The 288,358-nt window shown below is 46.4% G+C and overlaps 1 protein-coding gene across 1 annotated transcript; it reads left to right on the forward strand.

Annotated features, from left to right (window-relative positions):
- Positions 1-6,591: 6,591 nt before the first annotated feature.
- CACNA1E (calcium voltage-gated channel subunit alpha1 E) lies at positions 6,592-240,964 on the forward strand. The gene is made up of 47 exons (XM_059728377.1): positions 6,592-7,091; positions 32,333-32,438; positions 33,323-33,462; positions 67,738-67,841; positions 70,828-70,980; positions 72,857-73,038; positions 109,390-109,493; positions 136,459-136,574; positions 140,384-140,437; positions 140,842-140,931; positions 141,349-141,558; positions 143,305-143,417; positions 144,143-144,255; positions 144,433-144,564; positions 144,947-145,019; positions 145,500-145,617; positions 146,107-146,174; positions 152,685-152,782; positions 156,547-156,603; positions 160,560-161,165; positions 162,444-162,733; positions 164,293-164,455; positions 166,725-166,854; positions 168,903-168,962; positions 170,300-170,406; positions 182,381-182,477; positions 184,251-184,411; positions 185,369-185,506; positions 186,235-186,436; positions 188,046-188,210; positions 189,272-189,382; positions 191,478-191,561; positions 191,688-191,813; positions 192,421-192,486; positions 195,710-195,801; positions 196,425-196,590; positions 198,372-198,499; positions 208,705-208,801; positions 210,922-211,027; positions 217,856-217,963; positions 218,821-218,921; positions 219,343-219,449; positions 220,733-220,841; positions 222,955-223,083; positions 225,274-225,454; positions 227,709-227,902; positions 229,171-240,964. Exons 1-47 carry the CDS (start codon positions 6,826-6,828, stop codon positions 229,708-229,710), a joined length of 6,861 nt encoding a protein of 2,286 aa, XP_059584360.1. The 5' UTR covers positions 6,592-6,825; the 3' UTR covers positions 229,711-240,964.
- Positions 240,965-288,358: the final 47,394 nt, after the last annotated feature.

The following is a 288,358-nucleotide window of genomic DNA, read 5'->3' on the forward strand; positions in this document are numbered from 1 at the left end:
CAGCTGCCTGCTGGGAGCAGCTTGGGCTTCATGGCTGGCAGCAGCTGCCTAGAGCCTAGCCTGGTGGTGGTGTGCTGAGCAAAATGGCCTCATGAGCCGGGCTCAGCACATGTGCTGGGAGTTGCTAACCCCAATCTAAAGTTTTGGAGGAGGCGACCTAGCATTGGCCCCATGAAGGAAATCCTTCTTTTCTGACCCTGCAGGTAATAAATTTATGCGCAGAAGCTACAGCTCTAGCTGTAGCCTATATCTATATTTATGCCTACACATTTTGTTCTTCATTATAAATATTTTACAGCCCTTTTTACAATCCAGCTGTGGTACTATACACAACTCTAATTTGATACTAAGCATTCTTTTTCTGTAACAGACAGTATTTTATAAAAGGCAGTGGGATGCTAGAAGTCAGCTTTTAATGCAAGGGTATAACTAATCAAAGATTCCAGAACATCATAAGCCAGGAAAGCAGAGTCTTCCCTATCCTCCTAACCATGAGTGACTTTTTTATCTATCAGTCTTCATCTTAGGTTTACTTAGCTGCACTGCCCCTGCAGAATACAAGGATGGCAGTGGTGAGGTACACTTTTTTTCAAACTTTTGAAACAAATCAAAGTTGAAAAAAGGATTATATTTAAAACATCATGAGCCCTTTGTGTTTTTGTTTTGCAGTCTGATAGTTTCTCTCCTTTGTTTTGATCATTCTGAAATGGGACAATGATGATAAATATGTATGAGAATTCTGACCATGATGATTAGCAGTAGCACAATAGTGCCTGGGTTGAGAACAGCATACTGTCATGCTTGGCAGACACAAAAACATTGCAAGGGACAGCCCGAACCCTTGAGAGCTTAGTCTTGACAAAATAGAAAAAGAGTTGCCAAAAGGGAGTATAGCTATATCCATAGTTCAGGTGGGGAACTGAGAGATGGAGATTAGTAAAGATGTGAAGGTTGCATAAGGCAAGGAGAGGTGAAAAGTTAAACTTCTTTAAAAAGGAGAGGGAGCTATTGTGTAACTGAACTGGGTGTAACTTGCATGTGCCTGTTCCTGTTTTGTGGTAAGTGAAGCTACACCTTGTTTCATTTATGGTTACTTTACTTACTATGGGTTAAAAGTGGGAAGACTACACAGATCAACTGATGTGGACTCACAAACTGTAAGTCCTGCTTGTTAAAACAAAGTAATTATGTGTGTCTGTCTACAACCATAGTCTATTCTATTTTTATAGTTTTTTATACCACGCTTCTCACCAGGATCTGAGCACCTTCATTAACATGACTAAAAACTGTCACGTTTGTCCCATCATCCTCTTCTCAGTGGTAGAGCTGTGCAGAGAACAGTTAGATATACATTCACACACACATCTGCCCACATAAATGCTGCTATAAGCCTGTGGTAGAGAAGGTGAGGGAACAGAAATGTGCCTTGCATTTTGAGCAGAAGGTGCCAAGGTTTGTAGTGTCCCTGGGAGATTTCACTCTATAGCTCTGAGCTGCTCTGCAGAAAGTTCTCTTTCATTTTTAAACAGTCAGACTGGCAGAGCAAGGAAACAAGTCCAAGTACCCCTTCACCCAGCCCCAGTGCTTTCACATAGAGCCATCCATCCTATTACAACAAGCCTGATCCAAGATACTTTGAAGTCAGTGGGAATGACTTCAACTGGTTTTAGATCAAAGTCAGTTTGCTGCAAAGTTCACTGCACCTCCAAACTGCTTCTGGCCCTATGCTCTCTGACCAAGCTGATACTTTGCTTTTGCTCCCTGTCTTGGGCTCCCTGCGTGATCTGATGCTCTGCTTTCTGTTCCCTGCCTGTTCTACCTTTGTGCTGCCTGTCCCCTTCCCAGTTTGCTGCATGCTATACAGAAGCTGCCTGTGCCACTTGTGGCACTTGTCGCAGGCTGGCTACCCCTGTTTTAGATAATTATGCAGGAATGGCATTTGATAACAGGGAGCTTCCAGAAGGAGAACAGGATTTAAATTTGCACTCCTTTTACCTTTTCTGAGAAGTTGTTGTTGTCACTGTCATGTCCTGGCAATGTGAGATGCCTGTCGGATGACACAGTAATGTCACTTTGTGAAGAGGTAGGCTGGCCTGTTGGCTGTTCTTCAGTTGCAAAGATGTAATAAAAACAGCCAGTAGATGGCACTCTGGCAGCAGAAAGACTTCTAGCATGCATGTAAACCTATTCTGGGGAGAGATGCTGAAGACCTGTTGCCTCATGCGACTGGGGAAACATCCTTATGGTGTCTGCAGATCAGGACTTTGAAATGGCCCAGTGGTGTTCAGTGGGCTGGTCTTGCATGTTTTTGAAATCTAAAGAGATTAGGAAAATGTCAAAGCTTGCAGGTCCCCATATTCCGGTAATTTTATATTAACATTCCAAATGATGGCAGGTCACTACTGTCATCTGTGCTTCTGTGCGGGTTTGATTCTGCTCCCAGTGAAGTCAGTTACAAAACTTCCACTGGCTTCAGGGGTGTATGGTCAGGTCTACAAGCAGTACAACATCACTTTAAAAAAAAATTAAATAAGGGCCTATGCTAAAATATTGCCTTTCAAAGAATGGGGGCAAACTTTGCAGGGGGAGCTGCTGCTCAGGATTGTGCTTTGGCTAACAGGATAGCTGTTACATATGCATGTTGCTATAGCAGTATATCTTACCTAAGTCACATTGACTTCAACCCAGAATGAGGTAGGGTTAAAATTAGAGCAGTTTTGCTACACCTGTATCACTACAGCATCACACAGGTGGTTCTTCTGTCAATACCCTTTGGTATCAGTACAATTATTATGTCTGTCTATAGCCAAGGTCAGGCCATGAACAGGCAGATATATTGATTCCCTGATCCCCAGCCTGGTTCTGGAGCTTATCAGTTTCTCATCCCCAAATCCTTCCACATGCAAAGGGCTCCACTCCACTGCCTTTCCAGCCTACCTTCCTCCTGCTCTCTTTCATTCACAAAACATTTCACCAGCTCTGAATGTGTAGGCCCTTCCTGATGTTTAAACATCTGTGTGCTAGTCACGTTTCCCATTGGCCAGCAGTGTACCAGCAGAGCTGTGTGCTAGGTTGGAAGCCATTACACAGAATGGTAATGATCCTCTTGGGAAATGGATTCTGCACCTTGTTGGTGGCTGGTACAATTTTGTTCCAGAATCTTCAGCACTTCTTGTGAGAAGCATCTCTCTCTGTCTCTCTCTCTACTTTCCTTCCTCCGTCTCCCTTTCTCCCCCCTTGTATTCCATACCAGAACAAAATAATATTCTATCCTGTGGAGGGAAGTGAGGCCATGTCCCTGGTGCCCACTGGGAAGGTGGGGGGAGCTAGTCCCATACCCCATTCTCTCCAATGCTGGGGGCAGGAGGGAGGATGAAGAGGTCCATTGGAGAAAGCAGGTTATCTTTGTCCTGGAGGTGTCTGGAGCCATTCTGTGTGTGTGAAACAGCAGGACAGGTGGAGAATGCTGAAGCCCTTTTCCCCACTGCTATCCATTCAGTCAGAATGTGCCTGATTTGATTAATCATGAGAGCCCAGCATTGTCCCAGTGAGAGTGCAAAGCTCATCTATGAACAAACCTGATGCAAATGAGAAAACACTTGGACCTCCAAGCAACTCAAGTCAGGGAGCTCAGATATGATGAGATGGGAGCTTGGCTGGTCTGGGGCTCAGTCTTGGGCAATTTGCCAGACTACAAGCTTAATTAACATGAGCTTAAATGGTTGAAATAGGAACAGCAACATCATTCCTAATGTGGTGCAGGAGGGGAGGGAGAAAATTGTAATTGACTTGCTTAGGGAAGCATCTTGTCTGAAGTGAATCCATTGGACTGGATTCAGCAGCCATCAATACTGCCCCCCAGACTTAGCAAAGTATTGGCAATAGCTGGGAACCACTTCTGAGTCTGGCTTGCAGGGCAATGGGCCAAGCCTGTCACTGCGGCAGCTCTGACGTTGACAGTGACCCAAGGGTGGAATGAGCCTGGTGAGCCCAAATATTTATCTTCCTTTCCCCTTCCTTGTTTGAAACCTCTAAGCCAGGGATGGGCAATTATTTGGGCTGGAGGACTTCTTAGGGAGTTTTGGTAAGCTGTTTTGTGCGGGGGTGGGGTGGGGTGCTGACCTGGACTGGCACGGTGGGGGTGGAAGGTGCTGACCTAGTGCGGTGGATGGGGGAGGGAGAGCAACTGATCCTATTTGGCCTGGGCTTGTCCACCATGCACCCACCGCTGAGTGGGTGTGTGGGGTTTGACCCCAACCTTGGACTGGGCGAGGCCAAGGGACTCACCATGGGCCAGATAAAATCCCTTGGTGGGCTGGATCTGACTGACAGGCCATATTTTGCCCACCTCTGCTCTAAACCCTCTGCAGACCAGGTGTTGTGTCTATTTTCTTGTAGGGGCTGAGAGAAACTTGTGTGTATGGGGATGCAGGACAGAAATTCTCAGTCTTGCAGACACAAGAAAGGGAAACATTTGGATGTAGATTTGCCTAGAGCTGAGTGCATCATGGAAAGCAGTTGACCAGACCTTTGGCTGTGGCAAAGAAGTAAGGGTGGATGTGCATGCAACAGTGGTTTCAGTTCACCATTGCCTTCCCCAACCCCAGTCTGGCTTTGCATTAGTTAGGTTCTGTACCCTGTATTACAACAGATTAAGGGTTATCTTAAAAGTTTACCAACTGCTGACTGCCTGAGCAACCAGTGCAGCATCTGGGGACTTCTGGGGATCTAAGGCACAGAGAGAATTGACTGCTTCTATACCAGTGTTATGCCATCATCTAGTGGGGTGATTTACTTGTGGCTTTTGGGCCATGCTAGCTGACCATGGCTTTTGGGCCATGCTAACTGACTAGTTACAATGATGCCATTGCACAGTCCAGGATTTGGGTCCGTTTTCCAAATTCAATTGGGAATTTTGAGTCACACATGCTGGGCAGAAGTGAACGTCAGGCTGTATCTTATTGTCAGATTTACAGTTTGCAGACTTGTCTTAGCAGTATGCGTACCATTTAGTCTGTCAGTAGAAATAATACCACATGACTTGAGTGAATCCTTTCAGTGCTGTGTGAATTGTGAAAATTGTTCACATGCTTGTTCAAGTTATCTACATTCATTGGAAAAAAATCACTAATTGGTTTGAGGAAAGGAGGAGACTTTCACAAACAATCCAGACACTTTGCCATGGAGGGCATGGGGAATGAAGTTTGCTGAATTGCTTCCATGCTGTGAATTGCTCATTAAGCTCTGAACCCTCTCATCATTCACTCAGCGTAGGTGATGGGCTTTACCCTGTTGCATGCCTATAAGGTAGCCTCAGTGAACTGGTTCCTGTGTATCTGGTATAGCTTCACTGGAGCCATCAATTATAACTTGATTCCCTGGCAAGTTCATGGCTCTCTGGCTTGTAGGCAGATCAGAACCTGAACAGTCACAGAATCTAAATAGTAAAGGTCTCCTAATAGCTGTTAGTGGTTTTAACCTGCTTAAATGTCTCTCTCATTTTATGTACTAAAGAAGCCCTGTTGCCTTGGGTTTTCTTCCATTTTTCCAATAGCCCTTACTTGCCTTTTCACAATATACTAGCAGCAGGGACAGTCAGTCAACTCTTAAGGTTTATTGTTTTGGTTACAGCAGTTCCTTGGGGAGGGGGGATCTATTGTGCAAGGCACTTTTGAGACAGAGTGGAAACTATTCCTGCCATAAAGATTTACCAATGTCAGTATGAAGGGCTGAGTTATTGAAGTGCTCTTAAACAAGGCAGCTTCACGCTGATTAGAGAGCATATGACTGAGATCCAGCAGCAGCAGCATTCACTACCTGTGTTTTCAAAACTGGCTGCTGGTTTGGTGGTGGGGGGGGGGTGTTTTTTGCTGGGGTTGGGGGCTCCATCTTTTTGGATGACCAGCTCAAGACCCCTGGAGTCTGATTTTCTCTTTGGAGGGGCTGAGCACAGGCCAGAGAGGGGTGCCGCGTGGGTGCCAGTGGGGCTGTGCCCTCCGGGCCGACCAGAGAGTCTGGGGAGGGAGCTCACGGACGATGAGACCCCTCCTGTGAGAGGGCCTGGTGCGGGAGGGCTGCCTGGGGCTCTGCCCGGGGTGGTGCCCTGCCCCCCACTTCGCCCTGCGCCCAATCAGCGCCCGGCTCTGCCCGGAGCGCGGGAGCGGGGAAGTTTCCTCCGAGCCGCCCCCCGGGAGCCCCAGGCGGCCCCGCTCGCTGCCTTTGTTCCTGGCGGCGCCCTCCCCGCCCGCGCCCGCGCCCGCCCCCACCCTCAGGCCGGGGAAGGCGGGGGTGCTGGCGCTGGGGGCAGGGGCTGTGTGCGGCCGTGTGCGCGCGTGCGCGGTCCCGCGGCCCGGCCCGGGGGAGGCTGCGGCGGGCGGAGGAGCGCGATGGAGCCGGGCGCGGGGAAGTTGGGCGCCGGGCTGTAGCGGGCCGGCCTGCGCGGCCACCTGTTCCCCGTGCGGATGGAGGCGAAGGCGCGGGCGGCGGCGCGCGGCGCCTGCGGGCCGAGAGGCGGGTCCCGGCGCGTCTGAGAGGAGCCTCGGGGCGGCTCCGCGGGGAAGGCGCCGCTGCTTCCCGCGCCCCCGGCTCGGCCAGCGGACACCTCCCGCGGCAGCCGCCTGCGCCCCGCCCGGCACCGGCACCGGCACCGGCACCTGCGGACGCCGAGCGATGCCCTGGGTCGGGGGCTGAAGGGACCGGCCGCCTCCCGGAGCTCCGCGCCGCCTCCCGGGGCATGGAGCGGCCCCAGCGCGGCTGCCTGTAGAGCCGGCGGCGCGGGGAGGGGGTGGGAGCCCCGCTCGGATCACCTCTCTCTTCTCTTCCAGGATGGCGCGCTTCGGGGAGGCGGTGGCCGGCCGCCTGGGCTCGGCGGACGGCGGCTCGGAGCAGAGCAGGAGCCGCCCGGGCGCCGCGGCCCCCGCCGGGGGCACCCCGGGAGCCTTCAAGCAAACCAAAGCCCAGAGGGCCAGGACTATGGCTCTGTACAACCCCATCCCGGTCCGGCAGAACTGCTTCACCGTCAACAGATCCCTCTTTCTCTTCGGGGAGGATAACGTGGTGAGGAAATACGCCAAGAAGCTCATCGACTGGCCATATCCTTTCCCCGCGGGCCTGCGTGTCCGGGCTGGCACATGGCCGGGGCCTGAGCCCGAGCCGGCAGGGGCGTGCGGCGGTGGCTCTCAGGTAAGCGCCTGCCTTCTGCTTCCCCGCCAGCTCCCGCTGGGCCCCTCTCCCCCGCCGGCCTGGCGTGGGCTCGTGGCTCCTGGGCTGCGCCGCCTACCTTCGCCTCGCCCCCCTCCCCTGCCTCCCTTGCCCCGGCCGGGGCGTCTCTTGGGAACAAGGAGCGGCGCCGGGGGTAGGATCACGCCGGTGCCCACGGGGACCTCACCAACTCGGCAGACTAAGTTTTACCTCCGCCATCCTGGCAGGGCTGGCGGGCGGGGGAGGGCTGGTCCGGTCCCCACTCAGAGCTGAGCTCCTCAGCACCATCTTAGGGACCCAGGCCTGGTCCCCGACTTAGAAGTGGCTGGTCCCCCCCATGCCTTGATGCACGTCTGTTCCGATCCGAGCCACTGCAGAGCTGGGCTGCAGGGGAGGGGGGGCCCCGCGGATCGTGCCCCACTCTGCTGGGTGCCTCGTTTCCCTCCCACGTGTCCTTCATTTCGGGCGCTCCCTGCCCTTTCCCGCGCCCTGGGCTCCGAGAGAGGCGAGCGAGCGTGCTGGGGAACAGGCGCTGGCGCACTTGTGGTCCGGGGACGTGCTGAGCTTTCCTGGCCGAGCCCCTCCCCCCCGTTTTGGGTGAGGCCCAGCTTTATTCGCTGCGGGAGGGTGCGGGCGGGGGGGGGGGAGTGTCGCCATGTGATCGTCCCTTGTTCTGGGTCCAGCGTCTCAAGGAGCTCAGCTACTAGCTGCTTCTTACCCCGGACTGGTAGTGCTTGCTGGTTAAACTCCCCCCCCGTCCCACAACTCTCCAGTGCCGTCTTGTACTGCTTGCCCCCGCCCCTGCGCCCCGCGATTCAGCACCAAGGGCAGATCCCGCCGCCAGCGCGCCCAGGGCACTCCCTTTCAGCACCGAGGACAGCTCCGCGCCCAGCGCTGCGGAGAGCTCTTTCCTGCGCGCCGCTACACGCGGCCACTCTTCGGGTCCGACCCTAGGCCCGGGCTCTGTGCAGTGTCCGCAAGAGCTCCTGACGCTCCATCCTCTCGGGTAGCTTCAGCCCTGCTCACAACTCTTGGGCGTCATTAGTAGTCCAGAGACGCACTTCTTTGTCTGGCCGGATAAGCCTGCTGCCTTGGCCCCACCCTGCCCACGGTCAGTTTTTTTCCACCCTTTACCAACCCATCTTTTCTGCACTTGCTGCACATCCTCATTCCCCAAGTCCCCAGAACAGCCTGTTTTACACTGCAGGGAATTTCTGGTCGTTGCACAGTTCAGGACCGTACTTTTGCTTGACCTCTGACGCTATTGTGAACAGTCCCCCAGAAAACACCACTTCTGGAAAATGTGGGCACCCTTGTATGTGCTCCATCTCTGTCTTCTGTAATATATATACTTGGGAGGGGAGGAAGTGTTTTAGGGTTGGAGGTGAACTGGGAAGTTTTCCACTAGGACACATTCCTTGTGCTACTTTCACAGTTCTCTGCATGTTGCCTCCATAATACACAAGGGAGCTAACCTGAAAACTTTGAGATTGCCATGCTTTTTTTTTTTTTAACTCTGCCCCAAATTTTGCACTGAAAAATGCACATGGCTTCTGTCACTACCCTTCTCCCCTGAAACTTCTTGGCTAACTTGATAGGTCTCACGGTTCCCTTCCTGGGTGTAAATAGACTTGTCCCTGTACAAAAAGCCATTCCTGCCCTACAAAAATGCTGTTCCAAGAAATGCTGTAATTTTGAAACAAAGTCTTAAGATTTGATTTTCATTTGTAACTAGAAACTATGTACAGAAAAGAGGCATGTTAACACTAAGGATCCAATTCAGTGAAACTTACACATTTGCTTGTCTAAGATGTTTGCCAAATTGGGGCCAGTCTGGGTTAGTGACATTCTGAAAGCTGTTGGCATATTGGCAGGGCACTTGAGACTGTTAAGGCAAGTGAAAGGCTTTTGGGTATTTGAAGAGCTGCAAAAGTTTGCTAAATACCTCCTATGCTTCACTGACTATTTAAACCTTTTTTGTCTAACAATGCATGGTGTTTGTTTCTGCAATCTGGCCTGGGCTGTCAGTGTATAAGCATTTCAGGCATGGCTATTGCTCAGAAAGATACTTGCACATGTCTTTGGGTGACTGTGTAGCATTTGTTAGAAGAATAACTCTCATTGTCCAGAATATGCCAAATTATAAATAACATTTGCTTTGTAAAATATAGGTGGGGCTATTAGCTCTGCTTTATTTATAATAGTAACAGTTTATTTATACATTGGTAATGACCAGACCCCACCTCCCCCAAAAGTGAGTCAGGGCTCCATTATATAAGGTGCAATATACCATTTTATATAAACACAGTCTCTGCCTCTTACAGTCTGTGTGTAATGGTTTACCACCACACCAAAGAAATTCCAGGGCATTATTCACAAGAATTTGCAATACGTGGTAGTAGTTTAGCTTCTAAATCAGGAGGTGGGCAAAATATTGTCCATGGAGGGACTTTATCCAGCCCAATGGCTCTCTCAGTCCCATCTGACCCAGGTGCCAACTGGCCCAGGATACATCCCACCACCCCTGGGCATGCAGTAGGGCTGGAGCAGCTCCACAGTTGGGTTCCATTTCCTGGCAGTCCCATGGAGACCAGCCGGGAGCCATGCAGGCAGGGCCCAAGCTCCAAGCTGGGCTTGTAGCTTCAGCCCTAGACCCACCCCCAGCCTTGGCCCTGGTCCCAGACCTGAATCCAGTCCTCCCCATTCAGTGGGCCGGGGTCCCTGCAGTGTCTATTCTGAACCCACCCGCCCTGGCCACTATGAGTTGCAGCAGCTAGACAGAAGCTGCTGCTGGGTGCAGGGAAAAAGTGGGACCTGGCGGCAGGTGTGGCCACCTCCCATTCATTGCTTCCAGGCCCTTCTCACTGCAGCTACCCAGAGACCATGCCAGGGATGCTCTGCAACTCCTCACCACTGCCACTGATACCACTGGTGCTACCTCCAGGCTGCCCCAGGTCCCCATGCTTGGCAGGGTGGCTGTGGCAGGGAGGAGCTGCAGGTGGCTACAGCAAAAAGGGCCATGAGTTGCGACGGGGAGGCACTTGCACCTGCTGCCATGCCCAGCAGCAGCTTCTTCCCAGCCATTGTTGCCGCCACCCAGACCACTGATGCTGAAGCCGAACTGCAGCTCTAGCCCCTCTTCAGGGTAGAAGGGCAGCTCAGAGCTGGCCCTAGTGGTAGCAGGGCCCCCAGCTGAGCGGACTCTGCTGAGGCTGCTGCCTGTCCGCACCTGTGCCAGCTCCCTACCAACTTTCCTGCCCATGGCCCCATCCCATATAGGGAGGTTTGGTGAGCTGTTGCATGGTTTGGTGAGCTGTTACATGGTAACCCAGCCTACAGCTCCCAAAAACTCCCTATGTGGCCCCTGGGCCCAAATAATTGTCCACCCCTGTTCTAGATATTTTGTAAATGCAAATGTTAGGCACTGTTCTAATTAAAATAATGGAATCAAGTTAAGTAGTCCTCTTTCCAAGAATCTCATCCACCTGAAAGCATTTGTGTTGTTCTTCAGTGCACCACTTGATAGCTTTGGCTATCTCTTGTGTAGACTGGGCTGTTTTGACGATAGCCTTATGCAGTGAATGTATGAGTGGGATGAAGTGGAACGTGCACTGAAAATGGAAATTGAAACACATTTATGAGAAAATCTCTAGTGGTGTGAATGAAAATTCAATCTCTTCAGCCTCTTAGTTTAATACTGTGACTATTCTTTTTTTAGGCTGCAGCAAAATGCCTGAAACAGCCAGAGTTTATATTTCTCTTCAGTGGAGCAAGAGCTCAAAGTACAATAACTTAGGACAATGCTACCTTTACAACAGAGTCTTATAATGAGAGGGCACTGAAATTGCATACTATTATCAGATAATGTAGCAAGGGTTGTTGTTTTCTCTTGGTAATTGTACACTGGTGTAATCAATTAAAAGGGATATTGTCTTTAGCTAGTTCCAGTGGCTCCATAGAGTTGCTTGAATGTCTCACCTGTCTAGAGCAATGCCTGCAGTTTGAATACCAGCATTGTCTCCGAGTTTGCAATCACACTAGTTCATGGAGGTGAGTTTTGGATCTCAGCCACAGTAAATGAGAGTGTGGCTGGCCTTAGGAAGGATGCTTGCTATTTTCAGTGGTACTAGTTATAATAGGGATGACACAGAGGAAAGCCATCTTCAGTTGGGAAGGGGGGATGTGGGGGCTTCTTCATTAAAATCCAGTTGACTAGGTAATAGGGATAAAAATAACTGGGAGCTGGTGATTCAGTCCTGTATATCTGCCGGGTAAATGTATAATTATAACCAGCAACCTCTTCAGTTTTGCTTTCCAGTGTAAATAGGGATGATACATAGAGTAGAAGAAGGAGAAATGTGAGGCAATGGCTTTTATTTTCCTGTGGAGGATTCAGACCTCTTAGAATTTCAAGCCCCAAACCCTGATTTATTAGCTTTGGCAGAGTTGCTCTTTTTACTGTTAATGTGCAGAAGGCCGGACAGAAGCCATTTGATTTTAGCTAAAGGAGTGTTGGGTTTCTTCCTGTCTTTCTTTCTGAAGTCAACTTTAAAACTCAAATGCAACTCAAGCTGAATCTCCCATGACAATGACCCATTCCTGCCCCTTTACCTGCACTTATTCTGCTGGGGGAGTAGCAGTCAGCATCCAGACCTCCTGTCTTGATTTCATTTGCACAGCTTCCTGGAAAGCTACAATTCAGTTAGAATGTGAGATGAGATGCACTTCACTGATACCCACTCAATTAATCTTTGGTTTAATCCTGTTTGGTTACAGCTAGACACCCCCAAGAAAATGAAAGTTGGGTTGTGAGCATGGCTCATTATCCCAGGGAGAAAGCCCTGGCTTATGTATGTTTTGCCATGTGGGTTTTACCAGGCTGGTTAGGTAAAGGTGGGCATGTGGAGCTATTGGGCTGATCTGGAGACGTTTGAGAGGTACTGCAGGGTCTAAGCTGGAGAAAAATACCCTTGCATTTTATTTTTTAGTGTCAATGCTTCTGCTTATGGGCTTGATTCTTCAAGTTTCTAAGCACTCTCCCCCAGTCTAGAAAAGCACTTATGTGTTCACGTAAACTTTAAGCCAGTTTGTAATCCTGTTGTCTTCAGTGAGATTCTCTGGTTGGTTTATGACATAGGGTAAAGGGAACTATTAAAATTGTCTGCCTCTCTTTCAACTCTTATCTTTTTACTGCTCACTCTCTCCAAAAGAGGGACAAACCTGTTGTGTATAAAGAAGAGAATTTCCCTCTCTCACTCTGATTCTGATAGCTTTTCTCTGGGGTATACAGCGATCCCCTTGGGCATTTTTACATGTGCTCTGGGAGGTGGCGGGGGAGGGGTGTGTGCCTTAATTAGTGAGAGCTTTTAATTAAAAGCACCTGAGCGTCTTGTGTGTCAGCATCACCCATGCTGAAAAACGGCAGCAGGGCACTTTGAACTAAAGCTTATCGAATAAACTTTAGTTCAAAGTGCCCTACAGTCATTTTTTGGTGTGGGGACGCTAATACACCTGACGCCAGAGTCTGCTGGAGCATGTTTATTTCCATTCTCCAGCAGACGCGATTAATCAAGTCTGCTCTGATGCGCTGGATTTCCAGTGCATCGGAGTCAGCTCCCTGCACATGTATGGGACCCCCTTCTGTCCAGTCACTTATCCTGAGAGAGACAGTATCTTCTTGGATTTGTTCTGCTGGTTCCTGCTTCCTTTTTCCTGGCTCTTTCTCTCTGGGTAGCCTTGTCCTGCTCTCTGCAAGAGGCACAATGGACTTTGTGTTCTCTTGATACACATCCATACTTCTTGTTAATCCACCTATGCTAAAGGGAGAACAGACTTCTATCAGACTCAAAGTTCCCTCTCTCCTCTGCTACCTCTATCCTAATTAAAGCCATAACTATTTGTAAATCAGGTCCTTATCTGAAACCCCCTCCTCCAGACAACAATTCTGTCTTAGCCTGGCCAGACTGGCAGGAAATGTCTAGAAGAGACAATGATTTTTTAAATTATCTTTTATTGGACCAACTGCTGGGAGATCTGTTGGATAAGCTTGCAGGCATCAAGTGCCCTCACAACAAATCCTTGCCTCTGATGCACTTCTTGGGCTACCATGGATACAACAGTACTCCAACCCTGTTACAAAGTTGTCATTTCCAAGATGGTGATAGTTGATACATACACCCCAAATGTATTGCCACTAGTTCTGTGTTCCTAAGCAGATAGAAAGCCCAGTTCTAGACTGAAGATATTTCAGCCTAAGAACCTATCCCTCTAGGCCAAAATTAGAAGTAGCTTGTGGATTTTGTTCTATAGAGGACACATAAACGCACACAAACACATTTTTTAATTTTCTGTTCACAAGGGCTTCTACTCCATCACAGATGCACAAACTGAGACTGTTTCTGTTTCCTGGCAGCACTGTCTCTGTCCATTGAAAGCAAACAAAAGCCATAAAGGGGGTTTATTCAGAAGGGTTAGATTGCTCAGATGAAGGACAATTGTGCAGACTGTAGTTGTTTGCAAACACAGAGTCCTGTTTTGCCTTGGGTGACTCAGGTGGCATCTGTTACTGTGTTGGGACACTGGCTGAGTGACAGAATGTGTAATGAAGCCATAACCATCACCATTGACCTAGGAGTTTTTGCAGTGGCTGTAAAGGGTAGAGCTAATATGGTGTGTTGCTGCCTTTCTGACATTCTGTCTCTTCCTGCATCTTGGTTATCTTATCTGTTGCAATGACTCTAATGTCACCTGTATCCAAATCTCCTGTGGTAAAGGTGGTCTCTTACACCAATTGCACAGTCATTTTGCATTGGTGACAATGACTACCAAAGATACAGAGCTATGGACGATTGAGCCTTGAGTATCTTCATTGTAGCACTGTCAGAGTCCAGAGACAATTCTAGCCAGGGTCATCCATGTGAGCTTCAGTGCAGCAATGTCCTATCGCTGTTCAGCGAAGAACAACTGTTGCATAATAGTGCCCATTGATGTGAGTATCTGTGTCCATTGTGTCCAGTTGGGTGGCATTCCTTACTGCATCTCTTTGTCAAGTGCTCAGCCAGGATCCCAGCAGCACTACCTTCCTTACTCCTACACTCCACTCAGGGCTATTAGGACTCTTAAAAAAAAAAACAGTATAAGTTTTGTAAGGATTTGTTTCAAGCAAAATTGGGGATTAGTGGGGATTTCCTAAACGGAGTAACTTCATCCACTGGTTCCTGCACTTGACAGTGGCATGACTATACTCCCCATGAGAATAGTTCATAACCTTCTAACATGTTACTGTTGTTCTTTCAATGCTGCTTGTTTTGCCCTTCATTCATTAGATTGTAAGCCTTTTTTTGGGAGTAGGTGTAATGGCAAGTCCATCTTTTTGACAGCCAGAGCGAGAGAGAGAAGCTGCCTGTCAGATGGTGAATTTAAACAGAGGCAGCTGTTGTCATGGTGATGCCAAGTTGCATCCTGTTGCTGTGGCAACCAAAGTTAAAAAACTGATGTTAAGGCAAGAAAATCACATGATGTGGTTCTTTTTTGTTTAAAAAAAAGAGGAGGAGAGATTTGGCTTTCATTTTTTAAAGGGAAGGTAGGGTGGAAAAAAATAAACTTTTTATAGAGTTTTGCTTGCATGTGTGACATCTATTCAAACACATACATTTAATTTATCTGTTATATCTGTGGATTACAAAGGTCAAATCCAAGCGTTGTGTAGCTGGCCTGTGCACACTAACACAACATTTACACTGAATTTGGCTGTTTGTGCGGATTCAGCACGTAGAGTTTTAGATTTCCTTACATTAATTTTATGCTTCCAATTGTTGACTTGAATTTTCTTTAGCTTAGATGGCCTGAACCAAGAATATCTCCGTTGAAGTAAGGAATGTAGTAGTGGTGTTAAACTAGTATGAAAAAGGGCAATTTAAACTTATGGCTCTGATCCTTGGATATGACAGAGGGCTTCTTTGGCACAGACATGGAAGTGGAGAAGAGGGGCTAGATCACCACCCTGGAGCTCTGACACTTTGCTCGGGCTTGTGTGGGCTGTTGTGGCTCCCTAGTCAATTTAGAGCATTGACAATAACAGCTCCCTAGAGCAGGGGCAGGCAAAATGCATCCCGTGGGCCAGATGTGGCCAGCTGGGCCATTCTATCCAGCCTGCGGGGCCCCTAAAAAATTTAGAAAATTAGTATTATCTGCCCCTGGCTGACTGTTATGTGGCCCTCAATGGCTTGCCAAAACTCAGTAAGCAGCCCTCCACCTGCAATAATTGCCCGCCCATGCCCTAGAGCATACATCTCTAGTTGGGTGTTTCTAGAGTGCTGCATGCTTGAGATGTCTCGACTCCAACAAGCTTCCTATAACGGAATCAGTATCTTTTCAGATTTGTTTATCTTCACAGTATTGTCGCATTACTGGAATGGTACAAGTGGACCATATTGGAAATGAGGGTCTGCCCCACTATGTGTATAGAGTAGGCAAATATATAAAATATGCACTGCATATGTACCTACATGCATTATATTATGCATGCCTTATACCATACATATGCAGTGGGGCCCATTGATAGCTTTCAGTATTTATGCTGCTGTGATGCTATATTTAAGTCACTTTTCCATTGCCCAAAGATAGTCTGTGTGTGTGTGTAGGATGCTCAGTTTTAAAGAAATCATCCTAGAAAGAATCAAATGTTTTAAGCATCAAACATGTGGTAGAGAAATGCACAAGTGTCGTAATTTCTCAGGATGTCCAGGAGACCATTATCTCACTTCCGTTTTTCAGAATATTGGATCATAAACATCCCAGACAAAAAAAAAAAGTGGCCATCTTTGTTTTCCCTTCCCTACCAAACAATCAGGAAATTCCCTTCCCTACAAAATAATTAGTGAAATGGGGTCTGAAGAAGCCCCAGGTTGAGCTCAGTACAATACCATACAGCTTTATCTGGGTGTTGGACCTTAGAATGCCTTATAGAGTGATGTGGCTTGCAGTTAGATGGAATGCTGCCGAGGCTGATACAAGAAGGCTGCTTGGGTGGCTGCAAAGGAGAAGGATATCTCACTCAGAGGGACTGCATTGTGTAGAGGGACAGAGGGAAGGTGGGTGCTCTGCAAGGTTTGGGAGTGAAGTGACAAGACCCGTGAATAAAGAGATGGAATTGCCCCCTGCACCTCAAAAGGAAATGCTGCTTTTACAGCTTGGGGCAGGATCTATTGATTAAGAAGATCTGGAGGAAACTGGAATGGAATGAAGATGAACACTACATTTCCCAGAAGCTGAGGAGAAATTGGTCCCTATAAGACAGAGCTGGGAGTGTAGGAAAAACTAAGCATGAATAAACATAGAACTGAATTTCTGCCCCACCCATCTGGTTCCTTTCTAAGACAGATTTTCTACCTTTTAAGCAGATGCTAGCAAGGCTGCTTGGATTTTGCCTGCATCCCAGTCCTTGTTTTCCCCCAGTGCCATCCCTTTCACTAGGATGTTCATCTCCAAAGGCTTGGAGAGAGTGGAGAAGCTAACATGATCTAATTGCTTTCCATCACTAAACCACAGATGGTGAAGGCGAGTCAGTGAAGACTTGCTGCAGCTCCCAGCCCTCATGCAGAACTGAGAGTGATTTATGTCACATTCAGCCACTTGGGGATATTGCATCAGTGTGCTGTCAGCATCATCAATCCTTCTTCAGGCCTTGGAACTGGGCAGACTTTGCATTAGCAACAGATTCTGGGTGAATCTGACATTAGTTTTTAGCCTGACTTTTTCTATTGTTGGCTTGTTCCCCAGATTACTGTATACCCTTTTTTCTGACTTTTCTGGAAGGAAAAGGTTCTTCACAGTCCCTATTTCTACATTGTTTGCCTAATCCCAGCATGCTGATCTCAGAAAGTTTTGCCTTCAGTATTCTGAGATAATTCATCAGCTGGCAGAGGGGAACAGAGCTCAGCATTGCAGCAGCATCCTAGCTGTTATATAGATTTAGTGCAAAACCAATCCAGGAACCCATAGTCTGCGATTATCAAAAACATCTTCTATTTGAGTGCTTCCCAGAGCAGGGTATAGCTGGGACTGAAGTGGCTGAATTACTGTAAAAGGCTGGGATCAGTTCTGTACCACTGGGTTGTAAACAGTTCGGCTTTATTGCCGCTGGCTGCTTGGCCCCGTCCTTGGCTTGAAATTCACCAGGAAGGAAATTAGCAAACTACAGGTGTGCAGTGTGGCTGGAATTAGCTGAGTTGCTAAGGAACCAAGTCAACTATTTGAGGGAGAGAGCACTGGATAAAGGAGATAAATCAATAAGAAAACCTATTTTTATCATTTCCCTAATGATCCTATCTGAGAAGCTAGAGGAAGGAAAAAAAGAGAGAGCCAGAGAGACACAGGCTCTCATTACCAGACTTAGAGGGAGGCAAGTGCTGCTGTGCATTTTGGGTGGCTGGAAGTTTGTATAATAAGACAACTAACAAAGAAGGAAAAGCATGAGAGGGAGAGAAAGAGAGAGAGAGGTGGTGTATCTTTTCTGATTTTTCTGTTTCTCGTGCCTTCCCTCACACTTGGCTATCAGTGACCAACTTGGATCTCTCTTGGGGCAACACAGACAAATTTTCAGAAGAGTCTCAGTTGTGTGTCCATAACAGAAATATCCCAGAGCTCCTTTATTGCAGTGCTGAAAGCTTTAAGCATCCTCTGGCTTTGCATGGGCTTGCCAGTGCTCAACCCCTCTGATAATTAGACAAATTGAGCATGTTAAAAAGAGAATACCACTTCTGGAAGTGTTTGTCCCAGTTTCTCTCTTGATCAGTGTGAGTAAGCCTTATCCTTACCTTAGCTCTGCCCTCCTATGGACACTTGCATCCACACTCATTCAGTACAAGGCATTTTGGAGGAAGAAGGAACACTGTTGCAGGAACACCTGAGCCGTGTCCATTGATAAGTTGGCAAAAGGCCACGCTTAAATAGAGGAGAATGCACTGCCCTCTTTAATCTAAGTGAGTGGAGCCCATGGGATGATTTTGTCCCTGCATGCAATGCTCTATATTGATCTAAGTGCCTTGTGATTGCTTTAACATAGATCAGTACCTGGAGTGACCATAAGAGTGAGATTCTCCAAAGAGATTAGTGTTGGCCATGCTCTTCTCTTAACGAAGTCAGTAGTAAAATGCTCAGTGGCTTCTGAAGAGTTAGGCCAACACTAGGCATTTTTAGAATCCCACTGATAATCTTCTCTACATATCACTCCTCTGTATTACTGTATTGTTCAAGGCAGCCACCCTGAACATTAATGCCTCCTGCATTAATGCCACATGGTCTGGTTCTGTGTTCATAGAGCTTCAAAAGACCTGCCCTGCAGAATACCGCCCATGTCTCTGTCGCACCCTGTAATGTCCCAGTCACAACACCATTTCTTATTTAATTCTGTGCATCTGTCAGATCAATCTATCTATTGCTGTTTTTTCCATCTGCATTTGGGAATCATGGGATTGTGAAGTTTACAGGCTGCAGGATGAAGAGAGATGCACTAAATGTCTGGTACAGAGAAGAGGGGATGGAGTGACTAATTTAGCCAGGTTAAATCAGAACTAACTGACAGAAAGTCGCTATAGCAGGGGTAGGCATGGGTGCCAGAGCAAGGCATGTGAAAGCACTTTGCTTGACATGCATGCCTCGGGGCAGATGGCGGGGAAGGGCCCAGGATTACATTGCCACAACAAGGATCAGACCCCTCATGGCTCCCCAGCCATCCATACCTGGCATGCCAACATCTTACAAGTTGAGGTTGCGGGTGTTTTTGGCATTCTGTCCAAAAATGTTGCTGACCCCTGCCCTGTAGTTTATTGCTGCCATCCAGTCCCACACTTCACATTTATGCAAATGAATCTAGTGCCTGGGGACCTATCTTGCTCACAGCAACAGCAGTGCTAAAGCACTTGTTTTCTTTAAGCCTCTCTTAATTGCTCACAGATTTTCAAGGAAAAGAAACAAAGGACCCAAAACAGGCCAAATATTATTTTTTATTTTCCATGTATTTGTTGAAATGTATCAGTGTGGGCAGCAATGGAGGAATAAGTGGCTTTAATGGGAGCTAGGAAGTAAGATCATAACTCACGTGAAACTCCTAAGAAAAGGTTCTGGTGCCTGGCCATTTGTCCTCTGATGATTTTTACCAGTGTGAGCCCTCCCTGCCCTGCAAGGTAATTATAAGCAAGACTGTGTGAGTAATTGATTCTTTTTCATGCAGTGGCCAGACCAGAAAACAATTTTATTTTGGGTCAACCTGAAACAATTTTTTTTTCTCTGAAAAACTGAAAAAAAAAATTTTTGTCTTTAATGAAACATTTGCTTCAGTATGTGCTGGAACTTTTCATTTTGATCTGTGGCATTTAATTTTTTTTTCAAATAAAAATGCTGAACATTCGGTAAAAAAGGGCTAGATTGACAAGGAAATGCAGTTGAGGAGGCGGTGTGGGTGGTGATGGTAGTTCATGGATATTTGATAGCCCAGGGATTAGGGCATTGCCTGAAAAGTGGGACACCAGATTCAAATCTCTGCTTGATTTGGAGCAGGGACTTGTGGCCACCCAGGGAAGCATCTTCACTACTTTCCAATCTACATGTTTGCTCTCCTTCAGCTCATAAATATTTATGTCATGTGAAGAGAACAGCTTCAGTTGGAGAGAATGAAAGAGACCCACACCCAAATTCTGCTTTTGTGAATGATACCAAAGTCCTCTTGTGAACCAAATAATGGAAATGTTTTATTTGGGAAATATCATAATGCACTATTTAGCATGTTTTGGGTTTTTTTATTTCTATTTCAGTCAAAACTTATTGCTGAATTTAACCTTAATAATTCACCAAGTGTTTTAGATGCCCTAGACTTTGGTTTCAGTGAATAAAAATTTCATTCAGCTCTAATTACAAGTGAACACAGATGACCCCATCACTGTGAGGTGCTGGCACCGCAGATCTATCCCTAGGATTTTCAGTGGGAAATGGGGAACCTGCTACACCAGGGGTGGGCAAAATATGGCTCACAGGCCACATCCGGCCCATGGTAGGTCTTTGTTTGGTCCTGGCCCTGGCCCAGGCACAGTCTAGCTGTGCTGCATCCTGCTAACCCCTGGACATGCAACGGAGCTGGAGCAGCTCCACAGCTGGACTGCCTTTCTAGACAGCCTAGGTGGCAGTGGCTGCCACTAGCCCCAGCACCGCAGTATTGGTGGAGACCCGCACTATACAACCCCGACCCTGTGCACCCTGTGCCTGCTCCAGGCTCACCCACCTGGGCTAAGCAGCAGTGGCATGGGACAAAAGCTGTTACTCAGTGCAGGGGAAAAGTGGTCCCTCACCCTCCAGCTCCTGGCTGTTCCTGCTCCAGCCGTCTGGAGCCTGCACTGTGCTGGGCTGCCATGTGTCTCTGCTGCTGTCACTGCCGCCTCTGGGCTGCCCAGCATGGCAGCAGTGGCAGTGCAGAGCAGACGCAGGGCAGCCTGGCGTGGTGTGGGCTCTGGGTGGCTGCAGCAGGAATGGCTATCAGCTGGAGGGGGAGGGGCTGCTTTTCCCCTGCACTGAGCAACAGCTTTTGTCCCACGCCACCACTGGTGAACCCGGGCGGGTGAGCTCGGAGCAGGTGCAGGACACGTGGGGTCAGGTCTGAGCAGCTCAGGTCCCTGCTGGTACCACAGGATTGGGGCCAGTGGCAGTGGAAGCCAGAAGGAGCCACTCCAGCTGTGGAACCACTCTAGCCCTGCTGTGTGCCCAGGGGGTGGCAGGTTGCACCATGGGCGGGCAGTGCAGGGCGGGCCAGGTCAGGGCTGTGCCTAGGTTCTGACTCATCCACTCCAGCAGGGATGAGTCCAGAGTGGGTGCGGGGTGAGGCTGGAGCTGCATGCTGTTGGCTGTGGTGGGGAGGCACATGGGCATATAGGGTCTGGGATGTTGTGGGGTGGGGGTAGGTGCTGACTGGCTTGGTGGGGTGCATGCAGGGGCTCCTATGCACATGCTACCATAACCACAAACCCCACAACCACACCTTCCCCACACACAATCACATGCCCCACAAAAACTGCACCCATCTACACCCTCCCCCACACCCTTCACAACCCCCCCCTTACACCCCACCAGGTGCCTGTGGGGGGAGCCCCTCTCACTGCTACTTGCAAATACCCCACCACACACACACAAACATCCTATCACACAGATGCGCTCACCCCAACACACACACTTCCCCCTCCCACTCTACACAGCCCCCCACAAACCCCATACCCACACATGCCCACAAACACCCCCCACAACCCTTCCCATACCCACCCACCCACATCCACACACCTCCACATCCTCCCCCACACCCCATACACATCCCCCCACAAGGCCCATACCCTGCCCCTCCCCACCCCTCCACAATATGTAAGTAAGACTTCATTTTGAGCTGTTATGCAATCACCTCACAAATGCACACAAATCAGGAGAAAAATATATTTTTAAAATAAAATTAAAATATGTTATTGTCAATGTTAGTTTTTTAATAAATAATTTTCCCCAATTCCGAGATGGCAAACCCCCTTCTGGGGGCAAGGGGAGGGACTTCCGGGGGCAAAGGTCAGGGGTTAGGGGGTGGGACTTCTGGTCCCAAGATAGAGACCAGGGGTGGAACACCTGTCAAGGGGTGGGGCTACACCTGTGGCCCTTGACAGCTCACCAAAACTCATTAAGCAGCCGTCCGCCCGAAATAATAGCCTGCTCTATGCTACACCTTATATGACCAAGTGTGACATCTTGCCTCTGGGTAGGCCATGCCAAGTGAGCCTGCTGCTAATGCTTTTTCCTGGGCTGTGCTTTCTTTGGAGAATACCCTTCCCAGCTCCTGTAGCATTTGGTGTTCATTCTTCAACCAGGGATCTGACCCCTCTTATCTTCTCTGCTGACAAATGGAATTAATAGAACCATCATTAACCAGCCTCTTGAAATATCAAGTGACAGTGTTTGAATCCCTAGCAGTAAAGTCCACAGGCTGTCTACATGAAAGATTTTCTTTTATTTGTTTTTAATTTATCAGCCATTAATTTCATTGAGTGGCCTTTTAAATACCTTGACTGAATCCCCTCTGGCTCTTCTCCTTAGCAGGCTAAATAGATCTGCAACTGCATCTGCAATCTCTCATCACATTTGCTGCCTGGCCATCTCTCTTGAGTTGTGGTTTGAAAGCCTGCCATTGATCACTATGTGCTCCTGTCTCACTTCCAGGAAGCTCTGGGGCAAATGAAAATGCCCAGGAAATGGCTTTGGTCCTGCCTCTGACTGAACATGAAGGGTCAACATTTCATTTTATTTCCAAAGCCCCCCACCAGTAGTTACACAAAGCTCATTCCTGTGCCCCAGCTGCATATTCATAGATTCATAAATTGTTAGGGACTGGAAGGGACCTTGTAGATCACTGGGTCCAGTCCCCCTGCACCAGTTGGGCATGGATGACCCTCATGCCTGTGTCAGTTCTCTAGCAGAGGTAAACTGTAACATGTTCCAGCTCTTGATATGCCTGGCATGATTCATCACCTGAAGGGGAAAGCAGGTGACCAAGTTTAATTCACACAAAAGAGAGGTGAACCTGCAAGCAAGAGAGGAGTGCTTGGACGAACTTGTCATCCCTGTAGTATTTATTATCCTGTCTAGGACATCTTGCCCCAGGTTAAGCTGGTCTGGAGCCTGGGACTCCTGTTGGACTTTTCAGTGCTACTGGATGCCTAGATAGCTGTGATGGCAAACAATGTCCCTTCTTTCTGGCTACCCAGAAGATTACATGCCATCCTATCAGAAATGCATCTGGCACTAGCAATTCACCCATTCAGGAGCCTCAGGCTTGAGTTGTGCAACTTAACATATCTTGAATGAAGCCACATGCACTGCTGTAAAATACAGCAGCCCATTGGTTTAGCAACATAAATCCCCTTGGTGCAGTATTCTCTGTGGTGACTCCTTATAAACAGAGTTCAGTTCAAGGTCCCTCTGTCAGAGAGATCATAGAAGAATAGGGCTTGAAGGGACCTCAGAAGATCATCTAGTCTAACCCCACATTTGAAGCAGGAACATCTCTGCTCTGTCTGAACCATCCCAGACAAATATTTGTCTAACCTACACTTAAAAGCATCCTACAGTGGAGATGGTACAGCTTTTCTAGATGATCTGTTCCAGTGCTTATTAACCACTCTCATATATAGAAAGTTCTTCCTAATATCCAATATAAGTTTCTGTTATAGAAATCGATGGTCATTTTTCTTGTCTTGCACTCAGTGAACACTGAACTGTTGCTCATCCTCTTTATACTGACCATTTTTGTATTAGATTATCAAATTCCCCTTAGTCTTCTCTTTTCTAGACTAAATATTCCCAGGTCTTCCATCCTGTCCTTGAATATTATGTTTTCTAGACCTTGAAATATTTTTATTGTTCTTCATTTTGTCCACATCTTTTCTGAAGTGCAGTATCCAACACTGGGATGCAGTACTCCAGGTGATGCCTCACTAGTGCTGAATAGAGTGGAAAAGTTATTTCCCCTGACATGTATGAAATATTCATGTTAATACATTCCAGTATGCTCTTGGATTTGTCTGCAACATCAAATGTGGCCTAATATCTACCTTAACCCCCAGGTCTATTCCTACAGTTCTGCAGCCTAGCCTTCAGCTTGTATTTGTGTATTTGATCCTAAGTGCAGTATTCTGCACTGGGCCTTATTGCATTTCATCTGACTGATTTCAGACCATTTTTTTCTGATTTATCAAGATCATTTTGAATCCTAATCCTGTCCTCCAAATTGCCTATTACCCTACTCATCCTACTGTCCTGATACTCATAGTCATCCATGGTTCTGGCATGGATTCACTTCTTTCTCTGTGACCATGACTTCCTGTAACACCTAAGTTGGAAAAATGATACTGGAACCAGCAGTAGAGGTGTGTCACTGCAGGAAGCAAAATCTTCCCAGGAAGTGTGTGTAAGATATGAACCTCGCTGCTGCATGAGATTAGAATATTGGCCAATGGAAAAGGTATCTCTTTTTTTCAGCACTTCACTTCCATGGCATAACTTTTCCTTGCTCAGTCACATACTCCCCTAGTCAAACAATTTCTCCTATAGGTAAGGAAAGCAGAGAGAGAGAGATTAGTGCCATTGCTGCTTTTGACTTTGAATAACAGAGAACAACTTGAATAACTTGCTTTTGACTTCCTTTTGACTTTGAATAACAGGGAACCTTGAGAGGGTCCAGAGGAGGGCCACTCGTATAGTTAAGGGTTTACAGGCCAAGCCCTGTGAGGAGAGATTAAGGGACCTGGACCTCTTCAGCCTCCACAAGAGAAGGCTGAGAGGTGATCATGTGGCTGCCTACAAATTCATTAGGGGGGGTGCAGCAAGGAATTGGAGATGCTCTGTTCACCAGGGCGCCTCTTGAGGTAACAAGGAACAATGGTCACAAACTGACAGAGAGCAGATTTAGGATAGACATCAGGAAAAACTTCTTTACGGTAAGGATGGCCAACATTTGGAATGGGCTTTCAAGGAAGGTGGTGCTCTCCTCTACCTTGAAGGTCTTTAAGAGAAGGCTGGACAGGCATATGGCTGGGGTCGTCTGACCCCAGCACTCATTTCTGCCCAGGCAAGAGGTCAGACTCAATGATCTGTTGAGGTCCCTTCTGACCCTAACATCTATGAATCTATTAATTTGGATATGATAGTGATGGAGATCCATATAAGAGGAGAAGCAGGACCAGGTCGGCCTCAGTGTAACTTCTGTCCCGTAGATGTTTGCTCCTATCTCAGAACCCTTACACGCCGGGTGTGCTTCTGAGACAACCAGATTGGATATGTCAGTGAGGGGCAGCAATAGAATGGGCTTCCAGAGGGGAAGTGCCAGCAAGGGCACTGCAGATCAGGGCTAGCATCAATTGACAGAGGCCTCTACCTTTCTGAGGTAGGAGCAGGTGCAATGGTGGAACTGTGTAGTGGGAAGCTTGAATGGTATGTGTGTTTGTACCTAGTTTGCATACTGCAGGGGCTGGAGGTGAGTGGCTAGAGAGGGGAGCTTAACAGGAGGCTCCCTGAATGGTTCCTTCCTGGCATTTCAGATTTATTTCAGGAATTGTTTTAAGACAGATAACACACATTTGGCAGAAGTCTCTGACCGCTGCCTTCCAGACCACCAGCTCCAAAACTAGGAGACAAACCAACACACAGGGCAGGGAGTTTCCTTGGGAAAATCCTTCCTTAGGAAAATCCGTGAAAAATTATCAAGGATCACATTTTTACGAGTCCAGCAGGTAATATGCCAAAGGGCAACCAGCACAGGTTCATAGCAGGTCATTCCTCCCTGACTAACCTTGTTTCTTTCTATGACCAGGTCGCTAAGAGGTTAGACGCAGGAGTTGAGGTAGATGTCATCTACTTGGACTTTAAGAAGGTCCTTGACACAGTATCCCATCCTATTCTTATGAACAAATTGAACGGTTGTGCCATAGATGATTACACAGTCACGTGGGTGGCAAATTGGCTTAAGAGTCATACCCAGAGAGTTGTGGTGAATGGGTCAGTATCTACCTCAAAAGATGTGGGCAGTGAGGTCCCCCAACGCTCAATACTTGGGCCACAGCTGTTCAACATCTTCATCAGCGACCTGGATGAGGGCATGGAAAGCACTCTGTCCAAATTCGCAGATGACACCAAACTGTGGGGCAAAGCAAACACACTGCTGGGAAGAAACTGAATCCAGGTGGGCCTGGACAGGTTAGAGAAATGGGCAGAGAACAATAGGATGCAATTCAACAAGGACAAGTGCAAGGTGCTGCACCTAGGAAGAAGGAATTACCAGTACACTTATAGGCTGGGGGATGACCCTCTCAGCAGCACAGCAGCAGAAAGGGATCTCAGAGTCGTTGTTGACTCCAAGATGAATGTGAGTCGTCATTGTGATGAAGTAATTAGCAGAGCTAACCACACTTTGTCATGCATTAGTAGGTACATCACAAACAGGTCCAGGGAGATAAAGGTTCCCACCATACGGCACTGGAAGGCCACAGCTAGAGTACTGCATCCAATTCTGAGCACCACAATTCAAAAAGGATGTGGACAACTTTGAGAGGGTCCAGAGGAGGGCCACTTATATGGTTAGAGGCCTGCAGGAAAGGCCCTATAAGAAAAGGCTGAGGGACCTGGACCTTTTCAGCACAAGGGAAGGCTGAGGGGGAATCTTGTGGCAGTATACAAACTCATCAGGGGGAGATGCTCTGTTTACCAGAGCACCCCTGGGAATAACCAGGAACAACGGCCACAAGCTGATGAAGAGTAGATTGAGGTTGGACATCAGAAAGAACTTCTTTATGGTTAGGGTTGCCAGAATCTGGAATGGGCTTCCAAGGGAGGTGGTGCTCTCCCCTACCTTGGGGGTCTTCAAGAGGAGACTGGACAAGCACCTGGCTGGGGGTCACATGATCCCAGCACTTTTTCCTGCCATTGGCAGGGGGTGGGATTCAATGATCCTTTGAAGTCCTTTCCGACCCTACCATCTATGAATCTATGAGCTTTTGTTTCCCTAAAGCTCCTTGCCTTGGTGCCTGATCAGCCATCTCACCCTACTGTGTGCTTCCTCAGCTAAGTATTTCAGCCCCATAGTAAGGTGCTGTCCCTACTTGAGCTCAGCTGCACCAACTCTGAGCCAAACCCCAGACTTCTGGCAGGCTCAGTGGCCTTGGGGAAGCATTGTTTGAGCAGAGTGAAGCTCAGCAAAAATACTACATCCTGCCATGCATTCACCCAAGTTGTATTGAAGGGGTGTAAAGGGGAGTTCCCCTGAAGTCATATGAACCATCCCTCCTACTTATTTTGCTTGGTGTGTAAGATAGCAGATGCGATATTCTGCTCTCTGCAGCCTCCTCATGAGTCTTAGAGCAAACTCTGTCCCGAGAGTGCAGTTGTTTATTCACAGCGTCACTTCTCAGCTGCTGCAGGGAGCCCACCAGAGCTCCCTTAGCTGTAGAACCAAAGAGAAGCTGGTTCTCCATTGGTATCTGTCTTTTCCTGAAACAGAACAGCTGGCCATCCCCAAAGTACCATGGGGCTCAGCTCCTCTCTTCTTCCCTCTGCTGCCTGTGATTTGCTAGTAGGGAGGTAGCAGAGGTAAGGGAGCATTGTCTGACAATGATTCTCTCTTTTTATTGATGACAATAAGACTTTTATTACAAAGATGTGTTAAAGATCGATGGAAACTGAAAAGGATTTAGTTGTCTTTTTGCTTTTAAGTGCTTTGTTTTCACTTGGCTGGGCAGCGGGCCAGCGGTGGGGAGGGAAGTCTTTACTTGTCCACCTTGTTTAACACAGCTGCTGGAGATCAAAGGACTTGGAGGGGAGGAGGGCTGGGCTTTATACTTGCTTCTGAGAAGTCGCCTGAATGTATTCTACCCTCTTCCCCAATTAATGGAATGTTAATATTCGTGTGACTTGCATTGGGGTCCATTTAATTCAAAAGGGAGGAAATCTAATTATCTCCATGATTAATCACCATGTATGCAGTGTATCATACCTCTCTGTCAAAGGACCTGATCTGCTTTGTAATAAAATATGTACAGGCTCAGGCTGCAATCCTGCAAGCAAATCAGTGGCAGGCCCTTCCACCTGGGCTCCCTTCAACATCAGCAGCCTTGATCTTTTAAGGGGACTAGGCATTGTGTGCCTACATTTCAGGGTATCCAACTTACCTTAAATACTTGGATCATATCCCGTCCTCTGAAATGTGGGCCCTTGAGGGTGTCAGGTTGTGCACCCATGGTTGGAGGCACTTACTTTTGGATAGCCTTGTGCTGACTGGAAATGAAGTGCCTGTCCCTACTCACAGAGCTGTTCACTCAGGCCTTTACTTCTATCTGAAGTCCCACTTTTTCAGGTTTGGAAATCCATCTGAGGAGGGATTGTTGGAGCCATATTATCCATACTAGACAATCATACTGATATCAGTGGGAATGTGCATTAGAGTAGAGGTCTGTTATTTGGGGCAGCTCCTATAGGCCAGATCTTGAGAGAATAGCTTAATATTATGAGGCTTAAGGCCTAATTTACCTAAAGCTGTGAGGCTGTGATCAGTACTGATATGCCAATGTGAGTGATGTGGTGAGCTGAGGACTTCTAGAAAGAGAGGGTGGTTTTAAAAGGCCTCATTGTGTGGCGGTGTTTGGAATGCCATGGGGAGGGGGGCACTGTGCTGTGGTGAGATCATGGAGGCATGCTACCTGGCTCCTCTGTTGTCCCTGGACTCCAGCAGCCTTACCCCCTCACCTCCAGAGGGCTGGATGGAACACGCTGCAGGGAGCCAGAAGTGGCATGTAGGACCTGGGCCATTAATGGCCTTAAAAATAAAAAATCCAACATTTTCTAGTCAATCCCTGCCCACGCTGTCAGGCAGTGAAGGCAACACAGCAGCAGGCAATATTAATAACAGTAATAAACCAATACTTTGTGCCTCTACTGCATATTTCACCTGGCAAGCTCCCTTCTCCCACCCTCCAGCAACAATCCAGTAGCAGGAGCTGACAGGTCAGTCTTTTCAGTAGCCCACATTAGAGCAGGTAGCACCAGCCTACCCTTAATGGTACAAAGGGGCTCCTGCCTACCAGCTGTCAGGTCACCATGGGAGATACAGTCTGGTGCTAGGGCTGGGGTGGTAAGAACCAATTCCACTCTGATGTTGCCATTACATAATGCATTTAGGGCAGCCCTATCAGGACTGGACCGTGCAGGATCCACAGGGTTCAGCAGTGACTGTCAGCCTTTCCCATTGAGACCCTGTATACATGAGGACAAGACCCAACAGGTATGGTGGGATGTAGCCAGTCCATAGCCAAACACTGGCAGACCTCTCCCTCTGGCTACTCATTTTCAGAGGGATAGTCCTCACTCATTATGGAGGCAGTGATTTGGAGGAGGAAAAAGCAGGAGCTTTATGGCTTTGGAGTGGGATTTTTCCCTGCTCGGCTTAGTGCTCATGGGGAAGCAGAGAATGAGCATGTTCTGGTTGGCATTCTTGGCAGAACTAAGGTAGGAGTCAGCATGGTGACCCCTGCAAGCACAGCTAGCACTGAATCTTCTGACATTGATCCCTGATGCCCAGCTGCGCTCAGGGTCCTCAAACACTCAGAACCATTGAACGTTGGTTTCCTTTTGGCCTCTTTCAGATCATTCCCACTGAACTGAATGGGAGCAGAGCTGAGCAAAAGCCAAAGCTTTAGAAAATCCTTACATCCTGAAGCATGGTAGCTCTCTGTGATGACTCCTCATTTTCGGGCAGGTACCAGGGGGCAGTTCTCATCCTCTCATCTCTCAGGCCCAGTCAATAGAACTTTTGCCTGCTGTATTTTTTTAACCCTTCTGCTAGGCACCAGTCAGCATCAACTAGGGCCAGGTTCAAATTTTACTATGGCTTGAGCCCCCAGAGAAATCTGGGATCACTGAATTTGGCTAGGGTGTCCCACGTAAACAAAATCCCTTAGCTTTGAAACAACAAAAAGGGCGTCAGGCCTATGCAGGCCAATAACTGGCAGGACTCCATTACTGGTCAATTTGCTCTAGGGACTAATACCCCCATGGCATTATCCCAGTAAAGGCCCTAAGCCTGGCTCAGATTTGCCAAGCCCTTAATTCTGGCCAGAATTGCCAGCAAGACATACAGCTAGGGTTCAGCCACACAGCTAGGCTGAAATCAAAAGATGTTGCAACACCAACTAATAGGTGCCAGACACTCAGCCCTGGCCTAAAGCACACTAGGCTTGTAATCCTGGCCCAGCTCTGCCAGCAAACCACAGCTGGGGTTCAGCCACACAGCTAGGCTGGAACCAAAAGAAGTTGCAACAGCAACTAAAACATTCCAGGCTCCAACCCTGGCTAGTCTGCTTCAGGGATTAACACCTCCCACAGTATTATCCCACTCAAAACCCAGAAAAAACAAAAGGGGAAAGAAGAGGGAGAGAATAAGGGTCTCAAGCCCTTAGACAGACTTTCTCTCCCAGTACCTGAGGCTTTCCCTTCACATAGCTTCAGTTCACTTCTCCAGTGAAGTGGGGAGACCCCCATGGGGAGCAGTTTTGCCAGCTCCCAATTCAGCTTTTCAGGTCTCAGCAGCCCCTGGAGAAAAAGAGAGCTGCATCTTAATTGAGAAGTTTCTATATACATGGCATCACACAAGCTTTTCCAATGGGGGCTTGTCTTGCTTATAGTTTTCCTCTTAACCAATTAATTTTAAAAAGAGAACACTGACCAGTTAGCCAATTAGGCTGGGGGTCTGATGACTCCTATTTATGTGGCTGACCCCCATTCACTTTTATTTAAACTAAACAACAGGGGTATCCTCAGACAACAGGCCTAACAAAAGCCCTAGGTAGTTGCCCATGTGCAATATCTCCTGTCCCTTTCCAGCTTACCCAGGCAGGGAACAGAAAACAAGATACTATATATATATAATATATATAAATGCACACACAATCCTATTTAACTAAAACCATATATAACAACACCCTGCAATACAAAATGGCATGTGCATTTTGTGTGGGTTAATATCATCTAAGTACCACTCCTGTGCTCAGTGCTATGCTTTGCAGTATTATCAAGAGAGTCTCTGGCCTAGAGAACTGTAATTTTATCTCAAGTCAATTCCCACCCATCCAAAATCACATTTCCCCCTGCAAGCACCAAGATGTCTAATATCCCCCCTTCAAATCCTGGAAAATAAAGAGAGGTGTCTCAACCAATCTAAATCTCTCTCAATGCTTGCAGAGGGTCCATGCAAAAACTAAAGAGCATTGGAGCAAGTATTGATTGCTGAGTAATGCCAAGTATAATCTGAACTATATGGCCAGAAAGGAGTCCCGCCAGTGATACAAACTGGTGTGCCTCAATGAGATTCTCCAGTTGCATCTGGTGGATAAGATGCGCAATACAACAGAAAATGACAAGCAGCTCTATCAGACTTCACTGAGAAACCCATGCACGCCAGCAGAGAAGAACACATCCTCACTGTTCACTGCAGGGAGCCTTTCACTCCTGGCCGTGACAAGGGAGGGTCAGCACTGCATCCTTGCTTAAACCAGACCTGAGTTATCCCAGTATTTCTCTACCTGTCTCACTACTGCTTTTTTTCTAAAATCTCAGCCAAAAATGGCAGGGTAGGGGCTGGCATGTAATTCCCAGGCATGGTAGGCTGAGCCAGTATTTTATAAATACAGTCAGTTGAGGCTAACTTCTAACCTGGAAGCTGTTCTTAAAGCCATCATGAGTATCTGTAGGGTAGGCATGTCCCCAGAGAAGAGGAAAGCTCTGCTTCAGGATGGGGTAAGGCTTAGGAGCGAGTCTATGCACAAGGCTAGAAAGGATTTTCCAAGGCTACAAGAGAATGTGCTGTTTCTCACCACAGTTAGTGGAATTGACAGCAGGGGTTTGGCTGGCTGAGACCTGGCTAGAAGAAGGTAAAGTACTGCCCTGAACCTGGAAATAGCAGGCTATTTGAATCTGGCATTCCAGCCTGGCAAATTTGCTGGTTCAAGTGACAGATCATCTGGGCTTCAAAGTGGGGCTTGTGAGCAAACTTCTACCTTTGTACATACCTGTTTCTGTATTCTGGTCCTAGACGATATGAACCTGCTTCCTGCATGCTTCCAGTTTAAGGATCCCTCCTGCCTCCTTTCTGAGGAGCTTGACTTGATTTTCTGGCAGCTACCTGGTATACTGGATACCATGGGCACTTGCCCCCTTTGGTCTCCAGTGCTGGCTTTGCTGTTGACTGGTGAAAGGGGAGGGCTGGGCCCCAGCGGGTTGCTTGCTGGAAGGTGTAGAAGTGCTCAGTGGTGCTTTCGGCTCTTTCCTCATTGCTTTTGTCATTTCCAGAAAGCTTTGTCAGTAGGTCTTACCCTGATGCTCAGGAGCAGTGGTAAATGAAAGCTTATCTCCCTGCCGCTCCCTCTGTGTGTGCACGCAGGGAGAAACGATGATTATTTGACAAACAGTGCCCAGCAGATGAAGTGACAAAGGCTGAGGAAGAAAGGCAGGCAGTGAATTAGAGGCTTGTTCCACCTCTGCTATTTTACTCCAGTTCCTTAACTCACCCTCCCACTCCCTTCGAATACATGATTCTGGCCACGATCATTGCGAACTGCATCGTCCTGGCGCTGGAGCAGCACCTGCCGGGGGATGACAAGACACCTATGTCCCGAAGATTAGTAAGTGCCTTTCTCTCATACCCTCCTTCTCCTCTGGAATCAGTTCTGGGGTTGTCTCAGTGTTAGTGGGTGTTGAACCTGGTGAGGAACCCGTACCAGTCCATCAGGCTGTGTGTATGCTGTAAACCTACCATGCCTGTCAATAGTGCCCTCAGGTGTACCATGTTGATCCAGGAAGGCTGTCTCCTATGCTGGAAACAGTATAGGCTCAGGTGGGCCTCAGGTCCTCAGGGTGCTAAATAGCTTGTTTGAAGTGCTGTGCAGACACGGCTACCTGGGCTCCTGGTTTAGGAGGCAGCTTCTACAGAGCAGCCTCATGCACTTGAGGTACCATTGCCGGGCCTGGGAAGTTTGCTACATGCACGTGACCTCAGTTGTTGAGGTTTAACCCTTCGATGCCTACTGCTTATCAGAAAGCTGCAGGTGCAGTCCCTTTGCTATCTGCCTGATTATGGAGATCCTGGGCTGGCTTTGGAGTAGGACAGAAGTGGGTGGGAGCTTTTTTTCTCTCCAACTTTTATGCCTCAGGAAGATTTTACCCCTCCACTGCCTCCTGTAGAATACCTGGGGATAGGGGAGTTTGTCCTCTGGGTGGACCTGGGACACTATAAATGGGGATTTCAGAAAGATTTTGCCAGCTGGACATCGGAGGGTGAGGCAAGTGAGACAGTGGCAGAACTCCACAGCTTATCATTCAGTGCTGTGGGTTAAAGAGGGGTTTAGGCTTGTGCTGGGAAGGGGGATCTCTGAATGGGGCCCAGCAGGGAATTTTGGGCATGGCAGCTCAGTGTTAAATACTGGTAAAATGGCTGCAAGCTGTACATGTGCCCTGGACATTTGCTGCCTCTCCCCTTCTTACCAATGTGCTGGGTCCCTTTCTGCAGGAGAAGACAGAGCCTTACTTCATCGGGATCTTTTGTTTTGAAGCTGGGATTAAAATCGTTGCTCTGGGATTCGTTTTCCACAAGGGCTCATACCTGCGGAATGGCTGGAACGTCATGGACTTCATTGTGGTCCTCAGTGGGTAAGTTCTCCATCAGCCTGCCTAGTGGTATGGCCAAAAGACTGGTAGGTAGGGTGATTTGCAGATTCATGAACCAGATTCTTTGCTCCAGTGAGGTCCAACTTGAATAATTCTGCTAATTCTTACCTGGGGCTGGGAGTTTATTTTCAGGCCACTCTATTCCTGGGCCCCCACTCACCTAGTTGGCACAGTGGGACATGCCTAACCTCCAAGTGAAAGAGGAAGAGCTCACTTGTAACATGCTGGATGGAGTTACCCTCCTCTTGGCTGGAGGCTGGATGCTACCCTGCCCCTGGGACTGTGACAGAGTGAACAAGAAAAGTGGGAGAGTGTGTGGGAACCCTGCCCAAGAAGAAGTAAATGGCACGCTGTTCAGCTGAGGAGCTGATCTGAATTTGTCTTGGAAGTAGGATGCTTACTAGAGTTTTAGAACTAGGATCTAGAAAGACCTTTCCCCCCCAGGTCCTCTAAAAATGCCTTATTGGAGATGACTGCTGGCTTCTGCTATCTTTATAAAATCATTATCAAAAGCAGAAACACGCTCAATTCTGTGTAGGAATCCAGTTTGAAGCAATGCATTACTTGCTGACCCATCGTACTACAGTTGTATTTTAGGACCGTGTCTGGGGACATCTGCCTCTCTAGCCTCTCTGTACTATTTGGAATTATTGGCCATGCCACTTGTTGCCAGATTGGGGATAATCCTGGGTGTGACAGGATTGTTGATTCCACCTGGGAGTTCAGCATTGAGAGAGATGACTGAGTTTCACACAGAAAATGTGAAAGCAAGTGAATGAAATGTTCCTTGGGTGAGTTTGTGAGAAGTGTGATGATCTGTGAAGGTAAGCAAGGAGCAGTACCCTTTAGTGTCCAGTGTGAGCATCCTTGGACAGGGCGCATCTGACAGTTGAGCAAATAAAAACTGGCGACCCTAGGTATTCAAAAAGCAAAGAAAAATCCAGACTGCAGCTCCATCCGTTTCTGCATGTGTGCATTTATTTGTGGGTTGATTGAAACAGTGGTCTGTTTAAAGCAGCTAGTTTGATATATAGAAACAGATGGCTCTTGTCATCTGTGGATCTCAAAGCACAAATTCTAATATCCAAGGTCTAATGAATAAGGGCTGCAGCTTGTCTTTCCTATTACTTCAAAGATTGCAGATTAGGAAACTGAGACAGTGATAGAATGTGAATCAAAGTCTCTCATGCAACTGAGGACAGATCTCAGAGTAGAACCCAGGAATCCTGATTCTCTGAGTCTCGCTGCAATTGTGTGATCAAGCATGATGGGGACATTCATGCTTTCCAGAGGTTTAAAAAGAAACTACTGCATTGTTGATGTTGAAGGTGGCTGCCCCCTTCCATGTGGGCTGGCCAAGGAGATTAGATGAAACAAGGAGAAGTGTGAGACCAGCAGTCTCATTCTAGTGCCTGCTGCCTGAGTGTACTTCTGTCTGCAATTGCCCACCTGTGACTTCTGGCAATGAATGCAGTAGACGCATGTTTCACATTGCTTTTAAAGAGCATGCGAGTTTCTGTTTGCTTGTCTGACTTCAAAAGCCAGTGAGGCAGCAGGGAAGAAAGGCAAGTCCAGTGAGTGCCTGTGTTTGCGTTTCATTCTTGAGATCCAGTTCTCAGGACCAGTCTCAGTCGCTTTGTTCCGTCTCCACTAGGAGAGGTAACCAGTGGCCTCACCTTCATGACAGCTAGTTCCTGGCTTTGAGGAGATGGAGGTGAAGGGGTCTTGTAAGGGGTGTAGTGTGGGGTGTTTTTGACCATTGCTGGCATTGTTGAAAGATGAAAATCTTCTATTTAGAAATGTCCCATTGGTGGAAGAACTGTAATGAAGGGGGTGGGAAAGTTTGCCATGGATTTTGGTTCCATAGTGCCAGAAGCTGTTGTGGGACCTAAAAAGATTTAGTGGAGAGTGAGTCCCTCCTTGCCCCTTCCACCTGGAAGCCAGGGATGTTCTGTTTGCCAGTGTACATGTGTCACTTCTCAGGCAGGAATAAGCAGCAGGTGGAATCTGTTTCCCAGTGGATTTTCAGCATAGTCTCAGTTGCACCTTGGCTTTGTACTTTGAAATGAAGTGAGATGCAATGCTGCTTCCAATAGTGCCAAACACATAACGCAAGGTCCTATGGCCTATATGCAAGGGGGGTGGGGGGCTGGTTTTCTGGTTAGAGGTGGTCTCAGGAGTTTGACTTGGGGGCCTCCTAATGGTCCAGCAGCAGGATTGTACTCACTGGTGTCTGTCCCTGCCTTGTTCAGTGACCCAGCACTCACTGATGAGCCTTCAGAGGCTCTTGGTCAATTCTCTGCTGTTCACCATAGCTATGTAAATATTTTTAACTTTTTTAGCCCTAAAAGGTTTTGACCTGGTGAAATCCCATTGTCTGGCCCTTCTCTGCAACTGCTGCTAGCAGCCCTGATCGCACTTGCTAGAGCTAGTGTGTGCATTGGGGTGGGGCGTGTGATAGACAGTCATGTGCTGAAGGGCTCTGATTCAGGAGAGCAGCTGGGTGGGGCGGAGTGGGGGAAGGTGCTCCTCTGACTCCTTGGAAAGGATCCATGCAGTGAGCAAGACCTCTCCTACTCCTCTGAGCCATCATTGCACCCGCCCTCAACATGCTCCTCTCCCCTGCTGCTAGATCATACCAGGCCTGATCGTGTGCTTTTCACAGCAGCTGCATCATTCACGTTTCTTCTTCCCTTTCTATCCTATCCAGCCTGGCTGGGATTGCTGAGGTAGCAGGGACTAGGGAAGGCTAGCCTGACTCAGTACTACCATGAGAGCATTCATAAGCTCCTGGGCCCAGTGGATGTATTCAGATAGTCAAGGGTGGAGACAGAGTATCCTGGGATACAACTAGATCTATCCAGCATCACTTTGCAGCCCTCTTCAGTGATTAGAGGGCTCTGGCTGTGATGTGTTGCCTGAGGACAGACACCTGTACAGACTTGTCCTGTAGCATACTTGGTGCAGCTAGGAGGGAGCTGCTTTGTCTGAGTCTGCAGATGCTTCACAGTCACCAATGCCCCGGAGTCATGCCTTTCTAGGTCCCCTGTCTTTTTGCCACTGTCCTTCAAAGGGTCGTGAGGAGACCACAGCTCTTTTGACTAGAATGTGGGTTCTTTATAGCCCATAATGAGACAACTTCTCCAAAAGGCTTCCTCTACGGGGATGGTGGACATCATAGTGAAGAAAGGTGTTTGCAGGAACATTCTCCTCCACTGGAGGAGACAAAGCAGATAAATCCCGTGTCATATGCCCAACATAAATAGGCAGGTGAAACTTCCAGCCTGTCACATTGGGATAGTTCCCTTCCAGCTCCCAAAGGGATTAGCAGGGGCAGCTGATTTGAACCTACCTGTTAATGTACCTGGAGGGAGCTCCCTGCTCATCACCTCAGGACAGGGGGATTCCAAAGCCTAGAGCTATGGAGGTAACCCCCACCAGACAGGTCAGGAGGGCAGACACTTAAATGCAGGGGCTCTTTCAGGGGCAGAGGGGATATCTGACATAGGCCTTTGCCTAGCATGGGGATGGGTGAAACACTGGGATGTGGAAGAGGTTTTTACTAGTGACCTTTCTCCTCTCTTCGTGTCAGCCTGGATGAGTTGACTGTAAGTGACATGATGCTGAGTCAGCGCTCAGTGATTACTCACTCATGAACATGTTCCCAGTTTCTCCATGTTCTGGGCACAGGGCCAGGGAATCAATTGTCCATGAAGGGCTGTTAGCTCCATACAATCCAACATGCTGACAGACATAGAGGCCTTCCTCTGAAAAGCCCATTCACCGTGTGTGTAGGCATCAACAACAAGAGTCGCTAAGGATTATTTAGAAACTTCCCCGTGTTGGGGGTGATTCCAAGGTCGCTTTACCAGTTTTGAAAGAGACCTCCTTGATTATGCCATCTGTTGCAGGCCTCTTATCTTTCTAGAGATGCTTCATCCTCTCCTTCTGCCCCCATCTCCACCCCTAGCCTTTCTGTTGGTCAGCAGCTATTCTAACCCATCCAAGAAACTCCTTATTGTTGTCCTGATCTTGGTTGAAGCAGGACAAACTTTGTGCAGAGTCATGGCCAGAAGGCAGATGAAAGCACTTGCAAAGCATCTGGTAGTTTCTTGCTGACAGTGTGTGGTGGGTGTATCGGATTGATGTCTGCCAGTAAAAAAAAATAAAATACAGTTTTGTATTGAATGTATTTGACACCTGTGAGGAGTCCAACAGAACACAGGGTTAACTTGCAGGTGTGTAGTTTAGAACAGGCAAGAACCAGTTCTCAGCTGGATTGTGACACTTCTGAGATGGGTCACATCAGAGGAGGAAGCACTTGGGTAACTAGGAACTAAGGTTGGTTTGAGATCTGGCAAATGATTAGGGCCCTGAGAAAATCGTGATTTTGTGGATTGCGCAGATACTGTGAAATTAGCCCCACATCATGATTTTTAAGGGTCACGAGCCTGTGCCAGAAAAACATGCAGAACAAAAGCACAGGTTTCCCTTTGCAGGCTGGCATCATTCCAGCCTGCATGGGGAAACCCGGGCTTTCGAGGCATTCCAGCATGCAAGAGGCTGCTGGGGGCATGGCTAGGATGCAGCTAGGCAGCCGGAAGAAGGTAATTGTATAGGGAGTAAGGGGGAAGAGGTTTTAGAGGGCCAGGACTTAGGGACTCTCAAGGTGGATGGGGCCAATGTGCGTGTGCCTGCCATAGGTGGCAGAAGGCCAGGGCTAACAGGGTTTAAAACAACACCTCTGTCCCGCACTGCCCAGCAGCACTTGGCATGCAGCCGCTCCTCCGCTGCTGCTTACAGTTGCAGCGCGCCCTGGCCCCACAAGAGCCCTGCAGGAGGGAGGGGCGGGGGTCAGGTGGGGCTCAGGCCCTCAAATAATATTTCCCCCCACCCCTTATGGGTCTGCTGCGTGTGCAGCATGCACACGGGTAAAATATCATTTTTCATAGAATATTCACGGGACTACCAGGACCCATTTGCCAAGATCAATGGTAGTTCCATGAATATTCTGTGAAAAATGATACTTTAATCGCACACGTGCTGCAAATTTTCTACATGGAATCAACAATTTTCTCAGGGCCCTACAAATGATGCAATGCAGTATTGCAGTAGCATAACTAAGGTGGGGTGACTGAGGCCACAGCCCGGGGCACTGACTCGGGACTGGGAGGGGGGTGGGAGCATGGAAATATAGTAGCTGTTGCTGCTACAGACTGGCCATGCCATGGACATTGGAGCCCAGCAGCCGCTGCTGCCCCAGGCACTGGGTTGCCTGGTTATGCCTCTGCAACATTGTGCTATGCTATGTCAGACAGCACATACTTTCTGCATCCTATCATACTCTATGTTTTTGCAGGCTCCCGTTATTCTCATCTCAGTATTAGAAAGGATTGTGGGTAAGGAGCAGAAACAGCTTTCACTGCTCTGTTTTACTGGATTTGTCAGCTGACAACAACATTCTCCAGTTTGCACTCTTCTAACTTATTAGTGACTTTCTTCAGCAAATAATCCTTGGACTGAAAATTGTTTGCAAGCAACTTGTGGGAAATATTTGCACTTTGCAGTTCATGCTACAGCAGTTAGTTGCCTAAGTCAGGTAGCATTGTTTCTGTTCCCCATGTCACTGAATTGTGTAACTAAATCAGCAACAGACAAGATTGGGAGTTCACAATCAGATGTACAGATTGAAATTTACTTTCAACAAATATGAGCTTAAAAATCTCTGTTCAGGAGTAGAATGGGGTTGGTAGGCTCTCCAAGGAAGTAAAGGCCCCCTGCTATCAAAAACTCCCCTGGCTGATAGGCTATACCACTGAACTGAAAAAATGGTCTCTCAAATGTATAGAGAAGTTCATCCTGTTGCCCTCTGAGAAACCAAATGGTTCTAGAGTCCAGAACCATGTTAATTAATGGAGTGCATATGTAAATAACTGCATCTTGATTGGGTGAATGATCAACCTCTGATGAATTAATTGGCAAACACCAAATATCCAGCTCTTGCTAAGCTTGTCTGAAGTTAACACTGGGTGTTCATTTCTTTGTGGACTGGTAGTTCATATCTACTCCTTGAAGTTGGGACAGAGAAAGTTGGTTGTGCTTTGGCAATACATGGTCATAACCTGGGGATCCTCAGGTATTTATGATGGAGACATTTGGACTGTCCATAACAACACATATATTGGCTTTATGTTTCCATGAGCAACAGGATAGATGGTGGCAGATTCTCAGCTGGTGTAGATTGTCAGAGCAATGGAGCTGTGACAACTTATACCTGGTGAGAATCTTCCCCATTATCCCTTGTTGGAACTGCTGACACTGGCATTGCCTTGATCAATGTTTATTTCTTAAGCCAATAAATCCAGATGTTCACCACAACAGAAACTGACACTCACTGAGAGTTACTGACATTAAAACTTCTACTTGGCAGCCATCTGTTACATTTACAAAAGATTTCTGTGTAGAACCTGTTTCCATATAATCATGACTTCCTGAAAAATGTCTTTTTAGTGGTTTTCTATCTACACAGATTTTTTTAAAACATGAAATAAATTTCTTCAGTCATTTTGGAGGCATGAGCAGGGAAAATACACTTTCCCCTCCTGAGTTTGTGCATGCACGTACACACTTTTCCAATACACAGCTCAAAATTGGCCAGACTTTGAAATTGGAATCACTGGATTCCATTTTAAAGTATGTGTAGGATCAAATATGGCAAATGATGTGTAATTATCAACATTAGGGACAACCAACTAAACAGATGTAGATCTCAGCTGCTATCATCTATGTAAACAGAGATGACTGAAACGTCTTGCATTTCAGGAATAAAATCAAGAACATAGTTCTGCATGCTCCATAGATTTCTGGAACCACTTGTGGCCTACAGAGCTCTTCCAGCTGTAACCACCTGAGTGCAGTGCTTTGGGGCAGCTAATTAGCTTAGTTGAGAGACTGAGTTAATTAGTTTGGGTGCTGTGCCAGGTGAACTTGTTATTTAGCATTGTGCTATGTCCTCTTAGCAGATGCAGCAGGATGCTACTGAGCACTGATCTGGGACCAATTTTCAAATTTGGGACAGATATCCCATCTCAGGGAGTCCTTGGGGACACTGGGACACAGACACTGAATTAAGACTGCCTGGAAAATTTGGAACAGTTAGGCATTTTGGGGGATGCCACTCTCCCACCAATTACCACCGTTACAAAAGGTCCCAGCAGAAAGGCCAAATTCTGAATGGGTTTGGAAAATCAACCACTGGATTGTCAACTCACTAATACTGGTCTTTCCACTTGTCACACAGTGAAGGAAGCTTACACTTCTAGTGCTTGCGCAGTGCTTGCTTTGTGGACTGAGAAGAGGACATGATCCCTAAGCTGGCATCAAATTTAAGAGGGGCAGGGAAGGATGAGGTTAAACGTCCTCTACAAATATTTAGGTGGATGTATGCTCAGCACATTGTGATTCTTTAGGATCATGGATTGTATTGGCTTTCATATAGCAGTTGTAATAAAATAACATGTCACAGGAGACAAAGAGAGGGGGAAACCTTTTAAAATGAAAAGAAAGCCTTTGTAAATTTGTGCAGCAACCAGATTTTTGTTAATTGTAGAGGTTAGCAAAGGGGTTTTGTTTTTCTATTTTTGCAGGCTCCCTGTATATTTCTCATCTGTTTCTTTTCCTCTGCATCTTCTGTCTTTCTAATTCCATTTTGGAGGTGGAGGTTAGCAGAAGGATTCTGTTTTTCAGAAGACTGTGCTCCTGCAGCCTGGCCTTTCCCAAACGTCAAGCTTCATTGACAGCTGTCAGGCCCAATTCTTTGACATTTGCAGCTTTCAAACACAGAGACTGCACTTGCCTGGGAAAAGCTCTGCAGGCCAGCTGAGAGGACAGAGGATCATGAGAGCCCAGCTAGATTTCATTGGTGCTGAGCTTCTGTGTGAGTGGCAGCTATAGGCGGAGGAGGGAGAAGCAGAAGATGAATTATTGACTGTGTAAATCCAAGGTAAATAAATAGGGGCCAGTAAAGTAAGTGCTAGGTTTGGGCCTTTTAACAAGAGATTAATAATGGCTTGTGCACCTGAAAGCCCCTTGGAAATCCCAGGGGCTCTGTGGTTTTTATTAAGGTATTTCTTGTGATGGAACATGGCCAGGATGAGTGAATGAATAAATGAATGAATGAGTGCTGGTATTTTACAGTGCAAGAAGACTGGTGCTCTGAGGAGCCTGCCACTCCCTTCCTACCCCATGCATGGGCCTTGCTACTAGCAGCCTTATAGCTAAACTTGTCCTGGAATGAGAGATGAGGTTAGGCTTTAAGTCATGGACCTCCCATTGCAGGGCAGAGCAGAAGGCATTCTGGGAATGAGCCAGATTCACCATTGGTGTGTGGCTGGGGGCAATCCCTGTTGCCCCCCATTGCCCTGCACCATGTGGGGGGCTCTGCACAAGCCCTCTGAAGCCCTGAGGCCGCTGTAGGAGCCAGTGGAAGGTGGGGGTTTATTGGGCTTTTTTTTTTCTTAAAGGGCCAGACCTGGGGCGGGCGGAGCAGCCATGGGGAGGGGCTGGGGGAGCCGGGGGGGGGCTTGTGGCAGAGCCCCCCACGCAGTGTGGGGCAGTGGGGCTCTTCCCCCTGCATGGCAGCAGCCAGTGAATGGGGACTTTTTTTTAAAGGGCTGGGAGCTGGGGCCTGGCAGGGCAGCCTTGTTGGGGGGAGGGGGGGGGAGGGGTCTGGGGGAGCAGGCAGAGGTTGGGGGCACTCAGGGGTGATGGGGGAGCAGGCAGGGGATGAGGTCTGGCAGGGGTTCCCCCCATGGTCCCCTCCCCCCTCCTCCAGCCCCCCCCTCTCTCAGCCCTTACTTACCAGCTCTGAGTCTGGCTCCAGCTCTCTGCTAAAGTGGGTGGGGACTGCCTGAATCACTGAAGCTCTCTAAATCTTTTCCAGATCAATTTGGACCTTTTTATTGGTCCCCTGATTCGATTTGGATTTGAAGATTTGGCCACCAAATCGGGCTGAATCTCCTCCGCATTGAATCAGCACCCAAAGCTTTGCACAGCCCTACCTAACAGGTGATGTAGAATCTGGCCTGATGCATCTTCCTTAGGCACAAATCCCTGCATTTAGAAGAACCCCCACAGGTCCATGGATAAGAGGAAATGATGCCAGCAGGCAGTTAGCATCTATTTCTGCAATGAGAACCTGGAGTCCTTCCTGCCCATGCGTGTTCTTGTGCATGCTTAAACCCATGCCTGCACACAAGGGACTGGGAGTAAGTTCTTCTCTAGGAGCAAACACCTGCCATTTTGTAGGTGGAATGGAGCAGTGTTGCCCAGCTGCCTGGGACCTGTTCCTGTCCACATCACACTTAAAGCACTTGGCTGATGCACTCCATCATTCATCTTTTTGGGGCACTTGCAGGTCTCTAGCTGAATGCTGAAATGAGGCACCAGGATTTGTTCTCTTTGGTCCCAATCCAAAGCATCTTTGTAGACGAAGGGAGACTTTCTGTTAACTTCCATAGGCCCTTTAAGGCAGCCCATGAATGTAGGCTCAGTATTGAAGAGCAGTGGCAGACCAGAACTGGGTGTAGGTTGCAAAACCTGCCCAAACTAGCCTGTGCTGAGCTCCATGCTGCCATGGCTAGACTGCTCCTCACCTAGCTATCTCAGTTAAGGCTCAGTGGGGGTATCTCTCGGGTATCTTGCAGTCTATAAGTTCCCCTCCTTTCCTTTTCCTCTTGCCTTGGTTCTTTGGTCCTCCTGGGTGTCAGGGAGCTGTCAGAGCATTGGATCTCTCCATCTATATTCAGCCCTTGCAGCTGCTAAGAAATGAAGCTGTTAAAGTTTGATGCGCTCTCAGTAGCTGCCCAGCAGGAAAAGGGGTGGGGGTGGATGAGCAGGGAATTCTTCCCCTCCTACAGAAGGTAGAAGCTGATATGTCAGCTCATGTTGCGCCTATGCGTGTGCGTGCGTGTGCTTTATCCATGTTAGAGCACACCTGTGTCTGCACCCGTATGCCAGTGCCTCGCTGTGGTTGTATCCAGCAGAGAGCAATGAGTACAAACAGCCCATTAATTGTGTCCCTTTAGCAACATTTTCTCTTTAGCACCAGTGTGGCTTAAAAGGCTTTTAAAGCCTTTTTCTCTCTTTGCGAGAGAAAGTATCTCCTTTAGATTAATTGCTTTAGAGTAATTCTCTTCATTACCCAGTGCATAGAATCATCTACCTTCTCTTCCTCCTTAGCATGGCCACAGTTTGGAGGTTTGGAGGTTTGCTTCATATGTTTTTGGGCATCCTCAGGCACATCATGACCTAGCACATCTGGCACATTCATCAGGGACAATGAAACAGCAACTGTAGAGGAAAAGGATCAATGCTTTCGTGGCTGTATCTCATGGTTCTGGAGTGCCCTTCTACTAGAGCGGAGACATCCCAGACCTTAGTGAACAACTGGGTCCAGTTATGCCAGTAAACATCTCCTGAAAAAAGCTAAAGCTACATTATGTTTGCTTCTCAGGTTATGGCATCACCCAGTGTATCTGCTTCTCTTGTGATTCATCCCTTTGCGTAGAGTCCTTGGTGTATACTGCCTCTAGAATAAAAACACCTGATGTGTACTGTGTAAGCTCCAGGGTTTTTTTAGCTGAACCACTTCTGTAAAACAGTAGGGAGATGGCTTGGGGGGCTGCTAAGATTTCTCGGAAAGAAGGTAAAAACATAGGTATTAATAGTTTAAGGCAGGGCACAATGTGTATCTAAACTAGACAAGAGAAAGTTTCTTCTTGTTTCTTTCCAACTAGAAAGCCATGGGAGGTCATGGGTAGAAAAGCAGGTAGAAAAGGGTTACACTGTGACATCCAGGCATTCCTATGTCACATTCAAAGCCTGAGCAGCAATACAACAATGTGATTATCATGATAAAATCTTTAGTTCTACACAACCAAAGAACCAGTGCACAAGGAGGTCTTAGAAGGCAACCTGGTCTGAACACAAGCATGTTCTCTGATTGACCCAGATGATATTTATCTTTCTTTCCTTTATTAAATCAGTGACTATTGAATATTGCTGGTTATCTACATGATGACTTCCTCAACTCCCTCTCCTCCACCCCCCTTTCCTTTTCTTTCTTTCAGGACAATTAGTAAAGTGTTTGGTGTTTGGTTTGGATGAATAATTAATTCCCAAGCTTTGTGAATGATTCATGTGCCATATGCCATGGCAACAGGATGCGTGTGACACAGTCACCTCATACAAAGGGCTGTGCCATTTCCCTGGCCCTGTGGAGGGGATGGGGTACGTGGGAGGCAAGGAAAGGTTTCATGCTGCTGGTGACTTATCTAGACTTAGGTGGTTTTGGGGAGCCACTGGGGGATCCGGAGAGCCAGGGGGAAGTCTTGTCCACGAAGGGACACATGGATGGTGCCTGTAGGGCATCTCTACATCCACCCTTGTTGAGTGAAGGTAGTTCGGAAGTCTTCCTGTGCCCCCCCCCAATCTCTGCTTGGGGACCATCCATGCACAAGGTCTTTTGATTCTCTCAGTTTGAGCCTCTGCCCTGTTTTCTCAGCCCATGAGCTGACCTTAGACGTACCTGATTTTCTGTCATTCTTTCTGTGTCTGATCCTGAGTGGTGCTGGCCACTTTAGACTGCCATTGACTTTCATGAGGTGCTGGGCTCCTCTTAGGAGCAGGCCCTCCTTTATGTCACGCTTTACCCATTACTTTCTGTTTTGGGTTTGTAGGTAGGAGCCTGCAGGATGCCCCCAGCTGTTTTTAGGTTCCCTGCAAATTGAGGGCACACATCATCGTCTCCAAGTAGGTGCTTGTTACTTCACAGGCTCAAGCCTTCTGAGTGAGCCAGTGCTCTAGGACCAGATGCTGTGAGCTTAGCCCTCTCTCACAGAAGGTCTGGCCTCAGGGCCTGGTGTTGGGAAGCCCAGAGGAAGACTTTTGGGGAAGATGAGTGAGATTTCAGAAAACAGAAGGAAGCATGTCTGCTCGGCATGTTCCAGCAGCAGGAACGCACTGATTCGAGAAGACTCTTCTTTATTTTTAAATCCCGTGGGAGTCAGATTCTTCAGGTTACTAACATTACAGGCCAGATCCTGAGCCGGAGTAAATCAGTGGAGCTCTATTGTGGTTGGAGGAGCTACACCACCTTCCTCCAGCTCAGGGTCTGGCCCATGTGCAGTGAATGTCTTTTCTTTTGCTCCTTCCTCACATGTCTCCTTTTTCAGGTTTCAGAAACTTGTTCTGCTTAGAAAGGAGTGGGTGTCTTTCAGCCACACCCCCTCATTATCTGGGTTAACCTCCTCCCTTGACATTCCCACCAGCCCTCATAGAAAACGTTTGGCTCCTTCCCCACAAACCAGCACTGTCATGTTGTGTGTTTGGAGTTTGTCAAGATGAGACTGATGCCTGAACTCTGAAATGGTGTCCTTGATACAGTATCTTATGTTAGAAAGGCCTCATTTTATTCCAGTGCAAAAGGAGTTACGCCTGGCTCTGTCCCTGCTCTCCCTGTTTCTTTTTGTTAACTGGATGGAGTTGTGTTTAGAAACCTGACATAAGCATTAGGGATGAGATTAGGCTAGGGGTCCCTAGCTGAATTTCTCCCAAACTTTGGATTGGGACCTGAATATTGCAACTTGAATGTCTTTGCTGGATATTGGTGTGATCCAGAGCCCACTGAAAGCAATGGAAAGACACTTGTGCATCAGGGATTTTGTATTAGCCCCTTTCAGAGCTGTGTGGAACTCTGGTTTTGATTCATATGAGTTTTGGTGAACATTCCCTGTGGCTCTGCTTCAGGTCAATTCAGTTCCCTATATGATGCTTTGAGAACTGTGTATTCAAATGGACCCCAAAATTAAACTCAAAGCCACTGGGTTGTTCCTGGTTTCACAGTGAAACCATTTCTGACCATTGCATTTAAATGTGTGCGTCTCTTGGGCAAGGTGTATGGTGGAACAAGAGGTCAGGACACTACCTTGCAGCTCAATATCCACAGCCTAAATCAGCAGATGCCTAATTGGTAGATTTTTTTTTCTGGGTTTATTATGAGACAACTGAGGTTTGTGGATCTTGGCTTGAGCGAGCCTCACTGAACAGCATGTAGGAGAGCTGGCATTATAGCTGCTCCTGGTGCCAGCTCCAGAGGAGTATAATAGAATCATTCAGATGCTGGGTGTTGCTCCTCTTTTGCCAAGATATTGTGTTGGATGCAGCTGGCCCTGGGGAGTCACTGCTGGGGAAGCAGAGGGCATGCTGCTGGCTGAGCCTCCAGAGATGTCTGGTGATTGCACTGTTCACATTAAGGGTGGGCTCCAGCCTCCCTCGCAATTAGTTTAACATTCCACAGGTCATTTGTTTAAATGAAATTTCACAAACATCAGCTCATGCAGCCAAATGCTAATTATGCAGCATGCACTGTGTGGGCCAGCAGTCTTGGGGCAGAATGACTGCCTTCTTACCAGGAAGTCTTGTGCCAGGGCTTGTGGGATTTCATACCAGTCAGGTGAATCCACTCTCAGATTCCTCTCCAAACACCTGCTGTGAGCCCCCTGCATTTAGTATCCTCACAAACCAGTAGGGGCTGGTTAGCCCCTGGGGTGTTCCTGTGATGGGGTGTCTTTACCATATCTCCACTCCAACTGTTTTCATTCTTGTTGCCTATTTCCTGTTTCCTGTAGGATGGCCGTCTAGGGATGACAGGGTAGCTCAGTCCCTGGGCCCAGCTGTAGAAGTTTTTCCTAATACATGAAGAGTTTGCAGTGGTGTATCTTCACCAAGGACTGAAATCTGGGCACCTGCCCCCTCAGTGTAGGTGCATCCTAGAATTGCAAGAGGGGAGCCAGTTGTAGTGCAGAGTGATACCTGAGCACTGAGCCCAACAACTCCTTTGAGAGAGGTCAGTGAACAGCCTCCATGTAGGAATAACTCAGTCTTCCCCATGGGCTCAGTTTGCAATGGCCAGGTAGACACCTCTGCTATCACTGATCTAAATCTCTCTTAAACTTGATTAGTCTCTCTCTCAGAACCCAGTTTAGCTATTAAGTGAGAAGCTGACAGACCTAAGTCTGAGGAGAAGTACAGGGCCTGCTGTCATCCACACAGTTACAGAGCCTTGATACTATGGTTGAATTTCTCCGCTTCTAGTTGCTGGGATAGGCAGCACATGTGAAAAGTCCTGCTATGAGGTCTAAAATAGATGTTCAGGAGGAGAGCTAAGAGATAATTTACTTATTCACAGCACTTTTCACAGCTCACACAAAATTGTTAGTATGCTTTTTTTAATCTCTCAGAAAAGGTGAGATCAGCTGACACATTTGCAACATCACAAGCTTCATGCAACAGGAACCCCAAAATCTTAGCAGAAGGATACTTAATTGTAAAAGATGATTCAGAGCTATATGAACCAGCCTTGGAGCCAAATGAACCTGGAGCTTAGGAATGGTCAGACTTGGGCTTGTATCTCATACAGACCATCAGAGCTCAGAGGTATTTTGGGTTGAGCCATTACCAACAATTTTTATAAAGAAAAAATGTTACCAAGTGCACATTCCCATTTCCCTTCCTCCCTTTGAAAGCAAACTTCCCAGCCCTCCATCGTAGGAGCATTGTCTCTGGGATACTTCAGGGCCTGAGGATCCTGATTCCAGTGCAGGAGACAGGTCAGCATTCACAGTAATGGGGGTGTTTAGCAGTGCTGCATGTGAGAGAAAGTAAGAAACTGGGAAGGTAGAGAGAGTTCTGGACAGGTGGAAGTACAACATTACTCTCTGAATTGTTCATGCTTACAGTACTTGCTCTCGGATGAACCTTGCTGGCACTAGCTAGCTAGGTTGACAGAAGTAGCCAGGAGAGCTAGCACTAGCTAGCAAGTTGACAGCAGTCTTAAAGCTGTACTGAGGATGCAGTTGGCCCCTGGCTGGCTGCAGACACAGAGGACATAATGCCAGCTGTGTAAATTCTATATCCCTGCCCCCAGCTTGCCAAACAGATCTCTGGCACTTCTAAGAACCTGGCCCACAGGACTCTCCTGCATGCTTGCATTGTGAGAAAATAGTAACTTTGAGAAACTAAAATAGTGAGCAGTAAGAATAGCCCACAGGACATGGGATGGAGGTTCTTGTGGCCTCGAGAATGCTGTTTTACTATGCAGCTTTGCTACAGTGGGGGTTTCTAATAAGCTCCCAGACCAGATGCCCTTTCCTGTTGATTGGGATTAGTATCCAGAAGTAGAACAGCAGGGGTACAAAGCTGATGGGGTTGGAGTAGGGGTGGGGCAGATTTGGAACAGGCTGGCAGTTGTATAAACGAAACCCTGTCAGCAGGCATTGTTTATCCTGCTGGGAGATGCTAGGTGGACCTTGCTAACTCATTGTTGCAGACTTGGCTTGTGCATGGATCCAGTGGAGGGAATGGCAACCTTTTATTTATAGAGACTTTGGAGCTGAGGCAGAGAGGACCTAGGGAGTAGGCTAACAAGTCCAGAGGCAGGAACTTGAGAGGCAGCCATGTCTGCAGAGGAGGCTTGGACTGAATGTGAGGTCACCTAACTGTTGATTTCTTTAATAAAGGAAAGACATTTTTTCTAATAAAAATTCTACTATAATAAAAGCTGTGGCACTCCTGTCTGTGTGTCTGTCTGTCCGTAATGCTCCGGGCTAACTGTGCATGTGTGACCTGGAGCCTTACTGACAGCTAGATAGACAGGCGGAATTGATGGGGGCCAGGGTGTGCTCTGCCTCATGGGGAGGGGAGGGGGGGCATGGTTTGTGGCCCCGCAGGGGGGCGTGGTGCAGGCCGTGTGGGGGAGTGGCACATGGCGCGGGGTGCTGCATAGGGAGCGGGTGCCAGGTGCGCAGGGAGAGCCCACCAGCTGCAGCAAGTGGCCACGGGACAGGGCGTGCCCCATGCACCCGCTCCCTGCATGGCACCCTGTGGCCACATGCCCCACCCTCCCATGGGGATTACTCACCAGCTACAGCCATGGGACACGTGGGAGCAGGCTGAGCGGGGGCGCCCATTGGCTGCAGCATGCGGCCACGGGTTGTGGTGCACCTCCCACACCCACTCCATGCATGGCACCCCGTGCCTGCATGCTACACCACCCCGCGCGTCCACAAGCCATGCTCCCCCACATGGGGAGCACCCACTGGCTACGGTTACAGCTGCGAGGCGCTCAGAGCACGGGGGGAACCAGCATGGGGGTGCATGGGCAGCACCTTCCAGCTGAAGCACGTGGCCAAGGGGCGTGTTGGGGTGGGGTGGGGCACACGGCCGCAGGGTGCAGCATGGGAAGCTGGTGCAGGGGGCACGGGAGCACCTGCCAGCTGCAGCACACAGCTGCAAGCCACATCTCCCATGCGCACCCCGTGCCACACCCCACGGCTGCTCCCCACACCATGCCCCTCTGATGCAAGCCCCCTCTGGCGCGTGCCCCACGCCACACCCTGGGGCTGCTCCCCTGCCTCAGCCAGCAGGTGCTCCCTATACCTTGGCTGCTCCCCGTGCTGTGGTTGCTCCCCACGCCATGCCCTGCAGCCTCGCTCCACCCACTCCATGTGTCCGCATCGCATGCCCCCCCCACACGCTATACTCCCCACGCCACACCCTGGGAATGCTGCATGGGAACACCTGGGAACGCACCCTGGGAACACACATAGGTGCAGCCTGTGGGTGCTCCCTGCACCATGGCCACTCCCTGTGCCATGCCCCATGGCTGCACCCCCAGGGCCCCTGTGTGCCCCGCGCCAACCCCGGGGCTGCTGCCCACGCCACGTGACTGCAGCTGGCAGGCATTTCCCATCCCCTTGTGCCCTGGCTGCTTCCTGCACCATGCCCCACCACACCCCCTGGTGCAGCCATGCACCATGTGCCCCATGTCACACCCTGGTGCTGCTTCCTATGGCACATGGGCGCAGCCTGCAACCGCGCCCCACACCATGGCTGCTCCCTGTAGCTGCATGGCAGGGCACCCATGCCACACTTCAGGGCTGCTGCCCACGCCATGCAGCCACAGCCAATGGCCATTCCCCATGCTTCCGTGCCGTGGTCACTCCCCGTGCCATGCCCCACAGTCATGTGCCACACCTCCCACACACCCCGCACCACACCCCAGGGCTGCTCCCCACACCATACGTCCATAGCCAGTGGGTGCTCCCCCTGTCATGGCTGCTCCCTATGCCACAGTGCACCATCCTCCCCTCCCCTGCATGCTCTGTGCCACACCCCGGGGCCACTCCCTGCACCATGCAGCTGGTGAGCACTCCCTGCCCCATGGCCGCTCCCCATGCCATGCCCCATGGCCATGAACCCCTCCATGCAACCACGTCCCCCACTCCCCTGCACACAGAGCAGCAGGGAAGGGGATGGAGTGGGGCTGGACCCAGAGCAGCAGGGGGAGTGGGACATGACCCAGAACAGTGGCGAGGGGGACCAGGGCAGGACCTGCAGCAGTGGGAGGGGAGCGGGGCAGGACCCAAAGTGGCGGTGGGAGGGGGGGACGAGGCTGGACCCAGAGCGGCGGGGGGATAGTGTGGTGCCGGCCACGGATCTCCATCCCCACTCTGCCCCCCTTCTCCCCCCCAGCCTGTCATTCATGATGGGCATTTTTCTAGTCCTCTAATAAAGTTAAACTCAAGGAAAGAGAAGATGAGGTGGGGAATTTACCTGTGGAGTCTGGTTCATGTGCTCAGGGTGAAACTGGCCACTAGATATTAAGACAGGAAAGAATTTTTCTTTGGGTTAGATTGGCTTGGGCTATGGTGGGGGGTTTTTGGGTGGGGGGTGTTTCTGTGCCCCTTAGTTCAAGGCATGATCTTCTCCTTGGATCATATGAGTGTATTTTAACATATCTAATTTCCACCCCACAGTGACAAGCTGTTTGCAGTGTTCCTGTCTCCCCTGCTTGTTGTGTGCTCTATGGCTATGGTTTGTGAGGGGGCTTACAGAGGATGTTGTTGTGGACCTCTTGGTGAATTGATGGCCTCTGAGTACAGGCACTGGACCTGATGGACTCTGCTTGATGGGCCAGAACCTCAGATGGCATAAACTATAACCTTACTGATTCACACCAATAGAAGTTGTCACTGAGGGTTTTGAATGTGATTTAGAGCATGTTAAGAATGGCATCTGCTACCAAGGTGATCTCTGAACAACGTATGGCAGTGTATAAGCAGCCGTTAAGCTGTAGGATAACACCTCATAGGCATTTCACAGCAGAAGAGACCTGACTGGGTGAGTCTGATGCAAATGTCAGTCCTTCTCAGGTTTTCCTTTTCCCTCCTATTGGAATCCTGCAAAAGCAGCATGTGCACAACTATTGATTTGTGGTCTGAATGGTTGTTTATGTCAACCATGTTTGTGCCTCTTATTAGTCATTATTTGCAAACATCCCTCTGAGTGGGATTTTGTTTGCCCAAATGCTTGGGCACTGTGCTCTCACTCTTTGTTAATTTCTGATCCCCTGTTTGAAATGTTTCAGCCAATCCAGTTTGGGAGTGGGAGCAATACCATGTGGTCCAGGTGAACAGTCAGGAATAACATCTCATGGAAAGTAAAAAAAAATGAACAGTTTGCAAACAGCCCATAGGTTGATTTGTTTGTGTGAACTGAGCAAATACTGCTAATAGCGAATCCATTTGCAGATATCAGGATTGGTTCAACAACACAATAGAGGCTAAATTCATCAGACGACCTATTTGCACTGAATAGTTTGACCAGCTCAATTATTTATGACAAAGTTTCCCTAGTAGAGTAGAGTGGCTGTGGAGGCTTTGATTAGTGTTCTCAGATTCCCAGTTGGGGGTCATGATTGACCACAAGATGAACATGAGCCTTCAATGTGATGCTGCAGCTAGTAAAGTGAGCAAAATGCTGGCTTGCATCCATAGATGCTTCTCAAGCAAATCCCGGGACGTCATTCTCTCCTTGTACTCAGCCTTGGTGAGGCTGCAGCTGGAGTAGTGTGTCCAGTTTTGGGCTCCACAATTCAAAAAGGATGTGGAGAAGCTTGAGAGAGTGCAGAGGAGAGCCACGCACATGATCAGAGGTCAGGAAAATAGACCTTATGATGAGAGGCTGAGAGCCATGGGACTCTTCAGCCTAGAAAAGCTTAGGCTCAGGCGTGATCTGGTGGCCACCTATAAGTTTATCAGGGGTGCTCATCAGGATCTGGGGGAACGTCTATTCACCAGAGCACCCCAAGGGATGGCAAGATCGAATGGTCACAAACTCCACCGCAACTGATTCAGGCTGGGCATAAGGAAGAACTTCTTTACTGTCTGAGCCCCCAAGGTCTGGAATAGCCTGCCACCAGAGGCAGTTCAAGCACTCACTTTGAGTCAAATGCTTCAAGACACATTTGAATGCTTATCTTGCTGGGATCCTATGATCCCTGCTGACTTTCTGGCCACGGGGCAGGGGCTGGACTCGATGATCCTCCGGGGTCCCTTCCAGCCCACATGTCTATGAAATCTGTGAAATGTATGAAAGGTCTCTTCCTCCAGCCCGGACATCCCATCATTAAATGGGTCTCTGGACCTGGAAAAATAATGATCTAAAGAGAAAACTAGAGAAGGCTCAGTGTGAATAACTTGTAAACTAATATCACAGGGGACATTCTCTTATCAGAGAACAGTCCTCAACAGGGACTGAAAATCTGCCTGGCTTAACATCAGGTGCTCGGTCTCTTGTGTGCTTAGATCAAGTGTAGTCTATGCTTGCCTGGCAAGGGAAACACTGTGACCACTGAGGCAGTCTTCCTAGTCAGACCTGGGGAAGACTGGTCTCCTGAACAGGGACAGTACCTACCAAGGTAATGTATAGTAAACCTCCCACTTAGCTGCTGGAATGGGAAGGTCTTGGCTTTACACCCACTTTATGGAAAGGGGATACTCCTTCCTAGCTTGCTCCTGCAGCCTTATGGCTGAGGGCAAGCGAAACTCGGGGGCATCCGAACCCCAAGCTGCTTGGGCCTGCAAGTAGGATGCCCGCCAAAGGTTTTGGAAACATTTGGAGCCCCAGATGGGGGTGGAGGATGTTGGCCGGTAGTAGGGCCACTTATAGTTTTGGACTGACTCACAGATTTGGAATTTGTTTTGGCTAATTTGGCTTGGAATGAGGAAAATCTAAATAAATAAATAAATAAAAAGCTTGGTCTGATGCCCTTGGCAGGTAAATTTTTGTCGTTGTCATCTCTGCTGCATGACTCCAGGGTTAAAAGGAGAAGGTTGGCCCCATCTGCAGCTTTTCAGTCAGGAAAAGGAAGACGGGAAGTTGAATATGAGATGGGAGGATGACTCACTTGTGTAGTGTGACAACCATTACTGGACATAGAAAGCCTGACTCTGCTGCTGTATCCCTTATTTAGTCATCTGCACCACTGCAAAATGAAAGCAAATCAGGGGTAAAATATTACCTGGGCAAGAATGTTCCACTCAGTCTGCGTATACAAATGTCACACTCAGTCTACAAATACAAAATGCTTGGCAAGGGAAAATGAGGCCCATGGATTATGTTGTGCATGCAGTTCATAGTATCATCGTAGCTAGGGTCAGGAGGGACCTGAACAGATCATCTAGCCTGACCCCCTGCCACAGGCAGGAATGAACGCTGGGTTCACAAGACCCCAGACAGGTGATCATCTAACCTCCTCTTGAATTTGCCCAAGGTAGGGGTGAGGACCACTTCCCTGGGAAGCTGGTTCCAGATTTTGGCCACCCTAACTGTAAAATATTGCCTTCTGATCTCTAACCTAAACCTATTCTCCATCAGCTTATTACCATTGTTCCTCGTCAGCCCAGGTGGTGCTGGGGAGAAAAGGACTCTGAACCCTCTCCAGGCTGGCCACGTCTCTTTTGAAGTGTGGTGCCCAGTACTGGACCCAGTACTCCAACTGCGGTCTGATCAATGTTGTATAGAGGGGGAGTATCACCTCTCTGGACCGGCTTGAGATGCATCTTTGGATGCATGACAAGGTATGGCTGGCCTTGCTGGCTGTGGTCTGGCATTGGCGGCTCATGTTCATCTTGGAGTTAATAATGACTCCAAGATCCCTTTCCGCCTCTGTGCTTTCAAGAAGGGAACTCCCCAGCCTGTATGTATGCCGTGGATTCCTTCTCCCAAGGTGCAGCACCCTGCATTTGTCTCTGTTGAACCCCATCCTATTCTCATCTGCCCACTTTTGTAGTCTGTCTAAATCTATTTGCAGCCTCTCTCTCCCTTCAAGTGTGTCCACCTCACCCCACATCTTAGTGTCATCAGCAAACTTGGACAGCATGCTTTCCACCCCCTCATCCAAGTCGCTGATGAATATGTTAAACAGTGCAGACCCAAGGACTGAACCCTGGGGTACCCCACTGCTCACATCTTGCCAGGTTAAGAGAAACCCATCCACCACTACTCTCTGCGTGCACGCCATCAGGCAATTTTTTACCCATCCAACTGTGTAGGCATCAATGCCACAGTTGCTTAATTTATTGATGAGGATGGGGTGAGAGACAGTGTCAAAGGCCTTCTTAAAGTCTAGAAAGACTACGTCCACGGTGACACCATCATCCAAGGATTTAGTTACTTGGTCATAAAAGGCAATCAGGTTGGTTAGGCAGGACCTGTCTTTGATGAACCCATGCTGATTGCCCCTGAGCATGATCTCCCCTGCAGGCCCCCCACAGATGTGCTCCTTGATGATTTTCTCCAAGATCTTCCTGAGCACTGAGGTGAGGCTTACAAGCCTATAGTTACTTGGGTCCTCCTTTCTCCCTTTCTTGAAAATTGGGACCACATTAGCCAGTTTCCAATCCCTCCTCCTTGGTGATAGCCCCTCCCTTCCACTGGTTGTATGCCCCCCTTTTAGTCCTCAGGCATTGCTGAATGCCCTTGCTGAGCCAAGGGGGTTTCTGAGCACTCTTACCCGCCTTACTTCTCTCAGGGACTGTTATCCTTTGGGCTTGGAGGATCGCCCCCTTAAGGTATGACCATCCCTCGTGGACTCCCATCTCTTCTACCTTCTGGGCCCTCAGTGCCTCCCCCACTAGTCTCCTAAGCTCATTGAAGTTGGCCCTTCTGAAGTCAAGGGCTTTAGCCTTGGTGTAAGCCCTTGACGCCCTGTGTTGGATAGTGAAATCCAGCAGGTGATGATTGTTATTGCCCAGGTGGTCAAGGACCTGCAGTCCCCTCACCAGGTCATCCTCCATGGCCAGGACCAGGTCCAGCAAGGCGTTACCCGTAGTGGGGCTGTGCACTTCCTGGATAAGGTAAAGGTCTTGTAATACAGCCAGGAACCTATGCAAGCGGTCAGACCTGGCTGTCTGCTCCTCCCAGCAAATGTCTGGGTAGTTTAGGTCACCCATAACAATGACATCCCTTGACCTAACCTAAGTTGTTTGCTTACATCCTGTTTCTGACTTCACTGGCATCAGTCAGGTTGGGAGTGAATCCACTAATGTCCTGCAGTTACACCAATGCACAATTGGTATGAGTGCAATGAGTATTGGGCCTCTGGTCAAGTTCCTTCTTTCAGTAGATTTTGTGTTTATGGGTCCTTAGAGCACGGTGCTAGACATTTCTTTCCCCAAGCTGGTGGTTAGAATGGAGTATTATCATACAGAAAGGGTGAATTTTATGGTGGGCTGAGAGATTTGTTGCGAATACTGATTCAATGAGACTTTTTATGTGTTTTGCTCTTAAGTGGAACTGCCCTGATTCTTTTTCTTTTTTTCACTCACCCTGGAATAAATCAAGAGCAACACCACTGAAATCACTGGGCCAGCTCTTCCGATGGAGTGCACCAGTTGCAGCTCCATTGACTTCTGCAGACCAGTCTCAGTTTACAGTAGCTGGGAGCCTGGCTCAGTGGGTTTCTTTCAGAATTTGGTGTAAGCAAAGTCTGAAGGAGACCCAGAGACTATACAAGGGCTGTTTACAGAGGGGAGCTTGCTAATGAAATTGAAAAGCTATAAATAAATAAAATAAATAATTATCCCAGTTACAAACTGAAAACATCAGATTTTCTCAGGCATGCTTTTTCTGCCAGTGATTGCTTTCTGTTCAATTACACTTTGCTTATTAGCATATATTCTCTTCCTACCTCTGCTCTCATTTGCATTATTGCAATAGATTCTCTCTGCTCTTCCCTTCACCTGGAATCTTTTTTTTTTCTTTCCTTCTGAAGGAGTTAAAACTAACCCTTTGCCTGTATGACCTATAAAAACGCCTTCGCTCTCCTTTTTTTCAATACCTATGATGAAAAGCATGAGATCACTGGGATTTTTATAGATCAATCTGGCAGCCTTTTCAGATAACGTGGACTGTGAGATATAATTTTAGTTTGGGTCTCTGCCTAAAAATAAGAAATAATTATTAGTGCATCGGCGTTGGAAGAGGTGTGTTTGTTATAACTGTTGGAAAGGAAATAGATTGTTCTAGGGATGCAGGAATTGTCAGGCTGGATCAGAGCAGTGGTCCACCAAATTCAGAATCCTCTGTATAACTTAGGCTTTGGGCGAAGACATGAGAAATCCCATAATGAGAAGTTACATGACAACATGGCTAGGGGACACTAGAGGGGAGGGGCTGTTCCTTCCATCCCTGGAACACAAGGGTTGAGCTGTTCCTTACACAGTTTAGTTCTAGCTTGTTTTCGCTGTTGCCTTAAAGCAGTTTTAATGTTTTGATACTCAGGATTGTTCCTTATTTCCTTGTGGTTGATTTGTTACACTCGGTTGAGCCTTTTGAAATTTCCTTGCAAAACATTCAGCTCTGAGAAAATAAAATAAAACAAAAAAACCCCCAAAGAGGATCTTTTCTGTATGATTTCAGATTCAGGTCTGTTCTTCAGTAATGTGATTTTTAGGTGAAATAGAACAATATGTTATACAGAGGATATTTTTTTTTCAATAAATCAGAAATGGGCCAGACCATATAATAAGGTTCTAATTGCCTGTAGTTTTAAAAGGGTTAATGAATGTTTGATATAATTTGGGTTAAAAATATATTGTCCTTAAATACAAAGTGGCATTACTGTTTGATTATGCTCATATTAATTAGAGATGGTCTTAAGGGATATATCAGATCCGGAATGAAATTGTTAAGTGCTCAAGGATGGTGGGAATCAGGTGCTTGGGTTAGTCCTGTGGCTGATAACCCTGGCAGCACGTCTCCACATACATACTGAATAAGAAGCCTATGCCCTTGCAGCTGGCCAGCTATTTCATAGATTTCATATTTCATAGACATTAGGGCTGGAAGGGACCTCGGAAGATCATCGAGTCCAGCCCCCCGCCCAAAGGGCAGGACGTCAGCTGGGGTCATAGGATCCCAGCAAGATAAGCATCCAGTTTCATCTTGAAGGTGTTCAATGAAGGCGCTTGAACAACCTCCAGCGGCAGGCTGTTCCAGACCTTGGGGGCTCGGACAGTAAAGAAATTCTTCCTTATGTCCAGCCTGAAACGATCTTGTAGTAGTTTGTGACCATTCGTCCTCGTCATCCCTTGGGGCGCTCTGGTGAACAAACGTTCCCCTAGATACTGGTGATCACCCCTGATAAACTTGTAGGTGGCCATCAGATCACCCCTGAGCCTGCGCTTTTCCAGGCTAAAGAGCCCCAGGGCTCTCAGCCTGTCATCGTAGGGTCTGCTTCCCTGACCCCTGATCATGTGCGTGGCTCTTCTCTGGACTCTCTCAAGCTTCTCCACATCCTTTTTGAATTGTGGAGCCCAAAACTGGACGCAGTACTCCAGCTGCGGCCTCACTAAGGCCGAGTACAGGGGGAGAATGACGTCCCGGGATTTGCTTGAGAAGCATCTATGGATGCAAGCCAGCGTTTTGGTTGCTTTACTAGCCGCAGCATCGCATTGCAGGCTCATGTTCATCTTGTGGTCAATGATGACTCCCAAGTCTCTTTCTTCCATAGTGCTAACCAACATAGCACTGCCGAGCCTATAAGGATGCTGCGGGTTTTTCTTCCCAAGGTGGAGAACCTTGCATTTATCAGCGTTGAACACCATCAGATTCTCATCCGCCCACTTGCTGAGCCTGTCCAGGTCAGCCTGGATCACCCGCCTGTCTTCTGGCGTGGATGCTTTGCCCCAAAGTTTGGTGTCATCGGCGAACTTGGCCAGTCCGCTTTGACTCCAGTGTCCACATCGTTAATGAAGATGTTGAACAGTATGGGTCCAAGGACAGAGCCCTGGGGGACCCCACTGGTCACAGGACACCACGATGAGTGACTTCCATCAATTACTACCCTCTGGGTCCGACCCCGGAGCCAATTTTCCAGCCAGTGGATCATGGGGGACCCAAGGCGACAATTGGCCAGTTTCTCCAAGAGACGATCATGGGACACCAGATCGAAGGCTTTTTTGAAGTCAAGATATATGACATCAATCTCATCTCCCTTGTCCAGGTGATAGGTCACCTGGTCGTAGAAGGAAATGAGATTGGTCAAGCAAGACCTACCCGCAACAAACCCGTGCTGGCTATCCCTTAAGATGTTGGCGTCGGCCAGTCCATTAAGGATGGCCTCCTTAATAAACTTTTCTAAGATCTTCCCCGGGATAGAAGTCAGGCTGATGGGCCTATAGTTAGCCGGATCCACTTTCCTCCCTTTCTTGAAGATAGGCACTACGTTGGCCTTCTTCCAGTCTTCGGGCACTACACCAGAGCGCCAAGAGTTTTCAAAGATCCGCGCTAGAGGCTGGGCTATGATGCTCGCCAGCTCCTTGAGTACCCTGGGGTGAAGATTGTCAGGGCCGGCTGACTTGAAGGTATCCAGCTTCTCAAGATGTTCCTTCACAAAGTCAGCATTAATGGAGGGCAGGGGATCACCCTCACCCGGACTTCCCAGCCCTGTAGCAGGCACAGGCGTCCCATGGGGCTGATGAAAGACCGACGCAAAGTACCTATTTAATAGGTTGGCTTTTTCCTGGGCTTCAGTTGTCAGTTGCCCCATCTGGTTCAGCAGGGGTCCAACGTTGCCCCTGTTTTTCCTCCGGCTCCCCACATATCTGAAAAAGGACTTTTTATTGTCCTTGATGCTCAAAGCTAGCTGGAGTTCAGTTGCAGCCTTGGCTTTCCTGGTCTGCTCCCTACAGGACCGGACCAGTGCAGAATAATCCTCCTTGGAGGTGACTCCCATCCTCCATCCTTTGTAGGCCTTTCTTTTTAGCCTCAGGAGGTCTGCTAGGTCCCTGGAGAGCCAGGGGGGCTGCTGTGCCCTCCTGCTGCCTTTCCTCCGAGATGGAATAGACTTAGTTTGTGCATTGAGGATCGCTCCCTTGAGGTTTCCAATAATGTCTACAGGGCTACCTGTTGTGAATACCAAAGGGTGTGCCCATGCACTTGCACACTCCACTGGGTGCCAGGCAGCTGGTTTTGTGTATGTAAGGCAGGCTTATCTTTATGATGGACCCTAATGGAAAGTTCCTGGTAGTATGATCAGTCTTTTCAATGGCTAGTGGGTTGCAGAACTGTTAGCTGCTCTGCTTGTCAGAGATGGGCTCAGGCTCAGGCTCGGGCTCGGGCGGGGGGAACTGCTTCACTCATTTTAAAGGCTGAAACTGTCCATGAGCCCCACATCCCTGAGTGGGACAGTGAGCATCTCACATTGCCACAGAGGACTCCCATTCTTAGCAGCTAATTTAGAGTAGTATGAAATATTTGCGCCGGTATCGCATGAAACTTGCCTGGAGGCTTATTAAAAGGTTTGCAAGCCCTTCACATAAATCTGGGTTATTTTATGACTTTGCATTAGAAACATTCCCTTCTGCTGTGTTCTGCTTTATATGAATTCATACCCCAGACTCATCACTGGAGTATCTAGCCATCCCTCTAGTAGTGCATTTAGCAACCTGCCTAACCTCTCCCATGTGTGTGTTTCCTCCTCCTTTACCTTTGGTTGGGGCTGGGGAGGTGGGGGGATGTGTGGGATAAGAGAGAGAAGTGAGCAGCATGGTGTCTGATTTTGGACTTTTAAAAATTATAAATGTATGTGCACGTGTTGCCTAGTGTCTGTTAGAGCAGGCAAGGGTGAGAAAATGTGCTTTGTTTCTAGAGTGGAAAGCAATAAGGTTTACCCTGGTCCTTAGCTCCTGGGTGAGCATGTTGCCCGGTTGGAAACCACCCCCTGAGAAAGCTCCATCCCCTGCACAGACCAGCTTCCCCCTCATTGTGGAGAGCGCCATTCTACCTCAGGAGCGAAGCTGCTGACCGTGGCCTTCACCTCAGAGCTTCATTCATATTTTAGAAATCCTCGAGTCGGGTTGCATAGCACTGTGAAGATAAGGACTGAGATCTCAAATTGAATTTAATATTCCATAGGAAGCCAGGACAGGGAGCGGAGGGTGGGTTTAATGAACAGGCAGTAGACAAGGTTGAGGAGATGCGCCATGGTGTTCTGCAGTGCTGGAGTTTCCTTAGTGCTGAAGGCTTTGTGTTTAGATACAGGCAATGCTGTAGCCCAGCCAAGCCATGGTGAAGGTATGAATACCTGAGGCTGAGTCCCTGTCAGCCCACAGGCAGTTTTGAATAGTTTTGTCCTGACACTGAGTCAAAACTCGGTGGTTTCAGATTGGGCTTTGCTTTAGCTTTTGAGGCTTGTTTGGACACCCAAGCACATGCACATATGGAAACAAAAGGAGAGACTCCTGGGGATCTCTGCCTGCCCCAGGCATGAAGAACAGCCCCGTACCAAACACTGTTGTGCCGGACTGGAATCCAGTTATCCCTTTTGGGGAGAAATGGGTTCAGGTTGCAGCAGAACCTCAGCTTTAGTTCTCAGCAGTGAAATGGGAGAAATCTAAGCTTCTCATCCCTGCTCCCTCCTAGACATTACTATATAATGGCAATTTATAATACTTATTGATTTTTGTTTTAACAGCCAATTTAACAACGCAACTATCTTAGGCTTCAATCCTAGGCACTTTTAACTTAAGACCCCCATCAGCAAGGTACTCATATATTTGCCTAATTGAAGTCAATGGGAGTACTCACATGCTTAAAATAAAGCGCCGGTGTTGAACTGGGAGCTGAAAGTAGAGTAGCATACAGGAAAAACAGCTCCTTTTGCCTCCAGCACAATGGGAAGGCCAGCAGATCTGAACTGTTTTGGATGAAGGGTGAAGAGTGTGTGTATGAGGAGTAGACCCCAAAGATAAGGATCTTATAGGAAGAGAGCGGGTGCTTTCCTGAAAATTGTTATATCAGGGATCTCGTAACCATGCAGTTCATTGGGCCTCAAAAGAATGACCGACATTAGGTGTGTCTAAAACAGATGCCATGACTACCCAAGTAGGGTAGCTGGCCACATTGCTGCATCCAATCTCCTACCTCATCTTGATTCCCCTGCCCTCTGGGGAAAAGCCACTCTGGGGGCTGGGTGGTGTTGGAGCAGATTAGCATTAGCTTAAGGGGTAACATTGGCTGAAGGCTTGTTGAGAGTCCTGATATCAAGCTAAGGGGAAAACTGTAGGGGCCTGGCTTGGGGCTGCGTGGTGAGGGGACATCAGTAGGCATAGTCTGGAAATGGCTGGAGGAAGTGTTCAGGGTAAGAGGTTTTTTCAGTGAGGTGTCTGAGGCGGAGTGGAGAAGTTTCTTGTTAAGTCCCTCTTTTACACACACATACTTTTGTGCTCTCATGCTGTTCTATCTCTCTTCAGCTCCCACCTTGATCTTCCTTTCCTCCTTTCCATTCACTTTTCTGTTCTCTCCTTCCTTCCTCTTTTGGCCCCTCTACATACACAGGGCTGTGGCAAGTTCTGCTTGCAGATCCCTGCCTGCATTGGCCCTCTGTTGACATCCAGTGTCTCCTCTCTTGCCCTAGAGTCCTGATGCCAAGGCCTCCCTTCTTATTATCTCATCTATTCTCCCTGCATTACTCTTGCCCTGACTCTCCTCCTTTTTCCTCCCTTGAACCCCTCAACTCCTGTCTGCTCCCTAGAGCCCCTATATATTTCCCTTTTCCTGGCTTCCTGTTTTCTCACTCCTGCTGTACTCCTTCCCTGAGGCATTTTTGGACAGGAGGAAGATTAGCTGAAGGAACCACAGAAGTGCCTACCCACAGGCAAGGAAGACAGCTGTGCTTTCTTGTCAAAGGCCAAATGCAGCCAGTCAGACTCTGCTGAGCAGATGAGTGGGATTCTGGTTGTTCTAGTGCATATGCTTCAGGAGCCAGTGGATTTTACTGGACATGCCCTATAGTGGGTCCCTGTGGGTAAGAGGCTGCATGCCATCCATGCATGGCAAGAGCAATCATGGAAGCAGCTGAAGCTGGGATTGTTGCTTTTGGGGTTGGGAGAGGAGAAAAGGCATTATAGGGGCCAAGCTGGGACACCTTCCTGGACGCTTCCAGAATGGTTCAGAGGAAATGCTCTGCCGTGCTGGGGGGCACTAAAACCCCAGGGTCCATGTGGTCACGAGAGAAAATTACAAAAAGGAACTAGCCAGAGACTCCAACCAGTAGGAACAAGTGCAGAAACAGCCAAAGCAGAGATCTTCAGCTGCTCATGGGGCTTTCTACAGGGGGAACTGGACTTTGACAACCTTGTACTGAGTGACTGTTGGCTCCAATACTTCACTTGAGCTCTACTCCACATCTATTAATCTCCCCTGCCTTGTCTCCTTCTCCCCTTCCCTTTGATAGCCCTCTCACTTCAGTTTCTTTCCCTTTTTATTTTGCCCCCTTCCATGTAACCCTCTTCCCGAAAGCTAATATGGAACAAGCACAGTGTTCTCCCCTGTCCCCATTATTCACACCCTCAACACCACCCTGTTACTCGTCTTGTTCCTAGGTGCGGTGTCAGTCGGCTGCGCTTGTGTTTGTCCAGCACCCAGAGCAACAGAGCTTGCTTTGTGGTAGGGTCTTAGGCATTACCTTAACAGACGTTTTTATTATTAAATGCAGTGGCATGATACTGTCAGGCAAGAACCGCGGCCCAAAGCAACTTCCAGGTTAGCTAGACAACAGGTGTTTATTTCTCAGTGCTTCCCAATTTACCATTTTCAAATCCATCATCATAAGCAGAAGGGGGACAAGAACTCAGTTGTAACAACCTGATTTGATGTTAAATAGTTCCTCCTGTCTGTGTATCCTAGGAAACAGAACTCCTCTTTCTGAAGGGGCAGGTTTGTACCTGCTGTACATCAGGGAGCAAGAGTAGAAGGAGTGCTAATTGCTCAGCACACAGGAGACATAGCAGAGAGCTGTTCTGGCCTGTAATTAGATGAATTAGTGGAACAATGACCCAATTTCCCTAGGTTTTTGGATTGCTGCAAACATCTCTGAGGTTGCTCCCTCCCTCTGTCCCACTCTCCTCCCTGTCTTCTCTTTCTCCTCCTTCAACTTCCCCTGTGGGCCCCCCTCTCCCCCCACACACACAATCACACTCACACACTGCTTCTCTTTCCCTCCCTGCTTTTTCCAGAATAGGCTGGATGCAGAGTTAGTAATGCCCCTTGTGAACTCTCTCTGAAGCTCAGAGAGCGCCGAGGTCAGACCGTGAGCTGGTGAAGATCTGCCTGGTTGAACCAACTTCCAGGGACTTCTGGCAGTTCACATCAGCTGAGGGCATGACCCTGAGGCTTGGTTTTTTCAGGTCCTCATGTGATGCACAGCACACAAGACAGCACATGCTTCTCCAGCACAGCAGTGGGTGTGGGGTAACCTCCTAGACAAGCAGCCAAAAGAGTGAGTGGAAGGTGGTACATATGGGGACATGGGCAGATTTAGGAATTCAGGGGGTTTCACCCTTTCCCTACAACCTCCCAGTGAATAGACCATGCTGTGGTGGCATCTACCAAGACTATTTTGAATCCTCAAAATAGGTAAGACTCCCTCCCCTCCCCTCTGGGCAACCCAACTGTTCCCCTCTCCTCTCTTTCCATTTCCCTTCCCATTACCCTCTCCAGCGGTTTACCTCTGGGTGCAGGAAGGAGGGACTGCCTGCTGCCACCACTGTCCCCAGCTAACCTAGGCCCCAGAGCCACTGCTGCCTCATTGTGGCTGGAAGTGTCTATGAGCAGGAGCATAGGGTGCTGGGCTGGGCCAGGGACAGCAGTGGCTGTGAACAGGTCCCTCTTTTCAGCACCTGCCCCCTGATCAGTCACATAGGGTGTTGCCTGCTGGCCAGAAACAAGTGCTGGATGGGGCCCAGCCTCTACTTGCTCCCTGGGACAGCAGAGGAAACATGGTGGAGAGGGAAAGAGTAGAGACCTGCCTGCTTCTGTGGAGTCCAGCATCCTGCACAGCCACTTCTGGCAGCCCCAAGCTTGAGTGAGCCAGGAGTGCTTGTGGAGCTTCCCTGTCTTCAGTCAGCCTGAGATAGCAGTGTCATTGAATGAGTGCCCCCTTCCTCACCTGGTTCCCTTGGGTGTCCCAAGTGGCACCACACTCCAGCCCTCCTTGGACTCTGTAGGTGACTCAGGAGTCTGGGTCCCCAGAGAACTGGAGCTGTCAGCATGTGACCTAGTGTGGAAGGGGTGTGTGTGACTGCACCACTGAACCTACCAGATCCACCCCTTCATGGGCGTATGATGAAGCACAAGTCCTGGCACTCTGTGTTGGGTGAGCAGATATCTCAGACTCTTGTGGATCTGGCCTGTTATTCTCAAGACTGGGCAGTGAAAAGCACAGGTTGGGTAGGGGTAGAAATGGCAACATGATGCACGCTTCCTCTCTGGCAGCAGTAACTTGTTGAGCACACAGTGATCCTCTCACTAATGCAAGTCTAGGTTCCTTTTTATTCTCTGTCCTGCTTACCACTTATTACCTTGGATCTATGCACCCATCCCACTGTGCTGGTGAGGAAAGATATCGGAAGGCAGAAGTAGTGCACATGAGCTCAGGTTGGAAAGCTGGGGATTACTAGTTTCCTCTGTAAGCCTGCGGTAGGACAGTTCAGTGTGTGCCTTGCCGTATTATCAATGCCAAGCATTCAGGAACTGAAACTCAGGCCCCCAGCCAAAAATCATGAGATTAGCCTAACAGTAGTGACATTTTATAAATGACTCGTTGGGAATTCCCATTGCCTTCTAGTTTCTGAGCTCTTCTCTATGAGCCCAAAGGCTCAACATTTACATCCTTATTGAATGAAGCCTGAAGTTTGGATGTAATCATAGATTTTATATTTCATAGACATTAGGGCTGGAAGTAACCTCAGAAGGTCGAGTCCAGCCCCCTGCCCCAGGGGCAGGAAGTCAGCAGGGATCATAGGATTCCAGCAAGATAAACATCCAAATTTCTCTTGAAGGTGTTCAAAGTAGGTGTTAGACTGCCACCGGAGGCGGTTCAATTCCAAACCTTGGGGGTTCGGACTGTAAAGAAGTTCTTCCTTATGTCCAGCCTGAAACAGTCATGGAGGAGTTTGTCACATGAGTCCAAGAGCTGGGGCTTTAAGAAGAACACTACCTGTTCTGAGAGTTATGGTATGTTTGTGAGTTGGTAATTCTGGCTTGTTTGAAGAGAGTAAGATCACTTCAGCTCCTTTAGGTTGTATGCTCACAGTAAAGTCCCATCACTTGGAACATGGTGGGACATGGGGTTCTGTGTTAGTGTGGACTAGGTTGCAGCCTGGAAGCTCCCATACCATTCTCCTTGATTAAAGCAAATCCTTCCATTTGTAGGGCCCGATCATGGGGTACAGGCACAGCTGTGGGGAGAGAGCTGCTCTTGGTGGAGCAAGCAGCCTGTATGTACCTCCAGCTGTCCCTGCCCTCTGCCAGTAGGTGACTCACACCCTGAAAACAACAAGGCCTGAGCAGTTCTGGTATTGTGTATGACGCTTATGTGGGCTGCCCAAGGGAAGGTCCTCACTCCTTGACTCCTAATCTGGCCTTTCTGTACAAGATTAATCAGTATCTGATGCTCAGTTTCCTGCTGTGACGTGTAGCATCTACATTCCAGCAAGGTGGCACCATCTGCACCCTTCCTGGAGACGGGCTGAGCACATGCACTCTATTTAACACCCCTCAGGACACGGCTATGTGGCCTCCTTACAGAAGTATACCCCATTGTTTGTTTCTCTTCCCATCATGGTTGCTGCTTACTGTTCAGTCCCCAAGGCTGGACTCCACCATTGTCCAGCTGTGCTGTGACACTGACAGGTTCAAGAGACATGTTAACTTTAGCTTGAAGAGTATTAATCCTGAGTTGTGTCAGTAACTACCTGGGGAAAGACGCTGATCTTCTGAGTGCTGTCTCTGCTCCAGATTGATAGTGCCCTGGAGGGAGATTAAATTGATCCCATAAGAAAAGTAACGGTTCTGAAGAGCACCATCTCAACAGTCTTAAAAACTCAGGATATAATTACAGGGAGCAGCTAATGGTTCATGCTACTCTGCATGGATGTTGGAGTCGGCCTCTCCCCTTGCCTGGCACCAGAGTGGCTTACACCGGAGACAACAGGGTATAAAACACTTCCTTCCTTATCTGGGAGCCCTTTGCAGTCAGAGCCATGCACAGATGTAAATGGCAATGTAAACTGTAAAGCTTGGTTGATTCAGGCTTACTTGCTGCTGCTGGGTGTATTCCACCATGTGCTGAGGCTGAGGGCATGTCTACATGGCACAGTGCAGTGCCATATAGAGATACTGGATCTAGCTAATTCAGTGCCTTAGCATACTGCTTTGCTTGGGCTAAAGTACACTGCTTCTCACTCAGAGCTAGCTCAGCTCCTCTGCATGGCTCTGTGGTGTACTGCATACCCTGTGCTGATGAGGGGGTTGACAGGATGCCTGATTCTGGCTTATGCAGCCATTAAAGGCTGGTCTACCAGTGCCAATGTGAGGGATGGGTGTTACCACAGGGAAAAACCTAGTGCAGCCTTGAAGCTGCTCTAAATTGTGTGTTGGGTCTGAACTGATGCTTAGCAGCTCTGTGATCAGAAAGCTGTACAATTGTATAGCACCTACACCTGACTTGCCCTTATGTCAAAGAACCAGTTCTGAGGATCCAGGCCAAAGGCTGAGCCTGCAACTCGATGCCTCAGTGCAGTGCTGGGTGGATCTCGCTGAGCTCAGGCTGGGAATGCAGATCCTGGCCCCAGTGTGTTGATTTTAATTATTATCTTTATCTTTTGGCAAACACTGCTATGTTTAGACTGAGCACACAGAGCTGACTCACTGGAGGGCAAGGTGCACCAATTCAGGCTGTCAGGTGCCTCGACGGTGATGGCCGAGCCATTCCGCCTCCCTCTTCAAGTAATGTTTGCACTGCCAAGGCTCTATAAATAGTGACTCTGCTTTCTTATGATTTGGCTGCAGCATCCTTGCCACAGCTGGAACCCACTTCAACACACACGTGGATCTGAGGACGCTGCGGGCAGTGCGTGTGCTCAGACCTCTGAAGCTCGTCTCAGGCATTCCCAGTAAGTCTCATCTCCTGGTCCCTTGCCAGGTCTATTTATGTTCATTCTTCGTGCCTTTCAGGCTTGGAAAAACCCTTATATGATCACTCGGGATGGAGAGAGTGAAGTCATAGCCACATTGAAGTCACTGGTGAAAATCCACTGACTTCAAGGGCTAAGTACAGACAGTCTAAAAGCCGGAGGCTGAATTGATTTAGTCTTTGCAGGTTAGTCTAAGATGCAGAGATTAAACTGAGAAACAACTGGACACACATTTACTTTTGATTGAGAAGATGCAGTCACATGCCTGCAGTGGCTCAGGCCAGAAGCTGGGGGGTGCTAGAGCATGGCTTTCTGGCATGTAGCCAGCATGGGCTGTGTGTTCGCTTCCTCTTCCTGCTGCTCCTGAGGTTTCTGGGATTTGCAGTCCACAGTTACAGCAGCAGGACTCTGCAGGGTTGCTCATCGCTTCTTCTTCCTGCTTCCAAGTGCCTCTGGGATTTGTAGTCCACAGTTGCATCCAGCAGTAAGTTTTAGTAAGTTAGGCAGCAGGGAAGCTCTGTACTCGGGAGAAGGGGTGTTTAACTCCCTCCCTGGCCACAGACCCCAGACCCCAGCTGGGAGTTGCCTGGGGAGGCAGTCCTGCCTCCCCCCTTCCCCGCAGCCAAACCCTTCTCTGCTGGAAGAGACAGCACAGCCCAGGCCAGGGATGGAAAGCATGCTGGGATGCTGGGGGACTCTGATTTAACTTGAACCAGGAAGGGCTCTGGGACAGAAATTTCATAAAACAGTTTGACTCAAATCAGTTAAGTCTGATACTACATTCAGCCAAGAGTATCTTAAACCAGTTTCTGCCATTTTGAAACTGGTTTATGTGCACTGATCTTCTGTTCTGTTACAGGTTTAAACCAGTATCTGATGACTTAAACCCATTTATGTGTAACTTCTGTCCCTAGCCAAGGAGACCAGAATTTAGTGTTTTCCAGGAAGAAGGAGCTCAGCTCTCCCTTTTCGCTGATCTCACAGGCCCCTTTGGTAACCCAGGAGGAAGCATGACTAACTCTTGGGTGAAAAGATTTTGCAGGCCATTGATGGTTTTTCCTCCTTCACAGCCAGTGGAAGGGCCAATTATTCTCTAGTGGATCAAGGTTGGAAATCTTAAGAACTGACTGAACCCAGAGATTTTTGTTCAGCTGCCATGCAGAAGGCAATGGGTGGTTGGATCCTTCCGGGCCTGAAGTTTTTTCTGGGGAGATTTCATTTTCACTTTCATCTACATGATGGGGATATATAAAGAAGTCAGTCTACTTGCTGATCTTAATCCCTTCTTCTTCCAGACACCCAGTATACAGCATTTTGCATGCACCAGTAAATTGGTAGACTGGGTCATGCTGGGACTGTGGGTGAAGGAGTGCATAAGCCTTTTCATTCTGGAGAGAGACCAGAGGGGAGGATGAAATTTGTTCACCAGCAGGGTATCCCAAGAGGACATCATGTCCTTTGGCTTAGTGGTCACTGGGATTTGGTCATAGCATATGGAGCCTTCTGTCTCCAGGGTGTGACTCCCAAATCATTTACTGTCTGACCACTGTTTGGTGGTCTCTGGGAGAGGAGTCTGTGGCTGCTGTCTGATTTCTAGTGCACAGTGTCCATGTTACAGAAGTCGTCCTCTGGATTGAGACAGAACTCCCTGTCTTACTGGCCTAGGTGATGCTCCCACAGTAGCCAGGTGAGGGCCTCTTTGCAAAGAAACAATAGATAAAAGAGCTTGCCCTTCATGTTCACGATGTGTCCTATCTCTGCCTGACATTTCACACCAGTAGTAAATCCACTCTTTAAAAAATAATTAGGCATCAAGCAAGCAGTCGCAATGTGGCTTAGTCCCAGCTCTGGAAATGCCCTAATTGAAAGATTAGGTCAGGAGTGAAGTGCTGAGGCTGAGTTGTATAAAGAAAGCATACACTGTACTACTGTGCCCACATCAGTCCTGCCCCACCTATCAGTGCCTCTCTTGCACCATGAAGTTCAGATGGGAAAAATTCTTAAGAACTGTCCTCCTCTGTCAAGTTATTTAGAAAAACTGCTTGTGCTCCCAATAGCTTTTCCTACATCATTATCCAAAGTAAGTATCTGCACAGCATGTTTGGAGAGCAAAAACCATGAAAGTTATCAGACAAGACATGTATTACATAGGTTGTGCACCTAGCTCCTGGGTGTGCACACAGGCCTGCCTTTGGATGCACAAACTAAATAATTTTGCATGGAGGCATGGAGCTATATATGCACTGCCTTGATTTTTTTGTGCCTAAAATGTTCATGGGTGTGTAAGCATATGTTATTGCTTGTGAAGTGGATACAGAGCAATTTTGCATCTGCTGCTCCGAGCCTTCGAAATGTGGTCCCACCTGCTCACCTTGCAATTTCCACACAGTCCTAAAACACAGAGGAGAGGGTGCTGTTATTTTATCATGGTAGCTTTTCAAGCCCCTAGCTCAGATCAGGGCCCCATGGTACAATGTTCTGCATGATGCATAGTAAGAGACTGCCTGTCCTGAGGAGTTTTCAGTCTGAATAGACTAAACAGTCAAAGGGTGAGGGGAAACTAAAGACAAAACCCAGTGAGATGACTTGTCCATGGTGATGAACAAGTTGGCGGTGAAGCCAGACACAGAACTGAGATCTCCTACATCTGGTGCGCTTTCCATGGACCATGCTGCTTCCCTAAGGGTACAGCTTTCCTCTCTGCCCCGATGGTGGATCTCTGCAGTTAGAGAATGATGGCTGAGAGAAAGCTCTGTTCAAATTTCAGACTTTTTGTCAAGGACTCCTTCACTGTGTGCTTTGGCCTGTGTCTTCATGTGTTTGGGTGGATGTTGATCCTTTGTCATCTCTAAGGTTCATCCTGTTCTTGCTAAGAGACCCTCTTGAGGGAAGAAGGACTATAGTTGTTTGTTAGGCCTGGTGGTGGGGACTGTCCATGAGCTGTGTTCTCTTTCCTCTCATTTAGGTTTACAGATCGTGTTGAAGTCCATCATGAAGGCCATGGTACCTCTTCTCCAGATAGGCCTGCTGCTCTTTTTTGCTATTCTGATGTTTGCCATCATTGGCCTGGAGTTCTACAGTGGGAAGCTGCACCGGGCTTGCTACGCAAATAATTCAGGTAGGGAAGTAGTCTTCTTTCTCCTTTTTTGTGCTGTTCTTTATATCATGCAAGTAAGGTACAGCAGGACGAGTTGAGGATAAAAGGGCTTGTTTGTCTTCATATGGAGCTAGGTGAATATGATGAGCCCACTTTGGGAACCCCAGCCTTTCTGGTTCAGGTTGTCGTACTTGACATAAGCAGTGCAGTGGGTTGATGTTTGTGCGTTAACACTGACGCTGTAGACATCAACACAGCTGTCATTTTATAAAGCCAATGACTGAGAAAATCCTGAACCACTGTTCCTGAAGGACACAGTATAGAGAAATGCCACTTCACAGCAGTACTGGCTGAAACCTAAGGCCATCTGTCTTACAGCTTTCTTCTTGTCATCTCTGATGTATCCTAGACAGAGGTGCAACACATTTGGAGCTTAGGGTTCATCAACTGGCTTTTCTTCTCTACTGAATGTTAATCTCTGTCATTTTCTTCATGGACTTTGTTGTCAATTGGGGAGGGTGCCAGGAGCACTGGGAAAATGGGGACATTTTCATGGAATCATTTCCTATTTTCTGACCAGCTTTCTTATGGAGATGGAGAGATGGATTGATTTATTAGCAATTTCAACCAGGAATAACCTCCCTCTTAGACAGTGAACGGATTTAGCAGGCAGAGAAGTAAATACAGACTCTAATAAGTCGCTTCTAGTTCTGTTTCTCTGGGCTGGCATTATTTAACAGAATGAAACTCAGATAAGAGCAATGCCATTCAAATTATTCTTTTGTACTCAGTTCTATGCTTTCTACCTACTGAGTTCTGAGCATCCCTTGTATAGCCCCCAGAGGATTGTTCCTAGGGCATAAAATCTCTGGATCTTTTGTTCTTCCTGAGGAGCTACATTTTGTAGACTCCTAGCTTTCAAGGGGCCCAAAGACTTTGACAGACATTCATGCTCTCCAAGCCCCAGTAGCTGACAATCTGAGCATTCTTTATCAATAAATCCATCAATCAATCAAAAAACAAAAAAGGTAGATGCCAGAAACCGGGGGTAGTTATCTTCTGGCATCTAATAGAAGTTGATCTCATTTAAAAAGAGGAGGGTTCCTGTTTCTCAGGCTCAGTAGAGCCAACCATAAATCAGGAGTTAGCCTGCAAAAATCAGTTTGAGGTCATGAGACTTAAAATATTAATGGAAATTAGGTCTGCCTTTGCATTTCCTTTTGGGTCTTTTGGATACACTCTTGAGAACCAGAAGGACCAGAAGCCTGTTCTGTTAACAAATAAAAGATGAGATCCTCATTGTCCTCAGAGGAACACCCCATATATCACAGGTCTTGCATCTAAGTAGCCAGAGCTGGTAACATTTCAGTACAGAGAAGAAATGCTGCCACCTTTTTAGAAAATTATTGTCTGTTAATGAAGGTGCCTGCCATGTGCTGGATAGTTTCCAGACAGGCAGGAAAGGAGCTGGAAGCTTCCAGTCCAAGGAGAGTCAGGCAGAAAGAGAAGTTGAATGAGAGGTGGATGTGCTTCAACATAACTGGCCATCCCTGCTCAGGAGGAGACAAACCCAGGAAATTGGGCTTTGTTGCAGGTCAAGAATGAGGTGTATTGAGTATGTCATTTGCACTCTGGGGCAGCATTTACTGGGAGGGCTTCAGGCTGAGAATGAGATGCATTGACAGAGTACTGGGGTCAGCAAGAGAAAGCAATAAACCCTGGTTGGGCTGGAACATCAGGGCATTGCAGGTCATGCAAATTCCAGAGAACCTAAGTAACCATTGTACAGGAGAGCATCACTGCAGCAGGAGGCAATTCCCCCCTAACCTTCCTTTGGATATTGGAGCTTGTGCCTGTCTACCTCACCTCAGTGCCTCCTTTATTTCTGTGATTGCAGGTGAACTAGAAGAGCTGGACCCTCCTCATCCCTGTGGAGTGCAGGGGTGCCCCCCGGGTTACGAATGTAAGGAGTGGATTGGTCCTAACGATGGGATCACTCAGTTTGACAACATCCTCTTTGCTGTGTTGACCGTCTTCCAGTGCATTACCATGGAAGGGTGGACCACAGTGCTGTACAACGTGAGTAAGGCCTGCAGTGGTACATTGGGGATCTCTGGCACTCCATGGGGCAAGGAAACAGAGATGGGGCCCATTTTCTGAACAAAGCATGCAGGTGTGGGGAAGTCACTGCTCCAGGGTCTTCCATTGGAGCTAATGATGGAGATGAAGCTGCTACTTAACAGCTGGATAGAAAGTGCTGAGGGAGGACAGGTATCTACTTTATGTCTACAGCCTGGGCTCTGCCCTGGTATCTAATGCACATCTGAGAACCCTGGAAAGGAGGGAAATCTAATTATTTAGAGGAACATGTGACACCTTGCCCTTATCCCTGAGCTGGATTTGTGTTATGTCATGGACAGGTTAAGTGCCGCAGGCCTGCCAAGGGCTTGGCTTCTGAAAAGGTGGAAAAGATCAGCTCTCTCCACATTGCTCACACACTCCTGTTTGCAACCAGTGCACCATAAGCATGCTCCAGGGCACTCTTTTTCCCAGTGTAAGTGGAAGAGATGTCCAAGTCACTCCTATGCAAAACTTCACCAGACATTAACATGCCACCCTAGGACTGTAGACGTGATCTGCTGAGCTCTGAAATGGCTGCAGCTCAGTAATACATGAAGTCTCCTCAGAGAGGGATGATACATGCATTTCTGCATGTTGCTTTGTTTGAAACTATATGAGAGGATTGTGTGCTGATGGCATAGAGGGTTTTCATGCCACATGGCTGGTTTTGGATTCATGGATGAAGTTTCTTGAGTGTTGTGGTTTTTACTTTTGTTTGCAAAGGAGCTAGGATTGTTGTTCTGTATCCTGGCAGTGTCCTAAATGGCACGGGGACCCATGTGTGTTGTGGGGCTGAGATGGGACAGGGAACAGGATAGAGACCATGAGAAGAGGGCAATTTGTACAGGGGGGGATGTGTGGTCAAATCCATCCCCAGTGTGATGTCTATTGTCTTCAATGGTGCCACACCCTTAATGTCCTGCAGTGTCTGGAACATACAGTGATGTGTAGCTTGGCATCTCTCACAGGGAGATCTGTGAGTGACCAGCTACACTGAACAGAGAGCAGGGTGCAGTTTGCAGTTTGTGGCTTGGATGACGTGCCAAAAAGTTCTTCATGTGAATGTTTACTTACGTGAGCAGAGTCACTAATCTAATCATAGGACAGCAAAAGACAAAGGTCAGCTTGCCTCACCTTTACCATTGTCTTCACCCTGGGCTCTTCTTAGGGGGCATGAATAGCTCAGCAAGCCAAAAGGGATCAGTGAGTGACACTTAAACAACTAGGAAACCAGGGGGACAGTTTAGAAAAATAGGCAGATCCACCAGGGGACTTTGGTCTTCCTCCTGCTAAAGAAGATGGCTTGTGTCTGGCATTCTCTGCCCTGGAGAGGAGTGGCAGAACTGTGTTGTGGAATTAAAGATTAACATTTCTTAGTTTAGAAATGAGAGTAGAAACTTCTCTCCAGTGACTGCTGCCCATGGATACCTAGACATGCTGCCAAGGAGATTGTCTTCCACACAACACTTCTGGTGTAATTCCCCTTACCTCTGAAGCATTTAAACAGCGGTTAACCATTAGGTTGCCATTCAGTTATATCCCATGAAATGTCCAGCAATAGGAGGTGAAGAGCCAGATGGGCTGATTGTCTTAGTCATTCTCATCTCCTGTTCACACGTGCGCATGTACGCTCATCTCCTGTGCTCACATATTCTCTCTCTGTCTCTCACACACGCACACATGTGAGGGAGTGAGCTAATGTATAGATCAGATACACATGCTCCTCCTACACTCTGCTTGATCTGGGTAGGAAATACACCTCTCTGTCTCTGAGCCTATTATTCACCTCAGAATACTGGGGCTGGGAACATTTGGGGCTGCAGCCCACCTCCATCCCCCTGCCTGCCTCACTAGCTTTCACACTCTGTAATCTTGTTTTCTTCTCAGGGCCTCGCTCTTTTTTTAAATGCGTTTACATTTGCAGTGTCTCTCACTGCCTTTGGCAGTTTGATTCTCACATTCATGACTTCCTCTCTATGTAAGGCAAGTGCTTCTTTTGCTTGCCTCTAATGCCCTGTCCTTTCTTGTCTCCTCCTGGTCTGAAAGCTGGCCATCTGTATGACCCCGTGGGACTTCAACCTGCTGTGTTTCCTGCCCACTTAGGATTTTGTCCAGTTCTGTCCTCTCAGAAAGTGGGCCCTAACCCTGTGGCCACTATTTCAAGCAGGTCTCCTAGTGCTTTTAGGAGAGCTGCCTTTGTGAGCTCTTCCTGAGCCCAATGGACAGGTGTTCATTGGGAATGATGGACTAGGGGAGGCCAGCCTTTGGAATTGGACTATGGGCAAATAAACACAACTAGCTAATGAAGCCTTTCCCAATCAGGCAACATGCAAAGAGTCTTATAGGCCCTGGTCTATGGGCTCCAAGTACTGCTGGCCACCCAGTTACAGGGAACTGGGATGTCTCATCCCTAAGACTTGTTGATTTGGCTTTAAAAAGCATGCAAAATTTGCCTTGATTTCTCAGACATCTTCATATTAGATATCAGGCTAGATATTGAATTGCATGAGGCTGCATTCCCCAGTTCCTGTCAAAGCAGAACCCCCACATGAACAGAGAATACTGGACTGCATTGGTAACTGTGAACCCACCAAACCCAGGAAGAGTAGCTATGCACAGACAATATCCTCCATCCATCACCATTACCACTATCCAGAAACAACTTTACAGAATATTTGCAAAGCTCAAAACCAAAGAATCCAGTCTTCAAAATCTAAATAACCCTATGCTCTGTGAAAGCCCCAGGCAGCAAGCTTACTCTGTGGCTCAGGCCCATCCATAATCAGAAAACATTTAATTAAGGTTCAGGCTTGGGTTGAGTTCTGGGGCTAGTGCTTATTCCTGACGGCTCCACAGCACCGGTGGGATTTCAGAGATGCTCCATTCCTGGTTGATCTCTTAATCTTGAACTGTGGAATCAGGGTGTATGTCATGGTGATGTCTTAAATCACCATAGTAATAGATGACAGAGCAGGTGTGTATAAAAATTATGAAAGTTTCTGGTTTTTGTTGGAACTTAGACATGCATTTACATCCCTGTGCAAAGGCTATTACCAGCTCTTGTTTGGCCAATGGGTTTCAGTCACCAGAGAGAAAGGGCAGTTCTGCACTGTCAGAGTCCATGCTGTATGGCAGTGGTGCTCCACCTTTTGACCCTGTGGGCCAAATGAGTGACATGGGGCTGGTCTGTGAGCTAGATCAGACCCTACATCTCAATGTTGGGCTTGTACTCCCAGATCTGGACTACGCTGCCCTCACTTAGCTCCACAAGTCAGAATTGGAGCCCCAGGACCTCACACTCTTCCATGTGGCCCTGTGTGCCAGGATCAGGATTATGGGACCCTGTGCTACCTTCATCTAGCCCAGTATGCTGCAGTTGGAGCCCCAGGACCCTGTACCACCTCCATCCAGTCTTGTGTATGGAGATTGGGGTCCCAGAGTCCCATGCCACATCTGCATACTGGGATCAGGCCCCAGGATCCTGTACTGCCTCAGTTCAGCCTAGTGCCCCAAGATCAGGACCTGTGTCACCCTGCACACTGGATCTAGCACACAGGGCTATGGCCCATGGGTCTTCCCAGGGACAGGGAGACACACAGCCCAGATGACAAGGTGCTGAGGGCCAGACCAGGCCTGTGGGTTAGGGGTTAAGCACCCCTGCTCTATGGGGAGTTCCATTGAGCCCTGCAGCACCGACTCAGGTCCCTTTTTAGCAGGACCACCACAAACTAGCCCCAGTTACAGGTGCCTTTCTACTTCACCTCTGATTGGCCATCATAAGGTCCCCAGGAAGTACTTACCTGTTAAGGTCATGTCAGGCCAGCATTCAGAAACTTCCTTGTATTTAAGGATTTTGTTTTGTTTGCTCTTTCTTCCTTGAATCTCCATCTTACCATGGGGTCATTTTTTCTAAGACCTGTTGCCTGGGTATCTCTTTTTTTTTCCTCTGGACATTCCTTCCCAATCAGAGATGCCCATCCTTCAGGTGATTTCTGACTTCTCTCAGTGACCAAAGGGGCCAATTGGAGACTTCCACCTGTTTCTGATGATGGCTCCTATTCTTCCTCCTCCTTTTAAGTGGCAGCCAGGGGGAGTATCAAGGCTGCTCTTCCTGCTCCTTTCCAGCTACTTTCCCAGACATTCAAGCTCTTAACAGCCCCTAGAGCTCTGCAGAAAGCAGCTGGAAACAAGGAGGAAGTGTCAGCATTGCATGGCCTGCCAACTCTGCACAGATTAGTTTGAGAACAATTGCATTGTACAATTGCTCTTATCTCATGGGGGATACATTACCCTCCCAAGAAAGTGGGAATGCTGCAGTCACTCCTGGCCCCTCCTTTGCCTGCAGGTCCTCTCTGTAGCCAAAATGTTGTAAATGGAAATAAAGACAACAAACACTTATTTTTGTTTTTCCTTTTTAAATAATGAAATGGAAGTAAGGAAAGTGGCAGGATGTCCTCTTTGTGTGTGTGTGTATGTATATGTAATGGAAGGACTGTCCGTGATGGATGAGCATGATGAGATGGACTGAACTGGTGTCCTCAGCCTGGCACCAGATGTATGACCAGCTATGCCCAAAGCCATTCTAGACCATCAGCTGACCTATTCCCTGATTCCATTCTGCACCTGTAAGTTTCACTGGGTTTCACTAGAATTTGATCATAATACATGATAGACGCAGCATTCCTGATCACGGCTGCTCTTCAGGCTAGCTATCTTTGCCACATCAACCGTGAGCTGTTGTCTGACACAGCTGGCACTGAGAAGCCTTTTCCCCTAATGCAAGGAGACATGGGATTTGATCTGTTCTCCAGGGGGGCCTTGCTTCTCCCCGGAGCATACATTCAAACACCAGGCGTTGTTGCCGATGAGGGTGATGATACCTTTAGCAGGTACTCTAGTTCCCAGAGAGGCGGGAAAATGCTTGCTTTGGACAAGCCCACCTTCCTGCCAGTGCTGCGCAGCAACAACCATAAATCTGTGCAGCTCATGTCAAAACATCTGCCGATCGGGAGGAAGAGAGGTGCACACATAAGGTACGCTGAGTTCAGGTTCCTGACAGCATGTGTCTGCCTGCCACAAGCAGAGCCAGCAATTAGCTAACTGACACTTCTCAATGCTCCCCATCAAAGCCTTCCCACCACCTTCTCTTTGCTTGTTCTCTTCCCCTCTCTTCTTTAATAACACATGCACTGAACTTGGAGAATAATGGCATTATACGGGTATGATGCAACTCCCTTGGGGACTGTGTCATGTGACTGGGATGAAAGCACTGGCAGACGCCCACGACTGAAGCAGGTAGCAGGGAGATGATTGCCCTCTTCTGTGATGGGGCGCCCAGCAGTGCCAGTTTGTGGGTGTGGCGGCTCTGCTCCCCCTGTTGGGAAGAAATGCAGTGGCCTAGCTGTTCTCAGCCACATGCGTTGGCTCCAACCAGCCCCTTTCTACACAGAGACAAAGCCTTTGCCTGTCAGCTTCTGCCGCCTGTGCCACTGCAAACGGCTGTAAATACCAGCCCTTGATGCCTGGGAAAGGTTACTGCGGAGAATAATTACCGGTGTTTAGTCTGTGTAGAAACAGAAGAAGCGTGTGCCCCTCTATTTTAGACTAAAGTTATTTATTGCTTCAGACGATCACATTTGACCACATAAATATCAGGCTATGGGATTTCTGTAAGAGCGTGAACAGCTTTAGCAAGCCAAGGGAACAAAGGGTTGGGCACTTGCCATGAGGGAAGAGATTATGGTTGAGGAATGAGACCGGCAGGAGTAGAATTTATTAATTTGTTTTTTGTCAGTTTGAGGGCTTGTATCAGCACCTACACTGCAGGGCTCCTGTTTATACATACACACATACGTGTGCGTGCACAGATGCCACATATATACGGTGGAAAGCTTTGGAGCCTATGGGTTAAGCTAGCCTCCCAGCTGGAAGCTGATCCCAGGCTGTGTGCGCAATGAATTCACTCTGCTTGGAAACAGATGAATGCTTTCCCCCAGAGCCCTATTTGGGGTTCTGCCCAGATACAGGATCGAAAACTGAACAGAAACCACAGCAAACACTGTGTGGTTTGACTGTCTCTGTCTAATAAAGAGAAGCAAGCACACACACCAACAAACAATGTCTAATCCTCAGTCTTGGGGTGTGCGCAAGGCATACGTGATGGTGTGGTGTTTTATCAGCATCAGAATAGCATTTCCACAGCACCTGTGAGTCGTAACCCATGAGCAAGTGAGGCAGCTCTTCCCAGACTTGCTGCTAAGCCCCACCTCTCTGTATTCCCTGTAGGCCATGTCTCTTGCAGGAAACGTTCTAGTGAGTGTTATAGATATTTGTGAAGGATCAGGAGCTGCCTGGATAATTTATGAATGCTGTGCGTTGGTCTGGTTATTGGAGTGTGTTCTGTATGGCTTTGTTGGTTTAGCTTAACCAGTCTGTCTTGAAAACAAGGCAGGAAGGAAAAGAATAGTTCAGGGTAAGCCATTTCTCAGCAAACACTTCAGAGTGAATAATGACAATGCCAGAGCTATTAGCTGGGATTTAGCCTCCTCTCTAGTCACCCTAGAGAAACCCTGATTGGACCAGGACAGAAGAAGGCCTGGGAACAAAAGTAGAAAAGAGCTCTCGGGGGATTAAAGGTGACCCTTCCTGGAGAGGGGAAGCAAGACTGAATGCTGAAAGGCACAGGCATCACTGTAGTTGTGGCAGTGTTTATTTGGAATACATTTGGCATTGCTCTGCCTGAAAAGCCAGTGAGCCTGTGCCCTATTAATGGGACAGTACATTACTTAAGCACAGCAGCATGATACTTTTACTCCCCCATAGAGTCCACTGGGACTATTTGTGGAAAACTGTATGATTCATCAGGATTGAAGAGGTCAGTATTTAGTTCCTTACGGTTTGCTGTGTGGGTCTTGGAGGGAGAAGAGGATCATAATGAATTCAGGAAAGCTCTTAGAGTTGTCGGCATAGTTTCTACCCTATGTGACAATGTCACAGTTTTCAGATCTACTTTTTTTCTGATACACCAGGAATATAAACCCAATCCCAAATGCTTTCCAGAGAGTGGCACAAGATGGGCATCAGTCTGATATATCACACATGCAATTTGTAGCCATGCCGTTTTCACTGATTTTGCCTATGCAACATGCCTTCTCTAGTTGCAAATCATTGTTTGTTTGACGTTAAAGGCCTGAGACGGAAAATGTGGTGTATGCTGTCATTTCCAGGGCTGATGTCTGTGGTTCTACAGTGCTCTAATTCCATTTACAGGTGAACTTTATTATCATGACTCTTTTCCCTGTCTGCTCTGCCTCAGCACATGCACCTTTTCATCAAGGGGGTGGTTGCTGCGATCCATCTACTGGTCTAGACTCTTCTTTTATGGAGTAGACTTTAATTAGAACTTCTCTTTTGTGAATCTTTAAGATGTTGCTACTGGGAAGTACAGGAAAGAGGACAGTAGTCCCCCATTAGCTGGGATTTAGCCTCCCAGCTTGTCTTATTTAGTTTTTCAGAATTGCACATTATTTAGATGTATTGTTCCATGATTAAAGGTTAGGTTCTAAGCCTGAGCAGTTTATCCTGGGTTGCCCTCTCCATCTCCAATGACCATGCTGCATCCCAAAGAGGTGGCAGATGTGGATACAATGCTAATAATGTTTTTAGCACATACATTCTGTACTGCCTCTTTTAAGTGCTATACAACCATAGAGCCATGAAGTCCTGCAGTATCCTGCTGAATTAGATAAGTGTTGTTGTTCTCTCCATTTAACAGATGGGACATGTGAAGTAGGGAGTATAAAAGACCTGCTGGTATTGTCAACACAAGCATTCAAAATTCATGAGTCAGGTCCCAGAAAATTATAAGATTGTGATCTTCAAGCTGGGATGTTTAAAGTAATAATTCTCTTTATTTATTTCCCTTCTGATTTTTGAGCCTTCTGGGGTCATGTTTTTACCCCAATTTATGAATGCTGTGCGCTGGTCTGGTTATTCAAGTGTGTTCTGTCTGGCTGTGTTGGTTTAGCTCAACCAGTTTGTCTTGAAAACAAGGCAGGAAGGAAAAGAAGAGTTCAGGATAAGCCATTTCTCAGCAAACATTTCAGAGTGGATAATGACAAGAGAGTGGTTCTCACCAAAGAGAACTAGAAATTTGTTTGTTTTTAAATGTCTCATTATTGCCTGACTGCAGCACCTGGGACTTCAAGAGGTCTCTCAAATAAGCAGGACTTCCAGGACTTGGTGACACTGGCTTTGTGCAAAGTCAGTGATGGTGCTACAAGAGAGATTAGAACATGGTAGCTCCTGGCTTGAAGGCCTTTGCTTCAACCCATGGACCTCAGTTTCCTATGCTGGTGGATCCGAATACTGACATTATCCATTGCAATCAGTAGATTGCAGCCTGCCAATGGTGTAATCATGTGACTGTGGACTTCTCTATTTCACATTATGATGTGATATCAAGCATTGCCTGAATATTTGTCCTGGACTTTTAAGTCCCTTGGAAGCAATTACATATGTAAATATGGACAAACTCACCTTCCTGTCACAGCTGGAGCAAATGAAGCCACCTAAATTTGGATGAGAGCCCAGTAGAGCAGGGGGAGGGACTGAATGCAGCATTTCCAAATGTTTCTGAAAGCAGCTGAGGCAGCAAAGAAACCAGAGAGCCTGAAATACTTTACACTATTACAAGTGGCAAAGGTCAGATGCACTGCAGACCCATGGTTCATTCCAGAGAAGACATCAAGTGCCCTGCAGATGCAGCAGGAGTTTAGGTTGAAGCCGTGTTGGTCTAGGGACATAGGCAGACAAGGTTCCTTGGGTGAATTTGATATCTTTTATTAGACCAACCCAAATAGTTGGAGAATAGTTATTAAGCAAGCTTTCGGGTTCAAAAACCCTTCGTCAGGCTAAGGAAGTTTCAGCAGTCGGTGTGTGCTCTTCCTGGATGAAAAATGCAGATGTAGCACCTTAATTCAAGAATGCCACCTTCTGTATCTGGGGGAAGGTGTGTTTCCTCTCTGAGGCTAAGTACAGACATGCAAAAAACCTGAGCCTGAATTGATTCAATCTTTGGAGGTTAGTCTAGTCTGTGTAGATTGAACCAGCAAGAAAGTGAACAGACATTCACTTCTGATTCCGGAAATACAGCTATATGTCTGCAGTGGCTCAGGTCAGAAGCCAGGGGGTGCTACAGTGAGCTCTCCCTTCCCTTCTGCAGTGGCTGGAAGGCTGGAGGGAAGCTGACCTTGCGGGGTGGGGGGCCATGGCCAGGGCCCCAGCAGGCCTGAGTGTGATTGGGGATGGGGTTTAAACCCCCACCCTGGCCTGCAAGGACCCCGGCCGGGGTGTGCCTCGGGGGGAGGAGGGAAGCAGTCCTTGCCAGGCTTTTGGGGGATGGGGAAGGTGCCTGGCCAGACCCTGTCCTCCAGCCAGTCACTGTCTTGGCATGGCCCCCTAAGGCGAAAGGGGCAGCGAGGGGATTTATTTCCCCTCTCCCTACCCTTTCCCCCCAGGGGACCCCAGCCAGGGTATGCCTGGCTGGGATTCCCCCCACCCCCAGAGCTCCAGTGGCAAGGGTGGGGCATAGACAGATGCCAGCCTCGCATGGCCCCCTGAAGTGAAGGGAGAAGGGAACAGTTTTATTCCCTCCTCCCTCCCCTCCCCCTCCCAGGGGACCCCAGGTGGGGTCTGACAGGTCAGAATGGAGTAGACTGTGTCAGGCTCCCCCCCACTTGCCACTCCAGTGGCAGGGATGGGGGGTGGCTAGACACTGGCCTGGCATGGCCCCCTTGGGCAAAGAGGGCAGGGATGGGGTTTATTCCTTTTCCCTCCCCTCTCCCCCAGGGAACTGCAGCCAGGGTCTGCCAGCCACTGCCTCCGCTGCTTGCCCCTGGCCAGGCACACCCCAGCTGGGGTTCCTTGGGGGGAGAGGGGAGGGAGGGGGAATAAATGCCCTCCCTGCCGCTTTCGTTTCAGGGGGCCATGCTGGCCAGCATCTGGCCATGTCCCTGCCCCTGCCACTGGAGCAGCTGCGGGCGGAAGGGGGGGACCCTGATAGAGGCAGCAGCCCCTATCATGGTGTCTTGGGGAACACAAGCCTCTTCCCGGTGGGGGACTGAGCTATGGGTGGGAGTGGGATGGGCTGCCCCTGTCAGAGTCTCTTCCTCCCCTACCACTGGCAGAGGAGGAAGCATGGCCAGATGTCAGCTGGCATGGCCTCCTGAGGCAAAGGGGGCAGGGAGGGGGTTTATCCCCCCCCTCGCTCCCTTCTCCCCCAAGGGAACCCCAGCTGGAGTCTGCCTGGCCAGGGGCGAGTGGTGGAGGTGGCAGCTGGGGCTGGCAACCCTGACTGCAGTCCCCAGTGAGAGAGGGGAGGGAGGGGGAAATAAACTCCCACCCTGCCCCTTCACCTCAGGGGGCCATGCTGAGCTGGCATCTGGCCATGTCCCTGCCCCTGCTCTGGCTAGAGAGAAGAGGGGCAGGGCCAGCCCTGCTCTCTGGAGCAGACAGCACAGCCCAGCCCAGGGCTGCAGAGCATGCTGGGATGCTGGGGCACTCTGATTTAACTTGACCAGGAGGGGGTCTGCGATAGAAGTTCCATAAACTGGTTTGACCTCAATCAGTTAGATCTGATACTACATTCAACAAGGTTTATCTTAAACCAGTTTTGGCCATTTTAAACTGGTTCATGTGCACTGAACTTCTGTTCTGTTACAGGTTTAAACCAGTTTCTGATCATTTAAACCAGTTTACGTGTAATGTCTGCCCCTAACTTAAGGGTACTTGTACATATGATGCCATTCATGGATGACTGCTGCCTCCTGAATCTGGGGCGGGGGGCACTTGCAGAAGCCGCTGATGACGGCGGCCCTGTTGGGTTGGGGGGGCACCCGCCCTATTGACAGCTGTCAGGGGGGCACCGTCCCCATCGGGGCGGCACATGCACCCCCGTGCACCCACTACCAGTCACCTATGATGTCATTACCATGTATACATGGCGAAAATGTCACTTTGTGTGACTTAATGGCATCATGCTACACTCGTGCAAGAGTTTTGGGGGTTTTAAATGAGTTTACATCATTGCAAACTAAACTACATCCCATTGTAGTTTAGTTTGCAATATTGCAAATTGCAGCGATGCAGACAACCATGGGAGAGGCATGCAGGCTTCACAGAAAAAATGGGTCAGGCCCCTCGCTGCTTCTGCCTTCAGCAACCTCCTGTGGCTGGCAGGATGCCTGGGCCAACCTTGGAGCAGGCTGGATTGCCCCATGAGCAGTGTGGGAAGGTGGCAGGAGGGCAGCTGTGTTTGGGCATGGCGGGAGAAGGCAGCAGGGACAGTGCAATTAAAAATCCACCGTTTCAATTTAGGGGGCATAGGATAAAACGCTGTGGACTAAACCCCTGTCACGTGTGGAAGCTCCCTAAGAAACTAATTGGTAGGCAAAACCAGTAATGTTAAGTTACTGACCTAAGAAAGTCATGTGAATTTAAATAATGCACAGATGTGCTAATTAGAGAAGAAATGGTTTGTACTGTAACTGATAACCAAGATTTCTGCAAGAAAGATTATTGCAAGAAATGGACCTGACTTTGCAGAGGGCAATGGATTTCTGCAGCACGAGTGAAAACCTCTTCCCAAATGCAAATATTAAAAAGCAGCAAAAAAACAGGCATGTGTGTGGCAAGGGATGAAGAGAAGATACAAGGCCACGTGAGCTTGCAGTAAATGTGGAGGCAGTCACAGCACAACACAGAGGTATCCAGCCAAGTGCAACAGAATGCAACTGTATTTCAAAAGCGTGTCACTTTGAGCATGGAGTACAAAGAAACACAAAAGCAAATTTTTTTTTTAAGAATATACAACTGGAGATAAACGCCTGATCCTGCAGAAGCAGACTTCTTGGCTGGTTTTCTCAAATTTCCAAAGCAAGATGTAACCACAGGTTAGTGTTTGGTATTAGAAAAAGAATTGGACCCTAGAACAATATGTGAATTTCAAAATAGACTCTGGACTGGAGCTGGGGTGAAGTGGCGTCAGTTAGGATATATATGTACAGAAATATTAGTGACAGTGTGTTGCTTGGCATCATGGAGAAAAAATGAGCCACTGTAGCAAAGCAACACTCGCTTGTATAAGGAGAGATGGGTTTAGGAGATTTTGAAATAATAGAACAGGAAGTCCCACCTGTATTTGACTTAAACAGCAGCCTGCAAATGATTCTGAAATTGCAGGTGTACTTGTTAGATGTGAAAAATGATCCTGGGATAGAGCTTCTTAAAGTAGCAGCTCTTTTAAGAGTGCCTATAAAAAAACAAGAGATTGGGTTGCTTCAAGAAGAGTGGATTAAAAGAAATACAATGCTAAGTGGCTCACAAAAGAAGCCTGCCTTATAGGAGGGGGAGAGAGGAGCTATAGATGGATGACAAACAGAAACAGCCCAGACAACCTCTCTGTATGAAATTGTATTGGGAACATCGAGCTGAAATTTCTATCTGTGTTGGCACTCTATATAAAGGACATCATGTCATAACTTATAACACAAGCCCCGCAACACTAAGCATGAGCCACAGCGAATGTTGCCATCAAAGAAAAGGTAACCTAGTGAAATCTGCAGTACATACAGGAAACCAAATGCTCAAGGACTACTGAAACCATGTGAATTCAGCCTTTTGATCTGACAGAGATTAAATCCAGCCATGCATGCTAATTAATATGGCTTTATTAGCAAAGGCCAAGGTTTTGCAAAGTGATTAGTGATTCTGGGTGGCTTTACTTGATGCCTTAAAGGAACATGATTGAGCCCCTGTCCTTTTAAGATCAGGCTCTTTCAGGTGTCTCAAATTGAGCACCAAGGAATGGAGCTATGTATGACCACCAGTCACTTTTGGAAACCTTGATAAGAGGCAACAGCAACATGCAAGTGAGTTTGTGTGAATCTGTGCACTGTGGCTCTCAGGTGACAAAAATCTGATGGCCTTAAAGGGACACATCAATATGGGGCTTAAGGTATGGATTTGTTTAAATTCAGTGCCTTATTTTGTGTGCATGTGTGTGTTAAGAAATTATAGGGTTTTTTTTTTTGGACCAAATTCCCCAGGTTTCCCAGTCATAGTTTGGGAAACTCTCTACTACACAGTGCCAGTCACTGATATGTTAGAGCACTGGGGTCAGTCTGTCTTTGGCACTTCTTTCAGCCTACAGCATTCTAGGATATGAATGCCTCACAGCTGTTGATGGCCTTATTCTCACAGCACCTCTGTGTGGCAGGCGTGCTATCATCCCCATTTGTAAATTAGGGGGAGCTGAGGCAGAGAGAGGCTAAGACTATGTGATTGCCAGCTATGCCACTGTAGTGGTATGCTCCCCCAGTATAGCACACTGTTGCAGCAACATAGCTGGGAAATCTACCCACGCACAGTGCAGTAACAGCCCATGCTTCACTATGCTTTAGTACTTCCTTTTGGAAGTACTAAAGCACTGTGCCGTAGCAACGTTGCCATATGGCAACATGTAAGCATGCCCATTGTCTCAAATTCTGTGCATTCTCCCCATAGTATCAATTCTCTTCTTCAGCTGGGCAGAAAGAGAGAGAAAGCAAGAATGTGTGTTACTTTATTTTTATCCACTGCTAATAGCTGTTTTCTAGATATTGGAAGGTTTCCCCACCAAACAGCTCTGCTGCACTTCCCCTAGGACAGCTCTGCAGCCCTTGGCCTTTCTCTGATCCTGCCAGATTCCCCTGGATCATTGTTACAATACTCAGAGCTGCATGGCTGTTGGCTAATTTGGCTAACTGAATACTAGTGACTCTGAGGAATGTTGAAAGAGGGAGAGGTTTAAACAAAGCCCTGGCAGAAAATGGGCAGTTAAAGGCGATTAAGTGAGATTAATCCTCAGTCTCAATCACCAAGAGGGTGAATTCAGGAGAATTATCTCTCTTTTGTGATGATCTAACTTTGTCTGCCTGCTTGACGTAGGCAAAAGGCTCATTTAGGGGTATAATGCTGGGCTTAGGAAGAAGGGGTTGATTTAGCTAAGAGGCCTTTAAATCTCAAGTTGTCCAACATGGAACGGGATGGAGAACTTGTGAGTATCCTTATTCTGCTGATTTCAGCAGAGCAGAACGTCACCATTTGGTACCTGACTCGGGACGTGTGGACAGAACAGGCCCAGAAAGGGCCCCAAGGAAAGCGATACCAGGGGATGTTACAGGCAATGACTGTAGCAGAGCCCAGGACCAAGCAAATGGACTGCAGGGTGTTAAGAGCTCTGCACAAAAATCATTCAGGGTGTTACAATGCCTCCAGTCAACCCTTTCTAATCTACCATTTCCAAGGTCTGTTAAAATTCACGACACCATGCTGTCATGTCGCTCCCCCTGCCCATATCCACCCCTCTGATATTTTGGATAGTTGGCAGCTGGTTCTGGCCATGATGGCTTAGCCTATTTCTTGTTTATGCCATGGAGCCCTTCAGGCAGTCCTGGGATGGATGTAGTCCCAAGCATTTCCATGCTTCCCTTAGCACTCTTCTGTGCCTCAGCTACCTCAGGAACTTTCCACCCCTTTCCACAGATGTTTAGTAGGATGATCCTGCAGCAGGAAGTAGGCACATTCCTGGGATTGTGCAAATAAGCAGTAAAGGAAGAAGGGGGTGGTTACAGTTGTTGGGCATCAGAGTGTTTGGAGGTGTTGTGACATTTGTGTCACAGTGGCGCAGCCATGTGATGCCTGTGTTGTGACATTGCTACCCTTGATGCCACTGTATGTCTCCCTGAGGCCAAAGCATTAGAGCACTACTCTTCAGATGCGGGGAGAGGAGGGCAGAACGATGTTCTTTCCAATTCAGCCTGCTTGTTCTTGAGAACTAGGTGGCTCCTTGTTTTCAGAACCTTGCTTAAGGTCCCTGTCTTCAACAGAGACATTAGGCCAAACACCTGGCTGGGGTGCGCCAATGGAGGTCAGTAAGATTATGCCAGCAGAATTTGGTGCTGCACTGTGTCTCCATGTTAGGACCCCAGGAAACCTGTTATTTGAAGCTGGGGAGTGCTGAGGACCCCTCTTCCTGCCCCACCACCAGCATGCCTGCCCCAGGTTTGATACCTTGCCCTTTCTTTTTTTTGAGATTTCCCAGCTCTCCCTGCACACAGAAACTCATCCTCAGGGAGGTGAGGATGGAGAGGAAAGGTGTGGTCTTACTCAGTAGGAGTAGCACCCTTTCTCCTTTTCCTCAAGCTGAACGCCTTTCCTAAGCATCCTGCTTGCGCTGTCATTACCAGCCAGGGTAAGCCAGGGGATCGCTAGATGGCTAGGCATTCAGCAAGGAGAGTCATGGATCACCTGTAAGTCTATCACACTTCTGCTCCTATAAAAGGCACACATGAAGCAAAGACCTCGCTTTGTAAAGTCTTCTCCCAGATGCTTACCCAGCAGAGAGCTGTATGGAGGATTTGACTCCAGAGAGCCTAATTACAGAAAAGCCTCTGCTTATGCCAGTGAACTGTCTCCTTTGGGGTTGGCTGGGGGCAGCAGTGAAGAGGTTAAAGGGTTATGATCAGACCTGGCACTAGACTGGTGACGGCCCTGGACAGAAGCTAAGCCATGGGCCCTTCTCACTTCCCACACACACCTAGGATAATTTGCACTTACTTAGCCCAATGGCCACTTCTCCATGACCTGAAGCTCTGGGTAACTGGCCTAAACTGGCTTTGCCCTAAACCCAGCTCTGGTTCTCTCTGTGACAGTGAAATGAGGAGGAAGCAGTCGGTAATTGGTAGTGATTTCTCCAAATGGTGTGCAGTCTGGTTAATATTCCCTTTCCTAATACAGAAAATAAAGGGGTGTTTTTGAAGAGAGGCAGTGAGAGAGTGAGCAAGAGGCAGAAGGGAAAAGGGGAGGGATGGCTGGCAACTGCAAAGGAGAGTTGTGTGTAAGGATTGAGGAGCAGGGTGGAAACAGAGAGGGAATGACCCGGAGGGAGGTGGTGGGGGGAGAATGCTTGGTTTTCTGTGTAATGTGCCCAGGAGATGTGCGAGTGGAAGGATGTTGATAACTCCCTGATGTTAAAGCTCCAAACATCTAACAACTGATCTTTCTACTGGAAACATAGATACCAGCATTGCTGAGTAAAGAGTTTAATGAATGATGATGAGTGCCCTGGGACAGTATTAGATCCTCAAGCTAGATCATTTACAAAAGGGGAAGAGCCCCCTGCTTGTGCTTAAAAAAATAAAATAAAAATAAACTGGGGGGAGGAACCAAAAGAAAAATCCTGTCAGGGAGGTATGAAAATGTAATCAACACCCAGCACTCTTCACAGTTCTGTAGCAAGCACAAATCTTATTACCTATGCAGCTATTTCTGTCAGATCCCAGCCTTTTCAGCAGCACGGCTGCCCAGAATGTGTGAGGATCCAATTGCTGACTCTGTACCAGCCACAAAAGCAGCAGCAGCAGCTGTGGAAAAAGAGAAGGAAATAGTGTGTGTGTGTGCGTGTGCATGTGTGTGTGCATGAACAGGAGAGGCATGTATACATACACGGAGACTACATGCTAGTATGGTGTAAAGGGTTTACTGCAAGAACATGGGCTGATTGTATGATTTGCCAGTAGCAAAGAAAAAGGGGTTGTGCACATTACACAAGTGCCAATAAAACCTTTATATCAGATGCCATCATCACATGCTCTGTATATTCTCCACACCTTATTGGAATAGTGACAGTAGTATTAAGACAAGTGGCTACTGGCTTGAAACAGAGGAGTATGCAGAATCTTTGTAGCCTTGCAACGCTTGTTAGCTCCAGAGCCAGGGACGTACCAGCTCTGGTGGTGGAATTCCAGGTGGATACATTACAGTTATAAATTTTGCATGTGTGTCTTGACAGAAGCTGAGTGGATTTTGTTCTGATTTGGCTTGTTTTTCAGATGTCATTGAGAGTGGAAAAGTAAACCAAGTGAAGGAGAAATTGGCCAAACAGTAGTAAAGTTGTAAATATCTTGTTTCTTTTTTTGACTTGTGTTTCCTTAGGTCAGGTGTCTCTCTGGTTTCTTTGCCTGATCTACAGTTTCGGAGGGTGGTAGGTGCTTGAGGCTTCTTATGGTGAGGTGGCTTTGAGTATGTGAGATGCTTACACTTGGTCTAAATGTGGAAGGACTTTTGTAAGCTCTGTCTTGAAGAAGTAAAATCTTTGTAACCTTCAAAACGACAGAGCCAGTTTTCTGCACTCATCCCAGTCTAATGATTGAATTGAACTCATGCTTTCATTTTAAGCATGTTGAGTGTAAACCAACCCCTCAATATTTTTCAGCTTTGCAGAAACTTGGGCCTAGGTTGGGAAGTGAACCTTCATCTCTATAATTTCATAGATTTCATAGATTTCATAGACATTAGGGCTGGAAGGGACCTCGGAAGATCATCGAGTCCAGCCCCCCGCCCAAAGGGCAGGACGTCAGCTGGGGTCATAGGATCCCAGCAAGATAAGCATCCAGTTTCATCTTGAAGGTGTTCAATGAAGGCGCTTGGCTGTTCCAGACCTTGGGGGCTTGGACAGTAAAGAAATTCTTCCTTATGTCCAGCCTGAAACGATCTTGTAGTAGTTTGTGACCATTCGTCCTCGTCATCCCTTGGGGCGCTCTGGTGAACAAACGTTCCCCCAGATACTGGTGGTCACCCCTGATAAACTTGTAGGTGGCCATCAGATCACCCCTGAGCCTGCGCTTTTCCAGGCTAAAGAGCCCCAGGGCTCTCAGCCTGTCATCGTAGGGTCTGCTTCCCTGACCCCTGATCATGCGCATGGCTCTTCTCTGGACTCTCTCAAGCTTCTCCACATCCTTTTTGAATTGTGGAGCCCAAAACTGGACGCAGTACTCCAGCTGCGGCCTCACTAAGGCCGAGTACAGGGGGAGAATGATGTCCCGGGATTTGCTTGAGAAGCATCTATGGATGCAAGCCAGTGTTTTGGTCGCTTTACTAGCGGCAGCATCACATTGCAGGCTCATGTTCATCTTGTGGTCAATGATGACCCCCAAGTCTCTTTCTTCCATAGTGCGAACCGACATAGCACTGCCGAGCCTATAAGGATGCTGCGGGTTTTTCTTCCCAAGGTGGAGAACCTTGCATTTATCGGCGTTGAACACCATCAGATTCTCATCCGCCCACTTGCTGAGCCTGTCCAGGTCAGCCTGGATCACCCGCCTGTCTTCTGGCGTGGATGCTTTGCCCCAAAGTTTGGTGTCATCGGCGAACTTGGCCAGTCCGCTTCTGACTCCAGTGTCCACATCGTTAATGAAGATGTTGAACAGTATGGGTCCAAGGACAGAGCCCTGGGGGACCCCACTGGTCACAGGACACCACGATGAGTGACTTCCATCAATTACTACCCTCTGGGTCCGACCCCGGAGCCAATTTTCCAGCCAGTGGATCGTGGGGGACCCAAGGTGACAATTGGCCAGTTTCTCCAAGAGACGATCATGAGACACCAGATCGAAGGCTTTTTTGAAGTCAAGATATATGACATCAATCTCATCTCCCTTTTCCAGGTGATAGGTCACCTGGTCGTAGAAGGAAATGAGATTGGTCAAGCAAGACCTACCCGCAACAAACCCGTGCTGGCTATCCCTTAAGATGTTGGCGTCGGCCAGTCCATTAAGGATGGCCTCCTTAATAAACTTTTCTAAGATCTTCCCCGGGATAGAAGTCAGGCTGATGGGCCTATAGTTAGCCGGATCCACTTTCCTCCCTTTCTTGAAGATAGGCACCACATTGGCCTTCTTCCAGTCTTCGGGCACGACACCAGAGCGCCAAGAGTTTTCAAAGATCCACTCTAGAGGCTGGGCTATGATGCTTGCCAGCTCCTTGAGTACCCTGGGGTGAAGATTGTCAGGGCCGGCTGACTTGAAGGTATCCAGCTTCTCAAGATGTTCCTTCACAAAGTCAGCATTAATGGAGGGCAGGGGATCACCCTCACCCGGACTTCCCGGGTGTTGAGCCAGGATCCTGGATCCAGACATTGCCAAACTTTAGCATTCAGAGCATTCTCTAATGACTCACATGTATCTGTACCTTGTTTATATTGGTGTGAGCGTCTACTTGCTAGGCTTTCACAAGACACAGCAGATCAGTGCAAACAGAGGGTGTCCCACAAATGCAGTGCTGTGCTACACAACAGAGCTGCCAAGGCAAAATACATGTATATCTTTTGCTGTTTGGTCTTTTCCTTGGAACATTATTGATCCTCTTTGTGAATCCATGTTTAAACTGGTAGAGGAACCTTTAACATTTTTCTTCTTAAATGGCAGGTCATTTTCTAAATAGATGTGCATCATCAGTGCATTACATTCATCCCCACTACCATTCCACTAACTCAATGTAGTGACATCAGGAATGAATATGGCTTGCTGTTGCTTAGACTGCCTTCCTTATACAGACAAGCTGCTGTTCCACAGGGTAGCAAGGAGGGGAGAAAGTAAGAATTTTCCTCTTGGTTCATTTCTTACCCTTATATTTAACACTCAGCAAAGCCAGAGAGCCCTTAGTGTGTGCCAAATGTTCCTGCATTTTGCTGAAATGACACAGCAAGAAACAAACAGTGTCTGCTGTATCCACACATTTAACAATATGCTCTGTCAAAAACTCCCTGCCAACACCCTCCCCCTTTATAATACTCTCCAAGGCAAAGGTTTTCTCTTAGACCTTCTGCTTTAAAAGCCTGAATAAACATTGGTATTTTAAGAGGAAAAGTGCTCTGACAGCGCACAAGAAACTTTGAATTGTCATAGCAGCTCCTTTGAGAGCATAATGGGGGGAGAAGGATGGCTCAGACCAGTCTGGCATCTGCTGCTCATCCTCTTTAAACGCAGAGCTCATAGCTTTGTTAGCAAGTTTAGTGTTTTTGGAATGTGTGACTGAAACTTTGCAAAACTGTTTTTAAACCTCCCTTCTTATTACCATATCTTCTCACATAAAGCACACATCTGTTTCCAAAAGTCAGCTTTTAGAAATTTGGAATGTGCATTGTATATGAGGAAATACAGTAAAAGTAGTTTCTGCCACTTACCTAGCAAAGAGTGAAAGCAGAGTCTGCCCGCAATCCATACTGGGCAGAACAGATAGTACTACAAGAAATGATCTTTTTTCTTCATTCTGCCTTCTGAAAATAAGGCACATATCTTATTCCAGGGTGCACTGTATGCATGAAAATATGGTAATTCTATGTGTTATAGGCAGGTGTGGATCCAGGATTTCCCAGATTGGGGTACAGAAGCAGCAAGCCATGCTGCAGACTTTGTATGTACAACCTACTCCCTGCCTGCTGCAGCTGCTTTGTCCACTGTTGGGGACTGGGCTTAGCTGGGCTGGGGACAGTGGCAGCAGCATGGAGGGAAGTAATTTCTTCCACCCTGCCCAGTCCCCTGGGGTCAGGCACAGGGAAGGTAACCTCCTCCCACCCCTGCTGTGCTCTCATCTCCCCTTTTGGTGCTTCCCCCTCCTCTGGGGAAAGCAGCAGTGATGGGGGGGGAAGGGGGTAGAGGGAAGGGAAGGGTGTGTTTCTGAACAGAAAGGGGAAGGGAGCAGGGATTTTTATCTGCTTTAGGGAATATAAAAACTCCCCGGAAACTCCTGTGGTGTGGCCCAATTCAAAAGAGGGGTGCAGTCATGCCACTTCACCCCCTCTGGATCTGTCCCTGATTATGGGAAATCTTCACCAGGATCACATATTGTGGTAGGTGCTATCCACATGTAGTGAGAGATGGCCCTTGCCCCAAAGAAAATACAGTCCACCTATTCCAGAAAGAGCAAAGATGGGATAGAGGGGGTATTGTTATCTCCATATGAGAAATGAAGAATGGAGAGATCAAAGCTTTGATTTAGGGAAGAGTGTCCAATCAGGACAGTACATAAGCATATGTCTTTCAGACTCAGGGCCTAAATGACTTACTTAAGATCATACAGAGGTGGACCCAAGTCTCTCAAGACTTAATACAGAGGCTCAACCACCAGACCATTGTCCCTCCCCCTACTGCAGAGCAGTTAATTCTTTCCTTCCAAGATACTCAGCTGATATTTGATCATTTCTTGAACTTTTTTAGCACCCCCTGTTCAGGAAGTTTCTAAATGTCCCAAATGTACAACTGTATTTGTCTTGTAGCTTGTCTTATTTATAACTCTACTTGAGGAGGTTTCTAAATGTCTCAAACTTATAGCTCCATTTTTAGAGCGGCGGGCCTAAACCAACATGCCTGGTTTTTCAGAACATTCAGAAATCTTGGAATGTCAATGGGTGAGACTTCAGCTACATCAAACAGTACCTGGATCTGTGAATTTGTGATAGAACCTCTGTCGCTGGGACAGCACATATCTCATAACCAGGAAGAAGTATGTATAAAGCATTCTCCATCCAGGGCATCAACCTATGGAATGATCTACCAGGGGAGATCAGACCAATCCAGAGTCTGATTGTATTTAGGAAATGTTGCAAGGCTATCTTCTTTGAGAAAGCCTTTCCATAATGATGCTAAAAGTTCAAACACCCCTTCTATTCTGAATTTTTTCCTGACCCTATATTCCTGCTCCTTCTCCAAATACCCCAAGTAACAGGATTTCTGCAAACCCATATTACTAGAAAAGAGAGATTACACGCCTCAGTCAGCATTCCCTGATGTTAAAGCTCCAAGCATCTAATGACTGAGCTTTCTACTGGAAACATGGATACCATCATTGCTGAGTAAAGAGTTTAATGAATGATGATGAGTTCAAAGGTCTGTATAAATAAAACATAATGAAAACCTCATCCTCCCAGCAGGGAACTTAAGCAAATATTTTTATCTCATGGGAGTACTTTGGTTCAGGTGAGAATGCAGGAGAAGTCAGTGTAAGAATAAGAATTAAAACTACAGAGTGGAGTTGTGCTGATTCACTGATTCTTCCAAGCTGAAAATTGGGGGTGGGAAGAGTTATTTTGGATTGATCCCAAATGATTTTTTTTTAACATTTCAGAATTAAAAAACTTAATTTGGATCAAAATCAAATGTTTTGTTTTCATGTTGTTTTCAACATTTAAAACTATTTTCAATAAAGGCAAAGTACCCTTTTTTAACGAAAATTACAAATCAAACTGCTTCATTTAGGAAGTGTCCAAACAACACTTCAGCATTTTTTCAGAATTTTTCCCCCTGCTTTTTTTAAGATGGAAACAATTCATTAGAATTGACCCCAATTTATGAAATATTTTGGTCGACCCCAAAATGCATTTTTGTCCCAATCAAAAAGGTTTGGGAACAAAATATTTTTTTCCTCTCTTCTCAGGAGTTCCTGGCTTTTGGCTATGTACTGAAACCACCAGGGCCCACTTTTTCCATTTTTCACTGTTACAATAAAAAGGACAGTACGAGACAGGGAGCTGTGCTGGGAGAGGATGTTAGCAATGGAGTCCATGGGGGCTTTCATGTGTGGGGTGTAACATTAACTCCTTTTTCACCCCTGAAAATTAGAGCCAGGTGGAAATCTGAGCTAGCTGTATTTGAATCTTCTGAATCCCAACTGCAGACTCACTACAACCTCTGTTTTTGGGTTGCCAGGCTTTTGCATGACTCTAAGGGGAGTCGAGGAGTCAAGTCTGCAGGGAGTGGAGAGGAAGAGAGGGCTGCCATATGGTTTATACTATTTTGGGGGCAGGAGGGGAGGAGAGGACACAGTTGCATGTGATAGCAGCTAGAAAGAAGTTTGCTAGTTTCTCAACCAGTGGGACGCGTCCCACGGGTGGGACACGAAGGTCGTGTAGGTGGGACTTCAACTCATTGCCCAGTTGAAACAATCAGTTGTTTGCACTTCAAATAGATGAATTAACAGATATCTTGAACAGTGCAATTTTGTGGGGTTTTGTTTTTATAATGGTAGGACCCGGGTTTTTTGACAGAATGGTTGGTGAGGCATAAGGTGTAAAAGGCTGAGAAGCGCTATGAGTACCAGACCCAGATTATTTGGTATTGCATTGTTCAAAATGTAGACAGACAGAATCTGAAGCTAAACTTATTTATTTAGGGTCATTTACCCCTTCTGAGGTCCCCAGAAATTTGTGCCTGCAGTGCCCCAACCCAACCCAACCCCCTGCCTTTCACCAGTGGCCTACCACTGGAAAAATAATTGGACATGTCTCTTTCCAGAGCCAACACCATAGCAAAAACAGTGAGGTGGAAGGGTCTTCCTTCACTGCCACAGAGTTTGCTGCCTCCATATCACTTCCAGCCCTGACTCATATGAAACTTAGGTCCTAAACTCAGATCTTCTTGAATGGCGGAGGAATCTGCCTTTTCATATACAGTGGCTTAATGCAGGCTCAGGGAGAAAGGCAGAAACCCAGCAGCTGAGCACAGCATTGTTGGATGTAGGGCTTTTACTGAACACTTGCTCCTGAGTCTGCAGAGCAGTGTATGTGTTGTCTTAATTGTGTGATATCCGTAATTGACCTTCATCCCACAGCTATATTTTCTTGTGCCTCGGGGTTTGGTAAAGCAGCACTCCAGCCCTTGATCTGCAAAGGAAATGTACTAATTTCCTTATTAAGCTAATTTAGAAAAGAAAAGCATTTTCATTCAAACCTTGTACACTAACTGGATAGTTGATGGATACCAGGCGCTGCCAGTCAGGAATAAAGCATGGCCCCACATATGGGAGATCAAATTATAGCTATTAAAGTGAAAAAAATCATTTGTTACTTTGATGGAGAGTCTTTCAGCCTGTGACAAGGTCTTTAGGGGAGTTGGACATTCTAGGCAAACTGGTGATTTTTTGCTACAATGTGCAAGGCTTGCTGCTTCTCCTGTGTGGCTTTTGTATGTTTCTGTGTGCACGATGGAATCTATACTGGATGGGTTCTCAATCCTTGTGAGGTGCGTGTCAAAATAGGCAAGGAGGAAGAGTTCTGGGGATGGAGCAGGAGGCAACTCTGCAAATGAGGATTGTAAAGATGGACCTCAGTCACAGAATTCAGTTCTGGATCCCAGCTGTCCCCCAGTGTGAGAGTGCTTTACCCAACAGGGACAGAAGTGGGATTTAAAAAGTTGGGAGTCCGGCTCCTCATCTTGGGGCTCTGGTGGTTTCCTTTCCAGTGTTCCAGCTGGAGTTGATCTCTAGAAAGTACCCTTCCTTTAAATTAGGCATCTATACAAAACCCTCTGAACATTCAGGAAGACCAAAAGAATGATGTGGGTGTTGAGCAAGCAACTACTGGAAAGACCTGCCTTTCTCTGCTCCCTCAAACCTCCTTGTCAAAATTCATAAATGGGAAGGATGAAAGAGTCTTTCTCCACAGCTGGAGCCGTGATAAAAGGTTGAATCTCTTTGGTGGCCATCTTGTGTTAGTGAGTATCCTAACAATTTTACTACTTACACTTTATATGAAAACATGTACTCCTGTCAGTGATGTGCATACTCTCACAGTTTTCAGGCACTTCCACCTGACTTTGCACTCACACTGTGGAGATGTCTGTCCGGCATATCCACTAATTGCTTAGTTAGGTGATCCTATAGTGTTTGGGGGAAATCCTCCTCCTTGTTTCTGAACCAGGTTTTGAAATTACTTCAGACAGAGACAGTCAGTGAGTGAGTCAGGTCTCTAACTATTAGGGATGTGTGGATAACTGAACCTTCTATTCAGCTGCTAGACTCCCCTACTCTCCCCCTCCCTCAAATCACCCTGGGATGATCCTTTGGCAGTGCACATACAGCCTTGGTTTCAGTCCCTGCCTATCGCCAGCAGTGGCAATTGAGAGTACGCCCAACTCCCTAGAATATATACCCGATAGCATTGTGCTTAGGGACCTCCCCTGGGAGGTATGGGCTCAGGAGGGAAATTGAGGATGGGTCCCCCTTACGCTGTGTGATTGACCTAACCATGGAGTGGGACCCCTGATTCCTTTTTCAGAGCTACAGCTGCAATTTTTTTTCCAGCTGAAAGTATTAATTGAATTTGACTCAGATTCATGACTAATTACATGACAATCAATGCTGAATTTTTCACTGAATTTACTATTTGTCAAAAAAGTTTTACTCAGCTCAGCTCACAATGCAGGCAGGAGTGAGTGGTGTGCTTATTTCTGTGCATGTTGCCAAACCGAGCTGGATGGACTTGTTAAAAGTGCCAGTAGATTAATTACATATGGACTCCTAGCTTTATACTTAACATCTCCTGACAACCTGGGTCATCCCAGATGCCACCCAATGTGCATAACTATTCATAACAGGATCTGCCTCTCTTGCAGGTACATAGGGGTCAGCTTTAATATAGCACTTTTAATGGATCTCTGTGTGGGTGAATCTGAGATTAAGTTGGACATTCCTAAAGGTCTTGCCAGAGAGCTTAATCTGGGATCTCTAGGATCCCACAAGACTTGTGCCAGCAAGAAGGGCCCCACAGGTAAAGCTGACATTTTTTCTGTGCAGATAAATACAGATGCACACAATTTAGGCTAAGCTTTTTTTATGGATCCATTTTTCTCTGGCTCAGTACAGTCTAGTCCATGGGTAAGTCACAGATAAATGGTTACAGTAATGATTGCATATTATGCTAATCTAATTACGTGCCTTTTTTGATCTGGATGGAAGCAGAAATCACACAGGCTATTTTCTAATGTGGATGAATTTGGACAGGGTACTCAGTTGAACCTGGAACATTACAGCATATGGAGACATTTGCTAAATTTTTGAAGGGGCTTTGTTGCTTTTTATGCTCAGGGAGTGTTTAGGTTGTTGGCACTATGAACAAGGACTGCTTTTCTGTTTTTATATGTGTGCAGTACTTACCATGATGAAACCTTGATTCCTGACCTGAATGTGGCCTTTTAGGTGTTAACACAGTAAAAACAGTGCAGATGGAAAGGAACAAAGACTTGCTGCAGAAGTATCACATGTTGGCATTTATTTTTAGGGTGGAGAAGGGTTGTTTTCTTCCCCTTAGCAAATAAATCCGAAACTTTCCCATATATACAGACTGAGGGAGGGTGCACGTGGGCTGCAAAATGTGTACTTGCTTTGCACTTATACCAGCGTATATATAGATATAGATTTATTTAGATTTCTTAAACCCCAAGTGAAGCATTTTTTGCTCACCAAGTACCTTTTACAGGTCTTTAAAAGTGCAATTACTATAGGAAGAAGCCAGCAGCAAACCCATAACCTATCACAATAGCAAACGGAACTGCACCGAGTTCATATAAATAAATCCCCACCTTTCCTAGACATCACCCCTCCATCAGCAATTTCCTCCCCCAGAAACTCTATTAAAGAATCTATCCTTGCCATGAGTGCTGAAGGGCTCTTTTCAGATCAGGGGAGAAGTACATTGCAGAGAATGCCCTGCCAGCTGCCCCCTCTCCATTACACCATGGGGAAGCCTGCTCAAGCTCTTTCACGGCTCTTAGCTATGGCAGCAGGACACAGAGAGGGAGGCAGACTCTGGCCATTTATATGCCAAAACCTGTGCAAATGGAACAGAGAATAGTAACCACTGAAATCCAGTGCAAAAGTGGAGTTAACGTTGGTGCTTGGAGTTCTAGGGTGGTGAGATAAAAATGCCAACAAAAATTAAATAACCTGGAAAGAGTCTGATCCTGAGAAGTGCTGAGCATCCACTGATGGCAATGAGAACTGCAGGGTATGATATCAATCAGGGGCTAGACCGTAAAGCGTATAGATGCCATTCCAAGTAGGGTTCTGTGCTAGCTCAAGACTCTTTCCAGTTAGAGAGGAAGCTCATTTTATTTTAAATAAAAAGAGCTCTCTGGGGAAAAACAAGATCAAACCTAAAACTCCCTCATATTCACCAGGTCTTCAGCTGAGTCCCCTCTGCTTCAGGCACCCTATTAACCATACTCCTGATGGGACCAAAGCCAGAGGTTCCTGGCTAGAAGGTCTTGCCCCTCTGCTCAGCGTCAGACCGATTGTCATATTTGGGTTCAGGAAGGAATATTACCCCATAGTCAGATTGGTACAGACTGTGAAGGTTTTTGCCTTCCTCTGTAGCAGGGGGTGTGGCTTTCTATCTAGAATCTCTTAAGCTTAATTAACAACTTTATATAGAAGCAGGACATTGGCTGCTGTGAATCCCCTGCTCTATCTGTGGCAGGTTAGGGTGTTATGTCTTGTGTTGTGTCAGGGTTGATGGTAGTTTGACAAAGAGTTTAGATTATGGATTGTATAGGATGAGTTGGACAAGAATGATTCCGCCTCAGGCAGGGGTTTGGACAAGATGACTTCTGGAATTCCCTTCTAGCCCTACTTCTCTATGATTTCTATGACTGAACTGATAGCCGCAGTCTGTTAGGACTCTCCCAGACCACCAAATCCAAACCTCTTTCTTTGCAAACATGTCACTGATGTACAATAATTAATTATATTGTAACTCAGGCAGGGCTGTCCAACTTCCCTGCAGCCAGGTGCTGTCCGGCCTACCTTGCCTCTCAGGCTGCATGGTGCCCACCATACCCACCATGTGGGCAGAATCAGTGGCATGCAGTCAGTCCCCAGCCCCACAGCCAGCATTGTTGTCATGTGGCACATCCCTTCCAGGCCCTTCTCTGCTGCACACCAGTGGGAGAGGTGACTGCAAGGGCCTGTGGGCCACATGCTAGGCCCTTGCAGGAAGCCTGCAGACCACAGGCCTCCAGTTCAACAACCTTCTTGGGGGAAAGAGACTGTAACTCAGATGAATACTTTGGACTCCACCAATAACAAATGTGGAAATACAGAGCCTGTCAAAACCTCATTAATAATAAGTCATGTGACATGGTTGGCAGATGTTTTGGTTTTCTCTGGGGATGTGTTCTTAGTTGGGGGATTGTTTGTGTAAGAAATCTCCCTTATCACATGTCTGTCCTTTTGCAATCAATCTTTCAACTAATGGGAGGCCCTGGTCTAGCAAAGCATTTACACACATGCATGACTTTAAGCCTGTAACCATTCCCATGGGTTTCAGTTGAATCATGCACTTAAATGCTTCCCTGGCTGAGGGCCAGATGGCTCACTCCCGCACGCATGTCCCTGATGGACTGAGCTCTTAGCTTTCCAAGGAGAGAAGCTGAGCTTGAGTTCCAAAGCAGCTGGAAATGGAACAGGGATGACCATCCTTAACTACCTGTCCTGGAGTGCCCTTTGGGGGCTGCTTATTTAGGACCATGATGGCCTTGTTAGGTTTCTGTGAGTATCACCAGAAACCAGCCCAAGCATTGCTTCTAGAGTGGAGCAGGGTGGAGCCCAGGCTTCTTCCTCACTCCAAGGATTTTGGTATTTTGGTCTCTCATCCTCCCTGGTTCTCCATGGCCCTGATTCAAGGAGAAAACATCCAGTTCCACTCCAAAGAGAGAGACTTCACGTCCTCTTGGAACAACCCAATGCAAGTCACAGTTCCAAGCAGCACAGCACAGTAAAGCCATTTATTGGGGCAAAGGCCATCCAGCAGTCCACATAACTCTGAGCACCCCAAAAGATACTCAGCTGCTCCCTTTCCAGTCTTCCTTAAGTTCCCAGAGCTCACCCACTTGTCTGAGTCCTTGACCCTCATGTCTAGGAGCTGACAGGCTGCCTCACCCCCAACCTGCTCTCTGATTGCCATATATAGTTCTGGGCACCTTCTCTGTGTTGGGCATCGCACCTTTGTTGATATGTTGACAAAGACATTCAAGATTGTAGATGCTGAAGGTCCCTCTTGCATGTAGCTAGCCATGGCATTTAACCCTTCATTCTCTGTGCACAGGGTAAGAAGGTAAACTGAGTCACACAAAAGTATAACAACATGAATGCAGTTGATACAGAAATATCACAATAAAGCATGTAGTCCATCACACCACTATTCTGAAGCCCTGTCAGTTGTACAGATGACCATTTGCTATCTGGGAGTCGTCATGATCATAACTGATCCTGAGCAGCTGACAGTCCTTCAGGTGGTGGAAATATTGCAAGCTACATAATGCCCTAGAAATACTCACTCCTTTAAATTTGGTTTGTATTGGTTCAACCTTACTCAGTGCTTTTTATGGTGTCTGGGTTTCATTCTAGTATCCTAAGAAAGTTGCATTCTCCATGTGCATATTCACAGTGTAACTTGATGTCTCTTTCTAGCAATGGCAGTTCTCCTAGCCAGTTAGGTAGTAGGATGTGGTGTGGTTGAACTGAATAGCTAGTTGTTTTGTATTTCACTTAGGGATTAACTAAATGCCCTTACACAAGTGTGTACCATGCATGTGTGCATTAGGCAGTTACTGAAGAGAACTTTCAGCTCATGCATCAGAGTCCTTCTCATTGTTCCCAACCACCTCATCATTCTCTTGCTCCGTCTTATTCTCATTTAGAAACCTCACTTCTACTCCATTGTCCCAACACACTGTATGAAGTTTGTCTTAAACAATCAGTGGAGAGGAGACATGTAGTAGAAAATCTGCTGCAACATCAGTGGAGAAGTCTATCTAAATCAACCCAGTATAGGAAGGTTTAACTCATCCCTCCCTATCATTGTGGTGCAGAATAAACAAAAGGAACCCAAATATTGGTCATGTTCCATGTAGCAGTGCTTGGTTGTACTGGCTTGGTTGCAGTTGTGGTTCTTACCTGTTTGTTGAAAACATGATGGATGCCATCTAAATTAAACTTTTGGGAGCAAAGATCATAGGAAGAAGAAAAGCTCATCTCTTATTCTGAAGGGGTTGAGGTCCAAGCCTTCTGGCACTGGGTGGAAGAGAATTCATAGTTGTTCTTCAGCTGGAGAGAGAGAATTTCTCACTTGAACTGTAGTCAGCTTCAGCCTCTTGGATGGATGTAGCTGTCATGGTTATGGGAGGTTTCTACCTCCTCTGCACATGGATTCAAATCTGTGGTCCTATAGTGTTTCAGGTAGTGTTTTAGGCTGACAAGAAGGCTTAAAAGTTTGGACTTGGTGAGCTGGTATTGCCAGGTTCACCTCTCCTGTCTAAAGGAAGCTTGTTTTTTTTTGTCCTGAAATTACTGCAGTGCTTACCACTACTGCCAACTCCATCTCCTCTTCTCCTTGACTTCCTAGTCCTCCTGAGTGTCTAGCAGACATAGGCTGTCTCTAGCTGCTGTAGCCCGTTGCATTTTTTCATCTTGGCTCTTGCTTGAAGAGCACTTCAAAATGCAGCTGGGGATGCTGCCTGTGATATGACTGGAGCATCCTTGCAAAGGCTCAAGAGAGATGCATGAGGGAGCAGCAGAAGGAATGCTCAACAGCTTTGCTACTTCATAGCATGCCTTGGGAAGGCCCTCCCCTGACAGGAGAGGACAGGCAGCAACCTGGGTGTTTCAGGTGGCTGGTAATACTATAGAGAGCTTCTCATCACTAGGTCACAGAAGTGAGTCTGCCCCAGGTCTGTAGTGATGGAAGGTTACTACTGTACTTGCTACTCAGACTGTTTCATAGTCAAATGGATTCTCTCTCTCATCTCATCTCTTAATGCCGAGTGGTACCCTCTGCTTTGGCATGGGTAATGATGAAGAACCTATGGAGACCTATCATGTTTACTGGTGCTCCTTCCTGGTAACATTCAAGACACATTGCCTGGAGTGGGCCAGGACTGAGGATGGTGCACTGTTGCTGCCCGTGGTCTGCTTGCGTGGCAGATAAATGTGGATTCCAGAGCTGTAAATCCAGTACTGCTCTTCTCCAATAAATTCACTTAAAAGCTTGAAGGAGATAAAGCTGGAGCCAGTCCATTTGACTCTGATCTGAAGCCTGCTGAGTCCTTTTGGGTGAGTTTTTAAACATATTTTACTCACAGGGTGTGTCTACACGTGCATTTAAGCATGCCTGAATTTAATGTGCATTAGCTTAATGCACATTAAGAGGGTTTAGGCAGGTGTCTACATGTGCAGGTATTAAAGTGCTTTAACACTGTGTGTCGACTGACTTGGGACTAAAGTTATTCCCAGCTCAGTTGACACACAATGTTAATGCACTTTAATGCATCTACATTTTCATTAATGTGCTTTAACTATTTGTGGCTAAATTTGATACTTGCATTTGCAGGTATCAAATTTAGGCAGAAATAGCCTAAATTTAATATTTTTAATGTGCATTAAGGGCACACACGTGTAAACGTACATCCTTAATGTGCGTTAATTTAGACTAATGTACATTGAAGTGTCACGTGTAGTTGCACCCACAAAGTCTCAGTCCCAATCAATTGTCTCCAAGATGTGGGTTGTGTATTTATAAAAAGAGCCCAGAGGCCCTTGCTGAAATCATAGTCCCATTGTGCCAGGTGTTACCCAAGCACAGAGGAAGAGACAGTCTCTTTCCCCCAAAGAGCTTATTGTGTAAAGAGACACAACAGGCAGAGAGCTGAAGTGACTTGCCCAAGATTACAGAGCAAATGAGTGGTACAGCTGAGGCTAAAAACTCTGGATTCCCACGCTAGTGGTACCCTGCTCACTACCTCATGCTGCCTTATGCACTGAGCAATGGCCAGCTTCACTCTTAATGCACCTCAGGGGGAGGAGGGAAAGGTGCCTTCAATTTAATGCAAAAGTTGATAGCAACATTCAGAATGAGTGACAGGGTCCTGACCTCAATCCAGAGGTCAGTTTTCTCAAGCTTTGCCCCTCACATGTCTTTTTCCTGTGGATTGTTGCTGACCTGTGTTCCATCTGGGGATCAAAGCACTCAGAGAGGTGAACACCCAACTATTCTCTTGTTCAGCAGATCTCAGAGTCTGCACTTACCTGCAATTACCTCCCACCAGTCAAGGTGCACAATGGAGCTGCTGTCTGACTCATCCCAGATACTGCCTCTTAGATGGGGGTCTCCATAGAAGACTGCTGAGTGCTTTGTAGGGCTCCATACTGCTGCTATTCATGTGAGAACCTCAGGCCTTACAGTTTGGGAGTCTGTCAAGAGCTTCGCTGTGTAGGAGGAAGCAATGTGCTTCTCAGGAGGATGGCTGGCTCCCCAGATACATCTTTTGAGGTGGTCTACAGGTGGTGGAGGACACAGGAGCATGTTGTGACATGGGGGGGGACCCATGAAACAAGGGAGTTCACAAAGTGCAGAACCTTTCAGAGGCACCTGAGGACTAGCCATGGAGTAGGAACTATAGAGTGTGCGAATCATGACTCTCATCCAGTTTTGGCCTGGCTGGGGCAGAGGCCTTTGGGAAGCTAGGAATGTGACTTCCGCTCTTCAGGTGATTGAAGAACTGGGTTTCTTCTGCCACCTGTCTGTGATTCTGCTGCTTCCCTACTGGCTTGGAAAAGGCAGGAGAGACTCCTCTGCAGCCTTGCAGTAAGCTACCAATCCTCTCACCACCTGGGCTGTGTGGAGATGTGGGTTCTAATCACCCCCCATCCACCTCCTCTCCATCCATCCACCCATCCCTCCCTCATTCCCCTCTGGAGGATTAATGTGATAATTGCCATGTGTGACTGTTTACTTAAGGAGGGGGTGGCAACACCCCCAGCCGGGCAGGTTCATCAAAGAAAACATTGCCACTGCGTCAGGGCTGAAATTGCTGGTAATTGAGAGCATTTTCCTGGTGCAGGTGTGCTGCCGCCCCCAAGCTGCTTTCACCATCTGTCATGATCCCCCTCTTGCTTGTGTGTCACTCTCAGTAATTAGAGTCTGCAGGTGAGGAAAGCGAGGCAGAGACAACAAGAGAGGTGCACACAGAGCACCAGGGAGCCTCAGCAGGCTCGTTCCAGAGCAGCAGTGTTGCCTTTGGTGAAAGTAGGGAGTGGGTTATGCTACTTTCTAAAGAGCTGAGCCTTTGTGGTAGAAGAAGGCTGGGCCTCTGGCTGGGAGAAGAAACTTGTTCTTATTCGATGGCACATTACTGAAGCAAAGCACTGCAAAGCTTGGAGCAGTGAGGACTCAGGCCCCAGAGGCTGCTGCCTGGGTGAGCTGTGCAGTCTCATCTGACTCTTGTTTTCAAGTGCTCAGCATCAGTCTGTTCTGGTCAGATTGCAGGAGCCTCTTTTAAAGCCTTGTTTCAATCTCTCTCAAAAGCAGTCAGTGCATTGGAGTCTCTCCCACTAAAAACGTTTGGGAAGCGATAAAGGAGTGTGGGGTGCAGAAACCGACTAACCAGCGTCCCAGATGAAAGGCTGGAGCTGGCAACTTCTCATCTCGCAGGAGGGTGTTCTCCCTTTCCTTGGCCATTTTTTCCCCACTTTTCCAGTCTTTGGAGGTTACTTTTCTTTAAGAGACTTGAATTGGCTCCTGCATTGGGCAATCTGGAGAGGCAATGCCAATGGCTCAGATGAAGATGAGAGCCTAATTAGCGTTAGGGGAAAAAAGAGTCTTTCATTCCAACAAGATTGATGCCACCTCCCCCAGACAGTCACGTTCTGCTGCATCACTGTTCAGGCCAGCGTCATGTGCAGATTACCTGACAAGAGAGGACAAATGGGGACTGGGAAGCTGCTGGAAGGTGGAGAGGGGCAGTACTTTATTAAAAGGTTTGGTGAATAATTGCAGTGAGATATTGAGCAAAGCTTGCCAGAAGGCTTTTAAGCTGTCATGCTTTACCCTGCAGTTAGAGCTCTCCCTGGTGCCGGCTTCTTCCCTTTTCGTTTTTCTGATTTTCAGCAGTGATGGAATAATTCAGCATGGGTGACACCTTATTAGTGATGACACCATCAGACTAGACGTATGCTTGGAAAAAGCTGAGCTGGAAGGACAAAAGGTTGGCAGCCTCTTGTCGAGACACCAGCTTCATTGCACAAAATGCTCCCCATAAATCTTTCCCCTCCCAATCTGCAGCACCTTTTGCAGATGCACCCTTTATTTATTTCACGGTATGGTGTAGGTGTGAATTCAGGGAGCCCTGAAGTGATGACCAGCTGAGGACTGGAATAGAGGCAATTCTAGTGTTCTGCTTTACACAAGCACTGGAAAACGTACAGCTCCCCTACATCCTGGCCTGCAGCTCCCTCTCTAGTAATAGCAATGGGTCTGAGGAGAATGGAATTGCCTTCTAAGTTCAAGGGAAGTTTGAGCTAGAATTTTGTTTTAGGATCATGCATTTTTACAGACTTATAATGTGAAACCTGACTTCCTCCATCGGGTGACTGGTTTTGCTCTCTGATATCCTCTAGAGCATTGATTCTCAACCAGGGTCCTAGGGCACCCTGGGATGCTATGATATCTTCTGAAGGGTGCCGCAAGGTGTGGGGAGATGAGGAGGTGTGAGATGATAAATGCAGACTGAGTCTTGTTCCTGCCTGGCCATTCCCCTGCTTCCACTGCCAAACCCCTCGGCAAGGAGGCAAGATCTGTAAAAAAAAAAAAAAAAAAAAAAAAAAAAAAAAAAAAATTGAACTATGGTACTGCTCAATTCACAAAAGTTACATAGGATCTAATGAGGGATGCCTCAAGTCTAAACAGTTTGAGAACCACTGCTCTAGTGGGAGACAGCTACAGATTTGGCTGTAGTAATGCGGGGATGACGGAAGAAAATACTGGTATGTCCCCTCCCACTCACTTTGGCAGTGTCTTTGCCCCCACTGTGGCTTAGCTGTAGAGGGACTCAGGGAAGGAAACAGGACTTGTGCCTACTTATATTCAGCATTGCGTGACATGTCCAGAATACAGGCTCTGTGTGGTGGATGATTCTGGCTTGAAAACTGCACTGCGGAAGTGGTGGAGGAAGAAAGGGGAAGTGAAGGTGGGACACTTTGGCTTGGGCTTGCCTCTTCAAATCCTGGGCTGGACAGAGGAGTCTGGTCTAACTGAGAAGTGTTACTGTGGTACGAAGCCAGGAGTGAATTAGTTCCCCTGTGTTGACTGGCTGAGCCAAGTGCTCTCTGAGGCTGCTGCTGTGGTAGAGAGAGGTTTGAGGTGGTGGAGTGGAAAAACAGCCCCACAGTGGAGACTCTGATTGTGTGCAGTTTGCAGGCTGACCTTGGTTTCACCCATGTTACCCACCCACTGAGCACTTTGATACCATTTCAGGCATGGGGTCCTGGCCCCTTAGGTTCTGTGTCAGGAGCTGTGGATGCACAGGCATGGGTGGATTCAGGATTGCAGCAATGGGGGTGTAGCCACATACTCTTCAGGAATGGGTCTCATTGCACATGTGCTACACAACTGAAGGGGATGTGGTTGTAGCACCTCATTGTGATGCTGGATGCTGGTGAGACCCTTGGCAGTTCCAGCTGCGAGCTCTGCATGTGATCTCTGATCTCATTGATGTGGGGTCTGCCCAGAGTTCCTGCTTCCAGAGCCTGCTGCCCTTTGCTCTTCCCCCCTGTCCCTCCAAACTTTGCAGCAGGGAGAGAAGGAGACAGGATGACTAGCTGCAGTGTGGAGCCTTAATAGCTGTGTGAAAGTGGGGGTTACATCACTGTTGGCCGTTCTTCCCCTCCTTTCCCCTGCTGCTGAATTCCAGGGGGTGGTGGCACCACCATGTCACCCCAGCATGCAGGCTGCCAATGTGTTCCAGTTATTTTGCCTGAGCTTCATCAGTGTGGAACAATGTCCAAGGAGCCATGTACTTGAGGGCCAGGTCTCCTAGGTTCTCTACCGCTCCCCCTCATTCACAGCCACCAGCTCCTTCCCTCCGACCCCAGTCCAGCTCAGTAGCCAACCTACCAGTTTTTACTTTTCCAGCTCCTTAGATTTAGCTCCAGGTTTCTTCTCAATCTTTTCCTTATTCTGGCCCAGCTTTGACCCCATGCCACCCTCATTCTTGGCCCAGGTCACTGCTGAATTTCCCCTGGGGAAATAAGGCTAGCTAAGTCAGGCAGCTACCTCCCTGGTCTTATTTCTTCCCCTTAGGCCTTGCTCTAGCTACACCTCTGCAGATACCATTGAATCCCCAGCCTCTACCTATATCTGTGATGTAGTGATAGCATGACAGCTCCAAACTACACTTTATTAAGGAAAGACTGACAAGTGGGTCCTCTTTGGGGCATAGCGGTCGGATCTGGACAGGTCTGTGTATGTAGTTGCCTCTGCCCAATCTGATGCTAAGCTAGTTCTCCCTCTCTGGCTTCAAGATCCAGTACAGGAGAGCATGTACTTTTGAGTTATCTGTTATGGGGAGAGTACAGAACATGATAGGCAGAGAGGAACCTGGGCAAAAAGCTCTCTGCCTGACCAGTGATGGGTATGAAATAGCAAATTGAATGAACTACGTAGCAAAAACAAAAGGAAAAGAAAGAACAGAGTGTTATTGCACTTGTGCAAAGTGAAGAATCCTGCAGCAGTCCTCGAGGCTATGAAATTGCAGGGGATTTGCCAACCTGAGCCCCTTGTGGTCACACACAGGTCGAATATAAGGTAACTCTTTTTCTCTCTTTCAGACCAATGATGCCTTAGGAGCCACCTGGAACTGGCTGTACTTCATCCCCCTCATCATCATCGGATCCTTCTTTGTTCTCAACCTTGTCTTGGGAGTGCTTTCTGGGTAAGCAAGACATTTTCCAATTCTTTTGGGTTTCCATTAATCCTCCTAAATCTGTGCTTGACTGCTGGTGGCCCTTGGATTAGGCTTGTGGCACATGGGTACATCCTCATAGCAAGACCTTCTACAGCCTTCTCTGTAGTGGGTTAACCTGAATGAGGCTTGGGCTGCAATAGCTTTGATCTCACTTGCAGCCATCTCCTCCATCTTGCCCTATGAGGCTTCCTACTCAGTTCTGCCACTGCTGTTGGAGTATGGAGGGCCACCTTGATGCAGCTATATTAGTGAGACTCACATGTCTCTGTTCTCCTGACACTTCCCAGCCCTTTGATTTGATCACATTACTGCTCCTGCTGCCTGAGCCTAGTGCTGTATTTGTGGACCTGACACCCTATTGCGCTGGACAGGGAGTTTTTGTGCTGATGCAGCAGTCATCAGAGTGTTGAGCAGCATTTGCTATTTGAGTTCCAGCATGGATGACTGGTGCCTCTGACCAGGAGGGTCCCCCAGTGGCTGATCGCTGACACCTGGAAGTGCTGGTGGCAAAACCGGAAGTGCCACCGGCACTTCTCTTGGCGCCCCCACTCCCTGGCCAGTGAGGGCCAATCTAGGGGTGGGGGGTGGGGTGTGTACCCCCCCCCCATGCATTGCTGATGAGTTCCAGCATCTAGAAGGCTTTGCGTCTTGCTGGAGGGTTCTGGGTTGTGTCCCATCATCTCCATGCCTTTGGTATGATATTAAAGCTCAGACCAGTTCCAGTCTTTCTGAATCAGCTACACTGTGCTAAGCAATGAGGTCAGAATTTAGGAGGCTTTACCCTTGAGCTCCCTCATTTATCATCCTTCTAGCCAATGCTGTGTGATGTTTTGTGTTGGGATATGAAGACATTTCAAGTCACTGTGACAGGAAGCTGTCTCACTGTGACCCATTGGTGAAGGATGTTTCATAAATTCCACTCTGCCAACTCACAGAAATGAATTCTTACAGCCCCCAGCTACTGAGTCATGGGTCCTTCATTTAAGCCTTGGAGGTTCCCACTTCAATTCTCCATGTGTTGGCCAAAACATGGTTGCCACATAAGTGCTACAAGAGAATGAAGGGTCATTGCTCAGAATTGCTAGACAGAGCTCCTCCAGTTTAGTGATTTGTAGCAAAATTAGTGCTTTTTCTCCAACATACTCATATGCAGCACATCCTTTGCTCCTTTGACTTGTTGAGAAGATGCCTGCCTCCCATCTCCCTCTTCCTCCCCTCCCTACCCCAGCTTTTCATTTTCCCATCTGGACCTGGAGAGCTGGTAAAACACAGCTGGGAAGCACAGTAAAAAAAGCAGGGCTTTTTTAGTGGCTGGTTTGATCCAGCTGCAATGCTGAAGACTCCACTAAAGCCAGGGGCGCAGAGAACTCATAGTACAGTAGTGATAGATGCCTCATTAGCTTTTTGAGGAGACTGTGAAACTGAAGCAGCTGGGAACAGCTGGTGTGTAGGTACATCCTACAGTGGAAAGTGTCTGGGTATGGAGCAGAGATAGCAGGAGGCTGAATTGTAATGGTCCCTACTCACATGTATCCTACATGATTGCCCTGTGAGTGACCAGCATGCTGTGGAGCAGAGGAGCAAGTGCAGAAAGGGGCTGAAGTCCGTGTTTTAGATAGCCTGCATCTTAATGCCAAAAGCTACGCATAAAAATCTTTTGGATATTGAGGTTCCTGGGGGAACAGAGGTGGTAGAGGACATGTCATGGTGTATAGTTTGGGGCTCATATATGGGGTGGGTGTTTTGAGGTATAGGGAGTGGACACAGGGAGGGTATATGAACAAGTGAAAAATATGCTGTATTAATGGGAGAGGGGATTTACTATGACTTAGCAGCTCTGTGGTAACTGCTTATGTGCATGTTCTGGCCCTGTAATGAGCAGAGGTTAAACCCAGTATTTTACCCTAAACTACTGTGGTTTAATTTTTACTTACCACGGGGTAAGAATGGGTACACAGGCAGCTGGCACAGACCAGATGACATACAGTAAGACCCTGTCATTTATTCATTTGGCTCTACTTGGGGAGCGTGTTTGTGAATCGTACATAGAAGGTTTACAGAGCATAGAAGTAAAATGTGTGGGAGTCATAGAGCATGCTTGCCCGTTGGTTATGAAGAGTAGGATGTAGAACATGGCTATGACGTGTGTGTGTGTGTGACAGAGAGAGATAGTGAGTATGTGCATGATGCAGCTGTGGTACGTGTGTCTGCATTGTGTGAGAGAATAGTGAGAGTGGCTACAGAGCAAATGTAATGTTTTTGGGGCATGGTTGTGCTGGGTGTGTGACTATAGGGTGTGGCTGTTGGGCAAACGTGTTCATAGACTGTACATGTGGGCAACAGTATTGTAACTGTTTTACTTGCCCCAGAGGAAATGAGAGTTTAATTCAAACCATTAGCTTGGGCTTGAAGAGAAGCAGAGCTTCTTGTCTCCATGGCAATGAACCATGGCTGCATCAGCATGTCCTGAAAATACTGTTAGAGACTTAGAGCGCAAGATGAGCAAAAAGAGAACAATCCCAACGAGACCACCTGCACCCCAGACCACCCTGAAGTCGAGGTCTGTTTCCTTCTTTCCAAAGGCTTGGGCAGAAGGAGTGAATTTGGGCTGTCCGAAAGGTAGCCCTTAGGGGAGGTCAGAGAATGTACTCCACAAATCTTCCAGCCTTGTAAAGTGCAGAGAGCTCTGTATAGGTTTCATGCGTTCAAGTTGGTTTGCATTCTGCATTGTGACAAAGAATGACACCATGAGGACAATAGTAGTTTGAAACTACACGTGCTGGCAATTGAATGGATGCTGCCTTTCTGGTTCCTCTGATAGTCTAGGTTAGAAAGGGCTATTTTCTCTCTTTACTTACATAAGCAGTAGCATAACTAGGGGTAGGCAAGTGGGCAGCAGCCCCAGGTGCCAGAGTGGTGGCCCCTGACGAGGCCACACTGCGGTGCAACAACCCACATCTGTGACTGAGGAGCTCAGGGTGTGGCAGCAACAGTCTGTGCTGTGGCAGCAGTGACAACAGCCCATATGCAGGGAAGTAAAACATGCTCCCCTGCTCTCCAGTTCCCAGCACCCCTTGCACACAGGACGCCAACATTCCTAGTTACGCCTCTGCAAATAACACATCCAAGAGGTGGAGAAGGAACGAGTTATGACAAGGAGCCCACTGGAATGTCAGTATTACTTTGCTACACGTGTAATTAGCATTGTCCTGTACCATCACGTGTTACCTCTGATCATGAGTGAGACACCGTGAACTGCTATAAATGCAGCTTTGGAAGACAAATATCTGCTTATGGATCAATTTAAATAGCTTTTATACCATCTGACTATTCTGTAGGTTGTAGGTGTCATCTAGTAGTTGATGAGGTCAAACCCAGATGTTTATTCCTTCTAGCATTAACATCTGGCTTTCTTTCATATGAATCTTATCCTTGTCACTGATGATGTTCTGAAGTTACCATAAAGGGAATTAACCATAGCAGCCAGACCAACATTAAGCCTAGTTAATATCTCTTCATGTTTCAGTTACTAATGGTAATCTTCTTCATCTCCTTGTAGTGGACTTGGGCACTGGCTACAGGGGGAGAGGATATGGTGGCGGGGGACAGGGCAGAGTTTGAGCCACAGCTGGGTGATTGACTCCACTTCCCAACCTGATAGGTTGACAGAGCCAGCATGATTGGAGAAGGGGCAACCAATAGCCTGCAGTTCTACCTAGATCCTCTCTGCCTTCAAGCCCTGGTTTCCCAGCTCCAGCCATTGTTTCTGCTTTATCTAAGCCTCCATGGGAATGCCTGTAGATGTGTGGGGAGGTTGTGGGGACTCAATTAATCGAGTCTACTGGAGCATGCTAATTAGCGCACTCTGGCAGCCTCCATGTCTTGTATACTTCAAAATGGTGGTGGGGGTGCTTTAATGAAAGCTTGCTGATCAAGCTCCCCGCCGCCATTTTGAAGCATGGAGCTGGTCATACATGAGTTGCTGCAGGTGCTTCAATTAGAGTGGCACTTTGTGCTGCTCTAATTAAAGCGTCCCCCAGCCCTGGAGCACATGTAAAAACACCCCCAGTTTCTGCTCTCAATTCTGTCTTAACCTTCTCTCCTGTCCCTGCTTTGGTCTGTGTCCCAGCCTTGTTCCTTGTCCCTGTTCTGTTCCTGACCAGCTGCCCCTACAATCTTGCAAGCCCCTTGGTCTTTGATGCTGTCTTGATGTTGAATTTGGATCTTGGCTCTCAGCTTGGTCTCTGGTTTGGATGCACCAGAACTTGTCCCCCTGGCTCAGCCTTTGTCTCTGGTCTGTCTTCCAGCTCTGACTCAAATGCTTGCTCTAACCATTCATCCACTGGATTGCCAATGGTTTGGTCATCAGAATTTGAACAGCCACAGGGGAAAACAGAGCTAAGACCTTGCAGTAGATCCCACATGACCAAGCACTTACTGGCCAGTCTGTATGAAACCCTCAGCCCAGATGAGTGTTCTGCAGGGACAGACCACAGCCTTGCAGGCCCAGATGAGTCTATCACAAGGACTAGTTGCTTGTGGTACCACACCATCACTTCCAGTTTCCAAGCCTCAGTATCAGGTCTTCACAAACCAAAGGTTCAGTTGCCAAATAAGTTTGATGGCTCTTGCCACCAATTTCAGGGGTTCTTGAACCAATGACCTCTCCTTTTCCTGATGCAACCCTGGATATACAGCACCAGTTCTGTGCAGGTGGGGCTCATTGTTAGTTTAGTGACTGACAAAGCCCTATTCAGGTTATTCCCATTGTTAGAAAACAGTAGCCTTCTCTTGAGCTGATTTGAGGACTTTGCCTCGCTCTGACAGAGGCCTCTGGTGACTTCCATTGGGGATCATCTGCCTATTTAATAAGCATACTCTCTATTCTGTCATCCAAATCATTAGTGAAAATAGTCCTGGGATTGACCCCTGCAGAACATTAGAGTTTGTAGTGCCTGTGTCTGTTCATGTCCAGGAGGCAAGATCTAAAGCTAGGAATGCCAACCTCCTTCACTTATCTTGATTTTGGGCGTGATCTTGGTAACCAGGCTGTTGGTGGGGGTGACTTTCTATGTGAAGGGAAGAAAGACCTGTAGAGTATAACTTGCTGCCTCTAATAACAGGAGAGAGGTAGCTTCTCTTTTCCTACTCTGTGGCAGTGCTGGAGGGTTGTGAAAGTTTTGGCTTGAATTTGTCTATATTAAGCTGCATTTTCACCATTGCTGTTAACACTTTCTTCCTCCCCCTGTGTTTGTCATATGTCATTCAAGAGCCATGGCAATCTATGTGAGCAGTGGGGTAGAGGGGTGGGCTTTAGTGTTAGTGCAATATTAGTGGCAGTCCAGGAGAGTGACTGAATTGCTTCATTGACTCTTCTATTCCATGACCTCTTGATGGGAAGAGTTTTCTATAACTAATTCTGGAATCTGGCCAGACCAAAAGGGATTTTTTTGGTGGGGGATTTCTCATTCCCTTGCCATAGGGGCATATGGTGTTTCTTCATGGAGGAGGAAGTTGTGTAACTGGAGTGTATAGTTGTTGCAATATTTTTGTCCAGGCTCAGCCTGAGGATTCAGATCAGGATACAGCAAGGTGTATGTATTGTCTTGGACCTCCCTGTAAGGAGCTTAGGTTGGAGGTTTGGAGCTAACTTATTGCAGCATATGTGTTTGTTTTAAGTTTTCAAAGATAATGGGTCTGGTGAATTTAGACTCAGCTTCAGATTGATTACCTGGGTACTTCTTCTTAGGTGTTGTCAAACTAAGGAGTTTGGCATGTGGTCCCATGAAGGTATTTCATGGGACCAAAAACATCAGTGTTTTTTAGTAAAAGTGACTGTGGGTGCTGCACTCAATGCTGCTGATACAAGTTAGGCAGGCTTTGAAGATTTGTAATGAATTAGGTCCCTCCAGGGACTTATGTGGAGTTTAGGCATCTCACTGCAACCAGTCTGCTTTGCAATGGATCTTAGGTGGCAGTTAGGTGCCCAGAGTGCATTGCTTCTGAGCATCCCCAGAACTCCAATTATAGGCACTTAGGGAACTTTAGAGTCCAACATGGAGGCACTGAATGAGCATAGGTGCCCAGAGTGTTTTCTAGCTTGTGGAACAAGGCTAATCTGGATTGTTCTTTGGAATTTGGGTCCCTTAATTCCACATAAATGCCATTTAGATGCCTAGTAAACCCGTCTGGATCTGGTCCTTAATCACCATGTCTAAGAGTTCTTCTGGAAGGCCTTTAATGTGCAGAGATCAATAGATTTCCCAAATAAGCCTTACCTCTGGATTCACAGATTAAGTGGATTCATGAAAAGAATTTTGTTTTCAATGAGAATCTGAGTCCAGGAGAGCATCAAATGGTTATTCTGCCTCTAAATTTGGCCTTGCTCGGCTCTGGAGATGTGATGAATATTTTACTATTCTGGGCCGATTGAAAAGTGTGAACCAAAATTGATACAGCGGTGTCAGCCAGCCCAATGCTTGTGATACAAGCAACACACCAGCAATAAGATCATGTGGGATCTTTGGTGTTTGTGTATTCTGGGCCCATTTGAGACAGCTGTTTGGTGACTACACTGAATTGGATGTAGTTGTCTAGGGATCTTCCCAGACAGTGGTTGACACTTCCCTGTTTGTTTATCCCTATTAAGCTTTTCATTGTGGAGGGATGCTGGTGGGTGGCTGACCTTATTGGCAACAGTGATCATTTAGTGGTGTGCCAGATACCTAGAGAACAACAAAAGTGCTCAGCACCCAGGAGGACTTGGGTGAGTGGCTTGTGCAGATATCGGGTTTTGCATGGTACCCAGGCAACCCCAAGTGTGCTGTGACATCCCTGCACACAATGCCATCTCTGTGCCCTGGGAGGAAACAAGTGGCAGGTTGCTTTGCCTGTGCAGGAACAGCTTAAGACAGGGGTCAGCAACATATGGCCTGCAAAGAGATTGGATCTTGTCTATGAAGGTCTGATCCAGCCTGTGTTTTATTAACAACATGCTAATTCTCTGCTGCTGCGTGAGCCACCAGATCCATTCCATGTCTTACTAAAGGAATGATGATCCCCTGCTGCCCTCCAGCCATCCCTTGTCTGCTCTGCGCAGAGAGTTGCTCTCTCACCCCTTCCTCATCCCTTCCTTGCCCCAGTGCAGCCTTTGCTTACCATGGCTGTAAAATTAGTTGCTTCAGATGGTCCCTTGCTATTGTTGCAACACATTTTTCAACAAAGGCTGCATTGTTGGGCAAGAGAGCAGCTGTTTGTAAAGAGCTGCAACAGTGGCTGAGTTGAAATCACTGGCCTTTCATTAGCAAAAAATGCTGACGTCTGATGTAAGCGGTAAAATATTGCACTAACACAAGCCAAATAAAAGACCCCTGCCTATTCTTTCACTGGGCCCAATATGATAGAGAAACAGAGGTGCTTCCTCCTACTGGAGTATTGTAGGGTAGGTTCAGAGAAATTTTATAGCAAGAATGTAGAAAATTCTTCATCTTGAAGCGAAACATACTGTTAAATGAAGTCTGATTTTCATGTAAATATGCATGCATTAGGTCTCAGTAAAAATAGATTTTGTTTTGCTTCTCCAGCTTTACATTTTTAATGCTGCTTTCATTCCCAAAGTTTCCCTTGTATTTGGATGTACTCCAGTAGCCAAAAGCCTACCTCTAAATTCCCATATGTTATAGTTCGACTGAGTAACCTAATGGACTGTCTAACCCAGTCAGACTCCCTCTGCGCACAACTCTAGAGCTAACTGTGCTCTGTTGCTATGGGGCACTAACACTCCTCAGCCATGAATACCATAGGAAAGTCCATATGTAAAAGGTTTCCACCAAGATACCATGTTTTTTATGGACAGATTCTGAGACATGGTGAGTGAAAAAGAAGCTGAGTGAGTTTGAAACAGTCTGGGCCAAAAGAGGGAAACTGCATTGCCTCCTCTGCCTGATTTGAGGTCGGCTTTATTGGCAAGGATTCTAAAAAAGACAGAGGAAGTTATCACAACACATGTGCAATCAGACACTTTCCCCAGTGGCTGATGGAACTCAGTATTGGTGTTTCTAACATAGCTTCTCAATACTTTCCTGAGAGATGAACGTGCTCTCAACAATTCCGAAACATACAGAGATATGGTCTGAACTTAAGAAATTATCGTTCAAATGCCAGCAACCCACCCAGAAGCTGCCCTGTTTCTAACCTCTCCTTGTCTGGATAAGATCAATAAGAAAGCAATTGCTGGCTAGCTTCAGCAGTATGCCACCCCTTATGAGCTGAAACTTACCTAAGACTTGGGCATGGTTCCTGGACAAAACTAATGGGGCTGACAGTTTCTGAAGGGCTCCAGACAGGAGCCAAACTTTGTTGCTTAGTTCTATTAGACTCTTTGCATTATTTGGCATATTCAGTGGCAAGCTGCTTGTAAACAATTTGTTGGACTTCACAATGATGGCCACAGTCAAATTAAGCTGCTTAAGTCACATTAGCTTCTTTGTGTCAGATAGATTACAGAGAATTGTAACGGGTGCTCAGTCCTCTTTGCTGAGATCTCCCACTGGCTGACTTCTTCAAGTCTCATTTCTGTCACTGATTCCTTTATTTGATGTGTGTGCATGGGTCTTTTGTAGGAAGTCACGAGATAGTCCAAAGTATGGTGTCACCAACAATCAGTTCCACCTCTCTTCTAGGGCCTGAGTGAAAAATGGTTAGCCCATAATTAAGCAGGATGAGATACAGATTCTTTTCATAAGAAGGGGGAGGCATTGGACACACCAGTGAAAACTGTGTCCTCACCAAATATTACAGGTGCAAACCATACTGTAAATGTAGTATATAACCTCAGGACCCTAATGGGATACTTGAGAGCACAGAGGTGAGAAGCACTTTTTCACCTTTGACTGTGCAGATCACACCTTAACTTTTTCAGTGTGGGGCCACTATGATTAGGATTTCCCACTAAGGATTTCTCATGGGACCGATTACTGCAATGTGCTCTACCTTGGCTTAACCCTGAAGATTGCTGTACCCTGTGCATTGGCTACTAATCCCACCCTGAGGATAATTTGGGATCTTGATCTTTCTTTTTAGAGGTTGCATAGGATGACAGTCTCAAAGCTTGCCTTTCTGCCCTTACTTTATCATGACAGCTGTTGTCATTAAGGATCCACTGAACGTCCAGGCTGAGGTTTGAATGCTTACATGCTGGAAGTGAGGGCATTGGTCCGTTTAATCTGTTTCCGATGGAAATCAGTCTGAGCTTCAGTTTTACAATCTCTGTGTTGTAAAACTCATCTTAGCAGTTTGTTCCCTGATTGTTAAACTGAGACATGAACTTTATGGTGTAAACAGCCTAGATCAGCCTTATTAAACACAAAGCACCCCTTTTAGACTTGGAACACCCATCAATCAGAAAGTGCCAGCTTTTTACTTTCACTCCTTTTTTTGACTACAGAAAAATAATAGAAAAATTCTTATGTTGCAAAGAACTTAGAAAGACTCCAGCAGGTTCGAATGTTTTTGACATTATGGATTCCTATGTGAAAACTTTGGGTTTATCATGTGAATCATGGTTAGTTTTTTTACACACCTAACAGTGCTTTGGCATCCTGGAGCATCCTTAAAAAGATTTCATAGCAGCCCTGGGTGCTGCAGCACTCTGGTTGAGAATCAGTGGCCTAGACCCACTTAGTCCCCAGTTAAATGGCTTTAAAATATGTGGAAGAGCAAGAGAATTCTGTCTTTAGAGAGAAAAAAACTCTTTCATAATACCAAGGTGATGGGTGCCTTGGAAATGTATATAGTAATACTAATAATAGTAGATAAAATGTCTCATTTGTATTGCAGTGATCTGGAGTTCTAATCCTATTGGGGTTTTACTTTCTTTAAAAGTCCTACCAACTGTTCTTCTATCCATGCAATTAGGGATCAATTAATTCTTATCTAAAGGGATCAAAAATAAAAAGAAATTGTCTCTCTTCCAGAACATTTCCCAGGTATAAAGCTTGAGGCAGAGTGACAGTTTAGCCATAGAAAGCTGTGAGAGCCGCCAAAACAGTCACAGTGGGAAAGATTTAGTCATTGTGATAGTTGAAGGAAGCAAGACATAACTTGGGCTAACTTGACTCCTTTCTCAAAATTCAGCATTTGCCATGGGATTCTGAACCCTTTGAGTGACAGTAAGTGAACTTGCATTTTGTATTTTTTAACCTGGTCCAATTTCTAATGTCAATAATGTGTGGTTATTCCAGTGAAGGTTCCTTGTAGTGGTATAGTTACTGTACACCATACCTCCAGCAGGTTACACCATTTAACTAGTCACACAGGAACTACCTTATTGTGAGGAGGTTGTCTGATGCAGTACTGCCAGTGTTGGCACCCTGGTGCCATCCCCTTTGCAGCTGGCAACATAAATAGATTGGCAAGGGAGAGGGGTATGGCTGGGACATTCTTATACCCTGCTGATATTGGCCATCGTTGTTGGTCAGCATCACAGGGGACAGGGCTGGCATGGCAAACTCAGGATTAAGGGGAATGCAGAGGGAACTTTTTGCTCCCACTGGTACTCTGCATTTTTTTCTCCTCTGTAGCTAAGGATCTGTTCCTACATCTTTATATTGTAGGGCTGCAATTTTAAAAATCTGTATGTTTCTTATGGGAAAAAAAATTGTATCAGATTCATTCTCACTAGTGTTCTAGAGCAATGCAGGCAAAGATCTAGTCAAGACCAACTACACAACTGCACAATCCCCTTGCATTTAATTCCTACTTGTAATGCTTGATTTCATATATGGGTTTGAGTGATGACCATGGCTCTCACCTGAGAGATCTTGTTTTCCTATGGTCTGTGGGCTACTTTGGTTCATCCGAGCCAGGTGAAAAGAGGGTAATCAAGCAACTCATTCGGAACAAAATAGTTTAGCGGAGGGAGAAAAAAGGCAAAGCAAACCATACTTGAGTGAATAATATCTAGGACCCAAGCCAAGTTTGCCGGGCTTCCTAAACTTTGCAGAAGAGCTTCTCCTCCCATGCCAAGCACAGCTCCCTGGTTACCTGTGTGGTTGGCAGTTCAGTTCCCCCTAATATCCTATTCTTTTCAGCACAACTTTCTGCCCTCCCATTGCCTACATAGCTTTTTGCCACCCACCCATTCTGTGTTTCCTTCCTCTGCCTCAATCTTGTACTTCCAACGCTGTTCCCTTTCTCCAGCTGATAGTGTTGCCACAGCTGTCATTAGTGTCATCACCACTGTCAGAAACAATAACTCAGTTTATATACAGTAGTTTGTGTGATGGGCAATGCGGCTCCACAACAGTGAAGTAGGAGGTAGGATTTTAGGTCTGCGGTAGCTGAGCTGGGAAGTCTGGGTTCAAGCAGGAGTCAAGATTGGTGCAAAAAATTAAGCTGTAGGGCAAGAAAAGTGTAATCTGTGTGTTTTGAACCAAATGACAGAATAGTTTAAATTCTCTTCTAATTGCCTACCCTCATTCTGGTGATGTTAATTCTTATTTCCTCCATTTAGTCTTTTTGCATCTCCCCCCAACTAAACCTTAGAAAGAAACGACTAATGTTATAATTAAATGATCAATTTGGCAACATTTCTTTGTCTTAAGATCTTTTTTTTTTTCAGGTTGGGTTTCTGTAACATTCTCAGCCTCCGGAGAGCATTCTTCAGTTTCTTCAAGAGGCTTTTGAGCCATTTCTGATGTCTTTTCACTTTGCCTAATTTAAATTTTTTTTCCATCCAATTTTGAGGCATAACAAACGATGAATAAGATTAAGTTTTAGCAATTAATAATTAAGCGTTAAAGGAGTGAGCACACATTTTCTACAGTCAGGGATTTTGCCGGTTACATGCAAAACCCGGGGCCAGGTTCCATCTGGATTTGGAGGTTTTGAAACAAAATGCTTGAGGGAGAATGATTTACTGGGAAGGCAGTAGGCAGTAAAGGAGAGTTGTCTCTAGACCATGGAAAGGTCATGTGTGGAGAGATTATGAGAGATGCCAAGAGGCAGAAAAATATGACCCAAGAAATACATCTTCTTGGACTGATTTATATCGACAAGGATTGTATTTTTCTTTCCCTTAAACCATATGATATCTTGAGAAGAAGCTTCGATGAACCTTCCGACGCGTACGTTTTTGTGTGTGTTTGGGGAGGGGTGATAGTGACTGGGGTGGGAGGGAAAATAAACTTTGAAAATTCCAGTTGCTATGACAACTTAATAAGCTATGAAAGTGGCCTCTTTGAACTACTTTTGAATTGGAAATGCAATAGTAGCAGGGAAGGCAGGGGAAAGGGTGGAATACAATTCCATCCAGATTATTTTCCCCTAAGGTCTCTGACTATTGACGGTAAATAGCCACTCCTTAGGTTATTTCAACTGACATCATAGAATGCGTGTTAAGCTGACCAGGTCTATATTATGAGTAGTGAACAACATGTGTATTTATAATTTTGTTCTATTAAAGCTCTTATACCATACTGTAGTATTTGAATGCCTTCCATTTAAACACAGATGATCATCTGTGTTCAGTGGACAGGTGGGCATCCATATTCAATAAGCTCTTGATGGCTTTGTACTTCTGTAGTACCTTTCTGCTAAGGGTCTTCAAGCCTTTTACAAACAAACAGCCTCATAAGAGCTCTGCATAGTTGTTATGGGTAAACCCCAGTATTACAGGAAATAATAGATCTTCTTACAGCTGACTGCAAAAATTCACAGCAAATAATTTATTTGATCACTTTCTTCTTTCATTTCTGTTCAAGAATGATTTGCCAATGGATCTTGACTTCCTTGCTTGTGTTTATTATTCAGTCTTCTGTGGGACTCTGCTTGGCAGTTCCACTACAGACTGTGGAAGGTGTGTTGCAGATGTTCACAGTTTGTGTGGTTTGGGTTAGTTACAACAAATTATGAAGCTTTTTCCTGAATTTTCAGCTTTGTTTGTGATTTTATGTGTCTTAGGTCTTGGGTGACCAACCTGAGAGCCTTTACAAAGACTGGATTTTCAGCAGCCTAGGTGTATGGGAGTTGTCAAAGTCAGTCCCCTTGAAGAAGCGGGGGGGCTTAGAGCACCTCAAAATTGAGGTAACTAAAATCAGTGCTCACTTTTTAAAGATGCATGTTGTTTTTTGTGCCCTTTGGCAGGGTGATATAAATCCCTACATGCAGGGATTGTGGGTTTACATTCATGTGTCCAATTCAGAATTTACTTAACGTGACTATTGAAGTACTCAATTCAAACACTCCAGTTTTCCCAGAAAATGAACATGAGTGGATGATGAAAGCAGCTGAATCAAAACTTGCTTTCATAATTGAATATTCACAGGCAACTTTTCGTACTGCTTCTCAGCTATAATCCTAGTACAGCATCTTTCATCTGAGCCCTAAAATGGTGGATCCAAATATTCCCAGTTTAAAGGTGAGTATATTAAAGTGCAAGGGGGGGGGCTTATGTGATTTTCCAAGGCTACATGAGACAGTGTGAGAGCTGAGAATAAAACCCAGAGCTTCCAAAATCAATGGAGATACACTTCTGTAAATGGCCAAGGATCTGACAAAGATATTAATTTTTAAAAAGCAAAGGCAACGCTTCCACTGCTGTTCGCCACCTAAATTCTGATAATTGCTGCTACAAAATAGCAAGCCACCTTTTCACAGCTGTCCTGCAGAGCAAAATAATTATGTTGTGACATCCCAGATGCAACAGCACAAGTGACACTCTCGCTAATGCAGTAAGAAAGATGCAAATGCTGTCATGTCATGACACTGCAAGTCCCATGGAAAGTGGAACATGGCAACCATGATGCTGGTGGCCCAGCATCTCAGAGGCTGTTCTTCTGAGCAACATGACCTTTTCTTAATTCAAGTCACTGAGAACTCAAAGGCTCTTTCTTTCATTCTGAACTGGGCTGGGAACAGCTACATGCTCCTGAAAGGAAGAGGCCCCAGAGAGGACACTGGGTGTGCAAACAGGTAGACTCCTTCCATAATGAGCAAACATCCATATTCGTTTTTCCATGTTACCTGCTCATGAGGTGCTGCTTATGGAACTTGGAAACCTAATAGGCATAAACAGCCATGCACAGATCCCACCTTCGTGTCATCTTTTGCTCCTTCATCTGAAGAACTGTCATTGGTGGAGCCCTATCCAAAGTGCCTTTCTTAACCCCATTTTAGAAGACAGTAAAACACCACAGCCTCCAATGCTGTCAGTGTGCTGGTGTCACCCAGCACTCGGTCTCTTCCACATCAAATGTAATTAAAACAATTTGCCCATTGCCCCAGTGTCCAAGTGAGTTCTACTCTGGAGGGGAAGGGCAGCTGGCTTAAATTAACCCTCGGCAATACAAAAGGAAAAATGGTGGGGGGAAAGAGACATTGAAAGGACTTTGCTAACACTGTATCATCTCAGTCAATAGAATCTGTTCCCCGTTGTCACCATCGTACAAAGCCTCAGAGCTTCCCAGGCTCTTTCCTGCTTTGGGTGTTGACATAGATACAGCAATTGAAACTGCTTCTTCCCTACCTTCACCTGGCAGGAGTATTATGAGCCATCCTGATAGTCCGATATAGCCACAGAGATCCTTGAATTTGTAGACACAAGGTTAGATAATTGCAGTGTATGGAATCTGGAAAGAAAATTGGACTCCTGTAAAGCTCCAGTTGGCAAAAAATACATGGCAGTGTTCCCTCTAGCCTGCACAGGTCAATCAGAACATTTACTCTAGTGCTTTTCTTTCTACTCTGGCTGCTTCTTATATACCAGGTTATTTAAGTTCTTGAACTTGATTGTCAGAACTGTCAATGAGATGGACCTGAGGGAGTCTTAGGCTGTACCCATCCCATCCCTTCTCTCCATGCTCCCTATGATAAAAAACGATGATGATTTAAATATTCTTCAGGGACAATGTTGATCCCCAGAACAAAGGTGTGACCAGAAGAGATGACCTCTTTGTTAGCTGGTCTGTAGAAATGGAATTTTCTGTAACAAGGACTGAGTATGGCTACAAGTCTTATCACTTTCATACCTCACAGGGGGGTAGAGTAAGGGTCTTTGTCTTCCTCTGTGGCTTATCTGTAAAAGCAGCTTATGAGCCAGCTATATTTGCCAGTTACCTCACATGGCATAGACCTGTGCTTTTAGCATTGAAGGTACTAACTCTAAGCTTTATAGTCAACCCAGGTACAATCAGCTGCACATTCACGACAAAAATTAAGAATCATCACTTTGCCTTAGTTTTCCCACAGTAATAACCAATGACTAAATAACCTCTCTGTTTCTGGATATGGAAGAATAGAAAACAGTAAGTCTGCATTCAAGTTCCACAGTAGTAAGTGCAGTATAAATACCAAGCTAGATAAATACATTGGAAGGAATAACATGGAAGAAAGAATAGCTCTGAGCCCTCACTATCCAGCTGGAGATACCCATCTGACGTTTAAGGAAATACAGAAGGATCCTGGAGTCAGGACTGGGAGTGGGAAAATGCCCCCTCAGTTTTAGTTTGGCAGATGTAAGTCCCAGTTTCCTTTAGATTCCATTAAACCCAACTTTAGCTTCTAAACAAACTTGTGGAAGGGGTGAGATGGAATCCAAGATCTGACATAGTTGCAATTCAGAAACGATCCTCACTTTTTAATTGTTTTGTTGGCAGCGTGCTGAAGCTGAGGAAGAGATGTTGGGTTGGTGGCCTTGGAGTTGGAGGCCTTTGGATGGCTCATGGGATGGAACCATCATGATAGTATTTCAGATGTGTGTTGGTCTGTCATGTGCACAGATCCTGACCTGACAGAAATGTCTTCAGGGCTGAAGAGACAAATTGAGCCTCCATATAGTCTTTGGCTGCTTTGCAGCATATCACCATTAGTAGAGTCCATTGTCATGAGCTTTCTGCTTAAGAATGGAACTGAGCTCTCCAGACTTTCATGTCCCAGACCTCTGAGCAGGCAGCCCTGCTTCACCAAAAGAATTTCCTTCTCTCCTGTAGAGCAGGAGTATATGTGTTTTAGAAAAGAAGAAGTGCTCCGGAGGGCTGAAGGTCCTGTTGTTTGGGGAGGTCTAGTTTCTAGTAGCAGACAACATCTACTAAATTCTCACATTGTATGAAGCTAATGTCAAGACTGTAGAGGAGAGCAGCAAGGAGCCAGAAGAATTAGCATAGAAGGGAGGAAAGTATCATCTGTGCTCTGAACGCCCAAAGAAACTGAGCATGCTGTTATGATGGTGCCCTTGTGTGTAGGAGGACAGATGGCATGCTTCTCTCCAGCCCTTGCTTAACTGAGCTCTTCTGGTTCCTGTTGCAACCTATGATGTTCCTCTCAATAACTCTGGGAGTGTCTTTACTTTAGAAGACCCAAAGTAAAGTAAATACAATGCCATGGGTGGGTAAAACTCAGTCCCAGCAGCAAAGCAGAGGTAATTCCGTTGTCTTTAGTGAGTACCCAGCAGGGTGGCCATCATAGAGGACATTCTGGTTTTCTTCTACTTTGTTCTCTTGATACGAGACCCGACACCTTTTATGTCCTCTATTTTTGTCTTCAAGAGAAAACATAGAGGACATAAAGGCATTTGATTTTGTATCAATAGAGGACAGAGGACAACCGGACTGTCCTCTATGATGGCCACCCTAGCACCTAGTGAAGCTAGTGCTAGTGTTGAGTTTGGCCTACACCATTGAGGTTTATGTTGTGACACCAACATGAGTCCTCCAGATTGAGGTGTGCACAGGGGGATATGTATACAACAGCTTCCGGATTGACAGTGGGGCTGTGGGAGTGGCTTGCTGTACTCAGTGAGATCAGAGGTGCGTAGAGAGCTTCCTGGGTCTAGTTACTAGGAAGGCACAAGAGCTAAGCAGGGAGCTCACTTTAGCAGCGCATCAGAGTGGACCTTGCTCTGCTTTTCTTGATTTGTGATTCACTTATTAGAGGTTTTTGAATGGGAAAATGGACACTCATGCAAAACAGTCCTTCCTTTCTCTCTTCCTAACCGAAATATGCCAAAGGTGGGATTTTTTTCACTCAAAGCCGTTCAATAGGAGTTGGGTGCCTAGTTTCTTTGAAAATCCCACCCTCCATGTGATTTGGAGTGTTTCCAAATGTCTGCCAATCAGCAGTGCTGGCCTTGTTCTCACTCAGATACAGTATTATCTTTATCCACTGCTTTAAATTGGCTCTGAGCAATCCTTGATCTGTCAATTTCGCCTACCCACTTTCAGATGTCACCAGCCTCCACTGCTGCCCTGCTCAGCTACATGTGTCTCCTTGAAATGAAATAATTCATTAAGTTGAGTTAAACTTATTTCCACACACCCCTCCTTCTAATGGACAAAAGCAATTAGCCCATATTAGAGATTAGGAGCCTGACAAATTTCATCTCCCAAAACAACTCAGCAGCAAGTGAATAGGCGTGATCCTTATGGATGCTGAGTATGTGCTGAGCCTCTGTTGCACCATTAACTCCGACGTTGGGGCTTCCCAAACAAGTATTTGTAAACAGCAGAAAAAATCTGTCAAGGTAAATCCTACCCATTTATGGAGGATTGCTCAGGGCACAGTAGGTTCTGTCGTGCCCTGCCCTTGTGCACTGATATTGCTGTGCTGTGGAGTTGGGAGATGATGAGGAGAAGGAGACTATCAGGGGAAAGTGCCCATTCCTTCCCCATTAGGTTGGTCTAATAAAAGATATCATATTCACCCAAAGAACCTTGTCTGCCATTCCTTCCCCATGGATTTCTTCCTTGGATGGTCTCAGATTGCCTTCATGGATGGGTCTCTTGACAGCAGCTTCTCTTGCTGAGCAGCTCATTCAGATAAAAGAGGCAATCCCATAGAGGAAGCTACCTAGAATCTCAGAAAACAGGAGGGTCATGCAAGTAAGAACAGAAAAAGGACCAGATGCTCAGCTGGTGTCAGTTAGCACAGCTACATGGCATTCACTGGATCTGTGTGGAAGTTTCTGAGCTGAGAAACTGACCTACTATGTCTTCCTAGTCTCTTTACCTCTTTTCATAAAAATATCAGCTTCCCTCAGCAGGAAGCCACACAGCCTTTTGTTTTCACAGGATAGATCCAATTCTGCTGTGTTTATCCTGTAAGCTGGGCATGCAAGCTCTAAGAGTGACCGCTTTGTGGCATGAGACTATGACAGTGCTGCATTCTGAAGTCTCAGTGCCATGAATTTAACCAGTAGAACAAACTGAAGGAGATGGTAACCTTCCCTCTGACCTAAATTAATTCAGCTTTCAAGTGGCATCTTCATGCTTCCTGGTGATCGTGTCTTGCTGGTGAATAGGCATGGGAGGCACCGGATGAGCCAGAATGACTACTACTGCATAGGTAGTCTTCACTGTGCTTTGCAATGCTGTAAAGACATCTTTCTCCCAGATGATAAATTTAGCATTGTGAGTTTACTTGCTGATTGTTTCCCATGCCATTTGTTCTGTAGTCTTTCTCCCTTTTCAGACTCCTTTTCTCATTCTCTCTCTTTTTCCTGGGTTCATTTCTCCTCTCCTCCCCTCTATTCCTAGAATAGAGGAAGTCTCATTTTGGTCTGATAGCTGCAGATAGAAAGGGGGAGATTTTTTTTTTATGCTAAACACCAGAGCTGCAGGAAGCTTAACCTTCCTAGGGTGAAATTAAAAATGCTCAGATTGTCTGGAGATCTTTAACAAGGGTTTCTGGGAACATTCAGAGCTGTCTCCTCCCCCCTCCCCCCCCCCCCCAAAAAAAAAAAAGAAAGAAAGAAGCCCACACAGTATTAAGTGTGTAATGGCTCAGCTTGGGTAATGAACTCAAATTCAGTAATCAAATCAGACATATCAGTTCTTCAGGTTCCTTTGACTGTTTCCGGGAGGGAGATTGCTGCGGGAATCTCAGAAGAGTTAGACACTTGTCTTCTAAAAGAACACAGCCATTTGTTCTTCATAAGCATGTTCCCTTCATGCTGCAATTGGAATCCTGTGGGGACAGTAGGGGGTTCAGAATTTGAAGTGAACTTCTTTATGGTTCATTCTTCATACAACATGGGTTTTGTACCTATTCAATGATTGTGACTGAAATGTAGGTTAACCATGTCTGTACACAGTGGACAGAAATTGTCTTTTGTGCAGACACTTACATCATTGAAGATGCATGAAAGATGAATTTGGCTTGCTATATATAGTAATGTTATACATGTAAGTTCATAGCCTCCAAGTACTATGTATGTGCATAGAAATAGCATCAGAGTACGTGGGATCTTATGACCGTAAGCACACACGCACGCATGGGAATAGGTACCAAATTTATGACTCCATACAGTATGTATAGTTCCATGAGCACTTGGGCTTTCATACATATGGGGTCTTGTGCTGATGTGTACACCGTGCCTGCATACAATACACACATGAGCATGTGCATTTCAGTGCACGGGTGCATTATATGGTATATTTCTCTTTCTGTTTGTAGGTGGGCCTTTTGGTACATGTTCATTAGAACATGTAGCCTTGCATGTTTGCTTGCATCAGTATGTAGTCATTCTGTGTGGTCCAGTGTAGCAGCGTAAATTTGGACTGAATGTAAATCTGTGTATATGGTCCTCTTTGGATATCAGGATGTGCATACATTACACAGTACAGTACGGGTAAGGAATACATATGAATCTGCAGTGATGCATAGTGATATACACATGAGTTTATGCTTGCATGTATTTGTGTGTAATTTTATGTTCATGCCTGTGTGTATACCTGTTGTTTATAAACACACATGCGCATATGCACATGCGTACACACACACACACACACACACACACACACATATCTTTGGTCATGTGCATGGCTGCAAAAGATTACATTCCCAGATTTGTTGTGGGGTGTGTTCATACATGTGGGTAGAATCTCTGTGTACACTTTCCTCTGTGAGTATACTCGTGCTTGTAGGTATGACAAGCTGCAAGCATGTGCATGTTTTCCTTTATGATGTTCATGGTATGTGTGTGTGCTGGCATTGCCACAAGTTTATTCCTATATGTGTGTATTTCTTTCATTGCCTATGGCCAGCATGTAAGCTGGGAGAGCCTCTGTCCTAGTGTATGCACATATTTCCGTGTGGTTCTGTTTGAACGTGAATGCCCACATGTATGGATGCATTGAGCATGTGAGCGTGTAAGCATCTCACAGGCTTACCCATCCTGGTGGGGTTCTTCTCTGACTTGGATTACCATGGCAACAGTGAGAGACCCTGAATCTCTAAACAAAGCTTTATTTGTATTGTATTGGAGACGCGTGCATTGCTGATCACTAGAGCACAGCAGCCTTTACAGAGAGAAGGGTCTGAAAGCAAATGTAGAAATTTTCTGTCGCACAGAATTTGGGACTCTCACCTACTCCTATGAGCTGCTGTGTCAGGGCAGCTCCTGCATCAAACATGGGTGCTGTGGGTCTGGGATTTAACTTGCACAGTACATGGGTCTGCAGCAACAAATCCTTCTTTTCCAGAGCCATCACATACTTAATGTACCTTGACCACACCAATCGAGACTAAGCTGGTGTTGATATTGAAACTCCATTTTCTTTAGATCTCCCCATGATGTGCCCAGGGATTGTAGCACTCCCAGTATAGTATGTAAAACCCTTCTGGTCTAGTCAGCCCCACGATATATAAGCACCATGCTGTAAAGGAAGGAGAGAGTCTCAGCCTTTATTTTGAGTGTCCTGGTGTTTTGCGCTATAAGCCAGTCTGAATGCTGATGTAGATCTTTAACTTCTGAGGTTTCCCTTTATGAGAGCAAGTAGGAATCATCAGACCAGACCAACCAGTCCCAGTGTCCTCCTCCTGGCAAGAGCTGAGGTCAGACATTTTACAGGAAGGTGTCAGTGCCCCATGCTATCTGTGAGACCAGCATTTTCTGTGGGGCTCTGAACCCACAAATGGGCCTGGATTTTCAAACCAGCATAGTGTGCTGGGTGCCTACTGGGTATTGAGCTCTTTGCAATCTTGGCCTGGTGTCATTGGGCCTAGTCAGAAGCTCAACACTCTTTAAATATTGCCCCCATCACGCAATCATGTACCAGAGATGGGGAATCTCTTCCTGACTCTGTATGAGTGATAGCTTATACTGTATGGCAAAGCACAAGTGTCCATAACATCTCTGTGGATGCAGCTTTTGCTCTTGTGGTGGATTCTCCTTTGAAACTCACTAAGCTGATTTTTTTCCTCTTACAGATTGTAGGGTATTAAAATGGTACAGACTCCAGTCTTCCTTACCTCACTGGCTCCTGCTTACAGACTTTTAGGGTTTAGCTGAGCTCTGGGCGTTATGATTATGGCACAAAATCCCAGCAGACAACTTCACAGCTCTTTGGGAGTCCACATTGTGCATGGGAGCTGTGAATGGGGTTTAGCTGTAGTAGACACTGGCATGCCGTGGTTCTGTGATTCTCAGTGTACTTTGCGCTGCAGTAGCAAAGCTGATGAAAAGAAATTGGATTGCAATTTTTAAACATTGAACATGATTAGAACAGTTTATCAAGGTATGTGGGATTGGATGCCTGTTTAAAAACATAAGCATCTAGTTCAGCCACAAAGTGTACAGTTGCAGGAATTTCAGTGGGGAGAGGAGAAGTAAGAAATTCTCTAGTCTGTGTTATGCAGAGAGTCAAACAATAGTGGTCCCTTCTGGCTTTAAGATATGTGTATAAATGACTTCACATTAGTGGCCTAGGTATTTTCAGGGATGTATAGCTTGTTTGTGTATTATGTTTCAAAAGCAACTCCAGGATCTACAGCAGTGCACTTTCATATTGTAGATGGACAGCCAGCAGTCCTTCCTTAATAGTCCTTCCTAAAAATTCCCTAAGAACCAGGAAATTAGGTTACAGAAGTACCCCTAACCCTGGAGGTATCAGTGAAAATCAGTGATCTGAGTGGTTAAGCAACTGGGATAGGACACGGAAGAGGTGAATTCAGGTCCCTTCTCTATTACAAATTCCCATTATGATTCTTGTGGTCAAACAAATCATTAGGCTCTATAAGGGTGGGTATCTTTAGCAATATGGGAAATATCACAGTGCTTTTATGAAAATTTTAGTGGCATTGCCCATCTGGTATCTGGTTTGCTGTTCTGGTCACCCCATTTCAGAAAGGAGACTACAGAAAAAGGTATTGAGAATATTCAGAACCCCAAAAAACTCTCATATGAGGGAAGAGAGAAAAGATTGAAATTGTCTGCCTGGGAAGGAATTGATAATAGAAATGTATGTTGATGAATCATCTAGACATGGTAGATTGGAAGTTTCTGTTCTTGTTGTTTCATGACAAAAGAACAAAGGGAGCATTTGATGACATTAAAAGGCAGCAAATCTAAATCCCAATAAAGAGAGAAATTGTTCACCCAGTACAAAATTAGACTGTGGAACTCATTGCCATATGATCTTGATAAGATCAACAGTAGAACATAGCAAGATTCAACAAAGGGGTTGGACGCCTGTAGAGATGGTAAATCTCTCTGGAGTTGTTATAATTAATAATTATAAACGTTTTGGAATGACTGTTGAGCCTTATGTTTCCCAGCTCAGGCTATGAAGCTCTTTAGAGACCAGGATGAGACTTCATGTGGGCATTAGGTTATCCTGCACTTGCCTACTGAAGGGGTTCTTGTACCTTCCTGTCAAGTGTCTGATGCTGGTCACTGTTAGGGACTGCCTTCTGAAGCAGGTGAACCATGGGTCTGGTCTAGGAGTCCATTTCCTCTGTCCTTCTCTGAGTTGCAGTTACCCTTCAGTAAAAATGGGTTTGGCAATACTTCCCTTCTCCCACCCTTTGTTTATCTTGTCTCTCTCGACTGGAAATTCTCCAGGTTGAGGACTGTTTCTTCCAATGTGTTTGTACAGCACTTGGCACAATAGGGACTCAAGCTTGCTTAGGTTTGCTAGGCACTACTGCAATACAAATAATAACAGTAATAAACATAATTACATTAGCCAAGATAAAATTGCAAGGATTCTCAAGCCTCATGTTTAAGGAGGACCTTCTCCCTCGCCTCAGGCAGTATTGAAACATGGGCATTTTGTATCCTCCAATGAGATGGGCCACTAGACTTGGTGAAATACTACTAGACTATTTGAATATGAGAGTTGAAGCAGTCTCTGTAACCAGTGGTTTCCTTGTTGGGCTGCCTTAATAGCAGCATAACTTTTGGGGGTCTCAATGCATTGGCTAATCTGGCCAGCTGGTAGGGCCCTGGGGAACATTATGTGCCTTTAGAGGGGGAAGTAAGTCTGGGGTTAGCCAACTTTTATGAGCATGGACTGCTGCTTGTAACCAGGTCAGTGGTGCAGGCCATTGATCCCCTGCTGCTGCCCCCCTAATGCAACCTTCACTTATCATATGCCACCAGTAATCATGGCCAACACCACAGTAATTGCCAATTATCCCTCCTTATCCTGATTATCCACTAGGGCCACATCCAAACTCTTTGCAGGCCGACCTCCGTACTAGACTCTATTTTTGCCTTTGGACTTAACCTTAATATTTTTTCCTTTTTCATTCATTCCCTTAGTCAACTCTCCTTCCTGGGAAACTGAGCTGCTGCAAAACTGGCGGGGAGGAACAATTCTGGGAGTGTTTATGTCAGGATGAAATAACCCTCTGTCACTTGAAGGACAAGAGAAAACACTGTACCTTAGTCTGTGGCATCTTAGAACAAGAAGGAGAAATTCTGGTCTCACTTAGGGCTCGGCATGGTGAGGTGTAAAGTGCGTAAATCTGTATCTGCTGAGCCTTGGGGGGCACCCAGTATCACATAGTCTGATACACAGGCACTCTGGAGAAATATCAAGCCCCAGAGCAGGACTTGAGACCAAGCAATTAGATCCCAAGGTTATTTTCAAACAAAGCAGAAAAAATGTACAGACCTGATAGGGTGGGGGAGGTTGGAGCTAGAGGTTGAGGGCAGAGATGGTAACCTAATGGGCTCACAGGAGGTAACCACAGGTGGAGTAGTGGTCAGAGATGGGGGTAAGGCAGCCCTTCAGGGGAGTCTATGGGAAGGGAGTGAGCACAGTGTCTGCTGGAGACAGGGATTATGGAACTGAGGACCTTAGGTGCCCATTGGAGTGAGGTACCATGGGAGGAGCAAGTACAGTAATGAGAGGGACTATAATGATGGAGATTTGCTATGTGATGTTGGCAGAGAATGCTGGGTGGTGTGGAGTTTGTGTGAAGGGTACTGTGGGAGCCAGCAAAGTAGGTGACCCTTGGCAGGGTTGCTAATGCAAGCACAAGGTTGGCAATGACTGTTTTGGGCAAATGAAGAAAACACAGTGAGTAGGTTATAGTTAGGAGTCATGACAGATTTTTTTGTGTGGAGGGAGGTAGGATATCAGAGGAGTGTGTGAGTAGATGTGGGAACCCAAAGAGGAGGTAGGTGAAGAGCCTGTCTCAGTCAGTGAGGTAATGGGAGTGAGCCAGCCATACTGAGGTGGAGTTGGGAGAGGAAGGAGACAATGATGGGGAAGAGGTGTTGAGAGGAAGGGTCAAGCAGATGGATTTTGTTGGACTGAGTAAGCAGGATGATGCTTGGGAAAGGAGGAGTGTCTTGGGGGACCTAGATAACCCTGGGAGTACCTGCATGTGTTGGGAAGGAGGGGATTAAACTGAGTGGGTTTACATGTAGGAGACACTTTGGGGCATGCTGCCCAGGGAGAGGAAGGCACACAAGCTTTGCCATAGAGAGGAGCAGCTGTAGGGACATGGGATGTCAGGAGTTGTGGTGGGGGGAGGAGATATTTGCAGAGGATGGAAGTCAGAGTGTGGCTGGGTTAAAGGTATGGCAATGGGAGAGCACGTGTAAACTCTGTGATGGTGAGAAGGATGCTTTGAAGGAGAAAACAAAGCCATATCCTGATGGAAGGAACACAAACTCAGTGTTTGGCAGCTGAACTTCTGGGCGCTCAGTCTGCAACAGATGCATCAACTATTGCCCAGCTGAGAGCCCTTTAGTGAGTCCCACCCAGAGCCTCTTCTCCCCAAAAAGTCTGTGAAACCAGACAATGGCAAGGCTGCACCCATGGGGTATCTGCCCTATCCATTTCCCAGGACAGATATATAGAAACTCTTTCCTTAGGAGGTGCTTAATAGGTGTCAGTGCAATGCAATGAGACTGGAAAAGCATGTACACCTGGTCATCATGGTTATTTTTTTATTCCCCTCCTCATTACTGTGCTGAGTTGTCCACTTTGCTGCTGTGCAGTTCAGTGTGGAGGGGTGGGAGGTGGGCAGGGAAGGAAGGGGGTTGCTGGACAGGAGGTGAAGTGAGTCTGGGCTCCAGATTGCCATCTGCTTGCAGCCAGCATTTTCCAGTCCAGGCTGATGTTTCTAGGCCTTCTCATCATGCTCCTCTTTAGCCCCTGCCCCACCCTTCCACACCTTGAACTGATTCACCAAAACTAGTGCAGGGCTGCAGTGGAATAAATTTTGTCTTAATAATGCATTCTCACCCCCACCCCCTCAGCCTCACTGCAGTCTGTGTACACAGGAGCACTGCCTGCCGAAAGCCAGCACACCGCAGCTGAGTGGAATTATAAGCATCTCACTGGGAGATGGGCAGGGAGTGAGCATGAGGGAGCATCAACTCAGGCAGCACAAACATTCTCGCCTCACTCACTGAATCAGGGATTGCAGAGTCTGCCTTTACTTGCCCCAGCCTTCCCCCTCCCCCCCATTACCAAGATGCACAGCATTGGCTCTTCACCCACTGCCTCTGCCCCTTCCCCAGTCCCATCTGCCATTCCTGCAGCCTGAGCCAAGTGAATGATCGCCAAGGAATCTGCAGTACCGTCTGGGCGTCCCACCCACAAGTGCCTCCCACCCAGTGGGAAGGGGTCAGTGGAGCAGCAAAGCTTTGTAGGCTCAGGGAGGAGGGAGGGATGGGTAAGGCCCAGAGCCAAATGGTGCAATAGTCTGCCTGCCTGGAACATGTTCTGGGGACTGGCAGGAGCAATCCCTGTCAGGGATGCTGTGCAGATGACTTGGAGAGCACAGGGATTTTAGTTCACGTTCATCAGCCTGATTCCTCTAACAGATCTTCCCGACTCTTACCATCTTCCCATTCCCCACCCTGTATCCACTTACTGCAATGTTGATCTGTGCCATCTGTATCTTGGTCCCATCCATTCATCCATTTGTCTCATTCATCCCTGGTATAGCTGTCCTTTGGCTCAGTGTGTCTGCTCCCTTCCTCCATCTGCTCCATCCAGCATTCCCTCCATGTGCCTCAGTCAGACAGCTACATTTCCATCTGCCTGCAACATCCTCCTGCCTTCCTATGTGCCTCCCTGTCCAAACCAAGATGACTTTCAGCCATCCCTCTACCTACCAGCTCTCTTGTCCTTCCCAGGTAGGCTGCTTCTCTAACCCTGCCAGCCCACATTCTGTGCAGTCATCCTAGAGTCCTGGTCCTTCAGAAGAGAGGACCAGGAAGCAGTACTAAGAGGACACTAATAGAGGTTGAAGAGCCCTTGCAGGAGGGAAGATGATAACCCACAATATGTCTTCATACCTCTCTCCCTTACACCACAATGCTTTCAGACAGCTTTTGGTCACCTCCCATGCTCCACCTCTGCCTCAGCTGTGTTGCTGTGTGTGTGCATCCCAGCTGCCCTACACATATGCCCTGACCTGGCAGTGTTACAATGATCATATAACCTCCCCACCCCACCACACAGACACAGAGCTATGTTTCAATGTACAAGCAAGCCACTTGCCATAGCTTTGTTTTAATGCATATAAAAATCCATCTGCCCAGGTGGAGGGCTGTGCACATATACCCTCTTTGGCTTTGCTGTGGTGCCCTGCCTATAGCCCCCACTCCAGTTGTCCCACAGTGTACCCGACCTCTATCCCGGCCCTCCTGCACGCTCTCAGTAAAAACAATGTTGCCCTTCTGTGTTTCTAGGGAATTTGCCAAAGAGAGAGAGAGAGTGGAGAACCGCAGAGCCTTCATGAAACTGCGACGACAGCAGCAGATTGAGCGGGAGCTGAACGGCTACAGGGCCTGGATAGATAAAGCAGGTAAGGCTGGTGAGGGTCACGGGTTTTCCTCACGGTCAGTGTGTGAGTGGGAATGACAAAATGACCCTGCTGCCTCAGCAGAGTGGAGCTGCTGCATTTGCTCTGGAGTACAGCAGGTGTCTGGAAAGTAGGAGGCTGCCATGACTGATTAATAAATTAGCTATGTGCTTTACAGATTGTGGCTCCACGAGTTTCTCTGGCTCTTCCTCCATGCCTAGACTGTCAATGTCTCATGCCTCCCCCAGAAAATATTTCACTGGGGTTGGAGAAATACTCTAGTTACTTGAAACTAAATTATGTGTTGGAGGCCGTGACTCCTTTCAATTACCACAGGTGGGCCAAATTCTACACTTGGCTAAGACATTGTATCACTGCTGGAGTCAAATGAGGTTACACAGCTGTGACTGATGGCAGGGGTTAGCTTGTCGTCTCCAGGGTGTGTGCTCAGGTTGGTATTCCAGGAGCATGACCGCTCAACACAGCGCAGTACTGTATAGGGATATTTTAGACCAGCTGTGAATGCATTTGCTCACATATTAGAGTCTGCCTGGCACAAGGCAGCACTGCAGGCATTCAGTCTGGAACAGGAAGCAATATCGCTGTGTTAACACAGTCCTGTGCCAGGACCCATAAGCCTTGCTTCTCAGCTGAGCCAGTTAGTCCATGCACAGCATCATGCTAACGCAGTCACGTGGCTTTCGGTTCCAGAGCTACTGCATGCAGATGGTTCTGGTATCTCTGCATGATACCACCTTGCATTGCACAGACATGCCTATGGCATTTAACAGGGAAAACCAAGAGGCAGACAGCTTGGCTGACCAGAGATACAGCTAAAGTATCTTAACTCTTTCTCCATAGCGATGCCATGAGGAAATCTGAAACTCATCTTTTTCCATCATTTACAAATGGTTTCAGGTAATCAGTAGTCACAACAAGGAGAGCACCTTAATCCTAACCACTCAGAATCTCCCCCTTGCTAATCCAGCAGTGAACTCCATCCCGGTAGATACATCCCTGCAAATAGCTCATTGTAAGACTGAGACCAGACCAGCTACGCTTCCCTCTGGTTGTACAGAGTGAAGAGTGGTTTTAAGCAGCGCACCAGGCACATTAATAAGCTGGTCCTGAGAGTTGCTGGGCTCAGGAGTAAAGAAGCCATTGAACAGTCCATTTATTCCAAGTGACTACATTTCCATGCATAGAACTCTCCTGTGTTCATATTATGAACTCAGAGCACGCACATGAAATAGCCTCAGCAAATGTGCTGATCCAGCAAAGCGCTTACCCATGTCAGAAATGTGGCAGTACAAAACAGATTATAACACCCATGTTTGGTGGCGTATATTTTTAATACTTTGCATGCAAAGAAGAGCTGACAGGAGGTTGGCACCTTTCCAGGGAACACAGTTAAGGCAGTTTTGCCAATACAGCCATAAAAACTTCCATGCTCCTAAAGATTGAGGTATCTAGTTTGACCTTAATTCTGAGTTTTCTGAGGTTCTAAGTTTTATTTTTGTGATGTTATTTTAATGATGGATTGTACTGAGAGATTATATACCCTCAAGTTACGGGTACATGCTTACAACCTTAGCTTTACTTTATTAAAGATCTTGTGTGTAGAAATTATTAAGAGATACCGATTTCATAATATTTTAAATACCAAAACTCTGCTTGCTCTAAGAGTAGGAATTCTACAATTCTGAGGGACTGTGTGGGGCTCTCTATTCACTGGAGTTATTTACCACAGTGTGGGGGGACTTAGAGGAGCAAGGGTTTAGTTGGTTACTTTCCAGCTAGTTTGGCCACTGCAGGATTTTTGAGTAGATGCACTCAATATTCTCCACCTCTTTTGTCCTCTGTTCCTTACCTGGGACTACATCTAAGAAAGGGAAATATTTTCTGCAGAGCTACAGAATTCCAAACAGATAAGACATAAATTTGGTCTACTCCATCTTTTTTAATCTTGCCACAAATATGCAACTAACATCATCATTTATCACTGAAGAATTTAACCAAAGGGCTATCCTTAGGTCATGGGTCCACAATGTAAATCCAATATGTATATGGAAATGTATTAACAAGAATGTTACATGCAAGCTCCAGGAAGTGATTCTCCACTCAGTTCAGAAATGTTGAGGCTGTGCATGGAGGAGTGTATCCAGTGCAGGGCACTTCTCTTTAAGAAAAATGTGGACAAACTGGAGAAATTCCAAAGGAGAGTAAGAAAAATAATTAGATGTCTAGAAAACATCTTAATGTGCAAATAATTAAACTAGGCTAGTCTAGTCTACATACCAACAGGGAATTTAGTAATAGTCTAAAATACTAAAAGGGTGGTTATAAAGAGGATGGAAATCAATTGTTCTTGATGCCCTTTGGGGACAGGACAATAAATAATGGGCTTAAGTTGCATCAAGATAGATTTGAGTTGGACAATATGTGACGCTATCTCTATGGTGTTAAAGCACTGGAATAGATTACCTTAGATTGTAAGATGCCCATCACTGGGAGTACAAGTTAGGCAAAACTTGGCTAGAATGATTTAGATAGGGATGACCCTGCCTTGAGTATGAGTTATACCACATGACCTGCAGAAGTGCCTTCCAGCCCTACTTTGTTATGGTCTTACGGCTTATAGGGTTCGCAGAACTGATTCAGATAGAATAAGAGGCTTGAGTGTTGGTTCAAGATTTATTTTAAAAAGTCCTATTCATGTAAAGATTGAGCATGAATCACCAAGCTCAGCAGTGGATCTGGATTTGGTTCCAAAGGTGGTCATTATTCAGTGTTTGTTTCAGACTTCTTTTTATCCTAAAAAAGGTTCTTTTTCACATGTCTTTGTACTTCCTGGTTCTGTCGGAAACGGAACTGAAAGTTCCAAAATGCATAAGAAAGGTTAGTTATTCGCATGATATCATTGGAAGCAGGTACTGAAAATCCTGAGGAAGACAGTTGAGATTTCCAAGCATGTTTTGTAGACTCAAGAAGTTTGGATAAATTGTAGCTTCTGAAAACTTGGTCCCACCAAAACCAACAGATTGTGCTGAGCTTACTCATTTCATTTGTTTTCAAGAATGATGATGACATTCGTGGCCAGAAACTTTCATCTGGTATAAATGGATGTAGTTGTATCCTTCTATACCAAGCAAGGTTCTGGCCTTAAATATGTTCCATAGCTAGATTTCTTTTCTGTTCTAAGTCCATATTGTTCTGTATATTATCCTTTCCTTGACTTCCCCAAGGTATTGCAGCTAAAAAAATCATGATGCTGACCTGCCATCTTCGATAACCTCTGAACTCTTGATAAAAATGAATTAAAAAATTAGTAGATATAACACAGCCTTTGTTTTCTTTGGTTACTGGCATAGGAAATAAAGCCCCCCAAGCACTTTCTGCATCGTCACAGAGGGGCTTTGGGAGTTGCCAGGTTAAGCCTCATCTGCAAAACCATCATTCAGAAACAACTTGCACAATTTTTATCTGATGGAAAATTCTGTTTGGATTAGAAAGGCAGGTTATAGGTAATGTAAGACATTAGGGAAGTTATTAAATCTTGGAGAAAGCAGGTCAGTAGATCTGAAGTTACTCTTTGTTCCACGTCTTGGATGTAGTGTCATATAGCTGACCCTCTGCACCACTGTAAAATCATGTTTGCTCATTTACCTATCACCATACAAGGGTTAGCAACCCATGGTAAGACTCTCATTTAGTTTTGATGTACAAGAGTCCAGCGACACTGTAGCAGTTACTCCTGACCATTCCTATGTTATCTTATATTGCTGGTACTAAACCATTTGTTTTTTATGTAGAGGAAGTAATGCTGGCTGAAGAGAATAAAAATGCTGGAACTTCAGCTTTAGAAGGTAAGGAAGACAGACAGCTGTGCTGTTGAAAGTATCTACATTCCTTTCCTTGCATCCACCTGAAAGCTGTGTTTTGAATCCCTAGAGTAGTGGGGAACAGAGATTTGATTTGAGTGGATGCTGGGAATGTGCAGTTTCTTTTGGTGAGCAGGAGTTCAACATGATAGAGCAGGAGGAAACTAATTTCATCTTTCTTTGAATGGAGATATGACACATGAGAGACCATGGAACCAAACTACAACCTGCCTCACAGGTCGTCTGACTGACTAGTACTGGGAAATGAACTGCAGGCCTATTTGGTGACCCAATCACCATATAGCAGCCTAGACAGCACATGAACAAATTAATTGCTAGCATCATTTAAGTTCAGTGGTTATTAGAGCTATTTTCTCCTTCATTTCTAGTGCTCAGGAGAGCTACTATCAAAAGAAACCGGACAGAAGCCATGAATCGTGACTCAAGTGATGAACACTGCGTTGATATTTCCTCTGTAGGTGAGTGGATGCTTGTTTGGCAGTCAGCTTGGTCCCTAGGGACTGTTCCTCAGAATCCAGGTTCAGTTCAGTCCAGTCCAGAGTCTTCTTCCCACCAGTTTTTTATGCACCCAATAATCTTGTCAAGTCATTGCAGAGAATTGTTAAGTCCAGCTAGAGATGGCTATGGACCTTCTGCTGTGATTAGTTATTAGTGTAGGGAGTAATCCCTGCCCAGTCTCTTTCAGGGGCATTGCAGAAGTAGTTTAAGGACTGGCAAATAAACCCTTCTGCAATTAGCAGGGTCCTTGAGGATGGAAGTAGTGATTCCCATCTCCTGGGAGTTTGACCCAATCACTTCCTGTGCTGAGCAGAATCTCAGCATTGATTCCTTTTCATCTACTGATTTCTGCTGGCCTCTCTCCTCTCTTGCCTCAGGGACCCCTCTTGCTCGCTCCAGCATCAAGAGTGCAAAAGTGGATGGTGCCTCTTATTTCCGGCACAAGGAGCGACTTTTGCGTATCTCCGTTCGCCATATGGTGAAATCCCAGGTGTTTTATTGGATTGTCTTGAGCCTTGTGGCTCTCAACACTGCCTGCGTGGCCATTGTCCATCACAACCAGCCATTGTGGCTCACCCACTTGCTCTGTGAGTTCCTAGCATTTATCTTTGTTTGTGCATGTCACAGGAAGCCAGGAGCATCAAAGAAAACAAAACTCCTAGCCTTAGGGCCAGATTGTGTGACTGCTTTGAGCCCCAAGAAATCCTAGAATGGGACATGTTTTTCTCCCTTCCAGCAAGGCTGTTGGGGGCAGCAACTCGCAGGAACATTGTTATATGTTGGAGACACTGGGTCTGATTCCAATGAGGTGCATTCCACTGCAGTCAGTGGAGTCAGACTGTCATGGAACTGCAGGGAAAGAAGTGTCACACTTGCCATTCTTACCAGAATCCCCAATACTGGATATGGAGATTTTCACTGGTATTCTCTTTCTTGTTCATGGTTATTGAAATCATTTTTGGTGGTGTTGTCATCCTATGGCATAAAGATGAATGAGATTTATTAGGTTTGTGTCACCCAGATCCAATACAGTTTCTAAGGGATGTGACTGTCCTGGGGACATAATAATACATTTACACTTCTGTAGTGCTGTAATTAACACCCTTCTGAATTAATTAAAAGCCATTTCTTCTAGCACAGAAATGTAGCCATCCTTGGGCTGTTCAAGAGAGCATAGTAGCATTACCCAACAGATCAAGGCACAATGAGCAGTAGTTGCAACCAGCACAAACTGGTGAGGATTTCAGGTAGGCAGAATGTAATTCTTAATTAGAGTTTGCCTGTGGCACCATGGTTATCACAATTACTATTAAAAATTACCATAAATCTTTGATGACTATAAGTAATTAGAACCTCAGTTTTACAGCTCACTAAACAGACAGCAATGTACTTCCCCCATGCTGGTGCAGTACTGATGCACCTGGAAGAGTACTACCTGCTGAATCTATGCTAGTAATGCTTTACCTTAAAACCTGTTTCTTCAAATACTGCTCAAGCCTAACTCTGAGTAGCTTGTTAAGATGTGCTGAGTACAGCACTACATACCGCTACCTGGTCGGTAATGACAATCATCTGGACACAATGTGAAAAAAAAATGACTTCACCACTAATATTTGTGAAAGATCTTGTGTTAGGTTTCACAAGCCTTCAGTTGTTAACCTCAGTGTTCTGGCCAATCCAAGCAATGGTTAGTGTTACTAATCTTTCCCTGCTGTTTCATTTGGATAAGTTTTTTGTTTCTTTCTCTAAAACTGGAGTGTTGTTAAACAGCTGCTGCATTTTGCTAAGATGTGTATGCACCTACATGAGTACATGCTTTCATTTGACACACACACACACACACACACACACACACACACACACACACACACACACACCTCTTGAAAGATTAGCCTGCATGTAAGAGTTCTTTTGTTTCACCAAGTTAAGAACCCCAGTCCGCACAACCTTCCTATATCCCCTGGGCCAATTCCACACCTCTTCCCTAGACAGCCAGTGAAAAAACAACTTAGTCCCCTACTGAGTTGCCTCATCTGCAAAGTGTTCTGAGTGGGTTACTGAAGTCTCTTTATGCAAGACCCCTCAAAATGTAAAGCATGGTATGCTGGTATAGCACGTCATGTTCTCATCTAGAGGCTAGTCTAACCTGCTGTTGGAAAGGGCTAACAGAGTTATTCTTAGATTCTTAGTAAGTAGATATATGTGCTTGGGTGCTGAGGGTTTGAACTGGCTACACATGGAGGGGGTCAGCCTGTCAACCTTTTGCGCTGTATTGTAGGCATGAGTAAAGAGATGCAGGCGTGTAGCTAATGCACCTGGATTTCCCTTTTCAGACTATGCAGAGTTCCTGTTTCTTGGGCTCTTCCTTTTGGAGATGTCCTTAAAGATGTATGGAATGGGGCCACGCCTTTATTTCCACTCCTCTTTCAACTGCTTTGACTGTGGGGTAAGCAGCATGTGAGATGACAGCAAGTGATACAGACAGGGACATGTTGTGCACTAAGGGGATCCACAAGGTAATTGAAAGAGGGGAGGGGATAGAACTCAGGGAGGGGCAGGCAGCAGCAGTGGGGAGGTGCTGCTATACTGGGAAGTGCTACACAATTCAGTGTTGTGATACTCTGGTGGTGATGGGATTCAGTGACACCCCACAGGGCTCACTGGAGTTTGCACCCAGGATAAAAATCTAATCAGTTATGCTTCTGAACAGGGTAGGTCTTTCTGAGAGCAACAGGGAAAAGAGACCTATGAGAGGAAATAGTCTACTACACTGGGAGACTGTGATCTAAGTTCCCAGCCTTGGAATACAGCCTAATGATTATTTTGCTTTGATATCTAGTTGAGGTGAACATCAGATGAAACATTTTACTTCTTGGAGCAGGAAGCAGCTCAATGGATCAGAAGCATTTTCCCCCCACTTTTCTGATATAAGGGAGTTGACTCCTTCCACTAGCAAAACTTGTGTTTTTGTTCACTTACCTGCTAGCTTACAAGATCCAGTAAGTGACAACAGGGCTTCTATTCACTACTGCAAAATCAGAAGCTCAGGGAGAAGGGACTCTGCCCAGTTACTTATAGGAGACTGACTTCCTGTAATTGCCCTAGTCCTCATCTCTAGGCCCGTCTTATGGCAACGTGCTCTGTGTCTCATGAGTGTTTCTCATCCTTCAGGTCACAGTGGGAAGCATCTTTGAAGTGGTGTGGGCCATCTTCAGACCAGGGACTTCTTTCGGGATCAGTGTTCTACGAGCTCTCCGGCTTCTGAGAATATTTAAAATAACAAAGTATGTAAAAGGGACCCTGCTACCCTGCCTGATAAGATCCCTGACCCTTCCAGCCACACAGACCTTTCACTTCTTTTTTTCTATGTCCTAGCTGTTGCATTTGTTGCCACAGATCCCAGTTCCCTTGGTCCTGCACTTTCCAATGGTTAATAGTACAGTAATGTTTCTATCTTCCAGGTATTGGGCATCCCTGAGGAATTTGGTGGTCTCACTGATGAGTTCCATGAAGTCTATTATCAGTCTGCTCTTCCTCCTTTTCCTTTTCATTGTAGTCTTTGCTCTGTTGGGAATGCAGCTGTTTGGAGGCAGGTAAGTGGCTGAAAGGCCAAGGGAGATGGAGCCCATTTATGTAAGGCAAATGCTAATATTTTCCATGCCTCTAAGGGAGATATGGATTTTGGACCTTGACCTCCTACTTCATACCAGATTACCAAGAATGCTCCCTCTTCTAAATGGCCCTACAACTCATTTCCACTAGGGAATGGCACTCTTTCTGATCTTTGCGCCTGTGATGAAGAGATTTTAATATGTCTTATAGTAGAGGTGAAATAGAGATCATAGAAGGAATAAAAACAGGAAAAAGGTGAGGGGATAGGATAGGCTACCACAGGAGCAGTAGAACTGGAAGGATACTAATCAGTGGTATGGTGCCAGCTCTGTATTTTAGCTTGTCGATTTGGTTCCTTTTCAGATTTAATTTCATGGATGGAACTCCTTCTGCAAACTTTGACACCTTTCCTGCAGCCATCATGACTGTGTTTCAGGTAGGGGCCTAAGACTGCTAATGTAAAAACAAGACTACTTGACTTTTTTACCTTGTGATCACTCTGGCCTTGTAGATTTTGACCCAGGATACTGTGGCAGTTCACTTTCAGAATGTCTTCCTTGTAGGCAATAGATCTAGAAGTCAGGGGCCTGATTCTCCATGCAGCTATATTCAGTTTTATGTTAGGGTGACTCTATTGCTTACACTGACACAAAGAACCAAGCAACAGGGTGAGGAACTGCTCTTTTATCTATTTAAAAGTAAAGTTCTGAGTCTTGCTGTCATGCACTGTATATTCCAAAACTCACTAGATATTCACCCTAGAATATGCCTCTTCTCACAGCTTAACATGTTTGTGGGACATGGTTAGTCATGAAACAAGGGATTTGGACCATGTCTTACACGTTTGCAGGTATCAGACTGGTGGGCTACATGTAGAATAATTATTGGTGACAGAGCTGCCTGCTTCTTTGCTCAGATCCTGACAGGTGAGGACTGGAACGAAGTGATGTACAATGGAATCCGCTCCCAGGGAGGAGTCCGCTCAGGCATGTGGTCCTCCATCTACTTCATCATCCTCACTTTGTTTGGAAACTGTATCCTTCTTGTTACTATATTTCAGTGAGACAGTCCTTTATTCTAGATCTCTCTCTCTAAGATGAGACTTTCTTCCCCCTTTAACAGTAGTCTTCCTCATGGATTCAAATTGAGGAAGCATGTATCCCAGAGTCTCCTCTTTGTCACACTTGGAGGTATGAGGGCATGGCCCTATAATTACCCCTTTCACACATGAAGGAAGTCGAACATCCTAGAAACTCTCTACTCTCATCTTACACTGGGAGGATGCCTTTGGCTGTCTGAGGGACTCCTTTCCTTAGCACTGGTTTCAGTCCAGCCTCTTTTGGTTTCTGAAAATCAGATTATTTGTGTCTTAATTGAGGAAGGGCCCCTCAGCAGCCTGGTCCCTCTCTTTGAAGCTGTTACATTCATTGGAGGTGGGAGGGGAGTTGCATATTTCCTCCCATTAGCAGTTGTAAAAGTTCACTTCATTATCTCATAGCTTGTTCACCCTAAACATCCCCCAGACACCTTGCTGAATGTGTTCTTGGCCATCGCTGTGGACAACCTGGCCAATGCTCAGGAGTTGACAAAGGTAAGTCCTGGGCCCCTCATGGCCTGACACCCACATCCTGCTGCTCAGTGAACCTCATAAAGACTTTTCAACATGCACTCTACACAGGAGTCATCTCTTATATCACCCTAGCACCCAGTCTTGAGTCCTTGCCATGGTTATATGGGAAATGTGTTTGTTCCTTGTTGCATTTTCCTGTATTAATTTTTAATCTGAATGAATTTGGTGCTTGTGGGAGTGAATGGATAATGACATGGTATGATGTATATAATGACTTTTGTATGGTACCTAGCAGGGCCTCTGTCTGCACCTCTTGATTGACCTTGTATCTCCCTTGGTTTTCTAGCATTGTTCCCTACTATAGCTTTGTCAGTGCTCTTTGCTCCTGTCCTGCTGTTCCTTTTCGGGGCCTCTCCTGAGCAGCAGTGAACAAGTTTCCTGAAAAGCGTGGTAGTTTCTGTAACACAGACAAATGGGTATTGGGCTGCAACCAATGAATTCACTACCCCTTATGAAATAAGCAGTATTTCAGCTATTATTTCCAGTAGTGAAGAGCAAGTATAGCAATGCTCTGCACCTCCATGCTCCTGACTTGAGAATGCCTTAAGATGAAAGCCTTGTTTCTAATCCTGGTTCTGCCACTGATTTAGGACTTGTCTCTGTGGGGAAGGCTGACCAGAATGGCTGTCCTAGGATGGCTCCCTGGAATAAGTGTGTTGTACCAGGACTTCTTCTGGAATAGCTAGTTTGCTTTAAATGTATGCTTTATCTTTCAAGTGCAAACAAGCCCACACTGTTGGGCAAATCACCAAGGTCTCCAGTCAAGAAAGCACGTAAACCTGCTGAAATCCAAACCTATTCCGAAAAGCATACAAGTCCATTCTTAACCCCAAGTATGTGCTGACATGCATTCCTGAATCAGGGCCATACTCTCCCCACCTCAATTTATCTTCTACTAAATGTAGATAATGCTTGTTTGTTCAGCACTTTGAAAATGGAAAGTATTGACTGGGCTTTAAATACTGTATTTATTCACATACAGCATACACAGTTCCCCTTCTATCCCCCCAAATTATTAATTCAAAATTGTGATGCGTTTTTGTAAGCAAGAAAGCTTACTTCCATTCTGGAATGGAGGCATGGGGATACTGGATTAGTTACTGAAAGCTGGCTCCATACTGGATTCCTGACCATGTGCAGGAGTGGTGGAATACACTCCTCTGTCACTTACTCTCTCTGCAAGCTCCAGAGTTAAAATTTTAACACTACCACAGCTGCTGATTAATTGGCAACAGCTTTTGTCAGCAGCTGTGATAAAGTTAAAGCTTTAGCTGTGGAGCTTGCAAGGACAGAGCAAGTGATGCTGAAGAGTAGACTGTCCCTTCTAAAAGTAGTCTGCGTTCAGCATGGCTCTGAAAAAAAATCTTTTTCTAAATTCATTCTGCCTTCCCAAATCAAAGTGCATGTCTTATTTGGGGTGTGTGGTATGTGAGAATGTATGGTAATATTATTATTTAGCACCTGTCTAATAGCAGGACAGTCATCCTTAGCTAACAGTTGCACTTGGAACAATGTCAAGCTGGATTTCAGCACCCATTTAGGAGATAATTGGCACATGCTGAAACTTTTGAGTATAGGCTCAAGCAGGAAGCATTGTGGTTGCTCTGGGACACCTGCATCCTCAAAGTGCAAGAGACCTGTGAAGTTTGATTTGCCCATAGTCCATCGCTCTTATTCACATTCTTTGGTTCACTTAGCGTCCCCCTGCACCAGTGTCAATCTGATCTGTTTGAAGCAAGTGCAATGAAGCAGAATAATCAACTAAGTTATCTCATTTTCCATTGGGGCATTCAAAAGTATGCTTCCTCATGAGGAAGAAGTGCCTACCAAACTACATGTTCATGGTTAGAACAACTTGTATTTCCAAAGCATGGAGAAGGGCACCCAGGATTCATGCAGGGAGTTTTCAGCCTCCATTCTGATGACACTGCCTTGCTAACTGCAGACCAAGAGCCCTGTTGTTCCTGTGCTAGCTCTAATGCTTGAAAGACTGGGTATTAGAGTATATGTTATGTAGATTTTGGTATTTTATATCCCCATGAAAGGGCTGAAAGGAAACTAATTGCATCCAAATCCCAAGCTTCAGGGCTAGTGTTGGTCTCCTGTAAAAACCAAGAAGAAATGCTTTTTCCTCATAAATGCATCATTTGGCTTCTGGTGGGGTTTATTTTTCCACCTGTCTCTCAAGCACTGGACATGAGCTGCAGCTGCAGGGAGTCTGACTGGAGTGTGCAGGTGTTCCTGATAGTATTTAGAAGTTGCTGAGGTGCCTGGCTGGCAGGCCTTGTTCATGTGTTCAGGCTCAAACTTATTACTAGATTTGGGGACAGGACTAAATTTTTCTCACAGGTCAAGGACTATTTTTTTTAATTTAATGTCTCAGGCCAAATTAGCTGAATCAGTTTTGAATTCTGTAGACTGAGAAGAACTCAGTTGTTCAAGTCTGTGTGGTGCTTCTACCAAGTATGCTCCTTCCCAAACTCTTCACCCTGAGGCAGGTATCCTATGGGCAGGCCCAAATCCATGCAGGCATCCTATGGGCGGGCCCCAAACCCGGAAGACTTGGAGTTCAGATGCCCCCGAGTCTCACACGCTTGTAGCCCAAAGGCCAAAGGAGCAAGCTAGGAAGAAATCAAGGATTTTTTTTTTGTCCTTTCTCTGTAGTGCAGGACATGGTTCTTTTCCTAGGATCATTCCAGCATGTTTTCACTTCTGTAGTTCCCTACCACTGTATGTCAAGGCATTGATGATGCTGTCATCTTCCCTGATGGGGCATGCCTGGGGCTCTCTGTTCCTTTAGGGAAGAAGCAGCTCAGTGATGGGGCACTGTAGGCCAAGCAGGGTGCAGCAGCTGCAGGCTGCCATGGCTACAGGGCGATTAAGCCAATTAGCAGGCACCTGTAGACAGCCCAGGCAATCTGATGACCTGAAGGGGGCAAGGCCTTTGGAGGATATAAGCCTGAGGCTTGGGCTAGCAGGCTAGTCTCTCCCTGGCAGCCACAGGGTGAAGGGTTCTTGGCAGCAGGATTCCTGGAGTGATTGCGGTGCCGCATCTGGATCCCCAGTGAGGCAAGGGGAGCTCACTAGGATATAGCCCAGGGCTGGTAGGCTATCCTAGTTGAGGGATGAGGGAAGGTTTTCCCTCTTAAAGGGGCAGAGGGCTTCTTTCCTTTTTGGTGTTTATGTGATAGCCCAGAGGCTTATGGTTTGAGTTACAGTTTTACACTGGGTTGGGACTGTCAGGGTGGTATATGGAGGTCCCAGTGGTGCCCATGGGGCATGCAATCACCTTGAGCCCTGCCAGGAGCAGGCTCAAGGCTTGAGCAACTGTTGAGCCCAGAGAGGGGCAGAGCGCAAGGACACAGAGCCAGATAGAGGCCTGGGACCCAGTGCCAAAGAGGGGCGTGAGCAGATGGGGCTAAGGGCCCAGTGCCTGAAAAGGCCAAATGAGAGCTAGTACCTCATAGCCAGGTCCAATACAGTGGTCCCAGGCTAGAAGGCCTAGCTAGTGTAAAGAGGTGGAAGCTGAGGCCCTGACAGAACATTATTATTATTATAACACCCGTGAAGCTTGGGGCATGGTGTAGTGGAGGATTGGAGCCATGCATTTAGTCCCTAAGGCTTTAGGTGTCCTGCAGGGCATGTTGACCAGAGAGGCCCAGAAAGGGGTCTGGGATGAGAGAGGCCCAGCTAGGGGCCTGGGCGCAGTAGATACCAGTGGGGTACCAAGGACCCCCAGTGGGGAGCTTCAATTGGACTGGGGCCATACAAAGGGCCAGGGGAAACCTCCCTTTTAGAACCATAATTAACATCAAGGCATGGCAGCAGAGATAGAATGGAGGGCACCCTGTGGGCAGAGTGAGGCACGTTTGCGGAGCCACCAGGAGACATCACAGCCACCCTGGGACTCCAATGTGCTACAAGTACTTTGTGACTGTGGTGTCCAAGAGGTGCAGAGGTCTTGTGGACCTTTTGGACAAATGATTACCCGTGAATGCAGGGAACTGGACTCAGTGGCCTGAGAGAACTCTTCCAGTTCCATGCTTCCTGCTCCCATGTGGTGAAAGGAATCTCTTTAGATGTTGAAGCCAGGTTTCACCAGTCACTACTGTCCCCCAACATGCTGTACCACACCCTGGTGTCCTGGCGGTTTCAATTAAGGAAATACTGTGACTGAGCTTTTAAAAGAGCTGAATAAACCACAATGGGCATTAATGACATTTGTTGCTACAATAACTAAGTGAAGCTCATTAACGTAACATTATCCTTGCGGGCATCAGAAATGGATCCCTGGCCACCTGCTCAGGCAGGAAGACAAATTCTTACATGCTGTTGCTGCACCACACTGAGGACATGAGGCTAGATCAGACCTGCTTTCTTTGGCATTATACCAGATCATACAGGGTAGGCTGGGCCAGGACAGCTGCTGGACTAGATTCTTTTAAACAGAACGGCTTCCTTCCTGCCACCAGAGCCTGCTGTGCAGATACTGAGGGGTGGGATGCAGTAGCTGACTAGTCTTTTCCTCTCCCTGCCTCAGCTGTTCTCATCTCTCCTGCTGCTCCTGGGACCTCAGCCAAAGCCCACTGACATTAAGAGAGAGACTCCTATTGATTTCCATGGGCTTTGGACCAGCCCCATATACACAGCTGAGGCAGAGGGTGGCTCACATGCAAGGAGGGGGTAGTCAGGAACACTCATCTCTCCCTTCCCCAGCTTCCTCCTGTAAGGAGGGATGAGTAGGAGGGTACTTCCCATCTTTTCCTAATGCCACCTTTCCCTGTCACTCTTAAGGTCTCAGGGGTGGGTGCTGTGACAGTCAACTGGCACAGAATGGAAATTGGGCCAGAAATCAGGGAAAGAGATAGAATGGGAGTGAGGGAGATGTACCATGCTGGCACAGGAGAAAGAAAGGGGCACAGAGAAATGAGGGAAAGGAAGAGCCTGGTCCAGGGCAGTGGGAAATATGGAGATCCCTGATGAGAGAATCTCCATGCTCCTGTGAATAAGTGAGGTTGATTGCAGTATTTCAGCGGTCCTGTGGGGCCTCTACACCTGGACATTTAGTAACTTACCCCAGCCATGAACCTTTTGAATCTCACCAACATGTATACAGAGAAACTTTTACAATTGACTACAGGGCACAGAAATGCCCAAGGGGCACTCTGAGAATTGGCCTCAGAAACATTTTTTGGATGTCAGCACCAAAACACATGCACATACCACTCCACAAATCTCCTCATACATGCACATGATGCCTGCTGTCTGACAGCCCTCCTCCCGTTCCCTCCCAGCTCTTTGAAGGCTGCAACTCTGCTAGCCTGCAGAGGGCTTCTTGCAAAACTGCAGTATCCACGGGTTTCTCTGCTAAAATGAGAAACCTTTTACTCTGGTAAGGGAGGGAAACTTTGAGGGTGGCGGCATGGGGTTGTGCCCCTCACTGCTGTTGCACACGCAGGGGATGCATCGCCAGGGCAGTGCAGAGCTCACAGCAGCAAGCAGCTTTCTTGTATGGCTCCACTGTTCCCTGCCATGCTGGGTTGCACACACTGGAGTGCAGAGGCCCCAAGGGAGGGCAGCAGGGGGGATCCCAAGCCCACAGAAGGCAGCTTGCCCCACCCTGTGCATGGATTTGGTGGTCAAGGGTTCCCTTTGCCCCCCAAGGAGTTTGCATAGGGAGCCTGCTGTCCTCCCTCCCCCCCCCTCCCCTGCCAGGCTGGCAGTAAGGGGGAAGCTGGGCTCCACTCTGCTGTGGGGACTGTGCACCCAGGTCTCTGGCCCTGTACCCCTGGCAGCTGGGGACCCCCTTCTAGTAGGGCTGGGGGAGCAGGGCTGGGGGGGGGTTGAAGGGTACCAGAAGAGCTGTGGGGGTTGTGGAAGGGGAGTAAAGGGCATGAGCAGGACCAGAGGGTGGGGGGGTGAGGGGCACCAGCAGGGGTATGGGGCTGTGGGGGGAGTAAGGGGCACCAGTAGCAGGGCTGGAGGGGCATTGGGGGGCCTTTCATTTTAATCACAGATTTGGGCGGGGGTTATCAGAGAATGTGTTATTTTTTATCAGAGAATTCGTGATTTTTTTTTAATCGGGGAAAACCAGGATCCCTGGTGATATAATGCACTCCGGTGGAAATTGTCTTAGTGAGAAGCCTCTTCAGCCCTAGAAATTATGTGGTAAAATGAGGAAACCACATTATTATGGTTTCAGCAAAAATCAAAGCCCCATCCAGAAATTCCAAAGGCTTCCCCTATCGCTGGCGGTCAGGCTAGATGATCTGTTAAGGTCCCTCCTGACCCTGGCTACTATGAAACTATGAAGCTTGTTGCCTCACCCAGAATCTCCTCTTTCTCCTTTTCTTGTTCACTGCTCATAAACTGGTGTTCAGTGCCTTGTATCTAACACAGCCATGCAGATCCCTCAGAACATCTGAATTCCCTTGTATTCCCATGTAATAACCCAATTTATTCTATGTTTAGGATGAGCAGGAGGAGGAGGAGGCTTTTAACCAGAAGCACGCCCTGCAGAAAGCCAAGGAAGTCAGCCCGATGTCTGCCCCAAACATGCCCACTGTTGAGTGAGTCTCCCAGTGCACTTTGTTGACAGCCACCTCTGCTCACCCATAAACTGTTTATGGTAGCAACCACGTGTCATGAAAGAGGAAGGGGTCTATGTGAGGAAGCAACACCTGTGTGGGGTGTTTATATCTTAGTGGAAATCTAGTGTACAGATAATGCATGGATGTGGCTCTTTTGTTGGGTAGTAGCACCTGTCATTGACAGGTTTGAAGCAACATAGTGGATTTAGACCAAAATTAAAGGACCAGGAGCTGTTAGATGGTGATATTAATGACTGCAAGGTGGTAGCTAAATCAACAGGAAATAGTGGTTACCAATTGCACTTGCTGTCCCACACACTGCAATTGCACAGTCTGTATATGAAATAAATACCACAGAGAAGTCTCTCATCTCTGAATCTCCCTAGAGCATGAAGTCAGAAGCCAAAGCCCTCCAAAATGAGAGGGGAAAGAGGCCTGCACTGCTAAAGAAAGGGATACTTCAGTCACTTCTAGAAGAGAAGGAGGGTTTCTTGCTGTCAGTTCCATTATGGGGAAAGTAGATGTGACCAGCCAGTAGGGACACCATTTTAATGGTAGAAAAGGGATATTTTAGTGCTGGAAAACAAAAAAGAAAGGGATATTTATAAGATGAGCTTCAGACTTAGTGTCTGACAACCTTTTTCCATCAGAAAATGCAATATCACAGCAATCAAAAAACTTCACAAAATCATGTTGATTTTGTTGAAATTTCAATTTTGCAAATAAAAAGTTCTAACAATGTTAAATTGTCCCATTGCTATATATATATTGCTATATATATATTTGAACACAAAGTTATTATTTATTTTAAAATGTGTTTTTTATTTTATATTTTAATGTTTTAGTCTGACATAACAAAAATAAAAAATCAGAATGAAAATGTGATGTTTTGACTTTTGTTAAAGCAAAACAGTTCAATGTATCAAAAAGGGAAATGATTCTAAAATAGTTTTGTTATGTTTTAAAATAAAGGTAAATTTAAGAATTCTTCATGAAACAGAATTCCCATCCTCCTGCCAACTCTGTTCGAATGGGTTGGAATAAGCACTTGAGTTCTATTCTTTTGCTAGAAAATCTCCAAACTAACTGGTCTGTAGCAGCAGGCTCAGGTTGTCACAGGATCAGGGTCCTGGACAGATTTTGAGCATTTTCTGTGTCCAGCTAGGCCAGAGGTAATGTAAAAACCATCTGTTCTCTGAGAAAGGGACTGCCAGTGACACCTGTGCAGGTTGAAGAGATTATACTGGTTGAGGAGTATGGAGAGAGACCTCAGAAACAAACATCTACTTCTGCGACAAGCTCTGGGAGGTAGAGCTAGCTGCCAATTTGAAGATATCTGGGCACTGGCTGTATATGGTGTACTATCGATAGACTTCGAGACACAGCTACAGGGAAGAGACTAAAGGATTTAGACCAGTGGTGCCCAGCCTTTGAGCCCTGTGGGCTAGATGAGGGTCACAGGGCTGGTCTACAGGCCAGATTGGCTCTAAACCACCTCCCCTCGGCTCTGCACACCCGGATCAGGCCCCATGCTGCTTCGGCCTGGCCTCTCGGTGCCTAGATTGTCTCTGTGTCAGTTCTGCCTGGTCCTGTACACCTGGATTGGCCCCTGCACACCTATCTATAGTGCACGAGGCCATGCTGTCTGGCCTGAGAAATTTGGCAACAGGAGAGTGTCCACAGTTCCCTTGCTGCCAAATTTTTGGACCTTTGAGGAGCCTTGCAGGCCAGATGACATGGCTATTGGACCTGCAGGCCATGGATTGAACACCCTGATTTAGATTGTAGCAGAAATTAGGAAATGGACAGAAATAGGAAAGTGGGAGAAAGAGGTCACATGTGGAATAAGCGTATTGACAAATGAATAAATTAAAGTGAGTTCATGGCAGTGAACTTCTATAAGAGTTTTTCCTCCTCTTATATAAAATAAATACATTTGTCACTGAAATATCTAAGCAGCATGTTCTGCCACCATTAAAGTGGGATGCATTGACATTTTCAGAACTTTTTTGCAGTTTCTTTCTACACAAAATGTTACCAAAATCCATATGACTTCAATTTCAAAACATACGATCCATATGTTTTGTCATCAAAACAGCATTTTCTGACTGAAAAGTGTTGCAATGACATTTTCCATCCATTTCTTCTGCCAATTAAATGTACCTCTATTAGTACCGACAAACAAACAGAATCCTAATGAAGTCAGATCTCCAGGTAATCACTTGTGTCTTGGCTATTTTAGCACTCCCATATTTGGTAGCCCTAGTGAAAGTGAACTAGTGGTAGGAATGGTGGGAATTAAAATCATGTGTAAACAAGGCTGAGAAGGAGCAGAACTAATGATAAAAAGATGTTGGAATGTAGGATGAAAGTGTGAAAGACCATCTGCCTGCGGGCAGTGAGTTTGGACATCAGTAGGTTTGTATGTGGGTACCTGTCATATGCATGGGTTTATATGTGTGGTCTGTGGGTATCTACTATGTGGATAGTTGAGAATGTATTTTATATGAGCACCTATCATATAGACAAGTTTATAAGCATAATGTGTGGGTATTAATGCAGATGGATTTGGTTGTTTGGCATGTGAGTGCTTCCCACATAGATGGATTTGTATGCATGTTGTGGTGTGTTGGTGCCTGATGTGCAGAATGTGTTTAAATGCACACATGTGTTATGTTTTTTACACTTTACAGAGGAATAGTCTCATTGTTATCCATCTGCACACACTGTTTGCATCTGCATTTGTGTTCAGATATAATTGTAACCATCTGTATTGAGATTTGCATGCGTGTGAATATTAGTCATTTTGACACCATGTGGGCCTCTGCAACTGAATATTTCTTTGCCTGGCTCTGTACCTTTGTTTTATGATTGCAAAGCAGGTCGATATCATGGTACCTGATGATGAGCATATTCATATAGTCTTTTGCTTATATTGTACATATATACACTATATATGATTTGTATATGCATTGGCAGAATATGTACATTTTTGTACATATTTCTTGCATATTTCCTTTAGTTTGATTATAAGATCTGTACACGTACAGTAAACCTGTAGGTCTGATTGTCATTACTACCCTTAATGCTGGTATAAATGACATTTACACCCACTTTAGAAATCCTTTACACTGTCAAAGCAGTTTAAAGGGGCCTATAAGGTATAAGTACAGGCAAAGTCCTTGGTGGCTTGCACAGCCCACACTGAAGCCATGGCACTCTGTTTACACTGCCACTGTTACCTGTGGTAGCTTGATAAAATCTGGTGTGTTGGTATGCCTCCCTGGGTAATGAAAGCCCTGACTGTAGTGTAGATGCACCCTTACTGTATATAAAATCATGTATTTTGTACTTAAACTTCAGTGCATACCTGTGTCTGTATATATACAATGTTATTATATGCCTCTTATGTCGGAACACCTACCCACTTAGATGCATGCCTACAACCATGTTGTGTGCATATCCACATACAAATCTGTCTGCCTGCAGGTGAATGTATTATTTTGTTTGTGGGATGTATTTGCTGAATGATTTCTATATGTCTTTATAGATGTTTGAGCAGTGAAGTGAAAACTTGTCCCTTTGAACATAATTATGCAGGTGGTGCATTCATGGTGTAGGTACGGGAGTACAGGCTTTCTGAATTGTGTTTTACTGCCTATGCACGTACATGGGACTGCGTGTATGAATGTGAGTCCCTGCAAGGTTAAGGTGGACTGAACCCATTCATTTTTCTTTCTCAGAAGGGACAGAAGGAGGAGACACCACATGTCGATGTGGGAACCACGCAGCAGCCAACTGTATGTGTGCCAGATGGTTGCGTGTTGTGCGTGGCTATGGACATCTGTGACTACATGTATTTTTGTGTGTTCTACTGTATGTATCGGTAGAGCATACATCTAAGTGTATATTTGCACACACATATTGTGTGTGTGTTTCTGCCTCAGCACAACTGTGAGCGTGGATGCTTGTGTGTGTTGTGTGTGCCTAAAATAAGTGTGCTCTTCTGTGCCCCTGTTTGCTTGTGTGCGTGCGTGTGTGTTTTGAATTTGTGCGTGCCTAAGCTCAGTGTGCTCTCTTGTGCCTTTCTTTGTGTGTGTGTGTGCGCGCGCGCACTGGTACGGGTATGTTTGTGCTGTGTGGTTGTGTGTGCATACTGTATATGTGAGCTGGTGCGCCTGTTTGTGTGCATGTATCTGTGTTGGCACTGTATGTGTGTGCTTGTTTGTATGTGTGTTTCTGTGTGTAGGCGTGCTTGTGTGGGTACATCTGTCTTTTTAAAGTGTGTTTGTGTGTATTTTCAAGGTTTTATTGGGTATGTTAAAATGCAACCACCCTCTGAATGCATCTGCAAAAACGTATAGAAACACAGTACAAATCATCTTACTAAAAGAGAGGTCTTGGCTGAAAATTGTGATACAATTCTTCCCGCAATGTCTACCAAAAAATTGAGAAAGCAGATGACCCTTACAGCACAGCCTCTCCACTGAAGCAGTTTGACTCTGTCAGACCAAGGAGGGAGGCAAGAGCAAGAGTTAAATGCCTTCCACTCAGAAACCCCTGCCTCCAGACATTATGGCCTAGAAACCCTGCATAGAAGCTGATCCTAGCTGGTGTCATGATGCAGAGAGAGGGAGTAAAATCCATAGCAGTACAGAACATCATAGATCAAAATACAAAATCCATATCTTTTTCATCTAGAAGCAGCTGGAAGCCAGTGTCAACTCTGGAGAATGTGTGTACACACTCCTTCTGTAGCTAGGAGACCAGGAATCTGGATTCAGAATCAGTTGCAGTTTCCAGTCTGACTTTTAAGTTTAGGCTCAACATACAATGTATTGTAATAGTCTACACTGGCAGAGAGAAGCATGCAGATGCCTGGGATGTGATGCATGTATAAGATAAAATTTTGCCATTTTTTCAAATAGATACTGATGGGGAGAATGCATCATATTACCTGTGCTGCTACCAGTGAGAATCCAAGAATTCCATGTTGCAATTTCCCTTAACTAAGGGCTCCATCTCAATAAGAGGCGGATGTTATACCCTTTCCCCTATCAACCTCCATCAACTGTGTTGTCTGGACTTTCATCCACTCCCCTGGGTCAGCTAAACATGAAGAGACTAAAGAGATTGAGCAGTCTGGGTCTGATGCCAAAGACTTCTACCTCTTTGTCATTTCATATCAATGCCACTGCTGCCCAACCATACTCCCTTTCTCTCCCATTCGCTTTACAAATACATTGAAGGACCAGAAACACCCCCCCCTCAAAACAAACAAACAAACAAAAAACCCATAGACTTGCATGCGGGTAGGTGGGCAGCTGCCTAGCAGTATTTTCCAGATCTCTTTATCAGGAAAAATGGAGTCAATGAATAAAGGTTTGCCAAGGAAACTAATAGAGGCTTCCAAGGCTACCAGCAGAGTTAAAAGGAGTCAGCATAGGCACCTGTCTTCAGCCAGTAATGGGAGGAGGCCAACTATCAATAAGACAGCATGTCTGCAGTGCAGCCCCAGAAAGTGTAGAACATACCTGAGCAAGCATTCAATAGGCTAGTTCCAGGATTAGGAGCAGTCTAAGCCATGGTGGCATGGAACTCCATGTAGGCCAGTTTGCCCAGATACACAGGTAGGTTTTTCAACTTCTGGGCAGTAAGATACTGTGATTAGACTACTCCCAGTACATGAGCTAGCTAATTTAAATCTAGTTGGGGCATCTTGAGCCTAGACTGCATTCACAGCTTGGAGTGCAGTGCAGTGCAGTGCAGAGAGACCCTAGTACATAGTTAAAAAATCTGACTCCAGGGAGGCGAGGGAACTTGAAGTTTGCAGATGGTACTGTACCTTGGAGATTAGAGACATGTACATGTTTGGAAAAACTACCCAAATTACATGATGATTTCCTGCTCCACATCCTAAGAGTAGATGCTTGGAGAATGGTATACTGCCCTCCCGGAGTGGGTCCAGAATTGCACTGCTAGCTTTTACAAGGCTCATGGTACATTGGCTCAATTAGAACTCTTCTAGCATCTTTTTTAGCGAAGCAGGCTGAGATTCAGCGAGAGCAGCTACTGCATTCCTCCTCTCCAGAGTCCTGCCACCTGCCATAGGGGCAGTCAGTTTCAGTCTGCATCTGATCTACATGCTGTGAAGTAGATGAAAAAATCCTGGCAGCAGGAAACACTTAACTCTGTCTGAGACTAGGATGACTGCTGGTTCTAACCTCTGATTCAGAAGCCACTTAGATAACACAGTGGGTCTGTGAGGAAGGTGTGTAGGGAGAGACTACACTTAGTAATCATTTCCTATTAAACTACTGCTAAGGTAGGCCATGGCTATACACTATAATCCCTTACTCTCTTAACAAGTTCTGAAATCCAATCAAGTCCATCAGTCTGGTAAAATAAATCCTTTGTCCTGCTGGGAGCAATGGTGTGTGCTAGCTGGTAATTATCATAGCATGACAAAGGTATAATCCACTTCCCATCCAGCTCTTTGGGGCCAAAAGACACCTGGGACAACCCCATAAAAAGGGCTGATAGTAGGAGTGAGATTCAGTACTAAGTCCACAACATTGCTGTCAGTTTAGATACTAGAGTCCCTCAGCCTTATAAGGAACTGATTCTTGTGTATACTAAGTCCCTAGAGCACCATTTCGAAAGTGTGAAGGAGCCCTGATGGGCTTAAATATAATTCATCCCCCTTGAAGGCTCCATTATGCTGCTAGAAGGGTGTTAAAGGAGCCTTAGCTGTAGTCTCAGTGACTAACACCACCCCAGACAAATATGGGATCAGACTGCAGAAATGCAAAACTTGAAGTGGTGACCTCTACGTTATTGTTCCAGTTCATTTTACTGTGGGATGCTGTAAGGTGAATTCACATTCTGTATCTGGCTCCCCATAACCCTAACCTTCCCTCAGCTCCTATTGAACTGAGGAAAATTGGGGCAGCTCAAGGCCAGTTATATTTCAGTTGCACAAGGAAAGTTGGGGACATAGCCAGGGCCAAATCTGGGTTGGTGATTACTTTCTTAGCCACCAACATTGCATGAAGCAGCATGAAAAAGAGTGCAGTCCCTGCCAGTTGATGCCTTGTGATTCTCAAAATGAGATCAACAAAACCAGTAACTAGTGGTAGTGCACATCTGCTCATGTTTTTGCATGCAACAGCCCATGTTTATGTGGCCATGGGTGTGTTTGTCCAAGAACTTAATTGCAGATACTTCTGTGTTAGCCTGCATAGGTCTGAAATTGTGGTGGTCCTATTTTTGTGTGTATTGTCCCACACATGCTAGTTAACACTGGCTCATGTGGTTAAGTGTTTGTGTATCTGCTTGTGTGGGCTTCTTGGTGCCTGTAGGCACATGTCCCTGTACTTGTGTATATAGGTGAACTTATGTTCCCCATGTCTGAGTGCAGGGGTCTGCTCAGAGGAGGCTGTATCTGCATGTCTTTGAGACCATCCAGTAGGCCCAATTTCCCATTGCCTTGCCTCTTGTGCAGATTCTTATGCCATCATGAAGCAGCTGTGAAATGCTACCAAGTCAGAGGGGTAGCATTGTACACCCTATCCATGCATCCCATATCCAGGTAAAATTGACTGCTCACCATGCAGGGCAGTGGGGAATTGAGCCCAATGTGTTGTTCTCCTTTGTGGGCTGTACTGACTCAGGTGCATGCTCTGTGTATCTTCATACATCTCTTTATGCCTAACAGGACACAGATGAACCAAATCCCTTTGTTTGCCTTTCCCAGGAGAGAAAGAAGGAGGCGACACCACATGTCAGTGTGGGAGCAGCGTACCAGTCAGCTCCGCAGGCACATGCAGATGTCCAGCCAGGAAGGAATCAATAAGGATGAACCTCCACTGCTCAACCCTCATGCCAGCATATTCAGGAGAAAAAAGCCAGGTGAAAATGTAGCCTCAGATAAGCCTGAGGAGGAACAGGGAGGCAAGGCAGAGCAGCCACAGGTGGAAGGCCTGGAACAGCCAACCACAGGCACCAACGTCAGTGCCAGTGAGGACAAGAGGAGCCCATCCCCTCGAGCCAAGAGAGAAAGGGACCAGTGGCATCAGAAATCGTGTCATGGGAACTGTGATCCAACTGAACAAGATGGCAGTGGAGGAGGAGGTTCAGGGTTTGAAGACAGAGCCCGGCTAAGACAGAGCCAGCGGCGCAGCCGGCACCGGAGGGTGCGGACTGAGGGGAAGGAGCCAGCTGGAGCTCTAGAGAGCCGGTCGACCAGCCAAGATACAGGCCTGGAGGATGCCAATCCTGCAGAGGGACAGCAGAAGAGGAATGAAGGAGGAAAGGAGGAGAATTTGATTCAGGGGGAGCAGGCAGGCGAGGAACTGAAAAGGTAAAGGCATTAGGTTGTTCACAGCTCTTATTTGAGACTCTTCTTCATGTAGAAAGGACCCTTCACCTGGAGCAGGAGGGTGTGAGATGGAAGTTGTATATAATGGGGAAATGTAGGAGGAATAATTTCTCCCTGGGGACATAGCTGCCTCTCCAGGCACGAGCCCTTTCCTGCTTACTGTTATTCACCCTCTTGCAGCTTGTTCCACTCTTGCTGCCATAGCGTATTCCCCTCCAGTCTGTTCAGAAGAGCCTTACTGCCCCTGCTTCTTGTCACTACCCTCCCCGGTCAGAACCTACTGCTCAGAGCAATACTACAGGCTGTACCTCAGGAACTGCCCGCAGTGATGCAGTAGCATTTCTCTCTGCTGTAGGGTAGGATGCTGTTTGTTGGCTTCTGAACAAGGGACTGAGATGGTCTTTACTACTTCTTTCTACGGGTCTATGAAACCTCCCTGTCTCCTTCCATGGTAATAAAGCTCTGACAGGCATGTGTGTATTTTCTGGCTTAAAAGGGATATTTTCAGATCATGCTCAGACGAATTCAAGTGGGGTTGCCTGTCCCATTTCACCTCCCAGTGAGTCTGACCTGAACCTGATGTTTGTGTTAAGCTGCTTCACTAGCACTAATTAAGTCTTTCAGGTTTCTCACTTGTGCTCTACTTGCCTCCCCTGTAGTATATCTTCCTCCCCACCTGAAAATCCCACAGGGAGATCATTTCTTTCAGGGTTATTCCCAGGCTAAGCTAGCCGTCCTCAGGAGCAGAGTTTTTGTCAAGATGGGAAGATCCCTCTACCAAACCCCAGCACTTGGTTGCAATTCCAGCTGTTTTGGTCTTCTCAAGTTGGCATGGGATATCAGGGCTATATCCTTGCCGTACAGGAGAGGTCAGCCATAGGACAGTAAAGCACTTGGAGATCAGGCAAAAAGCACTATAGCTTTCAAGATATTTGAAACCAGTTGCTTAAGATAAAGAGACTGGTTTTTTTTGGAGATAGATGTGTGTAGCTTTCTCTGTTTCTAGCCAGTGTTTTCACAAGACTTCAAGAATGACCATTCCAAAAGAACACATGGCTTTGTCTCTCTCTCTCTCTCTCTCTCTCTCTCTCTCTCTCTGTGCCTCTTTTCCCCTTTACCCTCCAACCTTCATTTTCCCCCTCTTCTTTTCTTCTCCCCGCCCCCTTTTCTCTCACTTCTCTTTCCTGTCCCATTCTGTGGTACTCCTCTTACCCTTTCTCTGCTTCTCTTTGCCCCTCCTTTTCTCTGTTCTGCCTGTAGAACCAATGGAATCCCAGCCAACGAGGCTGAGGTCCCTGGGGCCACCAAAGACAGGAGTCCACCTAAAGTCCCTCATGAGCTCAACCAGGGGAATAATGTAAGCCTGACTGAGCAGGACTGCAGCAGTCTAGATACCAGTGACCAAGCCCTGCTGGGCGGCCTCCAGATGGAGATGAGCAGAGCCATCAGCAGGAGTGAACCAGACCTCTCCTCCATCACAGCCAACACTGAGAAAGCCACTGAGAGCACCACCATCATGATCGATGTCCAAGACTCCACTGTGGTACAGAGTGAGGACCCATCTCTTTATGTTCCTTGCCTGTTTCTTTCCTTCCTTCCTGACCCTTGATAATTCTAGGCATCCTGTGAAATCCCCAGAGGGTCACCATGGCATTCATGTGTTCCCCACACCACAAGGTCTAGTGAAAAAGCATTCTAAGATCATCTCTTCTGTACACCTTCATGTTGCTTTGCTGAGACTTTGAACTACAAACCAGTTGCTTCCACACATGGTGGGTGGCACTGGGAGTACTAATGTGAATCCACAAGGGTGTTTTGTTTCTGTGTCTTTATGCATGATGGTTGTCTGTTGCAACCCAGGATCATATTGCTTACAGCTCTGCTTCTTCCTGCACACATCTCTTGGTTTTGAATTGGACTTTGCACTGCAGACTGCCACTGATGCCCCCCCTGCCTCCCCCTTATCCCTCCCCAGTGCAGCTGCACTAACGTCCAAGTGCATGCTGCCAAAGTGTTTTAGGCTGGGATTTGGTTCAGGGTTGTTTCAAAATGAGGAAAATCACACTTGAGTAAAACCTGGCTTAGAGCAACTTTTCCTGCCTACTCGAAAGGTTTGCATTTGTATAGTCACACCTATAAGGGAGATGCTCAGTGTGTTCAAGGCCTTCTTCCCAATAGCAGTGAAAATGCATGAGGATTCCCTAAGCCCATCACCCAACCAAGGGAACTCTGAGTGGCAGCTGTGCTAGAAATAAACCCATGACTCTGCCACCCGGCAGAGAGAATTTGAGATATAATGCCCTTGAGCATAGCAAAGTGCTATTCAGTTATTCCTTCCAGCCATCTCTTCCATTTCCCCCTAGCTGCCTTACTCACGTGTCTTCTTCTTTCCCCTTCTGTTTCCATCTCCCTGCATCCATCTGCTCTCCCATTTATCATCTCTTTTCCTTCTCTTCCTTCTCTCCCCCTCCCCTCCCCAACCTTCCATCTCCTTGATTCCTGCCAAGGCCTGCACAAAACACTAGAATAAACTTTTTCTAAAGCAACATGATTCCCTGTCAGTCAAACCTTAAAGACAGTGGGAACATTTCTTCTCATCTTGAAGATGAAAGTTTTTAAATTGTGGCATTAATTAAACAGCACCACAAAAATTTTGCCTCATTAAAGTCCCTTTTGTCTGTCTCTTCCTGTCAGTTTGTGTCTTTCCTTTTGTACTTCTTTTTCCTAACAGCAGAACTTGGTGGTGGGAATGTAGCACAGCAGTCTTGTAGTTTGTATTCTCTCTCCACATAGAAATGACATCCTTAGGCTGCTAAGTAATGTGCATAATTCATTTTTGTTGCATTTGCATTGCAGCAGCCTTAGCAATGGCTGAGGAGTGCAAGGCTTCAACAACTGCTCCAGACTGCAGTATTCTCATGCAAAGGAGCTAATTTTGGGAGAGATTCAAAGCAGAGAAGCCATCGATGATTGCCTGTTCTCCATGGATACTCACCACTCAGCTCTGCAGACTAACCAATGAAATTCCACCACCCTCTAGTCTCCTTGACAAGTGTCTCCTGTAGCAGTGTTAGCTTGCCTGGTCAGTAAGAGTTGGTTTCTTTTTCAGTTAGCAACAAGACAGATGGAGAAGCCAGCCCCTTGAAGGAGGCAGAGACAAAAGAGGATGAGGAGGAGGCAGAAAAGAAGAAACGGAAAAAGGAGAAAAGCTCAGAGACGGGCAAAGCAATGGTGCCTCACAGCTCCATGTTCATCTTCAGCACGACTAACCCGTGAGACACTCTTTGGTCTTTGTACTGTAGTAGCCATGCCATTGAGTTAGAAAGGGTAAGGTAGGGCTGCACCTTGTAAGGCTTTTACATCTCAAGCAATAGTCCTGTTAGATCCCATGGAACAAGCAGAGATGAGGTGGGCCCATATTTGGCTGGGAGGCTACCAGGAGTAGCTGGGGCTCCTTCACTTCTGCAGGAGCTGGTGTTGGATCTGAATGCAGTGCCCTTCCAGGGCCCCGGAATGGTATGAGGGAGCACTGCTGTCTTCTTAGGTAAGAAGTAAATCTGCGGGCCACCACTTGCACCCATGACATCTCCCACAAGCAAGTCTGCTAACCCTGGCACCCTCCCCAAATTTTAGGAAGGGTAAATCCATTCTAGCTATATGAGGCAGGAAACATTATGGATGGGAATGTGTTAGATTTAGACAAACCATCAAAAGCCTGCACATGTGAGTTTACAGAGCCTGTTGCCCCACCTGACATCAGACTTGCGTTCTGCAGCACAATCCCCCTGACAACTAGCAAAGGTGCCCTGGGGACCTCTGGGAACTAGAACTGCTTGCCAGAATATTTCATAGACTTCAGCTTCATTGGAAATGATTAAGCCCCAAACTGTAACTAGGTGCCCAGGGCAGGTGACTGATTTGTTTTGTTCCAGGGGAACGCAACTCTGAGGGACCTTGTAGATCCACATGGGTCTTTGTGGGCTGCATGGCTTCTAGGGGCTGTGGGAGGCAGAAGCACTATATGTTAAGAGGAATAGGGGGAATTCATTCGTCATATATCCAAGCAGCAGGCAGTGGGAGAGACCCTTCCTGTCCCACTCCGACCCCCAGGCTAGTGCTTCCTCCCACTTCTTTTTGTGTGTGCACCATGAGGAGTTGCTCAAGTACAAAGCCCCTGAGTATATCTTCACCTCTCTCTCCTTTTGTCTCACTTTCTCCCCCTACTCCCTCCATACTAAGCCTTCCCATCCTCCATATCATTGTTACTTTCTCCTTGCATGACCCTCCTCTTCTTCCTCTTCCCACTGCCACCTCCTCTTAACTTCTACTGTGAGGGCAGGATGGGGAGAAGGAAAGTAGTAAGGACTGTTGGGTTTGGGATGTATGGTGCAGGGTGAATGAATGGAAGGAGAAGGATTGCAAGGGAAAGGGAATGGGAGTGAGAGACTGCTCAGACTTTAACCTCAAGTACAGGCAGCATATATTCTGACAGAGTTGCTGGGAGGTGGAGAGCAGAGCTGGAGGAAGTGCTTGGAGGTCCTGGTGGTGTGTTTAATATTGTTAACCGCAAGCACTCTAATGCCACAAGTCAGGATCTCTGGACCTGGGACATTGGCCAGAACTCCACCAGTATAAACAAGTAGGTTTATGCCTTTGCTTTTGCCTTTTGGTGTTTGAACCTTAGGGGGCCACATTTTCCAGGTTCTCGTCCTCCACCCCTCCCCCACCCCCCATGCAAAAATAAAATTCCTTCTGTATTCATGTGACTCCCGGAGGTGGGTCTATCAGAAATTGTGATTATCCTGAGACTTGCGATAAAGGCACAAAAGCTGACAACATCTGTGTTTATGGGGGTGCCAAGGGAGCTGTGTGCATGGGAAGGAGAGGCTGTGCACTTGGGTAGGGTGGGAAAGGGGTTAAGAGATGAGCAGGTTGGCAGGGAATCCTGAACCAACATCGGGCTCCCGTGTTTGCTAAGAACCTACTTTCTGTACTTGCAGCTGCTTCTTCTGCTCCAGAGGGGCCAATGCTGACTTAAGCTCCCTCCTTCCCTTCCCTTCCCTTCCCTTCCCTTCCCTTCCCTTCCCAGCTTCCAAAGTTCCCTCAGACACCCATCTGATCATAGGACCATAGGAACATGACATGCATGAAGAGCCTCATCCTTGGTAGGCCTGGAGTCATGCTCAGGTGAAGTTCAGTTCTGACAGATGTAAAAACTCAGTGTGATAACTCCCTTCCTCCACAGGAACACAGCTCCCACAGTGAACAGAAGTGCTCCATTCATGTGCATGTGCAGTTAGATCTTAAATTAAGTTGTCACTTTGTTATTTTCCCAGCTTCATTAAATGCCCAGGGTGAGCACACAAGGGAAGGATGCATGAGCCATCTGAAATCTGGCACTTCCTGCCTTTTGAGTGCTAGGTGTTTTTAAAGCCTTTTTTCTGTCTGTAATCTTGTCTAAAGTGTGTGTGCACATGTGTGTGTGCAAGGTGTGTTCATGTATGCACATACAGTGATTTCTCCCTATCATTTCTCTCATAGTGTGCGAAGAGCCTGCCATTACATTGTGAACCTGCGCTACTTTGAGATGTGCATCCTCCTGGTGATTGCAGCTAGCAGCATTGCATTGGCAGCTGAAGACCCTGTCCTGACCAACTCTGACAGGAATAAAGTGACTGTGACTTCTCTTGCTGTTTTCCCCCTTTCCTTTGCCCAATGCGCCCCAGTTCCTCAGTTGGATTCCAGAGAAGAGAGAGCAGAGGAGGAAGAGCAGTTGCACTCTCTAACTTTCTTTTAGCTCCTTGGAAGTGTTGTAGCAGACAGCTGATGGGATGCTTTGTCCCAGAATCCTCTCATGCCCCGCTGCATGATACTCTTGACTCGGCTTCATGCTCAGAGCTATCAACCGGATGTCCAACCAGATGCCCAAATATTAATTCTAACCTTGCTAAATGTGTAGTTATATGTAGTGAGAGGTATTAGAAGACTAGAAATATGTATTGGGACAACAGAATTAACTGTGAGAGAAACTGTGGCTGAACTAAGAAAGGGAAGAGCAATGTGAGGAAAGGGTATGACAGCACCAAGGGTCAGGCATGTGTCCAGTGGGAGATGATGATGTCTCAGCCAGTGGTTGCCCTAAAGTCCTAAGGGAGGGAATGAAAATGGGTAAGGGAGACCTCAGCCCATGGTCACAGGGACTGGATGAGCTGGTAGTGTTCCGAAGAGATGGAGCAGGATGGCATTGGGTGGAGGCGTTGGATATGGTTCTCCCTTTCCTGTCTCCTGTTACTGAGCTAAATGTGTTTTTGCATTGATTTGTCCAAGGCAAAATTGAATCTCAGGCTCAACTGTCCAGTAGGAAAATGTAGCCAAAATGAATTTGTACAAATGTTGTATGTGCACAAAGTCAGTCCCTTATAGATGAGCTATTAAGTTGATCTGACCTGTATCTAAGCATCATCCAAGATCAGCCAGTTTGATCAGAGGATGGAAATGCCAGTCACTCTCCTGCCTCATGCCCTGTTTTTCCTTCAAGAAGAGTACAGACATAATCAGCCATACATTCTCTCTCCATGTGTGCCTTATAGTAGAATCAGAAGATGGATTTAGCAAACTGAGCAGGCAAATCCTTAGAAGAGGAAAACACTGCACAAAGAAGCTGTATCAGAAAGCTGGCTTTAGTTTTAGCTTCAGCTCAGGTAGGCTGGTCAGTCACCAACAAGCGCAGCCCTAGAAAGGAAAAGCTCTACCATAACTAGAGTAATGGGCATACCCTTGCCATGGTAGTTAGAGCTTCTCCTCTGTAAGTTTGTACTCTTTGGTTGTCATTCTGCCTGGTATAGGGGTAGCCAAAATCCAGGCAATCCTAAACCTGTCTTTCAGGGCTAAGTTACACATATGTAGTGCGCTAGCTTTGTACTAGATCTCTATTAATCATGAATTTCACCTACTCTTAGCAGATCAGCAGCTGGGAAGAGGGACAGAAGGCTGGAGAGAGCAGGAAGGTGTCTGAATTAACTACTGAGCTAGCAGCAGACAAAGCACCTTGGGAAGGCGAGAAATGAGGGAGCAGGAAGTGAGGGAAGGTTAATGAGAGTCAGGTGAAGTGTGTGAGTGAGCATGGTGAGAGAAAGGGAGAAAGGGTTACAACTAGGGGGAAGGGAGAGTGGAGAGCAAAGGATGAGTGTGAACCTGTTTCTTATTGCACTTCAGGGCAGAGAGCATTTCCATTCCTTTCTTGTTGGCCTTACTTAAAAATCAAATCTAGTGTTTGCCTTTACCAAGACTACTGAAACTCATTCTCAGCTTCATTCATACAGAAGGATTTCCATCCCCAAAGACAGTAATTTGTTAGTCCTTGTGGGAGCTGTAGTAACTCAGAAAGGGGTAGATAGGGCGTAACTTAAGCAGGGGCGAGAGTTTGGGGTCACCACTGTGCATCTCTGTAGAGGGACCTATAGCTCTTCCAGATCCTCAGGGTACTGAGCCTCTGGTTGTCCAAGAGTTATTCATAATAGGATCTTTCCTAGCTTAGTTCCACAATGAGAATTGGGCCCTTAATCTGGGCTTTTGTATGGTAAGAGTTAGTGTGAGTTCTTAACAGGGAGTTTGTCTGGGTGAGTGAACCCAACATCATGCATGCAAGTATGTGAGCATACAGCAGACACCAGTTGGACACATTAGATGAAGCCCTGTTCTTCTGCTTCTTTTTTGCAGGTCCTGAGGTATTTTGACTATGTTTTCACTGGTGTCTTCACCTTTGAGATGGTTATCAAGGTAAGAAACTCCCTTCATGGGGTTCCTGTAGGCTTGTGCATGTGTATGTTTGTGTGCAGTAGTGGAGGGTGGAGAGAAGGTGGCAAACAGTGTACAGTGCTTTTCCAATGGGTTACAAGTGGAAAGGCCATTTTTAAAGCTTTTTCCACAGTGCTTCTTCATGTTGGTTAGTGAAGAATCTACTCTGATTGTCCCACTGGCCACTGTTCCAGCTGTTCAATTTGTTCAGTAGAATGAATGGGCCAGAAAGAAAGTGCCAACAGCATTCCATTCTTGGGCTTGCTTTATCACTTGATAGGGTGTTGAACTCCAGGGTGTGTAGTGCCTTTGAAAGAGAGAGGAGAGGGGACATTCTCAAAAAGCACAGCTTAGCTCTGAGCAAGCTCTCCCTGAACACAGAGGACATGTCAGCCTTGGGGCTGTCACTAGCAAAATAAACCCTGCACATTCATTTCTACTCAGGAGCACAAAAAACTTGTCTTGAGACTGCCTAAGATCAGGGCTGGGGGGACTCTCAGGTCTGTCCCAGCCACTTAGGACCACTTATAAGCCACCTACTATGCCTAATCAATATTCTCTGGTGGACCCGAGTGGGAGCAAATGGGTGGGACTTATTTAGTTGGCCTGTGAACCCAGGGCTGGGAGGGTTGCTGGTATAGAACATGTCCTGAGTGAGCTTGGAAAGATTAGGTGAAATGGGGAATAGAGTTGTTGGCAAAGTTTCAATTGACAGTGACAATTGCTGCAACTTCCTCCTTGTGGGTGGAGAATGTTTTAAGCATCTCGTGGAACAGAATGTGACATAGCAGCTTGATTTTAGTTTTGTCTTAAATTTGGATTTAAAGAACCCTTTTTATGGAACCTCCTTCACTCTTCCCTCCTCCCCCAGCACAGTTGTATCTTAGCAGTACCCGCCACCTCTAAAATTCTGAGCTTGGTCCATGAGACATTGCTTAAGCTATAAGGGCCACGTCTTTCCCTCTCATGTGCCTAAAATTAGGCAGCTTGATCCATGCTCAAACAACCAAATAAGCCTGACTTTCAGGTGTGCTGAGCTCCCATTTAGAGCAATAGTCATTGAGATTATGTGGCTCACTTTGATATCACTTTGACTGTTGGTCACTTATGCAGGTACCTAGCTCCAGGCACTTAAGCAGGCCTAAGAGTGCTTGTCTCCATGGCAGTCCCTTGACATTTTCAGTTTGTTAAGCCCAGGGTTTAGTCACCCATACTCCAGGGACAGACAAATCCTGAGCACATCTGCCAACCAAGCCCTGGAGGGAGAACTGTTTCTACTTGAGTCATTCACTGCCTGTGTTATAACCCCTTTCTTGCAGATGATAGATCAGGGCTTGATCCTGCAGGATGGCTCCTATTTCCGAGACCTCTGGAACATCCTGGACTTCATCGTGGTGGTGGGGGCTTTGGTGGCTTTCGCCTTGGCGTAAGTGACTACCTTCTATTTTTACTCTGCCTTCCCAAGGGCGCATACAGAGCTGCTCGAGACAGGGCAAGGTTAGGTTGGTGGTGAGAGGCATCCATGAGCTGTGACTTCCAGAACCCAGTTTTCTTTGGAACCCTCTCATTCTGTACTCTTCACACTCTGAATATCTCCTGCTCCCCTTGGCAGTTCATGATCATGCTCCAGAGTCTTACCAACACAGCTCTGAGCACCTAGAAACAGATCTGCTGGCTACCTCTAGGACAAGCCGGTATCTAGAGGCTGTCAGACTTGCTTCTCCATTTTTCCAAATATTTAACTGGTGAGAACTGGACAGTTGGGAAGGAAAGGAAAGTGACTTTGTGCTATTTAAATATAGGAGAACTGTTGGTAGAGACACCGGACCAAGATGAGAGGGGAGCAGGGTGGGGTAAGAATTAAGTAGCTTCCTACTGTTTATACGAAGAGTGGACAGAAGTGATGCCAGCAACACTTACCAATATTTTCAGTGTATAAGTCAGAGCTGAGACTGGCCAGTAAACACTGACTCAGCAGCAGAACTGACATCAACTGACCAATTATTCTCACACTCCTCCAAGAGGGGTGTATTTCCCTGAGGATATCCTGAGGGTCTAGGGTATGCTGCAGGCCTGTTGTCCTCATTAAAACTCCACAGCGGTGGCTGATATAATCCTTTGGCTTCTCTGGCCCCTGTTGTACTGATGATGACATCAAGAGCATTGGTGCATTAGGCTGCAGTGATGGCTCATCCCAAGTTTTGCTGAAACTTGGTGTTGCCTCAGTCAGCAGTCCCATTATAAGGCATAGACTTATGGCCCCCACTAATCCTTCTGTCCAACTTTAGACTAGGATTAAAGAGAGGAGTGGTTTAACATTAAAGCCTAGCATGGGCATTTTCTACACAGCAGGAGTTGAGGGAGATGCCTACCATACTGGATCTTCCTCAACTTTCAGATAAGGGGTTTGTGAGGAAAATTGTTTCCAAAGGGCACTGGCACAAAAACACCCTTGTGTTTTACCCCATTTGGCACTAAAACACCAGGATTTCTCTACCCCACTTCTTCTGTGTGCAGGTGATGGGGTTCAGAACAGCAGTGAGCTAGCTCGTTGTACTGTGGCCAGCCGATGGGGGTCTGCTTTTTCCTCTTTTGTCTGAGGATATTATCTATCAGGCACTTGGGATTCATCTTTTGCCCCCTCCCTCCTATTCCTGGATTGATCAGAAAGTGCAGTATTGCCTCAGTGAGGGGCTGTCCCATACTCCCCATTGAAGGGATGGGGGAGGGATACAGGTATTCAGGTACCATGGTGATGGATGTGGTATAAGAAGAGAGGAGGCTGTGGCAGAGCAATAATTCTACTTGCTTGTGACTGCTTGGCACATGTGAACCATCTGAGAAAGGAAGAAGCAAAGAACAGAGTCTTGTGTTCCAAAATGTCATGGGTTTGTCATGTTATCATTCTTTCTTTGTGCCTTTGAAACTCGTGATGATGGCTTTAGTGTTGATGGAAGGGGAGGGACTGACAGCCATGGAGACTGAAGCCCTGTGTTTGTCTGCAGCTCAGGTACTGTGCAGGGGTCTCAGGGAGCTTTGATGTCCTGAGGCCCAATGTCACTTGATGGATTATACCCTGTAATCCATTGCTCACCTTTCTGTGCATCACTTCTCCCTCACACCTGAACATATCTTCTCTGCTCTCCCACTCAATGTCTCTCACCCACTAGCACCCTCACTTGCTCATTCACTTGCTCTTGTTCTCTCTCCCTCACTCTCTTGTTCACTCACTCTCTGATGCATTCGGCAACTGCTCTTTCTTCATGGAGAGCACTAGAGAATTCAGCTTGCTGAGCATCTGGCCAAGTGAAATCACAGACCTTACAGCTCAACTAGGTAGTGAGGAAGGGATTTGCAACCAATCCACTAGTCCCTGTCTTGGTGCAGTTTTGTGGAAATGCTGCCAGGTGACCATGCAGGCAGTCTGCTGGTAGTCACAGAATTCTTACTCCTTAGTTACACTCCAAGTGATTTAGAGACTCAGCCATGTCTACGGGATGCTGTCTAGTCACTGCACCAGCTGGGAACAAAGGGTAAACCTTCTAGTTTCTCGTTCACATAAAGTTTGAATCCATCCCCATTTGAGAATTATTTAGGCTGTGGTTTTGGCATCTTACATCATTCTGGAACTGCCAGCTGAATGGCAAAGTACACTAGAGTCTTTCTCGTTTGGAGTGCCCTTCAAATCCAACCCAGGCTAGTAGGAACGGACAGTTCTTTTCATACGACAGCTCTTCATGGTCTTACGTGATGTAAGTGAATGACCTGTTGGCCCACTTCCTAGTGGGCAAGTGTCCATATCATAACAGGCACTGCCAGAGTTGGCACTTACTGGACTGCAAGTTGCCAATTTCAAAAGGAAGAGTTGGCTTATGGCGATTGGACTGCTCTCTTGCCCTGAAAGGTGGTCTCTCCAGATCAGTGTAGAGGCACACTGGCAGGGCAGTACACGTAAGCTGGCACTGTTGCTGGCTGGGCCACATTTGTCCTAGGGCTAAACAGAACTTCATTCTCCAGAGCAGTCAGTCTGACACTGCTACCAGCATGCCCATTGCTTTCCACCAACCCAGAGGATGCCCAGTAAATGCCGCAGTGATTTACAGACCCATCATTTCCTTAGTGACTAGCAACTGGCCCCTTTACATATACAGGCATTACCAGGAGGAAGAATATATATTTTGGTACTTTGGGGCAGCTGAATTCTCAATCAGAAGCTTTCTGTCCATTGATTTAGACACTTGAAATCCTCACACATAGAAGGCCCATGTGCCTTCATGAATGTTTGTAGCAAACATACATGTTGCCTTATTATGTAGTAGCTCTAGATTTGTATATATATAACTGCTTATGTTATGTACAAGAGCTCTTTATAATGGAAGCTTGACATTTTTCCCCCTAGTCCGTGGCAGCTGTCTGTCTTTTTTTTATTTGGGAAGGGGGGGCCATGATCTGATGTTCTGATGGGAAATGAAAACAAAACATCTTCAGTGTAATGATGCAAACACTAGATTTGACTAGGGTAATTTCCATTTGGCTTTTACATTATAATGCATATATAAGAACATCTATTTCTCCTTCAAGTTGCTTGTCACCCTCCTGTCTTGGTGGGTTGAGTTTTCTGCTCTGGCAGTGGGCCCTGCCATGCATTGGTGCCCTTCACTGCTATCCTCTGGTTCCCATGGAGATGCAGACCATTTACCAACTATAAATGTCCCTGCTGCCAACCTTACTCCCTTGTGGTTTTAAGGAAAAGCTCCTCCCAGGGGATGCTGTATTCTTTTTTCTCCCTGGATGATGTTCTTTGTATGGACTTCATTTATTTTACAGGTGCTGCATGCCCCTTTCCTTCCTCGGCCTCAGTTGTTTTTGGGTAGGCAAAAAAATGACACACAGCCTTGGGCCTTCTGGGTATTTGGACATTGAGGTGGGTTGCTGACATGTTGTCTGTAGAGGAGGGGTGGGTCTACCACGTTGCTGCACACCACTTTGTGGTGGCCGACAACATCAAGTGTGTAGGTTATATCAGTCCTACAGTGCTTATCAGTCTCAATGTGACAGAGTCCTTGAATAAGTTATGTGGCTGAGAGAATTTGGAAGGTTCACATGGAGAGAGTAACCTTAAAAGAGTATGTGGTGTGGTCTGGTAGAAGGGTTCCTGTGCTTCCTGAGGAAAGAAAGGATGGGGAGCAGCAGAGTAAGGGTCCTGGACTTTGGAAAAACAGACTTCAACTCGCTCAGACTTCAGCTCAGTGATCAGCCGCAGGGGGTACCCCGGGTGCTCGCCCAGACCCAGGAGGCACCAATTGGCGAGCCCGTGGGGGGGTCCCCCACGCACTCGCAGCGGACCCAGCAGTGGACTGGAAATGTTTCTGGTCCACTTCTGGGTCCGTCACCAAGCATGCTGGGGACTCCCCTGTGCTCCCATGAGATGCTCCATCCACCCCAGCATCTCAGCATTCACGAGCTGCCTGGTACCTTGAGGTATGTAGAAAAAACATTTAAAGCGGTGTCTATGTCCGAAACATTGAATTTCTCTGAATCGATTCGAAGGTTTCCGATTCGATTCGAAGAGATTAAAGGGTCTCCTGATTCAATTTGGATTCAGATATTCAGACGCTGAATTGGGCCGAATCTCCACCGAATTGAATCAGTGATCGAAGCTTTGCACAGCCCTAGTGATTAGTATCAATCAGCATGGATTCACCAGGGGCAAGTCATGCCTGACCAACCTGATTGCCTTCTATGACAAGGTGACTGGCTTTTTGGATGCAGGGAGACTGATGGATGCAGTGTACCTTGATTTTAGCAAGGCTTTTGATAAGGTCTCCCACAACATTCTCCCAGGCAAGCTAAAGAAGTATGGGCTTGATGAATGTACTGTTAGGTGGATAGAAAACTGGCTGGAGCATTGGGCTCAGAGAGTAGTAATCAATGGCTTGATGTCTAGTTGGTAGCCAGCATTGAGCAAAGTGTCCCAGGGGTTGGTCCTGGGGCTGGTTTTCTTCAATGTCTTCATCAATGACCTGGAAGATGGCTTAAAGTGCACCCTCAGCAAGTTTGCAGATGAGACCAAGCTGGGGGGAGATGCTGGAGGGTAGGTCTAAGATTCAGAGTGACCTAAACAAATTGGAGGACTGGGCCAAAAGGAATCTCATAAGATTCACCAAGGACAAGTGCAAAGTTCTGCACTTAGGATGCACAGTCCCATGCACCAGTGCAGGCTGGGGGCTGACTGGCTGGGCAGCAGCCCCGCAGAAAAGGACCTGGGGGTTACAGTGGACAATAAGCTGAATATGAGTGAGCAATGTGCCCTTGTTGTCAAGAAGGCTAACGGCATCCTGGGCTGCATTGGTAGGTGTGTTGCCAGTAGGTCAAGGGAAGTGATTATTCCCTTCTATTCAGCACTCTATTCAGCACTGATGAGGCCATATCTGGAGAACTGTGTTCAGTTTTGGGCCCCCCTCTACAGGAAGGATGTGGACAAATTGGAGAGAGTCCAGTGGAGGGCAACAAAAATGGTGAGGAGGCTGAAGCACATGACTTATGAGGACAGGCTGAGGGAACTAGGCTTATTTAGTCTAGAGAAGAGAAGATTGAGGGGGGATTTAGTAGCAGCCTTCAGCTACCTGAAGGGGGGGTTCAAAAGAGGATGGAACTAGACTATTCTCAGGGGTGGCAGATGACAGAACAAGGAGCAACGGTCTCAAGTTGCAGCAAGGGAAGTTTAGGTTAGATATTAGGAAGAATTTTCTCACTAGCAGGGTAGTAAAACACTGGAACAGGTTACCCAGAGAGATGGTGGAATCTCCATTCTTGGAGGTTTTTAAGACCTGGCTAAACAAAGCCTTGGCTGGGATGATCTAGTTGGAGATGGTCCAGCTTTGAGCAGGGGGTTGGATTAGATGACCTTCTGAGGCCCTTTTCAACCTTAATTTTCTATGATCTATGATATGAGGTCAGATGTTGAGGATATTAGTGCTTTGATATACACAGCACACTGTCTTATTGTTTAATGGCTATCTGTTATAATAAAACAGCCACATAGTCCCTGTGAGTTCTTGTGAGAATTTCAAAGAAATAACCCCAGGCAGGTTGGCATTCAAAAGGAATCCAGGCAAACCCACCTCTGTGAAGACCTATCTCTTGCTGCTTCACATTGTTTCCCAAGAATCTGCTGCATCTCCAATGCGAACATGCATCATCATTCTTATAGTCACATTATTTATGTTTCTGTGCCTGCAAAGCTAACATGGGTATTCAAATTCAGCCTAACTTAAAAACTCAGCATAAAATCACCCACCTCCAAACAATTTCAGGCAAACAAATAAACTAGGCAATATCAGGAGACCACCAAGTAAGCAAGCTGTTTGTTTTTGTCTCCTATGATACTCTTTTATTAAGTATTATTGAAAGTAGCACAATTTTTTAAACATTTTTTGCAGTTTTACATCTTCATCAGTAAGTGTGACAGCTATTTTCTACACATTTGCAGCATAAAACATTGAGGCCCCCTTTCTCTTGAGAGCAGGGAGCTTGGTCCATTGTCCTATCAGACTTGTCAATATATTGGTGCAGGTTGGGTAAGGCAGTATCGGGTCTCTCAGTTCAGAACATCTTGCACTTCTCTTGCTGCTGTTGTGAGCAAACAGCATCCTCACTCCCAGCACATCAATGGCCTCTGCTGTGTCTAGCAGCAGTTTGGGAATTGCATTAATGTGGTATTTGTCATCTTTTTTGAGATGTGCGTGATTTCAGTTTACATTAAAGGCGTGAGCCAATGTGAGGGAGAGTGTAGGTAGGTGCAGAGCAAATATCTCCACACAGACCTGTTAAAGTACCTTAGTCCTTAATCTTGCCCTGTTACTTCTGCTGCTACGTTCTTCATCTATTACACCACAGATGTCACTCACACTGCACTCTATGGGCTTAGTTAGGCAAACAAACCAATTTACAGTAAACCCATGGAGAGCCAGGTCAAAATAATACTTTCCCTATGCCTGAAGAAGGGTGTTTGTGCCTGAAAGCTTGCAAAGAACAATTTTTTCAACTATTTAGTTGGTCTAATAAAAGATATCCCATCTACCCAAAGAACCTTGTTTGCCTAGGTCTCTTGTTGTATGCTCACTGATGGAATTACAGCGTTGAAAGATCACTTTTCTATCTATCTATAAATCATCCTGTTAGCTCAGGATTCTGCAAAATGACTGGGATGGAAACTGGCTTTTCTACTGCAGAATGGTTAAAAAAAACCCCAGTGTGCTGCTTCATTAGATGGTGACCTATTTCGCAACAGTGCTGAGATATCAGAAGATATCTAGCAGGGACTTGGCTCAAGCAGGGATGGAGGCTCCGATATGTTCAGAGAGCTCTCAGGCAATCCACCACTGCATAAATCATCAAAGTGAGTTTCACATCAGCTTGCTGTTTGACAGGCAGTTCTTGGTACTCCCCAGGGGAGGTGTTTGACTTGCCAGTGATGCTGTGTGCAAAAATTCTAGCAACCCTTGGATTTTGTACATGCTGGAATCTTTTCAGCAGCATTTTTTGTAAGGTCACAATATATAATGGTCTAATTCAGAGGCAGTGACACAGAATAGCATCTCCAGTACTTGCTGAAGTTGCCTGGTAGGAAAAAAATGTAGTGGCATCACACAACAGACTCGTAGCCAAGCTCTAGAGATGTTTTTATCAGTATCCCAGGCCAACCAGGAAGCCCCAGCAAGGCAGTAGAAAACTTAGTTATCTGTCACAAATCTACCGATTTATCCATGTAGGCTTATTTAGTAGCATGAAGCAAAATTTTAAAGATGGATTATGAGTTTTCCAGGCAGATTCCTTTTAAAAAGCAGTAGCAGCTTATTGCTTTTGCTGGCTGCGGACAAGTCCCATTCCCAAGATGTCTCCTCATGAAACTCAAGGTAGCTGGCTATTTGATACTGTCTGAGTGAACCTTCTCCCAAAACTGAAGCAAGAGAGGAAGTTGCCACAGCAGCTCTGCCACTTGAAACTGCCACAGAAAGGGGATGGTCTTGTTGTGAAGACACTGGTTTGTGATTTTAGAGATCTGGGTTCAGTTCCTGGTTCTGGCACAGATTGTCTGCATGACCTTGGGCCACTTCTGTGCCACTACTCCCCAGCTGTAAAATGGAGATGATGATATATCCCCCACTTTGCTGGGGTGTTGGCATGGGAGATGCTCAGTTCCTCTGGTAAATGAGCCACGTAATGAAAAATCTACACATAATAGAGCACATAAGTGGAGTATGGCTCAGGTTCAGAATGCTGTGAAAACCAGTACTCCATGGAGAGACTGCTTAATTAGAAGATAAAATGTGCAACTAGAAACTAACAGAACCCTCCATCAGAGCCAGAGAGTTCAGGTAAATTGACCTGGCACTGAGCTGACTTGAAATCTGAGCCAGATCTGGAGCTCAGAGGTAGAGGCCCTAGAATATGCCTCCCAATAGTACCATGAAGGCAGAGAAGATTTAAGGTTGGGCACCATAACACAAACTGCCTTATAGTCAACCCAGATTCCACCCAATCTGATTCTGAAGTACATCTGATGGCCAGGAGGCCAAAAGAACTTAGTAAGTTCAGATTTTACAGAGTTAATGCATAATTTGACATCTTCTGAGCAAACCAAAAAGAACAATCTTCAGACCAGCAGAGAAGAAGCCAGACACAGTGGTGGTTCAAGGGATAATGTGATTTCAGGGAACTCCTAAGAACAACATTCAATATTTTTACATGGTATTCCATATACATTTCCTTTAGGGACTGGGCTGAGATAACTACTTGAGCCATTCATTGTTCTGTCTGCTTTCTGCAGTTGGGAAAAGAGTAGCACTTGAGTCCAGTATATCATCCAGCAGTTTCTTTTGTAGTAGTGACTACAACAGTTTCAAATCAGCTTCCACTTCTCATCAGAACTCAGAATACCTGAATCAGTATGAAGGGTTAAGGGAGGACACCAGGTAAAATCCAGACTAGTCCTTCCTGATTCCTTGGGGAGTTGAGGGCAATGCCTGGCTCTGTGGTTCTTGGGAAGGGATTCTGGTTCAATGGATATAAAAACTGCCTTTTACATCCAGGTTAAGTTATTGGAAGCCACAAGCAGAGCTGGACTTTGTAGTGCTGACATGTGAAATATCAGAATGCCAAGGCTGTGAGAGAGGCTTGTATTTCTGCTCTAATGCAGCTCTTGATCCCTTTCTTCCTTTGCTCTCCTGCTTCCTTGAATTTCCTTATCTTTTCTGTTTTCTCTGCACCTGTTGTTTTTTTTTCTTTTATGGCTGCCTGACTGGATTACCCACAGGAATGCTTTGGGGTAATTATACCATTTGATTCTCTTTGGGGTACCAACAAGGGGAAATGGCTGTTGGGGAAACTGCTTTGTCTGTCTGTCTGTCTGAAGTTTTCTTATTCCCAGCTGATGTCCTGCTTGCACATGTCTTTATCACCTGTGTGGACTGTTGATGGCTTTGCAACACACTAAGAAGATAAAGATGGTGAGACTTGGGGCTGACAGGTAACGCCTGTTAGCATGCATCTTCAAAATGGTCTTGGTGTGCACAGGGGACTTTTTAAGCAATGAAAGTTGCATGCCCCCTGCTCTGGATATGGCGACCTGCAACTAATCGCATCTCAAATGCAACATCACCAGATACATGTACAGGACCACTACAAGGAGAAAGAGAGGAACTCTTATTCCAAGATTGAGAGAAGGACACACAGAAGCCTGTGTGCATGCATTTTGGATTAAGAACACGATGGAGACTGGTGAAGCATACCATGTCCTTGGTGCAAGAGGAAGTCAGGGTTATTTGCACTATCATTCTGCCCATTATTCAGTAACTAGTGCTAACCCAACCAGCGGGCTTGATTGGCTAACTATTCCAAACCTTGTTATTCTGCTGGTCAGATAAAGTTGTGGAAGTAAGCAGCAAATCATAGGCCAGTCATCAGCTGGTTTAAGCCTGTACAGCTCCACTTGCATAGATTGGAACCCCAAAAAGAGAAGAAACCCGAAGTTCTTCAAAAAAACATTTTAATTCCTTTCCTGTGGGGGAAAGTGATTTAACATTGTTCCCAGAGGGCACTTTAATTGCTAATCATAATGCTTCTGAAACACCCTGTGACTTATCTACAAGAGGTTCTCTGGGGACTGTGTGGTTAATATGAAGTGCTGTGTGCTAGAGAGCTCCCATTAAAGACAGAGTGCTGTTCAGTCAGCTCCATTGTGTGCTTGTGTGTTAGAGCTATGTGAAACTTAATGGTTTTAATTCACAGCGTCCTTCATAGGCTCCTTGTGTCTGAGCACCCCTTACAGTTCATACGAAGCAGACAACTTCGTATGGAGTCCAGCTGAAAGCACAGTCTTGCCTAGCTGTGGGTTAAAGCCAAGGAGAGTATTACACATTTTTCCTCTGATGCTATAATCCCTCTCAAGTTGCCCTTCTCTTTAACCCCAGCAGAGATGGAGGAAGAAGATTCCTAACACCAGCCCTATGTTTCAGGCTTGGCACACAGTCCCAGCAGGCTGAGCTTTTGCCTTGTACTTTGCCCTCTTCTGCAGTGAAGATCTGGTAATGAGCTATTCCTTTGTTCTGCTCCTTCAAAGAAGGAAGCAAGCTAGACTCTTTCTCTTTTCCATTGCAAATTCTTAGCAAGTGACCAAAGGGAGGAGACGGGTGCCTTGGCTACCCTCCCTCTGTCCTGACATAGGGCTAAATGATAATGGATCCTGTGCTTCCACCTCTGCTACTTGATGCCGTTCTTTGCCTTGGTATGGGGCTGAGATGCCCTTGCCCAGATGGATCATGCGAATGAGGTTTCAGCTGCAGGGTAAGGCAAAGAGCACTGTACAGCAATAGGCACAGAAGACCATTCCCTGTTGTCTTGACACTCTTGCTTGTAGGCATTAAAATAAATGGTTCTGATCCTCCCAAGATCTGAACTATCATAGCTCCATTGTCCTCTGGCAATTTGTGCCAGATGTGGATCTGGACAGGCATGTTTACCTGTGAAACTGCTTCAGAAATACCTAATGTGAGAATGTGCTTCTAGACTGATGTAGGAAACAGGAGGAAACACAAAGTGGGTTAATTCCAATGTTTGTTCAGTTGTTTTAAATGTGTGTGGGGGGGTGGTACTCTGATTGAAGAGTTTTAATTAGTGTTTTTGTTTACATCTATTTACAGTCAGGTCTATCATTGTGCTTTCTATTGTATTAACCCTTACAAAAGGAGCAGTGTAATTAGGAGTATCCTTTGTTGGAAGTTTATTTGCTAGAGCCTTTCAAGTACACTGAATCCCAGATGGATACAAAATGTATTATTTCTTTTCATAGAGCCTGTACATTTGGCTAGCACAAAGTAAATTTCTGATTATTTGAAGATCAGAACTGTGCTAGCTACACCTGGGTTTTATTTATTTATTTATTTATTTTTAAAAGCCTGCTGTTGCTATCAGCATTTCACCATGGTTTACCTTAACAAAGATCCCTTTTTTTTCTTTAAAAAAACATAGTATAAACCTCTGCTATAGATTACCATTCCAGAGTAATTAAGAAAGCTGTTCTACACCCCAACTAGCTACAGCCACATTTAATAGCAAGCAATCAGAGGTTTTTCAACCATGAAATAATTGAAGATATGGCCTAGGATTTTCTAAGATGAATATCAGATTTTCTTGAAGGTCAGAGGGAGATGATATTAGAGATAAGTGCTAGTGCAGTAGATAGAACATGCTGAATATTTGCATTTTTCCACCATGGAACATTATTGTTATTACAAATAGGTAATATTCTTACAAGTGAAACATTTTTTTTTAATTGCAAGGTCAGTGGCATTTTGTTAGTCCCACTTAAAAATGGCACAGACCAAGGAGTGTGTCTGCACTAGGAAAACAGATTGTTCAAACCTGGCAGGCAGCAAGAGGTAGTGATGCCCCAGGAATTCTGTGTGGCACAGTGCCTTCGAAGCAGATGGCACAACTCAGAGAGAGTGTTGAATCACCTGCTTTAACCTTGTTATGTCACCGTTTCTCACAATAATAGGGTTTGTTAGGGCAGTTGTTCCACAGCAAAGGGAAACTACATTAAACCTGGAGTTGGGATTAATGCTCTGACCACCTAAGTCTGATCCAAGGTGTCTGATTTTTCATTCATTAACATTTTTGGTGTACGTGTTAAATACCATGAATCATGTCAGCAGGTAACACATGGCTGACACCAGTAGATTTGCATTTGAATGTAGCCCTACTTTTCTCATGTATATGCATATGTTGACAGATAACAAAAGCTGTTGAAAAACTGCACTAAACGCATCCCAAATTCTGGAAGTTTATTATCTTTTTGTTTTGTTTTTGGGTGTGCGTGCTTCTCTCAAACTCTGTAGGACCAACAAGGGCCGGGATATCAAAACTATTAAGTCTCTCCGTGTACTGCGAGTCTTGAGGCCGCTGAAAACTATTAAGCGATTGCCCAAACTCAAGGTAATGCTTGTGATTCTCTGCATCCATTTGTATTTTTCCCAGGGTTAGTTGGCATTATGGCAGAGTCCCAAGAAGGTTAACATCACAGGTTGTGCCCATTTTTAAAAGAGAGATTTTCTTCCTCCCCTCTACCTTCTTTCACATGGCACTTGAGGTCCTGGCCCTGGAGCACAGACTAGTTCTCTGTACAGAAGGCAGGGCAGACTAGCACCTTAGAAACTGATTCATAGAGGTATAAAGTTCTCTATGGCTAGCAGTAGGTAAAGAGTAGAAGTATTTGTATGGGTTCCTGTCATAACATCTCAAAGCATTCTGCAAACTGTACCAGTGGATTGACAGGCTGTTTGCAAGCCCAGTTTTCACACACAGCCTCTCTTAAGTCCAATAGGCTGTTTAAAATTCATCTCTGGATACTCAGTTGGTTAAAGTAGGCTTGGCTGCTGCTTTGCTTATTTAAGCATGAGGTTTGAGAACCCCAATTAGACACCCATAATATATAGGGATTATTTAATCTGCTACTGAAACTAGAGTGGCCTCAAAATAAACCCAACATGCTGGATACTGCAATGGGGTAAGCTTATTTGAAGAAAATTCAACTATTGACCTAAAGATCTGTTCCTTTCCCACCAAGGCAGCTTACAAACCTACTGATCCCCTTTTGGGTGGTGATAGTTTAGGCAGCGTAGATGCTTCTCCACAGCTGTTCTGAGTACCTGTTGCAGTCTGTGTAGTTCTGCCTGACTTAGGTGTGCAGAATGCCACACAAAGTCAGTAAATGCAGTGGAGTCTGCTGGAAGCGGACACAACATTAAAAAAACAAAACAAAACCCCATTTCAGGAATAACTTTGTAGATCCTTTAAAATCAGATGCCAGTTCTCCACCTGTGATTCACAACACGGAGCTCTGACTACCAGAGCTCTCAGTGGTTCAGTGTAGTTCAGTGTTCAGAGGAGTCCATGTGGTCTTGTGTGTGTTGTCCAGCCAGGCACCAGGACCATACTGTGCTACATGCTCCAGAGACACAGAACAAGAAGACAACTCCAGTTGTAGCAGCCTCTCACATTCTATGTCATAAATGAAAGCTGGTATTAAAACAAGCCTGAGGCCCCTGCCCAGCCCAGCAGTATATTTACCAGCAACTAAAAGCACTGACATGTATAACTTGCTAAAAGAATCAGATACCGTAAGAGTACTATTTTCTAGAGATTATTTTAAAAGAAAAATGCCATTTTGCTGCTGGCCTGTCAGTTGACCTAGGGCCAAGTCAGTTTACCTCTCTGTGCTGAGGTTTCCCCATCGGTGAAAAAGGGAGAATGAGGTTGCCTCCTTTGTTATGTGTTTTGAGGTCTAAGGATGAAAAAATGTCAGGTGTTGATGTTACTGTAATTAGAGATGTCCAGTCTTCTATCCGAGAAGTCTTGCCAGTTGAGGTGAGGCTAAACAAATCTGTGGTCATTAGCTGTTACTGAGGTCCCTTGTACACTGCTGTAGCTGCAAAGAGTGCTATGTGCTATAAATATTCACTACTGCTTCTGTTCCTGATGGAGCAGTTCTCTCCTAGGTAGGATTTTTGGGGGGGGTATATTGCAGTCATGTATAAAATAGCTGATGCTGCCTAGAGCAAAGTATGGTGGTGGCATTTTTTCCTTACTAGAAGTGAGAAAAACATCCTGTCATTAGGTAATTTTGGTCCTAAACTCTGCCAGAATATGTTGGTTTTCCAGCATAATCACATCAGGAAATCACGTCTTTGGTTTTGCTTTCTCCTGCAGGCTGTCTTTGACTGTGTTGTGACTTCCTTGAAGAATGTCTTCAACATACTCATTGTTTACAAGCTCTTCATGTTCATCTTTGCTGTCATCGCTGTCCAGCTTTTCAAGGGGAAATTTTTCTATTGTACAGACAGCTCTAAGGACACAGAGAAGGACTGCATGTAGGTACACCAAGCAGCATATATGAACTAGTCTGCTTTCATGGCAAAGACATTCATTCCCATCTAGTGTGCTGAGAACCATAAGTACCTGAAAAGTCTAGGATTCTCACTCTTCCCTCTCCCTCCAACCCCTCAAAACTCTGGTTACTGTCCAGTTTGGGTTCTGAATTCAATCCTTGGTCATGGGTTACACACAGTCCTCACTTCCTGGGCAACCAAACCCATAAAATGTTGCTTGAAGACTCATGCAGAAGAGGCCTTACAGACCACTTGCTCTCATTCCATTCTGGAGGTGAAATCTCTGTTTCAGAGAGAATGCTCCCTGCCATCTTGGGAGAAGTCATAGTGGGATCAGTACAAAGAAACCCAGCTTTAAATGAACACTGAGCCTCCCTGCCTCCCCTTAGCTGGTCTCTTCAACTGAAGGTTGAGACGCATTTCACCTGGTGCTTTCCTCAGTGGGGTTTTTTTCAATTAGAATGTCGAGGAAGCAAAGTCAGCTCCTAATTGTTGCCCTGCACAAAACATTACCATTTAGCCCCATGACTGGCTAAGAAGCCATAGCTTCAGCTGCTGAAATGACCACTTGGGCTTCAAACTCTTGTAATCCATTCTCTTTTACTAGCCCTACCCTCCCCCCACCCCAGCTTCCCCTCTTTTGTCCTCTACTCTTTCATTGATCTCTTAAGTTTTTCCTTGTTTGTTTTCCCTATTTTTCTCCAATCCTGTTATCTTCCTTCCTTTTTTATTGTTTTGTTTCCCTCCTCTCTGCTTCCCTCACCCTGCTCATCCTTTTTTCTCCTTATCTCCGATGCCCTTCATTTTCTGTCCTTACTAAGACATTTCCATACCTGCATGGAGAGAGTAGGTTTCGTTCCATACTGCCCCAAGTGTGAAGCCCACCTCTCCAGTGCTGACGGCATAAAGAAGTCCTGAGGTTCTCTTCTCACCTTACAGAGGCAATTATGTGGACCATGAGAAAAACAAGATGGAAGTGAAGTGTCGTGAATGGAAGCGCCATGAATTCCACTATGACAATATCATTTGGGCTTTACTTACACTCTTCACTGTCTCCACTGGAGAGGGGTGGCCACAGTGAGTATTAGACTTGGTTGTCTTTGCTTGCCTGTGTCTATGAGCATAGGTTTCACAGCGAAACCTAACGTTTTCCCCTTTCAGAAAGCTATGTGGTGGAGTTAATATCTATGTTTCTCCTTGTGGGAGAGAAAAGGAGAGAAAGGTTGAGAAATGATATCAGTGTGAGAGAACGTTGGCAAGTCAGTGGGTGTGGTGAGATCAGCTCCCTTCCTGCAAAGTTAACTATGGGACAGTGCACTTTTCTGAGTGGGCCTGAGGGGACTTTTGGGCCAGTCTATCTCCGAGCATGAAACAGCTGGAGCTCTATTGGTTACTCCACTCTCCATGTTGGAGGAGCTCTTGGGCAGGCTTTGCCCTTATGTGTGACACTGGGGAGCTCTGAGACACTCCTTTGCATGTGTGACATGCTTTAACTCCAGCACAGCACATCTTCATTTGGACACAGGAAATAGTTCTGGGCTCTTGTAATGTAGGAGGGAAAATATCTCCTCCTATGGTGAGCACAGCAACCCTTATGAGCTTGTTCTTGGGATTCTAGCAAGGATTTGGTTTGTTTTATCAATGTGACAAGTATGCACTGTAGGACTGGATGGAGGTAGATATTGGAAAGGGGTTCTGTTAGGTACATGATGCTCTCCCAGTAAAAGACAGTCTGGGGAGGCATCTGGAATGGGCCTGCCATCATGTGTGTGACCCACTGGGCTTCTCTTTGCCCCATGCTCCAGGGTGCTACAGCATTCCGTGGATGTGACCGAGGAGGACCGGGGGCCCAGCCGCAGTAACCGCATGGAGATGTCCATTTTTTATGTGGTGTATTTTGTGGTCTTCCCTTTCTTCTTTGTCAACATCTTTGTGGCTCTCATTATCATCACATTCCAGGAGCAAGGAGACAAAATGATGGAGGAATGCAGTCTGGAGAAGAATGAGGTAATGCATAGCACAGGTAAAGTAGGAGAGCAGAGGGTGGAATAAAAGATGGTTTCATTTTCCCTTTGCTGTGGAAAGACAGTTTAAGATGCAGGCCAGAGAGAGCAGAGCCCTAAGGCTAAACAAGGCATATGATAAGAAAACCGGCAAGAGTTCAGTAACGTTCACTTCAGTCTGAACTACACTCTGTGCAGTGCCTGCCTTCCCATTGTATCTTATTTTTTCATGTGCAGTAGCCTCCCAAATAAGATATGCACCTTGTTTTTGAAAGGCTGCATGAAGAGTAAACAATCTTTCCTTGCTTCTGCAGCAGGAGCCTCTCATGTGGGGGGCAGAGAAAATATTGGCGGCCAACAGCTAGGGAGCCCCTTGTGCAGCACTGCAGCATTACTTTCACTCCCTCCTATCACCATCAGAAACTGCTCTTACTGTATAGACTTGCTCATATGTGCTCTGTGAGGGGAAGGGAAAACCTATCCAAATTTCCAGCAGCTGAATTTTGGAAAAGAGCGTGTGTTGTATATAAGAAAAGGTATTTTCTGGAGCCTCAGATATTTCAATCATTCCTGGATCATTTTTACTAACTCAATCCTGATCCCTCTCACACCAACAGTTCACCAAGCTGCCCTGATACTTTTAAAGGCGGCCATTGTTGTAAAAGCCCCATCTGTGGCTGCTGTGAATCACCCACACCATTACTAGGATGGAATAGCAAGGAAGCCATAACTCCTCCCCGACCCACTTTACAGCCAGCAAGGTTTTGCCCCTTGGTTTTAAGAGGGAAATTACTTTCTTCATCTGTATTTTATCTTGTTCTGTTGGCTATAGTGAGCCATAGCTTATTCGTGCTAAACTAATACTGTTTTCCATTACACAACAGATGTAGTGAAGTAAATGGATCAATTACCCATTGATATAATACAGTAACAGTAAGATAAATTAACATGTAAGAAAGAAAACTTCCTGTGTAGTTCCTGCCAAAGAGCTTGCATTTTCAGATGATAATTTGAAGAAACTTCCTGTGTTTGTGGCAATAACCATACCCAGGTGTAAAAAAAATGCCAAAGTTGAAGAACCGATGTGTTCATTACCTCAAGATATGGTTATTATTATTATTATTAGACAAATATATATTATAATTCCTGAAAACAAGCCAAATGTAACAACTCAATAATTCTATACAATCCTTGTGGTCTGATCATTCCATACAAATATAAATCATTGTAGTAATATCATTATCATTAACTCCTTTATATTCAGTCTGAATGCAGCAAAACAGTTTACAGTACAGTACAATGAACATCCTACATTGTTTCACTACAATAACGTCTACATGTAACTTCATCTTACAAAGACCTTTTGCTTACAGAGGCATGTCCTTTCCTATGTCCGGTTCAGTTAACTCAGCAAGTTGCTGTGATGTAGGACCGTTTCTGTAGCTTAATACCCAGAATAGACTTCATAACGCCTGACAGAATATGAGGATTGTGCCCATGGCAGATCCTCTGCCTGGTTTCTCTGCAGTTCACCAAACCCTACTATCAACACAAGGACATGAAGGGGGAAAAAGAGAAGCGGAGTCCAAGCTAATGGATTTTTTTTTTTCCAGAGGGCATGCATTGACTTTGCCATCAGTGCCAAACCTCTCACTCGCTACATGCCTCAAAACCGACATACCTTCCAGTACCGTGTCTGGCACTTTGTGGTCTCTCCTTCCTTTGAATACACCATCATGGCCATGATAGCTTTGAATACTGTGGTGCTGATGATGAAGGTGAGCTGACCAAATTTCTCAGAGGCTGGGAATGGCTTGCCCCTGCTTAGGGAAGTTGTGGGGGAGGAAAAGCAGACAGGAAGGGATTTAGAAAGCATGTAATTTGTTTTTAAGGAGATGATGCCAGGATTTCATTTTATATCATGTCTGTTGGCTAAGAAACTGATGAGGTCACAATCTTGGCTCCTCCAACACTGTCTTTAGTTTTCATTCAGGCATGCTGTACTCAATCCATAGAGCTGATTTCTTGCAGTGAAACCTGGAAGGCAATAAATCCCAATGACATACATGGCCAGACTTTCATAGGGACCCTGATATAGCCTCTCACAGTTCACCTACGCTTTTTTACTTCCAGGTTTAACTATCTGGCTAAATGATTTGCCTGCTCAAATGCAGTTCTTTCACCGACATCTAACTTTTTTGATTTCCGTGTGCAGAAACGTGCTGCATTCCACATGGAGGCCTCCACTCTATTGCTGAGCGGAGGCCTCAGTATTTCTTCACTCTTTTACTGAGAGGAAGGCTAAGACTATCATATTTTTATAAGAGTCTCTCTTTGTTTCTAGTTTTCCTTGTAGCCTGGAGGAATCTCTTATGAGACCACAGACTTGCACACAAAAGCATTGCCCACTTGCAATTTTCCTAGAAAGGATTCATTTTGGGTAACAAGCAGCCTCTTTGAAACAAAAGTGCCTTGAACAGGAGACATCAAGAGTTATTGGGGTACTCATAACAATTGCAGTATGACCTGGATTTATTCTATGATTCACACCAAATAGTGATTGCCATTTTTAAGTACCCTTCCTTTCCTCAGTTTCACTTACTCACCCTTCCCTACCAGATGGGGCTAATGAGGAGAAAGGAAGGCTTATTATTTCATTACTGGGATTGTATGGTAGCTAGCTTAAATAACAAGAGTTTTACCATTATCCCATCCATCACATGGGATGAAACTCAGGGGCTTGTCCAAGTCCCATTATGATGAAATTCAGGGAGCCTTGTTGTAAGATTCCATTTCTGTAGCTGTTCATTAGATGGTTACAACTCTCTCTTTCTGGCAGTATTATTCTGCACCCTATACATACGAGCTGGCTTTGAAGTACCTGAACATTGCATTTACCATGGTGTTCTCCTTGGAATGTGTCCTGAAGATCATAGCTTTTGGCTTCTTGGTAAGTTGTTACTACCAGTACTCAGTACCAGCATGAGATTCTCAATTGATCTGGCACTGGTACAGGATTTTGGTGTCCTAGTTTGTAATTAGTATGCTGTTCTGGCATTTGGAATGGGATTGTCTTCCTACAGCATGCAAATGATATTTAGATCTCACATTTGATTGAGGACTGTAATTGTCCTGAGTATTGGAACCTTTCTTTGGAGTCTCATGAAGCATGCTGTGTCTGGATGTGTACCTGGTTTCTCAGTAAAGATCCTTCCAGATCCCTGAGCCAATCTGTGGATCTTTTAGGATTCCAGAATGAGTATCTCTGGATGAAATCTCTGGACTTTTAATACAATCGGAGCTGCTGAGAGTCACCCCCACTCCTGCCGCAAACTGTTCTCATTTTTAGTCATTTTGCTCTTTTGAATGAATTCAACACTAGTGAAAGCCATCAGATTGTCATCCCCCACCTCCTGAGTAATTCAATTTCCAGCCCCATTGAGTCCTTAGCCCTTCTGCTGAGACTGCCAACCAGAATGCCACTTACTGTCTGTTGTGGTGGTGGCTGTTGTCATGTTAACACCTCTCTGCTAGGTATTACAGCAAATCCACCAATTCCTTTGGAATAGGCCATAAAATGCCCATCCATTGATAGCTTTTGACTTGTCAGTTTGACCCTGATTTGAACTGGTGATCTGGCAGTAAAAGGCCTTCTATCAAATTACCATTCCTTGAATCATCCACCTCTCAACGAATCATGTTATTATTCAAACATAAGGGATTTGTTATTTATGAACATAACACGTTTTTCTTCACCTACCCTGCACAGCTTTGGAAAAGCTAATTTGATTTGCTCTTTGATTCTGTTTCCTTCTGTTTATTATCCATCCTGTTGGATGAAATCTGATTGCTCTCCCTTATCCTAAGCCAGCATGTGGAATACTTATTATTGTGCCTGGGAGCCCCACTAATGGTCAGTACCCCATGCTGTACAGCCATAGAACTAAAAGATGGTTCCTGCCACACACAGCTTACCATCTTATGAGAGATAAAGGACACCCAGGGAAATACAAATCATCAGTCTGACAATATTGGTTAGTATGATACCGTGATCTCAGGACACCTGCATCCTAACCATTGTCATCACATCATTGTCCATTAAATTTACATTAAAAATTGTTGTTAGATTGCAAGATGCACAGATTGAAAACTGTCCTGTTGCAAATTAATGATGGTCCATTTGTATGATGGTCTGCAGTCGATACATAATGAATAACCCCCCACCATAACAAGGAAACAGAATGTTGTGCTAGTAAACAGAAAGGTTCACCAGGGCTGAGAGTTATTCTCTAAAGAAGCAGCCCATGTGTTTGTGCACACAGTACACTAAATGCCCTCAGGTGAGTTGAGATAAATGTTTAAGAAGCTATATAATTTAGTGCTTGGAGCACAGAACTAGGAGTTAGGAGACCTGGATTCTGTCGATGGCTCCACATCTGGCTTGCTGGGTTCTCAACCTCTCTGTATCTCACTGTCCTGATCTCTAAAATGGGAACAATGCCACTTACCTTTTTAAATCCCTTTGATTTCTTCCAATGGAAGGTGCTACAGAAAGGCAAAGTATTATTATTAGATCCAGTCCTTAAAGTCTCATTCACACAAAATTTACACTACCTTCAAGATTTTGTCTGAGTTGTAGGTACCCAAGTAAGCACTAGATTGTGTATGAATAATTGGTTGCCTGTTTAAATAGATGAGTATACCTCTGGTTTCATCCACTGATATTTGTACCTTCAAGTAGTAGTTTTTTTGTTCTTATCTATAACCCTTTAATGATATCCTTATGCATGCGAGAGAATTCTGTGCCCATGGGGAATCTTTTTACCAATTTGGCTTATTCAGCTCATGAGTCACCTCAGAAAATCCTGTTCACTATGTGGACATTCTTGTCCACAGCAACAGTAGGACAGTATTCTGGACCATGGTTGCATAAAGAGGAATGATATGATATTGATTACTCTTATACAAGGAGACTTGGCATGTGTTTAAGCACTGGTCTGGACTTGACATCTTGTGTTTAAATCTTTATTTTTGGATCTCTGCAGAATTATTTCCGGGACACCTGGAACATCTTTGACTTCATCACTGTGATTGGCAGCATCACAGAAATTATCTTGACAGACACCAAGGTGAGCATTTTGACTCTGTGGAATTGTGGTAGCAATTTGAGGTGGGTCTCTTTCCCTGCCTGTCTTTGGGAAGTAGGTTAGGTGTGGCAGTTCTGGCCTTCTTCTGATAGTTTGTTTTTCTCACAGTTGGTAAACACCAGCGGCTTCAACATGAGCTTTCTGAAGCTGTTCCGGGCTGCTCGCCTCATCAAACTGCTCCGCCAGGGCTACACCATCCGTATTCTGCTGTGGACCTTTGTGCAGTCTTTCAAGGTAAAAGGGGTGTGTTGGCTTCTCAGTGGAGAAGTGTGGGACAGTTACTAAACTTGAATTATTCTCATGGCAGTTCTAACCTGATAGGTTGCAGGAAGAATCAGAAATCTTAGTCGGTATCCAAATTTTAGTCTGTTTAGCTGACACAAACATCTGAACTTTTCGGAATTAGCTTACCTAATTCTAACTCCAGAGGGGCAAAATGGTAAGCCTGCCTCACAGTAGAAGAGAAAGGACTGCCCCACTGCAGAGGGTCCTTGAAGGTCTTTGTGATGCATATGAAAGGTGTCCATTTACAAGCCAGTAACTGGCACACTTTGCCAGCTGTTTCATAGGGGTGCTTGCTGGTGTGCTTTCACATATGCCAAGTCTTTGTCTGTGCCTTTCATAAAATGGAATGATGAGACACAGTTTGGCTCTAGCTTCTGTAATCACTGAAAAATATTGTGAAGTTCCTGCAGGAAGTGAGGTGCTGACTGGCTTTTTGTACGTCATTGCTGTATCCTCTGGGGGCGGGGGTCAGTACAGTTCACAAACCATTGAAGATAAGCAATATTCTGAAGCCTCTATCTGTGCTAAATCAGACTCTTGTGGACTTGTCTTTCAGGCCCTTCCCTACGTTTGTCTCTTGATAGCTATGCTTTTCTTCATATACGCAATCATTGGGATGCAGGTAAGTCAAAATATCTAGATGTATCTCACGTACTGGGATGCTTCTCTCTGGAGTTGACAGAATGAAGAATACTGCACTTTGGCTGCATCTTCACTTTGGCGGCATCTGCACGAGACGCTGACTGCGCAGTAGCCCATGAAAAGTACTAAATGTCGGCACAGTAATAACTGCGCAGTCAGCGTCTCATGTAGACACGGCCTTTGTCACCTATTTCAGCATTATTGAGTCCAGCATCTGCTTATCATGTTAGTTCCTGTTTTTAATAAATCAGGCTGCCCAGAGGTTTGAGGTCTAAGCAGCCTGGTAATGAGGTGCAGCATTTAATATACTCACAGGTTGCCAGTGTGTGTCCTCAGAAATTCACTGATAGAGTATATATCTAGACTCCCTACTCCATGGGTTGGTTAAATCATCATGGTGACATCACCGCAATGATGAAGAACATGTGGATGGAATCCTTCATATGGATTGCATCATCAGACATTCCCATCCGACTCAGCGGGGCAACCCAAAAAGGACAGGTTAGAATGTTCCTTTCAAATCAGATCTCTTTACTTTCTAAGACTTTAGAAATTTCTCAGCTTCTATCATCTGTTACCCACCTGCAAAAGGTAGTTCACACAGAGAGCATGTGAGAGCCTTTTATGCCTCGGATCCAAACCAACAAACACTCCCCTATGGTCCAATATGCATTTGTGTGTGAAGACCAGGGATCCTGGTTTTCTTTGATTTAAAAAAAAATCCCCAATTTTCAGTTAAAAAAAGTAACCCAAAATCCGTATTTTTCCATGATTAAAATGAAACACCACTAATATATAGATATGTACATAGTGGTGTTTCATTTTATCATGGAAAAATGGGGATCCCTGGGGAAGATTCACAGACATGTTGCTGAAACAATGGTCAGGGGCTGATCCTGCAATTGAAGTTAGCAGGAACTGTAGATGCTCAGCATTTTGCAAAATCAGTTTCTTAGGCCCAGATCTACTAAAGCAGTTAAGCTTGTGAGTGAAAGGGACTAAGATGAGTGGGACTACCTGTGCTTAAAGTTAACCATAAGCTTAAAGTGCTCTCCAGGTTCTGTCTTGTGGTTTTACTTCCTAAGAGCTACATTTTCAGAAGACATCTTTGGCTATTAATATTCAGGGGTTTATTATGTCATAACTGTAGGCACTGTGTTAACTAATAGAATTGCCTGATGTTCACAGTTGTGAAGTGCTTTTGGGAGGTGGAGGAAATGTGTTCTCGTGAATTCTGGATGACATGGCTACCACCTGCTCTGAAGATGGGGAAAATTTGGCTTCCCTTTTTGATTGGAGATGTGGTTATTTAAGTTGCCTTCCTTCCTTTTTCCTCTGCCAAGCTGAATATCAGTGACCAGTTTTTTGGTCATCCTTCCCTACATGCCCCCATCAGCTCCAGGTCTTTTCTCCTCCCCCAGCTGCCATATGATTCAGCTCCTCCCCCGCCCTGCAGTGTGATAGTAGTTGCTTTTTTTCACACCATTGTGAGCAAATCCCCAAGCAGTGGAATCAGTGGGCGTTATTTGAACAAAATAGCTGGAGGCAGAAAATACAATTACATGTTCCAAACCTTTGTGGAAAAAAATACTCCGCAGTTAGCATATTTTTAGGTACACAGAAAGCAGAATAAATATTTAATGATAATAATACAATACTTCCCCTCTTCAAAGTACTTTACTAGCATAAACTAATTAAGCCTGGCAGTATTGCTGGGGTGTAGGTCAGTATTATTGTATGGTCACAGTTTCAGTGTTATAACTATACCTTTGATTGCCCCTGCCCCTCCAACCACCTCCTCGTGGACAGTCTACTTAGGTCTCAGGTACAAATGCTTGCATCCTTTCCCTTTAAGATTAGGGTGTTTGCAAGTCATTGTGATTGTGTCTAGCAGGTTGGATTTTCTGTGGATTTGCTATCTCTTAGGGACAGTGACAGAGAGAAGTGTGACCAATCAGCTTTTGCAAAGCAGAGTAGCACTTCTTTTAAGATACAAGCATTACAGAGAAAACACCTGTCTGTACACAAGCTAGAAGAACCAGGTATCCTCCATCACCTGTGTAGGATCCTGGTATGTGCAGACACAAGTTTGTCTGGTTTTTTGTTCCAATCTGTGTCTCTGTACATGTGCCTCTGGCCCAAAAGCAGAGTTCTCTCTTTCAGCCCTTCACCTTTGTCTGGTTTTGTGAAACAGAACAAACCAGTATATGCATTTTCTTTGAGGGAACAAGACTCCTCACACTGGCTTACATGCCAGAGGATTAGTGTTAATTATTCCCGAGTGAGCCAACAACAAACATACAAACGCTTAAAGCAATGAGACAAAATTATTTCTGATTATACAACATATCCGTAACATCCATCACATCTCCATATAATAGTCTGTGAATTGAAGCATGCTTGCAGTGTCCCATGCCTGGCCAATATATTTATTGTACAGATGGAGAACCTGAGGCAAAGAGGTTATGTGCTTTGCCTGCTGCAACAGAAGGAAATACTTGTTGGAGTTGGATTTAGACTTCTGGGCCCTAGTCTTGTATTCAGACCTTGCCTTTTTCTCAAGATGCTTATACTGGAAATGTGGTGAACTACACCAGAATTGTCCCAGAAGATATTTTAGATATTTCTACAGCATCCTTTATCACAGAATTAGAGTGTTTCACAATCGTTCATATGTACCAGCGGTGTCATCTTATATACTCCCTTTATTTATAAAAAGTTCAGCCTCATCGGTTTGGGAGAGTTGTACCAATGGACTGAAGGAGAGAAGGGAATGTTATCTGAGGAGTTATTACCCTTTTTTGAAGGAAGCCTCTTGATAACGTGCAAAGCATTCAACAGCTTTAGTACTCTGCTGTTCTGTAGGAAACAGCTTCTGGCCTGGTACATTTCTCACCAGCAGGACACGTGTGTGTTAAATGTGTGTGTGTGTATGACTCTGTCGGTGTGGATGAGCATCAGTGCCTGCCCCTGGTGACAGCCAACAGAGCTCCTCTCTGAAGGGCCAGCTCCAGCAGATGAAGTCGCCTTTCTGATGTGCTGGCTATTATGCTCAGACCAGCTGTCTGCGCCATGGGTGCGTGGGAGGGAAGGTAACAGTTTCCAGCCCATGCTGAGTTGCTGGCTGTGAAGGTCGGCTTGCTTCCTGGCTTGGCACATCTCATGTGCTGAATTTTCCTTCTTTCCTTCCTTTCTGCTCATAGGTTTTTGGGAATATCAAACTAGATGAAGGAAGCCACATAAACCGGCACAACAACTTCCGCAGCTTCTTGGCCTCCCTCATGCTCCTTTTTAGGTACATGTGTGTCCCTCAAGTTACAAACAGATGTCGCAGTTTGCCCCACCTGTTTTGTCCATGCCACACTGCTGAATTCTGGTCTTGGCTGAGGAGAGTCAGCGCTGGCTCGGGCTCTGGGAAGTGAAAGCAGAGATGACAGATCACTTGGCCATGCACTCACCACCGAGGCCTTTGAGCGTTGCATGTACATCTGTGACCTCCCCTCATGCCTCCCTGATCATTTCCTCAGGGCTGCATTCACGCCACCAATTTCCAGCTCATGGATCATGCTGTTGAAGGATATCAACAAAGCCAGTTTTAAAACATGATTAGCTTTCCATTCAAATAGGAATGCTATCTGCAGTCCTGCTAGGTTGAAGGGAGTTGCCAGCACCATCAGGTCACTAGCTTCTCCTATCATGAAATAATATTATGCAGTTTAGTTTACCAAGGAGATGTCATGTATTGTCTAAAGCAGCTAGCATGCCTGCAGTCCAAAACCTCAGAGCATAACTTGGTGGTGTTTTTAATCTTAGAAAGGGGGAGATGAGTGAGTCCTCAAGAAAGTTACTTGTATGTTGTGGGGCAAAGAGGGGAAGTCATTTGGGCTAGTGCTGACAATGGGTGTGTTCTGGATGCAGGAGTGCCACAGGTGAGGCATGGCAAGAGATTATGCTTTCATGCCTGGAAGGCAAAGGCTGTGAACCCGACACTACAGCGACATCTGGACAGAATGAGAACGAGCGCTGCGGCACTGACCTGGCTTATGTTTACTTTGTCTCCTTCATCTTCTTTTGCTCATTCCTGGTGAGTTCCCTTCCTTGTACCTCACCAATCCTCAGGACTTGTTGTCATAGACTGATTCTGATCAAGGGATGTTTCCAGCTCCACCCTGCCCTCAGATGCTCCCTGATGATGGGATCCACTGTGTTGAGATTTGATTCCATTTATGTGACAGTGAAGTATAGGTAGTACCTAATTTAGCTGCAGCAGCATAGCTAAACAGCCCTTGTTTTAACCCAGCTTCTTGGGCACATTATTACAGTCTGTTCTGAGCTCCATACTGTAGTGGCTAGGTTACTACCTATACCCAAGCCAATTAGTTTAAGAGTAGCATGGATATCTCTGCACTACAGTGCAATTGCAACACCTCAAATATGTAATATGGACAGGCCACTCTTGGAACCAAAGCACATGGACTCCCCTCCCTGATGCTTCTGTCAGACCAAACTGATATAGGCTTTGTAAATTTGCAGATGACACAAATCTTCATATGGTATTAGGCACTTTGGAGGACAGAATTAGGATCCAGAAAGACCTTGATAAATTGAAAAAATGGTTTGAAATCAATCAGTTGAAACTGAATAAGGACAAGTGCAAAATTATGCACTTAGGATGGAACAATCTCATGTTCAAGTGCAACTGTGGAGTGACTGGCTAGGTTGCAGTACTGCAGAAAAGGACCTAGAATTTATAGTGGAACACAAGCTGAATGCAAGTCCACAGTATAACTAGTACTGCACAAAAAAAAAAAAAGCCAGTAGCATTCTGGGCTGTATTATCTATTAACAGGCAGAGGCATAGCAAGCTCATTAAGTGCCTGATGGGGAATGGTGGGGCATTCAGGGGCTGCTGTTGCCATGATAAAGACTGGCACCCCCTCTTAGTTGGCACTCATTTGTTCTACCCTAGCTGAGCTACTTTTAACAGGAATGTTGTATGCAGATCCTGGGAAGTGATTCTTAGACTCCATTCAGCACTGTTGAGGCCTTACTTGGAGTACTGTGTCCAGTTTTGGGCATTACACTTCCAGGAAGATGTGGACAGATTGGAAAGAGTCCAATGAAGAGCAACAAAAATGATGAGTGATCTGGAAAACATAACTTACAAGGAAAGATTGGTTAATAAGTTTGAAGAAGAGAAGACTGAGGGGGTGGGGGGAGATTTGATACGTCTTCAAATACAGAAAGATTTTTTATAACAGAGATGGTGATAGTCTTCTGTGCATCCTCAGGGAACAGGATGAGAAATAATGGTCTTAAATTTCAGCAAGAGGAATTTAGGTTAGATATTAGGAAGAACTTTCTAAGTATGAGGGTAGGTTAGCTGTGGAATTAATTACTTAGGTTGTGGAATCTCCATCTTTGGATGTTTTTAAGAGCAGGTTAAATAGACACTTGTCTGGGATGGTTTAGACATGGATGATCCTGCCTACAACAGGGAACCAGACTAGATGGCCTTGTGAGGCCCCTTTCAGCCTCACTGTTCTGTTTTAAGTGTACAGTGTATAACACCATTCTGTTTTAACACAGCATAAACAGAATCAAATTATTTCTGTTTGAAAATACAAGTACTGATTTATGAGAAAATTGGTACTATAGCATAGGATCCCACCATGCACTTCAAGGAGAGCACTATGCAGGGGGAGGAAGGGAACAGACTCAAGACTGCTATACTCTTTATTTATAGATTCCATTTTCTTCTCTTTTCCATTTACCGCCCTTCCCTCCCTCTTTCACATGTACCATCTTCCTCTTGTCTTTCCCCTTCTCCATTCCTTTCTCCCCATCTCCTTCCTTTCCACTTAGATGCTCAATCTGTTTGTGGCGGTCATAATGGACAATTTTGAATACCTGACTCGGGACTCCTCCATCCTGGGGCCTCATCACCTAGACGAATTTGTCCGGATCTGGGCGGAGTATGACAGAGCCGCATGGTATGTTGCTAAGCTCCCCTGCCTCTTCCTGATCTCTCAGAGGCCTTGTTTTTGGAACCCATTTGGCTGTAATATCTGGGACAGTCAGGAAAGGCTATTGGAGTTGCTTACTCACACAGCTGTGGCAGGAAAAAGCGGAGAGCTCCTGGGATGCCCAGTGGTACAGAGCCATGCTGGAGTGCATGGTCAGCCTTATCGCTCCATGGGCACCCTGCTTCTATGGTAGCTGGTAACTGGTGAATGTCCAAAGGTTTTGTGGTTCCATTCTGATAAACATGTGATACAATGTTTATCTAAACCTTTGGCAACTCCTGCCACGTTCCTCTCCAAAGCTCCTTTGGCAGCTTTGCCAGCCTGCTCTGTCTTCTCACACCATCATCCACTGACTTTTGGCTCTTGATCTTCCTCCTTCCTTATTTTCTTCCGTCATTCAGATTTCCATGCCCTCAAAACAGCCTTCAAGGACCTCTATGTTCCCTAGTCCTTGCACGCAGCGTGTACTATAAATGCAAAATTGCCATTCACATGGGTGAGAGAGCCTGGCAGGGAGGCTGTTGTCACAGCTGGGCTCCTGCTAACTTATCAAATAAACGTTTAGAAAAATCTGATTTGATGATGTGGTTTGGGTAGAGGTTTGTCTGAGGATTGGACCAGCTTTTGTTCTGGCCAGTACATATCACCCTTCCCTCTCGAGGCAACAGAAGGCTTTTGGCTCACACAGTCCTCTGATGACTCTTTCAAAAACAGCTTCCATTTTGGGCAAGTAGTTCTGTTCCTGCCAGCCAGTGGGAGAAGGCAGGATGTAGAATGGTCTCTCCTGGCTCTGCTCCCACAGAGCAATGGCAGTGTAAAGGTTCAGGAAAGCTGTTCTCAGCCTGCACCCTGAAGGTCACCAGGGCATTTCTGGGACAGCTAATTTAGCTCTACTTCTCAGCTATATTGGGAACGTATTAGGGCTGCCTTTCAAGCTCCAAGCTCATGGGCTTCAGGAATACTATCAATGTCCTCTATGCAGCCTGAATATGCATTGGCACCCTTTGCATTTTGGGCAGGCCCCACTTAGTCCCACATCCCATCAGCGTTGGGGCACCATCTGGGCTGTCTGTTTCTCAGCACTGTCTTCTGTCAGGTTTGGCTCAATTCCTTGAGCGGCATCTTTGAAACCATATTACACTAGTCACTGTACCAGGAACCAGGAATGATGTCAGCTCTGGAAATCTTGACAGTTGGAAACTCACCAACTAGAATCAATCCACTGTTCAAACCTAATTTATTGCTTCCCAAGAGCTAACTTTTAAATTGGTTCTACTATCACGCATTCCTGGACTGCTCCATTTCAACACTTTTTCCAGTTGAGTTCAGCCTTATGGTCTTACATTAAGATGACTGAACGTTTTTCCTGGGACTGCTTCAGGGTTACAGCATCAAAAGCCTTGAAGGTAATGCCAATCCTGCAGTAAACAGAGTGGTTGTCTTATCAGATGCATGTGCCTGTTAGAACGTTAAGACTTCAGCCCTTGTTACTGTAGGTCAGCTGTAGAGAGAGGAAGCTGTAATAAGGGAGAGGAGGCTTAGAAGGTCCAAGCAGCAAAGGTTAGGATGCTGAATTTTTCACCATGAAGTGTTAGGAAGTGGACCTCTTGATCTCAGCCATTTTTTTTTTTTTTATCCTAGCTCTCTCTGCATTTGAAAATTGGTTGCTACCAAGTATTCCCGAGTCCAGGAAAAAAAAAAGAACCTATTGTAGAGCCCCACTGCCTATACTTTGCAAATATGGTACAGTGCCAACTCTCATGCACGTCTCATTGAACTGAGTATCTGTGCTGTTTTTCATGAGCCAGCTAGTATGGAAAATTGAGGGAAAGAAGCAAGCTCTTTTGAGGCTAATCCTGAAATCAGGATTCTGCACCAAAGAATCTTGTGGCAGCTCAAATACCCATCTGTGATTGGGGAAGAGTGACTAGGGATCAAAAGGCCTAGTCACCTGAATGAAGATAGAGTTCTAAGTTCTGACTGAAAGATGTTGCCAAAGGCCCTCAGTTCCGTTAAACAAGGAACCTGTAAGGACATCATGCACATTTCCTGGTTCAGATACCTGGCCTCTGTTGTGAATGATTTTGTCTAGACAAGTTCTAACCAATGATGGAAAACTACACCGAGAATGGGAAGAAAAGGAGGCGAAACAAGAAGCAAATGTCCCAGGCAGTATTAAGATGGCATATTGCACATCCTTAAATATATCTTTATGGCAGCTTTCTTCCATGACTTTCCCAATAATGGGCAGGGGGCCTACAGTTTCCTGTGCCTCAATCCTGCTCAGCAAACTTCCATTTTCTGAAAGTCTTTGATCTGGAGCTGGGTAGGAGGAACTCAGTAACTGACTGCACCTGCACAGTAGGTCCTTCTGCTCTACTCAGCTGTTTAGATATTTATGCTAATCTAATAAAGATTTGGGCTGCATCCCAAAATTAATGCATTTGTTTTTGGGGGACACTCAATTCTCTGGCTTTATCAGCTTGCAGTAAAGTGTGCCCTTGGCATAGCACAACCTGGTGGTCAGAGTATGGGACTGAAAATAAGAGACCCGAGTTCTGATCCCATCCCTACCACTGACCAGCTGTCTGGCTTTGGACAAGTCACTTCACTGCTTCCTGCCTCTGATTCCCCAGACACTGGAGATAAGAGTGACTCAGCTACTAACCTCCTTGGGATGTAATAAAGATTAACTAAATATTTTTTTGAATGAACTGACTCTATAGGGCCAAATTCGCTGATGGTATAATCAGGCTCAATTCTACAAAAGTGCTAAATACTTTCAGAACTCAAACCAGTCCTTGTGTACTAATATACTGGCCCATTTCCCATCTCTCTGACCAGCTATGGGCTTGCTAAAATGGCCTTATTCATCAATGGAATGGGATGCTGGGTGCCCGGGCTGGTGCACTGTTAGTACCAAAACTTTCCAGTGGGATATCCCCAAAGTGGGTAAGAGTGATGGAAGCTAAACTACATGGAATGAAGAAGGTGGTAGCTGTGCTTAAATGGAAGTGACTTTTCACAGCTCTCTTCAGTCTGGTCCTGATGGATTCAAGCAGAGAGAGACATGGACCTCTGGGTTCTTGGCCTGAAGAGAGTCCCTCACCCCCACTTAAGCTCTCGTTTCCTCTTCTTCATTCTCTCGGTGTCCTATTAACCCACCTGTGCTTCCTTTACAGTGGCAGGATCTCGTATAAGGATATGTACAAATTAGTACGGGTGATCTCGCCGCCTCTGGGCCTGGGAGAGAACTGCCCCTACAGGGTGGCGTGCAAGGTTTGCCTCCCAGTCCCCAGCCACAACCTGGCAACGGGACGCACCATTAACCTTTCCTTTCCCCCCTCCTCTGCTCTACTACCACTGCGCCTTACAAGGGAACCCTTACGTTGCTTTCCTTTGAGTTTAAAGAGGTTCAAACCCTCCCAGAAGCAGCAGTTGTTACATCAGGGAAGGGTGGGGTAGGGGGTCTGACTCAGAGCCCAATCAAGGCAGATTCAAAGGAATTGGTCCCTTGCCCTTCTCCATAATACAGAGAACCCTGGAGCTTCTAAATCGCTTGTGCTATGTGTGAGCCTTGCTCATGACACAGAGAGGGTCCCCACTGGATATCATTGGTTTCCAGAATCTAAGAACCATCCTAGTGGCTCTTTTTCCTTTGATGAATGGACAATGACTATTATTAACAACTGGAAGATGAAAATGTCAGGAGGACATTTGGGAAGTGTAGCAGGGTAGCTAGCAGGGCTGGACACCATTCTAGCCCACCTCCATGTCTGGACAGTCTGCCCATCTACATTCGCCTGCCACACCTTGATGTAATCAATAAGTTGTTTGTTTTGAAAGCAGGAGACTGCCCATTTTAAAGCCTGATGCCAAGGGCATATTATACAGCTCCGTACCACCCCTACACTGTGTCCCATGGCTTGCAGATGGCATTCAAATTTTCTACTACTCCCCTGGCTCCTTGCTGGGCTGCTCTGGCCTAAACTAGGCCTCAGGCATCTTCAGACATGCCTGGGCCTTTAATTCATACCTGTGGCTTTAACTCGTGTCCCTCATTGGGGCCCTGTTTTACCAGCCAGCTTCTGTGCAGCCCTTTGGACCATCTTCTGGCCCTATTCTACACTGCTGCTAGGAGTGGCTAGCCTAGTCAGCATCTTGTGCAGCCCTTCAGACAATCTTAGGCCCTACTCTATGCTGCTGCTGGCTGCCACTACTGGACAGCTTATGTGCAGCCCTTCAGACCCTACTCTATACCACCGGCGGGTCCTTATAACTCTACCCTGCCCCCCTACTGGGGCCTCAGGCGTCTGTCAACATATGTGGACCCTTTGGGACATGACACCCCTTGGGCCTCAGGCACCTGTTGACTTACCTGTACTCTGGTTCAGGCCCCACTCAGTGGGCCTGGGCCTGTGTGCTTTTCTGTCAGGGTGTGCTCCCCTAGCCTTTCCCCTCCACAGGGTAACCCACAAGGAAGCACGGGCTGAGGTTTTCAGGCACCCTATACTCACCCTTCGCTGGGGAGGGACAGGTATGGCATTTTCTGGAAGCTACCCAGCCAGAAGCAGCCTTACCACACCATCCAACCCCAGCAGGGTGCAGTTTTAGGTCATGCTCCAGGACCAGGAACCTCCTGCCATCCCCATAATTCCTACCTTGTCCTCCAGGTGTTCCTGGGCAGCAGTTCCAGTCAGGCAATGTTCTGCCTCTGGCTGCTTGCAGCAACTGCTGCTGGCTTTACTGCTCAAACCTGCCCTTACTGCAAGCAACTGAGCCCTCTTCCCCAATCAGGCAGTCTCCTGGTGCCCATGTGACTCCTGATTGGGGAGTACCACCACCTGCAGACTGTCTCTGCTGCCTACTCAGCCCCTTTGAGTGGCAGGCCTCACAGGGCCTGCTGCAAGCAGGCACACAAAGGTGCCCTGCCACAGGAAGTCAATGGAAAGAGGAAACCTGAAAGAAGAGTGAAACAGGGGAAGAAGCAAAGGTAGCCTCTCTCTTTATACTGGATCAATCACTAGAAGTCTGTTCAGAAGTCCAGTTGCTGTGGCAGGCAGCAGGATGCCGCGGTCCTTTAGCGAGCCCTGGGTGGTTTTGAAAAGCTGTGCCACACTGCTGACAAACCTGGACATTTCTTTGGGGAAGAAAGCTCCCCTCCTAATCTTGTTTTGTTTTGCCATCCCTGATGCAAAGAGATAACTCTTCAGTAGAGTATGTTAACCTTGGGGACTCCAGCAGCTAGACATTAGCTCCTTGTTTGTGCTGACTTCTCTGTCCCCCCTGTCCAAGACACATATGGGCTGTGCCTCTCTTCCTACAAATAGCAGTAGCCACTCAAATGTGTCCACAAGGCTCTGGGATGTGTCCACACTTGCCTACTATATGCGCCAAGTTTTCTTCCTCTAGCAATGCACATAAGGCCACTGTTTGGCACCCTATATATCCTTTGCCATTCCATCTTCTAGAGCTTATGTTGGGGCACAGTGAGAAAAATCCTTCTTCTCCAAGGAGATGAAACTCTGTGCTGAACAAAACCACTGTCTAAGGTCCTTTCCCCCATTCTCTCCCAGAAAGGAAACTGTATCATAATTTTTTCCAGGCTGAGGACCTTCACTCTGGTATGGAAAGGGGCTCAATCAGAAAGGGGCTCAATCAGTTGTGCGTCCTCTCTTCCAGTTCTGCACAACTTCTCCAGGACTCCTCCACAACCGATCTTCAGCAGCTGGGCTCAATGAACTAAACAGTCCTCAATGATAATCCAGCTACCCCTGCCCCCCAACCCTACCTGCCCCTGGCCTCTTCAAAAGGGAACATCCTCAGTGTCTTTTTCCATGTACTCAAGCAGGGAATAAACTGACATGACAAAGAAGCTGTCATCCTTTCCATATTTCCTTCTCCAGAGAAGAAGCTGAGTTCTGGCAGAGCAGATGTACCTCAGCATTTCCTCACTTATTATGTATCATACCTATCCTTCTCCAAGAGGCTGAACTGACACCCAGCTAAGGTAATGGGCTGGTCCCTTGAGGTGATTGGATCCTTTCTGCAAGAGGGAAAAGAAAAGCAAAAAAAATTAGAAAACATGAGAGATGCCAGAAAGCATCACAGATCCTCTTCTCCCACCACCGTCTCCTCCTACACAAAGGAGCTGTCTTATTCCCAGCAAAGCCCTGTGCTAGAGAAGGATAGGTTCTTTATCTTGCTGTGTTGGAAACCATGTAGAGTTAGTCTTAAGCCAAAGGCAAATTTCTCCTATATAAAACCATAAGAGAGTTTTCCATCTCCCTTCATCCATTGTTAGGAAAGAGTGGGGGATTACAGTCAGAAGACTGAGATCACTGGTTCTGAAATTCCATAGGGACTGAGAACTCAAAGATGTCTCTTCTTCCTATTTACAATTGATGCAACAGTCGCATTCCTGGGAAAGGCATTATTTTCCCCAAATACCCTCCCAGAAGGGATTCTGAGCTTCTTCTGCTATTATCAGTCCCTCCCTAGCAACCACCAACTTCAGTAAGGGCATGTTGTCCCAGAACAATGACTTAACAGGAGAGACTTCTGTAGAACCGTGACAAATTCAGTTCACTGCTATAGATGTTGTATTCATAGTGGGTAGCTCCATCAGTCTTACTGTTCTCAAGGACAAGGATCTACTTGACAGGCAGGTAGAGAAGGGATTGCCGTATAGATATTCTGAAGTTTAAGGATTCCACATATGCTGCCTTCTTTCTCTGTCCAGTTTCAAGCAATACTGAGAAATAATGATCCGTCTTGAAGGATCTCTCTCACCTCCCAGAGCTAGGAGCAGTAGAGCCTGTCTCACTGAAAAGTGCTTGGAACTCTAACCCAAATTCACCATGCGAAAATTAGGACAGCTCTGTCTCCTGCACAGCTTTGACCTTTAGTGGCTGAGCAGATAATGAGGATAAGGATTACAAATTCAGAATAGAGAACTGCCCCCTTTCATCTGTCTCCTTTCTTGGATCTTCTAGTCTTACATGCAGAGATTGCTCTGTGGGCAAGTCTGCACATGAGAGCTTCAGGGATTCTTATTACAGGCTTGGAACCACGGCTAACAAGAGGTGCAGAGGAAAAAAAGAACACCACCTTCATCAAGCCAGTCAATGACCATAAAAAAACCCCACAACCTGCCTCTGCAATCTACACCTCAAAGTAGTGACCACAGACACTTGTCTTTAAGACTAGGAGCATATTTAGGGCCTCGGGATCAAAGAGCATTACATCCCAAGAATTTAGAACAGTCTAGACTCTTTGGGCCTTTTCATAATGACCTGAAGGAGGAGACTGAAGCAAAATGGAACACAGTACAGAAGCAGATTGGACAATCCATCAGTAAGGGATGGACTAATGAAAGTGGTCACTGAAACGTAAAGTATTCCAGCAGAGATTCAGCAGGCCAGTTTATCCCCAGGGACACCTTTTCACATTCAGTCCAAATGGGAAATCCAAGTTCTTCATTGGGAATAATTGGGAACTGAAGCGCTGATTCCCTGATAGCCAGGACTTCTTCACCATGCCTTTCCCTTTCTGCCTTCAGCAGGATTGATTCAAATGTTATTAAAAAAAAACAAAACAGTAGTAGTGCTGGTCATTCCCCTTACTGCCATGTGACCCAAATGTGATTATAGTTCAAGCCAAGAGGAGCAGTCACAGAGCCCTTCAGCCCACCTTCCCAGCAGACAGGACCTCCTGTCACTCAGTCTGCTCCTGTATCACAGTTTGAACATGACAGTTAAGTTGTTCAACAGTGATTGTTTCCTAAAGATGATTGGATGCACCTGCAAAGCAATGTTTCTTGTCTTAGCCTTCTGTGTGTCTTCTACCATTGCAGGCTCTGCAGAGAACACAAAGAAAATTCCTTTGCTGATGTAAGGGAGGAAGGATCAACTGAGACATGCCAATCTTGAATTTCTGCCAGGTCACGCAGGACTTGGACCTCTGACCTCCCAGAATCACCTTTCATGTCTCATTCCTAAACAGAGCTGTAAGAGCAGGAACATGCAAGTCCCTGCCTCACAATGTCAACGTTCTTTAGAGTGGTGCATCTAGCCAAACCTGCATCTCTTCGTCACCTGTGTAGTGTTACAAGCTCTCCCAACCTGTCCCATTCAGAAATAATGGCATCTCTTTTAGTTGTATTTCCCCTCCATGAAGATGTGGCTTCTGCTCAGAGTCATGTTAACCCAAAGTCTGCAAAGTCTCTGCTCTGCAAAGACTCATATGTTGCTGCATAGTCTGCAAAGGTAACATAGTTTCATGATGCATATCTCAGTTATTCATCACTGAGGTAACTCTTCCTTCTCCACTCGATGGATACTCATTCCTCCTTCATTTGCTGAAAGGAAGAAGTGTGGTGCGTGCTAGATACAAAAACAGCTGCTATAATTGACCTTAGTCAAAACAGTCAGTTCAAGCAATATCATTTTCATTTTGTTTTCTTTCAATAACTGGACTTGAAAACATCAAGATCCTCCACAGACAGTTGGACCCAAGTGCTGCATTTCTGAAGTATCTTCAGACCACACACAAGCCAATTCTAGATGGGGGCAGAGCTCACTCACCCTCTTCCCTGGCATTGGTCACTAGCTGCCACCTGGTCATCCCTTAGCATCTTTTCTGTTCATTCTTGGCTTTACCTCCAACCCTTGGTGGTAGCGTCTGTCAGCAGGAAGCAGCACCCATAGAACACTGTTGGTTTTAGAGAAGAGTAAGTTTTCTTTTTTTGTTCTCTCTATCACTCCCTGTCTGCTAGCACCTTTTCTAAATGCCTTCTAATTCTGACTGGGAAGGAGGTCAGGATTCTGCATGGAATGGTGTTTATTTGACAGTTTCCTCTCTGGGACTGATCTCCCTCCCAACCCCCATCCACCCTACCTGAAATATGTTCTTCAGATGCTACTCCACTGACCTAGGCACCTAAAGGTAATACAGTCAATGTTGAGTACCGTTTGTTGGTTAACAGCAAACCAGTATTTTAATGCAGATTTGGAAGTGCCTTTCATAGTGCAAGGGCAGAAGAGACGTGGTTAAGCCCATGAGACCTGTTGGAACTGCCTCCAGGGTTTGGAGAAAGAGGTGCCAGCCCACATGTCTCAGACCAGGGGAGAGCTCATTCCTGAAAAGGAAGCCATCGGTTGACAAGTTTGTGCTACTTTTCTTGAGCACACCAGTTCCAGGCAGGTCACTGCAAGCAGGGAAGAAAAAGTAGGGGTCCATCAAGGAAGTCATCACAACAGTTCCATTTGGGCAACCCAAATGAACCCCAATGTTGGAAGGCCAAACAGCTGCCTCTGCTGAGACTCTTTAAACTCCAATCTGGTGGAACTTGCAGTCGCATGTGGGAGCGAGCCGGGGCGGGAGCATGGCATGCAGAACTTTCCTCCTGGTTTTATTTTCTCAGCCACTAGCATGCCTTTGCACTGATGCATGGTGGGAAAGTGGTCTATCCATGGAGCCAGATGGAAGCAACTGGGCACATTCCTTTGACAGGTGACACTAGCCCACTGCCTTCTATGCAAGATGCTGCCTCCCAATTGCATAGACATTACCAGATGGGGATACACGACATTCCAGCTATGGGTTATCTGACAATATGCAGCAATGCATGGGACCCAGGAGGAGGAAAGCAACCACAGAGTCCATGGGACACTATTGGTTCCTTTAAGTCACCTTGGTACCCACTGCCACATTTGAGTTACCCATTGCTTGTGTGCCATGTATCTGATTTATACCACTTGTGCACAGCCCTGGGACTGGCAGAGCAACTGTACTTTTTAAAGGACTGGGAAGGGAAACAGGGAAGTGACTGCCAGTGCTGCAGAGAATACTGGAGCTGGCCAGCAGCAGCAGCAAGGAGCTGGAGAGGCAGGTGGTTTCTGCTGGTGTTCCTGGGTCTGTGTGAAGAGTGATATAAATCCACATCAGGACAGATTCTTGTGTATGATTTGCCTTGATTAACGGGTTTCCTGTTCTTTCCCTGTTTGTCCGTTTGTTTTTTCTCTCCTGTTCCCTGTATTATTTTGTTTGTTTGTTTTTGCTCTCTGGGAATGCCTCCTTTCCTCTCTCCTCTCCTCTCTGCATCTTCCTCCCATCCCCTGCCCCGCTCCTCTTTCTTCCCCTGTCCCACTCCCTTCCCCCTCCATGAGCAGTGGCCGCATCCATTACACTGAGATGTATGAAATGCTGACTCTCATGTCACCACCGCTAGGCCTCGGCAAGAGATGTCCCTCCAAAGTGGCCTATAAGGTAGATCAACCCTTCCTTCTTTCTGGGCTAGTACTGAGCAGGAAATGGGGCAGGAGGGACTTGGGGGTGGGGATATGATGTATATTCAGGAAGATCTTATCAGAAATGTCCCACTGCACAAGGACGTCCACTGACACCAGCTCCTGGTCTGCGTGTGCCACGCCTACTGTTTCTGGTGACCTCTGGGCTGGAGCATTTTCCTAATGTTGGGAGAGAAAGCATGCCGGACCAGTGTAAGTGAGGGGATGTGGAAGGATAAGACATTTTCCCCCTCTTGAGTCCAGTGTTGAAAAGTAACATGGATAGTAGTACCCTAGGGCAGCTGCCATAAGTGTGTCAGGGTACTTTCAGAACTAGGCCTCATCCAAGGTTGGGTGAAACGCAAGACTGGTCATGCAACTTTTGGGTGTGGACAAATGAATCACAACAAAGGGTTGGGAATTGGTGTGTATCAGCTACTCTGTGCATACACCGTTCATTGTAAATGGAAACTAAACCACAGAAACTTTTGCTAAGGGTTTAACTTTCACTTACCATGAGGTAAGAACAAGCCCACGGATGGTTATTGCAGAGCAGCTGACATTTGTCCGTAGCCTCAGGCACACATCCCTACATGGATCTGAGCCACATGCCTCCCATCCAGAATACTTTTCAGCAGCTCAGCCACACCTCTTGGAAGTGCTGAAATGAAAGGACAGGCACAGAGCATGTGTTCTGTAGCAGTGGGCCCATGGCTTGCCAGGCTTGGGGTGTTGCTCTGGGTTGAATTCCCCAGGAATAGTTTCTGCAATACAGAACACAGACACTCTCTGCTGAGGCTGAGTTGGTGAAAGTCCCATCCCTTTGCCTGCTGAGGCTTGTCTCTTCAAGTGCCCCTTTGATTGCTGTGCTGAGACAGTGCCCTGTGCTCCTTTCTTTGGGAATACACTGTAGAACTTGCTGGCTAGTTGCACAGGCTGGGTTATATAGGAGGAAGCTCTGTCTGGTTAGGGAGCTGTGCAGCATGGAGCTTTGGACAGATCAACCCATGAAGGCATTCACAGTGGGACACCCTGTTGCAATACTCAAAACAAATCAGGGATAACTGTTAATGTGACTCCCAGATCCAGGCCTGGACCATGTATTTCCAAAGCTACTGAAATGTCTTCCTGAAAATTGCCTCTTGGCCTTCTCCTAAAAGCTGACTGTGTGTTCTTCAGTGATATGTCGTGGGTGCTCTCTAAGGAGAACTTTTTGCATGTGCAGAGTCACATGTAGCTGCTCATATATAGGTTCGCACTCTCACAAGCACACATGCACTCCCCTCCTTACACATGTATATATGCACATGCTTGTGGCTGGCAAGAGCTTTCTGGTCTATGAAAATAGTGCGCTCAATGCTGAGGAGGGGAAATGTGCGGGTGGATACAGGGGAGGGAAAACCCGAGGTATATTTGAAGCAAAATATACTCTCTGGAAAGTGGATCTGGCCACTTCAGTTTGTCCCCTGCCAGGGGGATGGAGCATGACGTGCCCACTCCTGTCTTGATTGCCCTTTTCTTTTTCCATCTGCACTCTTTCTATCCCTCCAACCCTTGGATAAGTTGGATCCTATGCATGTGTGATCATGTGCTGGCAAATTTCATCACTGAAAGACTCAAAAAGGGAGCGCCAGGATGTAACTTGCTAGAGAAGTGACTCAATCAGAAGTCCCTAGTCCCCTGCCCAATGGGAAGGGGTGGAGCCTGGAAAGCAAAGACAATCTGGCCTAGGACATGGAGCAGTCCCCCAGGGTTGTCTTCCCCTCAGAGACTGCTATAGCCCAATCCCTAATTTTCCAGAAACCTTTTCAGGAAGCACAGGGAACACCCCTGATGCTCCAGGCCAGGGGATATCTCTGGGGGTGTAGTATGGGTTCCTGGTGAGCCAAAGGGCAAGCATAGGAAGGCAGTGAGCAGGTGCCCTGAGGGGATGGGAGGGAGGTGGGCTGGGAGGGAGGAGGGTGATCCTTGCCCTTCTTTTTTGGCTGTGCTGTTTTACACTCTCCGTTGCTTTTCTTGGTTTTGTTTTTCCCCTCCTGCCTGGTTGATGTGTTTTTCGATATTGTTTTCCGCCCGCTGTCTTTTCTCTCTCTTACACAGAGGCTGGTGCTGATGAACATGCCCGTGGCTGAGGACATGACTGTCCATTTCACCTCCACCTTGATGGCATTGATTCGAACAGCGCTGGACATAAAAATTGCCAAAGGTATCAGTGTAGGTTGAGGGGCTGAGCAGTATGATGTAGGAGTCAATCCTGCATGCTGGGACCCCTACCCCTCACCGCCTGTTATAGGATGCAGAAGTCAGAGGTGGCCGCCTCTGTTTGACCTAGCTCTTCCAAGCAACTGAGCAGCATGTGCTTTGATCCTGGGGACGTGAGGGGCAGGGAATAGGATTGCTGCTCAGAGCCAGAGGTGTGGATGGAACAAACTGCCAGCCAGAGAAATGTACTTCAGAGTGGGGGTGAGAGAGACAGTCCTAGTCTGTACCTTGCTCTGTGACCTTTTGCTCTGTGACCATTTGAAACTACCTGCAGCTCGGGAAGGAGCTGTCTCACGCTAAGTCCAGACCCTGCCTTCTTTCATAGGACCACAGAAAAGTAGGGCTGGAAGGGACCTCACAAGGTCATCTAGTCTAGCCCCCTGCTCAAGTCTGGTTTGTCCCTAACTAAACCATCCCAGTCAAGTATCTGTCCAACCTGCTCTTGAAACTTTCCAAGGATGGAGATTCCACAGTTTCTCTAGGTGCCCTGTTTCAATGTTTGACCACCCTCACAGTCAGGAAGTTCTTCCTAATTTCCAACCTACATTTCCTCTGTTGCAGCTTGAAGCCATTGCTCCTAGTCCTCTTCGTTACAGCCATTGAGAAAAGGCCATCTCCAGCCTCTCTATAATTGCCCTTCAGATATTGGAAGAATTTGATTAAATCCCCCTTCAGTCTTCTCTGCTTCAGACTAAATAAACCTAGTTTTTTTAGGCTTTCCTCATAAGTCTTCCTTCCCAGGCCCCTAATCATTTTTGTCACTCAGCGCTGAACTCTTTCCAATTTGTGCACATCCTTGAAATGTGGAGCCCAAAACTGGACACAGTTCTCCAGATGAGGCCTCACCAGTTCTGAATAGAATGGAACAATCATTTCCCTTGATTTGCACTCCTGTTAATACAACCCAACAAGAGTTTTGGCAAGCTGTCAAGGGCTGCATAGGTAGCCCCGCCCCTTGACAGGAGCTCTGCCCCCTGGTCGCCATCTTGTGGCCAGAAGTCCCACCCTCTAACCCTCGACCTTTACCACCAGAAGTCCCTCCCCTTACCTCCAGAAATACTCCTTTCAGCAAGGGGTTTTGCCATCTTGGAACCAGAAAAATACCAAATTATATTCTAAAAACTGAACATTTACAACATTCATTAATTTGATTTCAAACAATGTTTTTGCCCTGATTTACATGTGTTTGTGCAGTGTACACAGAGGTGACTGCACAATAGCTTAAATGAAGTCTTACTCTTGTGTATTGTGGGGGGGGTGGGAGGCATTGGTATAGGTTTGTTGGGGGCTGTTAGTGTGTGGGTATGTGGGGGGAGGGGGGCGGGGGGGGTGTTTATGTGGGGGGCTGGGGGCCTGGGCAAGGGGCAGCGGGTTGGGAGTGAGAGGCACCAGCAGGGCCAGGGGACTGTTTCAACTTAAATTATTTCCTGGGTCAGGACTGGCCATCAATGTTTGCAAATGGGTCCTGGTACAAAAAAGGTTGAGAACTACTGATCTAGTCAAAGCAGGACCATCCCTAACTAGATCTTCCCAGCCAAGGCTTTGTCTAGCCATGTCTTAAAAACCTCTAAGGATGGAGAGTCCACAACTTCTCTGGCTAGCCTGTTCCAGTACTTTACTATCCTCCTAGTTAGTAACTTTTTCCTAATATCTAACTTAAATTTCCTTTGCTGCAATGTGAGACTATTGCTCTGTGTGTGGTCATGTTCCACCACTGAGAATAGTTTAGCACCATCCTCTTTGTAACTATCCTTCAGGTAGTTCAGGGGTGAACAAAATACAGGTGCAAAAAGGTGCTGGTTGGTATGGCCCACCCTATCCCCACATGCAGCACTCAGGCTGTAGTCTGTGGGGCCAGGCAGGAGGTTGGGGGCTCAGCATCCCCGCAGCCCCTGCCACCACCACCTGGGAGTAGGCACAGGCCCCTTCACCATTGGACCCTGGCCCTGCTGCTCAAGCACCCCTGCCTGTCCGTCCTGCACCCACTGCCAGGGGCACCAGATAAAGCAGGCGGGCAGGTGGGGTCTCCATGGAGACCAGCCCAGGACCCCCACAGGCAGGGTGCACTTGGCCAGGCAGATGGGATGGGGCTGCAGGCAGGTGGAAAACAGCATCTGGGAGTGGAACTGGTGGCTGATGCTAGGGCTGGGATTGCAAGGTGGTGATGGCATGGGACCAGGGCCTGTCACAGGGACATGCAGGGAGCAGATTGCAGCTCTTAGTCCTACCCAGCCTGGTGTCATCTGCAAACTTTCTAATCCTATCTTCCAGATTGCTGATGAAGGTATTGAATAAAATTAGCCCGACGACCAACCCCTGGGGCATGCCACTTGATACGGCTGCCAACTAGTCATTGAGCTACTGATTACTACCCTTTGAGCCCAATGATCCAGCCAGTTTTCTATCCATCTTACAGTCTATTCATCCAACCTGTACTTCCTTAGCTTGCTTGTGAGAATGTTGTGGGAGATTGTATTACAAGACTTGCTGAAGTCAAGGTATATCACGTCCACTGCTCTCCCCACTTCCACAGAGCCAGTCATCTCATCATAGAAGGCAATCAGGTTGATCAGGTATGACTCGTCCTTGGTGAATCCATGCTGACTGTTCCTAATCACCACCTTCTTCTCCAAGTGCTAAGAAATTAATTCCTTGAAGACGCTTCCTTGAAGACCCTTCATTGTTTTTCCAGGGACTGAGATGAGGCTGACAAATCTGCAGTTCTCTGGGTCTTCCTCCTTCCCTTTCTTAAAGATGGGCACTATATTTGCCCTTTTCCAGTCATCCAGGACCTCTCCTGATCACCACAAGTTTTCACAGATAATGACCAGCAGTTCTGCAATCACATCAACTAACTCCGTCAGTACCCTCGGGTGCATTGTGTCTAACCCCATGGACTTGTACATGTCCAGCTTTCATAAATAGTCCCTAAACTGTTCTTTTGCCACTGTTGGCTGCTCACCTCCTCCCCAAACTGTGCTGCCAGGTGCAGTAGTCTGGGAGCTGACCTTGCCTGTGAAGACTGAGGTAAGAAAAGCACTTATCCTTGTAATTCTCATCTGAATGGTTACAGACAATTTTTTCCCAGTTTATTCAGGTAATTCTGGATCCTAGCCTTGCCCCCCAGAGTGTCTGCAACTCCACCCAACTTGGCGTCACCTGTAGATTTGCTAAGCATGCACTAAATGTTATCATCCAAATCATTACTGAAACTGTTGAACAATTCTGGACACGAGTTGGATCTCTTGGAAATCCCAATTGATATCTCCTAGACAGCTCATTGATTACTCATTGAGCACAATGTTCCAACCAATTATGTATCCATAATATAGTACTTTTATATAGTCTGTATTTCCTTAGCTTGTTACTGGGAATGTCATAGGAAACTGTATCCAAAGCCTTGCTGAAGTCACCCACTGCTCTTCCCCTAGTCACAGAGCCTGTCACTTTATCAAAGAAGGAAATCAGGTTGGCGAGGCATGACTTGCTCTTGGTGAATCCATGCTGGCTCTTTCTGATCATCTACTCTTGATGCTTCACAATAGATTCCTTGAGGACCTGCTCCGTGATCTTTCCAGATTTCATGGTCAGACTGACTTGTCTATAATTCCCCATATTTTCCTTCATCCCTTTCTTAAAAATGGGCAGTATATTTTCCCTTTTCCAATATCTGGGATTTTACCTGAGCTCCACAAGTTCTCAAAGAGGAGAGCTAATGGTTTTGAAATTACCTCAGTCAATTCCTTCAGTACCCTAGAGTGCATCCCATCCAGGCCTGCTGACTTGAAAGCATTTAGCTTCTCTAAGTAATCCTTAACCTGTTCTGCTATTACTCAGGCCTTTTTGTCTCCTTCCCTATCTTTGCTGCCAACTACACTAGTCATCTGGTAGCTGCCTCTATTTGTGAAGGCTGAAGTGAAGAAAAGGCATGAAATGCTTCGTCCTTCTCTGCATCATCCATAGCTAGATTGTCTTCCGCATCCTGTAAGGGAGCTATGGTTTCTTTAGCCTTCCTCTTACATTTTACATATGTGTAGAATCCATTTTTATTGACCTTTATGTCCCTTGCCAGTTGCATCTCAAATCATTCCTTGGCCTTTCTCATTTTCTCCCTACATGCCTGTGCAATACTTTTATACTTTTCTGTAGTACCTTCTCACCAGTTCCCTGAATTTGTTACAGTCTGCTTTTCTTTATTCGGCTGTTCTCCTTTCTTTTTCCCTTTAGAAGCTTGAACTTTTTCATGGTCACTGTCATCCAAGTTACCTTCCACCTTCACATGCTCAGCCAATTCTTCACCATTTGTGAACAGCAAGTCAAGAAGAGCTTCCCCCATAATTGGCCTATCTACCATCTGTATCAAAAATTTATTCCCAACACACTCCAAGAATTGGTGGACTGTTTGTGCACTACTGGGTTTCCCTCCTAGTCCTATGATGGTCCTATGGGCCTATGATTTGGAAGCTTTCGTCAACTGTTTTAAGGCCTTGTCCGCCTACTTCTCCTGATTTGGTAGCCTGTAGCAGATGTCCACTATGACATCCCTTCTGTTGCTCTCCTTTCTGACCCTTATCCAGAGGTTGTCAACAGGCCTACCTTCCACTTAGTTCTTCACCTCGGAACATGTGTATATTGTCTATATATTTGGCAACGCCTCCTCATTTTTTTCCCCTACTGATCTTTCCTGAACCAGCTGTACCCATCCAAGACTGTACTCCAGTAATGTGAACTATCCCACCCCATTTTTGTAATCCCAGGTACACCACAATGTTGGTGGACTTCATGTTTGAAGCAGCCGTACTCAGAAAGCAGAAACAGAGCGTAGCTCTTTACTGCGAACTGCCAGGGGAGAGGTGGAGAGAGCTCCCATCCCACCAGCAAAAATTAATCACAGAAACCAAATCATGAGAGAGGGAGGACCCCTCCTTCTAGCCAATGGACAAGAAGCAGTGTTCACTGAAGGAGAAATGTTCCTGGTTACGATGAAACAGGTGTCTTTGTCAGAAAGTACAGATTCATTAGAACAACTCTTTTTATGGGCACATGCCAGTTTCAATTAAACTGTCACTGGGAAAGGATTTGTAGGGCCAGGATAGCATTATTGGCCAAAACCAGAGATGGAGCTAGAGAGAGGAAAGAGGCCAATACCGAGGGGGTGGGGAATTTGCCGGGGGATAAGAAAGACCGTGGTTTGAGTCCCTGCTCTGTATGGATCAGACCATGTGGCTTGAGTCAGTGTTGAAAGTAAGTGCCTTAGCAGTTACCAAGCTATGGCACTTCTTAGGTAGGTTCATCAGTCTCTCCTCTTGAAGCTGTTCCATTTTATAGACATCATGAGCTGTTCATTTGATTAGGGGCTTGTATCCAAGTTTCCCACATCTCAGTGACTGCTGTAACCTCTGCTCAATACAGTCACTCTTTCTGTGCAATGATTGTTTAATTAGTTATACGGGGTGGAACTGCTCTGACAGGAGAGGCTTAGAGAGAGCCAGCCCTGACTGGCCGCTAATCTGATGTTCAGTGTCCTTACTTCAGATGTGGGAGGATGAAGTTCAAACCCTTAAGTGAATGAATATGTCCTTATTTGCCAGTGTCATCCTGATGCAGAACAAGGAAATATTTGACAAATCCAAAGTGTTTATGGGGCAGGGTAATTGTTTCCTGGTCTGTTGTATTTATGGCAATTTGCAGAAGCCACGTCCCACCCTCAGCAACTTGAGGCGAGGCACAAGTGAAATCCCTGGAAATATTTAAAAAAACAGTTAAAATTATGTGAAAACAATTCCATTACACTATGCTGCCCTTCCATGGCTCAGAAGAAAGGGCCATTAGAAAGCCCAGTGCATAAGACTTTGGTACTGGATCGCTCAGAGAACTGGCATAAGTGACCTAAAGCTACCCCCTTTCCATTGTTGTTCAGTGGCCTTTGTGAATCTGGAATGGGGTTGTCTCCTCAGCCATATTCCCATTGGAAGGGTATGCAAGTTGCCAATAAATCTGGCTTGAACTGGTGCCCTTACCAGCAGTCTGAAAGGCCAGGTTCCAAATGGGTCTTCAGACTAAATTGACCTCCCCTACCAGAAGTGACTGCTCTTGGTGAGGGCTGAACAGCGTGGTGAGGCAATGCGAGGGAGCTCAGACTGGCTTTGCCTCAGTTGCCCCAGCCCTTCAAGATGGCTGATCCATTTCATTATCTTTCACCTGCTCTCAATTTATTTACAGGAAAAGAGAAAGTGGAGCAACAGCAGGTGTGTGCATGATGGGAGGGATGGAGTGAGATTTCAATCTGTAATTAGGGGCCAAGGACAGAGAGTTTATGGCAGTTTTGTGTGGGAGAAGGGAATATTTAGAGATCAATGTGATCATGAAAGGGGTTGTATGAGATGCTACCTGTAATGGCAGGAGTCTGGATTTGATGACCGGAGAAGTCCCTTGCCATCCCACATTCCTATTTGGCCTACCTGAAAGGCTCCTGTAATCTCCTGTGTATTAAGCCTTTGGATATTTCCACTTGTTGGTTGGAGACACTTCCCCAATCATGGCTTGATAGTGCCACCTCAGTCTTCAGAGCAAATCCATTTTCTCCTCAGTCTTAAAGGAGTGTGTTTGGCTCAGTCCAGTGCCAGGAGCTAGCACCATCAGGTCCAAGGTGGTTAATGTGATTTGTTATGGTGGAAAATGTAGATAAACATAGCCAAGAGGTAGTAGACTGCCTTCCTGAAACCATTCCTGCCTGTGGTTTGCATGGGCCTATACTGTCCCTGTTTTCCAGGTGGTGCAGACTGGCAGCAGTTGGATTCAGAGCTGCAGAAGGAGATCCTGACCATCTGGCCTCACCTATCCCAGAAGATGCTGGACTTACTAGTGCCCATGCCAAAAAGTGAGTCCTTGTGCACTGGTGTTGCCAAGTTCCCACAGTGCTGGGAGCAGGCATTTCCTGGAAGGTGAACAAAGATGTGCCAATCCTGGCACATTGCTTAAGGAGAAGCAGAGAGGGGATTTACTCTGATACAAAGAAAATCCCTCCTTGCTCCACCTAACTATACTGGACCCATTTGAAAAATGCATTATCTGCAGTGATCTCCCCATGCCAAATCCATTTAATCTGGGTACAGTCTCTGACCCATTTGGAGATACTCAGGGTTGCCAACCCTCCATGATTGCCTTGGAGTCACCAGGAATTAGATATAAATCTCCAGGAGATTGCTGAGAGTAACCTGGGGGATAAATGATAGAGCATTCAATTCATTACAATAAATATTAAATGTTGAATCTGATTTATACAGTAGTCCAGAGGGTTTTTAAAATGTAATAGTAACATGCATTTGCCTCCCTGACGTATAGTCTACACACCACAATTAATGTCATTACATCATCTGATGAAAACTCCTGGAATAGATTTAAATAGAGTTGGCAACCTTAGAGATGCTGGAGGCAGGGGGCAGAGAATTCTTCGTTTCCTTTGATTTGGGAACAATGACCATGTGATGGGTATGCCTAGCTCTAGTGAATGATTCCTACGCTACTAAAATGTCCATCTCCACCCAATCCTAAATCACCCTAGGGACTTTTTATTTTATTTTATTTTAATCCACTCTCCTCTGGAGCAGTGAACAGGGATTGTCTTTGAGAATCAAGAGGATGTGATACCTCTCCTGCAGTTGCATGGGTTAGTATCCTCAGACCTTCCCAACTCCTGCTTCGGTTATCACAAAATACCCACCTTTATGCTTGCAGCTTCGGACCTGACTGTTGGCAAAATATATGCAGCCATGATGATCATGGACTATTACAAGCAGAGCAAAGCAAAGAAGCAGAGGCAGCAACTGGAGGAACAGGTGAGGTTCAACCACAGCATGAGGTGGCTGGTGTCCACATGCTACAGCTGAAGGTGGTGAGCTCACAGCTTCTCCAGAGGGGGAATTTTCTGTGTGGATAGGACCACCGAGCTAGATGTTGACCATACAGATCCTCAGCTTAGAAGTGGCTGGCACTGTACCAAGAAAGCAAAGAGTCTGAAGACTTAAGGGATGTGGGAGTTAAGGGAATGAGAGCTAAATTAAAAGGTGGGTGATGTAATGCAGCTATAATCACAGCAATCTAAAAGTCATGCTGCACAGAAAAAGTGAGTAGTTAGAGGGACCAATTCATAAATGGGAAGTGTTACCATACCATTATCCTTCTGTGCACGGGGGGTATTTATACACTAGAAAGATTCCTCATCTTCAACAGGATCAGACTGTTTCTTTCTTAATACAGAAAAATGCCCCTATGTTCCAGCGCATGGAGCCCTCATCTCTGCCTCAAGAGATAATTTCTAATGCCAAAGCTCTGCCTTACCTCCAGCAAGACACCCTGTCAGGCCTGTAAGTATAGCCATGAGAGCAAGAGATTTGCTCCGGGATTTCTATTACTACAGCCTTTCTTGCTTTCCCTGAAAGTGCATTAGACATGAAAACAGAGATGGTAAGTGGTGCCCAGAAGAAGACGAAATCTTCACGGTGACCAGCAACTTCTTGATTTTGGAGCCTTGGACCTATTCTTTTATTAGGGTCACCAAAAAAAGTTTGTGTAATTAAGAACATGGACAGCATCATCTTATATATTCAACAGTGCAAACATTGTCCAACATGCTATTACTGCAAAAATTAGTGGTGCTAGATTGCTTATCAGACTAGAAGAGAGAATGAGTATCTTAGTTCAAGATCCCCAGTTTAAAAGCAGTCCAGGCTCATAATGACTAAAACTCCTTACTCTCTGATTGTGGTTTAGCTTAGGGGTGCTCAACCCCCAGCCCATAGGTCCAATCTGGTGCACAGAGCCCACAGAGCTCCCCCTGGGTCAGGACATTTAGTGGCAATTAATACTGCCACCCCCCCTCTGCTTCCAAACTCTCAAGCCCTGTGCAGCCAGATCTGGCTGGGCCACATCTCCTTCCCCACTTCCCCCTGTGCATCGCCAGATTGGAGCCAGACCATTCACAATTCGTTAATCTCTTGGGATGGTTCCTCTGTGCTGGGGTTGAGATACATTGCAGCATGGAATGGGGAAGTTAGTCCTGCATCTCTCCTTGCTCTTTTTGTTGTTCTGAGAGTAAATATGGATTAAGGCTGTCAATGCATCAGCTTTCTCCAGCACTAAACTTACGAGTGACAATACAATCTTCCATGGAGACAATGCCCCCATCAAGAACACACCTGTCCCAGTAGGAATACCATCACCATGATTAAAGTGGCAATAACAATGACAGGCAGCCCTGTGGAAGTTGCCATTGTAAGTCACAGTCATTAGCCACAAAATAACTCTGCTGCTCCACGGTGAAACCAAACATCCTGTCTTTGAAGAGCAAAGCTGCTCTGATTGTCAGACGAGCAGCAGAAAAGCCATGTGGAATCCAGTTTTGAAATTGTCACTGGGCTCCCACATTGCACATGGCAAAACTGATGTCCCTTCTCAGCAAAATGTGAGCTGTCAGGGCAGTGATCAGGATTGGCTGGTTTGCATTCCACACAAACTCGCAGCTTGCTATGAGGAATACAGCACTGTGTGACACAAGACCACTCTTCAGGAGGTTGAAGACAAAGACCATTGTCAGACATTGTAGCACAAAGGTTTGCTTTCTCTCACTGATGTTGGACTCTCTTTACAGGAGCAGCCGGAGTGGGTTTCCCTCCCTGAGTCCACTCTCTCCTCAAGAGATATTTCAGCTGGCTTGTATGGATCCAACACATGGGCAGTACCAGGAGCACCAATCACTGGTAAACTGATGCACTGCCTTGTCCATGTTTCCTTTGTGAGACCAGCACCACTCCCTTGCTCAGTATTCAAAACTGACTCCCAATGCTACTTACCTACCCTGCACACACTGTCTTGAAATCCCTCCTACGTTTTGTAAACTCTGTAAGAACCCTTCTGCTAATTGACCCCTCCTCTACAACAGATTATGGGAAATATTCTCTAGAAGCATCCTTCTGGCTGGCAGTGAAACATGAATCGTTTATCCTAGACATAAAGCTAAGATGTCCTGACCCTGCCTTCTTTTGGTAAATTGGAGAATAGTGATCTCTAAACTGTTTCTGGACCACATTTGTAACAAATTAGAATGAATTCCCTGAGGACCTGGACTCAGTGGAAAGACTCACATTGACATCAGCAGGTTTTGAGTGAGACCCTGAAATAGGTTACACCAGGACAGTGCCTGGAGTGGCACGGTCCAATGCAAAAGGAATATGGAAGCATGTTTGGTGTTAGGTTGCTCCTTACAGCTCCTTTACCAGGCTTTAGATGGCTCTGTACACATGCAGCACAGTGAGGGTCATATTTCTTTCCTGCATGGTGGCTGAGGTCTGGCAGTTGCTTGACAAGAGGATGGAGAGAGGGAGTGGAAACAAATGTACCTTTAGATCTGTACAGAGCTTGCATGAGTAACCTGAGTGCATCCAGTGGATTTCCAGTGTTTCAGATCATGCCCAGGCCCAAGCATAGAGACTCATAATGCACGTCCACCAGGTACCAATGTCATGGCCCAGATTCCCAACTGCAGTAAATCAACAGGGCTCCATTCAAACTATGCTGAGTTACACCAGCTGAGAATCTAGCCTACCACCTCATCACAGCAGCTGAATTAGCTGAGCAGCAGGTGCTATTCAGAGACATTTCCCTAAGGAACCTCTGAGCAACCGGGTGTTCTTCCTCACTCAGCAGGTTTCACAGCTTGATGGAGGCCTTAAGACATTGTGATACTGCAGTACAATGGCTTGCTATAATGCAGTAAAATATCCTTTTTTCACAGGTTGATTTCTTTTAGTAAATACTCATTTCAGTGGGTCACCGTGGGCTGAATTATGGTATTTGATGCTTTGGATTCATGTTCATCTTGTTGTCAGTGCTGGTGTCCCTGATCAAAACTGAATTGTTGAGTTGTGTCACACAAATGTGAGCATACACCTCTGGCCTACACACATGCCCACATCGTGGTCAGCAGCACGAGTGTCTGTGTGTGTGTATATGTATGCATGTGTGCATCTGTGCACCACTCTTACACTTGTTGGACTGCAGTGTTGTATCACTGTACATTTCCAGTCCGATCTGTGCGCTTCTCAGAGTTTGTAGCACTCTTTTTGTAATTCTGCATTGAACACACTGCACCTCTCCATATAATTCAACCTGTCAGCCCAAAATGACAACTGCATAGTCAGTCTGTCATGAAGACTGCTGGCAGCGAAGGAAGGGTTATGATGATGAATTCCTCCCTTTTGATGTCACTTCCTGGGGAAAATGCACATTTCTCTGATGTCACACCCTTACAATGCAAAATCATGGACCGTTTTTCTCTTTGACCAAAACAAAAGAGATTTTCAAAGAGAGAAATGAACCAAACATACCAATATGACACTTAGCCCTTCTTGTTTAACTTGGATGTGGCTGAAAAAAAACCTTTTAAACATTTAGACAGTTTAATTACAAAAGACCCATCCAGCTTAAATATGGAAGAAGCAGAAGCACAGAAATTCCAGGGGGTTACAAACATCCAGTTGAGGTATTATGTCTGCATACTGGTGTTTAAATAAAAAAAGGTTGATTTGGTGTCAGACAAGCAGGACACATGGTCTGGATGTCTGTGCTCCCCTGGAATAGAGTCTGAAACAGAATCTACTTACCAAGTAAACTGTTATTAATGCTAAACCCAGTTGATCTTAGACTTACTCTTTGGCCAGCTTAAAATCCCACCCCTAGTTTCTGAAATGTGGAAGATGTAGCTGCCCTTCTTGCAAAGCCATTCCCAATACCAACAGCACCAACACTGGAAGGAGAGGAGCACCAAAGTGATTGAACCAAATCCCATGAGCTTGGCTGTGTGTTTATTTCCAGGAGCCAGAGGTTAGAGAGTTTAAAAGAGTGCAGCCCTCTAACCGTGGCAACTATCTCCCCGTGGACACTCAGGAACGCGCTGTATCTGGGAGGGCCTCCTCCATGCCACGCCTGACAGTGGATCCCCAGGTAAAACCAAGCAAAACCATAACTGGACTTGTAGAAATGCCTGACTTTAGCTGTATGATACAAAAAGGGGTTCTGTACTTTTTCCATGTGAAATATTTCCTGCTGCTGTGTCAGGCCCTCATAAAAGCATGCCAGGTATCACTAGTATCTTTCCAGCAGCTTGCATGGGAAACAGCTTTACCAAAGCTATGTATTTGACCCCTACTACTATGGTATGATCATCTCGCTATCATGTGGAACTGAGACAGAGAGACTAAAGTCTAATTCCACCTGCTAGGCATCTAAGTGGCATATAGGCAACTTTTATGCATTTAAGTGTCTACATGCAATCATACTGCACCCTGCAAAAGTCCCTAAGAGACTGTTAATGTGTCTGTTTTATAATTTGCCTCCTTAAATGTATGAGAATGGGAGAGCCCTGTGCCTCCCCAAGCAGAATAACTGCACTTACCTGAAGTGAAATGCATGTTTTTGAGTGAGCTGATGCAGGGGCTTAGATGCCTCAGAGGTGGGATAGGATCTAAGTGACTATGAACCTAAGTGACTCACCCAGGGTGACACGGAAATCTCTGATGGAGTGGGAATTGCCTTCAGATCTTCCAAACCCAAAGGCATCACCCAAGTTACTAGACAATCTTCCCCCTACCACCAGCTGATCCAGCAATAGGGCAGCTTCGCTGGTATCCTGCTCACACACAGCACCTTTGGAGAAACCCTGCCTGCCCAGAAAATACTTTCTCTGGTGATTACTTTCCTTCTGTTTTCCTTCCTCTTCCATTGTCCCAAAACATATGCATACCTGTCTGGCACTAGGCAGTCTGTCCTGATCAGCCCCAGCCATGCTCCATTTCCTTGTTTGTCTGCCTGGTTTTTCTGTCTGTCCATCTCGTATTCAGTTTTGACCAAGACATGAAAGCTTTTCCAGGGTTTATTTTCATAACCATGGGCCCACGTATCTTCAGTGGCAGTTACAGTGTAAGCCAGACCTTCCCATGCCAAAGGGAATTGGTCCACTGTTCCTAGTTCTGTTTTTGTGTTAAATCTGCATTGCTTATCTACAGCAGCACTTTGGCATACATGGAGAGGAGAACTTTTTCCTGCTGACTTTGCAGATATATTTGGTCATTTGACACCTGGGAGCATTGGATGTTTGAAGGCTTTTGGCTGTTTTGTCTCCCACTGCCCCTACCTGTCCAACCATCCCCAAATGAGCCAAGTCAGTTCAAGTAGGCATAGCAGCTACTCAACCATCATGCCCAAAGGGGAAGCACTGGCTCCCTGAGGACTGGTTGAACATGGCTGGTGGATGGCAAGGTGAAAAATAGTAATAGCTTTGCTTTAAAGAAAAAAATGGCAGAGGAACAAGACATGGAAGCAGGAAAGTAAGTCAGAAAGAAGGCACAAGCAGAGGAGACTGGAAATGGGAGACCAAAGGAGAAGAAGAGAGCATATCCAAGGATAAGGAAGGGAAAATCATTTTAAAAAAGGGAAAAAGTGCATTGACTTGTTACGGATAAAAAGAACAAGGGAAGACAACAGGGGAAAGAGAAAGGTAAGGGGACAAGAGCACAAGGAGTAGAAAGAGGGGGAAGAATGGTGAAAGGAAGAGAAGCATGGAAACCATGATGGATTCCTGAGAAAAGAGAATGGAGAGGAAAGAAGGGATAAAGGGATAAGGGAGTGGAAGAGTGGGTGAAAGAAAGAATATGTAAAAGGAGGAGAATATAGAGAGTGAATAACATTAGAAGGCAAGGGAGATGGGTAAGGAAATAAGTGGAGAGAATGGGAGGAATTGGAGGAGGGATCAAGAAATGATGGTGGGCTGAAGTAAGTCATGCTGGGGAACAGTATGTGGAAATGTGACAAGTTATTAAAATTAAAAAGGTGGAGTTTCCCAGGGTGAATAACCCGATAGTATCACTTTTTCCCTCATAGATTTTTTTCTGCTGTCCCTTCTCCCACATCAGTCTGTGCCAGTTGAAAGTTTAGCCCTGTTGTTTAAGTGAATTCTCCCCTGTTAAATGCCTCATGCTCCATCCTGCAGAGGGTCTGAGCAGCAGGGGCTCTGGTTAGTCTCCCTTAGGCATTGCTCTGACACCTTGACACTGCAGTGGCCCATCACCCCCCTGGCACCACTGCTGGACTCCATTACTCATCTTGCCCTTGTATTCCCCTGGGATGCATTTGCAGGTGGTTACAGACACGAGCTCTATGAGACGATCATTCTCCACCATCCGGGACAAACGTACCAACAGCTCCTGGCTGGATGAGTTCTCCATGGAGCGAAGTAGTGAGAACACTTACAAGTCCCGCCGGCGCAGTTACCACTCCTCGCTACAGCTGACCGCTCGCCGCCTGAATGCAGACTCAGGTTAGCACGGTTCCTTCCCAGATTCCTCTCCACCAGTTCCAAAGTCTTGTCCAAGGGAGGAATTCACTCCTTTCTAATGTCAGGCAGTGTGTATACTACAGGGGTTGAGGACACTATAACTACAGTGATACTGCAAAGTCAGCTGGGTCCCCAGTATAGATACAGCTCTGCTGACAGAAGGGTTTTTTTCTGCAACCACCCCTACATCAGGGGAAAGTGCTGCAGGCCGAACCCATCTTTGGTGACCACAGCTGCATCCTCACTGAAGCTCTTGCAGGCAAAGCTACATTGCCTACAGGGTGACTTGTTGAAAAGTTTGTGAGCCAGAGTGATACAGAAGCTGGAAATGAGAAGGTTCTCCTATACCAGGAGACTAGGAGTTGGGGAGAGGGAAGCAGAATGAGCAGTGGGCAGATTGGGGAAGAAACAGTGTTCTTCAAAAGGAGATCCCACAGTCCAAGGGTTTCCAAAATGAGGTGTCAGATCAATTGCAGAGGGCCAACTGGTCTCCAGTGTTCCAGTCTTGGCTTGGAGACCCCTCCAGCTGTGGCCTGGTGTAGTGCTCCTTCAACTGAGGGAATCTCTAAGCATCTTGATTTCACATTTCTATGGTTAACTCCCAACCACAGCCTCAGCCCAAGGCCCTTCTGGCAAACTCTTCTGGTTATAGGGCTGTTCCTGACCTCTTGTTGCTCTGGTCCCTGCCTTCTTGACTGGCAGCAGCATGCACTGGAGTTGCTTAACCACTAAGTACAAGTCCTGGAGCTGCTACATAGATAAAGTCCTAAGAGGGAGTTGGAAAGAAAGGGAAACAAGGTCTGTGGACCAGGCTGCAAGTCAATAGAGGACTCAATAAACCTGAGCAAACTGGATTCCAACATGCCCAGGGAATTGGTGGACTGGAACAAGGATGCGAGTCACATAAAGGGTTCACCCCTTTATGACAAGCTGCAACATTCTGAATATCCTGTGGTCTGGAGAGCTGGGACTTGGCAGAGCCAGAGGAGAGGGAGTTTCTGAGTTAAGGCATGGATGAAAGCCGTAGCCAAGCTGAAAGCGAGGCAGTGGCTTGCATCAGCATGGTTGTGGAGGTGGTGGTAGGCACTTTTACAGGCAGAGGAGATGTGGGAGGAGAAGGAAAGTTCAGATGCCAAGATTACAGACAGCAGAGGCAAATTGGAGGTCTGTGCCAAGAAAGGAGGTAGAGTTGTGTTTCAGGCTGCCCAGGCAAAGCATCTCTCTCCCAGATGCTGATTTAATAGAAGCTGAGACACTGTCATAAAGCTTGCCTAGTTAAAACCAGTAATAAGTACTTGGTGGATGGGGGAGGCTCACTACACATGCAGAAAGTTTCATGCAGCCAAGTATATTGAGTGGAAAAGTGATCCTGGAGGTAAATATACATACATAGCTGAGAAGCCCAAGAAGGCATAAGGCAGGAGCAGGCTGAGAACTGAGTCTTACAGGATTCCATTAAAGTGATATCTTGACATGGAAGATTTTGTCACCAGAGACTAATAATTTTGTCTCCAGAGATTCACCAGGGTCTAATAAGGAGAATCATTATCAGAGGGAAACACATAGCTTTGCCAATGGTGTAAAAGGATATAATGGTCCACTGGGTTGAAGAATGAACTGAGAGTGAGGAAGGAGAAAGACATTACAGACAGCAACCACAGAAAGAGGTCATTAATTCTGTGGAGGAGAGCAGTCATCATGCTGTGACCAAAACAACTCCAAACTGAAGACAGCCCAGGACAGTGTAGTATGAGAGGCAAATGAAGGGATTGCAGTTGCTTGCTAAGGCACCTCAGTGAGGAGTCAAACCATGGTCAGAGGAAGGCCTTGTAAGAAGACGCTGAGCATTGTAGATGGACCCCTCTTGTAGTGGCTGCAGGGAGTCTGAGGAGTCAGAGGTGTGGAGGCAGCAACATAGATTCGTGGGATGGAAACAATCCGTTTCCCTTCTGCAGGAGGACAAGGGCATTCTTGGCATTAGGGTTAAGGAGACAGCCTCCTCCAAGAGTGCTTATGACCTTGGACTCACACTTTGAATGAATCAAAACATTCACTGTCAGTTTTCAAGAAGACTGAACAGGCATCTGGTCTGGTATGGTATAGGTACAGCACAAGCTGCATCTGGGCAGGGGTGAGACTAGGTGACTTCAAGGCCTTCCCTTCCCTGTGACTGTGATTCATTCTGTCCCACTGTGGGCCTCTGGGAAATCTTACTGCCCACCTTTGTTCTCCCCAGGCCACCGGTCTGATACGCATCGTTCAGGTGGCAGAGAACGAGGGCGATCCAAAGAACGCAAGCACCTGCTGTCCCCAGACATCTCCCGCTGCAACTCAGAGGAGAGGAGTCCCCAGGCAGACTGCGAGTCTCCAGAACGGCGGCGTCAATCCAGATCACCCAGCGAGGGGAGGTCGCAGACGCCCAACAGGCAGGTAGGGATGAAACCAACAGAACAGAAGCTGTCATTGCAGACAAGGATCGTGAAATAGGAGAAAACAAAAAATCATTGGCCTCTGAACTCAAGAAAATGAGTCTGTCTGCTCCATCTCTGGGGCCAAGAGGCCTTTAGGTTGTGAGGAGTATATAGAATACTACAGTGGTGCTGACAAACCCTAGCTGCATTTGGAGCTCCATTGCTTAGGTGCCCTTTAAATGTCCCAAGAGACAGGCCTTGCCTCCAAAAGTGTACAATCTACATAGACAAGGCAGGGGAGTGGTTGGGAGGGAAGCACAGGCACAGAAAGGTGAATGATTTACTCCATGTCACAAAGCAGCTTAGGGTAGAGCCTTGAACAGAACCCAGGGCTCCTGAATCACTCAGATACCCTACACATTAGGGCATGGTACCTGCTTTGGGCAAGGACATTGTTGTATCATCAGAATTCAAGGTGCAAGGTCTGCAGTCAGGAAAGACCAGTGCCCAGAAGCATAAGTGCCCTTCTTTAAACTGACTACACTTACAGGCAGCTATAGCTGAGAAACAGTCCAGGCTGCTGCTCTAAGAAGCCCTTGCCACATACAAAATGCCCCATCATTAAACACTGTATTTTCTTTCTGAATGCAGTTGTCACTCTGGATACATAACCTGCTTCTCCACTGCCTCACCCCTTGTGCAGTTATCAGCAATCATGTCAAGTGTGTGTCCGGTTCTCTTGAGTAAAATGTTACCCCCTTTTTATATTGGAATAAGTAGCTAAATAAGGTTCAGGGCAGAAGCAAATCGGACATCTGACACGTAAAGGTGCTTGGCCAGGGTATTTCTTCCATTAGCACTGACACAATTCAAGGGAATGTGTCATTGTTGCCACTTCATTTTTGTGAATTGTGAATGCACAAATGGATGATCATGAGGCCCAAAGTCCACTGTTACAAGATCGCTGAAGGAACCTGGGAGAAGCTGATTAGGAAAGAGTTTCCACCTCCCTGTTCCCTCTGCCCAAACTTCATGAGGCCTTGTTCTCCCTAGAAGAAGGCATGTTCTTACCTTGAGTTAGCCTCTTATTGCAGGCCACGCTTTGTATGGTTTGTATACCACTGAGCAGGCCAAGTTTTAGGGCAGGCTTTCTCACACTTAACTCATTTTAAGAACACACCTTCTTTCTTAGAGAAGATACAGCACCAGGAAGCTGATTTTTTTTCAGGGCTCTGATGGGGCAGGAAACAGCTTTTGACCCAGCTCTCATCCTCTTCCATTTTTCAGGGCACAGGTTCCTTGAGTGAAAGCTCCATCCCCTCTATATCTGACACCAGCACCCCAAGGAGAGGTCGCCGGCAGCTCCCTCCTGTGCCGCCCAAGCCACGGCCTTTCATCTCGTACACTTCCATGATGCAGCATGCTGGTGACACCTCCCCACAACCCGACGAGAGCGAGGGTGGGTCCCCTCTGCTTTCCAAGGCTCTGGAGACGAATGACACCTGCCTGACCGAGTCTTCCAGCTCTCCGCAGGGAAAGCAGAGCCGGCACTCCACCCCACAGCGCTACATTTCAGAGCCCTACCTGGCCCTGCACGATGACTCCCACGCCTCAGACTGCGGCGAGGAGGAGACACTCACCTTCGAGGCTGCTGTCGCCACCAGCCTTGGCCGCTCCAACACAATTGGCTCAGCCCCTCCGATGAGGCACAGCTGGCAGATGCCCAATGGGCATTACCGGAGGAGGAGGAGAGGGGCGGCACAGGGGGTGATGTGTGGGGCTAGCATTGATGTGCTAAGTGATACGGAGGAAGATGACAAGTGCTAGAGGCCGCTGCCCCCTCCAATGCATGCTCTTCGCCACGCCTGGGAATGAAATGAAACCAAAATCAAATGCAGGAGAAACAAAATCCTTTGTGCAAAAAAAAAAGTCAACCCCTGGATTCCTTTTCTTCTTTCCTTTTTTTTTTCTGCACAGAGGAGCAGCATTTGATTAGCTTGTGCAACCATGGCCTGGTCAGCTGCTTGTGCTGGTGAGATGAGTGTGAAATGGCCCCTCCCAAGAGAAATGGGACTGTGTGCCTGAGTGTACTTCCCTCTGCTGCAGAGAACACAGCAGGAAGAAACTAGGCCCCTGGGATTTGTTTTTTATCATCCTTTGCCCCTTGAGGCTTGGCCAAAAAAAAAGAAACACAATCCCAGCAGGTGGCTTTAGGCACGTTTTATTTTTCCCTTGGGAAGCCAGAGAGCAGATGGATAGAGGCAGATTCAGGGCCCTTCAAGAGGTGCGCACATTATTGCTCAGGGCCTTTGGCACTGCCTGGGGTTTTTGGTTTGCTTCCCAAAATTTCAGCAACAAAACGGAAAGGAGGAATGTGTTGGGAGAGGAGGGGAGGGGCACAGGAGCAGGATCATTTGGGTTCAGCAGACAGACAGCAGCTGCTGTGCACGATGGAAGGCGATCAGTGTGAGTGAAACCAAACCAAAATGGCTTGTACCATGGGGAGATTAAAGGGGAGGGGGCGGGTAGGGAATGGTGCTGCTGATTGTAACCCATCTCGCTCGTACATATATTTATTTATATACCGAGAACTATAGGTGTGTGTGTATATATGGTATGTGTGTGTATATATATTTATATGCTGTATATATAAAGATATACACATACATGTGTTTGTTTTAGTAAACTGGCATGTGATCTAACCAGGGCCACCCTCACCCAGAGGTTTCCAGGACAGTAGATGAGCTCTTTTATTGACCAAGGTGCCAAATATGAGTTTTTCCTTCCCTGAGTCCTGATCACATTGACAAACCAGGTAGGATGAGGCCTCTCTTTTGCTCTGCCTGGAGGGTGGCAGACAAGCTTTTATGACCTGAAAAAAGTAGTGACTGGTAGATTTGAAGCAAAAGGAGGAGCTGCCACTGTGACATTACTGAGAGTGGTGGTTGTACTGCTGAGCCATTATTTTTGCAACTGGATTGACTGCCAACTAGACTGAGGATCTGATTTTGTGCCAAGGATATTACAGCCACCTGTTCTAGTGCCAGTGCTGTGCAGTCCTCACTGGACTGTGTGACCATAGGATCTAGGAGGCAGGGAGGGTGGCACTTTGGAGGCTACTCATGAATGTAGAGAAAGGAGCGGGAGCATCCAGTACCCCAATACCTCCCTGCTCCCTCTTGTGAGCATGGCTGGCTTGGCATCATGTTTTCTCTCACCCTCACTGCTCAGGTGCTTGTCACTGATGTATGGAAATCTCTGTGTACTCAGTGTTTGATATAAAGCCCTCTGATGGCAGCAAAAATCTGCCTGCAACTTCAGTGGGCTTTGGATCGGGTCCTTGTTGATCCCTCTGTGCCTGACACGTTGTGCATCAGCAAACTGTTTTGGCGTGAATGAGCAGACTGGGTCCTACTGGTTCACTCTAGTGCCTTTTGGCATTGATTTTTAGGAGAGGGGAGCAGAGGTAGCTCTGTATGCTGCCAGAAAGATATGGTGCCAGCCATGGTTAAATCAGTTAGGGATAGGCAGACAGTTTGAGAAGCAAAGCCCCTCCTGAGCCTCTCTCAACAAGAACACAAGAAATGCCATCTAGCCAGTATCCTGTCTTTGAACGTGGCAGAAATGGATGCTATAGAGAGAGAGCACTGAACTTGATATCTCTAAAGTGATCTATCCCCTATTCAATACCCTCCATCATTATTGGTTTAAAGATGCTGTTCAACAGCCATTAATAGATCTACTATCCATGAGTTATCTAGTCTCTTTTTGAACTTGGCTACGCTATCTGCCTCTACCACCTCTTGTGGCAATGAATTCTACAAGTTTACTACACATTGGGTAAAAAATCTTTATCCATGCCTCTGGAGCAGGACTAGGTTGCCTGGTCAGACCCCTCACATTTCTCCCCAAGGTTTCCCTGGGAGTTTAATACAAACTTCATGGATTAGAAAGGAGATTAAAAGTGGGAGGGTTAGGCAGTTGACATGGAAAAGTTGACCATCAGAAATGAACCTTCTTCCCCTACAGCTGGATCTCAGCAAAGAGGAACACTAATATATATCAGCCCTTGGAGATCAGCCTGCAGACACAAAGTTACAGACAGAAAGACTCAACAACCACCACTGGTTAAAGGTATAAGCAGCATAATTGCTTTTGCAATTGCAGGAACTGGTCTGGCCTTCATCACCACAACCATTGGAATCTCCCCTGGGCTTGTCGGGGGCTGTGTGAAATTGCCTTTGGAGGGCACTGATCTGGTACTGGAGACCACTGGGCCATGTGGAACTGAAAAGGGTTCATCTGAGTAACTTTAAAAATGATTGAAGCATTTGTGGCACTGGCCTAGGGAGGCTGTGTTACTCAGGGGTATCACCAGGTCAACCCAAAGAAAGCCCCGTTCAGTTATTTTCACCACACCACCATGTAACAGTGGAAGCAGTCTATTCTAGGGAAGTTTATATAATTATACAGGGACTCTTTATTGTATCCCTTAATCTGTAACACAGGGTGCCTTAATTTGTTCAAGTTCTATGTACAGTGCTCAGAGGGCAGAAATTTACACCTGAAAATTTTTAAACACCTCTCAAAATGACCTAGTATGAGCTCTGCTAATCACAAACACATCATGACTTTAAGGTCCTGTATCTCATTGCCCTTGAAGGATAAAAGTAGCATGCCATGCATCTCCCCTTTCTACTGGTATAGGGAGCCTGAGGGAGGTTGGCACCCAAATCCCATTGGTAGGTCTACAGTATTGGGCACCAAGCTCCCATCTGTGCCTTTCAAAATCGCTGCCTAGCACTCCTATTTCCAGCTCTGCAACCTCATGAGGTATTGTACAATCAACCTGCCCCTGCCCCAAGAAGTGTTATTTCTCCTAGAACAGGCCTTTGCCCTTTCTGACTCATAAAAGGACAAATTCTGTATGTGAGGGAAAGGAAGAAATATTCTTATGGCAGCCTAGAAAGGCCCCCACCCCCTGGGCACTTCCTCATGGCTGGGCCCAGTACTGCAGTGGTTCTTCCTCAGTTTCTTCATCAGCTTTTCCTACCTGTGCTAGTGACTTGTGGCTCTACCCTTCAACCTAATCGTTATGAATGATCCAACACCCCCTGCCAGGGTGCCAGAGACAGTCACAGTCCAGGACAAGCAAGAAATTAAGGAATATTTGCCCCACTAAGGCTTAGTCCTTTGCCCCCCTTCAAGGTTATTCATCCATGCATTCCCTTAGCTCACCACTCAGCCCAACTCTTTTTCTCATATAAGCTACATTCAAACTTGAATGATCATTACTGGACCCCAGATAAAATCAAATGGGCCAATGCTAGGTCTGGCTTCAATCCAGAAAGACTTTGACCAGCCACAGTCCTGGTTAGGAAGGCCCTATCCCCAATGAGAGATATTTGTCTCTGCTCCTTCCTGCCCGCCTCCAGCTGCTTGAGCTCTCACTCCTGTTTGGCCCCCTTCCACAGGCCTGACACTCATCACATGTGCAGCAGGCAGGGCTGATTTCCCCCTTCCCACACTGTACACTAAGCCTTTCCAGCTTGCATGGGGATTGTGTTCACCATCACAGGCAGAGCACTGAATCTGCTCAGGGTTTTCAAATGTTAGAACAGGTTCTAGTGGGAGAAGGGGTTTATGAGCAGAGTGCATTTCACTTGCATCTTTCTGTGCCTCAACAGCAACCTAGCCCAGAGTTCTCCACTTTCTATCGCATTCATCACTCTGCCTCTTCTTCCATAGCTCTACAGTGTAGCCACACATGTGGCATCTGTGTGTGGTGGATGTGTCTATCACTTGCACTGAAGCATGTGTCTGTGTCTGTGTACATATGTGGTAGTTAGGCATGTTAGTCTGAAGCCAGTCAGAAGGCAAGATAGACATGCAGCTTTATAAACTAACTGAATAAGAACTAAAAGGAGAGTACATGCTTTCGTGAACCCAAGTTCACTTCATCGGATGCTGTGGGCAGCATAGAGAAGAGTATGAAGTGGAGTAAGTGATTAGAATACAGTAGGTAGGAAAGCAGGAGGGAAGAGGAAGGCAACGGGGAGTGCTGTGAGAGGGATACATGCAAAGAACCCATTGGTAGCCAATCCTGAACAGGGCTGATTTCCCCTTGGGAATCTGTGTGATTTTACTCTGAAGCAGTCCATGGGGCTTTTCTTCTGTCTTTCACTTGAGTCTTGCCCTTCACTTTCAGGAAAGCATGTACAGAAGCAGCCTTGTGCCCTGCCCCCAGTTTGCAGTATCTGCCACTGTTATTTGAGCAGAGCCCAAGGACAGATTGAAGCATTTCTTCTCCCATGCAGAGGCCTTTCCACAGTAGCAGAGGTGGGTGGCAGATTTTCACTACCAGTCTGAGGCTGTAGACTTGGCAGCCCATGCCTATGCAACCAAACATTTAAGTGCAAGCTTAATTTTGCTAATTAAATGTGCATAAATGCTCCACTGGCCTGCAGCTCTGGTGCAGCCAGGGTATCTCAGTGCAGGTTGGAAGGCAGAGCAACCTCTGAACTGATTTGTCTGTAGTCATCTTTTGACTGACATTTGGTTTCCCTTTCCTAAAGTTCAGTAAGCCCAGTCTGAGAGGGGAGGACTCTTCCCACACCTTACAGAAAACCATCCCTAAAATATATGCATATTCCCAATACAGACTTATCTCTCCCCGCACATACATACACATGAACACCCTGGAACAAACCAGCAGCAAATGCCAAACAGCACTAGTAATATGCCTGTATTATAGAGCATCTTTCATCACAACATAAGGCATTTATGAAAATGGCTCAATCTTGCCAGTGCTGATATTGGAAAGTGATTGCAAGAGGGTTCAGTATAAGGGGCAATGTGGGGATCAGGGTTATTGTCCAGTTGCTGTGAGAGGGGTGAGCAGGTTTGCTTGCAGCACTGAGACAGTGGATCTGAGAGGCATGTGCTCATCTGCAGAGTTCAGAAGGTTGATCCATCTGGGAAAGCTTCTTAATGTATAATTTTACTGTTTAAAATCCAGCATGTGGCTGAATTCCAGCTCCAGTGGTAATTGATCTAGTAATTCCATTCTGCCGGTCTGACTTCCTGCCACAGATTCAAAGGCACGTGCTGGGCTTCACTCGCTGTGACAGAGAGATGTAGGTGTAGCACAACTGTTCTGCTCCCACCTCAAAGGGAGTTGCATTTAGGGAGAACATGATGCGGTCTTTGTACTTGGCCCCTGTGAAGCCCATGGGAGTTTTGCCATTTACTTGTGCATGTCTAGGGTTTGACCTGTGGTCTGTATAAGTGCTTTGGAACAGAAGATATTCTGTAACAGAAATATCCATTGCAGTAGATTATTGGAGTCAGGTGGTGACTGCTGGATTTTGAACCCAGAATTCTAGTTGTGTGTGTGTGTGTGTGCGCGCGCATGTGTGCATGCACTCATATGCATGTCAGGGAAGAAGCTATCCTCTGAATACACATATTTTGGGATGGTTTAACTGGGAACTGTGGAGGCCCTTGCCTTTTTCATCTTTTCCTTCCTTTCTGCCTTTGGGTGGAGGTGTTTCATATCATTCAGGTTGCCCAACACCCAAGACCAACCAAAATCTTACCCTAGACAAGTGGCATTTTGTTCTCTGCTTTCTACTGGGTAAGCCATTGCTCTGGACTTAAGAATCCTGGGTTTATTGACAAGCACTAAAGCTGGAAGTAAAACCAGCATCCCACTGCATTTTCTGAGTTTCTGGGAGAGAGGTGTTGATTTAAAAAATCTCGACCAGCTCTAAGAATTGCACAGTTCTTGAGGGATGATCATGGTCTACACGTCTCACTCCAGAGAATGACTGCCACATTCTCGTACTGACCAAACCATCCACCCACCCACTTTCTCAAAATGCCCCTTCCAGGCTGCAAATTCCTTCCCCTTCCCTAGTTTATTGACCCAGTCTCAACAATGAACCCATCCTTGGGCAAGCTGTTTCAGCTGCTGAAGACACACACACATGCATATATACAGCACCTCTTCAAGTGACTTGAACCACCTTTATTCACCTGTTTGTGTTCTCTCATCCAGCAAGCAAGATGGTTCCCTGGCTCAGCTCCCAACATGTCCTGTTTGTGGGTTTTGTGGCTTGCTTATATGAAGAGAGGTAGTTAGGCATGTTAGTATGAAGTCAGTCAGAAGGCAAGAGAGACATGCAGCTTTATAAACTAACTTAATAAGACCTAAAAGGAGAGCACACGCTTTCATGAACCCAAGTCTAAAGTCGTGAACCTGGATTCTAAAGTCATGCACATTAATTCACTGCCATGCAAAGTCCTTTTTAATTTTAGTGTTAATAGTAAACACTTTGCAGGATCTTTCTACCTCATTGCACTTGTTTTCATCAACATCTGTCCCATGCATCAAATTCTACAGAAAGGAAGCAGTTGTCTTTAATAAGTTGCCTGTTTGTAGTTTTCAGGTCCGCACACAATACAATGATAATGTATTAAGTTACAAGTGACGGGAAGGGCAGATTCTCCTTGCCAGTTAGGGGTGTGGCTCTGATTCCCAGGGTTTGAGGGCATCCTGTGGTTGACATCTAATTGTTTTGAGTGGGGCACCCTCTCAGGTTCGGAGAGAAAGAGGTCTGGGTTGTGGAATGAGGATCCCGCCTGAGTCATTTGTATTTAGCCCAAAGATGTGGGGCCGTTTGGGTCCAGGAAGCTGGTTCAAGCTCCCTGCTTGTCTCTGGTATCAAAAGGCTTTCTGGTGCTGCATCTAGGTACCAAGGACAGTTCCGCTGAAGCATGGGTGTTCTTACTCAGGAGAATATATATAACTCCACGCAGGGGAATGTAGTAGATACCATATGAACATACCTAATGGGATGGACGAATATCAGGTGAAGGCTGAACAGCCCCCCTTGATGTCTGTCCAAAGTACAGCAAAAGTGGCTATCAAGGCCCATTGGTTTCTTTTCAATCATTTAAATCCTTCATTATGAGAAATGTAAGGACATACTCAGGGGATTTTGTGACCCAAATTTTTAATTAGCAAGTGAGATTGAATTTGTGGAAGGTGGGCACTCTCTTCGAGCATCAGCTGAATATGCCAGTCAGCAGTCTTGGTTGACATGTGCTAGGGCCCTGCTATACTGGAGTAGGCCAGAACAAGCCTCACGGACACTTGAACTAAAACTGTTGCAATCTGAAGGCTTCTTCCTGGCTGGCTGGTTGTTTCTAACTAGGTGTCATTGCTCTGATGCACTGTAGCAGGTATTTGAAGCTTGAAGACCCCCTCAGATTAAGAGACAATTTGATGTGGAATCCAGTTCAGGTTTTTTTGGATCCCCCTCATCTGGTCTGTTTTTTTGGATCCCACTCATCTGGTGTGTCCCCCCCCTCTCCACCTCCCCCCCCCCCCCCCCCAATGTTGTCAGGCAGCTATAGAGTAGCAAAGGCCTGTGATACTTTCCAGCACAGCAAAACTGCAAGACATTCAAGAGCTGCTGAGCATTGGTTCTGGGGTCTTGAGTGCCACTGAGGCCATAGATTTGAATGAGCAGGTCCTCAGTGGTATATGGGACCCATTTGTCCCCTCCCTACCCCTTTCAGTTTCTGTGGAAATAGACTTTCATTTAAATAAACCAAAAGTTTCTCCTGCATTGAGAATTTAAAGCAATGTTGGGATGGTTTGAGCTTGGTCTGAAACCCATTGAACACAATGGAGAGACTCCACTTGATTCCCAGAGACCCTGAAACAAGCCCTCACTGAGGGTACAAAAGATTTGAGGTCCTGGCTGATGCTGACTGCTGCAAATCCCAGTGACAAATGGAAGCAAGAAATGCTCGGCACCTCTCTCTTGATCATCAGGTGAGCATTACCCTACTCAGACTCGCTACCTACAGCAACGAGCATGAAAGCAGTAAAGGTCAACATTGTCAAGCATTTCACAGATGATCACTTGAGCTCTTGGGTAGGTGTAGTGTGATTACTGGGTTCCCTTAGTTATGATTCCAGCTGAGCCAGGGAGTGACCTGTACCATCCTAAAGTCTGATAAATACATAAATGCATCACAGCCAAGTACTTAGAAATGACCAGAAGTCATCAGCCACTGTGGGCCACTTAGGTCAGAGAGTCAGTCTTTGGTTCCTCAGCACTAGTAAGGCCAACCGCGTTGTGACTACTAGATCATTCTAAACCTCTCTTGGAAGGACAGATCTCCCCATGGTACAAATTGTTAGGAAAGGAGGTGGTTGTGGTCAGGCAGATGTGGTGAGATGATGCCCACCATATGTATTGTAAATAAGCGGGGAGGGAAGGGTGCATCTTGACCTTCTAAATGCAAAAAGATTTATGACAATAAGCCATGCTCTGTGTAAATACATTATTGGGGTGGGGGGTGGGGCTCTGTGTGCATTAGTTGGGTGAGGGGAGTTATAAGGGGAGGGGTCTTGTTTCATGTTGATTTTAAAACTTATACCTTATTTATTATTCTTACAGTCATGACTGAGACCAGCAAGTGTGCAATGAAGTTTATAAGAGTTTTGAAATATTTCCTAACAGTTTTTTAAAGACCTATTTTAAGGTTACTATCACTTCAACCCACAGTCTGGTCTCTCTCCCCTACAAAAGCTCTTAACTGTTTCCCCCCTATTGAAGGGTAGGTGCATATCCTCCTGACCCTGGGAATCTAGACTGAGCACTGGTATGTGCCATCACTGAAAGGAGTTGGGCCTCTTTCAGCTCGGCAGCTGGCCATGAGACTTCTGGCTGGGCCATATGCTAAAGGCTGGAACTGGGATCCAGTCATTGCTACAGGTGATTCTCCAAGGAGTGAAGTCTTGATGCTGGCTGAAAACAGTTGGCTCATTAGACTCTAGAGAATAAGCCAGAAGTTTATTCAGGTGTGTCTGAATGCAGCAGGATTCAGTTTCAAAACTAGTGATTGCACCCAAGACTTGTAATGGGGCTGAGACAGAGTAGAGAGATCTGGCTAGGCATTTACACTGAGCTTATTGCCATAATGTCTGAGCAGCAAAGGAGGCTGGGCTGCCTCCATGCACCACATCATTCCCAGGTTAGTGTTGAAGTGTTGTGGTTTTCCTTGATTCAGAGTGGAGACTTAGTCTCTCTCCACGTGCTGGAGCCAAGAAGCTCAAATGATCTTGGTGGTAGGAGAGATGTATCCAACTCTGGGCACTAAAGCTTTGCTATAGGATGGAGACAGAGCCTCTCTCTAGCTGCTGATGCTGCCAATAGAAGGAGCTGCGCACTTTCCTGCTCTTAGATGGAATGTCCTGCCCCATGCCCACCTTTATGGCACAAGCACTTCCCAATACATTTGAACTGGGAGGTGAAAGCATTTTCATCTTAGTGTGGTGCCCTTTGGACACCACAGATGGAGAAAGGTCTAGGTTTTTGTTGGCATCTCCAACATAGGTGCCCCAAACTATTCCTTTTGAAACTGTCTTGGTCATGAGCAGGCATCAATTAAAAGTACAGGCTGGACAAGTTAGCTGGAACCACAAAACAGGGGGAAAGAGAATCTATAAAAGTCAGAGTCATTACAGTAAGCACTGAGGGACAAATGGAATCCATGTAACAGGAGTGGAATTTGCTTGAAATGAGAGTTTAAATATTGCCACCCATATTCTCTAGTAGCTCTCCATCAAGTTATCCTTGGATGAGCATTGTCATACATTACATAGATACCAGCTGGCTCATTGAAAATTTATTTGAAGTTCATGAACCAGGTAACAAGCATACAGCAACAGCACAGAGTCTGAACCCAAGTAGAGCTTTTATTCATATATACTGGTGTTTTATTAACATATAGAAATTCTTTGTATGAGGATAAACTAAACCATACTTATGGGAATGGTTTTTTCAGTAGCACTGTGAGAATGGACTGATTCCATCTATTTGGCAGAATCTAGAATTTGTTTACCCTTGTAGAATGGGTGAGATATGCCCAAGGGGTCATTGAATTTGGAAGCAAATGGGGACAATACAGTATCTTAGAGCACAGCCTGTAAAACCAAAAAAAAAAAAAAAAAAGGGGGGGGGGGAAAGAGACAAGGAAAAAGACTACAACTAGGAGAAAGGATGTTTTCAAGGTACTTCTACAACCTGCATACCCTTTTTTTAAGTCTCTGGACTAATTTTGCATCTGTATAATATCTCTTCTATGGCCTAAAGAAGGCTTTACAGCCAAAAGAACCTTTCTTCACCTTGGATATATCCATGGGATACTTACTGCTGCTAAGATCTCAACCTGTGGTCAGGCTCAAAAATCACTGCTGTACTCTGAGCAAGCTGTCCAAAACCAAGGGGACTTTTGTTTCATTGCAACCAGAAGATGATCTTTTTGACTTCAATTGCCCTTCAACTTAGCACAGGAAAAATTGAGGAGAGGGCTATGGTGGGATGTGAAGAGGGGAGCATTTAACAAGAATTCCTTACAGAGAATGGGCTATGACGGTGTAGAGAAAAAGAGGAAATCAGGAAAAAAATGTTGGTGTCTATATACAGATCTAGTGTTTCAAGATTAACCTGACCCCAGCTCAGTACACTCCAGTAAGAGGTGCACTGATACAGTGCTAGTACCAATGCATGGATGGCAACTTGATCCCAACCTGGTCCTGTAAGACATCCAACAATGCTGAGCAACAGTTGTTGCCTGTGGAGTTGGATCAATACAGTTTTCATGTCGGTCAGTTTATGGAGTATGGGAAGACAGGATAAGAGGATGCAGAGAAGCTGCTGATACATGTGCTGTGTACTAAATAAGGTAGCACACAGCATCCCCCTCTGGGTTTTTTCAGTAACCATGTCCTGGCTTATTCAGCCCGAGTTTGAGAACTGCTCCGGTAAATGTAGTTCTTATTGGCAGCCCACAGCCATGATCCCTGGGAAGGTATGGGTGCACCTCTCCCAGAGCCAGAGGCTGATTCCAACACTACATGTTGGCGAGGTGGATATATTGTAACATACATGCTCATTTGGATCCAAAAAGGAAACAGAAATGACTACAACAAGAAAAGAGAAAAATGTAAAACTTTAATGTTTTTTGTCAAAGGAAAAAAATAAAATCTTGTTGTAAAGAATTAATTCAGTCGCTTGCTTTTATTTCTCCTTTTAGTACCCTAGTAGCACCTGCAAGTTTCAGATGAATTCAGGGCCCCAGCATACAGGACCCTGGACAGACTCATGGCAGGAGACTACCTTGCTCCAAGAAGCTTATGGTCTAAAGGTCTGGAGGGCAGACAGACAGAGAACTGAAATCATTTACCCAAAGCCAAAAAGCAACGCAGTGGCAGACAGGTCCCTAGGGGTGGTAAATGCAGGTACAATGATGTAAACCAGCGGAGGCTTTGTCCCCATATCACTTGAGTCCTAGGGTCTGGACACAGACATGGCTAAGATAGAGCTGGCTGACATGACCAGCATGAGAGTGGCATTCTACTTTGCCTGCATCTAGACAATCTCTAGGGAGCTAGTACACAGTTTGTGCAGCCTCAGCAGTAAATTCTACTTCATTCTGCAGAGCCACACAGTTCCTGTGCTTTTCAAGGGGCAGCACTTAGATGCCTCCAGTCACCCAGAGATGCATGGCCCTCCATTCATGCCAACAGGGAATTTTAATCTGAGCTGAGATGCCTCTGGTCAGAATTCTGCTTCCCTCTAACTGCATAAGGAACACACATCTAGCACAGCTTTGGACATGAGCTGTCTACCTGGACAGTAGCATGACAACATTACCCCTACAATAGCCTACTTGTTAGAGCACCTGTTCACAATATGGGCTTTTGTTCCCCCACCCCCACCTGGCACCACTCAGCCTCAGGTGACTTGAATCAACATCTAGGCTCAGCAGACTGCCCTGACTACCAAGCTTTGGGGCAGACATGGCTGTGAGCAATACCCTCTCCCTACCATGACATACATATACCTCTTGTAGCTAGGGTGTAATGTGGGGGGCTAACCCTTGTTAATCCAAGAGTGAGAAAGCAGCATGATAGGTCTGCAGTCAGTTATAGGCAGCTGAGCTAGTGCCATCTGCAAGAAAGTAAGCAGCCCAGGGTAGACAGGGACAGGAGCCTATAAAAGTGCAAGTGACTACTGGGGAAGCTGCCCTGCAATAGGTTGCATAGGCCAGAGCTCCAGACAAGTAGTAAAGCAGAAATTGCAGAGCAACTGGATAGGTAGCAGAAGAAAGAAACAGTGGGTAAAGGGGCCCCTGTGACCTAATTCTGGGAATCAGAGATCAGGTGAAGAGGAAGGGGGGGGGGGGTCCAGAAGAAATGCATCCCAGGGGGATATAAGCCCACCTTCTAAGCTAGAGAGGGTGCGGTCTGGTCTTGAGCTTTGCAAAGAGAGGAGCTTGTAGGAGTAAGGCTGTTAGATGGAGATCTACAGGCAACAAAAGGTACCCTAGAAAGCAGGAGACAGCTAGGAGTGGGGTAGGAATTGCTGTGGTGCAGATCCCTAGAGCAGAGTTTAAGTTTGGATACTTGTTTAGTTAGGTATGTATATTGAATGTTTACAGCTGTAAGGTTTGGGAGTGGCTAAAGGGGAGGCAGGAAGCCACAAAGAAGAATCCTAGGGGTGCCATTGACTGCTTTGGTTTGCGGAGGCTGGTAGCTGTTTAAACTGTAGTAGGTACTGGACATCTTGGTCAGTGGGCCTAAGACTAAACTACTGGGTAGAGCTAGTGAGGGAGACCCTGAGAGGGGCTGGTGGGGATTGACCATGAGACTGGAGCTGCAGATTCAGGGGTCCAGTAGTGCAAGGCAGGACTGGGGACCTGATCCAGAGCTGCAAGTTGTCCTGCTTAGAGGAGTGGAGTCAAAAGGTCATGCCAGATAGAGATTGCCCCATGATGAGCAGGGTGAAGTGAGGAACCCCAGGCTTCATCTTCCTCTGAAGGCTGCCTCCCTAACATATGAATGATCCAGCAAAGCATGGCAGATAAGATCACTGTGGTTCTCTGAGAGTAAGTGGGGCAGAATTAGTTTGGCCACCAGGAGGTGCTATACCTGCTCTCTGGCACAAGCGGCACTCACCTTTGTGAGTCTTGGTGCTATTCTAGGTTATGCATAAGTAACAAGGGGGCATGGTCTGGCTCAGTGGAATTGCATCAATGCAGATAGGTGGTGATGCTGGCCTGTAGTACTCTGAAAACAAATGGCTTGCCAGGCATCATTATGCCTACTCAATGCTTCTGGAGAAGTGGCCAGAGGTGAAACAGAAGAAATGTGATTTCAGGAAAAATCTGGCAGTAGTGTCCCATAAGGCAGGCTGTCCTGGTGTGGAAAAAGCAAAAAGAAAACAGCCCTGTGCTAAATAGTCACATCCCACCCTCCTTCCTGCTAGGGATTCTGAGTCATGATTTCCAAGAAGTCTTGTCTGCTTGAAGCACTCCTGTGATGAGACTTGCCACTCACAGGCCTTGCAAACAGTGCCATCTGGGCATCCATTCCCTCCATGCAAAGAGGGAGTTTGGAGCAGAAACCACCCCCTGTGAAGAAGCCTGCTCTTTGCCCCTAGTGCTCTTGCTGTAGATTTCCCAATGTCTGCAACACGGCATGCAAAAACAGCATTGATGGGGGGGCTCACTTCCCCTCTTCAGATCAGTGTTCACTTCCTGGAGCCATCGGCTTAGGCTCTCTTGCTTGTTCTCTTACTCTTCCTCTCTGGGTTTTTCTTCTTGGCTTTCCGGTGGCCTACCATCCTCGGAAAGGTGCTCTCAGTCAGGGTTCAGATAACCTCGTCAGATGACCCAGGAACATGGTTCCCCTGGGGCTCTTTATCTTGAGTAGGTGCCTTAAGCATTAGGTTTCTGTGCAGAAAATGGACACCCCCCTCCATTGGTCAGTGTTGAACAGCCATTGACCATGGTATTTTTGTCTGTTTGTTTTCTAAGCCATCGACAATCTGGGGAGTTACGGTATTACAGCATTTCTGTATGTCTGCGGAGAAGTGGGCTCACATTAGAGCCTGGATGAGTTTGATACCTCTGAGGGACTCCTGAGTTGCTTATGAGCATGTGCAGAAGTTACATAGGTGAAAAATCTAGTTATGTAGGGTGCTTTAGGCAGGTAAGCATGACTCAAGCTATTATGTGAAGCAAAGCAGAGTGGGGTTTTTTTGGGTTTCTTTAGACGCCTAAAAATTGTGCATCACATCTTAGCAGTCAAAGATGAGGCAGAACTTGTTTACAGTGCAATAACAAGGCTTAGTCACACAACATTTAGCTCTATACCTGTGTAACTTCTGCCAGGAAAAATGAGGGAGAAAACTAAGCCAGTGTGTAAACTGTCATGTGTTTGTCTGTTTCCATCCCAGAGTAGCCATTTGCTTAATACAAACAGGCTGTTATAACTCCCCTACACTGCTTAAGGCTAGAGTACTATAATAATGTTTCTGGCATGTGGCTACCCAAGGTGAATTGGTTGTCTCTCCACCCAGGACATCAATGTAACTTAAATCAATGGCCAAAATGAATGGAAGTTACCCATTTGCTAGCGTGTTCCTTGCCCTTGGTACCCTGCTGCCTCTTTTACCTATGCTATCTAGCAATTAGAGAAACACCCCAAGATTGATTTTCCCTGTGGGGTCAACAAATTTAATTATATTGTGGATGCTCTTGCTTGGTGGTTCACATCTTTCTTTTCTGCGTTGATTCTCGTTCCTTACACAAAAGGAGGTCAAGATTAAACTCTCTGTATACTCTGTAACAAGCTCTTAATAGCAGCAATTGTTTACTGGGTTAAAAAAAATTCTTTAAATCATGCCCTGGTGTAGGCTTTTTTTTTTATGGACACTTTTCAGGGCTATTGTATTCTTCTCCCGTTTTTAATTATGATTATGGACTTAGGGAATATCTCTGATCTCACTTAGCATCACTTGCCTGCTTTTACTCTTCTGCTCTGGAGGCTACAGCAACAAATTGAAAGAGACCAACTAGAATTTGCTGGAGGCTTCCAAGTGTTCAGGTACAATATTTAGTGTATGCATACATGAACCAAGCTGCAAACAAGTAATTGGAGGCAAACCAAGCAAGAGGTCCTTAACCCTTCTCTCCCTCCTCCCCCCCCCCCCCACCCAAAAGAAAAAACAAAAACCACAGATTTAGGGCCTGACCCTGCACTCATTAAAATTACAGAGCACCAGAATAGGTGCACTAATGTTAAGATTGTGTTGGGTTCATAACAGTCACTGGGATTGTGATGCTGGGTACAAACTGACAAAATAATCAAAGTTGCAGATCATAAACTGCTTGGGTAATTACAACCTGGACATAACAAGCCTTTTGTGTGTTAACAGACTAAGATATCAATTTAAATTCAAATTACTTGACAGTTAAATATGATCCGTGATCAGGTCACCACATTTCTAACTAATTGACTAATAACACAGTGTGGGGGTGAGGGGGTGGTCTGCTTCCTTAAAGGAGTGGTGGGGCTCTTGATTCCATGACGCGGGCTCTTTAAGGTTCCAGGTGGGGTACCCAAGCATGTAGGAGATGAGACAGATACTGTAGAAGAGGAAATAACCCCAAGAATTAATATTTGGATGGAAATATTTACTATTGTGTATTTAAGAGCCTTGTATTACAAGCAGAGAGTTAGGCTCCTTTCTTGTCCCAGACAATAAGAACAGGCTCTCAGAAAGAGGACAACTCGTACTCTGCCTCTGCCCGAGTGTAGAAGGTGCCTGCCTGCTGTGTAGTGCACAGGCCCAGATGAGGGTTGCAGGATTCCTGACCTCATTGAGCAGATCTGGCAGAATTAGCACTCAGGTCCCAGAAGAAGGGCTGAACTCTTGATGGGCAAAAATAATTTGGTATGCTTCAAAAGAGTTAATAAATGGCAGAAGTGTAGCTGTGTAGTTCTGGACCATCAGTGGTGGCACCTGGGTCAGTAATGTGCAGGCTGTTTTTTCTGTGCCTGCCTCCCAACTTGGTACCCAGGGTGATGCCCCAGTCACCCCACTCCCCATAATTATGCTACTGATTTAATGGCACAAGTGCTTTGACTTGGGAGGAAGCCATTTCAGGGCCCAAGTGGAAAACTAAGGCAGCAGGCTTACAGGGCCATGCTCTGGCAGAAGAAGCCACAGTGGGATGGTGCCTGGTCACACGGATGCTCCTTACTGACTATAGAACCTATAACAGGATTCTAGTGTATGAATTTTAGGCCTGTGCAAGCATATATAGCTGCTCAGCCTCAATGACTGTTCCCTTGCTCACATCAGAATGACTCTGCTTCTTTCTTCCCCTCCTTATTTGATGCCTGTAATTTTTCTTTACATCCAACAAATTTCTCTGTCCTCCCTCAGACACAGAAGACCTGTCTGCCTTGGCTCTGTACTGTGCCAGCCACTGCTGTGCAAAAGTGCATCCTGTCTGCTCGCACCTGCTCTGTGTACAGCAAAGCCCAGAAATGAGGCAGTGTAAGGCTTGAAACAGACCTGAGCACGTGCCCCAGTGCTGTTCTTAGGCTCTCTGCCTCGGCCACATTTCACAGCATGGTTCAGGGCTTTCTAAGGCAGCGAGGCTTGCCTCGTTTCTGGGATTTGGCAGGTGCTGAGCAAGAGTGATGGAGCATGTTCCATGGTGGCAGTCACAGAGGTGGCACAGATCTGAGTAAAGAGACTTGGTTTTTGTTTCAGGAACTCAAGCCTCTGCTGCCCGCTCCTCAACAGGCCATGTTAACCTGTGTGGAGTTCTGTGCTATCAGGGCTAGATGAGCACTAGCTCAAGTATTTCTACATGATATCATGCATTGCAGACATCCCTTGATTGCTGCATCCTTGTTTGTGCTTCACTATCACTACAAAATGTGGAGACAGGGTGATTCCAGTGGCTAATGCTGTGCATTATTTTGCTGCTTCAAGGAAATCCCTTAAATGTGTACTGCATTCAATGAATAATTTAGGAATGCTACAGATAAATTAATAATGAAAATGCAGTAACTCCCTTGTTTGCTGAGGAGGGGGAAGGAAAAAGGTCTAATAAGGCTCTTTAATAATATAGCGCCAGGTGACTTGAACTTAATACTACTAAAAAAGCAGGTAGATTTTATCCACAGGACTGAATAGACTTGCCTAGTGTTTGTGGAGAACTCAAGATATTGGGGTTGCCAGGAGAAGCCTGTGTTTGGAAAATGTCATGAAGAGATTTGTTATGAGAGAGATTTAAATTTTAAAACTGCATATAAGTGAGGGAACTTATTTTAAAAAGTGCTAGAAAACATCTTGGCATCCAGATGCCCAAGAAATGTTTGTACCCAAGTGGCATTTAATGTTCATCTGTTTCTCACTCTGCTTTATGTAGCTGTCGTACAAAACAAAATAGCGCCACAGAATACATCGATAGAAAACTCAGGGGGCCAAAGCTCAGAGGAAGCTTTCATGCCAGCTATTGGCTCACTTCCATATCAGCTGTTGGAAAAAACGACCAAGTTCTCCTTTTAACTGAGAATAACATGTATTTTTCATTTTAACAGAGAAACATGCGGATTTTCTACTTTTGCAAAGAGCTCTCTGCAGGTTGGCAGAGTTCCAGCCTGCAAGTGGCTGGGAGGGAGCAGGAGGAGGACAGCTAGGCAGGGGGGGCCACGTGCATGTACATGCACATGGCTGCCAGACAGCCTGGAGAGCAGCTCCTGCAGGTAAGTCGGGCAAGGAGGAGGGGATTGAGGCCCCATAGAGAAGGAGCTGGGCAGGGCTGGGGCTGCTGCCCAGCCAGGGCAGTGCATGGGGTTTGGGGCCTGGGGCCATGTGCTCCTGCACTGCCCCAGTGGGGAGCAGAGTGGGGGCTGGGGGTGGCTCATCCAGGGATCAGGGGAACAGCTCCCTGCCACTGTGTGCCTTCCTGGGGGGGCAGGGAGGACCCATATCCCCTAGATCTGTGCATGGACAGGGACAAGCTACCTGCTGCAGGCTTGTGCTCCCTGCCCTGCTGACCCTCCCCCCCCCGGGGCCTCCACGGCCCAGCAAGTGGGACCCGGCAGGGCAGGGCAGAGTGGGGTTGGCTGGGGAAGTGCCTTGCCACTGCAGAGCCCCATGCTGCCCTGGCAAAGTGCTCCTTGCCTGCTCAGCGGTAACGGGGACAGCAGGGTGGGGTTGTGCCCCTTGCTGCTGCTGGGCAGGCAGGGGGTGCTTTGCCAGAGTACTGCAGAGCTCCCAGTGGCAGCAACAAGCTTTCCCAGCTGGCTTTGTTCTGCTCTGCCATGTTGGGTCTCACCCACTTGGCTCCGAGGCCCCAGGCAAGGGCAGCAGGGTGGGGAGCCTGAACCATAGGCTCCGCTCTTGCTATGCTGCCTGCCGTGGAGTGGGAGCTGGGTTCTGCGCTCTGATCCCTGCTCAAGCTACAGCAGCCACTGCCTCCCATGAATGGCAGCCAGGGCTTGGACGCTGCTGTGGGGGGCAAGAGGCTTCAGACCCAGGTCCCCAGCACCATAGTCCTGGCACCTGGGGGCCCCTTCCAGCAGGGCTAAGGAGGGTGGGGGGCTGTGGATGGGGAGTGAGGTGCATCAGCAGGACTGGGGGACTGTGGCTGGGGAGTGAGGCCTGGACCTGTGTCCTGGTAAGCGAAGGGGGTGGGGGAGCTCTAATTTTTTTCCATGATAAAATCCAAAATTGAACACCAAATTCCATAGGTACTTAGAATTTATTTTATTATAGTGATTGAGGCACTGGTAGGCTTCCAAAATTGCTTTAAAACTGTAAATATATCAACAAAACAGTGTTCAACCGAAACCTATATACATAGTGGTGTTTCATTTTTAATCATGGATTTTTGGGGGTTTTATCAGAGAATTTGTGATTTATGTTGTTTTTTATCAGAGAAAAGCAGGATCTCTGGTCATCAGTGTGCCAACAGGATGTTCTTTTCTCAATGGCTAGCTGCACTTCTGTGTAGTGCCAGAAGCTCACTCAGGGAACCAAACATCACTGTGTGTGGCAACGTGGAGGTGGCCACCTGCCCCCAAATGGTCTGAAAAGTTCTAAAACACGCACACCACAGCCCAGTCTCAGCTTTCCCAGCTGTTGGGGGTGGTGGGAAGGGGGAACTGGAGTGTTTTTGGTTCAGTAGCTGGCTCCCTTTCAGCCACAGGCAGTAGTTTGCATTTTATCACAGGTTGTAGAGCTGTGATAAATGCATTTTATGGATTATCAAATAGGATTTTTTTCCTAGTTTAAAATGAAATTACACCAATAAATGAAGTGAATAAGATCAAAGAAATTCCTTCTACTGGAATATTTAAAACTGAGCTTATGCATCACAAATGAAGGGGGAGGGGAAAGCCCAAGGGTGCTTGCAAATGTGAGAAGGGATGTTCTAAAGAAGACCGAGGCTCAGGCTCAGAACTGAAGTCAGGCCAAGCCATAACGGCTTGGAAGTGGGAGCACTGAAGTAGCATGGAGCTGGAATATCGGGGCCATAATTAAGCTCCTGCTTCCCTTGAAATCCTCTCTAAACTCCTGTTCAGTTTGCTGTGAGCAGGCCCCAACCCAGCACATGTGATTCTTGCACGTGTGTGTGTGTGTGTGTGTGTGTGTGTGTGTGTGTGTGTGTGTGTGTGTATAACTAAGTCTCACTGGATTTGCTTTATATACTGTGCTGGGTGAGGCTGTGGGAGAACTGGAACAAACTGTTGGAGTCTCCAGAACGCCGGTGGTTGGAGGTAGACAAAGATCAGCTACAGGCTGCATGTCAGGCATCCTCTAGAAATAACTATTGACCCCTGTTCTGATAAATGGAATTAACAGATCCCTTTGAAATGATTCCATGACCAACATGGGTAGGAAAATATGGGCAATGGTATTTGCCAGCCAAAGACCAGAATCAGATTTGCTCCCCCTGGAGTTGCTCACCCATGCTATAAAAAGCAGGTTTTCATCTTGAATTTTTGTTCTAAGATTAAGTAGCTTTCTAAAGGTGTTAATTAGCATCATGTCATAAGAACGGAAGAACTGCCGCTCATTTGGTCAGACCACAACTCCACTCGATGGCTAGAAAATGACATTTAGACATTTGCTTTTGGGAATTGGCTTGTAGGTAAATATATATGCATTAACAATAGTCCAGGGTGGCAGCAAGGGGTAATTCATTTCTAAAGGCCTGGTTGCACAGTTCTCACAGCTTTTAAGGCAGACAGGGTGTCTAACACAACAAAGCCAATGGATAGACACATAGCCTGGAAAATTGTGGGCATATACTACACTGTTCCATATCAAGAGATAAGGTGGCACCAGCTCACAAGGCGCAAGAGCGGGGGGCCTGAGAGTCCTGGTTTTGGGGGGAATGGACTAAATTAGGAGAAGGCTGGGAAAGCCGAAATTAGGATGTGTGCATGTGATGGGCTTGTGAAACAAAGGAATATGCTGACAGGACAGAACGTGCACAGCATGGTGACCACAGAGAGACCAATCAGCAATAGCCATGGATGAAGTCATCAGGAGGGGAAAAGAATATAGAAGCAGAGACTTTAGAGCAGGGGTGGGCAATTAATTCGGGTGAAGGGCCACTTACCCAGTTTTGGCAAGCTGTCAAGGGCCACATGGGTAGCCCTGCCCCTTGACAGGTGCCCTGCTCCCTGGTCACAATTTTGGGACCAATGTCTCAGGTCCAGTGCCAGTGGGGCCCAGAGTGGGACGCAGGCTGGCAGGGGTCTGTGGAGCTGGGTTGGGCTGCACCAGCAGGGAGAGGGGGAGCTGATCTGGCTCCATAGAGCCCCTGCTGGCTGGGACCCTGTACTCCTGCCGCCCTGCTCTGGGCCCTGCTGGCACTGGCCCTGGGACACTGGTGCGGGCCCTGTGCTCCCGTTCTCTCCCAGTGCCCCCCACAGGCAGGGGGCAGCATGCAGCCCCAACGCCCTGCTCCGCAGCAGGGAATGAGCTGGTGCTGAGTGCGGGGAAAAGCGGCCCCTCCCCTGCCCCATGGCTGGTGTTCCCTGCACCGGGCTGTCCTGAGCAGGCACAGGCAGGGGCCGGGGCGGAGAGGCACCAGATGTTTGCAGCTGGCCTAGGTTCTGGGTAGCTGCTGACAGCGACAAAGCCCTGACAGCTATAAGCTGGGGGACAGGGGCTTTTGGTGGGGAAAAAAGGGCAGCAGGGCTGGGGGGCAGGGGCTTTGGGTGGGAGTCAAGGGAGGGTCATGAGGGGGCTTTGGCTGTGGGGTAGAGGTAGCAGGGCTGGGGGACAGGTGGCACAAGCAGGGCATCCTGCCGTGTACCCCGTGCCCTCATTTTGTTTTGAGCAGGTACAGGCAGCCCCATGTGGGCTGCGAGCAGCTGCAGCACAGGGAGCTGGGCACGGGGCAGGGGCGGGGCGACTTTTCCACGCACTCAGCACTAGCTTGTAACCCAGTCCCGCACTGGCTCTGAGCTCACCCGTCTGGACTGCATATGGTAGCAGCAGCTGCGGCCCTCCTGCTTGCTGCACTGGGCAGTGTTTGCCGCCGCCTCTGGGCTGCCCAGTGCATTAGCTCCAGATGGGCACCAGCAGCCAACACTGCCTGGCGTGGCAAGCGGGGGGCCACAGCTGCTGCCACTGCAGCACAACCCCACCAGGCGAGCCCAGAGCTGGTGTGGGGCCCAGGCTGGTAGTGGGGGCGGGTTACTAGCTGGTGCTGAGCGTGGGAAAAGCAGCCCTGCTCTCGCCCCATGGCCAGTGCCCCGTGCTGCAGCCACACGGGCTGCAAGTGGCTAGAGCAGGGAGTGCTGGCCACGGGGCAGGCGAGGGGCCACTTCCATGGGCTCCTTCCCTGCCCTTCCTCCCCACACTTACCTGAGATTCCCCAGCCGGAGGAGCCATGTGTTCCCAGGCCAGAAGCCCCTGCTGAGGCTTTCGGCTAGGTGGGGCAGAGCTGGGTGGGCCCTGCTGTTGCAGGAATCCACTGGGCTTCCCCTGGGTCCTACTGTCCCTAGTTCCTGTCATTTTTCACAGGAACCAAAGACAGAGAAATATTAATTTTCTAAATTTTTTAGGGGACCTGCAGGCCAGATAGAATGGCCTTGCAGGCTGAATCCAGCCCATGGGCCGTATTTTGCCCACCCCTGCTTTAGAGAAACAAAGGGTCCTTGTCCCTGAGAGGGGCCCCCTGAGGGGGGAACCTGAGGCACCATGGATATGGGGCACACCACCAGCATGTCTCGTCCACCCCAGTGGGAGGGAGGGGGCCTCGGCCTCCAACCCCCAGGCTGCTGATATCTGACACTCAAGAGAGAACCTCAAAGTGAAGCCTGCATCCTGGCTAGATGTATTTTGACTCTGATGACAGCCCTAGGATTGGTAGCTATAGAATTGCTTGTACTGTAAAAGTGCTCTTATCCACCATCCATGGAGTGCTGATTAATCAAATGTGCCAGTTTTCTGAGAGTTATACTTATCTCCAGCCCAGTGGGTTGAAGGCGTCTTTGTCTTGCTGCCCCTCCTGCTTCATCTGGTGCACCAGAGCTTTCACTCCCTGGCATCAGTGTGCGGGGGGACAGGGAGGGGGGCCCCGTGCAGGCTGCTTTGCCTTGGGCTGTGGTCCATGAGGAAGAAGTGGGAGTCGGCTGACAGCGGCAAAACTGGAAATGCCACGGTGGGACAGATACCGGTTAGTAGAGCATGCCGGATGGTAAAGTGCCAGATAACACAGCTTTTACTGTATTTTTCTTTTTGCTTATCACTGTTTATCAATAAATTTGCCTATTATCAAATGGAAAGATTGTGATCAGTCTGAGGGTTTTGGGTCCCCCTGGAATAAGGCATCTGGGTCATAAATCCAGTGCCAATATACCTAGCCTACTTTGTTTTGCATAGTAGCAAAGAGTGGCTGCCGAGGGGGAGGGTAAATGGGGCCTGTCCAGAATTTTCCACCCTCTTCTCTTCTCTCACTACAGGTGTCAAGCTTTGGGAGGTAGAGGAAATTCTGTTTCAGAGGCCTCGCCCATATCTACCATGATCAGTACTTACTAATGAACCTTTCCTCCGTGAATTGATCCAATCCCCTTTTGAGCTGCATTAAGCTACCAGCCTCCACAACATCTTGTGGCAATGAGTTCCACAAGTTGGTTACATACTGTGTTTAAAAAAAAACCCAACAAAACAAAACAACAAAAAAACAACCACACATTTCCTTGTGTTGGTTTCATTTTATGTCCCCTAATTGTAATACCGTGGATGAGTAAGTAAAGCCCCACTTCCTCTGCATCACTTATTATTTTATAAACCAGGGCTAGTCAACCTGCAGCATGCATGTCATAAGTGGTACAGGCAGTCCACATATGGCAGTTCCAGGAGTGGACAGACAGCACTGTGGCAAATGGGGCAGAAAGCAAGGTGGCAGATCAGGCAGACACCACAGAATAGGAAGCAGAGAGCAGAGCAGTAGATCAGGCAGGGGAAGGGGATTGGAGTGGCACTTGAAGTATGTGGGTGATTTTTGTGGCACTTCTGCCAAAAAGGTTGCCCTCCCCCCACTGGTATAAACCTTTATCATGTTCCTCTTAAATATCTAAGCTGAAAAGTCCTAGCCAATTTAGTTCCTCTTAATATACAAGCCCCTTTAATGTTCCTGATCCTCCTTGTTGCCCATCTCCACTTTTTCTAGTTCTTCAGTTATCTTTCTTGAGAATCTCCAGTCATCAGTTTGACATGCTATATGTGGTATGCCATCTCTTCCTCATTTTTTCTTTCCTCTGCTTTGGTGGTTCCTTTCTGAATTTTTTTGTAATGTATGGTAGTGAGTAAAAAAGTGTTAGTTTGAGACCTGTTGGCTTTGGCTTTATATTGTGCTTATCTTTAAAAGTTGGAAAACATGCCTGGCAGTGAGACCTTGAGACCTTGATCTCATTAGCTTGTCAAAGAGCAAGTGAAGAGCTGACCAGACTGTGGGCAGTAAGGACTATGCAAGAGATTTCCTCTAGCCAAGAGCACTTTAAATGAAGAGACAGAAACCTAACACCAGATGATGTCTGGAAGCAAAGACGAATTTGGACAAGAAATAAGTTAGACTCTTTAACTATTAGCATTGTTGGCTATTGGAAGAACTTCTGAAAGGCTGTAGAGAATCCTCCAGCATGTGACCTCTTCAAGTCAGAAATAGGAGTACTTCTAATAGATATGCTGTAGATCAGCTACCTACTGCTGGGCACAATGCCCAGTGAGGTTCTCTTGCAGTTATGCTGGAGGCTGGGTAGCATAATCAGAATGGTTCTTTCTGGTTTCCAAATCTAGACATTTTTGTTAAGAAAGAAAATTCTTCTGATGAACCCCACAGTGTAGTGAAGTTCCAAAGCGGTCCCACCAGCACTTTTTTAAGACTGCTTGTACTGAACAGTAGTCTCGAATAGCAATTTTAACATGACATCTTGCTTAGGTGAATGGCCCTCAGAAGCTATGAGAAGGAGCAGGTGTTAGAGACCAATCCCTTGGGGAAGGGATATTTTGCCATTTGATCTATGGGTTGGTGCAGGTAATGACTGAAAGTGGCTCAAAGAGTATGTCTTCACTACAGGGCTAGCCTGGGCTCATGTGCAGGTGTTGTCCCAATTTTCCCTCTCTGTCCATGCACAATTCTCCATCTGGGCATAGTGGTGCTTTAAGCCTGGGTTACCTAGCTTGGCTGCAGATATAAGGTAGAGCACAACTGAGTCTTGGAAAAGTGACTCATGACTTTGGGGGTCATTCAATTTCTGTTGGATCATCCTACTTTAAGGCCTGATTTTCAGCGGTCGGTGTCCAGCACTTCCAGATAATCAGATCCTTGTAAGGGGGGTCAAAGTAGTGCCTTCCTCCTGCCAACCCCCAGGTCAAAATCACTAGACTCTATTAAAAATCTTGACCATGATGGAGAAAGGAAGGGTCAGTTTTGCTTAGATGTTGCCCTTCCCTTGTAAGGATTCCATTCTTCTAAATTTAAAGCATCAGAATTTCCATTTTAGTGGAGTTCAGTTTAATAAACTGGATCCATCAATTGTGTAATATCTCACAGCTGGCCTGTCAAGCTCTGAGTTGAAATTTCAGCATGATGGAACAGAAAGGTTAAATATATCTCTGCATAATCTGCATAACAATGGAAATGCAGATCACACCTACTTAGAACAGATCTTGGAAGAAGTATATAAATATAGAACAATAGAGGCCAGAAAAGAGATTCTTCAGGAGTGCCGCTCAAAAAAGAGGGTGTGGGTTATATTGGTCTAAAGAAACCAGTGCCGAATAACTGCAATAGCAGAAGGTTAATTCAGTTATGTTCCCCAAAGCTCCAAACTAGACTAGAGATGTTCATAACTCATTGTCTTAAATAGCACTGAGCTGTGCAGTGAATATAATGCTGACAGGGAGTCTGAATCACCAGGGAGTAATGGTCTGAGCACCCATGATACCCATCAACATGCATGTGATTTGTGGGTGCTGAGAAGCTCTGCAAGTCAGTTTTAAAGTAACCTTGCTGTCCTGTGCTATGGGCCTGAGGGAACAAAAAGCTGCTCTTTTTGAGCAAGAATGCTGTACCATGGCTACAAGCTCTTCCCTTACTCCTTTGTGGGAAACAGGCAGAGCTGGTGAGAGGAGAGGAGAGGAGAGGAGAGGAGAGGAGAGGAGAGGAGAGGAGAGACTGAGCAAATTTAAATTCTAAATGTACCCGAGTAACTTGGGAACCGGAGACATTTTGACTTGGAGTAATATTTAAGGCCCCCAAGAGCCGAAGTCACCTTTGAAAATGACTTTTCAGGCTAAGGGTGTGACCAGGCCACAAACATGTTGGGTCCAGCAAGAGTGCCTTCAGCATTGTGCTGGTCTGGGTTTTCCCCTTCGGGAGGCAGCTGCAAAATAGCCAGGCTGACACAGTGCTGTCTGTGGGTGTGCTAATTAGCAAGCCAGGTCAGCTTGCTGACAGTGCCAGTCAGCAGTGCTAACTAGGCCTCCTGTAATATTGCCAAGATGCTGCTATGTTGCTGCCAGCATCAAATCGTCAGATTCAGCCAAATCGAATCAGGGACGGCGATCCGAATCAACAGCTCGAATCACTGTCCCTGATTCAGCCTAAATCCAAATCGAATACGGCCCATTTCCTACACCCCTAATGACAAGTTTGTTGCCTAAGCACGTTCAGAATCCCCTCGGCACTTCTGAAAGTTCTACCCCAATCTGTCTCCATGGAGCTGGCCTTTGAAAGAAAGCAAAACACTTTGTACAGAATTACTGGTGTTGCCAGTTATTTGCTTTCTCTTTTTGCCAGTTTGGCATGTTCCCCCCCCCCGGAAAGTATTAGGGTTATCTGGGAATATTTTCCATGCATGTTTGGAGAGGGAAAGCCAAGAACGTATTGTGAAAACTTTTGGAAACATGAGGATGGGTGAGCTTCCAATGAAAACAATTTAGAGATGTCAGTTCCACCCTCAACCCCCAAAACAGGTGTCCTTGTTTTTAAGCAGCTCAATGGGACAATAATAACATTGGTGCCTTTTGTGGAAAGGGACAAAATATGATGAAAACATAAAATATATTAAAAATCTACTTTTCCTCCCCAGCCCTTCTGGAGCTTTGAAATGATCCGTTGTCCCTCACTTTCTTTCCTCCATCCCTAGTAACTTCTCCCACCCCAGCTTCAGCTGGATGGAGGTCTGCAGTAGTTTGCTCTGAAATTGCACATTGGGGTGTGTCCAGACTGACCTCCTCTGCATGAGACATTTTGCCTTTACCCTGCTCACCATAGAAGCTGACTGCTGTGATTTTTTTTTAAGCATATAAAATTCTTCTTTCAGCTGTCTCAGTGTCCTCATCTCACGTGCTCTGTTGCTTGGTGAACAAGCTTCTGCTGCAAGTAGCCATCCTGGCCGGGTGAGGAGTGGCCTCTAGGGCTGTGCAAAGCTTCGGTCCTTGATTTGATTCGGTGGAGATTCAGCCCGATTCGGTGGGTCCTGGGTCTGGGGGGAGCACCCAGGGTCCCCCTGCAGCTGATCACAGAGCTGGGAGGGCTTGGGGGGTGGGCCCTGGGTGCTCTCCAGCAGACCCGGAAGTGGACTGGAAGTACTTTCAGTCCACTTCCAGATTCACTGCTGAGCACGTGGAGGGCCCCCCTGCACTCCTGTGGGATGCTCCACCTGTCCCAGCATCGCAGCATTCACAAGCCACGCTGGTACCTCAAGGTATGTAGAAAAAACTTTTAAAACTGTGTCTATGTCCAAATTGCTGATTCTCTGAATCGGCATCTAATCTTCAGATTCAGATTCGGCCGAATTGAATCGGGGACAGCGATCTGAATCAACTAATCGAATCACTGTCCCTGATTTGGGCCAAATCTGAATTGAATAGGGCCTGCTTTGCACACCCCTAGTGGCCTTCATTTCCCTCCTGTAGCTTCCTCTCAACTACTATTGGGGGAAGGGGGGAAAGTACAGAAAATTTTTCCTGCCCTCCTAACTTATCCATGTCCAGAAATCCTGTGAAACATGCATTTATCTTGCAATGGAGATAAGACCCAGTGATGTCTTAGTCATGTATCTGCATGGATCAAAAGCTAGGTATGTGGTTCAAACATGGCTGTGTCCCATCTAGAGTGCAAGACAGAGCTGTACTTTAGCCATGTTAGATGACTGATTGAATTGTACACAAGGTCACCAGCAGAGTTATTCCTTATCCTAGTGTTTCCCAACCTTTTCCAGCCCAAGGTACACTTACAGTAATAACAATTTTCTGTGACACACCTGTTAAGGCATTCCCCATCCTCATACCTATTGTTGCTCATTGGCACACCTGTTAATTTCTGATAGCATACATTTGTGCCACGGCACACTGGTTGCTGCCTTATCCTAGTGGCCATCTGTCTGCAGTGAGGGAAGCTTTCTCTAGAAGAAATTGGTGGGTTACTGGCTATAGATTACAAGTCTTTGTAACCAGTGTTGCCAAGTCTCAGAAGAAAAAAAAGCAGCACTGCCTTTAAAAACAAGCCCAACCCATTTTAAAGAGAGAGGAGTGGGGGTGCTTATGAACCCACAACTCAAAAAATTAAAGCAAAATTTAAAATAAAGCAAGTCCAATTCTGCTTATTGTAAGCAGAATTGGCACCACTGTTTATAACCCCATGGGCCGCATCCAGATGAGTGTGCACGTGCCTCTTGCCCCATCTCAAACCCCTTTGAGATAGGGCAAGAGGCATGTGCAGGAACAAAAAAATGTTATATTCGGCGGTCTAAAAAACCCAAAGTTTAAAAAAGCAGAGTAGGGACCGTGCCCTGAGCAAACCAGAGGCTGGGTCCTCCAGGCAGCCAGAGCGTCTTGCTCATAGTTGACCCCTCGCTCTGGTGCTGAAGCAGCATGGTGCTTTTTTTTCCCATTTTTTTTTTCTGTTTTTTTTCCTGGGGGTTTTTTTTAAGTGCTGGTGCCTGGGGTTGGGGGGAAGCCATGGGGACCTGGGGTTACAAGTGGGGGGTGGGGCCAGGCGGGGCAGCCATTGGGGGGTCTGGGGGAGGGGAGCGTGGAGCTGGGAGGGGCAGCCTGGGGGGGGGGGGGAGATGGGGCCAGGTGGGGCAGCAACTGTGGGGCTGGGGTAGGGCATGTGGGCCTTTCAGGGGTATGGTAGCCCCTGTTGGGGCCATTTGGCCCCTGCTGGGGAGCCATAACCCCTGTGTGGCCATAGCCCCCAACCATCAGTGCTTTAACGCTGTACATATATCAATAAAACATTGCCCAACTGATCACTGTCTCTCTGTCTCTCACTCTCTCTCTCTCTCTCTCTCTCTTTATAGTGGTCTTTTGTGGAGGAATGTAGATTTTGGGGTACTTTACAGAGTGACTTTGGGATTTTTTAAATCGGGGATTCTTCAGTTTTCCGATAGGGTACACCAGAATTTGTGCTAGGGAGGCCAGCGGCAGGACCCTGCCTGCTCAGAGCTGGCACCTTGGACCCAGCTGGCTGTGGCTGACCTCCTGGCCAAATGGGGCTAGGAGGACAGGCTTTGACAGTACAAAGCAAACCACCACACCTGGAATATCTTCCGGGTGATAGTTGCCCAGGTGGCCAGGCAGGGGGCACAAATGGCAGTAGTGCCACACAGAGGCCAACCCTGCAGCCACAACCCACTGGCAGCTGGCCCAGAGGGGCCTCATCCCAGTCTGGCAGGTGCACAGCAGGTCACAGCCAGGCAGCAGCCCCCACTGCCAGACTGCTGCAGTGGGTAAAGGTGCAGGGAACTCTCAGGGCTGCTTCAGCAGTCCAGCTGGCACAAGGGGTAGTGTCCCCAGGTACCAATTTACTGGGCCCCAGACACTCCTGAGAGCAAGTAGCCCTGAGCTATTTGCCAGGGCAGCTTTTTGTACTGCTGGGAACACCACAGGGCAGCTTTTTATATTGCTGGGGTCAGCACAGGTGCTGGCCCTGGGCTCTAGCTCCCCTTGGCTGCAGATCTGGGAGGAGCCAGGCAGGGTTATTTTGCCCCCACTGGCACAATTTGCTCCTCAACAAACTGCATGTCCAAGCATGTGCACTGGGGCAAAAAGCCACGGCACAAATTTGCACCGCTTCTATTTGAGCTGCTGCAAGCGCACGTGCTTTCATATGTGGATACGCTCACATAGGCAAGCCTGTTTGGCAAGGACTCCATCACAGGAAGGTGAGTGGTGTCTGACAGTGTGCCTTTTGATTAGGAGGTTTGTCCCCATGTAAGATTTACAAAAGGCTACCTCCAGCTGAAAGTCATCCCAGCTCTAACCAGCTTGGCCAGCAGGAGATACCTTTTTTGTGCTATACTTGCCAACTTTTATAATCCTTAGCTGTAAGATGGCAGTCTGAACTTACATATATTTGCATAGTATTCAGCTCAAGCCATTAGAAGTGCATCTCTGTAATGGGGCCCCTACCCCATTACTGAAGCTGGCTCCAAGACCGAATAAGAAGTGGCCCTGAGAAAAACAGCTGCCTGCCGCAGATGCAGAGAGTGCAATCAGAGCCTGAAATGAAGTATGTGGGAGCCAAGGCCATGACTGAGAAGCCTGCAGGGGAAGTGACTGGTCAGATAACTCAAGGGGGGTGGGGAGCACGGATATGGGCTTTATAAGGCAAGGACCCTTGCTCAGGTCTCAGTCTAGCTCTGACCTGCCTTGGGGAAGGAGCTCCAGACTGCAGAGGCCAAAGGAAGCTCAGTAATGCCATGCAGTGAAGTTATATCACTCTTGCTATATGTTTATTCTTTATTACTGTGTTAAGACCAGAGGGCTAGGAGTGGCTGTGAAGGGAGGTTTGGAGGCTGCAGTGAGCACCTGGGGAGGCATTGATGGTGAGAGTGGAGGCAAGTGCAGGACTGCAAAACTGGGGACCAGGGCCTGAGGCCCAAAGGATATGGAGAAAGGACCTACAGCTCGAAAGGACTGTTTGAGAGGGCCTGATGCCCCAAGGACTGATAGGTGGTAACTTCATGAACACTGTATGACCTGCTCAGTGAAGTCAAGTTTTTGTATAGTTACTGGACTTGCCTTTATGGCTGTATTGGTCTAACTGAACAGGCAATTATTGGAAAAATGGCTAGGAAAGGTATCCAGATAAGCACCTGCAGGGCAATTACTAGGTAACAACCTATATCCTGGCCCTGACTGAAGTTACATACCTGTTTCACCAGTGCTGGGGAACTAATGAGCAAAGGGGCACCAAATTATCAGCAACTTGATTTCTGTGACAGATGATCAAAGAAGAATTGAGTAGTTTTTAAAGACATGCTCCCCAGTGATGGAGGTTATGTGAGTGGGTTGGTCACTTAAGGAGCAGGCTTGTATCAGAGCCCCAAAAGCCTTGTCAAGGTGGAGGGCTGCTCCCTAGGAAGCTTGCTTGTAGCGTAGTCCCAAGTGTAGGAAGAACAGGTATCTACCAGTAAGCTACATGTATGTGCAGCCTGCTTATTCTTCAGAGGTCTGTTTTGAAAAAAACCTTTCAGATTTAGAGGGGGGAAATTAAAAATGGGGAAATGTGAACATTTTCCTCTTCCCTTTTAACAAAGTTTAATCAACATATGATTTTTTGTCCTTTTGATATTTATTGCCTGGTATTGGGTGAGGCTGTTCACCCAGCCATGATCCAAGAATACAGTGAACAGAAGAAAAGGCAAAACTCAGGTCTGAGGTCACTGATGCCAGAGCTGAACTTTGCTTAGAGTTACAAGTAGTTTGGTAACTTTGTTCTCTGGGCTACAAGGGGGTGGGGAGGGAAGGGTGTGTGTATGTGTGTGTGCCTGTGCACTATGCTCACACTTGGTGCTCACAGGGTCTGATCCAAAGCCTGCTGGAAGTTGATGGGAAATTGCTCTGGTGCAGTCTTTCTATTGGCTTTAAAGGCTCTTGGATCAGGCCTGTATTGCGTTTGATACTCTAGGGTATCAGCCTCTTTGAGAGATTGCATTTACACTGTTTAGTGGAGACCTTTTTTGCTATCTTAGGGGGAAATAAGGCTTCCTGGCATTTTTCAAGCAGAGTAATGTTTTGCAGTCTGCTGGGAAATGAAAAGCTGTGGGTTCTTCTAAGCCTTCTCTGTCACTTCCTGCCTCGCATCTCTGCGATCTGTATTTATAAACCCCAACTCCAGCTCAAAGGATTTGTGTGGATGGGTGGGCGAGCTTTTTGTTTAAGTGGGAATGATGATTATTCATTTTCACAGACAGGCCAGGATTCCTGGCCCACATCGTTGCAATGAATTAGGTTTCATTGTCCAAGGCTGTGTGTGGGCATGTTGCTGCCACAGGTTTTGCCTACACAATTGCTGTCTTCCCTTCCTTTCCTGTGTAAAATGCTTCTTGTAGAGTGCTCTTGTATGAAGGGGTGTAATAGGAAGATTCATTCAACCCTAGTGGTTTAACAATGCCACGAAAGAGTCTGGTCCAGCAAGCTTTCTCCTATTTTGGGGCTGAGTTTACTCCCTTCCTCCTCTGCCTGACGGGCTAGTAATGTAATTTTAACAATATAGATTCTGCAGGGTGTGTTGTGGCACAAGAAACAATGTTTTATAATACGTTCCATCCAGCATTGGTGATGGACATTTGCACTTAACCCAACTCATTTGGAAGGATTGATCAGGGCCTCAGTGAAGTGGAAGAAAAAAGGGGAAATGCCAGGATTCCAGAAATGTTGGAATGTGCATTAGGGCAGATGGCTACGCTATCTTTGTTTATCTTCCTTTGCAAAACCATTGCTACAGTATTTGCATCAAGTCCAAGTCCAGCATCTGTCTGCATTCCTGGATTTGCTGCTGCTGGAACTGGATCCAACACTGATGGACAGTGCTGAAGGCTTTTGCTGCAGTGACCTGGTGGAGACCTTCCCCTTCTCTGCCCAAAATACTTTTTCAGGAATGACTCGGGGACTGATGCTTGCAAAGTCACTTGGACAACTTGTGGCCAGTAGTGGTTGGTGTCATGTGATTCCTGGGTGAGATGTTGCCTGCCCAGTCTATAGGAGCATTCTCCACCCCAAAACAAAAGGTGGGAGTTGGAACAGACTAGCTCTAGTGAACCAAGGGGTTGACCATGCCACTCCTGTTGGCCCATCCCCCTGCTGGTCAAAATTCTTCTGAAAGCTGCTGCTGATCTGTGGAGCACTAGGTTGAGGCTCCCTTTCACAGCACTGAAATGAAATGCCTACTAAATATTAAGCTGGTATGGCAAGTGGGCTCATGCTATTTGTCCCAGTAAGTGGTCATGTATGTAACTTTCTGCAAAGCTGAAGAGAAGGGCTGCCAATGACAAGGTGAAGTGCTGGCCAAGGCCAAGAGGTGCCCTGCTTGTAGGGTCCTGCCCAGCTCGATTGCAATCTCTGCCATTGAAACCCTAAGGCTAAATTCTGTGGCCCTAATGCAGTTCTGCATTTTTTTTGTCCACTTGCCTGCCTCTGGTGCCCTGAGCTTGCATTGACCATACACCCTCTCACAGCATTCACTGCAATGCTGTGGCTCCGTCAGTGTCCTATACCACCAGCCTTGCTCCAGGTGCATTGATGTTTGGAAGGCATTTGCCTGCAGCTGGATCATCAGGGAATTCAAGCTTGGTATGTGCCTCCGGTTGGCTTCCAGCTCCCTGCTTGATGTGAAGTGTGCAGGTGAGAATAAGGCATTTTGCCAGGGTGAGCGCTCATACTGTCAGCCCAGTTAATATTGTGCCTGCTATGCTTGGCTCTGAGGAGGCTGGCTGCATATTTTTTGCTTGTTTGTTTGTTTGCTTTTTTACCTGCTGTGTTGCAGGAAAGCTGGAAGGAAGGAGAGGCTGTTTATACAGCAGCGGCAGCACTGCTATGTCAGTCAGAGAAGGAGGGTGGGGGTTGGAAATGGTGCTTTTCTACATTCATTTTAAATAGCACTTTTTCTGTCTGTGGAGTTAAAAAAAAAATGTACAGTGACTCTTTCAGCTCAGTAGTATGTAACATGAGCTAAGGGATGTGAGTGCAGAATAAAGGCAGACAGACAGGAGAGAAAAGGATGAGATTGGGTCCTCCCCTTCTGACACCCCCTTCCCCCCATCAAATCTTTGTACTCTTTCAGGCCCTAAATATCCAAAGCAGGCAAGCCATGGCAGCAACAGCTCTTGGAAAACAAAACTAACACTGCTCTTTCAAGCCAGGGGTAGCAATAACTCATATTCCCATGGTCCCCTTAGTGCAAAAGGTTCCAAAGAACTTCATCAAACTAGATGATGGTGGTCTGAAATTGCAGCCAGCTTGGAATTGAAAGGCATAAACCATTTAACAGCTCACAGTAGTACTACAGAACAATTAGAGACAAGGGAACAAGAATACCGTTGCCGATTGAATTAGTGACATGCATTTAGGCAGGCAGAATGAAATTGCCCCAGAAGTCTATCAGACCGTGGAATATTCCCTAGGAAAATAGGCAGAAACCTTGTTGCCCAAGATATTAAATGCTGGGCTGAACCAGATACTTTGGGATAAACTACAGGGAAGAGTAACTAGAGGAAAGAATCCTGCAGTGCTGGCCCCAAGGTAGAAACTGGGTCAAGATGGCATGTTCTCATTGACTCCAGTTGGACTGAGGCATGGATTTAAGCACCTATCCTGGAAAGGGATGCCTTCCCAAATTGGTGCCTTGCTGACCTGCTGTAACAAGTCTGTCCCTTCTGTCTCTGATTGCTAAGAGGCCATGGGATACAGTTCAGCCCTGGCAATTAAACAAGACCCCTCTGGTTCTTGGAACCCCATTATGTTCTGGTCCAGCTTCTGCAGGCCCTTTTCTATTGAGTTCAGTGGAAGCTGGATCATGCCTTAAATATTTAGCTCCTTTTCTTTTTTATGCTCATGGAACCAAACGTAGGTGCAGCTTCACTGACTGAACTCCAGAAGCAATCTGCAAAACACCCCCAGCAGCTCTTCAGTCTCAGCATGAATTACTGATGATGATGGACCATCAGACAGAGCTCCTTGGGGAATGGCATGGGAGAACAGTGCCACACTGTTCTCTTCTGGATGCAGCAGTGTTGCTGTGTTGGCTCCCATGGAAAGCTACATGCCCACCCCTCTCTGGCCAGTAGGCGTAGTTCTCTGAAGGGGGACAATGCTCAGGGGTTTTATCTGAGGCAGAACTAGAGATGGTAGCTCTCTTTAGAAAGTAGGGCTAAAAATTGTGAGAACCTATTCCCTGTGTGTTGGTGGTGACAATAGTGCCACACTGGGTTTCATTGGAGGGGAGGGATGTGGGGGAACAAGCCATAATACATCTTCCACATGCTTTGTAAAATCCCCAAAAGAAGTGAAAGAAGTCTGGATTCCTGCCCAGTGTCTAATACTCAGAAAACCCTGGGAGACTCTGCTTTCCCATCCACTGTTACCATCCCACCCATTCCTGAAAGCCTTTGGCGGGCTGGGGGCGGGTTCCAGAAATCCTAGGGGTCCTCTGCTTACTGAAAACAGGAGAGGAGGGATAAGAAGACAATGTTTTTACCCAGGCTCTGCTTCTCCCTTGAAGACAGTACCTTGAGTGCTTTGGTGTTTGAGCAGAAAGAAGGTACAGACTTTTCCCTGCTGATCTTGCACTGGACTGCCACTGTCCCAGCAGAGAGCACAGCTGCTAGAAAAGAAGCGGAGGGAAATGGAACTGAGTGCATGGAGGTATTATGCTCCTGCTGCCCTGGATTCGGGAGAGCTGCAATGATCTTGGTCTCTGTTTTCAGCCTTGAGCCACAATCTTCTCTGGTTTTTTCCCTGCCTCTCGTGGCCCCTTAGCTTAGAGCTGTGTATCTTCCTTTAGGGTGGTGTGCATCTGCTACCCCCTCTGAGTCCCTTTTCACATTGCAACAAAGAGTGTTTAGGGGTGGGTTGGTGGTTGTGGAAGTTTGTTGTTTTAAAGGTTTCTTTCTCTCCTTCAGTTCAGGCATAGAGCTAGTCTGATGCTCCTTCATCTTGCTGGAGGCCTTGGAAGGCTGAATGTTCTCAGCTCTTACTTAAGAGTTCAGGTGTTGAGTCTTTAACACAGTCACACAAAGTCTTTAACACAAAGTCACACACGGGACTCTTGGGGACCCAAGGGAACAGACTTCCAGCCTCAAAATTCCCCTGTGCAAAATGAAGTTTATTTTTTACAATCTTGGATTTGTCTTCAGCCTGAAGAAAAGCGTGTGCCCGAAAGCTTGCAAAGAAAGATAATTTTGTCATGATTTCTTAGATGGTCTAATACAAGGTATCATGTCTGAACCAAGAGGTTCTAGCGTTTTGCATTTCTTTTTGTCTCAGACCAAAATAGCTACCCTGAGTCCTTAGCGCACACTTCCTCCTCCTCCGAAGTTTACAGGCTTTGCCAGGAAGCAGGCCAAGCCCCAGCCCAACACCAGCCCACAGCGTTCCCCTTGGGCTCTGGCAGAGTCCCACACATGGTGCAGGCTCACAGTGGCTGCTCAGACAGGCCGTTGTTTAACTCCTGCCCCAAACTCTGAGTTCAGACCCTTAGCCTGATGTACCCATGTAGTAGCTGAGCCTCTGGTACTGCATATGAGAACTGTGAAAGCTTGGACTGTGTCTCTTGCACAAAAATGCAGGACAGTGGCTAGGGCAAGACTGGATTGTAACAAGACTATCACAAAAAATCAAACTCCACTAATGGTTTGCAACCCATTAGGTATAAGAGAGAGTGCAGTGCTTGCAGTACCCAATACCAGACCTGTGCCATAAGATGATAACAGTTACAATAACAGTCCTCAGCCTCCTACCACACCTGAGAAGTGATGGTTAAAAGTATTGGCAGAGACCTAGCACACTCATCACATAAATGTAGCAGGGCTCAGAGAAACCTATAAACTACATCTACATCTCAATTGAGCTAACTGTCACTAAGAAAACAAAAGAACTAAAATATCTACTTCAAAGTAAAGCCTGTAAGAGACAAGAAAAGCCAAGGTGCATTGAAAACATGACTAAGTATATCCTGGCTAACGTGTTCCCCCTGTGGTTAAGACCTATTTCCCAAAGCAAACTTCCAATATCTGTCTAAAGTTTTATACCAAATCAATCTACGTGATTGTGTCTAACCTAACTCACACCTACTGTCCCTAGTGGCCTTTGATCCTCACTACCTCGCATTTGAATGTATTAATTAAGGTATATTTCTCAGAATAGGCAGTCAGTCTCTAAATGCTTATTGTGCTAAACCAGTGTGTATTCTCCTGAAACTCACACCTATTGTATCCAATGGTCTCTGATCTTCACTATCTCTGTGAGCCATTTAATGCAGCTATTTATTAAGCTCCAGTGTTAAAATATAACTATTGAAAAATAGTACAGTATTCTGTGATAAACTTCCTAAAGTATCTCATTCAATTAATACCCATCCTATTTGATTCCAAATTGATCAAAAGGTTGCAAACTTCACAAACACACACAAACAGGATATCATTGCAATATATTAATTCTGGCCTTGCCTGCTTTGTTCAGACTCTGATTAACCAACTATCAGGAAGGAATGCTTTGCAGCTGTACAATTAAAACAGTATAAAAAAACAAGACAGAACTGTCAGCAAGTAGGGCTATGTGAAACTTCGGTCCCTGATTCGATCTGGCAGAGATTTGGCTCGATTTGGTGGTTGAATCTCCAAATCCAAATTGAATCAGAAGACCCTTTAATTTCTCCGAATCGAATCGGAACGCTCCAAATCAATTCAGAAAGATTTGGACATAGACACAGCTATAAATGTTTTTTCTTCATACCTCTAGGTAGCAGGTGGCTTTAGCTAGAGGTGGCTCTGTGGTGCAATGGATAGCGCATTGGACTTCTAGAGGGTGAAGGGATTCAAAGGTTCTGGGTTTGAGTCCCAACAGAATTGTGCTTTTCTCCTGCTGGGGTCACTTAATCCCAGCTGACTTCCCACCTATGGTGTGGGGGCTGGATTTGATCATCTCATGAAGTCCCTTCCAGCTCCCAATGTCTATGAAATCTATGAATGCTGGGGTGCATGGAGTGTCCTTCAGGAGTATGGGGGGCTCCCCAGTGTGCTCAGCAGCAGGACCGGAAGTGAACCAGAAGCACTTTCGGTCCACTTTCAGGTTTGCCACTGAGCATGTGGAGGGCCCTTCCACACTCCTGTGGGACACTCCATGTGCCACAGCATTCACAAGCTGCACTGGTACCTCTAGTTATACAGAAAAAACATTTAAAACGGTGTCTGTCCAAATCGCTGATTCTCCAAATCAGCATCAGCTCTTTAGATTCGTATTCGGCTGAATCAAATCAGGGACAGTGATCCAAATCAACAAATCGAATCACTGTTCCTGATTCGGACAGAATCTGAATCGAATAGGGCCTGCTTTGCACACCTCTATCAGCAAGGTGTTAGTGCAGTCAAGGGAAGATCAAGAAGCTATCCTGCACCACCCAGTCAAAAGTGGAGGATCCACACTGAGGCTGTACAAGAACTGCTTCCTGCTTGCATTGGGTAAAGATCTCTGTGCAGCTAAGATTATACTAAGGATTAATAGCTTATTTTATATCGGGAAAGAGTCTTTTTCTGTCATTTAGTTTTGTAACTTGTTGGTAGTTATTAAAGCAAGCCTTTCTGCTATTCATCAACCGAGTGTTGTGTCAATATATAAAGCACTAGGTTAGGCCACCTACAAGTTTATCAGGGGTGACCACCAGTATCTGGGGGAACGTTTGTTCACCAGAGCGCCCCAAGGGATGACGAGGTCGAATAGTCACAAACTACTACAAGATCGTTTCAGGCTGGACATAAGGAAGAATTTCTTTACTGTCCGAGCCCCCAAGGTCTGGAACAGCCTGCCACCAGAGGTTGTTCAAGCGCCTTCATTGAACACCTTCAAGATAAAACCGGATGCTCATCTTGATGGGATCCTATGACCCCAGCTGACTTCCTGGCCTTTGGGCAGGGGGCTGGACTCGATGATCTTCCGAGGTCCCTTCCAGCCCTAATGTCTATGAAATCTATTAAATCTATGAGAAATTCGGTTTCTAAGTGTAACACTGGCTGTTCATGTAGTCAAATTGCAATCTCACCTTGCAGTCACAAAGGAGCAGGGAAGGCTTGTTCTTCCAGCTCTCTAGCCAAGCTGCTGTTTGAGGGAAGGACACTTTCACCACATCACTGCTGGGCTTTGGAAGTGGAGACTCCACACCCTCTTGAACAGGAATGCACGCTCAAATTATTGATATGTACCTGCAGCCTCTCCTTCACCTCAACAGAGCTCTCTGTGTGGAACTCGTTATTTTGAGAGAGGGATATTAATTGCTAAACAGGAAAGAAGCAAAATTCAACTCCTTGCCTGACATCTGACACCTTCAGAGAAGAAGCTTGATAGAGCCTTGTCTCTGCCTAAGCTGAATAATCACAAAGTAACTTTTTCACAAATGGACTTTGAAACCCAGAGGATCCCTACCAACCTTCACCTCCCCTGTGCAAGATGAAGCCTCTTTTTAACCTGGGAGAACTTTGACAGTCTTTGAATTCTCTGCCTGATGAAGGGTGTTTAGGGCTGTCTTTCAAAGGCTGTCAAGGATTTCTGCTTGGGGCATATGTGGTAAGCATTAGCTGGGTGTGATGCATGTTAGGCTACTGCCAAACGGCCTTTGTAATATTTTCACGGTGCACTGATCCCACACAGGGCAGCGCTTCTTCCTGTCTTACCTACTTTAAGTGGCAGTTGTGCAGTGGATAAAAGCCAAAGGGGCTGCCAGAAGAAATTGAAATGCTTCCCAGGCCTCTCCTGCGTGCCTAGCTGGCACCAAGAAACTTCATAGGGCCTCAGCAACTGAAAACACTCATTCTGAAAGAGATGGCCAGATTGGACCCTTCTGGCAGTGACACAAGCACTAATGGGGGAGCCACCCTGGACTCTCTTGCCCTTATGTGTGGGTGATGGGACCCAAGGATCAATAGGATGGAGGAGCAGAATCTCTGTCTCAGTGGCAGCAGGGTCAGACTCCAAACTGGAGATAAGAGGCCCTTTACTCTTTTAAATCAAATTAAATTTAAATGTAAAAGTTTATCTAAGGTGTTTGGGTTTTTATGACCCCCCCCCCACACACACACAAACACACATTAGGATACACCTTACAATTGGTCAGAGTGTGGGTTTGAATTGCATGGGAGTGTCTTTTTAAACATTAGCTCCTAGCTATGACTTGGATGCCTCTTTTTGGAGCATGTGATATCCTGATGTGTCAGCTAATCTCACCTCCTTTAACAGATACAAATGTATTAAGAAGTCTGTGATCTGTGCAAAGGGCTGTGAATTAGCAAATGCTCCCCCCTTGAAATGCTTGTCTTACACTTCTTAGCAGGAATAGACAGAGCTGCTTTCTACAGCAGAAGTGAGAGCAGGTGTGGGATGTGGGATGTGACTGTGCTTTTGGATCATATTAGGTGACCTGCTCTTGTAAACTTGGGGAGGAATTAGTTAGTTTGCTACTGGCCCTGAGAAGTGGTTGAGAAAGGGGCAGGTTTTTTTTCCCAGATCAGGAGCTGTACCTAATGGCGTGCCAGGAAGGGGAACGATGGCACATATCCATGACAGATCTGCTGATGCTGCCCGTGTAAAATTAGACATGTGAATGGACCCAGGCAGAATACAGTTAGAGACTCTCAGCCCTCACACTGGGATAAGTCCTGATGGCCAGTTGGACCTAGGAGGGAACTTTCCTCTCTGTTGGTTCATAATACTGGGAAAGCAGGCTCCAAATAACTGAGAGCCTGGAGTGGAACAAAGAAGATGGACTGATTTTCTTTCCCAATGATCATCTCCATGGCTAGGGGCTGTGACCACCTCCTGACCTCTGCACTCTGTGCAAGGCTCTCACAACCTGCAATATCCAGTGGATGGACATGACTGCCAGGACCTCTTATGGGTAGGTAAATTCTTTTTTTTTTTTTTTTTGCAGCGGACCTCCACCTCTGGATCTGTACAATGAAGGTAGTGAGAGATGTACCCCAAAATGTGATTTTTCCCATCCCTCTTGAGGAATCATCTGATGACAGAAGGCCTCGATGCCACACAGGGCCATGCTGAGTTTGGGTATGCTGTAATGTAGAAGGTGGGGGAGAGAGGTTGCCTCTTTATTCCCTCCTCCCTCTCATGTTTCACCCCACACTGGGAGCCTTCTGAGTAAAGGGAAAAATGAAGGTCTATCCTTTTGGGACCCTGCACATTTTTCTCTTGTTCCTGTCTTCTCTTGTTCTCCAAGCTGGCTCTTCCCTACTCACAGGGTCCAGTCCTTGTGCACCCCACCTGAAACCCAGCCCTTCTCCTATGCTGGCCAGAATCACCTACCCCTCCTTCACTTTTTGATCCCTATCACTACCTTTCAGTTAGCTGGCCAGACTCAAAAGGCATCCCTGTCTTTCCCTCCCCCCCCCCCCACTCCTCCCCACCAGATGTACTTTCACACTCCCTCTTGAATCCTCTCCCCTGCTAAACTACTAGGCTGATTACAGTCTAAACCTCCCATCCCTACTCCTGGACCTAGTCAACTGAGCCCATACAATAGGAGCAGTTGCCTTTACAGCACAGAAGATGCACAGTACATCCTGCTTGGCATCTGTCAGGTGGTGACCAGCTGAGGAATTACTGTAGGATGGGCCTACTTGTATTGCTATGCTGTCTGGTCAATGAAGCAGCTAGACTATCACCCTATACAACTGACCAAACCATTTAGGTCCTACCTCTGTCTGGTCTGAACATACTGTAGTAAAGAAACTGGGGAGGTTCTTGGAGGATATATGGACCCCTCTCCTGCACACACTCCTTTGTAGGAGCAAACCAGTGCAGGAGAAAGAACAAAGCTGCACTAGAAAGGGGCAATTATGCTGCATGGAAGTTTTGGTATCTAGTGCCTTTGAATTGCCTGCAATGATGAATACAAATCCTGAGTCAAAGCCTGTGAAAGTCCGTAAAAGACTCTCATTTTTGAGTTCCAGTTAGAAGAAGAAAAAGGATTAAACAATATGGCACCAATGATAGAGGGAGCAGGGGCCACCAAAAATAAGTATGTGATTTTTAGGAAGAGAGAAAGGAGAAGCACAGAGCCCACAGAAAGCTACCAAGGGGGACAAGACTGAGTTTCTAAGAGGCTTTTTAAGGTAAGTGAGGGGGAGAGTGGGATGTCGGTTTTCTATAGGGTCCATCTGTTGCAGAAGCTGCACCTCGCTGTTCTCATCTCCAAATTCCTGTCACGAGAAAATCCTTTGAGGTGGCATGCTTCAATGGGATTGAGGGGAGATATTTTTAGTGAAACATGCTAGGTCTACAGCTCTGGAGACTGAAATCCTCATATATATTTTTACAGTACAAGTTGTCATCAGCAGACCCTCAATTTCAAGAATGATCTCTACCATAGCTCATTGATGGGTCCTGAGGTGACTTAAGAGTCCAGTTCTTGAGTCACAGAAGTTGCAGGGTTTTCCACAGGGGAGAGTAGGCCATAGACCAGGATTTCTCGCCTGTTCTTTCCTATGCTTTCTCTTCTCTGTTTTGAGGGTGAGACTTCACCTCAAAATGGCCTGCTGCTTGATTGTGATGCTATTGGAGTTGGTTGGCAGCCGGCCCCTCCCAGCTCTTGATCTTGACATCCATTTCCTTGAGGTATGCCTTCAATGCGTCCCTGTAGTATTTCCACTGGCCACCATCAGATCTTGGGTCATCACAAGGGATCCGGGTTTTCCGTTCCCCACAGAAAAAGGCAGTAAAACCTGGATTTTCTCATTTCAAGGAGAAAAACTCAGGAAACGGTGGGTTTCCCCTTGCAGGCTGGCAGAGTTCCAGCCTGCAAAGGGCTGGACGAAGGGAGGAGGACTGTCAGGTGGGGGTGCCATGTACATGTGCGCACATGCACATGGCCACCCCACAGCCTGGAGAGCAGCTCCCACCAGTAAGTCTGGCAGGGGGAAAGTGGGGATTGAAGCCCCCATAGTGATGGAGGGAGTTGGGCAGGGCTGGGGTTTCTGCCCAGCTGGGCGATGCATGGGGCTTGGGGTCAGAATGCGTGCCTGCAGGGCCCCAGCAGGGAGCAGGATGGAGCTGCAGATGGCTCATCCAGGAGGCAAGGGGCTAGCTCCCCACCGCTGTGCACGCTCCTAGGGGAGCAGGGGTACATGTGCCCCCCAGATTTGTGCATGGGGAAGGGGAGGGTGCAGACTGCCCACTGTGGGCTTGGGGCTCCCCACCCTGCTGCCCTCTCCCTGGGACCTCTGCAGCTCAGCGGGTGGGACCCATCATGGCAGGGCAGAGAGGGGCCAGGCAGGGAAGCTCATTGTCACCGTGAGCCCTGCGCTACCATGGTGTGGCACCCCCCAGCCCACCCAGCAGCAGTGGCAGCAGTGGCATGGAGTTGTGCCCCTCGCTGCTGCTGGGTGGACAGGGGGTGCCTCACCAGGGTGGCACTGGGCTTCCAGCAGTGGCTATGAGGTTCCCCACCTGGCCCCACAGGGCACTGGCATATCAGGGCTGCTCAGCACCACAAAGCAGTGGGGGGTGGGGCAGGGTGGGCAGCCACAGCTGGACCAGTGTCCTGGTGAGCAAAAAGGGAGCTCTTTTTTTTTCCATGGTAAAAAACGCATAATCAAATGCCAAAATTTATAGGTATTTGGAATTTATTTTATTGTAGCGATTGAGGCACTGGTAGGCTTCCAAATTGCTTTAAAATTGTAAATATAACAATAAAACATTGTGTTCACCTGATACCTATGTATATAGTAGCGTTTCATTTTAATCATGGAAAAACACAGATTTTGCAGGCGTTTGGATCAGAGAATTTGTGAGGGTTTTATTTTTATTATTATTCTTGGAGAATTTGCAATTTTTTTAACTAGAGAAAATCAGGATCCCTGATTACTTAACTAGGAATAGAGTGCTTGTTTCTGGAGCCAAGAGTTGGGTATCCACACACAATTTCCAGTTTAGTGAAGTTGGTGCTTGATAATCACTGATTCAGTGCTGGTAACATTGGCTTCAGGAAGGATGCTGGCACTTATGCAGCAATCTTCCCATTTAATGTGGAGGATTTTCCAGAGGCATTGTTGATGATGCCTTCCAGGCTCTTCTGATGACAGTAGTAGGTCACCCATGTTTAACATCTGTAGAGGAAAGTGGGGGCAATGAGTGACTGTAATGTAGACCTGGATCTTGATGTCTTTCCAAAGGTGGCAATGAATGAAGACATGCTGAAGCATTTTCCCAAAGGAGGCACTTGAGCACCAGATCCTGTGCTGGATCTCCTCATCAATGTTTACTGAGAGAGGTGGCTACTGAGGTAGGGAAAGTGCTCAGCTACCTGTAGGGTCTTTCCCTTGATGGTAATTTGGGGAAGGGAGTCACATTCATGGCCCAGGCCAGGCTGATGGAGCACTCCAGTCTTCTCAGTGTTGAGAGACAGGCCTTAAATTCAGTGGGCTTCTCTGGAAAGATCCAGTGCAGTCTGAAGGCTTTCCTCAGTGTGCACAAGGATGGCACAATGGTCATCATATTGAAGGTCAAAAATGGTTGTACTTTGGTCTTTGACCAAAAACATCCCAGAAGAGCCTTCCATCCATTCAGTATGATATGTCAATTCCAGAAGGAAGGAAGTCCCTAATGAAAACTAAGATGACTGTCAAAATGAAGAACAGAGTTGGGGCAATGACACATCCTTGCTTCAGATGTGAGCAGATCTGGCCCCAATGCAGATGACAAATGGATCTGTCTCCAATTCACTGTGTAAAATGGTCTCAGTCATCTGGTCATGGAGAAGCCTCAGGATATTGATGGACTTTTCTGGACATCCAATTCTGCCCAGTACTTTCCACAAAGCTTAACAATTGGTGGAATTGAAGGCTTTAGTGAGGTCAATAAAGGCCATATACAAGCCCTGGTGATGTTCCAAGCACTTTTGCTTGGAACAAAAGTTAGACTTAGCAGGCAACAAAAATCATGCCAGTTGCCCCACAGAACAGTCTGAAACCACACTGAAATTCTAGCAGGACTTCTTGAGCAAGAGGTAAAAGACCATTCAGGAGGATGCAGACAAGGATTTTCTCTGCTGTGGAAAGGAGAGGAATTCCTCGATGGTTCCCACACAGACTTGTCTTTGTTCTTGAAGATAGCTGTGATTTGGCATTCCTCAGGTCAAATGCCTACTGTGGTTCTATGGGTGAAAGTTGAAGGTAGACAAGTTGAGACTAGAAATAAGGTGAAAACTTAACAGTGATGGTGACTAACATATTGGAACAACTTCCTTAGCAGCAGTTTGTTTTTTTTCCTATCACTTTGCATTCTGTCTTTAAGTTGCAACTGGGTGCTATAGGGTTGCTGCAGAAATTGGCAGGTGGAAGTCAGGTGGACACCCAGCTGGAGCTGGCAAAGGAGAACAAAACTTGTCATGGCACGGTTTGGGCCTATGGTATACTGAAGCTGGTTCCTGACATCAGATGAGATGTCACAGGCCTTGAAGAATTAGGAGTTCTAGGCTAGAGAGAATGAGAGGTTGGAGAATACCCAGGAATTCACAAAGTAAAGAACTCTTGGCTAGCATCATGTCAGTGGGTAACTATGACTGATCACTATTAATGTGTGTGGATTGATGACCTGGGAGTCTGATATTGGGATTTCCCTCTGTATTTCCTGGACCTGATGGATATACAGGCTAAAAAAAAGATTTTAAAGTAGAAAGCATATTGACGGCATTTTTTTTCTAAGTCCCTTGTTTTGCCTTCTCGGTCTAGTCAGCTTAATTATGAGAGAACTCCTCTCATTCTCTGGCCCAGATCCATAGCTGATGGAGCACAGCTGACTCGCAGCACTGCCTATTCAATGTTGGGCTCCTTCTCTACTGACCTTCCAGCAGGCTTCTCAGACTGAGTTGGTGAAACTCCTCCTCTTTGAGAATAGCTGCATGCACTTTGCTCAACTGTGCCATCAGATCTCAGCAACATGAACATTAATTAGACATCAAAGGAAAGTGATGCTTTTTGTTTTTAATTAACTGTACCTCCCTCCTAAGCCTCATAGCACAGGCTTCTGGAGGGGTTCCATTCTGGGGATATGCATAACTAAGGACTTGATGGCTTGTGTTCATTACCAATCCCATGGTGCTATAGCCAAAACTAGAGTATCTGACTAAATTTCAGTCCAGTTTCATAATTTCCAGTTTCAATTAGAATTCCCTTCCATTGGAATTCTTCTTTCCCTGATCAGAAGGGCAGGTGCTACAGTAGAGCAGTTCTCATGTGACTGAATTTCAGCAGAGGACAAAGCAATTTTCACTTCCTACTGAAGGTGCAATATAAAATGGAAATCATCATCAGTCATTCTCTGTGATTATTTCATAATATTTATCTTCATACTAAAATGAGGTTTCAGCCTACATGTGCATGGCCCATCAAAATCCATAAGCTTGTAGGTGATACAATGTCTTGTTCTGAAGCCCTGATTCTCCCCAGCTGAGAAATCAAAACCATGCATTTTGTATCAGTTGCATCCACAGCCGAAACTATGTATTTCTCACCCTTTCATCTGTAGCTAGTCAATCAGAATATCCTTGCAGAAGAGCCTTCAGAACCCCCTGTTCTATTTCTCTGGCAGGTGATATACTCCAAAATTCATACCCAACAAAGAGTTTCTTTTCCACTGATTTTGCAGGGGCTTCCAGGAGTCTCTGAAATGAAACAGTGTATGGACATGCAATCTGCAGTTATCAAGGGGTAGCTGCGCCCCAGTGAAGTGAAGGATTATTTCTTCACATCCTACAATGCCATTAGCTATGTGAATTGAAGCCAATGGAGTTGCTACAAGTGTATGTTTTTCTCCAAGAGAGCTTGGATCTTTCTTAGGCACCAAAATCATTGAAACACATTTTTGAAAGACAGCAGCATGTTAGGTGCTGAGTTCTTGGCCCCTGATTTTGGCTACTGAACACTTACAAACTGGTCCTGGGCTCATTTGAAAACATGGCCCCACATACAGCCACTTTAAGGTAGGGGAATCTGCTCAGTTTAAAATAACATAACAAGCCTGAATTTCTACCTTCTCCCCCTTCCTCCAAATGAGAACTGAAATTCCCCACAGCTTTGTTTTTTCATGGGTGTTTAAAAGTTTCTGTAGCTTAGATTCTTTTTCCTTTCTTGTTTTTTATATGTGTGATTTCCCAAAGCCAGAACCCCACCAAGAAGGCTATTCTTACAACTCAGCTGGAACCAGAATACAGTAGGAATTGCATAACCCCAAGCCAAGAGAGAATAAAGCAATCTGTGCTTAAGTGACACATGCCCACAGTAAGGAGAACTGGTCAAATAATAGAAATCTAGATCTTCAATGCTGTCACCAAGAAATGATTCTGATTTGGCCCACGGCTCTTCATGGGGGTTCTGTCATCTGTTATTTTGAGAATATTAGTGTGACCACACAGCATCCTTGAATCCTAAAGGTTGTGTGGAGTCTTTCCAAAAGCACATTGTTCATTAGTACTCTTCTTTCAAGAAACTTCAGCCCAAATTCTGCCAGCTGTTTTACATAGGAAGACCCTTGTCTCCTTGTAAAGGTCTGTTAACTTCAGCAAGGCACATGATTCCACCTACACAGCTCTGTAGGCAGCTGGGACAGATCATTCTGAACTGTGAATGTGTGACAAGTGGAGGTAGAGAATAGTGTATATACCACCCAAGGCCTGGAGACTCTCAGCTTAGGCTGTCTGGTGACCAACAAATCCATTCATGGAAGCCAGAAATGCTTTGTTATTGGCTCTCATTCCAAAATAAATAAGCCTTCATGTAACAAATATTTGGGTCCTGTTTGTCAAAAACAAAGTCTAAAAATGATTGAGAGTGTTCAGTTTGAATCAGCAGCAATTCCTTCCAGTCATCTCTTTCCCAGGAGGCTGCATCCAGCCTGTTGTTATTGCTGGTCAGTTATTGTCTATAGCCCATGTTTAAATTAATTTCCTCTTGGCTTTTTTCATGGACTTGGAGCATCTCAGGTGTGTAGAGGACTAGCTCTTCTGGAGCTACACCTGTTTTCCTTCCTCCTCCAGAATTAGAGGAGAGACCTTATGGCTGGGGACCAAAAAAAGAGCTGAGGAACTCCATCTGATTCATCAGTACTTGGTACAGGGAGAGCCACTGGGACACTGTGGGATGTTGTGGCCTGTCATTGATGTCTGCTTCTGGCTAGGTCACAGGATTCACACTAGTGTCACAGCTTAGTGGCCTGTTGCTTTCCAATACACAGACCTGAGTGAGCTGACGCTGGTCAGCTGGAGTAATGTGGGCTATAGATTTCTGGCAAGTCATTTGAGCACCTGGCTAACTAAGCAGAGGAGGCTCCATTGGCATTAGTAGGACTACCTACATGTGTAAATTTAGGCATGCATGTAGGCACTTTAGATAAATGGGGACCAGAAGCAGTAACCAAACCCTGAGATCAGACTAGTGAGATTCTTTTGCCCCATTGGAGGAGCTACATAAGGGAATGTCCATGAAATTCCAGTTCTTGATTATTTCTGCCACCTCCCCCCTCTCATTCACTCTCCCAGTACTTCCCTGAACAGCAACTCTATGACACCATGGTGTTCAAAATGGGAGCTCAGCATCATGCTGCATGTTGTTCTGTCAGATCTTTGGCCACTGCAGCAGCTGCCTATGAACACTGAAGACTTAGAGAAGCCTTGAAGTGGCTCCCAGTTTGTGATATTTTAAATCCCGGCTGGCTTAGGATGGAAGGAAGGAGATGCCTTTCCATCCACCATTTTTTTTAATTCTGTTTAAGCATATCATGTCCCTTATGTACCATTAAACTACTTGAAAAAACACCTTTCATAGTGTGTCTGGCAGAGCTTTGTATATGTTCACTGTGCTCAATAAATACCAAGATAACAATAAAAGCTCTCTCACCCTGATTTCCTTGAAAATTAGCTTTGGTTATGAGTTGAAAGGAGACTTTTTAAAAATATCAGTGATGCAAGTGCAACTGGGAACTGAAGATTAAACTGTTGGGGTTCTTTGCCTGTTTTATCATCACCAGTAACAACTCTGCAACTCTGCTGTCACAACATAGCTGACGATTTCACTGATGATACACAAGGCAGAAGAGAATCCATCTTGCTTTCTCATAGCTGCACTGCCTTTGGAGGGTAGGGGGAGTAAAAGTCTGAACTTCACAGTGAAATAAGCAGATGCAGCTTGCAGAGATTCAGGTAGCAGGGCTATATGATTATCTTTTTGCACCATCCCTTTTTTCTATATTAACCACATGTTAGTGGTTTATCAGCATGTGTAAGTGGCATAGATTTCGAGTGGATGCAATGAATGTCGGTGAGTGATTTGGATAAAAATATCCAAATGAAATGTTTCTGAATGTGACCAGCCTTTATCTGAAAGGATTATTATAATCATATTCTATAAGTGATTGAAAATGGCTGTTATTATAACAAGATAAATCAATAGACTGTAAATTGTTCAGGGCAAAGGCTATAGTTTTTTATGCTTTTGTACAGCACTTAGCACAAGGGAGGATCAAACTGGATTGAAGCCACTGGCTCTACTACTAAATAAAGAACGAGCACTTATGTGACAAAAGGAACTGATTCAGGTTAGCTTTCTGCATTACATTTGTTTCTGAATTGCTGAATTTACAACAACATTTTATAAAAACATTCCTCAGGCCTTTGGGAGATTTTTCAGATATGGTCTGATCGCTACTGCTAATGGGGGAGAAGTCCATGTCAGTGAAGATAGGTATCTTTACTAGAATTCATTCCTGCACCCATTTCATGGGGTGCTTGAGATACCACTAAGCAAATTTGTCAAGCTCTACCTTCACCACTTTATCAGGAAAGAGAGATCAAGGGACCCCATCTCAGCATCAGATCCATATAACCTGCATCTTTGTACTATGAACTGGCTTCCAGCAAGAATACTGCAGCATGCTGCCCTGGGATGTGGCTTCTCTATGTAACCTGGATCTCACTGCTTCTGTGACTCCCTGCACTGAGCACCATGAAATCAGGATAATGCGCACCCCCACTCACCAGCTTCATATGAAGTACTGCAGCCTCATGTATTTTGCAGCTGCAATCAGTGCCGCAATCTGTTCTGGTTTTGCAGTGCAGTACAGCCAGTCAGTCTAATGTGCAGCAGAAACCACTGCTCTGCAGTATGCCACAGCACATGAAAAATCTTTAATTACCTTTTGCTCCACAGAAAACCTCAACCTCTGGGCTGCAGTTGACTGAAATGGAGATGCACAAGCAATGCAGTGTCCTTACTCCAAAATCATCTGGCATTTATGACTAAGCCCAGGTCCAAAATCTACAGATCTGCCATTGCCATAAAGATGATGCAAAATATGAAAACAAATGATGTTCTACACATCCTTAGGAAAGGGGAGTGAACTGTCCAGTTAGTGCATCATTCTTGTGTCAAAGAAATTATGTATAATATTACTTTGTGTCCAGGTGCAAGAAGGGCAAAAATGCCCTCATTAGCTACCTCCAGAGGGGTCATTCTCCTCCAGTGCTCATCTTGTGTCCAAGGGTTCAGATTGAATGTATCAGGTTGGGTTCCCCAAAATAAGTATTTGCCATTTCAAAATAAAAAGGCTGCAGCAGGGTTCACACTCCCTTCACTTGGGTTAGGCTTGTGGCTGTAAGAATTGACCAGGGGATAGGCAGTCAGTCCAATGGATCACATTAGGTCAGGGGTTTACTGGAATGGAAGCTAAGATCAAAGCTGGGTGTCAGTCCGAGTCCAGGATAGCAAGCTGTGGGTCATGATCAGGGTCAGCAGTTGATCCAGGCTGAGAGATCTGAGTGAGGAACAAGGGCAAGTAGGAACAGGCAGTTGGGTTGAAGCCACAGTATCTGAGCACAAAGTCACAAGATAAAATCAAATGCAGAGTCAGATGGGGCAGATTTCTGCTAGGAAGCTCCTAGACTTCAAGGGAATACAGGTTCTCCAAGTGGTCCATTACAGTCCTTCAAAGCCTTTAACTGTCTCTCACCAATTGTCCCGCAGCTTCTCTATATTTGTCTTATCATCCTTCTCTACCTATCCCTGTATCTCTCTCCTGCTTTTACCCTGCTCCATCTCTCCATTGTCATCTCCCATTGAATTCAGACTAGCATAAACCACAAACACTGCATTGTGCAAGGCTTTGAATCCCAGACACAAGCCCTCTGTCTCTTTGCCCCTCTACTGCTGCCAACCTTAGCCAAGTTGAAGACTGTCCGACTCCCTTTTTCTCTTCCAGGATCTCCCAACATGTCTTTTTGTTTGCTTCCTGCACAGTGCACAGAAACCAGCTGAGCCTGAAGCATTGCTTAAATATTCCCTCAGAACCCACCTCCGGCAACAGTGACAACTCCATTTGTTTAACTTACCCTGAACAGGTGGCTGTTGTTGGCTTTTAATGCTATGGCTAGGAATCCTAGTGTGGAACCTTATGGTTCCCTGAACTAATGGCTTTAGGCTCTTGGAGGTATGAAAGGAAGCAGAGGGAAACATAAATTAAAAAAGAAACCAGCAAGGATGGTTTCTGGTAAGTGCCCTTTGTACGGCAGAACACATTCACACTGGGAAATGTGCCCGTTAGTGATGCTGTTTCCTCAACTGATGCTGCTGTGCTGAAGCTGAATACAGTTCAGCTGCTGAGGTAGTGAAGGGCAAGCACTGTGTTAAACCACTAAAACCTTGCTGGTTTTAACCAGAGTCTTCAAACTGCAGGTGATCCTTGTTTGTTCTGCCCTGTGCTTGAAGACTCTGGAGTTAGCTAAACCTGGTGTAAGTTTTGGAGCGTAGATGAGGCTGTGGTGTACTGGTTCTATGTATCCCTCGACTCCTCCTTACATTGCAATGGTTTCCATAGAGATGAGAGATCACTGTAGTAGCGATTCAGTCGCCAGGCTGAGTTCAGTGGTGCTGTGCCCAATTCCACCTAGTCTGATTTTGGCCCAGCTTACATTTTCACCTTTCATATAGGCAGAGAGCAAAAATAACATCCCCATCTCCTTATACACCTTCACAAGATGCGTTCTGTACTGGTAGAAGCTGGCTATGTTATATATCAGACAGTAGTCAGGCACTGTTATTTCCTACTTGTTTAGTTGCTTGCATCTGTGTTAGATATTCAGACTCTCTCTCTTTTCTTTTTAGGGCCTATCAGGTTCCATATGATAAAAAGGAGAGAAGGAGGCCTCTAGGTTTTCTGGAGCCACAGCCATCAACCAAAGTTTCTTTCTTGCTCCATAGCAGAGCCCAAACCTGGCTGTTGGGAGCTGTCTTAATGTGAAAATGCAGCTGGATACCATTTGGTATTGACTCAGTTGGTCTAATAAAAGATATCACTCAAAGAACCTTGCCTGCCTATGTCCTTAGACCAACAGGGCTACAACCAAAAATCCAGCTGGATACCCTTGACATCCCCTTGCCAGCCCTAGGGACAAACATAGTTTCACTACTGCCACAGAAGGGTCTTAAATATGCTTTTCCTGTCTGCCATGCAGGAGTCGTAGCCCCGCCCTTACTGTGGCTTGTGTCTGTAGAGTCTGTTACCCCTACTTATTACCTTTGGAGTTTACCTCCTGAACTGTGGTAATCCCGTGCCAGGCTGTCATTACCTGCATCACATTACAGTAAGTCCTATACATTCATGTTAATGATTTTCAGGACAAAGGAAGGAGATACTCCATGGGGTGGAGAACAGGGGGTAATTTTTCAGCCTGCTTGCAAGTAAGATTGTTTTAAGAAGATGATTCTATGTAACCTTCCATTTCATAATCTCTATGTCATGCTAAGTATGGTACCAGCGTTTTCTTTCTTCCATGATCTTGGTAGAACACCTGTAACTGTTTTTCTTTTTAGCTCCTGTAAAGCATATTGAAGGGAAGGTTTGAATAAGTGAATATAAAAATTTTGTAGAGCATGGACTAATGTTGGGTTGTATCTGTACTGGACCAAATATTGCTCTCATTTATATAAGTTGATGTTAGTTAGAATTGTTTTGATATGATTGGAAGGAGAATGTATCTCCAGTTATGGACATATGAACAACTTGTGATGTGAAAGGGGAAGAAGTTTTATTGCACATCAGCTGCTTCATGGTAACTGCCCATGCCTACACTATTCCCTTGCAGGAAATGAAAGCTAACCCATGATAGCACACACCTCCATGAAACAGCACCAAGCTACAACAGTTTAGCACTCTCTCACCCATTGTAAGAACATATATACATGCAGGTATGTTTAACCTATTGCAAATTGTGCATCTATCCATGCTTTCAGAAGACTTAGTGGATTAAGGTATCTCCAAACAGATCATAAGATTTGCCTGCTTATAAGCATTGAAGAGAGCTCAGGCTGTAACACTAACAATTCTCTCATAGCTGAAAGCCATCTCCTACCAAGATGGAAAAAGCAATAGGCACCCTGCTTCATTCAGCAACCCTAGGGTCATTTCACCCCATGTACAGCATCAGTGGCTTCTAGGGATCTATTTGACCTGTGTATTTTTGTGATAGGATGGTGCTCTACCAAGCTTACACTGATGGTTGTACTTGTTTGTAAGGGGTCGAGAGTCAGCAGTCTTAAGAGGGATTCCTTGTCCCAAAGGGAATAAGGTCTGTTTAGGTGGAGAGGGAAACAGTATCTGACTTTGTATTTATGTGTCAAAATGTTGCCCTGTGGGGTCAGGCCAACTCTCAGGATCTCAATATTGCACTGTTAGACAGGAGGGTGTGACACAATTGCACATATACAAACACACAAATCAATTGGATGCATATACACATTCACCAGTTCACACACATACAACCCACCTACACATATACACAGGTAAGTTCCTAACTTGGATGGTACAGTGTGTATGTGTATGCTTGGGGTACCTGGGATACTTGGTAGGGAGTGTAGGGAGTGAAAGTTGCCAGAACCAGGATTAGAACCAGTGGAATACAGAGAAGCTGCCTGAGGAACTGAGTTTACTTAAGGTAGACTGGGGCTGGAAACTGAGGCAGACAGCTGAGATATTGGGGGGGGGGGGCACAGATAAGTGGTGGCAAGGAGGAGACAGCTAGGAAAGAGAGAGAGAGATAGAAACCTGGGAGCTTGGGGCTGGAAACAAGCTGACAGCTTAGAGATTGGGGGCGGTGGGGAGACAGATACATGGTGGCAAGGAGGAGACAGCCAGGAAAGAAACTGAGGCAGAAACGTGGTTGCTCAGAGGAAAAGGAAAAGGCAGTGGGGATAAGACAATGGCAAAGAAACAGGGGGTTTGGAGGCAGAGAGGAGCTCAGGACAAGTGTTGGAGGTGGCAGTGAGCCAGAAGCAGGAGAGGGAGAAATGAGACAGAGGTTAGAGGGGTGAGGAGCAGAGATTGGAGCAGGGCCAAACCATAGTAAAGCAAAACCCAACTTAGGGGTCCAAATAACAGTTTTATTAAACAGACAACACACTACACAGCCCCATGAAGTTATTGGTTCACACACACACACACACACACACACACACACACACACACACTCTCTCTATCTCTCTCTCTCTCTCTCTCTCTCTCACAATGGCAGCAGGAGAAAGAGACTCAGTGGAAGGGTTGGAGTCCAGGTAAGGAAGAGAAGCAGAGTCCAAGTCCTTGGTTGAAGAGGGGGTGGGGTGTGATAGCTACCTATCTAGGCTGGAAAGGGGTCCTTTTCCAGTAGGTGTTGTCCAGAGGGGGGGTCACCAGCAGGGTCTCTGGGTGGATAGGTGGTGTGGCATGGTGCTGGTCTAGATGGAGAGGGCGTCCCAAGGAGTCACTCTTCACTACCCCTTTTATGGGGCAGACTACCTCTGATCTCCTATGGGGAGGGCCTGTCCAGACAAGGTCAGTCCAGTTCCAGAGGGCTCCAGGTGTTCTTACTGAGCATGTGCAGCTTGGCACAATGGTGGGTTGCCTCATCTTTTGTTTCTTGAATGCTGAGGGTGGTTCCAAGGCCTGGGTCATTGCTCCAGGTATTGTTGTTGATGGTCATTCAGAGGGAGCTATTTTTAAACCTACTGCCATTGTCTCTCAAGCACCCTCACTCATCCCCATTCATTCAGGATCCAAGTTAGATAGGAGGAGTAGGTGTGAGTCATGGGTTACACAACCGGGCCTGGGGACAGGATGGAGACTTGACAAACAAAATGGAAACTTGACATGACTTATGCTAACTTACATATGTAGGCCTAAATCATATAGTACCAGTAAAACAATAATATAGAACAGTAAAAATCAATATAAACATAATAATTATACAATATAAAGAAGGAGAAAAAACAAAACAAATACAACTTGCTACGGAAATAAAATGCTGAAGCTTATCCTATGTCTTAGCTCACTTATACTTACCTATAGGGAATAGAGAGGGAGAGACAAAGTCAGAAATGGTTGGAGAAGGAGAGGGAATGCATTTAAAATAAGAAAAAAGAAAAAGAAAAAATGGGAGTTTTGCTACAAGCTCTTCTCCAGAAAAATCACAGGGTGCATAAATTATATTTCCACGCAGGAACCTCCATAAAGATGCAGTGAATTCCACATGCAGATACCAATATCAACCCACAGAGGAGCCCTGGAATTATTAAAAAAATACGAGTAGAAGTCAGAAGCCTCATAGTTAACGTTTCAGCAGAGTTAGTGATAGAAGAGCAGGCAGAATCAATGAAAGAACTTACACTTCAGAGAACAGTGTGTTTCCTTGACGTACACATTTTAGGAGCAGAGTTTCTGCATTGAGTTTTAACTATAGAAACTAGCTGAGATGAATCAGTGCTATCCCATTGTGTGGACTCTGAATCCAGTTTGAGTGCTGAAGTCAATTTATAACCAACCTTAGAAAAACTGATACAGCACACTCTTAGACCAACGGTGTGCAGATAAAGACTCACACTGAAATAATCAAAGGTGAGAATTAAAACCCATTTAAGTCCAAGTCTGTAAGCAGGCCAGCCCTTCCTCGTGTTCTATGCGTCTTGGGCGAAGCAGAACAGACGACAGATGCTGGAGCTCCTGCATTCCAGATGAGGTTTAGTCTATATGCTCTGATATTTGTCACACCCCACTGAAGCCGTATGACGTAATGAATTTGCTGAAAGAAGTGGTGCACTTGAAAAAGTGAATGACTTAAGTACTTACTATTGGGGCAGCTGGAGACTTCTGTTTCTAGGCCACTGGTTCAAATCCCTCCTAGATCAGAAGTAGGAAGAAGTCATCACAATCCAGTAGCTGATTTAGCAATCTGTGAAAGTTAGTGGTGCCTTCAGTCCAGTTTCTAGGGGCTGACTGGTCTTACCACATTTAGCAGAGGCATTCTCTTCAAACAGGGTGAGTCATGGGGCCTGGGCTTTTCTGTTCCCTTTAAAGACTGCCCTTCCAAAGCAGGGTCATGGCAGTAGTTCAGCAGTTCTGGGAAACTCATCCTTCTTCAGTCTGTGCTTTAGCTACTCCCTTTGTCCTTAAATTGAAACTTTACTCTGAAGAGTGACTGGCATTTTCTTACACAGAGGCTCTCCTACATTTACAGTCAGACTTGAATCTGCTTATTTTGGTGTGTGTGTGTATATGTTCCTAAGGTCCTGTAACATCAATGCAATTGTTGAATTCCTATTGCTAAGGCTTCTATACAGCCCTGTTGCCTTCAGATTCTACCCTCCATTGTTCATGCTTCTATATGCAGCCTCAGACACAGAAAACCTAAAAGTCATGTACAGTGGTCTGAAGAAAGCTCTAGGTCCTCCTATCAACAAGACTGCCCCTCTCAAATTGCACAGCCATGAAGCCCTTACAGATAGAAGCAAGCAGATGTCTCTTTGGGTTGAACACTACTCCTATACTCACAAGAAAGAAACATCACCAGTGGACACTGGACCAACTACCAATTCTACAGGTCATGCCAGAATTAGACGTGCAGCCCACTGTAGAGAGCTGAGCAGGACCATTGATTCATTATCAAGTAGCAAGGCTCCTGGAAAAGATGGCATCCCGGTGGAAATTCTTAAATGAGAGAAAGAAAGCCTACTACCCTATCTTCATCAACTGCTACTCAAATGCTGAAAAGAGGTTGAGCTACCACAAGACATGCCAGAGGCAAAGGTCATTACTTTGTATAAAAATAAAGGAGATAAGGGCAACTGCAACAACTACAGAGGTATTTCGCAACTAAGTATAGCAAGAAAAGCATGGGCAAGGGTCATTGTGTTTGTGCCTGCCACTTTAAGGGCCTGGAGCTGGCAGCCAGCAGGTGCCTGATGTGGGCTGCCATTTTGAATCTGGGGCTGCCCATATAAACAGGGCAGTTCTGCTGCTGGAGGCCAGACAACAACATCACCTGGCTGTAGGGCTGCTGGTATCATCTGGAGGTAAGGGAGGAGCTGTAGGGGATGGTAAGGAGGCTCCTGGTCCTGGGCATGACTTAAAACTGCACTCTGCCGGGAGTGGGTGGTCTGGTGGGGCTCTCAGTGGTGCAGGAGCCCCCAGGAAATGCCAGGCCAGTTACCACCCCGGTGAAAGGCGGGTTGGGGTGCCTTAACCCCAGCTCCCACAACCGGGTGGTTTACCCCTTGTTTGGAGGGCCTGGAGGGTGGACTCCTGGAGAGAGAGAAAAGGCCATAGGCTAAGGCCTCTCTGGACTTCCCCTGACTGGTCCATGCTGGGACCAGGACCAGAAGAGTCAAAGCCCGGGGGCCCACTGTGAGGGATACCCAAGAGGTGCACGCCTGGGATTCAGACTGGCCTGGAGGTGGGCCAGGGCTAGTGAGCCAAAGGTCCCGGGGGAACCACACCCGAAGGGGAAGTGGTTCAGGGAGCTATGTTGCCTAGTATGAAGGCAGATGAGACCGCCTGAGGAGAGGAATCCAGGCGGGGTTTAATTAGGAGGATTCTGGGGCCCAATGTGGGGCCGGTGATGATGATAACATCGAGATGCCATCTGCGAGGCTTGGGCTGCGGTGTAGGGGTGGAAAGGAGCCGCAGATAGCACCCCCTGGAATCGGGGCAGGAAATGGGCAGCCTCCCACTTAATTACACAAATTAACAACAAGGCGTGATGGGAGAGAAGGTGGGTGGTTAGCCCAGAAACAGGTGGGTGGGCCACAGTGAGATCAGCCCAGAGCAGGCCCCCTGTTACAGTCATCTTGGTGTACCTACAACAGCTGGCAAGTTGTGTCAACCCTGAATCTCAGTGTGGATTCAGGGTCAGAAGATCAACCATAGACATGATTTTTTCCCTATGTCTATGTCTATGTCAAGTAAAGCGCAGACAGCAAAACCAACCATTATACATTGCCTTCATGGATCTAACCAAAGCATTTGACACTGTCAGGAGAATAGGCCTATTTGTAGAATTAGAAGATAGGATGCCCACCAATCCTGCTAAGTCTTATACGTTCCTTCCATGACAACATGAGAGCAACTGTTCAGTTTGATGGGTCCATTTTGGACAGCTTCAGTCTGAAAAGTGGAGTGAAGCAAGGATGCATTCTTGTCCCTACACTCTTTGGAATCTTCTTTCCAGCATTCCTGAACCGTGAGTTTACAGATATGGAAGGTGGAGCGTACCTTCACACAAGAGCAGATGGGAAACTCTTCAACCTGTTATTACTCAAGGCAAAGAGTAAAGTTAAAAAGGTGCTGATCAGGGAGCTTCTACTCACTGATGATGCTGCCCTTATAGCCCATGATGAAGACCTACAACAAGAATTCATGGATCATCTTTCAAGAGCTTGTGCAGCATTTGCTCTCACTATCGGCATAAAGAAAACAGTTGTACTAGGACAATCAATCAATCACCCTTAATGAGAACCAGTTAGAAGTAGTCCAAAAGTTCAGCTAACTAGGTTCTACAGTGACTACCAACCACTTATTGGATGAAGAACTTAATGTTCACATCAAAAAGGCTGTCACCACCTTCAGCAGACTAACTAAAAGAGCATAGAATGACTCAAAGTTTACCATCAAAACCAAACTGTTACTGTACAAAGCTTGCATATTCAGCGCACTCACATGGTGGGGAAATAGGGACAACTTATGCACATCAAGAGAAAAGG

Source organism: Alligator mississippiensis, chromosome 5, assembly GCF_030867095.1.
Source record: "Alligator mississippiensis isolate rAllMis1 chromosome 5, rAllMis1, whole genome shotgun sequence".
NCBI classification, from domain to species: domain Eukaryota; kingdom Metazoa; phylum Chordata; order Crocodylia; family Alligatoridae; genus Alligator; species Alligator mississippiensis.

Excerpts from the sequence above, each read along its gene's own strand:
- CACNA1E (XM_059728377.1), top strand. The coding sequence starts at position 6,826 with ATGGCGCGCTTCGGGGAGGCGGTGGCCGGCCGCCTGGGCTCGGCGGAC. Across the intron at positions 146,175-152,684 it reads ATGCTCAGGAGTTGACAAAG|GATGAGCAGGAGGAGGAGGA; the intron begins GTAAGTCCTGGG and ends TTCTATGTTTAG. Across the intron at positions 185,507-186,234 it reads ACTGGAGAGGGGTGGCCACA|GGTGCTACAGCATTCCGTGG; the intron begins GTGAGTATTAGA and ends CCCATGCTCCAG.